Here is a 233984-nt window from a genome sequence, read left to right on the forward strand (position 1 = left end):
AAAGGAAGGAGCTCGTCCACATTGTGAAATCTTTGTCCGTCTCAGGCTGAAGGTTCTCCATGTGTCTGAAGGAGCTTCACCTCCATCATCCCTCCATCCTACGCCATGTGCAAACACAACAAACACACACACAGAGGGAGGAGCTCTGTGCACCATCACAGTCAACGTGACATCTATACTTTCACTCTATGAGCAGACAAATTAACCCCTGCAGATGAAACCGGATGAAACTAACTATACACCATGCACACCCAGAGTGTAAAACACTGTAACATTATTTTACTGTATTTACAAACAACAGAGTCTCATTATAGACACACTATTAAAAACACATTTACAGTGCTTTAACATCACAGCATAATAAAACTATAATCAGGACACCCCACGCACTTCCACCTCAAAAAATTCAGATTTTTTTTACCAGTTGTTCGTTAATTATTCAATAGACACACTGTAATGGATACGTTATCTCAGGAACTCCTTCACATATGAAAGGTAAATGTGGTACAGTAATACAGGTCCACCTACTCTCTCAGAATATAGAAAAAGACTAATAAACAATAAATGATTATAAGACAGAAAGTCAAGCTACAATAGCCTCATCTAAAGGATTTTCAATATTTGAGAGTGGTGAAAAAACCCAAAGTTTTGGTCCAAAATAAAAATGAAGAAGTCACAAAAAAGAAAAATTGAAAGAATAACATATACACGTCAGTGTCAGCCATTTTTCAGCATTTTTACATTTTCAAAGACCCACAGAATATTTTGGACTAAGACAATCTGAAATCTGACACCAGATTCTGAAAGATTAAAGTCTCTAACTTCATCAGAAAAAAAGAATCTCTTTTCTTTCTTCTGTAATCAGCAGTTGAATAGAGGCAAGTTTCACACAAATCACCAGTTTGTGACAAAAAACTGAGAAAAACGGCTTTTTATGAAAAAAATCTTTTAGTGACTTTGAAGCATTTTTTTTGCTTTAGTGACACCTTAACATTTGTTTCCTTCTATAAAACTACACACAAAAAAAAAAAACACTGAGACCGGGTTTTTGATGGCAACATTATTATTATTATTCTATCGATGTCAGAGTTGAATGAGTTTTTTTAACTGTATTTTGGCGTTCCTCCAAGTCTCTCCCCCGTCATTCTCCACACACGCAACTTCCTCCTCCTCCCAGACACGCTGAATGTCACCACTTGCTTCCGTTTTCTCTCACCATCGCCACACTCTCAATAGTCCACTTAGTTCCACACATGCTGTGGTTGAGTGTGAGCTGCTGTGAACTGGTGGGAACTTCAGCATCAACTCTCGTAGCGCCATTTTCTGTCTCTAAACTCCTTTCCTCTCCCTCTGAGCTCTGCTCATCACAGGTGATCTCTCATCCAACGGTGCTCTGCTGCCACCTACATGTCACCTATTAATTTGATATCTGTCTCACAGTTGAATGTTTTGCTTCCTATATTTTGTATCTCCTCCCCCCGTCAATCACACAGACGTCACTTCTTCTTCCTCCCGACACGCAGAGATGACCCATTTAGCCCAGTTAGTTGATGGGTTTATCTCACGATCGTACCATAATCGATAACCCACTCAGGTCCACACATGTTCTGTGTTAGTATGTGGTGCTGTGAGCTGCTGGATACGTCACAATATCACTTCATAGCGCCATAATCTCCCTCGTTCCTGCTTCGTCCTCCTTAGCTAATGGTAGCATCGAAAGGTGCGCTGCTGCCACCTTCAGGGCACAGTTGGTCACTACATCAACAGAGAAGCCTTATATTCACAGCACATTTCCGTCACCTAGCAACTTCAGTGAAAAAACATAATTGACGTAATATTGCGTCTTTGGCACTATATGAGTTGAAACAGATCAGATTTTTCCTGCCATTCCTACATGCAGTTATGGGAAAATAGTGATATATACTGTATATACATGCCTGCTTCCTTAACTGATGGAGTTCCAACTACTTAACGACTGTGTCCATCATTGATCAGGATTTGATGATTAAAGTGTGTTAATGTTTACCAGGAAGAAGCTTCACTTCCTCTTTCATCCTTTCATCACATACAACATGATCACATGATTACCATGAGGCAGAGCAGCGTGTGTGTGTGTGTGTGTGTGTGTGTGTGTGTGTGTGTGTGTGTGTGTGTGTGTGTGTGTGTGTGTGTGTGTGTGTCACCTTTATGAGGACTTTTCCTAATGACTCATTAGAGCCATAAAGACTCTGATTCTCACGTCTGTCAGCGACGTCTGATGAACAAGGAACGCTGATTAAAACCTAGAGACGTGCACGACGTGCATACGTGTGCACGGCCCAGGGTTCATTAATGCAAAGGAAGAAGAGGAAACGTGAAGGAAAATCACATCAGAGGAAAGATGGAGCTGCTGAGTCATGGTGAGCTCTGATTGGTTGATGCTCTTCCTGTTTTATTGAAGCAGATGAAACAATACAGAACTTTTATATTTATATTTACATTTATGTCTGTTCCACGTGTGCAGATCGTCATGTACGATTAATTATTTCAGTTTGTAATTTGTATATACAAATATAATGAAAAATATTAAAATGTAAAAATAAAGCAAAAAACATAATTAAATTATTCAAATCAGTTTTTTGAAATGTAAAAAAAAAATGCTTTAAAAAAAAATAAATAAATAAAAAAAAATAGTTTTTTTTGTCATTGGCCCATAACTGCATGTGGTAATGTACCAAAAAAAATCTGATCAGTTTTCATTTATAGTATAAATGTTATTCTTTATTGGGACATAAAACATTTTTTCTTGATGTTACTTTTTAATTATTATTTTGAACCCAACTTTAGGTTATTTCACCACTTGCTATTATTGAAAATCCTTTTCATGAGACATTTGTTGAAATGACCCAATAGTATTTTTTTTTTTTTGAGTCATTTTGTATATTTTTTGTAGTTGTTTTGTTTGTTTTGACTGATTTATCGTATTTTTGTTGTCGTTATGTGTGTTTTTGGGAGTCATTTATTGTATTTTTACTGTCATTTTGTGTTACTGTATTATTTCTTATTGTAATCTTCAAGTGTTTGTATTTTTGGAGTCCTTGTGTAGATTTTTGCGTGATTGTTTTGGCATTTTTGTGTGAATTTGTGGATGTTTTGTCTGTTTTTTGGAGTCAGTCTGTTAATTATAGATGTTTTCATATGGTTTTGTGTGTTGTCATTTTGTGTGTTTCATGTCTTTGTGTTTAATGTTGTGTGGCTGTTTTGTGTTTTGTTTTTTTTGTGCGTTTGTCGTTGTTTTGTGTTGTTTTTGCTGTAATCTTGTGTGGTTTGTGGTGTTTTCAGGTGTGTTGCTGTCATTGTGAGGATGTGACGGTGCTGATGAGAGGCTGATAATCCTCATGGTGCTAACAAAGATGGACGCCCTGCATTGAGAGTTTGATTAGTGAGCGCGCTCAGTGAGGGAGGAAATGTGTTCATCCGATTACAGGGAGTCTCTCACACACACACACACACACACACACACACACACACACACACACACACACTGACCAGGAAGCTGCTGTCACTCTTTAAACTGATAACCTCATTAAAGTTGGAAACACAAAGAATAAAGTTTGTGTGTCGGTGGTGATGGAAAATAAGTCGTTTATACATTATTATTCACACAGTCTGAAGTCACTGTGCGTTAGTTCATCAGTGTCGAAAGCAAAGGTCTGCAACAGGTGGCCCAGGGGCCTCATACGGCCCTCAGTCTAATTATGTGAGGGCCCCCAAAACAAACAGGCATAAATGACTCTCAAAATAAATAAAAAATAACAACAGAAACCAATTCAATGACAACAAAAGCAGTTATGGTTAAAGGACTTGCTCAACATCCCACAGTGATGTCCAGGTGAGATTTGAACCAGTGACCTTCTGATTACAAGCCCGCTTCCTTATTCCTCCACTAGGCCACCACTGCCCAAAAATACAAACAACACAACAGCAAAACACACACAAAAAGCCAGAAAAATAGTTAATAAAACGTATTACAGCACAAAAAAACACACGAAAATATAGAAAAATACACAAAATACACTGAGGGACACAAAAAAACACTCATGACAACAAAAATACACAAAATAATAGGAAATGACTAAAAACAACCAAAAACACACAAAAATAGTAAAACAAATTATGGTACAGAAAAAAACACATAAAATTATAGAAAGATGCACAAAATATACTAATTGAGTCCAAAAATGCACAAAATGACAACAGAAATGCACAAGATAGACACTAAAATTACACATAGGTGCCTCAAAAAACACAAAATGACACCAAAAATAGACGAAATGGCTCCAAACATGCAGAACAAAATAAAACACAAAATACAACAAAAACTCACCAAATGACAAGAAAAAATACACACACACACACACACACACACACACACACCTAGTGACAGGAAGAGAAAGTGATTTAAACAGGAAGTGACCTGTTTCTCAAGCTAATAATAATATGTCTTGATCAACTTTAAATAAATAAAATAAAATCCATATATTATTATATGTCAGACATATTATCAGATTATAACTGACATCAAACAGACACTCTGTGGTTCTAGAAAAATGATCAGAGACATTTTTATCCACATAATGTTTTATTCAACATAATTCATATTAGTGAGTGGAAGGTGAGTGTGATCAACCATTCTCAATGTGACGTTCTTTAAATTTACCTTTAGTTCCTCGTTGCCTGGTAACCTCTTTTCCTTTGATTTACATTCAAACCTTATGATTTATTAGATTATATCAGTGGAAAGTGTTTTAAATGTGCTTTTAGTCCATTTTAGGAAATATGTAGTCTTTTCACCACGACAGACGTCACTAACCGTCGCTGTCATCAGATTATTACGTCACCTAGTGGAAGTGTGTCTGATTGTCAAAACAAACGTGATCACCTTTTCCTAACTCCTCTCCTAACACCTTTCCTTAACCCTGTGACGTCATCCACGGGGTTAAGGAAAAGTGGATAGGAAAGGAGATAGGAGGGACTATTCAGACGCAGCCTGAGCGACAAAGAGCAGGAAAGTCCTGCCCACACACAACAGGTCATAAGGAGGTTGGGGGGCGGAGCTTCAGGTGAACATTGAATAAATGCTTACTGCAGTTTTCCATCATGTGTTCCAAAGAGTAATTAATCCTAATCCAGAACCAGATGAAAGATTCCTGTTGGGATTTTCCTTTAATCCAGAGAAAATCTGCCTTTCATTGTTAAACTGAGACACACACATTTGACCTTGTTATTCTGCCTCAGTACGGAGTTGAAGGTACTGCTGTAGCTGACCACCGTCCTCTAGAGCTGCTCAGGGTCAGCTGTGAGAACATGAGAACATGAACCTCCAACACTTTCCTTCTGCTGTACAATTAAAGCCGACCTTCACGTGTTTTCCTGCATATCAACCAAACATCAAAGGCTCTCAGAGGCTTTGATGCTAATCATCTCCACTTTTTAAAGCTGAGCAGCAGCTCTGCACTCACTCTGAATCCTAATCACAGCAGATGTTACTTTACGTTCCAACTCTTCTTCTCTGATTGGGGCTTTTCTCTAAATGATAATAATAAGATTCAAAGTGAGCGCGTGGCCCTCCACAGGGACCACTTAAAGGTTATCACGTCCTGGGTGTCCACAGAACGTCTATCACATCGTCAGCTAGGGACGGGGCGGGGCTTGTTCCCATCATCCAGTGTGTAGCTCACTGTGCACACACACACACACACACACACACACACACACGCTAAAGGTCAGGCTGAGCCTCTGAGCTGAATATTGATGAGCGTGAAAACAAAGACGAGGAAACAAAACATCACTGACGTGTCCACCTGTACGCAACACTCACTATTTACAGTCAGTGTATGTGGTGTTAAAGTCAAGGCGCGTGGGCCAAATCTGGCCTCCAGAGCTTCAGTCGCAAACATTTCTGACATTTTTACCAATTGTTCCCTGATTAATCAATAGTCATACTGTACATTTGGATTGGAGAAATTATTTTTGAGATATGGACAATTTAGAAAGAGGGGTATGATCCACACAGAACGACAACAAAAGCACAAGAAAACCTCCCAAAAATGACAAAGCATCTTCACACTCACACAAAAACCACACAAAACATCTTCACTTGACAAAATTATTCCAAAAACGTCAAGACAATCAAAATGCACAAAGGTACACAAAGACATGAAGATTACACTAAGAAACACCACACTAATACAAAATAATAATAAAAATATGACTCCAAAAACACACACATCAACAACAGAAATACAATAAAGGATTCAAATCAAACCAAACAACAACCAAAATACACAAAATGACTCCAAAAAAACCCCAAAATATCCACAAATTTACACAAAAACGCCAAAACAATCGCACAAAAATCCCCACAAGGACTCCAAAAATACACAAAGACATGAAGATCACAAAAAAAAAAACCTAAAATAACAAAACGACTGTCAGAATACAAACAAGAATCCAATAACACACAAAACAACACATCTTCAATTAACAGAAAAAAACCAATGATTTTATTGTCATTTTTATGTTAATCTAGTATTTCTGACTGTAATCTTCATGATTTTTGAACAATTGTTTTAAATTTGTAGATGTTTTGTCTTTCTGGAGTATTTTTGTGTGTTTTTGTTTTTTTTTGTTGTTTTGTGTGTTTGGAGTCCGTCTGTTAATTGAAGTTGTTTTAATGTGGTTTTGTGTGGCGATTATGTTTGAATTCTTAGTATTTTAGTATTAAACACAAATATTTTGTATTGAAGTGCACATTATTAATATGATTGCACTTTTTTTGTGTTCTTGTTCTATTTTTCAACATATTTCAGGTGTGTTTATCTTGTGTTTGCTCCCAGGATGTGTTTCCTCTGTGCCTCAGCCATCATTAATCAGACTCCATGCAAATGACACATTATGTAAATTAGACGACAACATCATCTGGTGACATCCAGTGAATTTAGCTCAGACAGTAGCAACTTTCCTTACTGACGCGTTGGCAACACTGATGAATCTAACAATGAACCTCTTAAACACATGCGTTAATATTGTCTTTTTTAGATATTTGGAGGGAAAAAAAATGATATGAACATGAGTGTGTGTTCCAAGTGTTTTAAAGATGAGTAACACGTTGGTTCCTCATCACTGTGAGATCAGCTGTTGACTTTAGACGTAGAACATGTGGTAGAGACGCCTCCCACCGAGACTCATGGCGTCTCTCAGAGTGGAATCAGGTCACACAGCTGCTAACAGCAGAACACACACACACACACACACACACACACACACACACACACACACACACACACACACACACACACACACACACGGGCTGAAGGTCAGGAATTAAAGGTCACAACATATCCTGACGTGCCCTCTGTTCTCTAACATAGAGGAAACATGTCATGTTGTGTAGTAAAAACACAACACACACACACACACACACACACACACACAATGCAGCAGGAACAACACTTTAATACTTGGACCAAATTAAATTCTCTCTGAAATCTTTCCTGTTTATGGTCCAAACAATAAATGGATTTCCTCTCTCTGTTCAAGGCGTTAGAAATTAGCAGCACGGGCCCTCGCTCTAATGTGGGCGGCGCCCCAAAGTAAATGTACAAAACAGGAGAGGCCTTTAAGAAACTAAGAATATATCTTCAAAATAATTTGAGCCCATTTTTATTTATTTCTTTAACCCCTTTTCTGCAACTCCACCAAACTCACCATATTTTAACCTATTTTCATCACTTTTTCTTGTCATATTTTTGCTCCTTTTAATGTATTTTTGCTACATTACTCCAATTTCTGACACTTCTACATCACATTTTAATGTCTTTTCTGCACATTTTGTCCACTTTCAAGACATATTCAGCACTTATAAACCCTATAAATGTCATATGTTGACCCATTATTGTCACTTTTAACCTCTTTTCACCATATTTCATGATTATTATTGCCAGTTTAACCACATTCTGTCAACAAACACTTTTTCTACTTCCATATATGTACCATAAATACCTTTGTTTGGTATTGTTTTTTTATTTAACCCTCTTATTATCCTTGGGATCAACTTTTTTCCATCACTTTTCCACCTAATGTCACATATGTTGACCCATTATTGTAACTTTTTGTCATGCCCATTATTTACCAGTTTAAACTAATTGGTCCAATATTGACACTTTAAACCTTTTACAACTTTTTCTGTCTGTTTTTATCCACTCTAATTTACAATTTTTAATCAATTTCCGTGGTTTTTAAAATCCCATTTCACCACCTTTCCACCATTTTTGGTCAGTTTGAACCCATTTTATATCTGATTAAAACAAGGATTTCCATCTTTAAAATGACTATAATAATAATAAACTTCCTGGAAAACAGTAGATATTATTCATATGCAGTGACGTGCCGTCAGGGTAGGCAAGGTAGGTAGTGCCTACCCAAAGGTGAATTGATATTTTGATTATTTGTTATAGTTATAATATAATTATAAATTATTTATTTTTCCATTTCCAATAGCCTACAGTACCTATAAGTTTGAAAGTGTCAGCATTTTGTGCGTTTCATAGACAAAATTACTGAACAGCGCTATTTCCTGGAACAGCTGCACAGTCTCACTCCGCTGTAAGGCAGAGGGTAACCACGCCCCCAGCGTAGAGAGCTGCCTTTGGACGTAACTGCGCTATGCTAAATGCTACACGTAAGTTCACAGTACATTAGTGAATATATCCCATGTGACCGCTGCTGCTACGTTCTCTAGCTAGTGGGCGGGATAACACTACAGTCAGGATGACAGCGCTAGAGAAGATAGAGAAACTTTTTTTTGAAGAAAAACAACAGCTTTTAAAAGATGGAGACCAACACCTGAGTTACCAGACCTTCAGCTAAGGTAAGGTCAGAACATTGTTGGTACTTTCTACAGAGAATGGAACAAAAGGAAGGATTGACCTTGTGGATGCTCCTCACTGAGGCTGTTCTGAGTTGTTGTTGTTGTCTTTTTCTCCGTGTTTCTGTGTTTCCAACACAAACAACAGATGTGCTGTCGTGTCATGAGATATAACTTGTTGGGAGAGTATGGAGGCTATATTAAATAATTGTTTATGTTTCTTTAATGGTGATTTTGTTAGATGGCTAAATGCTTGTTCATGTGGATCTTGTTGGGTTTTTTCTTTCTTATTTTGAATTTTATATTTTAATAAGCGCATTGAGATGACTTTGTTGTAAAATGCTTTATACAAATAAAATTGATTTGAATTGAATTAACACTTGACAGTAGAAACATATGAAATTGTTATTGGAGGTCTCGATTTGCAACGTGCCTACCCAGCCCTAGTGGTCACGGCACGTCACTGTTCATATGAATAAATAAATGTGGTTATCACAGATTCATAGAACAGTGGACCATCATTTTACTGACTTTATCCACGATAATAATCAGTGTTAAAACTTGTAGGTTCATCATGTTTTAATCAGTCAAAGTAAAGTAAACACTGTTTTGTTGCTTGTCAATGATTGTTTTCATGTTTTATGAATACGCATTTATGACTTTTAAAATAATCTTGTTTAAAAAAAAAAAAGCCTGGTCTGGACCAGGTTATGAAGTGGATCTCATCAATCAGTTCTCTATAGAATATAGTAGACAGTATGTACTCATTGAAAGTGTACCTGTAGGAGAACACAGTGTGTGTGTGTGTGGGGGGGGGGGGGGGGGGGGGGTCAAAGAGCAGCACACACGCCTGTTTACACAAACACTCGAAACAAAGGTGTTCCACCTTTTACAAACACACACTGCAAGCACAACACAGCAGAGCTTAATGACTCAGCACTTTGTTCATCCATCCATCCATCCATCCTTAAAGAGTAGAAAAAGTTAATATTTCTCTCAAAGTTTAAGTCTAAGAGTTTAATCAAAACAAATGTTGGATTTTAAAGTTCCTCCCATTAAACCTCTGATTGAACTAAATATCAGTTCTCAAATAGTAAAAAACCTGAAAATCACTTTTTTTCTGATGAAAACAAACGTACGTATTTGGTGTAAAGTCGTGTTATTCATTGATTCTAGTTCAACTCTCAACAATTTAAAGTATTTCATTATTTAGTTGTAAAATGTGAGGGTGACTGCCCTCTATTGGTTGAAACCCGTATGACGTTTTAGTGGCTTCTTACGGCACTGTTAGTCCCGCCCCCTTCTATAAAAAACTCACCTATGGTTGGAATGGAGTAGAATAGTTATAGTGAGTATTGAGTAGCTAGTTAGCATAGAATAGATTGTTCTTTGGAGATTTTGTAGTATAGAGTGGGCGTGTCTAAACTTCTGCAGGAGCCCCGCCCATAATCAAGGCATTTTTAGGGCCCGAGCACAAACCCTATTGTAATGCACCTCATTTTTATTATTCTTATTTTATTTACGGTGATGACATCATCACTGTGGAACTTCTGCAAAATTCTGTAGAATTCTGACATCATCACTGTAGAGAGTGATGATGTCAGAATTCATCAGTGTACTGAAGAACTATTACTTCAGTACACTGAGGATTTCCCTGAGCTGGTTAAATACTGTTATTTCTTTCTACCACAACAAGGTTCTCACCAGGAGTTTTTCACAGCATAGGGGGATCGCATGGTGCGAGTGTGAAACTTATAGTAGTTATTAAGAGTTTGCCAAAAAAATGAGCTATGGTTTAACCCAACCGTCCTTCATAATCATAGCGCCACCTATTGGTAAAAGAAAATCATAGACATTATATTTGAAAGTTTGTGATAAAATCCTTGAAAATGGTCAGTTACGTCTCAACACTTAAAATTTCTGTCACACCCCGACATGCAACACACCTCAACGTGCACGTTCATCGCTGCTTGCAGATTTATTATTACTATTATTATTATTATTATTATTATTATTATTATTATTATTATTATTATTATTATTATTTTCAGTCTAGATGCGCATCAGCCAAAACCAGGCATTTAGTTTCTCTTTCAGAATAAGTTTAACTTGTAGTTGTTTTGTTTTGTTTAAATGAAATCTAATGTATTCTATTCTCATTCTTCGTTTTGGTTTGATTCGCTGAGCAGAACCATCAGGTACTGCTGTGCCTCTTTATTTATTCTGGAGTGCATTTTTGTTCCCACTGTGACCATGAAACCACACCTCTGTCCTTGGAACGCGTTAAAGTCACACACACACCTGCACTGACCAGCAAGGGCTGCATGTTGATGAGACACACACACACACACACACACACACACACACACACACACACACACACACACAATCTGTTAATATATTCATAGAAAGCTGTAACAGCTCCTGTGGATTCACTTCATGATAAACAAACACAAACAGACCACGTGAAAAACCTGTAAAAATACCAGTTAAATTACTAGTTAAAGTACCAGTTAAAGTACTAGTTAAAATATCAGTTAAAGTACTAGTTAAAGTACTATAAATACCAGTTAAAGTACCAGTTAAATTACTAGTTAAAGTACAAGTTAAAGTACTAGTTAAAGTACAAGTTAAAGTACTAGTTAAAGTACTAGTTAAAATATCAGTTAAAGTACTAGTTAAAGTACAAGTTAAAGTACTATAAATACCAGTTAAAGTACCAGTTAAATTACTAGTTAAAGTACAAGTAGAAGTACTAGTTAAAGTACTAGTTAAAATACCAGTTAAAGTACTAGTTAAAGTACTAGTTAAAATATCAGTTAAAGTACTAGTTAAAGTACAAGTTAAAGTACTATAAATACCAGTTAAATTACTAGTTAAAGTACAAGTTAAAGTACTAGTTAAAGTACTAGTTAAAATACCAGTTAAAGTACTAGTTAAAGTACTAGTTAAAATATCAGTTAAAGTACTAGTTAAAGTACTAGTTAAAGTATCAGTTAAAGTACTAGTTAAAGTACTAGGTAAAGTACTAGTTAAAGTATCAGTTAAAGCACTAGTTAAAGTACTAGTTAAAGTACTAGTTAAAGTACTAGTTAAAGTACTAGTTGAATGTTGTTTTAAAGTGGCTCTAAAGGTAAAACTTTAGAGTTGTTTCCACCGTGAGAACCAGATGTAGAGGATGAACCACGTGCGCTCTGCGTCTGGCTCTGCGCTCCGCTCCGCACCGTGCGTAACGCTCTGACGCACACACACTTCCAGGCACTGAGCTCCGTGTCACTGCTCAGTGCGCGGCTGACAGCTCGTGGTGGACGTTCACACGCTCAGAGGATGCGCGTCCACGTGCATGGAAGGAGCTGCTCTCTGGGTTTCATCCTCCTGCAGCTGCTGCTCCGCAAGGAGGTGAGTGCACGCGCAAAGGCTCTGTGCGTGTGTAAGTCTCAGCTGAAATCGATAAGAACTGGTGTTTTATCAGCTCAACTGTTTCTGCTGAGAGCTTTTAGTGGAGTTCAACACTTTCAATATTGTTCAAACCTGTGAGAAAAACGCTGAAATATCACAAATAACTTGAGCGCACACACACATATTAACCATATGTGTGACATATCTACACACACTGATGATATGTTGTGCTGTTCCATTCCAGTCTGTTTCTCACCCATTGAAAAGCACGTTTACTATGTTTAATCTGATTAATTTATTTTTTGTCTGCTAAATACATTCATTCCATTGTAATAACTCAAATCTGACACCACAGTGTGTGTTTATGTGGTGATGAATGTAAAAAGTTTTTCATAGTCGACACATTTTGAACATTTAGCTAATTTTTCTTTCATTTGAGACAGAAATTCATGTAAAACAGCATGTTCTATATCGTTGATAAAAATGTGCATACATGAAAAATAAATCTAAATCTAAATGTTAAATATAAATATACATGTTGAATCTAAATCTAAATGTTAAATATAAATATACATGTTAAATGTAAATCTAAATGGTAAATATAAATATACATGTTAAATGTATATGTTAATGTTAAATCTAAATCAAAATGTTAAATTTAAATCTACATGTTAAATGTAAATCTAAATGTTAAATTATTTATATATATTCTTGAAATATTGCAACTTTAATCTTCAAAAGCTGGTCTCAGGACCATTTTACGTTCCCCTCACAATGCATCATGGGACAGTTGAGTTTGACAAGTGTGCTCACCGTGCATACTAAAACATGTCCTCATATAGTATACATCCTGGTTTTTCTTCCGTACTCAATCTTTTCATACTATCTGATCTGAACACACTATAGACTTAGTATGAGTAGTACGTTAGTATGAATTAGGGGTTGAACGACTACATCATTTTAAAGGTCGACTCTATGTGCATACTAGTTGAGACGACGTCACCAAGAGCCGAAGCTGAGCCAAGTGCCGCTGTTGTGACAAAATCTTTCACCCAAAAAAATCTCTGACCGCAGGTGGCGACAGTTCCAACCCCTGTGGCTTCTCGGCAGGGGTTGGAACCGTCGCCCTAACCCTAACCCTTAAACACGTTTGTAAATCTTCTCCAGTCTGCATTTACTTCACCCACCGGAGCGTTATGTTTAAGGGGGACTAAATAGATTCTTAATAGCTACGATGAGGTTTAGCACTCTTCTCTACCATCGAAAAGCCGCAGCGGTCACAGATTTTTTTGGGTCACAAACTTTGGCACAACATCGTTAGACACGGGACACATGACATGCTATAGAAGCTAAGTAAACCTAGGAACACTGCTGCGTCGCCTACCGTGAGTCTATGCTAACTGTTAAGCCCTGAGACTTCCTCAGAGCTAGGCGTCTAAACTTTGTTTGGGCTGTTTTTGAGTAGTACGTTAGTATGAGTAGTACGTTAGTATGATTAGTACGTTAGTATGATTAGTACGTTAGTATGAGTAGTACGTTAGTATGATTAGTACGTTAGTGTGATCAGTACGTTAGTATGAGTAGTACGTTTGTGTGAGTAGTACGTTAGTGTGAGTAGTACGTTAGTATGAGTAGTACGTTAGTATGAGTAGTACGTTAGTGTGATCAGTACGTTAGTATGAGTAGTACGTTAGTGTGAGTAGTACGTTAGTATGAGTTGTTTGTTAGTGTGAGTAGTATGTTAGTGTGAGTAGTACGTTAGTGTGAGTAGTACGTTAGTGTGAGTAGTCCATTAGTATGAGTAGTACGTTAGTGTGAGTAGTACGTTAGTATGATCAGTACGTTAGTGTGAGTAGTACGTTAGTGTGAGTAGTACGTTAGTATGAGTAGTACGTTAGTATGAGTAGTACGTTAGTATGAGTAGTACGTTAGTGTGAGTAGTATGTTAGTGTGAGTAGTACGTTAGTGTGATCAGTACGTTAGTGTGAGTAGTACGTTAGTGTGAGTAGTACGTTAGTATGATCAGTACGTTAGTGTGAGTAGTATGTTAGTGTGAGTAGTACGTTAGTGTGATCAGTACGTTAGTGTGAGTAGTACGTTAGTGTGAGTAGTACGTTAGTATGAGTAGTACGTTAGTATGAGTAGTACGTTAGTGTGAGTAGGACGTTAGTATGATCAGTACGTTAGTGTGAGTAGTATGTTAGTGTGAGTAGTACGTTAGTGAGTAGTACGTTAGTGTGAGTAGTACGTTAGTTTGATTAGTACGTTTTTATGAGTAGTACGTTAGTTTGATTAGTACGTTTGTATGAGTAGTACGTTCGTTTGATTAGTACGTTAGTATGAGTAGTACGTTAGTTTGATTAGTACGTTAGTATGAGTAGTACATTAGTTAGATTAGTACGTTAGTATGAGTAGTACGTTAGTTTGATTAGTACGTTAGTATGAGTAGTACGTTAGTTTGATTAGTACGTTAGTATGAGTAGTACGTTAGTTTGATTAGTACGTCAGTATGAGTAGTACGTTAGTTTGAGTAGTACGTTAGTATGATTAGTACGTTAGTATGAGTAGTACGTTAGTTTGATTAGTGCGTTAGTATGAGTAGTACGTTAGTTTGATTAGTACGTTAGTTTGAGTTGTACGTTAGTTTGATTAGTACGTTAGTATGAGTAGTATGTTAGTTTGATTAGTACGTTAGTATGAGTAGTACGTTAGTTTGATTAGTACGTTAGTATGAGTAGTACGTTAGTATGAGTAGTACGTTAGTTTGATTAGTACGTTAGTATGAGTAGTAATTAAATCGGGGCTTTCGCCGTAGTACGTTAGTATGATTAGTAGGTTAGTATGATTAGTAGGTTAGTATGATTAGTACGTTAGTATGATTAGTACGTTAGTATGAGTAGTAGGTTTGTATGAGTAGTACGTTAGTATGATTAGTACGTTAGTATGATTAGTAGGTTAGTATGATTAGTACGTTAGTATGATTAGTAGGTTTGTATGATTAGTACGTTAGTATGATTAGTACGTTAGTATGATTAGTAAGTTAGTATGATTAGTAGGTTAGTATGATTAGTACGTTAGTATGATTAGTAGGTTAGTATGAGTAGTACGTTTGTATGATTAGTACGTTAGTATGATTAGTACATTAGTATGATTAGTAGGTTAGTATGATTAGTACGTTAGTATGATCAGTACGTTAGTATGATTAGTACGTTAGTATGATTAGTACATTAGTATGATTAGTAGGTTAGTATGATTAGTACGTTAGTATGATTAGTACATTAGTATGATTAGTAGGTTAGTATGATTAGTACGTTAGTATGATCAGTACGTTAGTATGATTAGTAAGTTAGTATGATTAGTACGTTAGTATGATTAGTAGGTTCGTATGATTAGTACGTTAGTATGATTAGTACGTTAGTATGATTAGTACGTTAGTATGACATCTACAACAGAGCCAAACCCTTGTTTCTGCTGCTGCGGCCCTTTGAGACGACACTTGAGGCTCTTCCTGTGTGACGCTGAACGTCTGTTCTCCTAAATAACTCCTGCTATCTGCTCTGGTCTCTATAAAACCTTCAGATCAATGTGAGGTCACAGCCACAGGTACGCAGTGCAGCACAGTGCAGAGATGCTGAAAATGACTGTAATCTGTTCGTCTGTGGCCTGAGTGCTGCTGATGTCTGATCCTCACACTGAGACAGAGGAATGAGACGCTTGTTTTACACCAGGAAGTGTCCAACTCAATCCAGGGGCCACAAACCACCTAGTGTGACCTCACGCTTCTGAAGAAGAAAAATATGGGGTGTAGTGTTGTTTCATAGTTGACATATTTAGAACATTTAGCTAATTTGTATTTCATTTGAGACATTAATTCATGTAAAACAGCATGTTCTATATCATTGATAAAAATGTGTATACTGTACAAATACATCTAAATGTAAAATTGGTCACCAAGTGTATAGCTAAATGTTAAATGTAAATAAAAATCTTAAAGGAAAATGTTAAATCTAAATCTAAATGTTAAATCTAAATGTTAAATCTAAATGTTAAATTTAAATGTATATCTAAATCTAAATGTTAAATCTAAATGTTAACTAAATGTTAAATTTAAATGTAAATCTAAATGTTCTATTGGTCACCAAGTATAAAGCTAAATGAGAAAATGTAAATCAAAATGTAAATCAAAATGTTAAAGCAAAATGTAAAATGTAAAGCAAAATGTAAATCTAAATGTAAAATGTAAATCTAAATGTAAAATGTAAATCTAAATGTTAAATCTAAATCTAAATGTTAAATATATATATAAATGTTAAATCAAATGTAAATCTAAATGTTAAATGTAAATCTAAATGTTAAATGTAAATCAAAATGTTAAATGTAAATCAAAATGTTAAATGTAAATCTAAATGTTAAATGTAAATAAAAATGTTAAATCTAAATGTTAAGTTTAAATTTAAATCTAAATGTTCAATCACTCGCCAAGTTTAAAGCTAAATGTTTATAAAATTATGCAAAGTGGGCAGGTCAGCGCTTGTCAATCACGAGGCCCCGCCCACACCGCTGACTGCGGCTCAATGAGTAATGAGAGGGGGAGAGGCAGAAACATGGTGGGAACACTTCAAACTGACGAACGCTGAAGAGCGTTAATGACTGGTGTGGACCTGCCCACTTTGCATGATTTCTAAACATCTAGTTTTACACTTGGCAACCGATTTAATAGTTAGATATTAATTTAACATTTAGATTTAGATATAATTTCGAGATTTACATTTACATATACAATTTTGATTTAGATTAAACATTTACATTTAGATTTATTTTTCATGTGTACACATTTTTAACAATGATATAGAACATGCTGTTCTACAAGAATTTCTGTCTCAAATGAAAGAAAAATGAGCTAAATGTTGAAAATATGTCGGCTCTGAAAATGTGACAGAGCTTTTACATTTGGCGAATTGGCACCACAAATTAGTGTTGAGTTTGATGATCATGAGGATGTACACACACACACACACACACACACACACACACACACAGACACTGTAATGAGATCAGGGACGTGGTGATCACCTGTCGTGTCTCTGAGTGTTTGAGCGTAAATGGCGTTGTCGTCTGGTCGAGGTTTGGCTGCGGGCGACCAACGCTCTGTGATAACGATCTTGTTTCAGCGAGGATTATTTCATTGTTGTTATTAAGTGTTTTTGTTGTTATTTAATCAGAATCAGAGCATTAACACAGGAAACAAAGGTGTCTTTCTTATTGTGTGTTCCGAGTCATTTTGTGTTTGTGTGTATATTTTTAGATGTTTTTATACTATTTCATGTTTTTGGTCCTTTTCTGCAACTTTTGGTGATTTTTTACATGTATACAGTATATGTATATTTTTTGTATTTTGTAAATTTTTGCTGTTTCGCGTCACTTTTGTGTAATTTTTTGTGTTTACCTGTCATTTGTGTATTTTCTTTTTGTCATTTTGTCTGTTTTAGGAGTCATTTTGTTGTGTTTTGGAACTTATTTTATGTATTTTTCTTGTTTCATGTATTTTTTCGTCAGTTTGTGTGCACAATCTAGATTCTAAACAACGCTCTCTCCCTCTCTGACAAACATGTGTCAGCTTGGCCTGTGATATGATGAGCCACTGCAGACACACACACACACACACACACACTATCATGCTTGTACAGGGGAGGCTTTCTTTCTCCAGCGACACAAACAGATAAAATTGTTCACAACAAAAGGAATTTATGGGCCACCCAGAGGAAATAAATAGAGGATATGATCAGTGTCCCAGTATAAATGAAATGATCCTCCCAGTGTCTGCAGATGGAAGCAAACACTAATATTTACAGGACAAGGACTGGGAGGAGATAACTGAGCAGGTGATCAACAGAACAATCCGTCTACAGGGACGTCCAAAGGTAACAAAAAAAACCTCCATAAATCCTGAGTTTACATCCAAACTCAATGATTACTATTTCTATATCTGACTGGGATTGATTTATACTCCTATTATTGGTCTCCGTTTCTATGCTGAGGACACACAGGTCTATATGTGTTAGAAAATCTGTATTTTCATGTTCAAATCTCATTTTTCCTCCTCACACAATCCAACAAGGGCCTGATTTAGTGATTAGTCATCTTTCAAAAATATTTATATGAATATAATACTTAGTTTTTACGACAACGTATTAGAGCCACATTAAAATAAAAAGAATTCTGAGCATTACGAGAAAAAAATCGTAATATTTCAAGATTAAACTTGTAATTTTGTTTGATTAAAGTCATAATATTTCAACATTAAAGTCATAATATTTTGAGAATATTCATAATTTTTTGAGAATAAAGCTGTATCCTAAAAAACAGTGATAGCCCTGAAGTCTTCCTGCCACTTCCTCCTTTAGAGGCTATTTGCTCTAAATCATTTACATCAGTTACATTTACATCAGTTACAGTTACATCAGTTACAGTTACATCAGTTACATTTACATCAGTTACATTTACATCAGTTACAGTTACATCAGTTACAGTTACATCAGTTACATTTACATCAGTTACAGTTACATCAGTTACAGTTACATCAGTTACATTTACATCAGTTACATTTACATCAGTTACAGTTACATCAGTTACAGTTACATCAGTTACAGTTACATCAGTTACAGTTACATCAGTTACATTTACATCAGTTACAGTTACATCAGTTACATCAGTTACATTTACATCAGTTACATTTACATCAGTTACAGTTACATCAGTTACATTTACATCAGTTATATTTACATCGGTTACAGTTACATCAGTTACAGTTACAGTTACATCAGTTACATTTACATCAGTTACATTTACATCAGTTACATCAGTTACAGTTACATCAGTTACATTTACATCAGTTACATTTACATCAGTTACAGTTACATCAGTTACATTTACATCAGTTACATCAGTTACAGTTACATCAGTTACATTTACATCAGTTACAGTTACATCAGTTACATTTACATCAGTTACAGTTACATCAGTTACATCAGTTACATTTACATCAGTTACATTTACATCAGTTACAGTTACATCAGTTACATTTACATCAGTTATATTTACATCGGTAACAGTTACATCAGTTACAGTTACAGTTACATCAGTTACATTTACATCAGTTACATTTACATCAGTTACATCAGTTACAGTTACATCAGTTACATTTACATCAGTTACAGTTACATCAGTTACATCAGTTACATTTACATCAGTTACATTTACATCAGTTACAGTTACATCAGTTACAGTTACATCAGTTACATCAGTTACAGTTACATCAGTTACATTTACATCAGTTACAGTTACATCAGTTACATCAGTTACATTTACATCAGTTACATTTACAACAGTTACATCAGTTACATTTACATCAGTTACAGTTACATCAGTTACATTTACATCAGTTACATTTACATCAGTTACAGTTACATCAGTTACATCAGTTACAGTTACATCAGTTACATTTACATCAGTTACAGTTACATCAGTTACATCAGTTACATTTACATCAGTTACATTTACAACAGTTACATCAGTTACATTTACATCAGTTACAGTTACATCAGTTACATTTACATCAGTTACATTTACATCAGTTACATCAGTTACAGTTACATCAGTTACATTTACATCAGTTACAGTTACATCAGTTACATCAGTTACATTTACATCAGTTACATTTACATCAGTTACAGTTACATCAGTTACAGTTACATCAGTTACATCAGTTACAGTTACATCAGTTACATTTACATCAGTTACAGTTACATCAGTTACATCAGTTACATTTACATCAGTTACATTTACAACAGTTACATCAGTTACATTTACATCAGTTACAGTTACATCAGTTACATTTACATCAGTTACATTTACATCAGTTACAGTTACAGTTACATCAGTTACATTTACATCAGTTACATCAGTTACATTTAGATCAGTTACAGTTACATCAGTTACATTTAGATCAGTTACAGTTACATCAGTTACATTTAGATCAGTTACAGTTACATTTACATCAGTTACGAATGGAACAGATTCAAACGTTTTTCTTTCACTGCTTTCCCTCACCTTTCTCTCTCTCTCGTGCTGTTCGTGCGCCCACGGTGCTGGTCTAGTTTTTTTTTTCTGTGCAGTTGGTTAGTGGCACTTTCAGTTTGATCATGTGATGGTTGTAGGTTGAAATCCCAGTGGATTCTCTCTAAGTTTGGGTTTAGCTTCAGGCCGTGTTTAGCCTCAGATACTGACGTCTTGTGCTGTGAGTTGTTTTTATATTTTCAGTGTTTTTTTCTGCTCAAACTTTAGGGAGTTTAGACAAAGGCTAGATTGTGTGACGCTGTTACACTCAGAAAAAAGTCTCCCCTGAAGCTGGTGGCGTAGCCGTCAAATCAACTTTTGGTAGCGTTCATCAGGTGATAGGGGGCGGGGTCTAAAAAACAGTGATGTTAGACATCTCAATCCTGTAAAAATGTTATTAAAAAGGGACAGGGAAGAGTCGTAACTCGTTTATTTTATATATTTTTATTCATAAATCATGTTTAATATTCCCCTCATTCTACCTTAATGCAGCGGTTCTGAAACTTGGGGTCGCGAGCAGTGTTGTGCTAGTTACTGAAAAAAAGTAACTAGTTACCGTTACTAGTTACTTCATTCACAAAGTAACTCAGTTACTATTTTGATTTCTTACACCAAAAAGTAATGCGTTACTGGAAAAAGTAACTTTTGAGTTACTTAGAATTAAAGAATGTATTATTTATTTTGGGTCATTTGTGTCCATACAGCTTCATTTTAGTGCTGTAATAATATAATAATCCACTGCTGATCAACTGCTATAAAACAACCATAAATGATGTTCATATAAAGCACAAAACAGCTGCTCCAAAATTAAAACAGTAATTTTTCAGCCTTAGCACAGTAATGTAAAGTAAGCTGTGCATATTCCAGGTGCTCATTCTGCTGTTAAAAATGCTTATAAAAATAAATGTGGAAAAACTAATTCACTGCATTTTTCTCAGCTACACAAAGCTAAACATATCATGCTAATGAGCTGCTGTTAGCAGTGACTCAGCAGTAGCGACAGGCTGCATATTTACAACAACAAACCGTGCAATAGTTTGGCTGACCTGTTCCTGGATAACAGTCACAGTCCGTTAAAATCCAGCCGCAGCGTTAGCTTAGCTTCACCGATGCATCTTTTGGAGACAAAAATAATATGTGTATTTCCACTCTGAGAAGCTCGTCCTGTTCTCGCATTAACTCGCCATGATTGGTGCACGTGATGTAAACAGGAACACGCTGACAATGCTTCTTCTTCTACTGTTTTACTGTGTTTGGCACGGCGTCCCGCAAAAATATGTAGCGCCACTGTAAACAGGAAGTACACTGCATCTAGCAAAGTAAAGGACAAACGCACCATATTGTAACGGTAATGGCGTTATTTCTTTAGAAAAATATTACGTTACAGTACTAGATACTGTAAAAAGTGATGTTGGGGCAGTAACGCGTTACACCCAACACTGGTCGCGAGGCACTGGGAAGGGGCCTTTAAGAAGCTAAGCATATATTTTTATGAACAATTTGAGCCCATTTTTGCTTATTTTTACCATTTTTCTGCAACTCCACCAAACTTGTCATATTTTGCCCGATTCTCATCACTTTTTCTTGCCATATTTTTGCTCCTTTTAATATATTTTGCTACATTACTAACATTTCTTGACACTTGACACATTTTTTTCACTTTCAAAACATGTTCAGCACTTATAAACCATTTTCACCACTTTTCCACCTAATTTCACATATGTTGACCCATTATTGGCACTTTTAACCTCTTTTCACCATATTTCATGATTATTCACCCTTTGTCGTCCTCATTATTTGGAAGTTTAAACTATATGTTTCAGTATTGACACTTTGAACCCTTTGTAGCACTTTTCCTGTCTGTTTTTGGTCACTCTAACTTCTAATTCATTTCTGTGAAAAACAAAAGACATTTCACCACATTTTCCACCATTTCAGGTCACTTTTAACTTATTTTATTTCTGATTAAAACAAGGATTTACATCTTTAAGATGACTATATACTATGGCCCAAATAATAAATAACTTCCTGGATAACTGAAATGGACTCCAACCACCAAAATAGTGTTAAAAATTATTAGCATTTCATATCTGTGCGTTTTATTATGAAAGGTTTCTACTTCTATGTTAAAGCTGATATCCGGAGTTTCTGAGAAACGTCTCGATGTCCCGCCCTAATAAGCGCCACTTCCTCCCCCTGCCTCTGCAATCTACCAGAAGCCACGCCTCTACTTTTCTGCACACACATCGCGGAACATAACAAGGTATCATTGATATATGTCTATGGGTCAGGTAAGAGCCATAAATCAAATTTACCTGTTTGCTGTTGTGACGCCTTGTTTCCGTGCACAGTTCCACATTCACTTTGATTGACAGTCTCAAAAACAGGAAGTTGAAGCCTATTGGCTGGGCAATCATGGCGATCGTTTCCATTCGTATAGGGGCCAATAGGACGAAGGAGGGACTTATATACGTCAATGTATATGAATGACCACCAGCAGTAGGAGTGGGAACCACTGGGCACCTCACGATACGATATGTGATACAAAACTCATGATAACGATTATCTCACGATATGACGATACTGCGATTATCGATACATTGGTCAGAAATCAATCTATGATAATCTATGACATAACAAGAAAAAAGATTATTATTATTTTCTATCTCTGAAAGATAATAAATTGAAAAAGTGTCCTATGAACAGTGACACTATTTTAGTGCAACATAAGTGTCAACATACCAATGTAAACTAATAAGTATGTCTAATAGTGCTTTATGTAAATAATAAATAGGGTCTTTTTTACCAATGACACCATTATAGTGAAATATTCCAGTAAACAATATATTGGTTCCTTCAACAAACAGTAACACACTTTCTGTGAAGACGTACCTGCACATTTTAGTGAAAAAGCAGAAAAGATTTTGGAAAAAAAAAAAAAAAAAAAAAAAATAAAAATCGATACTTAGCGGGAGCATATCGATAATCGATCGTGTGGAAAAATATTGCGATATATTGCTGTGTCGAGATATTGTCACACTCCTAACCAGCAGTAGACCATAGTAAAGGACTGAAAAGAATGATACATTAACATAGATTCTCCAGATATCAGCTATAAGTGTGCTAAGTGTGGCGCAGCTACAAAACAGGAGACATCCACCAAATGTTGAAGAAGGAAACTTAAAACTTGGTGACGTTGTTAGAAATGTGTAAATGTGCAGTTGATTGTGTCCAGTCACTGTGGAAACCTGCGCTCGTAGCTCCATCAAACATCACTGTAAAGGTTTTCACTCGCTAGTTTTCTTTAGAGAGCAATCATGTTTCAATCATGTTTTAATCATGTTTTAATCATGTTTTAATCATGTTTTAATCATGTTTCAGTCATTTTCAGTCATGTTTTAATCATGTTTCAGTCATGTTTCACTGATGAGAAATGAGAATTAAAAAAAAACGCTGCACCAATGACTCGTGGATGGAGAAGTCGTCCTGAGCAGGAAGTGATTAGTGAAATAAAAAGTGTGACTGTGATTTCTTTTTGTCTCCTGAGAGGTTTTTGAAGTGAAAGCAGCTCAGCTGATGTGAATGTTTCTCACTGCATCCATCCATCATCCAACATTTCATCCCACTGGGAATTTACAGGTTTTCAGTTAAATAATGAAATGATAAACATTGGAGGGTCAATGCTTTCCCCAATGGACGGACGGATGGAACAAAATAACTGATAGTATAGCAGAGAAAAGTGATATCAATCAATGATAATGATAACAACAGCAACACAAACTACAATAACAAAACACCAGCGGTCCTTTGGGTCCTGAACTGGGAAGCTAGATTTCTTTGTAACTTCCTGGATTTAATGGGTGTGTGCTGTACTACGACGCTGGCTAACTTCTTACCAGGCTAAATCACCATGGTAACCAAGTCTGAACACATAAGCCTGGTCTGGACCAATATTGGTACAATTATTTTTTTTCAGCAAAACCATAACGCTCAAAGGAAGGTGAGGACCTCGAGCTTTGAGCAGTTCCCAAAGCAAACACAAGATACACAAGATTCACAAAAAAAAACACACATGATGAAAGATAATATACAAAAATAAGCCTGAAATATGGTGAAAAGAGGTTAAAAGTGACAATAATGGGTGAAAAAGTGGTTGAACAGGTTTATAAGTTCACAAAATGTTGTAAAAGTGGAAAAAAAATAAATAAAGAAAAGGCATTGAAAGTTGATGAAGAGGGGGAGGACTTCATTAGTTAATGGTAGCGCAGAGACGCTCTCTTTATAAAAGTTAAATAAATGAAGCCTGAAGCCAAAATAAGTGGATAATTACTGGAAACTCAGCACAGTAAGGAAGTGGCAAGAATGGCGTCAAAATCTAAAAACAAAAAAGTGGCCTGAACACGAATACAATCAGTGCTGAGCAGCGGCGTGAAGGTGCTAATGCTAGCCCCCACGAGGCTACTATGGACGACAGTGAGAAAGAAGCAGCAGACGGGGCAGTGAGCGAAATACCAAAGTTCACAAAAGACAAAAATACACAACTGGATGACATTAAAGGTGAAACTGCAAAGACTAATTTGACACTAGAAGAAGCCGAAGCAAGAATTGTACGCAACAAGGAACACCAGCGAAACATGGAGGAGGTGATGACGGAAATGCTAAAGCTACAAACGAAGGCTAACGGAGCTAGAGGGGCGGGGCGCTCAAGGGGGGAGAACGTGAGGATCTACGAAGAACCTGAAGGAGCAGAAGGAGAGCCTCGACCAGTCGGTACCTTCGTAGTGAAGTCGCTCAGGGAGAATCTCGATATTCCTGCTGAGACGGGCATGCAAATAGAGAGAGCACACCGCACACTGACACCGCGGGCGCACAGCCTAGATCCATCGTGGTCAGATTCCACGGTTCTAAAATGAAGGAACAGGTGATTTAATCAGTGTGGCAAAAGAAAGTCTGGACCTGGAAAGACTTCAGATAATCCTGGACCACAATGAGGATCCTAATGGAGGACGGCATTAGATTCCAAACCCTGTTTCCAGCAAGGCCGAGGGTCTTTTGGGCGGAGGGAGTAAGAACCTATGAATCACTGACGATATATATTATTATTTTTTTCATGCATAATCAGGTGTTCACAGTTAAAACATGGTTAGACACCTCACTGAGAACTCATCTGTGTGACTAAATGTGATCAAACAAAGACAGAGTTTAGATGATCTTAGAACAAAGTGTGTTTATGGATAACGATGGTGGGTTCCTCCCACCTGCTACCTCAGAACCCCCCCTCGCCCTGTTACTCTCTCTATCTTTTAAAAACACACACGACACATTCACTAAACAAACCTTTGATTTCATCTACTTTCTGTTTTGAGTGCCAGGAAAAGTCACTGCTGTTTAACTGAGACTTTAGTATGTTTATTACATCTATTCCTTTTAGTTTCCTTAGAGCAGGGGTTCTCAACCTTGGGGTCAGAACCCCATTTGAGGTCACAAGACACTGGGAGGGGGTCACCAGACGCCTTCAAGAATCTAAGAATATTTGAGAATTTGAGCTCATTTTTGCTTATTTTTACCATTTTTTGACAACTACATCACTTTTTTGCCATATTTTTGCTCCTTTTAATGCATTTTTGCAACATATCTCACATTTATGACACTTCTACATCACATTTTAATGCCTTTTCTGTACATTTTTTCCACCTTCAACACATGTTCAGCACTTATAAACCCTTTCCATCACTTTTCCACCTAATGTCACATATGATGACCCATTATTGTCACTTTTAACCTCTTTTTACCATATTTCATGCTTATTTTTTGCCAATTTAACCACATTCATTGCTCATTATTTGCCAGTTTAAACTAATTGTTCCATTATTGACACTTTGAACCCTTTTTACCACTTTTTCTGTCTGATTTTGCTCACTTTAATTTGCAACTTTTAACCAATTTCTGTGGTTTTGAAAATCCCATTTCACCACCTTTTTCACCATTTTTGGTCACTTTTAACTCATTAAAACAAGGATTTACATATTTAAAATGACTATATACTATGGTGAAAATAATAGTAAACCTCCTGGATAACATTGGATTAGATAAATAAATAAATGTGGTTATCACAGATTCATAGAACAATGGACTAATTTTTTAGGTGTTTTGTGTGTTTTTTGGGGGTAAATTGTGCATTTTTCTGTCCTTTTGTATGATTTTGTGTGTTTACTGTGGGGATTGCACAAAGTTAGACATCCCTGCCTGCCTGTGAGCATTATGGCTTTGCTAAACAAAAACCCTTCATGTACAGTACATGCACATTTGTGAAAACTTCAAATTGTCAAATATGCGGGAAATTTTTTTTTACTCAGCCAGAAAAGTTAATGTGTGTGTGTGTGTGTGTGTGTGCGCGTGTGTGTGTTCCGCAGGCCGGGGCCATCCACCCTGAGTGTGCTCTGGTGGTGCAGCACATGAAGGCTAAGGAGGAGTGTAACCACATACGTAGACAGGAGAAGAGCAACCACTCCTTAAGGACAGGTCAGTCTGCGTCTTTCCATGTTATTGCACAAATGGTGAAAAACTAATCAAATAATACAAGTTTATAAGACACAGAGCCAAGCTACAGTGATTTCATGTGAAGGATTTTTAATATCCACCAGTGGTAAAATAACAATAAGGAAGTCACATAAAGAAAAAGTGTGTTATTAAACAATAAATAGTAACCTTTATACTATAAATCAAAACAGAGATCAGATTTTTTTCTCCATTCCCACATGCAGTTATGGGACAATGAAAATAGTCAAAAAAAAGCAGTATTTTGTTCATATTTCCAGAGCGTGTGAGCCTAGAACCAATGCATATCTGTGACTAATCATTAGTGATGTGAACAGTCTATGTTCATAGCTCTATGCTGATCATCTTACAGGGAGCTGAGACATATGCTAAGTAGTTTACTGAAGGCTCAAACATTATACAGTATATATAGATGTATAGCAGATCTTTTAGTAGGTGACGCTGTATTACTATTATCACATTTACCTTTCCTATGATTCACTTCCAAAAACACACAAAATGACAACAAAAAGCAGAAAACAACAAAAATACACAAAATAACTTCAAAAGCACAAAAAAATACAACAAAATCTAAAACAGGTAAAACTACAAAGAGAAAATATGCAAATTACAGGAAAACGCACTAAATGACTTGAAAAATACACAAAATGACAGAATAATATAGCGAACAACAATAAAAGTTCAAAAACACACGTAACAACAACAAAACAAAAACACAAAATTGTTCCAAAAACATGCAAGACAACCGAGAGAAAATATGAAAATTACAGGAAAATGTGCAAAATGACAATTCAAAATACACAAAATGATGGAATAATATACAGAACTAATATAAAAGTTCAAAAATAGAACAAAAAGGCCCCTAAAACACACAAAATGAATAAAACCGAACAACAATAAAAGTTTAAAAACACACATAAATACAATTGCAATGACTCAGAAAAAAACAAAACATGGAAATGGAATAAAAAAATCCTCCAAAAACATGCAAAATGACAAAGAGAAAATATGCAAAAAACACACAAAATGATAATAAAAGCACACAAAAATATACAAAAATTAGAGGAAAGCATAATATGTGCAAAATGGCAAAAACCAAAACACAAAGCACAGAGAAGTAAATTATCCAAATCTCAAAAATGATTAATCAGAAAAAAACTACACATTTACAGTGTGAATATTGAATTATTAAGGAACAACTAGTAAAAAAATACATATTTTTTTTTAGACCAAAATGCGTGGAATGTGTTGAATTGATCTGGAATGACCCAGAAGTGATTGCACACAGTGTGTGGCTGTATTTGGTGCTCGTGGGAACACTTCTTTCATCCTTTTTCATCCTTTTTTCATCCATCTTTCATCCATCTTTCATCCTTTTTTCATCCCTTTTTCCTCCTTTTTTCATCCTTCTTTCATCCATCTTTCATCCATCTTTCATCCATCTTTCATCCTTTTTTCATCCTTTTTTCCTCCTTTTTTCATCCTTCTTTCATCCATCTTTCATCCTTTTTTCATCCTTCTTTCATCCATCTTTCATCCTCTTGTCGTTAACTACGCAGCAACACATTAATGAATGGTTTTCAAACACAAACTCAATCTCTTAAAAGCCTCTTCAGCCTCGTCGTCCCACACAAAACGCATTAGCTCCAAATGCCACTTTCTCCTGCGTTATTTAAGACCATTAGAATGACCAGTAAGTAACGTGCACAAAGACCAGCCGTGCAGTGAGAGAGGGACGGAGACCACGTGGACGTGCATTCAGAGAAACCAATAATGAACACACAGTAATCAGCTGTGGTTCTTTATCAACATTAGAACAAGTCTTTGATTCTTCACTCATAAATCAAACTGATTCATTTATTTACACATGGACAACTGGCGGCATGTGGCCTTCAGTCTAATTTTGTGCAGTCCTTAAAAAGTAAAACGCACAAAAACAACAGAAAAATATAAAAGGACCAAAAAATAAAAAATAACACACAACCTAAATAATACGAAAATAACAGGAAAACACAGACAGACTAAAAATACACAAAATGACAGAAAACTGGACAACAATACATAATACATAAATGACAGGACAACATAACATAATAACATGTGTAAAAAGGCTCCAAAAAACACAAAACAACAACAAAATGCATGGAACACAAATACACAAAATTATGAAAAAATATACCAAACAAGAAAACCACACAAAATAAGTTCTAAAACACAAAAATACAACAAAACAACAAAGAGAAAACATGTGAATGATGGGAAAACACACAAAATGTCTCTAAAAATTCACAAAATGACAAACATACACAAAATGACAGAAAAATTTACAGAACAAAAAAAAAATGCACAAGATAAGTTTAAAAGTACATCAAAATCACTCCTAAAACACACAAAGCAACTAAACCATAAACACACACAAATTAAGTTCCAAAACACAGAAATACAACAAAGTGAATCCTAAAACGCACAAAATGACAAAGAAAAAATACACAACTGACAAGAAAAATATACCAAACAACAAAAGAAAAAGATGAGGTGCAGCTGTTTTATTATCCCACATTTTCAGTTTCCTACGTAGTTCCTGAAATATTGGAATCTGAAAATAGAAGAAAAATAAGGACACATACCCCCCCTCACTAAATTAGCCATATTTAAAAAGTATTTGTTCGATCAAACTAGAAATGTACAGTGTGAATATTGAAAAATCACAGAACAATTGGTAAAAAAACTGAATTTTTTGAGATCGAAGAGCGTGGGTCATGTGTTGAAATGACCCCAGGGGTGGACTGGTCATCTGATCCAAAGTGGGCCGATCAGGTCCGCTATGAGTTTTCTTTTTTTTTGACGAGTCAGCGGAGGCAGCCATGTTATCAGGTGGCCATAAGTGGTTCAAAAATGGCCAAAAACTTGTTAAAAAGAGTGAAAAGTGACTAAAATTGGCCAAAAGCAGTCAAGAGTGGCCAAAAATGGGCAAATAAAGAGGAAGCAGGTGGTATGTAACAGCAAAGGGTAGCAAAAATGTGGAACAAAAAGAGGAAAAATGTAGCAAAAAAATGAAACAAGTGGTATTTTATTGGACAAAAATGCACTTATTTGGATGAAAAGTGGCCAAAAATTTAAAGAAAGGATATAAATGGACAGAAAATAGAAAAAAAATGGATATTTATTGGCAAACAGAAGCTAAAGTCTGAAATGATTTTTTGAAAAAGGGCAAAAATGGGACAAAGGAAGTTGTAAAATGGCCAAAAAAATCAAATAAAAAGTTTTTTCTTTATAAGCTTTTCTGGGGGATCAATAATTCAAATGAAGACATAAAGAGCCACATGTTGAGAATCACTGACTTAATAACAGCTTTCACTGCAGCTTTTATTTCTCTGGAGAATTCCAGCGCGTTCAGACGAACCAATCACAGGAGGAGATGATGAATATGTTGCTCAGGTGGATTGTGAACAAACTCAATCCTTTATCATCCTCCAGTGGTTCTGAATGAATCTGGTCCTCTGGTTGTCCTGACCTTCATGTGCCCTCAAACCTCAGCTTTACAAACACTGGGACCACAGCTGCTTTTCCTCACAATCATCTGCATCATTTACGTTGGTTTCCCTGTGAACGTGCACAGCGTAAACATGAGAATTAGCATTAGTGCACAGAGGAAAGTCCACTTCCTCCTCCTCCCACGCCTGTGGACGTGCAGCAATGAGCAGGGAGAGGCCGATGACTCAGCGCTTTTCCCTGAAGGACACACGGCTCGTTTATCACAAAGCTAATGGTGCTGAGCTCATTCACACACAGGGATATGAACCATTGAACACATTGAGAAAGTTACAAACTGATGGTTTTGGACTGGACATCGAGTATGAAAAGGTGAGAGGGTTGAGAGGTGAACGTGACGTAAATGATACACAAAATGACAACAAAAATGATGGAAAAATATATCAAACAGCAACAAAAATACTCAAATAAGTAAAAAAAAAATACACAAAAGTACAACAAAAATGTACAAAAATAACAGCAAAACAAAATATATACGAAATGGCTCTAAAACACCCACAAAATGCATAGAACCTGCACGAAATATACAAAATCATGAAAAAATAACAAGAAAAATAAACAAAGTAAAATGCACAAAATGACAGAAAAACATACGGAACAACAACAAAAATACACAAAATAAGTGTGTGTGGTGTCATAATAAAAAAATAATAATTAAAATGCATTTTAAATCAGTATTTTTTTATTATTATAAATTACTAGATATTTCAGGGGACCTCATTTGAATTCCAGGCAACCCCACATGGGGTCATGACCCCAAAGTTGAAAAACACTGCAGCATTACTATGTTTTGTAAGTGTGTGGGAGTAGGGGGTACATGGCTTCACATTAAAGGTCTGAAGGGGTACGGGACTGTTTTGTACATTTAGAGAACGGATCTATTTTTATACGTCTGGACCAAAGAGATACTGAACAGATGTGTCTGTGTGTTACATTAAAAAGGTTAAATATAGTTTTATGACGTGTGTTTGAAGCAGATTCATTTCAAGAGAATTGTAGACTTTGGTATAAAAGTGTGACATTTGGCACAGATTCTCTCTCTGAGCCACTATTTTGGAAGAAGCCACTCAAAAATTCAATATGGCGGTGTTTTTTTAAGATGGCCACCATTGCTATTCAATGGTTATTATAAAACCAAAAAATGCTTGGATCAGACCACAGCAGGAGGCCGTGGAAGTTTGGTGTTTTCCTGCACCAGGCGTTGGTCAATGGGAGGCGATTAAATGTTTTGCCTCTAGCGGACGCCGTCCTGACTGCACCCGGGGGGGGGGGGACCAGACCTTTCCGCTGACACCTCGTTTGGCCTGATCCAAGCATTTTTTAGTTATTTAATAACCAGGGCCTTAAATGAACTTTTTAGGTTCTTAAAGTTTCCAGCCAACCATATTTTCCAGCAGCCAAATTGTTTTCCAGTAAAAATAAAACTACATTCTGAACCACAGAATAGATTTAAGCATTCATGTTTTTTTGAATAGTGTTTATTTTAGTTAATTGCAGAAATACATTAAAATGGTAAGAATATAAACATTTAATTTAAGGTACACTGTGTAACTTTTGGCCACTAGGGGCGCTAGACCTGTAACTTTCACGTCAAACGCCCCTAGTGGCCACAAGTGTCACAGCACTGTCGCAAAAATCAACAAACAGTCAGTGTGGCCAACCTCTCTTGTCTTTTGATTGTCTATGCAGACAGTAGTTGACCTGGAACATCAGGATGAGGATTGGCTCTCAGGGCTGGGTCGGTCGGTCGGTCGGTCGGGCTGGGGTGTGAAGCGGGGCTGGGCCAGCGCTGCGGCTGGAGGAGCCGCCGCCGCCGTGCCCTCCTCTTTCTATCCTCGTTTCAGCTGCCCGCGCTGGGCGCTGGGTCAGGAAATGCCCGTATGTTGTGACGTCACGTGGGAACTATAAATATCTGAGCCTGTGGTCACGTGACTGCCTTAAAGTGAAACGTTCTCCAGGCGTTTCTCGTCAAAGACGGTCCGTCTCCAAACTTACATAGTCAGTATTTCCAGAGTGAATCCACGCTCAGAGCATTGATACTGTCACACGCTGTACATTGGTCTGATGATATAGATGATATAGATCAACTCTTTAGGTTAAAAAGTCCACGGAGTGTCTTTACAAACAATGTTTGGTAAAGGTACGATGTGGAACTTTGGGTGTGTTGGAGAAGTGAACCTTTTATAAAGCGTATTCTCATAACTTCATAAACAAACCCTGGAACATTGTTTGAAGTGATAAAAATAGAAGTAATCACACTAATCAGTCATAGATCATTAGAATAGTTTATCCAACTCCTGCACTGAGTTTCTGACAGAGTAATAACTGCTGTCTAAACAGAACTGTACACATTACAGATGAAAGTTGTTGATGTAAAATGTTCTGTATTCATAATACAGAGTTAATGGGAGGGTTTGAAGGGAGAGAATGGGTGAGGAAGGTGTGCAGAGTGGAAGAGAAGGATTGTAGAGTTGATACCTAGTTTTATCAATTCTATACAATGTGGTCAATTAGTTCACATTTCATCAATTCTGTAAATATTATTTCCTGTACACCATCCTATCATACCTGTCAACTTTGGGATTTGAAAATAAGGGAATTTTTCTGGCGCCCACTTCCTCACCAGCCGTAATAACTAGTTACTCTACAGTGTTACACGCCAAAGTTCATTTTTACCCTCATTTAGCAGGTGTTAATTTAAAGCCCTGATAATAACCATTGAATAGCAATGGTGGCCATCTTGAAAAATGGCTGCCATATTGAATTTCTTCTAAAATAATGGCTCTTAGAGAGAATCTGTGCTTTTATACCAAAGTCAATGATTTTTTTACTCATGTGCTGCATTATTAGTGATCAACTCTGTGGGAAAATGTTTGTTTTCTTTGTGAATCTGATGATTTCCATCATCAGTGACGGTTGCTTAGTAACCAAGAGACAATAATGTTTGAAAAGTGAGAGGAGGTTCTATCGGTTCGCTGAGGGGACCTGTGTGTGTGTGTGTGTGTGTGTGTGTGTGTGTGTGTGTGTGTGTGTGTGTGTGTGTGTGTGTGTGTGTGTGTGTGTGTGTGTGCGTGCATGCGTGCGTCCGTGGCATTTCCACAGGTCATGACTCCAACTGACTGTCCTGATCTCTTCATATTTGCTCTGTTTCATGATGACTCAGCGCAGCGTCATTAGCTGATGTTTTTAAGCTAGCGCTGCAGAGCTAAACACAGTTAAAACTGCTTCTACATTCATTCAGGAGGTCTCTTAAGGTCAGAATCACCATACGTGACTCAAAGAAGCCTCAGATTCAATGAAATAAACTCCCTCTCCTGCTCAGACGGTCCCTAAGCAGGCCAGATACCACAGCACACTGACAGCACACACCAAGGTCTCAGCCTGAGACATGTTTTGACTCACGCTATCAGAGACACACTGCTCCACCTGGTTAACTATGGAGATACATTTGTGTCTTTATTATTCAATCAAAAAAACTTTTTCAATCTAAAACAAATATTTTCAAAGAAAAAAATTTGTTTAATTTTAAGACCAAATAATTACATTTGAACACTTTTTTTTTATTTGGGACATATTATTGGTAGTACATTTGTTTTTTTGTTATTCAATCAAAAAAATAAATAAAACATTTTAATAAAAGAAAAAAAATCAATTAAAAACAATATTTTCGAACAAAGAAAAAAGTCTTAAAATGCAATTATTTGGTGCTCATTTTTTATTTTGGATTGAAAACACAATATACACAAAATAGCTCAAATTAAAACATGGAAAACATTAACAAAATGCGTAGAACATCTACAAAAATAGACAAAATGATGGTAAAATATACCAAAAAACTACAAAAATATGCAAACAACAGGAAAACACACAAAATGACAACATTTGTACCTATTGCGTACTGTATGTGTATATATATATATATAAATATATATATATTGCTGATTGTTAATGCTTTTATGTAGATTTTTGTCCTTTAAATGTTTTGCTTTTTTTGTTAGTTTTCGTTAGTTTAGTTAACGACCTTTTATTTAAAGATCGTGGGTTCTCTTACCGTTTTTTATAGATTAGTCAGTTATGTCATGTTCAGTGTGTGTCTGTGGGTTTGAATCCTGTGTGTGTCCACACACAATGGTCATTGGCCTCTTCCTGTTTCCACTCAGGTGTTCTTCCCTCACTGTTTAGGGACACAGTGTGTTTTTTTTTTTTGTTTTTTTTTGTGCTTTGGATTCTGGTGGTTTTTCTCAGGCTTGACGTTGATATATATATAAAAAAAAAAGAGATCAACTCATGATTTGAAGATTATTATTGAAGGAGATTAAAAGCTGAGGCCCTTTAATCTCCCTCCATTTTTTAATTTGTGAAAACATTTGGTTTTCTCCTCAGAGAGAGCCGTCGTCTGGTTTTAAAGCGTTTAGAGCGAGGACGGACGGACGGAGGGACTCCAGGAGATTAAACTTCAAGTGCAACCCAAGCTGCAGCCAGTGTGTGTGTGTGTGTGTGTGTGTGTGTGTGTGTGTGTGATACTTCACATCAGAGAGAAGACGTGACTCATTCCGTCCCTCTGCTCTCACAAAGCACTTTAGGAGTTGAACAAAGGACGTGAGGTAGAAATGTGAGGTTTGAACCTGAAGGTTCCTTTATATCAGTGGTTCTCAACCTGTTCAGCCTCCAAAAACACATTAGGAGGAAAAGTGGTCGAAATGGTTTATAAGTGCTGAACATGTCTGGAAAATTGAAAAAACTTGCAGAAAAGACATTGAAATGTGATGTAAAAGTGTTAGAAATGGGAGAAATGTAGCAAAAATCTATTAAAAGGAGCAAAAATATGACAAGAAAAAGTGATGAAAATAGATTAAAATATGGTGAGTTTGGAGTAGTTGCTTAGTTTCTTAAAAGTATCTGGTGACCCCCTCCCAGTGTCTCACGACCCCAGTCATTGAGTCATTTTGTCGTTTTTCACATTTTTGACGTCGTTTCATGTGTCGAGTCATTTGTGTGTTTCTGGAGTTATTTGGTGCGTCGTGTTGAGGTTCGAATTCCTTTCAACTTTTTGAAATACAATTTTTGGGGGATTTGTTTTTGAGAGAAACACCAACTTTGGCCATTAACAGGAGCATTAGCAGAGACGAATGCTAATGCTAACGTCTACTGAGTTGGATATTTTTAAGTCATTTTTTTAAATTTTTGTGGTTTTTTGTTTGTTTTGACTCATTTTGTAGTTTTTTTTTTGTTTATATATTTTTGGCGTCGTTTTTGTGAATTTCTCAAAGTCATTTTGTCAATTATAACTTCTTGAATATCAATTTTGGGTGATTTTTTTTTTTTAGGGAGAAGCTCAGACTTTTAACCAAGGATGTGATGTGGCTGTTAATAGGAACATTATGAGAGACTAATGCTAATGCTAACGTGCAGTGACTCACTCTCCCCCACATATAAAGACATTACAGTAGCTAACCTCCCCCTACTACCTCCTGGTTCTAACGGTGACTCAGAGAACGTGTGACATTAGCCGCAGAGCGCTAACCTGTTTTCACTGCTGCTTTGACTAAAGTGGATCGTAATAATGTGACACCAGTGGGAACTCCTCTATTCCCACTGCATAATGGACTCTTTTTGTTCGCTTTGCTAGCTTTGAATGAAACGTGCACGTGTGACACATAATGGGGCCATTACAAAACAGCCACAACGACACCTGAACAGAGACGTGGCTCCATCCATCATTCATCCATCCATCCATCATTCATCCATCCAGCCCATTCTCCCTATCTTAGCTCCAATCAGCTCCTAATGAAGGAGGATGGATGAGACAGTCGTGTGGTTTCCGTGAAACAAGCAGCACCAGAGGATTGATCTGCCCCTAAGGCGTACCACAAAACTCTGTGTATTCTTCTTACATTTTTTTACGGCCCCCAGAATAAACAAAATAACACAAAAAATAAGCTGTAAATGACACGAAACAACAGCAAAAACACACAAAATTACTAAAAAGATACAGAAAATGACATAAAGTTGCACAAAAGGATAAAAAAAAACACAATTTTATTATAAAAACTCAGAACACACAAAACAATAAAGAATACACACAAAATAAGTTCAAGAACATTAAAAAATACAACAAAATGATTCCAAAAGACACAAAATAAGTTGAAAATGACATGAAACAACAGTAAAAATACACAAAATTACTCAAAAAAATAGAAAATGACTAAATGTTGCACAAAAGGACAAAAAAAACACAGTTATATTATAAAAACACATAAGACATTTAGAAATATACACACAAAACAAAAAAGACTAGGAACACTCAAAACAATAAGGAAAGCACAAAAAATAACAATAAAAATATACAAAATGATGGAAAAATATATCAAACAAAAACACACAAAATAAGTCCAAAATACCACAAAATGACTGAAAATGACACAAAACAATCACAGCAAAAATAAGCAAATGAAAGGAAAAATAAAAGAAATGATGGAGAAATATTCAGAACAACTTAAAAAATACACAAAATAAGTTCAAAAATACACAAAATGACTCAGAAAAAACACAAAATGGCTGAAAATTACACGAAACAACATCAAAAATACACATAGAAAATAAATGTTACACTAAAGGATAAAACAACATTTGTTTATTGCGTTATAAAAACACATGAGGCATCTAGAAATATATTACATTTCCAGCAAAGTTTTAGCAATGAACAGAATTGTAACATTTTTAATTTTAGATGATCATATTGTATTTTATACTTTTAATTTTCCAAACTCTAAATGAAATGTTGCTGTAGTGTAAAGTCATTAATTTAATTTCTAATCTAATATTTAGTTAATTAACCTAAACAAACATCCACATGATATAAATAAACATTCATGATGATTGAATGACTGATCAAAGCTGATCAAACTCAGTGATCAACACTGATCAGGTGACCAGCCTGTTTCCTACTACAGGTGCACTCTGGGAAGTGGAGTTCTCTGATACATTCCTGAGCTTCACAGGGGTTGTTTTATATTTTCACGTTTGTTTTTTAGATTTTCACGTGTTTTTCAGATTTCAGATCGATGTGAAAATAGTGGATATATTGAGACAAATCTATAGTGTAGCGTGGGAAAACAGTCCAGCACAAATATCGGCCACGCCCACTGACAACCTTCAGTTGTTTTATTATGAAGGAGAGGCTGTTCTGACTTTTATTATGAAGGAGAGGCTGTTCTGACTTTTATTATGAAGGAGAGGCTGTTCTGACTTTTATTATGAAGGAGAGGCTGTTCTGACTTTTCAAGCATTCTTTTTATTTATTTTGTGTGTTTTTTTTATTTATTTTGTGTATTGTGTTGAGTTTTATATTTATTTCATCTTCTTTAACCACAAGTTTTAGGGGACGTGTTCTCGGGAGCTGCATATAATTGCCCTGAGGGCCACATGTGGCCCCCGGACCGTCAGTTGCTCATAGCTAACTTCTAACTTTTTCTCTCCGTCCAATCACAGGATGTCTGACCACGTGGGACGACGTTCGGTGCTGGCGTGGTGTGAAGGTGGGACGGGTGGTCAGTGTCTCGTGCGCTAACATCTCCCAGATGCTTGCGAACAACGGAGGTAAGTCAATAATGACTCAGCTTTTAATCAGTCATGGTGGAATCACAGGAAGACATTAGCTGTGTCGCACACTAATGTACTACACACTCAACAGACAGGACACAAGAGGAGAACTATCCATGGGACACGAGGAGGACTCAGAACAGAGAGAAGTTATTGTCCTGATATAGACATTAGGACAGAGGCTCAGCTCAAAGCTAAGATTAGCTGTATGTGGAAAAAAGTTGCGAGGATACAAAGTTCTCCTTCTATTTTGGACAAATAACAGATAAACACACGTTATATTTTTATTTTCTGTTGTGCTGCTGATTCATTAGAGCAGTTATGGTATGGGTGTAACAGTTAAAAGTAGCTAAATTAGCGGCGATTTAGCGCTGTCCTTGGTGCTGAAACATGGCAGATTGTGACAACTGTCGCTCAGCGTGAGAGACGGATGCATTAATATAGTAGTAGTACGTTAATATAAGTAGTAGTACATTAATATAAGTAGTATGTTAATATAAGTTGTATGTTAATATGAGAAATCCATTAATTTGAGTAGTACGTTAATATAAGTAGTACGTTAAAATAAGTAGTACGTAAATATGAGTAATGCGTTAATTTGAGTAATGCGTTAATATAAGTAGTACGTTAATATGAGTAGTACGTTAATATGAGTAATGCGTTAATTTGAGTAGTACGTTAATATAAGTAGTACGTTAAAATAAGTAGTACGTAAATATGAGTAATGCGTTAATTTGAGTAGTACGTTAATATGAGTAGTACGTTAATATGAGTAATGCGTTAATTTGAGTAGTACGTTAATATAAGTAGTACGTTAATATGAGTAGTACGTTAATATGAGTAGTACGTTAATATAAGTAGTACGTTAATATGAGCAGTACGTTAATGTGAGCAGTATGTTAATGTGAGCAGTGCGTTAATATGAGCAGTGCGTTTATATGAGTAGTGCGTTAATATGAGTAGTGCGTTAATATGAGTAGTGCGTTAATATGAGTAATGCGTTAATATAAGTAGTACGTTAATATGAGTAGTACGTTAATATGAGTAATGCGTTAATTTGAGTAGTACGTTAATATAAGTAGTATGTTAAAATAAGTAGTACGTAAATATGAGTAATGCGTTAATTTGAGTAGTACGTTAATATGAGTAGTACGTTAATATGAGTAGTACGTTAATATGAGTAGTACGTTAATATAAGTAGTACGTTAATATGAGCAGTACGTTAATGTGAGCAGTACGTTAATGTGAGCAGTACGTTAATGTGAGCAGTGCGTTAATATGAGCAGTGCGTTAATATGAGTAGTGCGTTAATATGAGTAGTGCGTTAATATGAGTAATGCGTTAATATGAGTAGTGCGTTAATATGAGTAGTGCGTTAATATGAGTAGTACGTTAATATGAGTAATGCGTTAATATGAGTAGTACGTTAATATGAGTAGTGCGTTAATATGAGTAGTGCGTTAATATGAGTAGTGCGTTAATATGAGTAGTGCGTTAATATGAGTAGTACGTTAATATGAGTAGTACGTTAATATGAGTAGTACGTTAATATGAGTAGTACGTTAATATGAGTAGTGCGTTAATATGAGTAGTGCGTTAATATGAGTAGTGCGTTAATATGAGTAGTACGTTAATATGAGTAGTACGTTAATATGAGTAGTACGTTAATATGAGTAGTACGTTAATATGAGTAGTACGTTGGGATGAGATTTACAACACAAACATTAACTACGTGAACCTTGAGGAGGTTTTGTATGTTTTTCTCTGATTTTGTGTAGTTTTGTTTCTCTGTAGAAACAGAAAGCTGTATTTATTTCATCATAAATCACATTATACAGGGTAATAACTTTGTCAGCCTCCGAGGGAGCACAAAAATCATATTGTGTGTGTGTGTTTGGTTTGTACATATCTCACTGATTTATTTCTTCATCTCTGAGTTTTATGTTGGGTGATTTGTTCTGGTGATTAGTTTTATTGCACTTTGCTCCCTCGTGTTGTTTTAAAGGGTTTTATAAATATAACTGGATTGGATGACTGAGGAGTCGTGGTGCAGTCTGATCCTGGATCTCACACACACACACACACACACACACACACACACACACACACACACACACACACACACACACACACACACACACACACACACACACACACACACACACACACACACACACACACACACACACACACACACACACTATATGGTGTTTTGCCCTCACATTAATCTCTATTACTTGATTAACTGCATCTCAGTTCATCCATCTTTGGGGTTACAGCTCTAGTTTTTACAGATCTAGCTCTAACAGCTCTTACATTGCGGTATATTTAGCCTTCTCCAGGGAACCAGCGTCTCCTGGAGGAGTCTGCATGTTCTCACTGTTGACCTGACCTCCAACGTACCCGGACCCCCCGTCTGCTGCAGCTGGAAGATTAGCGGGAAAACAACGGCATCCCCACTTCTCACAGCAACAAGTCACTGTGATGCAATCACAACGTTAAACAGCTGTTTCATATTCCAACGCTGTCAGGGTTACGCCATCATTTCTTTAGATGTTTTACTGCCTCTCCAAATCAAATGTATCTTTGCTGTTTTGTGCATTTTTCACATTATTGTTAATTAAGTTTCTAGAGTCAATTGGGGTATTTTTGTCAAATTGTGTGTATTTTAGAAATCAGAATGTGAATTTTTAACGTATTCATTTGATTTAATTTAAAGGGGACATATCATGCTAAATCCACTTTTTTAGCCCTTAAATGCATTTTGTTGTATATTTAGATTGTTTAGAAGTACAGAAAAAATCAAATTAGTCTCTTCAGGTGCTCCATTGATATCTTTATATTCTGTTTTGCTCATATTTTTCAATCTGTTTAGATTTTTCTATTCTCTATTACGTTTTTTGAACTATTACATCACAGTATTTGCAGCAGAACTGCCAAATTAGGACATCAACTCCAGGTCCAACACTTTGAGCAATCCACCATTTTTATTTCTTTTATTTTGTAGTCCAAGCTCAAGGATGCAGAAGTTACGAGAGGATAAGTCAAAATGTTGGGTTGTTGGATGTAGTAACCCACACGCTTCATTACACCGTCTCCCAGCATCAGAACCTTTTCAAAGTGTCTGGTTGAGTTTTATTTTTTATAGAAATGTACCACATCTGTGGATAAGGTCATTTTTGTGTGTGTGAAGCACTTCAATGATGACTGCTTCATCAACCTCCACCAGTATAAAGAAGGATTTACAGAAAGACTTTGTCTGGTTGAGGGTTCAATTCCTTCTATCTTTGGAGACGATGAACAGAGCACTTCGGTAAGCTGTAAATAACGCTAAAAAGTGATGATAAGACGTCCCTGTCATTGTTTTGTTAGCATTAGCAGTTGGACCGTCTTCATATGTTAGCGCTGTGTGCTCGTTTTAGATCCTTGATGATATGGCCTACGTGATTTAATTTAAGTCTAAAGTTGTCATTAGTCATTTCATTTTGACGTTTTTGTCTCCGAAAAGACTGTATTAAAATGCATTTTGTGACGTTAGCTTGGCGCTAGCGTTAGCTCGGTGCTTGTGTTAGCTCACTTGTTAGGGTTCTGCAGGTTCATCATCTTCATTTTCATCTCGCTCCACTGGGTCAGACTCTGGCTGGAACATGTAAGGCTGGATGGACAAGTCTAACGTTGTTGACATTTTGTAAATAACCTCTGAATAAAGAGTTTCTGCTCCGCTACATAGCCGTATCTCTTCTATCAAACTACAAAAATGGCCGAGCAGGGTGGAGTTAAACCGAGTGTCACCTGAAGAGGGGGCGGGGTATGGAGTGTCTCATTTGCATTTAAAGAGACAGTACCAAAACGAGTTGCTCTCAGAAGCACATCAGAAAAGGGGTAGAAAAGGGGTAGAGCTATAATAATGAGGAATTCAGACCCAAGCATTGCAGTTCTGCTTTATATAGACCACAACTGTATGATTTATATGTAAAAAGGAAGGATTTAAAACCATGATATGTCCCCTTTAATGTGTTTTGGGAGTCATATCTGATTCCAGTTTTGCATTTTTTGTATTTTATTGTAGCTTATTTGGTGTTTTGGGTCAACTTGTAAATTTTTTTTGGAGTCGTTTTATGCCTTATTTGTCAAATTGTGTGTTTTTGAAAGCACGATATGAATTTGTATTGTAATTTTTTCATGTTTATGACGCTATTTTGTGTTTTATTGTTGTCTTTTTTTGTTAGTCTCACATGTTTGGTTAGCTTAGCATGTAGCGACAAGTCTTTGTTGTTGTTTTGTGTTATCCTGTGTGTATAGAGTCATATATTTTCATGGTAGTTTTGTTTGTTTTTAGAGTCCATTTTTGTATATTTAAAATTCAGTCATTCTGTATATTTAATTGTAGGTTTGTGTGTTTTTCATAGGTTTTGTGGGTTTTGGGAAATTTTTTTGTCTCATGTTTGGTTAGCTTAGCATGATTTTTTAATTTAATTTGTCTATTTATTTTGATATCATTTTGTGTGTTTTTTTGTACTCATTTTGTAGGTATGTTTGCATGTAGCAACTAGTCTCACATGTTTGCTGAGGTTAACACTTGCTGGCTGAGCAGGGTCAAAGGTTAAAGGGGTTTGACTCTGTTATTAAGTGGACTTGAATCTGTTCCAGTCGTTTATTGTAAAGACGAAATCACTTTTCTTGACTTTTATCCATTGATAATTAATCGTAATCAGGTTAAATTTATGTTAATGAAGAATCTATTTTTCCTCCTGGGTGTTTCTGGTGTTTCATGGAGGGTTAACATCTCATGGAGGGTTAACTTCTCATGGAGCGTTAACTTCTCATGGAGGGTTAACTTCTTATGGAGCGTTAACTTCTCATGGAGGGTTAACTTGTGGTGGAGGAGCAGGAGGCGGAGGTGGTGACTCTGTAACTCTGTTTTTTCGGTGTGTTCTTGGACTCTGGACCTCCTCCTCCACACATTCCTCGTATTCGTGGAGCGGCGATTGCGGAGGAGAAAATAATGAATTGGAAAATCAAAGAGTTCGCCGTGGGAGCTGAAGCATGAGGAAGGAGTCGGAGCCGCTTGTTAAACTCAGCAGACGCTTCCCCAGAGCCTCGACCCACGGTCCGCGCTAGCACGGCGCTGCTCGCTGAGCCCTGAGGCTCTGATTGGCTCACACTAGAGCTGTGTATCCGCCCACATTCAAACCTCCACATCACTGCTGCTGCTGCTCAGATGAAGCACGAGGAACACCTGCTTGTTGACCTCCTGCAGCAGCCCCTCCACCTGCAGGACCTGCAGTGTTTCTGAGTAACAAGCAGCTCCTAACGTTAAAAAAAACATGATAGACAGATTCACAGCAGATACTGTACGGATGTATGGGTAAAAACTCATGAACATTTAGCTCATTTTTCTTTCATTTCAGACAGAAATACAAGTAAAACAGCATGTTCTATATCATTGTTAAAAAAGTGTACACATGAAATATAAATATGAAAGTTAAATCTAAATGTTGAATGTAAATCTAAAGATTAAATCTATATCTACATGTTAAATCTACATGTTAAGTGTAAATCTAAATGTTGAATGTAAATCGAAATCTACATGTTAAATCTAAATTTAAAGGGTAAATCTAAATGTTAAATCTAAATTGAAATGTTAATTCTAAATCTAAATGTTAAATCTAAATCTGAATAGTAAATATAAATTTTAAATCTAAATCTATATGTTAAATCTAAATGTTAAGAGTAAATCTAAATGTTAAGAGTAAATCTAAATCTACATGTTAAATCTAAATTTAAAGTGTAAGTCTAAATTTAAAGTGTAAATCTAAATGTTAAATGTAAATGTTAATTCTAAATTTAAATGTTAATTCTAAATTTAAATGTTAATTCTAAATCTAAATGTTAAATCATATTCTGAATAGTAAATATAAATGTTAAATCTATATGTTAAATCTAAAAGTTAGATTTAAAGCTAAAGGTTAAATCTAAATGTTAAATTTAAATCTGAAGGTTAAATCCAAATGTTACATTTAAATCTAAATGGTAAATCTAAATGCTAAATCTAAATGTTAAATGTAAATCTATATGTTAAATCTAGACCAAAAAGTTAAATCTAATATTGATGGTAAATGTACATGTAAATGTTTAATCGGTTGCCAAGTGTAAAGCTTTTTAGAAATAATAATTAATTTGTATAATTTAGAAATGATAGAAAGTGGGCAGGTCAGCGCCTGTCGTTCACACAGTCTCTTTTTTTTCTGTAGTTGTTTTTTGTCTTTGCAGTAATTTTGTGTATTTTTGTTGACTGAAACAACGTTGAATTGTGTGTTGTTCTTTAAATCAGACACGACCGTTGGCTCCGTCCAAAGGCACCACATGTTTGTTAGATGTTGAGAAAAGTAGGTCTGTGTAGATATTTGAGTAGAACTATAAGAAGTAGAAGTGCTTCTTTCTCTGGTGTTTATTTGGTCCGTTAAAAATCATATTAATGATGATGAATCCAATTAAACAACAACAAGTGAGAATCATCCAGGCGTGTGCCGTGAAGTATGTGCCACGCTCTGTGTTGATTGGTTTGGATTAGACGAGCTCAGACACACACACACACACACACACACACACACAGATCACACCCAGATGAACATCTCCTTCCAGGTGGGTGAAATTGAAGAATAAAACTGTTCAGTAGCAGAAGCTTCACGAGCCCCAAAGGAACAAAAAAGAAATAGAATAAAAAACACATTTTCTTTCAGAGATTTCATTTCCTTCGAATCACAGAAAATATTTCCAGCTTTGCTGCATTGCAAAGGTTTGAGCCCATCAGATAACACAAAATACACAACAAAATAACACAAATACACAAAAAGACACAATTTGAAAAATTACATAACATGTAAGATGTGCAGTAGGAAATGATTTGACACGTGTATCTGTTTGCTCCACATGATAAACATTCAGCCACACATTTTATGGGAAAAAAAACACACAAAATAACAAAAACCAAACATAATAACTCAAAATTATACACAAAACAACAACAAAAAACACACAACAAACATAAATACACCAAAAGACAACAAACAATGGTATAACTCACAAAACGATTAAACAAACACACAAAATGCCAACAAAACCACACAATTTAACTAAAAAAATACACAAAATGACACAAAACAACTTGACAAACACAATAAGACAACACACCTTCACAAAAATATACATAATTTTAAAAATGCACAAAACGACGAAACAAATACACAACAAAACGACGAAACATATACACAACAAAACAACGTAAATACACAAAAAGACAACACACTATGGTATCATTCAAAAAACCATTAAAAAGATGTTCAAAATGACAACAAAAACACACAAAATAACTACATAAATACACAAAAAGACAACACACAATCACAAAAACACACAAAATGACTACAAAACATACAATAACTCAAAAATTCACAAAACAACACAAAAAACACAACAAAACTACATAAATACACAAAAAGACAACACACAATCACAAAAATACACAAAATGACAACAAAAATACACAACAAAACAAATATTATATTATTAGTTCAGTTCATTTAACAATGTCTGTTTCCAATTGTTTAGTGTGTGTTTTGTGTTGTTATTGTGTTACAGGCTACGTGAGGAGGAACTGCAGTGAGGACGGCTGGTCTGACATCTATCCATCTTATAAAGAGGCCTGTGTGTTTGAGGACGACGACACTGAGGTAACACATCACATCTCTATCGTTAGCTAACCGTCATTAGCTAACCGTCGTTAGCTAACCATCGTTAGCTAACATCACAGGGCCGTTAATTAGCGTGTGGGAAAGGCCAGACCATCATTTGTCCAATTACAGCTAGAGTGGAGACGAGCTCAGTGACTGATGTTAGCTTAAAGGAAAGAGGACAGGCCACGCCCCCCTTTGGTCAACACACACACACACACACACACACACTGGGGGGTATTTCATCAAACCCAGCTCAGGGTTAAGTCCAGGTTAATTTTTTTTGAGATATCACGTGTTTAAATCATCAGTAATAATATACGTGCGTATCTCTCACCTCTGAGGTAATCCTGCTTCGTAACATATCCCCAAAATGACAATATGCAATCAGAAAAATACACAAAACAACAACACAAATACACAAAATGACTACAAAAACACACAAAAGGGCTACAAAAACACACAAAGATAACACACAATCACAAAAATACACAAAATGGCTACAAAAACACACAAAACAATGAGAAGAGTACACAAATCTTCTTCTTCTTCTTCTTCACAGATCACGTACTTCTCTAATTTCCAGAAGGTTTACACGGTCGGTTACGCTACCTCCTTCATCTCTCTCATCACGGCCATTTTCGTCTTCACTGCGTTCAGGTTTGATCGATGATTATTGATGAAAGATTAACGCCAACAGATCAAAGTCAAACCAAAGCTTGAGTAAAACATTGTTTCCTGTTCAGGAAGTTCCACTGCACCAGGAACTACATCCACATCAACCTGTTCATCTCCTTCATCCTGAGAGCCAGCGCCGTCTTCGTCAAAGACGTCGTGCTCTTCACTGACGAAAACCTGGACCACTGCTTTGTGTCCACGGTGAGTGGCACGTCTTATTGTGGCGGGACTCACTTCCTGCTTCGCTTCATTATGTTACATCACCGGCTCATTCAGCTCCATTAGCGTAGTTGTCCATTACTTAGCGTATATTTGTTGACGTTATGCATGTGTTTACATTTGCTGGTGTAGTTATTTATTACTTCACGTAATTTCGTTGACATTTTGCATGTTTTTGCTGTCTTGTCGCTAGTGTAGTTTTCTATTACCTCGCGTAATTTGTTGTTGTTTTGTTTTTGTTGTCGCTATAGTGTCATTTTCTGTTATTTCACATAATTTTGTCGATAATTTGTGTTTTTGCGGTTGCCGGTTTAGTTTTTTGTTACTTCATGTAATTTCTGCAACATTTTGTGTGTTTTTCCTGTCGTCAGTGGAGTTGTCCGTTACTTTACGTAATTTCTTTGACATTTTGCAGTTTTTGTCATCGCTAGCGTAGTATTCCATTACTTTGCATAATATCGTCGACATTTCATGTGTTTTTGTTGTCGCTAGTGTAATTTTCCATGACTTAATGTAATTCTATCAACATAGTGTGTCTATTTGCTGTCGTAAAGGAGTTTCCCGTTACTTTGCGTAATTTCATCGACATTTTGCTTATTTTTGTTATCGTATTGTATGCAATCATGCATCGTATTCAATCAGACTAAACGAAAGATTTAGACCTATTCCCTTCCTCCTGTTGTTTTCTACGTCTGTCTTGGTCTTGTTGGAGGTGGTCCCGGGTGTGGATCTCCACCCCCTAATGAAGCTCCGCCCCCTGATGAAGCTCTGTGTGCGTTTCAGACTTCGTGTAAAGCTGCCGTGGCCTTCTTCCAGTTTAGCATCCTAGCTAACTACTTTTGGCTCCTGGTGGAGGGGATGTACCTGCAGACGCTGCTCGCCCTCGCCTTCGTCTTCCAGAAGAAATACTTCTGGTGGTACATCCTGGTCGGCTGGGGTGGGCGTCGCCTTCTTTTTCTTCTCCTGTTCGTCGTTGTGTCTGCCTTTGATTAGTTGTCCTTCTTGGTGTTTTTTGTTTTGATGGAATTGATGTGTTGACCTGTTCAGGTCTGCCCACAACAATTATCACTGCCTGGATCCTCACACGGAGCTTCTACGACGACAGAGGGTGAGCAGCACTTCTACAAACTAGTATTTGGTAAATAGTAAATTGTGATCACAAACTAGTATTACGTGGCCACAGTTAAACTTTTTTTTTACCATGTCATGTCTGGGGCTCTGTAAGGTGATGGAAAGAGAACGTTGCAGATGTTTTCCCTCATCTCGGGATCTTTGCATTCCACATAATGCAGATTTTTTTATGACCCACTTTGGGGTCACAGCCCTCCAGTTGAGAATCAGTTTCCACAGTTTTTTGCTCTCACGGTGTGGATGTGAGTGTGTGTGTTATTGCAGATGATGATCTCATTACTTCCAGGTGCTGGGATGACACAGATGTGGCCTTCATCTGGTGGATCATAAAAGGTCCAATAACGGCGTCTCTGCTGGTGAGTACACAGCGTGCACCACGGGAACCGTTGGGCAATATGACGACTCTCCATCTCCCGCCGCTTCACGCCACTGAAACGTTGCGATGGGAGTTGATTCATTTCCGACAATGAGTGTCAGCAGACGATACTAATCAGAACACTTCCTCATGTCTCTGCTGGTGAGCGTGTGCTGGTGCTGATTAGAGACAACATTAGCCTCCTGCTCCCCCACATACATCTATGTTTATGTTTTCATCCTGTTGCTCTGCAGTCGCCTGTGAAAACTCATATCTGTGCTCATCGATTCCTGGAATAATGTTACAATAACATTGGTGATGCAATGATGTGGATTTGTTCAAAATCACTGATATTATATATATATTAAAAAATAACATTTCTCCTTGAATGTTTTATATTTTAAACAAACCAAAAAATGTAAAAAATAATAATTTTCCTGTCCTTTGTCACAGACGTATAAAGAATAGATCTGTTCCTGTTCCTTGTCACAGATGTACAGAATAGATCTGTTAAAAAATAATCTGTTACAGACGTATAAACGATAGATCAGGGGGTCACAGGGTGAAGGGGCGGGGCTTTAATATCACTCATGTCTCTGTGTCGTAGGTGAACTTCATTATCTTCCTCAACGTGATCCGTATCCTGGTGGAGAAGCTCAGATCTCCTGGTGTCGGAGGCAACGACACCAGTCACTTTACGTAAGAGCAGAGGACGTGCAACAGATACGTGCACGGATACGTGCACAGATACGTGCACGGATACGTGCTCACTGGGTGTCTCTCTCTCTCTGTGCAGACGTCTAGCTCGCTCTACCCTGCTGCTCATCCCTCTCTTTGGGATGCACTACATGCTGTTTGCCTTCCTGCCTGAGGACACGGGGGTGGAGGCTCGTATCTTTATAGAGCTGGGTCTGGGGTCCTTTCAGGTGAACACAAAAAACACACACTTTGGACCCACAAACACACAATAAGTCCTTTTTTTATCTAATAGTTGTTTTTTTTGAAGGGATTTGTTGTGGCTCTGCTCTACTGCTTCCTAAACGGGGAGGTGAGTAAATAAGAGTTACACATCCTTCAAATGTAACAATAGCAGAACAGATAAATACTCAGATATAAACTATATGGCAGTGGTTTTCAACCTTTTTTAGGCTGCGACCCCCCAAAATAAAGGTTCCAGAGAGTGGGGACCCCCACTGTAGCTGAAGGTGGTTGAACACAGACATGAACATTGAAGAACAGTCATGTGGAGACAGGACCATCTATAAGGGGGAATAAAGGGGAGAGATTTTTGGGGTCCATCCATAAGGTCAGCAAAAGTAAGGCCAGTAATGAACTTTTAGGAAGTGCATTCTTAATGTTTACTCCCTCATTTAGTTTCACAGATTGTTTTTCTTGATGAAAAGTATAACAACTTCATTCTGTTGGCGTTACAGGTTTAGATTATGTAAAGTATTAGCTGTTTATTAAATAAAGTATGTGAGGTCTGCAGATAGAGGTTGATTTAGAACAGGGGTTCTCAACTGGTCTCACCCTGGGACCCACATTTTGGCACGGTCATTAAATTGTGACTCACCTTCTTTTTCTTTTTTTTCGGAATTTGACCAACAAAACTTAGAATTTAAAAAATAGCTTATATATAAACAATTTTTTAAACATAAATCCATATATTTTTCTGTGCTTGTCAAAAGAAAAGTGTCTTTCAAAATAAAAGACAAGTCCATTATGAGACGTTAAGTATTTTATTTTTGCTGTTTCCGACCCACCCTGTACAGGTCCGCGACCCACTTTTGGGTCTCAACCACCAGTTGAGAATCACTGACTTAGAACACACCTGCACGTCCTGCTGTAGGTGCTTGATATAGGAAATACTGCAGTAGATTGACTTAGATGGTCTATTCTCACACACAAACACTGGCGCTAGCGCACACACACCAACACACGTGCACGCTCAAACAAACACTTGTGCTCACACACACAAACACGCCCTCAAACATCTGTGCTCAGTGCGCACACACACTAGCATCATGGCTAGTTAGCAGAGAGGCTAACGACACGTTTGGTTTCTTCCAAACGTCTGAGAACTTGTGTCTAACTCTCCACCTCCGCTCTGCATCCAACCAAACATAGACATGGCTCCTCCTCTTTTTGACACAAGTTCTTCTGTGTTATCATGTTCTACTAGTTCTGCAGCTTCACAGGCTTCTTATCCATTTACACCATAACCATGGTAACCAGAGCGAGGTAACCAGGCAGCCTCACCTCCGTCAGTCTGCCCCAGGGCAGCTGTGGCTACAATCGTAGCTTACCACCACTAAGTGTGGAGTGAGAGAATGATCCCTTAATTCTGTAAAGCGACTTTGAGTGTCTATGAGCGCTATATAAAATTGATGCATTATTATATATATATATCCACGTCCTGATCAGGAGATAACGTCCTATTCTGAAACCACGTGATTGGGCCCGAATTCCGATCACGTGATTGGATCAGGACATCCTTAAGTAAAACTACACAAAATTTCAACAAAAATACACAAAATGACTCTGGAAAATACCAAAGAACAACCGAAGTACACAAAACAACAACACAAATACACAACTATAAAAATTACAAAACACAAAGAAATTGACAAAAACACAAAATAATAACAAAATACATAAAATGACTCAAGAATTACGCAAAACAATTCCAAAAACACACAACAAAACAACATAAATCTTCTTCTTCTACAAATTCTTCTTTTTCAAATTCTCCTCCTTCTTCTTCTGTGGTGGCGTGCAGGTCCAGGCTGAGCTGAAGAAGAGAGTGTGGAAGTGGCAGACTCAGAGCTACCTGCGCTACAGTCGACGGCGTCGTACCATGTTCACAGAGAGCTGCACCGTCACCCAGATCTCCGTCCTGGACCGTTCCAGTCCCAAAGACCTGCTGGTGTCTGAGGCACCAGTCAGCGTTCAACTCATCTCACTCCCAAAAACAAGTCCAGCGTCTGAGGGCGGGGCCTTAGTGCCTAAGGGCGGGGCTTCGACTCCTGAGCCTGAGCAGGAAGTGAAGCACACTGAAGGCCTGAGTGTGGGACTTTGAAGGTACTACGTTTGTTAATGATGTGAGACTTTCAGCTGATTTATCCTCCCTGCTAGCACAGGGGTCGGCAACCTGCGGCTCTGGAGCCACATCAGACCCTTTAGCAACAACATAGGACCTTTAGCGCCTTAGCAACAGAGAGAGTAGGGCCACTCTTAAAGGGATCTTCCACAGTTTTTACAAATGTGTCCTAAAGTCTTTGAAATGTCCTTATGAGTCAATCTGTGTCGAACAAAAATCATTATTGTGTACCATATTTATTTTATTACATTTTAAAAATGGGACTACTTTACAGTTTTAGAGCCTGTGTTCCTCCATCTTGAAATCTTTCTGTAAACAAAACAGGTTTACATTGACATTTTTAACTTTTCCTGATGATTTTGAACAACCAAAAGCAGCACAAGCTGTCATTTTGACTGAAAAAGCCACTAAATGATCGAAAAAGCTACTAAATGCTAAATCCTTCACAAACAATGGGTCATGTGATTTCAAGTTGCAGGAACACAGGCTCTAAAATAATAAAGTAGTCCAATTTTTAAAAGTTAATAAAACAAATATGGTGCAAAATCTTCTAATAAGTACATATTAAAGGTTTTAGGCCACATTTGTAAAAAAAAAAAAAAAAAAAGTGGAGGATCCCTTTAACGTTGTTGACAGAAGCTGCGTTTGTCACAGCGAGAGAAACACTCAGTGAAACATCAGTAAAATTGTGGACGAGTGTTTCGGGAGGTGTTTAGAATCAGCTGGTGCCTCATTCTAACTGGTGACTGGGTTGGAGTGTGAGCTTATTGCGTGCAGATGTCAGACATCAGTTTCACCAAAATTACCCACGGCGTGAACAACCACGACGTCTCTCTACACTCCACTCACAGTGTTTACAAGTTAACTGGTTATTTTGTTTCTGAGCTGCAACGAAAGAAAGAAAAAGGTTTGAAGAAAAGGGTGTCTTTTATTTTGATGAGTGTCCTCAGGATTTTATTTTGAAAAAAATAGCACTTCCACTTGTGTCCACACATCACTCCTGCACATGTTTAAAGAGAGTTCTTACAAATTGTATTAATTTATTCACATTAGTTTTGTGAGTCTCATGTTTTGTGGTGGGCGGGGCTAGAATGGCTCTTGTGATGTCGAAGGTTGCCGACCCCTGCACTCCAACATTTCTCATTGTGTTACTTTTCTGTCAGTGGATGAAAAAAGGTGAATCATCAGTTAATAAAGATCAGATTATTCCCGTGATGTTTACTGAGCGTCTCATCATGTGATGCTCGCTGTGAGCCAACGACCTACGCCGACCTCTGTCATGGTAACGTGGTCTACAGTGACTCTGCATGCAAACAAGTTGCACAGTGCACTCGCACATCTGGAGCACTCCACTGTAAAAGCTTGTGTTTTACCTGCTCTTTAAAAAAAAACACAAACAGTCCCCGACTTACAGAGGAACACGTTAGAGGTGGGCGTGGCTAAGCTGCTCGCAAACCTGAAGGAAAATCCTGTTTACTGAAAAATAGGAACTATTTATTGTTACAAGTTACTGAACAAGGTTCTCGCCAGTGCTGTTGAGCGTAGGGGCAACTACGCTGCAATTTTAATCCCCTACGCCAGACAAAGGCAACTGGTGGCCCGGGGTCCACGTGACCCTATGTCTATATTTGTGCGGCCCCCCAAAACTAATCCTCAGAAATTGTATTCCAAAAAGTTGGAAGGAATATAAACATAGTACACAAAATGACAACAAAGACAGACACAACAACCCCTTAAACAAACTAAATGACTGAAAACACAAAAAACGATTACACACACATTACAGAATAGCTCCAAAGACACACAAACTGTCAACAAAATTACACAAAATGGAAGGAAAATACAGAAAGTGACCCCAAAAATGCACAAATCAACATCAATGCACAAGAACAAAATAAATAACAATAACACATAAAATGAATACAGACTGACAAAACAACAAAACCACAAAGACAAACAAAAGACAACCCCCCTGTATTAATGCTGAAAATCTCAGATATGTCATTATTCTAAATGCTAACATAAATGTTGATAATGTGTCCCTCAGATCAGATACAAACACATTTGCTGTGATAAAGTTGCCCATCCCTGCCCTACGCTGTTTTTCAACCAGGGTTTGAAGCTTTTCTGTTGTTTTTTCCTTTTTTAATCACCTACATCATAAGAATTGTTGCACACTTAGAGTTTCAACATCTCTGTTGTTTTAACTCTCTTTTTAAAACTGCATAACCCAGAAACACATACACATGTGGACAAAACTGTTGGTACCCTTCAGTTAACGAAAGAAAAACACACAATGCTCACTGAAATAACTTGAAACTGACAAAAGTAATTTACTGAAAATTAACTGATGGAAATCAGTCATTGCTTTTGAATTGTGGTTCAACAGAATTACTTTAAAAAACAAAATAATGAAACTGGCCCGGACAAAAAATGATGGCACCCCTAGAAAAAATAAAAATGATTTGACCATATGGACATGTTAAACTGAGGTGTGTTTTTGTGTTTCTTACGCCCCGCCCCTTCCTTTTTAATGTCAGACTAGGAGAAATAAGCAATAGTTGTCCAAAAATTGGGTTGACAAATATTGTATAATAGTCAGCCATCTGTGAGTAAAACTGTGACAGTCAAAACTGTCTAGAAAATACAAAAAAACACTAAGAAATAGAGCTGTGACGATTTGTTTTAACAACGATTCGATTTGAATCACGATTCTTTGTTGCCGATTCCATTCATGGGTGATTTTGGTTCATTTGGAACGATTCCATCAAAAACGATTCAGTGACTTTTTATCCAAAAAAATGTGTAACTTGGGAGTGAAATAAATACCTGAATACATTTAAAGGGTCTTACAACACAGAGAACATTGCTCTGTTTCAAATTTTCTCAATTTGTGACGTCACAAGTTGAATCGAGAAAGAAAATACCGGCTTGGCCCCAACTGTCCGTACGAAATCAACAGATGGAGGAAATGTAAGTATTTTAAAATACCTTTGTGTTTCTTTTGACGTGAAGGACAGCAACCGTTAGCTTATTCGTGTTAGCGCCGTAAGCTATTGTTATGCTTAGAAACCTGTTCTATTGCCATGGAAGCGCAAAGATGACCCTGAGCTGAACTCGTTTCTGCACACCCCGCGGACGAGAGGGGCGGGGGGAGGGGGAGGTTTTTGCAACTCCAGGGACACACCCCCCAAAACAGAGCTGCTTTTTATAGGGTCATTAACTTCCCCTGTTGCTTGATTCATGTTATGTTTTGACCAAACATCAGCACAGATATGTCATTTAGACCATTTAGAACTGTTTTAAAAAGTGAAAAATTTTCATATGTCCCCTTTAATATCAAATATATTAACACTTCAGTTTAAATTAACAAGATGGTAACTTTTCTGCTCTCATTGTCAATACTTATAACTTAATATGTATAAAAATACATATTAAGTTTACCTGACTTTTCTGATTGTTTTTATACATCAAAATAATACATTATTATTATTTAAAAAATGAAGTGCAACCAACATCTGTTTAGGTTAAATGATAGTTATCAAGAGACTTCTGCAGAGCTAATGCTAACAAGCTAACGCTGCATGTTTTGCTGCTGCTAATAGTGGCTGTAACATCTTTATTAATAAAATAGCTTTTAAAACACATCCATTTAAAGTCTGCTGTACTTAAATCACATGAGTTATTTACTTGTATCGATACAATCGATTGATTAACTTTAAAAACAATTTTAAATTGATTATTGTCATCAGGAAGGACAACTAGCGGAGTACAGATCGATGTAGTTGAATCGTATAAAAATTAATCGTTTCGTCAATGTAATGGATCAATCGTTACACCCTTAATAGAAGAACTAAGAAACACTGCCACCTAGTGGTGTGGAGGTTTGTGAGTCAGGGACTGTTTGGAGATGAACTGTGGTTAAATGTGAGCAGATGTTTGTGGCCTTGTGTTTGTAAAGTTAAATATTTTATAAAGTTTCTATTCACATGTTTACAGAGTGTTTTTATCCTGGTGTACATTCATGTAAAAGTGTGAAAAACCTGTAAATACGCAGATGTTTTATAGCGTTAGCGCCGCTCACAGCTTTTGTTCCCGTGTGTTAAACAGAAGTGAAGCTTTTGCTCTCCAGTGCCTTCCTCGGTTTGTACGCTGACCCTCAACAGGAAGTTCACGTCATGTTCAATATATATGTTGGTGTGAAGAAAAACGTCTTTTACTGCATAAAAACAAAGCTCATTTCACTCATTTCTGGATAAAAAAACGGAGACGATAAAAAGTCATTTTCTGCAGCTTTTTTTTCAACTTATGAGATTTTGATGAGTCATTGTTAGCCAATGTCAACATTTCAGTGCAATTAAATAATGCCTTTGTTGTAATATCGCAGATTATGTCAGTAAATAACTGTGTAATTAAATTCTAATAGTTGTTTGGAAACATGATGAAATAAAAAAAAATTGTGTTGATTTTTTTTCTTTGAAAAACTTAAAACAATCCTTAAAAAAATTTAAAATGATTCAGTAAAATTACAAAAAATGTAAAATACATAATTTTTTTGGGATAAATTATTATTATTATTACCATTATTAACAATAATTATATTAATAATAATTTATTAACATTTTACAAAAATATTTTAATTAATTAATTATTATTATTATTATTAGCAATAATAATAAAAACATTTATTAATGATTATTAAATGTTTTCATAAGAGTAATTATATTATTATTATGATAAATAGAAAAACCAAAAAATCCCCATCAAAATAAAAGCTCTAAATGATTTTGTTTTTATGACTTTTTTGCACAGGATTCGTTAAAAACATGTCTGTCAGCTACTTTAGGGTCTAAACCCTCCAGCTGAAAACTACTGGTAGAATTCCATGTAATAATGACTACATGATGTGGAGTTTGATGTTTTGTGTGTAACTAATGTGTAATTGTTTCTAATATCAATAAAAACAAACATCACAGGTTCCTAAACGCGACCCAAACCGAGGAAAACATTCAGTTACAATAAACAGTTCAGAAAACAAACATTTTTTTTCTCTCATCTTCACTTTTTTCACACTGAATTAAATTTTACCGACAGAATTTCTTTTCTCCTTCAAAATTCCAGAATTTTTATTTGTTTTTCTCACGAAGAATTTTTTTTTTTTTTCATGCAAAATTTGTTTCTCGAACAAAATCAGTTTCTTAACCATAATTATTTTTGTTGTTGTTTCTCATGCAGAACTTGTTTCGTGTGTACAGTGTTAATATATTTCTCACACATATTTGTGGCACAAATATAACACCATACATGCAGTTCCATCAGCAGTGGGATGAGGGCCTCCTTTACTCAAAGGGGAATTAGATCCCCTTCAAAATAAAAGGACAATATTTTTCCTCACTTTTTTATATACATAAACTATGAGCACGTTGGTGGAATCATTGACAAGCACTTGAGCAGCCTGGCTTTAAATCATGTATCCAACTCGTGGCCCGGGGGCCAAATCCAGCCCTTTGGAGCATCTAATTTTGCCCGCAGGAGAAAGTAAAAGTGACAGAGAACAATATTTGCAGGTGCTCAGTTTTCTTGGTGCTTTTATCACATGATTGGAGTATTTATTAATGTTAAATAGTGGGGGGGAAACTCAAAATCCTTACAAAATCCTTAAATGTTCCTCAAAATTTGACATATTTTCCTTAATTAAATAGAAATTAGTTATAAAATCTAGAAAATTTAGAGTGAAGATCCTGTTGAGACTGATATCTATCACTTATTGCTTGGATCTTTTCAGTTTCTTACATATTTTGTATTTTATGTAAACGTCGAAGTGTAAACTAGGGCCTGATAATGTTGAAATTGCTCATTTTCTCACATAAAATCTGTGGCCCACTTGAGATCAAACCGCTCTATATTTGGCCCCTGAACTAAAATGAGTTTCAGAATCAGAATCAGAATTCCTTTATTGATCCCAGGGGGAAATTTCTTTTGTAACAGCCACAGAACACATCACAAATAAAATAATAAAAACGTTAACAAAGACAAAAGAAAGAATAAACAATAAATAAGTGCATACTTAAGTAATTAAGTAAAATACTGTTTGACACCTCTGCTTTAAATAAGTTGCACATGAGGGGTTTTATATTTTCATATATTCATAAAGTCGCAGAAACGATGCACAAATGCACGTTTTGATGAAAAACACACAGGAGTGCTGAAAACTTTTATTATGGTTTATTGTTTTCCTAATGTACAAACACACACACACACACACACACACACACACACACACAAGCACACACATTATAAAGTAATAAAGAAGGAGCAGCTCAAAGCAGAGAGCTGGAGGTCAGCAATACATTCACACATCAAAGAGCAAAGAAGAGCTGCTGAAATGAACCGTTTTCACATGCTGAACTATATATATATATATATATATATATATATATATATATATATATATATATATATATATATATATATACTATATATACGACTCACACACTTCTCCTCATGTCTGCTAAAGCTGAACATTCACAGGAAAAGTGTCCAATGGAATATTAAACTATGGGTTTTCTGTTTCAGAATGTTTTTCAATTCTCAGAAGCTAAAAATCACCTGTGAAAGTTTTCTTTTGTCTGAAAAATGAAAATCTATGAACTTTAAAAGTTCTTCTAAAAGCACATGAAACCAGTCAGATGTACAGTATGTGAGTAGAAAAAGCTACAGAATGTTCTCATAATGTTTCATATTTTTCTTATATTTCTTACCCTGTGTGGTGGCGCCCCCTGTTGGTTTGAAATGGATCTGCACTGATTTTTAATCCACTTTTATCCTCGTTTAAGTTTAAAAACGTTTAAACAACTTAAAGAAAACGTCCATATTTAACAGCGTTTCAAAGACCATGACAATAAATAAACGTTTCACCGACCATTGGCGGAATCCATTGATGAACTTGTAGTTGTGTTTGTTTGAATGACTGAGCTTCTCACAGGTGATCAATCTCAGTGATCAATACTGATCACGTGATCAGTAGCCTGTTTCCTCCTACAGGTGCACTCTGGGAAGTGGAGTTATGATACATTTCTGAGATTCAGCTCAACAATTGGTGGTGGTGAAATTGTGGGAAGATTTAGAATTTTTTTTTCTAAAATAAAAGAGACAAAAAGCAGTCAAGCATTAGGAGAGCTCTTCTTCTCTGCTTGACAACTGTTTTTATCCTCTTTACGTAAACAAAAGAAGGTTACATCGACATCTTTAACTTTTCCTGATTATTTAGAGCAGCGGTGTCAAATATAGACCAGTTTGATCTGGAGTAGGTTGCAGACTTTAGGAGGAAAAAAAACAACAATTTTAACATAAATTGTGCCCTAGTTTTCAATATCAGATCAATTCACATTAAACATTCTTGATTTTGTTACCAATTTATGGTGTAATTTAGAGGACCTTTGTGGAATTGTTTGTGATAAATTGCAAGATTTGTAGAAAAATGGAGAGTTCATATCAGTTTGCAAATAAAAATCACTGCATTCATGTGATATGAACAAAGTTGTAGTTTTATTAAATCAGTGAATTTGAGATATCTACAACTGCATTATTTAGTAATTTACACAATAATTAATTTTCACCGTCTCCTGCGGGCCACATTGGATGCTCTAAAGCACCTGATTTGGCCCCCGGGCCTTGAGTTTGACACAGGGGATTTAGAGCAACCAAAAGCAGCACAAGTTGGCATTTTGACTGAAAAAATTGATTACTTCAGCCACTCGAGCGTGTCAGCGCATCTATTATTTTTCAGGTCACAACTGTTTTTATCCTCTTTCTGTCAAAAAAAGATGTTTACATCAACATCTTCAACTTTTCCTGATTATTTAGAGCAACCAAGGGCAGCACAAGTTGTAATTTTGACTGAAAAAGCTGCTAAATGATCTAAAAAGCTACTAAATGATCTAAAAAGCTGCTAAATGATCTAAAAAGTTGCTAAATGATCTAAAAAGCTACTAAATGATCTAAAAAGCTGCTAAATGATCTAAAAAGCTACTAAATGATCTAAAAAGCTGATAAATGATCTAAAAAGCTACTAAATGATCTAAAAATCAGGCTGGATGTTTCACTCCAATAGAAAACAATGGGATGTTTACAGGCAGTGGGGCCATGTGACATCATCAATCATGTGATTTCTAAAACTGTAAACTAGTCCCATTTTCAAAAGTTAATAAAAACAAATATGGTGCATAATAATGTGTTTTGTTAGACATAGATCTACAAATAAGGACATTTAGAAGGTTTTGCAAACATTTGTAAAAACGGAGGATCCCTTTAAAGAAACATAGGAACTAATGGTCAGTATATCTTCACTGACTTTTATTTTAAAATCTGAACTAAATTATTAGACTCTGTTTTAATCAATGACCTCTTTTGGAAACAGAAAACCCATAGTTTTCTTTATGTCGGGCATGACAAACTTTAGGTTTCCCAAAAACCATGTTTAGAAAGCTGGACGGTGTGATATGAAAAAGACTAAATGTGCATGCAGCGGTTCATTCAACCTGCACAACTGGAGGCTAATATTGTAGAAAACTGTGGCAAACCGTTTTAACATTTAATGAGTAGCAGTACTTGTAGATGTCCATAATTCAATTTCAACATGTGTTGTAATTCCATGTCCACATATCCACAATGTGCAATTCTATCACAATCAGAAATAACGTTATTTATCCCCGAGGGGTAATTAGAAAGGCAATTCTAATTATTGATATCTACAATTCTATTCTCACGAGTTACACTACTAATTTTATATATCAACAATTTAATTCTCACTAGTGGAAATGGCCATTGTAGAAATCTGAAACTTTATTACAACTAGTCCAAATGTCTCATTGACTTCCATTCAAATTTAAATTCAGATATCGACAATTCAATTTCAACATGCTACAATTCCAAGGCCACATATCCACAATGTAATTTAGACTAATTGCAAGTGTAATTGTTGATATCAACAATTCTATTCCCACTGACTGTAGATATCTACATTTGTTGTTATATTTCAGATATCATAAATTGAATTGTAGATATTAGTCATTTAAATCTGACTGGTCAGAATTAAATTAAATATATATGTAACATGTCAAAATTGATTCCCAGATACAGTATCTACTATTAACATTTCAACATGTCGAAATTGAATTTCTTCTCGTGAAAGCTAAAATTGCAACTATTTATACTGACTAAATGTTAAAATAGTTTGCCGTAAGCAAACATGATCACAGTAAAGATATCAAAGTATACAAAGCATGAGAATCACAGATTTTCACAGAAAAGTCCATCCATGAGGTTTACCAGCTGCGTTCTCTCAGTCCGTGCTCCACAATGTTTGACATCAACGTAGTACTGGCTTTAAAACCTAAGGCTCAACACACAACAACAGGTCAGATTGTCTTTATGTTTCATTAATGATTGTACAGCCCTTCCTCCCTGTTCCACACAGCGCCCCCTGGTGTCCGATGTTGCAACTGCACTGGTTTTTATGACAGGTTACAGAAACCAGTCAGTCCTTGTGTTCTTAGTTTGTCTCTATGATGTCCACAGATTTAGATTCACACACAGCAGCTGAAGGAAAAACGACTTTATTTATCCCCAATAATAAGTTGATGTAGAAAAGCTGTGAGGACGGTCACGATGTGGTTTTTTCAGAACGATGATTCAAACAGAACTGTACAGGGTTTTCTTGACCATTACATTACCAGTGTTTGGTACCTGAACCGCTTACGATGTGGTTTCATTCCTGGACCATTGTAGATGTGGTTTGGTACTTGGACTGCTCATAGGATTTGGTTTGGTACCTTGATCATCCAGGGTTTGGTACCCAAACAGTTTATGACGTGGTTTATTTCCTGGAACATTATGGTTTTCATATACCTGGTACCCCCCAAACCATGGTTTGGTCCCGTGATGGCCAAGGCTTTGATACCTGGGCTGATTAACTGATGTTTCATTGCTGGACCATTACAGAAGTTGTTCAGTACCTTCAGGTATCTGGACTCTCCAGGGTCGGGTACCTGAATCCTCAGGATATCATTGGTTTCCTGAAGCGTTTATGATGTTGTTTGGTATCGGAATTGTTGGGGGGGTTGGTATCTGGCTTGTTAACAATGTCATTTTAATCCTTGACAGTTTACGATGTTGTCCGGTACCATGATCGTCCAAGGGTTGGTATCTGGACCGTCCAGGCTTTTATGATGTGGTTTATTTCCTGGAATATTAAGGATTTTATGTACCTGGACCCCCCAGGGTTTGGTCCCGTGATGTCAAGGGTTTGGTACCTGAGGTTATTTTATTGCTGGACCATTGTAGATGCGGTTTGGTACTTGGACTGCTTAGGATGTGGTTTATATCCTAGAACATCATGGATTTTCCTCAGGGTTTGGTCCCGTGATGGCCAAGGTTAGATGTTTCATTCCAGAACCACTACAGAAGTTGTTTGGTACCTTCAGGTACCACAAAAAGCTAATTAATGATGTATTAAACTTTTTATTGCAACTTAATAATTGTTGTTTTTTCTTGTAAAAATCGAAAATGGATGAAAAAACTTTTTTTTCTACTTGTGTTTCATGTGTGTACACTGTGTTAAAGCAGTGGACCAAAATCGAATAAAAATATACAGTACAGTCACAAAAATTAAAAATTAACCCGAGCATTGCAAGACAAAACAGTTTTTGGGGTAAAATGTGAAGATAAAAACCAAAAAAAGAGAGGATGAGATACTTTTTACATGAACTGAAGTCTAAACCTCTTGTTTTTTGTCGTGCTTTAAAGGCACTGAGAGGACGGTTTGACCTTAAAGAAACTCTGCAGTGACATCCACAGATAAACAACAGAAAGATTATTGCAAAAAACCCAAGTTTGTCTTTGGAACGAAAGGATTCAGAGGAAAAGAGTGAAGAAGAAATGCTGAGATGTTTGTGAAGATCTCTAGAATCTCTGTCCAAAAACAAAACCTTCAAAACAATAATTTTCATGCAAAAGCAGTTCAACCAGAGACTCTTTGGTCTCGTGCTGAAACTCATTGACATTTTCTGTACTAACGGCTGTTTACAACAACATAACGTGTCTTCTTCTTTTTCTTCTTCCTCAAAGGAATCAAATCCAGCTTCAAACCCTGCTTATATTTCTAATCTTTAAATCTTATTTTTTTGGTATTTTACTGTAAGAAAGTTCTGCATTTCTAGCTCTCAGATGTTGGTGAATCATCTCAACTTTACCAAAAAAAAACACAGAGTTTACGGTTCATTGAATGAGTTCTCATGAACTAAACATTAGTAACGCTGCACTTTGGTCTCTGATTGAACAAACCAGCATTGCCACATCGAGCCACAGATTCACCTCATTTAATGAAATCAAAGGTTCAAATTCTAAGAAAATGTAGATTTCTAAATGCTGCATGTGTCAAAAATGCCCCATACTACATTTCCCATAATGCAACACAAACTCATTTTTTGACCCAAGTCTCTGTGTTCCATGTCTGCATATGAGCAGCAAGGTGAAGTCGAGATGACTCTAAAGCACGTGTGTCAAACTCAAGGAGCATTGGTTACGAAGTCATCCACCCTGTTTCCATTTTTGCAACTCAGTGTTTTGGACTTTAGTTCACTGGAAATAAGACTTCTAAAAGGGAAGTCCTTTATCTTGCTAAGGTCGTCTGAGGTTAAACCTTCCGATTGAAAGCAGACAAGAGACGAATTAACACGACAGTGAGCAGAGTCGTCCTCATCCAGTTGGATTGATGAACGTTTCCAGTTTGAATAAAAATTGAGAGGAAATCCCACTTAGACAGACTGGATTTATCCAACACAGACCAGAAGTTGAACTGGTCCCAGCACACACCATAGACACAAACACACTATGTACAGGCAGAGGTTGTTCGAGGCGCATCTAGCTGCAGCAACACGTTTGGAACCCGGAGCACTCTGGATGTTGGTTGGTACCGTGATCGTCCAGGGGTTGGTATCTGGACTGTTTACAATGTTGTTTTAATCCTTGACTGTTTACAATGTTGGTTGGTGCTGTCATTGTCCAGGTTTTGGGCATCTGGACTACTCAGGATATCATAGGTTTCCTGGAACGTTTACAATGTTGTTTGGTACCAGGATCCTCCAGGGGTCGGTATCTGGACTGTTTACAATTTTGTTTTAATCCTCGACAGTTTACATTGTTTAGTATTGTCATCGTCCAGGTTTTGGTATCTGGACTGTCCAGGGTTATGTACCTGTAATCTTCAGGATATTATTGGTTTCCTGGACCGTTTACGATGCTGTTTTAATCTTTACCGTTATCTTGACCGTTTACAATGTTGTTAGGTATCAGGATTGTCCAGGTTTTGGTATCTGGACTGTCCAGGGTTGGGTACCTAGACCACTCAGTTGTTCCCTGGACTGTTTAAGATGTTGTTTAGTTCTCTGATCATCCAGGCTTTGGTACTTTGACCTTGAAGGACAACGTATTGAACCTGGACCACTTCCGGTGTTTAATTCCTAGATATTACTGGATTTATTTCGCGACCTGGATTGTCCAGCTTTTTCTTTTGGACCTGGACTGTTCAGGATGATGTTTAGTCCCTGGACCATTTTGGAGGTCGGTTAGTAACTGGGTCTTCCAGGGTTTGGTACTTGGATTATTGGAGATATTGTTGAATTCTGGAACTGTTCAGGATGTTGTTTGGTACCTGAACTGTCTTGGGTTTGGTTCCATGACTGTTCAGGATTCAGTTTTAGTCCCTGGATCATATCTGATAGCCTCACACCAGAGGCTGCTCCATGTCGCTGGAGCTCAGATGGGTTTCCACGAAGGGTTCATCGGGGTCGGGTAACGGGCTGGTGATCGTGGTCATGGGGATGAAGGTTGGGTCGTTGGTGTGGGGGAGGGGATTGCGATCGCTGTCGGGCGGAGTCGGTTTGGCGGTGCCGCTCAGGTGGCCGGGGTCTCGGCCTGGAGGCTGGACATGCGGATCTGCGAGCTGCTCTTGCTGAGGATGGAAAGCTGCGTCCCGCCGTTCACGCCACTGCTGGCCAGCGAGGGATGCCGGTGCTTCAGGTCCACAGCAAAGTACCGGTTCACCGTCCAGCTGCGCCATTTCCTCTTGATCTCCGATTGCACCTTGAGGGATATACTTCACAGGGTCATTATTAATGGACCTCGCTGCAAGGATTACACTCTGAGATTTTACACACTTTGTTCATAAATAAATAGACCTACAACACTCTAAGTAGAGGTGTGTGTTTATAGAAGTTACTTCATAAACATGTAGTAGATTTTAGCTTCAAACTCTATCAAAGATCATCTATAACACTAAAGGTTTAATCTTTGTAGAGCAGCCATTGTGAAATAAGTTTAGTTTAGTGAACTAGTAACTTGTAATACATTGAACACATTTTGTTGCAAATACTTTTCCTGTTGTGGGTTCGATGCTCAGCGGTTTAAAGGAGACTCACCTCTCCATTCAGGAAACAGTAGAGCACGGCAACCACAAAGCCCTGAGGAAACAGAGTTCAAAGGTCATCAACTGCCTCGTTAGAAAAGGGAACATGCATTTATTATACGTACATTTATGGCCTCTGATTTTTTTGTGAGTGCAGAAAAAAATACAGAATTCACGTCTTTAACTGAAAATGGCAATATTGTTATTAGTTTATTTTATTTTTTTGTGTATTTATTTTAAACAAAATTGTAAAAGTGTAAATTACAACCTGAAGAATGAAAAATAACTTAAATATAACAGGCATAACATATAATAGACTAAACCCTCACCCAACTGGAAACAGTTATAAGACGCAAGCTCAGGCTTGATCACCCTGTAGTTAACCACCTTTGATGAGGGTGTCTAGTTTTAAAAAGACTGAAACACCCTCAGATTCAAAGGAACACTACTGTTGATGTGCCCCATATCTGAAACACAGCTACCACGCCACTCTTACATGGTAAACTTCATGTTGACTACCATCTTTTGGCACAAAGGACACTTTAACATCGCAGACCATGATTAATGATTCTGAAAGGAAAAAAACTTTAAAATAACAGATATAAAATATAACAGACTAAACCCTCACCACATGTTTTAAAAAAATATCACACATTTCTACCATATTTTTCACTGTAAAACAGCTGGGCTAAGTCGGCTTTAGCATATTTGCTAACATGCTAAAGCACTGATCCCTAAACTGCTTGTTTGAGTGCATTTCTGCTGCAAATAAATATGAAATATGGACAATAATAATTAACTTTATTTTCAAAATAATGTACTCTGTTCAAGGTGTCGGAGGTTACTCCTGGCAGAGAAAAACACTCACCTTTCGGGCTATCCAACAACCGAGTCCATATTCAGACTCAGGGGAATAAAACCTGTCTGCTAATACCACATTTGACACAAAATGAACACTTTTTTTGGCCAGAAATTGTGCGTTTCGGCTCTAGCGAACGCAATTCGGACTCTACCTGAAAACCAAGTGCATATTCCGACTCGAGGGGACCAGATGTTTCCGTTGATACCACGTCTGGCCTGATCCAAGCACTTTTAAAATCATCTTTCACATAAAAATGATATTGCATTTATCCATGATTTGTGTTTTGCTATTTGTATTTTTTTTTAGATAATGATGTATATTTGTTTTCAAAATTGTAAATTTGTTGTGGCATTTGTAAATGTAAATGAAAAGGTAACTACAATAAATGTATTAAGCATGTTTGATATGTTTTCAGTAAGTTTAACAGCCTGTAATGAGCCTGAATAGGAAAAAACAATGAAACATTAAACTGAGACAGAAGTGAATAAACTGCAGAGAGGGACTGAATGTGGGGTCTGAACACTAAGGAAGACCACCTCCCTCCCGCACTAGGAACATGATGTTCAGTGAGGTTTTTAGTTTCTATTTCCCACAGTGAGAAGGAAAAGTTTCACCTGGAAAGATCCCAGTCCCAGTTCAAACACCAGACGTTCTCTCTTGCTGACGTTCTCAGGTGAGAAGGCGAACACGGTGTAATGGATCCCAAACAGAGGGATGAGGAGCAGGGTGGAGCGAGCCAGCCTCCTGCACAACACACAACACACAATAAACCACACACAACACACAACACACAACACACAATAAACAACACACAACACACAACACACAACACACAACACACAATAAACAACACACAACACACAATACACAACACACAACACACAACAAACAATACACAACACACAATAAACAATACACAACACACAACACACAATAAACAATACACAACACACAACACACAATAAACAACACACAACACACAACACACAATAAACAACACACAGCACACAATAAACAACACACAACACACAACACACAGCACACAATAAACAACACACAACACACAACACACAGCACACAATAAACAACACACAACACACAATAAACAACACACAACACACAATAAACAACACACAACACACAACACACAATAAACAATACACAACACACAATAAACAACACACAGCACACAATAAACAACACACAACAAACAACACACAGCACACAATAAACAACACACAACACATAACAAACAGCACACAACACACAATAAACAATACACAACACACAACAAACAGCACACAACACACAATAAACAATACACAACACACGGCACACAACACACAGCACACAACAAACAACACACAACACACAGCACACAATAAACAATACACAACAAACAACACACAACACACAATAAACAATACACAGCACACAACACACAACACACAACACACACACAACAAACAACAAACAACAGACAACACACAGCACACAATAAACAATACACAACAAACAACACACAACACACAATAAACAATACACAACACACAGCACACAACACACACACAACAAACACACAACACAACACACAACAAACAACACAACACATAACAAACAACACACAACAAACACACAATACACAGCAGTGTCACACCATGGGTTGGGGTCAATTATAATTGTAATTGTGTAATTGAAAATTAAATGATGTAAACGGAATTGAATAAATCTGCTGCTGTTGTAAATCATAATTTAATTGTAATTGAGTTCAGATAATTGATTTGTAATTGTAATTAGAAAAGGAAATTCTATAAAAACTGTTCATTACAATATAATCAAATGCAAAACTAAGAAACCATGTTACAGTTCATAAATCTATAGATACAGTGACAGAAAAAAGGCTCAGAGATGCTAACAGAAAGCTAATGATGAAGGTTAGGTTTTATTATGGGATTATTAACTCATTCAGTGCCAGCCATTATCAGATTTTCTACCCCTCAGTTCCAGCCGTTTTTGAGCATTTTGACTGATTTTAAAGACCCACAGAATATTTTCTATTATGACTATATGAAATCTGACACAGATTCTGAAAGATTGAAGCCTCTACTTTCATCAACAAAAAAAAGAATTAGTTTCTGGCTCGTTTCGTTCTTTTATATTCGGCTGTTGAATAGAGCAAGTTTTACACAAATTTAAAGTTTCAGAGCAAAAAGCTGAGAAAAAAGACTTTTTCTAAAAAATCCTGTCAGTGACTTTAAAGCTATTTTTTTTAATTATTTTTTTTTGCTTTGTGACAACTCTAACATCTGAACATTGTTTCCTTATATAAAACAAAAAAAAAAAAAAACACTGAGACAGGGCTTTTGATGGCAAAATTATTATTATTTTTCTATCTGGGTCAGAGTTGGATTTCTTACTGTATTTTGGCGTTCCTCCAACTTTCTCTCCCGTCATTCTGCACACACGCAACTTCCTCTTCCTCCCGGACATGCAGAGTGTCACTGCGTTCCCCGTTTTTTTTTATCGTTTTATCTCCCCATCGCCACACTATCCATGAGTTCCACACATGTTCTGGTAGAGTGTGCGCTGCTGGGAACGTCAACTCTCGTACGTAGTGCCATTTTCTGTCTCGTAAACGCCTTTCCTCCTCTCCCTCTGAGCTCTGCTGAGCATGGATGATCTCTCATCCAAAGGGGCGCTGCTACCTCCTACGTGTCACCTATTATTTTGCTATCTGGCTCACAGGCTGGGGGTATTTTGTACCCCCCCCCCCCCCATTGGCACTATTTTGTAGTGCCAATGACGAGTTATCTTGTCAATGGCACTGAGTGAGTTCATTAAAGGCTCATTCATTGTAATTAATTGAATTTGACCTTCATTGGAAAAATAGTAGTTTAAATTTTAATTGTAATTGGAAAAAACAATGGTCACTATAATCATAATTGAGTTGTAATTGAACATGGATAATTGAAGATGTAATTGTAACTGAATAATGTAATTGAGTCCAACTCTGCAGTGAGCGCACACTCACAGGTAGATGCTGGACTCGTTCCCTCCGATATCCGGGGACTGGAGCTTCTGCACGAGGATGACGATGATGCCGATGAAGAGGACGAAGTTGACCTGGAGACAGAAACAGAACCAGGTTCTCAAACCTTCATCCATGCTTTAGTTGATCAATATATAGTTATTTTAGATCCTACCATGATGGAGGCCAGCACAGGTCCCTTTATCACCCACCAGATGGCAGCGTTGTCATTCATGTCCCAACACCTAAACAATCAGATGGACTACTGTTATAACAGCTCACACCATGTGAGGGTCACATGATCAACATTCATGTCAGCATTAGAATAACGAACAATCAGAGCATTAACACAGGAAACTACAAAGGCTTTGTTTGTCTTTCTCTGGGTTTTAAAAGTCATTTTGTTTACTTTAGTTATGTAACTTTTGATAAGATTTACACCAATATTTGTGAAATGTGAAAATATAATGTCAATGTTAACTATAAATGTTAAAATCTAAATTTATATCTAAATATAAATTCTAAATGTTAAATCTAAATATTACATTTAAATATAAATCTAAATGCTAAATGTTAAATCTAAATCTAAATGTTAAATGTTAAATCTAAATGTAAAACGCTAAATCTAAATGTCACAGGGGAAACTAAATATGTAGGTGATAAGAAAATTAGGAGTACCAAAATAAAAGCTCGACCATTTAACATTTAGATTTAACATTTAGATTAAAAATTTGGAATTTAGATTTAGATTTCATATTTAGATTTAGCATTTAGCATTTAAATATAGATTTAGATTTAACATTTATATTTAAACAAAATTTTTAGATTTAACATTTAGATTTAGATTTAACATTTAAATTTAGATTTAGATTTAACATTTAGATTTATACATAATTTTTAGATTTAACATTCAGATTTAGATTTAACATTTATATTTAAATGTAATTTTTAGATTTAACATTTAGATTTAGATTTAGGTTTAAAGGGCCGATTGTTCTGTTGTTGAAAACTGACCCAATGTCGTCGAAGTGCATCCTGAGCCCCGCCCACACGGAGACGCACAGGGTGGGCGTCCCTGCACAGAGATACGTTAGAGGGACATTACTGGTGTTCAACACGTGGGAACGTTGTTCAAACAGGGCACAGGTCACGTGACTCACCCCAGCCAATGAGAATGTACCAGTAGAAGTATCTCCTCTCAGGGAAGAAGGTCTCCACCAGCAGCGTGAACAGGTAGAGCCCCTCGATGAAGAGCCAGAAGTAGTTGGAGAGCACGCAGTAGTGGAAGAAGATCATCACAGCTCTACACTCCAGCTGAGTGAAGGACAGAAGGAGGGCTCTGATTGGTCACAGATCTGATGTAGGCGGGGCTTGTGTTTACGCCTCCTGACTACCAGTTTTTACTGGTGAACTGGTTATCCTGTGTCCTAGCGTACGTAGCGTGAGGAAGGAGAGAAAGAAGCTCACGATAACACGGTGTAGGTGTTGTGGTTTGGTTGGTAAACATGTTATCTTGTGACGGTGTATCTGATTGTTGGCTCCTGCCTAGGTTCAGATAATTACCAGTGTTACTGTTTAATTGGTGAAAATGTTTTGTTGTGACTATTCCTCCTTTCCAGCAAGGGTTCTCAACCTTGGGGTCAGGACCCCATTTGGGGTCACGAGACACTGGGAAGGGTCGCCAGATGCCTTCAAGAAACTAAGAATATCTTTTTTAAAAAACAAAAACAATTTGAGCCCATTTTTGTTGATATTTTTACCTTTTTTCTGCAACTACACCAAACTCACCATATATTAATCTATTTTCATCACTTTTTCTTGCCATATTTTTGCTCCTTTTAATGTATTTTTGATACATTTCTCCCATTTCTGACACTTCTACATCACATTTTAATGCCTTTTCTACAAATTTTTCCACTTTCCAGACATGTTCAGCACTTATAAACCCTTTTCACCACTATTCCACCTAATGTCACATATGTTGACCCATTATTGTTACTTTCAACCTCTTTTCATCATATTTCATGTTTATTTTTGCCAATTTAACCACATTCATGCCCATTATTTGCCAGTTTAAACTAATTATTCTATACTTTTTAAATTATATCACACTTTTATTAGTCGCCGTCTAACTTCCTTTATTTTATTTTATTCTTGCTTTCTTATGTCATCAAATTGTTTGATTAGTGAACATGTTATCATGTGACAGCGTAAGTGATTGTTGGCTCACGTCTTCAGTCTTTCCTTCCACTTTTCCTCACATTACAGGGACAGATAATTACCAGTGTTACTGTTTAATTGGTGAACATGTTATCTTGAGACTGTATCACAGAAAAACACAGAAAATAACAGAAAATACACAGAAAAACTGAAAAATGTATGAAATAACAACGACAAATACACAAAAAAATGAAAAATATACGATATAACGACAAAACACATGCATCAATGGAGAGAAAAATACACAGACCAACAAAAATGGCTTTAAAAACACACAAAATGAATGTGTCATCAGTTAGGCTGATGACCAGTTGGACTGATACACCGTGTGTGTATTTCTCACCGTGTGGATGAAGCAGTGCTCACTGTCCTCTTTGGCGTACAGGACGCCATCTTTGATGAAGACTGAGATGGCTCTCAGGATGAAGGACACAAACAGGTTCATGTGGATGAAGTTCCTGGTGCAGTGGAGCTTCCTGTGGACGCACACAACCATTGTTTTCATCCAAAACCATGTGGGCAACTGGTGGCCCGGGGGCCACAAAAGGCTCACAGTCTACTTTTAAGCGGTCCTCAAAGTAAACTCACAAATTAAATAGACAAAAAACTGAAAACTATATAAAATACCAAATGAAAAATACACAAAAAATTTAAAACTATACAAATTAACAACAAAAAATACGCAAAAAATTGAAAAATGTACAAAATAACAAAAACATACACAAAAAGTAAAATAAAAAATTACAAAAAAACAACACAAAATACAGAAAAAACAGAAAAATATACAAAATAACAAACAAAAACACACAAAAACTGAAAAATACACAAAACAACAAAAAATACATGAAAAACCAAAAAAATATACAAAATAACAACAAAAAATACAAAAAAACAGAAAAATGTATACAAAATATACAAAAACTAAAAGAAATATACAGAATAATAACAAAAAATACACAAAAAAGGGAAAATATACAAAATAACAAAAAATACACAAAAAACTAAAAAATGTATGAAAAACAACAAAAATACAGAAAAAAATGAAAAATATACGAAATAAGTGATTAATCAAAACAACAACAAAAACACACTAAATGAGTGAAAAATACACAAACCAACAAAAAAAACAAAATGGTTTTAAAAACACACAAAATGACGACAAAAACACAACGCATTAGTTGTTTCCTGTTAATGTTCTGATTGGTTATTATTCTGATGCTGACATGAATGTTGATCATGTGATCCTCAGATCAGTTTTTTGGCCCCGCCCACTGTACTAAAAGTTATCTTTTACTGCACTAAAATCTCTCCACCATTGTTTACTTTATGTGTTGGTTAATCATTAATAAATGGAGGTGTTTATCTCTTTATCTGACCTGAACCTGCAGAGGATGACCATGGCCATGGTGAGAGACACCAGAGACGTGCTGTAGCCCACAGTGTACAGAGCCTTCACTGACACGTAATACATGTCCTGAAAGACACAGAGCCACAGGTTTAGAACCCACACAGTGTGTCACAGGGGGTCACCTGGACTCACCGGGTGGGTGGTGTTTCCCTCCTCGTACAGACATGCGTCCACGTAGTGAGGAAACGTCTCCGACCAACCAAACTCGGTGCAGTTCCTGCTCACCTTTCCCACCTCTGAGGACACACACACACACACACACATAGTGAAGCTTAGACTGGGTCCTGGAGGGCTGCAGTGCCGCTCGTCCTCCTCCACACCACAAGTACAGAGCATTAATGTTGGTGCTCTTATTGTGAAATGGGGAGAGATTTGTCTCAGATACTGTATATTCACACATATATCTACAATTTTTTACATGTATTTTTCAGATTTTCACATGCGTAATTTGTATGTTGATGACGTTTCGTTAAAGAGTTATTGATGCCAGAAATCCAAATCAGTATCTTTACACGTGAAGATCTAGAAAAACATCTGAAAATCAGAAAAACACGTGAAAATTTTTTTTTTTTACATGTTGAAACTGTGGATATATTTGTGAATATTTTTTACAAATCTCTCCCCATATTTTAATAATCAAACACATAAACCAGGGAGGTCAAACTCCTTTTTGCAAACTCTTTGATGTTGTGTATTTTTGTGTAGCGTTTCACCGCTAATAGCTCTTGGAAACCTACCGTAGTCTTCCTCACTGATGAACTGAGAGAAGAGTTCAGGACAGTTGACCTCCACCACGTCTCCGATCAGCGCAGGTTGCCAACACGTCAGATTGTCCCAGAACCACGGACAGTCTGTGAGAGACAACACACACATTCATTTACTCATCTGAATAATATCCACTAACAGGAACTTTACTATTATTTGAGACATAGTATATATTTAAATCATTGTTTTGATCACAAATAAAAGGGGTTAAAAGTGACTGAAAATGGTGGATAAGAAAGTGAAATAGGATTTTAAAAACCACAAAAATTGGTTAAAAGTTGTAAATTAGAGTGGACAAAAACTGACAGAAAACGTGGTAAAAAGGATTCAAAGTGTCAATGTTGGAACAATTAGTTTAAACTAACAAATAATGGGCATGACAAATGGTGAATGTGGTTAAATTGGTAAAAAAAATAAGCATGAAATATGGTGAAAAGAGGTTAAAAGTGACAATAATGGGTCAACATATGTGACATTAGGTGGAAAAATGGTGGAAAGTGTTCATAAGTGCTGAACATGTCTGGAAAGTGGGAAAATGTGCAGAAAAGACATTGAAATGTGATGTAGAAGTGTCAGAAATGGGAGAAATGTAGCAAAAATACATTAAATGGAGCAAAAATATGGCAAGAAAAAGTGATGAAAATACGTTAAAATATGGTGAGTTTGGTGAAGTTGCAGAAAAAGGGTAAAAATAAGCAAAAATGGGCTCAAATTGTTTAGAAAATGTTTCTTGAAGAAATCTGGTGACCCCCTCCCAGTGTCTCACAACCACAAATTGGTTCCCGACCCCAAGGTTGAGAACCCCTGCTCCAAAAAACTGACTGGTGAACACAGAACTCCATGTTAGACTTCCACCAAAAAGTCCTTCTATCTTCAGGGTTTGTGTGTCATCAACAGTCTGTGACCTACTCTCTAACTTCAGCCACTAGAGCGTGTCAGCGCACTGTTTAAGGGAGAGTAAAGGTCCCTTAGGAGAGCTCTTCTTCTCTGCTTCATTGTCTACTCCCAAACCACAGAGCTCGAACTGTGGTCATAAATTATTTTCCGGGTCACAACTGTTTTTATCCTCTCTCAGTTAACAAAAGACGTTTACATTGACATCTTTAACTTTTACTGGTTATTTAGATTAACCGAAAGCAGCACAAGTTGTAATTTTGACCTAAAAAAGTGACTAAATGATCACTTTAATAGAAAACAATAGGATGTTTACAGACAGTGGGGCCGTGTGACATCATCAATCATGTGATTTCTAAAACTGTAAAGTAGTCCCATTCATAAAAGTTAATAAAAACTAATATGGTGCATAATAATGTGTTTTGTTAGACATAGATCTACTAATAAGGACATTTCAATCATTTTAGACCACATTTATAAAAACAGTGGATGATCCATTTAAAATTATTCTTCAGTTTGTTTTTAATGGAGGTATTTTTTTATTGTTTTTGGTCCAAAGTGTTAATTGTTCCTTAATGTGAGTCTGTGTCGCTCTCTATTTGAGGTGAAAGGTGACCTCAGTTCTTTAAGTGTTGGAACCCTCGACGTGATGAGGGGCGGAGCTGCTCTTCTCTCCATCCAATCAAATCCAATCAATCCAAAGTGAAACCTACCAAACTCTTCTGTCGGGTCGTCCAAGGCCATCATCTCCAAACACTTCTCCTGCTCCCTCTTCATCACACAGTTAGCGGGAACCTGCTGACTCAGCACCTGCACAAACAACACAACCATCAACAAAATACTGAGTAAATATCACCAGAGCTTCTGGTGGCAAAGAGAAGCAGAATGTTGAGTAGAATATAGATCTATAGGGTTTGATTTATAGAAATATGTTAGTCAGAACCAGCATATTAACATTGACACATGGGTCATTCCATGTCATTTCAAAATAAAAGATTTCAGCACATACCACGCACTTTGGTCAACAAATGATGATCACACCCAGAGCTAAGCTACAACGGCCTCATGTAAAAGATTTTAAACATCAGCAAGTGGTGAAATAACCCAAAGTTTTAGTCCAACATAAAAATGAAAAATCGCATAAAGAAAAACAGTTTTATATTCCAATAAAAAAATTACATTTATACTATAAATGAAAACTGGTCAGATTTTTTCCTACATTCCCACATGCAGTTATGGGCCAATGAAAATAGTAAAAAATTTATATATTTTTTGTTCATATTTCCAGAGTGTGTGAGCCTAGAACCAATGCATATCTGTGACTAATCATTAGTGATGTGAACAGTCTATGTTCATAGCTCTATGCTGATCACATTACAGGAGCTGAGACATATGCTAAGTAGTTCAGTGAAGACACAAACATGTTCCAGACCCAAACACACACTGACTTTGTGACTATTTAGAGGAGCTGACATGTCCACCAGATAGATAGGATGTATAGCAGATCTATTTCTATATTCTGAGAGAGTGGGTGGAGCTTATTACTATACCATATTTACCTTTATACGTGATGGAGTTACTGAGGTATTGGAAGATGAACATAAAAGAAAAATAAGGACACACCCCCCTCACTAAATCATCTATATCTCATAAACGTAATCCAATCAAACTAAAAATATACAATGTGACTATTGAATAATCATGTAACAATTGGTAAAAATTCCTAAAATTTTAGGCGGGGCTACCGGACTCTTAACACCCTCACTTTCTTCTTCTTCTTCTTCTTCTTCTTCTTCTTCTTCTTCTTCTTCTTCTTCTTCTTCTTCTTCTTCTTCTTCTTCTTCTTCTTCTTCTTCTTCTTCTTCTTCTTCTTCTTCTTCTTCTTCTTCTTCTTTTGTATTTAAATTGTATTTATTTATTTCTTAGGAAGATTAAATCCACTGTGATCCTGGTGAATAAGCATTCATCTGGTGACGGGTTTATTTGTACGTGTACAAGGATTAAATTTGACGTAGATATCTGATTAATATTGAAATGAATGTAACAAATGTTTCAGTTCTTTACAGCAAACTCAAGAATCCCAAAGTTTTCATGCTTTCTTCCAGAAGTGAAACATGTTTTTGACACATGTGCCAGGCTAGCTGTGCACAGCTAGTTTTATTAGCATACCATCCTTTTCCACGTAGAACAAAGAGTGTCTAATAATAATAATAATAATAATAATAATAATAAACCAACACCTCAGACCTTCATCACTTTCCCTCCTCAGGAATGATGTGAATAAGAGATGAGGATGTTTCCTTCCCCTCCACATGCTGATAAATGAATTATTGATGTGAGGCACTTCATCTGTTTATTCTAACTAAGTGAGTGAAAGTCAATCCCTGAGCTGTGGATTATTCAGAGGAGACACAACCTGTGACCTTCAGGACGTTTGCATTTTCATGTATTTACAAAGTCCAGCACCTTATGTTTCATTCAGGATATTTATGACTTACTGTGGACAGACTGAGGAAGAAGAGGAGGAGGAGGAGGAGGAAGGTCATGTTGGCAGCAGACATGTCACACGTCAATCTGGAGTTTCCTTTAAATGTCACGGAGACGTCAGCTCGGGATCTGGAACACATGAACTACATCTGTCATCAATAAATCAGTTTGTATATAATAAAAATGAATTATAGAATAATACACATTGTACACAAACTGCAATAAAAAGGCCTTTTTATCAGCAGCAGGAACATGTGACCCATTTTAGCCTGAGGGACAGCACGTGTGAGTGAATTCTCAACCACAAAAATATTAAAAACAGAAAACATTAAATCACATCTCAAATTAAAAAAGGACAACAAAAATACACACACTGGCCCTCATTTATCAACCGTTGGTACGTTCAGATCTGAGCGTACAACGTCCAAAGCTTCAGTACGTGATTGTACACAATGATCAGATCTCACAGGTCTGAGCTCATGTAGATAATCTGAGTGAGTAGATATGTATGTAAATAGTTGTTCAAACTTTTACAAATATTGCAGTATTTAATCAGTCATGTGATGAATTCTAGGTGAAATTGGCTGAAGGCGTAATAAACACAAACAACATTTAGTCATTTTAAGTTTTTTTTTAATCGTTTCGATCGTTAAATTCTTTTAATGTGATATTAATGTCCTAAAGCGCGTGGACTGAGGCTGATATAAACGTCATATTTCTAAAGGATCTTTGTTGTGCAGCTGTTATCAGTGCACACAGGGGGGCAGACGTCATCTGCTCAGTAGCTGATCCAAGCCTTTAAATGAGCTCCTTCAAGTCCAGTTTTCACACGTTTCAAAAGCACATCTTTGTTTGACTCCACCTCAGATGTGAAGATGATGATTTTCATCACAAGCGGCCCTCGGGCTGAATCTGTGTGGCCCCAAAACAAGAAACACAAGAAACAACCAAAAATGACAACAAACACACGTGAAATGACACAAAAATACTTCAGACACACAAAGACAAAAAATACACAAAATGAAACGACAAAACAATTTTTTAAAAATTGCATTTTTTGCAAATTTAAAAATATGATTTTATAATTGGTACAATGTGATAAATATTATTTTTTTTCTGGATTTTTGTACATTGTTTTGTAATTATTTTTATTTTATTGTAAATGTTATGTATATTTGTAATCACCTTTTGTAAATTATTTGTGGACATTTTTTAATTTATTGTAAATTCTTAATTACATTTTATTATTTGAAAATGTTAATGTATTGTTTTGTGATTTTTTTATACATGTTTTGTATTTTTTGTGTTTTACTGTATATTTCAATTTTTCTTTGTAATTTGTTGTTAATCTATTGTAATTATTAAAAAATTTTGTAATTTCTTGGTTAATAATTGTAATTTAGAAAAAAAAAATAATGGTTGTGAAACCAGTTTTTGTGATTTTTTTTCGTGTATTCTTGTGAAACGTGTTATGTTGTGTGTTTTTCTCATTGTTTTGTGTGACTTGTGAGGTTTTTTGTGTATTTTTGCCCCTGTTTTCTGTCATTTCCAGTGGTTTTGTGCAGATGTTGAATGAACTGGTTCAGAGAATCAAAGCTGTTCCCAGTCAAACCAGTGTGAGATGGTTTGTGCAGCAGAATGTGTCCCAGTGAAGGACTGAGAGAAACCAAACGGTCCCACTGGGAGAACTTGGCCGTGTTTCCAAACTCCAGTGAAACCAGTGCCAGTGTCAGGACGGCACGCTCCCAACCCAACTGTTGTCATGGCAACGGCTCAGAGAGTGAAACGTCCTGCTGCTTCCTCTCATTGGCTCAGTGACCGTTGGACGCTCTGAGACAGGCGTAGGCAACAGGCAGCCCGCGGCCCACAAGCGGCCCTCAGGTTTCATTTGTGTGGACCCAAAACAACAAACACATGAAAAAAAAAATACCAAAACAAAATAAGATGAAAAGTGTTTTTAAAACGTTAACAGACATACATAACATGATGCCAAAATTGCACAAAACGTCAACAAAAATATAACATATGCCAATAAAAAGTGACAAAACACAATATACGGTACGTAAAATGACAAAAATACAAAAAATACAAAATACACAAAATGACAACAAAAATATAAGATGTGAGAATAAAAAATTACAAAATGACAACATACTGTACATAAAATGACAAAATACCAAGAATTACAACAAAAATATACAAAATGAGTTAAAAAACACATGAAATGACACAAATAAAACACACAATATTATTCCAGATATATAAAAATACAACAAATGACTAAATCTGTCCAAAAATGTACAAAATGATTCCAAAAAACTAGGGATGTCCTGATACAACCTTTTCACTTCCGATACGATACTAATATTACAGCCTTGAGTATTGGCTGATACCGATATTTATCCGATACAATATCAGCACAAATCATACAGACTTTTATGACTTATTTTGTAGTGTGGGATGTTAGAAAATGTTTGATCATGTGATGTCACTCAGACAGAGAACAATAGTCAGTAACAGTAGGAATGAGAAAAACTGACCCATTTATTATTAAACAATTGGTTACATACATTTTAACCATCAGCATAAGATATACACTATTCTACAGTTAAATCATAATAAATCCAATAAAAACTAATTATACATTTAAAGTGCAAACAATTCAAGTTTAGGGGGCGGGGACAAAAACAACAAAAACAACAGAAACAACAAAACAATATTGTGAACTGCTCAAAGTTCACAGCTTTAGTTTCACTGACTGTGCTTAAAACAATATCACACATTTCAGATGCAGTGCAATAAAATCTGATATTCGTTTTCTGGCTGATATCGGACCGATATCAATATCAATATCGGATCGGGACACCCCTACTAAAAACACGCAAAACAAGAAAAACACATGAAATGACACAAATAAAAACACTAAAGATGACTTCAGACGGACAAAATTACACAAATTGAGTCCAAAAAACAACAATGAAATGACACAAAGTTGAGGGATTTAAGGACAACACTGACTCCCACTTTAACATCACGTGTTACACACACACACACACACTGCAGCTGCTCACTCTTCTCTTGTCTGACTAATCAGAGGCTTAATGAGTCTCAACAGCTCTCACGTCCAACACTGTCCGAGTGTGGGATACACACACTTAATTAAACACACACACACACACTGTTAAAAGTTCTAGAGTAAACGCCGCTGGGACGTGTGGAGAAAAGCAGTGGGTGTTTAATAATGAAGCTGCTTCTTTACTTTAATAAAAGTTACAGATCATGGTGATGACTCAGCAAAAATACATCCATGTTTACAGTGCACCAAAGACTCCTCTATCATCTCTATAGATCTATAGCTGCACATGAGTTAGATTGTACATTAAAGAACACAATCAATGTAATAATATTTATGTGACAATAAAACAAAGCAATAAAAACTGCATTTATTGAAAATTTCAAAATATTATTTTGTAGTTTTTGACAATTGGTACATTTTTATAAATGTTTATATTTTTGCATTTGTGTACATTGTTTTGTAAATTTATTTTTTGTATTTTATTGTAAATTATTTGCTATCTTTATGTAATTTTTGTAAATGTTACTTTAATGTATAGTGATATTTATATTTTTTGTAACTTTATTGTATATTTTAAATATTTTTGTAATTTCTTGTTAATTTTTTGGAATTAATTTTGTATTTTTGTACTTAATTGCATTTATTTTTTTTTTTTAAATTGTCCATTTTGGAACTTTTATTTTTTTAAAGCTGAATAATAAAACTTTGTTACTAATTTGTGTCGTGAACTCTTTGAATATCTGAAGAGTGATATTTTACATTTTTTACCGTTTCTGATTTCACTTTTTTTGTTTGTGCGACAAGTTTATTAATGCTTTTATTTTGAAGGGCATTAGAAAACTTTTATAATCTTTGGTTTGAAGTGCAGTGTGTTTTTCTTTGAGTGATCTTTAAAAATCTACATTTCTTCTCTCTCAGCTTGTTTTTGAACCACTGCTCCATCGTAATAATCCATCAGGGAGTCGAATTCCCGCTGAATATCTCACTAAGTCACTCAAGTCTCCGCCTCTATATTTAGCCCAAGGAATTATGGGAGGAATTAATACACACAGACACACACGTGCTGCTCTTCATTATTGTGTGTGTGTATATACAGTATATTTACCAGCTTCTCACTCCTGTGGTTTCTGATTTCTACTGGTTTTTACTCATTTAATTCTTCTGGGAACAGAACGCTGAGGTCAGGAAACCAGGACCAAACTCTTGTGAAGCACGACTCAACAAAAACCACAACTAAACCACACCACACTCCTTTTTATTCTTGTGTTCCCATTGTTTATCCAACTGTTTTTGTTGTGGCTAAATGTAACACAGTGCTCTATCTATCTATCTATCTCTATATATCTATGTTGTGGTGCAATAAGAGGAAATGTTCAACTCATTTTAACTGGTTTTATGGACTCTGATTTACCAAAATCGCAGAAAAAAACACAGAATTCACTTCCTGAATCACAAATAACAATATTGGGGGTTTTTTTAATCATTTTTAAATCATTGTTATTTTCATTTTTTTCAAATTGAATGAAGCAGAAATTAAATCTGACACTGAATAAAGCCTTACATTCATGTTTTGGGACAATATCACACATGTCCACCATATTTTTCACTGTGGGCTAACGTTAGCTTTAGCATGTAGCAAACAAACACAGATTTCAGGGCCTGCATTCAGCACATTCATTTCTACAGAGGGACAATATATATATATTTATATATATATATTAATATATTTATAATATAAATGAAAGGAAGAAACAGCATCTCTACAGATTGTTAGTCTGTCATCAAAGTTAAACTAAACCCACTTTTTTCTGCTGAATACAAATGTATTTAGGTATAAAATAGTGCTGGTGAAAATGATCAACTCTCAACATTTTAGTCAAACTATTTCAATTTGTCATGATTAGTTGTAAAATGTCAGAGTTACTGCCCTCTATGGGTCGAAACTAGGACATTACATTAGATTTTTTGCTATTGGCTGAGAACAAGATCATGTGACGTTTTGGGACCATCTTGTGTCACAAACAAGCACTGTTAGCCCCGCCCCTTTTATAAAAACTAGCACCTGTGGGCTCTACAATCTGTGGTGAGTAAGTAGTGAATAGAGAGATATAGTGAGTAATGACTAGCTAGTTAGCGTAGCATAGATTGTTCAGTGGAGATTTTATCGCAAAGACTGGGCGTGTCTTACCTGCTACAGGAGCCCCGCCCATAATCAAGGCATTTCTTTTTTTTTCCCCTCCTAGTGGCAGGTCAGGAGAAAGCAGGGGTTTTGTTACTCTTTAAATAAAAAGGACACCAGTTTGACCAGAACACCACAAAGACAAACTAAAGCCACAGTTTCCACTCCTCACCCTCTCTTTTACCCTCATTCTTTCCTACATTATCTCTTCTCTTCTTCACTCTTCCTCCCTCACTCTCAGGCTGCGTCTGAATAGTCCCTCCTATCTCCTTTCCTAACCACTTTTCCTTAACCCCGTGGATGACATCACAGGGTTAAGGAAAGGTGTTAGGAGAGGAGTTAGGAAAAGGTGATCACGTTTGTTTTGACAATCAGACACACTTCCACTAGGTGACGTAATAATCTGATGACAGCGACGGTTAGTGACGTCTGTCGTGGTGAAAAGACTACATATTTCCTAAAATGGACTAAAAGCACATTTAAAACACTTTCCACTGATATAATCTAATAAATCATAAGGTTTGAATGTAAATCAAAGGAAAAGAGGTTACCAGGCAACGAGGAACTAAAGGTAAACTAAAGAACGTCACATAGAGAATGGTTGATCACACTCACCTTCCACTCACTAATATGAATTATGTTGAATAAAACATTATGTGGATAAAAATGTCTCTGATCATTTTTCTAGAACCACAGAGTGTCTGTTTGATGTCAGTTATAATCTGATAATATGTCTGACATATAATAATATATGGATTTTATTTTATTTATTTAAAGTTGTTCAAGACATATTATTACATTAGTAACTTACATGATCTCCATTACTTGTCGGTCATTGTGAGTTTCCGTAAGCGCTCGGGTGTGTGTGTCCCTTTAAATGTTGTCGACGCTAGGAATTGTGGGTCATAATTATCTGGTCTCCTTTGGTAAAGGATGTATCAGTGTTTCGTAGGCTAAAGGAGGTAAAAAAGGAAGCATTGAGCATCTTTTCCTTAGCTAAAAGGGCCCATGTTGCGCTAAATTGACTTTTCTGTGCTTCAATCAATCAATCAATCTTTTATTTGTATGGCACCAAATCATAACCAATGGTATCTCAAGACACTGTACAGTAGAGCAGTCTTAAGGACGGACTCTTCATTTTACTCTATAAATGCTTTAAACATGATAAAGTTCTATTATGACTTCATAAACATGATCAAAGTGTTTTTTTAATCATTAGGGTGATTTACTACTTTCTTACTACAGGGTGAACACAAACACATCGCTACTATTTGATGACACGTTTCCACTTTGATGATGAATTTGACGCAACACTGAGCTGGAGAAGCCACACCCCCAGGAAGCTCTCTGCCATGATTGACATGTAAACAGACACGCCCACAAAGGTGAGCATGTCAGCGTCCTTCACACAGTGCTATGTATGTATTTTCTACAGTCTATGTATGTACTGGTGAAAGCCCCGCCCCCACGCTCTGTGTCATGTTTATAAAGCAGCATGAGCTCAGCTACAGAGTGGGTGGAAGGAGGGCGGGCCTTCCTCTGGCCCTACGTCACCGTGAGGGGAGGAGGAAGTCAGTGTCCTGTCTATAGACACGCCCACTCATGAATATGCATAAGTAGGATGCAAATCAGCCTGTTTGTGTAGAGTTGGTCAGAAAGTGACTTTTCAGAGGCTGAAACTCTGGAAAACAGACGAATTTGGGAAAATAAACCTTATTGTTTTTGAGGTTCTTAGAACAAATAGAGATGATGGTGAAAAATAGCATAATATCAGACCTTTAATGAAAACTCAGACGTTCTTTATCATCTTCTGTTATTATTCACTTGTGCTGATATTACAGATTTCACATTGGTCTGAAGGAGTCACATGATCAACATTCATGTCAGCATTAGAATAATGATCATTAATGTTGTTGTTTTGTGTGTTTTTGTTGTCAGAAATCAATCCTGAGTCTGTGGTTTCAGGAAGAAAGAGTGAAAGTTGACTGAACACAGTTTATTTGTGGACTACAGGACGTCCTTCACTGAGGTGGGTGTGGTTTCAGGGCAGATGTTCCACTCGTTCGTCACCTTTTTATGAATGAAGCTGTAGCTGAGCATTGAGACGTGATAACAGATCACAAACATTCACAGAGGATTCAATATGGGACTCAAATAGTGTGGAAACTGACCAAATAAGGTAAATGAAGATAAACAAGCACACAGAATAACTCCTAAACACATAAAATGACAACAAGCATTCACAAAATGACTCAAAAATGCACAAAACACAAACAATGCACAAAAGCATCAAATATTTACACAAATTGACTCAAAAATGGCAGATATTGGTGACGCAAAACAGACAAATGGCCACAAAAATACACGAAATGCCTCAAAAACACACAAAAGACCAAAATTACAACAAAAAAAAGTACCAAAAAATGATACAAACTGACTCAACAATTACAGTGAAATAAATCCTTTGATGTTTCCAGCTCACTTTGTGAATGTTGATAATATGACGCTGTGATTTTGTTAAGTTATAAAATACTAATACGATAACCTAAGAAAGGAAAATAAAGGAAAGCAACACAAATTGATGGACGTTATTACACAGAGAGAGATACAGTCGTGGTGTATAATTAATCATAAGGTAAAAGGATGAAATCATAGGCTTTAAAGCACAAACAGAGGAAATAATAGAAGCCCATTCACCAGCAAAAATAAATCCTAGGAAAAGTAAAATAATGATAATAGTAATAAAATCTTATGCATTATGAGATACTAAGTCATAATTATAAGATGCTAAGTCATAACTATGAGATACTATCATAATACTATGGGATTATGACTGTAATGGGTTTCCATATAAAAGAACTGGTGTGTAAAGCACCTATAATGAATCATAAATCTAATGAATTTTCATCTTTTTAAATATCTGTGATGTCTCGTTAATTCCACACTGTAGTGAATCTAATGTAATGTCAATGTGGCCCCCGTGCCTTATGTTGGACACCAGTGCGTTACATAATAACGGTTCCTTTTCCCTAAAAACACTCCATCACTCAAAGCATGAAGGAGAGTTGGAAACTGTCCTTGGAAAGGCTCACGCGCACACACGCACGCGCACACGAGCAGCAGTCTATCAATGCACTGCAGACGTGCAAAAACCGTGCGCTCACGTGCCGCAGGAGCCTCGCCTCCGTGCGTCCCGCGCGCACACGCACACGCATCGACCCGTTCTTTGATTCACCTGCCGAGGCACGAGGAGCTGCTCACCATAGTCCCTCTGCAGACCCTGAAGAAGAAGAGGGGGGTCCACTGGTCCTGGTCCTGGTCCTGGTCCTGGTTCTGGTCCTGGTTCTGGTTCTGGTGAAACAACTGATCCCACCAATAATTCCGCTGCTGTGGAACAACCAACGCTCTGCGGCGCACCATGAATTACAATGAGACTCTCTCTCTCTCTCTCTCTCTCTCTCTCTCTCTCTCTCTCTCTCTCTCTCTCTCTCTCTCTCTCGTGAGTCTTGAACAAAAACCTTCCGTAAAATGTGGTTTTCGTGCGTAAAATGTTCGAAATGTGCAAAAATCAGATCCTGTTCCATGTGGAGACAGGACCATCTATAGGGGGAATAAAGGGGAGAGATTTTTGGGGTCCATCCATAAAGTCAGTAAAATGATGGTCTATTGTTCTATGAATCTGTGATAACCACATTTATTTATTCATCTGAATAATATCCACTGTTATCCAGGAACGTTTATTATTATTATTATTATTATTATTATTATTATTATTATTATTATTATTATTATTATTATAGTCATCTTAAAGGTGGAAATCCTGGTTTTAATCACAAATAAAATGGATTCAAAGAACCACAGAAATTGTTTAAAATTTGCAAATTAGAGTGGATAAAAATAGACCGAAAAAGTGGTGAATGTGGTTAAATTGGCAAAAAAATAAGCATGAAATATGGTGAAAAGAGGTTAAAAGTGACAATAATGGGTCAATATATGTGACATTATGTGTATAAGTGGTGGAAAGTGTTTATAAGTGCTGAACATGTCTGGAAAGTGGAAACAAAAGTGCAGAAAATGCATTGAAATGTGATGTAAGTGTAAGAAATGGGAGAAATGTTGCAAAAATGCATTAAAAGGAGCAAAAATATGACAAGAAAAAGTGATGAAAACAGGTTAAAATATGGTGAGTTTGGTGGAGTTGCAGAAAAATGGCAAAAATGGGTTCTCCTGTTTTGTGTGTTGTGGTCTGTGCATCAGCATTATGGGTATAATGAGAACTCGTACAATGACAAAGGTTCCACGCTGACTGTTTGCAAAAATAAAAAATAAAAAATTCCAAACATGGTGACATCATCATCATCATCCAGTGTCTGTCTGTGAACCTTCCTCACCTGCTGTGTGTTGGTAACGTGGAAACATCAGCGCTGTGGATCCATGTGAGAAAAAGGAAAAGGAAAAAGAAAGGAAAAGGAAAAGGAAGTGAGAGTGTGACAGATTGAGGTCTGAGTTTGATGAGAAACATCACATCCTGCCCCAGATTCACTTTTCCTTCTCATTCTGAACTCCACACGTCACTAATATACAAGGAATGTTTAGGATGATACGTACGTGCACATACACTAGCAATATGTTCACGTATTTTGTGTTTGTTTGTTTTTTAGATGTTTTGTGTAATTTTGTGCTTGTTTCATGTTTTTTGAGTAATTTTGTGTATTTATTGGGCCAATTTGTGTTTTTGTGGGTCATTCTCTGTATTTTTGGGTCATTTTGTGTATTTTGGGATATTCTGTGTATTTTTGGGGTATTTTTTGTATTTATTGGGTCTATTTCGTGTGTTTGAGAGTAATTTCAAATAATTTTGTTAATATTTGCTGTGTTTAAAATTTTTTGATAAAGTGTTTTTATTTTTTCTCTTTACTTTGGATATTTTGGAGAAAAATACTAATCAATGTTTAATAATCACACACACACACACACACACTTTTCTCACAGCAGTGACATCATCACTAATTGATCGTCCTGTTGAATCGTGGAAAAAGAAGAAGATGCTGACTGTGTGGGGTTGTCATGGCAACTGGCACATCTGAATTCAGGAGACAGTGAAAGCAGGAGGATGAGGATGGAGGATGTGGGGCTAGAACAATGGATGATAGAAGTGTTATTGCTCATCCATGATTGATCGATCTGATCAGATCTGCTGCTCTAGAATCCAGTCACGCTGGAGTTTAAATATGAAGTTGGTTTTTCACAAACGTCCAAATGTTCAGCTGATAAAAGGAAGATGGTGGCGTCTTGTGCCATAATTAATTATCTTTTTTAAAGCGTGGTCCATTAACCTTGTTAAACATGGTTATTTCTGTGAGCTTCTACAAACTTCTACACACACTGCTCCTTTTCACTGCTCCATGTCTGCGTATGAGACATGTGACGTCTCTTTAAGGTCTTTTTTTTACGTTTAACACAGTTCTACGTCAACAAGCATGAATCAGAACCGGATCACCGTCCCACGCGGTCCGCCGTGAGTTGGGAACATGAGTGCGAACGCGTCCCTCCTCCTCCTCCTCCTCGCGGCGCCATCCAGAGAGCAGCACTTCCAATCGCCATGGCAACAGGAGTTTCCAATACCTGAGAGGAAAGGAAAGGCCTCTCGTAGCACAGCAGGATTTATGAAGCTGGAAGCAGGGATTCAAACCAGCAACGCTCACCTCCCACTCACTGTGACTTCATATGAACAACAACACACTGATGCTAATGACACAGCTGAAGGTTTTTTAACTTCACATTGAGCTTTAATTCTCATTGAACGAGTGGCTTAAAAGGATGTTTTAAAAATATGGACTAAAAACATGTCAAATGTCCTGATTAGAAGATCTATGATGTTGCTAACTTCAGTCACCAGAACGTGTCAGCACACTGTTTAAGGAAATTACTCTCTCTTAGGCTCCTTAGGAGAGCTCTTCTTCTCTGCTTCATTGTCTACTATGAAACCGCAGAGTGAGGTCATAGATTATTTTTCAGGTCAAAACGGTTTTTATCCTTTTTCTGTAAAAAAAAAAAGAAAAAAAAAATGATCTATAAATCAGGTTGAATGCTTCAATCCAGCAGGAAACCATGGGATGTTTACAGGCATTTGAGGTCAAATGTCACGATGTTGTAATCATGTTGTTGTGCTGACTCTGTAATAAAGTAGTTCCTCATCATGTTTTCGCCCAAACGGCTCGGGATCAATCAAACGTTCAGCGTTTCCTTCCTCACAGCGAGGACCAAGGTTATGGCTTCTTCTTCTTCTTCATTTTTAACGTCAGCCAATCATAACCATGAAATAAGCAGTTCATTCACTTCTCCTGTAGTTCACTAAAGAAAACGAATGATTTCTATTGGCTGTTAAATCTCTGATATCAGACAACAACACAAAGATCAACATCTCACAATAGTTATAGTTTATGCCGACGATGTGTGTGCGTGTCTTTGGAGTCATTTTGTGTGTTTCTCCATTTATTGTGTATTTTCGGGTAGTTTCCAGTCATTTTGAGAATGTTTCCTGTGTTTTTCTGTCATTCTGCTCTCATTTATGTTTTTTCTGTTTTCACTTCTGTGGTTGTTTTGTGTTTCTTGGGTCATTCTGAGTATTTTTGTGGTTATTCTGTGAATTAATTGGGTAATTTTGTGTATTTTCTGTCGTTTTGTATATTTATGCGGTTGTTTCGTGTTTTTGGGTCATTTTGTGGTTGTTTGTATTTTTGATTTCATTTTGTTTGTGTTTTTTTTTTGTTGCCATTTTGTGTATTTTTGTGATTGTTTTGTGTGTGTTTGTTGTCATTTATGTGTTTTTGGGGTTTGGTGAGTCGTTGTATGTAATTTTGTTTTAAGTTATACAGAATGAACAATGTTTTATACAGAATGAACAATGTTTTATACAGAATTCATGTTTTGTATAGAATTCATAATGTTTTATATAGAATTAATAATGTTTTATACAGAATTCGTAATGTTTTCTATAGAATTCATAATGTTTTATATAGAATTCATAATGTTTTATATAGAATTAATAATGTTTTATATAGAATTAATAATGTTTGATATAGAATTAATAATGTTTTACATAGAATTTATAATGTTTTATACAGAATTCATAATGTTTTATACAGAATTCGTAATGTTTTCTATAGAATTAATAATGTTTTATATAGAATTAATAATGTTTGATATAGAATTAATAATGTTTTACATAGAATTTATAATGTTTTATACAGAATTCCTAATGTTTTATACAGAATTCATAATGTTTTATACAGAATTCATAATGTTTTATACAGAATTCGTAATGTTTTCTATAGAATTCATAATGTTTTATATAGAATTCATAATGTTTTATATAGAATTAATAATGTTTTATATAGAATTAATAATGTTTGATATAGAATTAATAATGTTTTACATAGAATTTATAATGTTTTATACAGAATTCATAATGTTTTATACAGAATTCATAATGTTTTACATAGAATTTATAATGTTTTATAAAGAATTAATAATGTTTTATACAGAATTCATAATGTTTTACATAAAATTTATAATGTTTTATAAAGAATTAATAATGTTTTATAAAGAATTAATAATGTTTTATATAGAATTAATAATGTTTTACATAGAATTTATAATGTTTTATAAAGAATTAATAATGTTTTATACAGAATTCATAATGTTTTATATAGAATTAATAATGTTTTATATAGAATTAATAATGTTTTACATAGAATCTATAATGTTTTATAAAGAATTTATAATGTTTTATATAGAGTTAATAATGTTTTATATAGAATTAATAATGTTTTATACAGAATTCATAATGTTTTATATAGAATTAATAATGTTTTATACAGAATTCATAATGTTTTATATAGAATTAATAATGTTTTATACAGAATTCGTAATGTTTTCTATAGAATTCATAATGTTTTATATAGAATTCATAATGTTTTATATAGAATTAATAATGTTTTATATAGAATTAATAATGTTTGATATAGAATTAATAATGTTTTACATAGAATTTATAATGTTTTATACAGAATTCATAATGTTTTATACAGAATTCATAATGTTTTACATAGAATTTATAATGTTTTATAAAGAATTAATAATGTTTTATACAGAATTCATAATGTTTTACATAAAATTTATAATGTTTTATAAAGAATTAATAATGTTTTATAAAGAATTAATAATGTTTTATATAGAATTAATAATGTTTTACATAGAATTTATAATGTTTTATAAAGAATTAATAATGTTTTATATAGAATTAATAATGTTTTATATAGAATTAATAATGTTTTATATAGAATTAATAATGTTTTACATAGAATCTATAATGTTTTATAAAGAATTTATAATGTTTTATATAGAGTTAATAATGTTTTATATAGAATTAATAATGTTTTATATAGAATCTATAATGTTTTATAAAGAATTAATAATGTTTTATATAGAATTAATAATGTTTTATATAGAATTAATAATGTTTTATATAGAATTAATAATGTTTTATATAGAATCTATAATGTTTTATAAAGAATTAATAATGTTTTATATAGAATTCATAATGTTTTACATAGAATTAATAATGTTTTATAAAGAATTAATAATGTTTTATATAGAATTAATAATGTTTTATATAGAATTTATAATGTTTTATAAAGAATTAATAATGTTTTACATAGAATTAATAATGTTTTATACAGAATATGAACAGTAGTGAAACACGGCTCAGCAGCAGCTCTGACTGTGGGAGTCTAATCACTGTTATTGTGCCGTCACACAGCACAGGAAATAACAGTGGCTCTATTTAAGGAGGTCTACTCTGCAGATGGTTGCTCACATTTATTTCAAAGTCACTGTTCTTCACATTTGTCTGTTTCATCCTGTCCATTAAAAAAACATGATGGGCTCTCATTATGATCCTGAAGCCCTGCAGAGAAAAGACTGTGATCTATTTCTACACAATATCGTTATGAAGCAAGAACTTAGAGAATGAGTGAAAATAAATGATTATTTTTCCTACGTTAAAGAATCATCTGACTGAACATTTTCAGTTCTTTCATATTCACCGTATGCAATGCGCGCAACGCAAAGATGCATCTCAGAAGTTTCAGGAATAACGAACAACACAACGATAGACACAAAACGACATAAAAAAGACAACAAAGAAAACATGAAACATGTACTTTTGCTGTTGTTTTCACGTCATTTTGGGAAATTTTGTGTAGTTTTGCTCTCGTTTGTGCGTTTTTGTTTCATTTTGGAATGTTGTGTTGTGTTTTTTTTAGGTGATTTATGTATTAATGTGATTGTATCTTGTGTATTTTGGGTAATTTTGTGTATTTGTTTGGTCATTCTGTGTATTAGTTTTGGTTGTTTTGTGTTTTGGGGTCACCTAAAATGAAAATTGCTACAAAAATCCATAAAATGGCAAAAAGAAACTCAAAAATGTTTTACTGCATTTGTAAGTAGCTTTAGAAAAGCAAATAATTACTGTATATATGTGTTTTAATAAAACGTTTATGATTCTTTGGGTTCGTAGCGGCAGCATCCTCAGCAGAGAAGCTCAGATAATAATCAGTCAGCTGGTGTTTTGTCATTAATAATAATAATAGACCAAATTTGTATAGCACTTTTTTGGACACTCAAAGACGCTTTACATGGGGAATCAGACAAAACAAGACAACACAAAAGGGGTTCATGGAAAAGCCAGTTTGAACAGGTGGGTTTTGAGGAATGATTCGAAGTTTGGTAGTGAGTCCAAGTTTCTAATGGGCGGTGGGAGTGAGTTTTAAAAGGGTGGGAGCAGCGATGGCGAAGGCTCGGCCCCCAAGGTCCAGTGGTTTGTGCGAGTGATGGGAGTGAGGCGGTTGGTGTCGGCTGAGCGGAGGTGACGGGTGGGTTGGTGTTGTTGCAGGAGCTCGGTGAGGTAGGGCGGGGCCAGATATGGAGGGACTTGTAGGTGAGGAGGAGGAGCTTGTAGTGAACGGGGAGCCAGTGGAGCTGGTGGAGGAAGGGAGTGATGTGTTCTCTGGACCGGGTGTGAGTGAGGAGGCGGGATGTGTTGTAGTTTTTGGAGGTGAGTGGTGGGAAGTCCGTAGAGAAGGTTATTACAGTAGTCGAGTCTGGAAGTGATGAAGGCATGGATGAGGATTTCAGCTGTTGATTGGGTAAGGGAGGGGTGGAGGCGGGCAATGTTGCAGAGGTGGAAGAAGGATGTTTTAGTGATGTGGTTGATGTATGAGAGGGTGGGGTCCATTATGATGCCGAGGTTGCATACAGAGGGGGAGGGGTGACATTGTGACCGTCGATGAGAAGGGTAAAGTTCTGGACAGAGGGGAGGAGTTCTGTTTTGTAGGTTTTGATATCAGAGATACAGTTAGTGATAACTGGGGTGATGATTTGGTGGAGATGTAGAGTTGTATATCATCAGCGTAGCAGTGGAAGTGGAGTCCATGGTGGCGTCTCGTTCCCGCTGAAATTTAATAAAGTCGTTATTACGCCTCAACAACGCTCAGCGTGGCAGAGATGCTCAGCTCCTTTATCACTCCCTGTATGTTTGTGATGTGGTTACCGTGGCAACTGACGACCTTGGTCTGCTCTGAAATTACACGTCAAACGTCTTGTTGAGTTGAAATTGCAGAGTTGGGACGAGACGGACAAGTGTGTCACAGATTATCTTCACACAGTGAAAAACAAGTCCTCTCAACAAGACAAGAGACATTCAGGGATGTTTGCCTTATTTTCAACATTTATGTTGCATTCGATTGCACACGAGGTAAATGCGTTTCATCCAGTGAGCTTTGAAAATAATACTGTCCACAGGAAGATAATGTTTGTTTTGATATTGTTCAAGGAGCAAAAATGCCTTGTGGGTTAATATAAATGAGAGAGAGAGAGAAACGTCCTATACTTTAAGTCTGGTTCTGAAAATTAGCCTTTGGTTAGATGGACATGACATTGGTTGCTTTTTCTTTTTTTTTAGTTTAACAATGTTCTCTGTTCAGTCGCTCTTAAATGAACTAATAATAAGTAAGTATGACTTGAACGTACCAGTGAGGGGAATCCTACAGGCTTCATTGAACCATAAACTGTCAATAAAATGCATTAAATCAGTTTAAATCAGTGGTTCCCAAACTTTTCAGTTCTGCACCCCTTCAGACATTCAACCTGAAGCCATGTACCCCCTACTCCTGTACACAAAAACATAATAATATGATGTCATATATAATGTAGCCCTACAGTGAAATGTACCTATCCTGTTGAGGAATAATAATAATAATAATAATAATAATAATAATAATAATATATAATAATAATAATAATAATAATAATAATAATAATATATAATAATAATAATATATAATAATAATAATAATAATAATAATAATAATAATAATAATAATAATAATATATAATAATAATAATAATAATAATAATAATAATAATAATAATAATAATAATATTTGCATTCCCTGAAGAAAATAGAAGTGAGGATGCAGATGCTGGCCCGCTTCACACTGCGTTAGCTTAATCATTGGCATTAGCCTAGCAATAACCTAGCAATAGCATTAACCTAGCATCATCATAAACATTAGCATATCAATAGCATTAATGTAGCATCATCAGTTGCATTAACCTAGCATTAATATTGAGCTAGTATTAGCTTTAACCTAGCATTATCATTGGCCTAGCAATAGCATAGCATTAACTTTGCATTAGCTTAACAATAGCAATAACCTAGCATTAGCATTCACCTAACATTAGCTTTGACCCAGCATTAGCATTAACGGCTCTATTTATATTCTTGTGTCCAATGTTGTCAGTGTTTTTAACTTTTATTCACATACATGACAATTTGCGTACCCCTGGGAGTACCGGAGGCTGCTACTCATTCCACCTTTAAGGCTAAACCTACGTATGCTAAAGCGTATACCGTATAATAGCGTTAACCTAACCACTAGTAAAAAAAGTCCCAAATCTAAAGATAGGAACTAAAAACTAAGATTATATGATAGAACACCAACACAATCCATATGTACACAAAGCTCTAATGGGCTGCAATGGGTGAAGTCCAGTCTGACACAGCTGTGGCGGGTTGTAGACAACCCCCCACTTATGTACCTTGTTGTATACCAAACATAATGCTCACACTGCTTACACACCATGTACACTGATGTCCAACCCATACTCACTCGTTCCACTGTTTTCTTGTATCATGTTTTTCTGCAGTCAGTGTCTTCTCCTCGCCCTTCTCTCTTTTTACTGTTTCAGGTTCTTGAAGCTGATGATGTCAGTTCCTGATCTATGGTTCACTAGTCTGAGACACTCTGATGTTCTATCTCTCTATCCTGTTCTGTTGGTCCTTCTGTCCACTAACCCCAACCAGTCCACGCAGATGGCTGCCACCTCTGAACCTGGTTCTAATGAAGATTTATTCCTGTTAAAAGAAAAACTGATAGAAAGGAGTTTTTACTTCCCACTATCGCTTATGCATGTTCATGTGCGTTTGTTGAGTTTTTTCCTTTTTATTACAAATTGTATATTTTGAAAGCGCTTTGAGATCTTTTTTGTTGTCATTTGGCGCTATATAAATAAAGTTGAATTGAATTGAATTACTGACGATCAGCTGATCTGTTCCTGATTGATCAGAAACTCAGCTCAGTCTGTAGTTTGTGAGATCACGGAAACAACAAACCACTCCAGGGCTCTTCATCGTGACCCGCTTAACCCAGTAAACCCAGTTTAACCAGGTGTAACCCAGTTTAACCCAGTAAACCCAGTTTAACCAGGTGTAACCCAGTTTAACCAGGTGTAACCGAGCTTAACCAGGTGTAACCCAGTTTAACCCAGTAAACCCAGTTTAACCCAGTTTAACCAGGTGTAACCCAGTTTAACCCAGTAAACCCAGTTTAACCAGGTGTAACCCAGTTTAACCAGGTGTAACCCAGTTTAACCCAGTAAACCCAGTTTAACCAGGTGTAACCCAGTTTAACCAGGTGTAACCCAGTTTAACCAGGTGTAACCCAGTTTAACCAGGTGTAACCCAGTTTAACCCAGTAAACCCAGTTTAACCAGGTGTAACCCAGTTTAACCCAGTAAACCCAGTTTAACCAGGTGTAACCCAGTTTAACCCAGTAAACCCAGTTTAACCAGGTGTAACCCAGTTTAACCCAGTAAACCCAGTTTAACCCAGTTTAACCAGGTGTAACCCAGTTTAACCCAGTTTAACCCAGTAAACCCAGTTTAACCAGGTGTAACCCAGTTTAACCCAGTAAACCCAGTTTAACCCAGTTTAACCCAGTAAACCCAGTTTAACCAGGTGTAACCCAGTTTAACCCAGTAAACCCAGTTTAACCCAGTTTAACCAGGTGTAACCCAGTTTAACCAGGTGTAACCCAGTTTAACAAGGTGTAACCCAGTTTAACCAGGTGTAACCCAGTTTAACCCAGTTTAACCCAGTAAACCCAGTTTAACCCAGTAAACCCAGTTTAACCAGGTGTAACCCAGTTTAACCCAGTAAACCCAGTTTAACCAGGTGTAACCCAGTTTAACCAGGTGTAACCCAGTTTAACCCAGTAAACCCAGTTAGGACAGAGTGTGTTATGGTTAAAAATCTTCTTCATTAGCTTCAGCCCTTAAACGCACAGAGAACTCTCTCCATCATGACGCCACTTTACATGAAAATCAACACCACCTCGCTGCGTTTCCGCTGAGGCAAACCGACCGTGTTTCAAATGTCAGGCGATGCATGTTAAACTCGTTGGCATTTCCAGAAACAAAAGGTTCCCAAGAACTGAAGTTTGTGTCCTTTGAATGTGTACGACCTGTGAAGATGTAATTACAGCAACTCAGTTGGTGATTAGAGCGATTAGCTCACAGAGGAGTGTTAGCATACATGGGAAATCTATAATCAGAGCTTTTACAGTAATGGAAATAAACTGTAAAAGTAGACTGGGGGGGGGGGGGGGGGGTGTTCCAACTATAGAGGGAACACATTACCTCTGAGGTCTCTTCAGGGGTTCTTGTATTTGAGAGGAGGATACGCAGGATAGTAGAAGCTTGGATCGAGCAGCAACAATGTGGTTTTTGTCCTAGACGTGAACTGTAGACAAACTTCTTTAAAACTGTTGTAAAGTCAATTTGTCACTGATTTGTGTCAGATAATGAACTGCTGATTCCAGTCGAGCCCCTAATCAAATTGTGCAGAACACTGGATGTCTCTATCCTGGCTAACTATACACCAATCAGAACCTTCCATTCATAAACAACATCATTGAGAAGGTGGTCTTCAACCAACTGAGTCAGTTCTTAACATTCAACAGAATATTTGATAAATGTCAGTGAGGCTTTGATCCTGATCACAGCACAGAAACTGATCTGATCAAAGTGATCAATGACAACACAACCTAAAGTGACCAGCAGATGGCAGCAAAACACTGTTACACTGAATCCTGCAGAAAATAACAACAGAAACACACAAAATACAAACAAAAAGATCACAAATTATATTTAGATTCACCCTAAGTGTGTAAACTCAAAAGAAAAAGAGGTGCATGATGGGTAAAGACGGGGTTGTTTGTTTGTTGTGGGTCAAAGGTCACATGCAAACACTTGAGCTCTTTGTGTTGTTGTTTTTTTTTTATAGCTTTAATGTGAGAAATAGACTCAGGGGCCCAGAAACATCAGAGATAATGAGCAGCTCTGTTTACCATCTGAACCTAAATATAGATAAACATCAGATAGACAAGAAACAACAGGATGGTTTATTTATTCTGATATGAAGAGACACTAAATATTATTTTATTTCATACTTAAAAAACATAACTATATTATTTTAAAGATACTAAAAACAGCCTCAAAATAAATATTTCAGCATCTAACTTCATAAATACAGGAAATGTATTATATGTATATTTTATCTATAATTAATGGGTTTGTCACCTTTTAATTGAAATTTATGTAGATATAAAAACAACAAAGCTTTATATTATTGACCATTTTCTGATTTAAAGTTTTGTTTGTTTTATTCTTATTTGATTTATGAAAATGTGTTAAATTTATGATTTTTTTTCTTTCATTTATATTTTCTAATTTAGTTGTCCTTGTTTATATATATCTTATTAAAAATATTATGTTATATTGATTAATTGGACAATTCAACGTTTGTATAAATAAAATTCTGGGTTTTTTGTACTAATTATCAAATATGCATTTAATTTAAAACAACTACTTTAGTCGATCATACATTTATTCATCAAACAATAAAGACATTTGTTAAATCTTTTTTTTTTTTCGGTCACAATCATGCAATAAAATAAATGTATTTATTTATTATTTGATTTCTATATTAAAACATGCATAGCTGTCGCCAAAAGCGTGCATGACCTGTAGTGTTTACCTTTGACAACATGTAAATGTAATAAAAAAATAAAACAAAGATATATAAAAAAAACAATTAATAAAATCTATATTAATAAACATCATCAAATATTTATGTCTCGACTTCTCTAAATTAATTAATTGTGGTTGTCAGACTTTTCCGTGTGTGAATGTTGTCTCCATGTGAACACAGGGTGGTTACCGTGGTAACCAGCTCTATTATTATATATTAATAACAGTGACTGACGTGTTTACTTCAGAGAAATAACAACAACAACAGGAACTGTTTTTATTCCCCACCCCAAACCACATGTTCCCAACCTTAGGGTTAGGACCCCATTTGGGGTCACGAGACACTGGGAGGGGGTCGCCAGATGCCTTCAAGAAACTAAAAATATTTTATGAACAATTTGACCCCATTTTTGCTTATTTTTACCCTTTTTCTGCAACTACACTAAACTTGCCATATTTTATTTTCATCACTTTTTTTTACCATATTTTTGCTCCTTTTAATGCATTTTTGCCACTTCATCACATTTCAATACATTTTCTGCACATTTCATCACTTTTTCACCTAATGTCACATGTCGACCCTTAATTTTCACTTTTCACCTCTTTTCACCATATTTCGTGATTATTTTTGCCACTTTAACCACATTACAATATTGACACTTTGAACCATTTTTACCACTTTTTCTGTCTATTTTTGTAACTTTTAACCAATTTCTGTGGTTTCTAAAATCCCATTTCACCAGCTTTTCCACCATTTTTGGTCACAATTGTGTGGTTTATGTAGTCATCTTGTGCATTTTTCTTGTTTTTTAGTGAGTTTTTCAAAAAATTTGTGTATTTTTCGAAGTCATTTTGTGTGTTTGTGGTTTTAAAATCCCATTTCAACACCATTTTGGTCACTTTGAATCCATTTTATTTGTGATTAAAACAATGATTTCCATCTTTAAGATGACAATAATAATAATAAACCTTCCTGGATAACAGTGGATATTATTCAGATGAATAAATACATGTGGTTATCACAGATTCATAGATTTTATGGATGGACCCCAAAAATCTCTCCCCTTTATTCCCCCTTATAGATGACCCCGTCTCCACATGACTGAACCTTTATTTTGAAAAGGTTGAGAACCACTGCTTTAATAAGTACATACTGTAATCATTGTAATATAAACAATTATTGTCCTCTGGTGTTAAAAGTCTAATAAAACAGAATCCTGTTAAAGAGCTACACAAATCCCCGTCAAAATAAAAGCACTATATTTTCTTGTAAATAGGTCCTGTGTTCTAACAGAGAAGACCAGTGACTTTCCTCCACCTTTAATTCAAATAAAACCATTAAAACGTTGATTTTAAAGCTTGTAACGTCACTTTCGGGCCGAGTCGTAGTTGGCAACGAACCAATCGCACGTGTCCTTTAAAGCTGTGGGAGTAACACACACACACACACACACACACACACACACACACACACACACACACACACACACACACACACACACACACACACACACACACACACACACACACACACACACACACACACACACACACACACACACACACACACACACACACACCTCATCATGGAAATGTATACGGTCAACAACAGATCTATAGCCACATGTCTGAGCTCACCTTGTTTAAAGGGAGTGAAGGTGAAGTCTGGTCGGTAGCGCCGTAGTTTGGCGTTGCTCGCCGTCTTTTTGAACTGACCGTCTGCTTTACTGCAGTCGTACTAAAACTCATCACGTCAGGAAAAGTCAACGATACAAGAAGAAGAAAAAGTGTTTCTTTAAAGAGATCCTCCACTGTTTTTACAAATGTGGCCTAAAACCTTTGAAATGTCCTTATATAGAAGATCTATGTCTAACAAAACTAACTTATTAACTTTTTCAAATGGGACTAGTTTATCGTTTTAGAGTCTGTGTGCCGCCATGTTGAAATGACTGCTGCTCTTCTCCAGCTGCAGAGCTGCACGCCAACATGAAGGAAGTTGAACTTCCTTTGAGGCGGCGACAACGGAAACGAAGCGTTTGCCGTGTAACACGCCCACTTTGAGAGACAACAGCATAAGTAAATCAAAAATAAATTAAAATGTTACTGAAAGTCACTGTTTTATTATCATTACATTGTTAAACCAAGAATAAAGTTTGTTTATAGTTTCTCTTTATTCAAACGTTGATTAATATGCTAATTGTAGCTGCTACATTGCTGGGTTAGCACATGTGCTACTTAATGACCATATTTGGAAGTTGAACTTCCTTCACGTTGGGGGTCTGCGGCTGCAGCTGGACCCTCTAATGAGCAGCAGTGGATTCTGCCAATCCTGGTTGTCTGTATTTACATACACGGAGCTCTTCTTCTCTTCTTCGAATATGGTGCATAATATAATAATGTGTTTTGTTAGACATAGATCTACTAATAAGGACATTTCAAAGATTTTAGGTCACATTTGTAAAAACAGTGGATGATCTCTTTAAAGTATTTTAAAATGAGTAAATGTTCTTTTTTTTCTCATTTTATTAGTAATTAATCACAGCCTGGAGCAGACAACTTAATCACAGCGTTACGATAATGAACAATCAGAGCTTTGTTTTTCTTTTAATTCGTGAGTTTTTGTGTTCAATTTTGTGTTCGTTTCATGTACTTTGATTTTTTTTCCTGTGTTTTTGTATATTTCACTCATGGCTTTCATTAATCAACCTTGCGTGGAAACGGGTGTAAATCTGGGTTCACGTTGTGTCGTACGACAGGACCAACGTGTGATTTATCAAACATTGGTATCTGATCAATCCCAGCTTACAAATGATCAGGTGTTTATAAATTGGACATAAAGGTACGGTTTTTTGCTGCACGTTTCACCCTGTGGGGCCCCCGTATAAGGGAACTCAGAGGTGACGTCTGCCCCCCTGTGTGAAACCCTTAAAATGACTAAACATTTCAGCACTTATAAACCCTTTCCACCACTTTTCCTCCTTATGTCACATATGTCGACCCATTATTGTCACTTTTAACCTATTTTCACCATATTTCATGATTATTTTTGCCAGTTTAAACTGATAGTTCCTACTTTTTTCTGCCACTTTTAAGCCACTTTAAGCCCTTTTTACTATGTTGTCCCTTGAGTCTGTGTTTATTATGCCTTTAGCCATTTTCACCTATAATTCGTCACATTACTACTGAAGTTAAAGGTTTACTTTACATTTTAAAAGCATGAATAATTCATAGCAGCGTTCCCCCGGTCGTCGTACACTGAGATCTGAACGTACCAACGGTTGATAAATGAGGACCACAGCGTGAGTCTATGGAGGTCGGAGCAAACTAGTCACTACTCAATGTCAGAGCAGCAGAAATGAATTTAAGGATACGAGGACTTCTCCTTTGAATCCCAGAGCTTCAACCACTGCCTCTGCTGCTTCTTTAATGGACACCTCGTCTTCCTCCCCGACTGGAACAGACACGCCCATCATCATCATCATCATCACCATCATCACCACCACGCTGAGCTCTGATCACGTACCAGACAGGATGATAGGCTCCACCTCCTCGTAGTCCCTGAGCACCCACAGGAACAGACGAGCCAGGTCCAGAGAGTAGATGAACTGACGTCTGGGAGCTCCAGAACCGTAGACCGTAAGGGGCGTTCCCTCCTCTGACCAATCACAGCACAGGAAGTTATAGGGTTAATTATTTATTTAGTCTCATCTGAAATGAGATGATTTACTTTATCTTTAATGTATTTGGGAGCAGATTTATCCACAACAATGCAAACATATATATAGTTATTATATGTATTATTATTGATCAATATTGTGTGTGTGTGTGTGTGTGTGTGTGTGTGTGTGTGTGTGTGTGTGTGTGTGTGTGTGTGTGTGCCTCACTCTGTGCGTTGTGTGTTTTGTGTATTAATCCTGGTAAAACATGTCCATCGCTGATGCTGAAGTTGTCGTGGGGTCCGAACACGTTTGTGGGGATGACGGCGGTGAAGAGACGTCCGTGCTGCTGGAAACACGCCCTGAAAGACAGGAAGAGGAAGAAAAAGATGCTTCCTAAGCCCCTCCCCCTGGCGCTCCACACGCACCTGTTATGGACGTCGATCATCCTCTTAGCGTAGGCGTAGCCAAAGTTAGAGTGGTGGGGGGGGCCGTTATGGATCTGTGGAAAGATGATGATGATTGTTTCTATCATTTTATGTATTTTTATCCATTTTGTGTGTTTTTGTTGTCATTATTTCATATTATCTGATAGTTTTGTGGTTTTTGTTGTCATCTTGTGTACTTTTCTCATCTTTTTGTATTTTTTTTGGAGTCATTTTGTTGACATTTGTGAGTGTTTGCTGTGCTTTCATGTGCGTTCCTCACCATGCTCTCGTCAATAGGGAACGTGGTGTCGTTGGGAAAGATGCAGGTAGACAGACATGAAACCACTTTGACGGCGTCCACGTGAAGCGCAGCCTGCAGCACGTTGTCGTTGATGTGGACATTGTTTCTCTGGAGGACACACACGCACGTCATCACCACCTAATCACACGGTGACCCCCCACACACACACAGCCCCCCTCCTCCTACCCAGAAGTCCAGGTTGGACGTCATGTTCTTGAACAGTCCTCCCACCATGGCGGCCAGGTGGATGACGTGGGTCGGTCGGTGTTTCTCAAACACTGCACGTGTTTCCTCCTCCTTCCTGCACCGCACTCACAACAACACAAAGATGATGATATTATTTATTATCATCATCATCAAACTTTACCAGGAAACTTTATTTATTTATTATTATTATTATTCATTGAAGAAAAAAGAAAACACAATCAGACGAGTGAAAAACTACATGTTATGAATAAAACTTCTGGGCTTTTGCTATGTTTATTTTAAAATGATAATCGTACTAAATATTACCAGCAACTCACAAAACGACAACAAAGACACACTAAATGAGAAAAAACTACACCAGATCACTACAAAAATAACAGAGAAACACACAAAACGACATGAGGTAATCACCAGATGACACCAAAAACACACACACAGATATAAAATCATTTAAATAATCCCAAAAACACACAAAAACAACAACAAAACACACAAATTAAGAGAAAAATATACCATATAATAAAAAGAACAAACAAAAAACGGCGAAATACACAAAATAACACCAAAAAAAACATAAAATGATGATAAAAATGATCATCATCAGAACATGAACTGAAAAGACAAAAGTCAGTCTTGGTCTCACATCAGGAAGAAAATGACTGGAAAAAATAAAAACTGTAGAAATAAATCTATTCAGGAGGCATTAAATACTGTTTTATTCACTTATTTACAAAATTAGGTTCTTTAAAATGTGTGTTTTCACTCATTCATTCCATCATTATCATTTATAGATGTTTATACACAGAATTCTGAGCAAAACGTTGACATAAAAGGGGACTAGGATTAAAAAGTTAAAGAAAGGGGGACAAGAGCCACTGAACGAGATCACAGACCCATCAGACAGGACAGAGTGAGCCACTGCAGGGTCACGTCTAAACCATAAAACCAAAACAACACGTGCAGCTCAGAGGTTCATGTGTGAATGTTTTGGATTATTTTGGTCGTGTGCCTCATAAATCATTAGAATTTAAAGCATCAATAGATGTAGAAACAGCTCAGGCTTTGACATGAAACGCCGCACATTTCCACACTCACTCCAGTATTAATACACCTGGATTTTGCCGTACGCAGTAGCTCAGAATCATAGAGCTATAGGGGATGAACTTAGACAAACATTCACTATGTTTGTGTTTCCTACAGATTATTCACACACATGTTTTTATTCACTTCTTTAATAATGAGTCAAACTCACATGAGGTCGACGTCCTTGGAGGACAGGAAGATCCATTCCTCTCCCTCTTTGGCTCCGCCCTCTTCTTTGACCACGTGCTGGATGGCTCTGCCCACCAGGCCGGACCCCCCCGTCACCAACACCCTCATCTCACGGAAGTGATCGTCTGTGAACCATGGAAAGGAAACAAGATCTCTGATCTTACAGTAGATTACACTGAATGGAAGTGTGTGTGTGTTGTTATTATTATTATTATTATTATTATTATTATTATTATTATTATTATTATTATTAATAGAGACCAATAGTCAGCAACAGTAGGTCTGAGGAAAACTGACCCATTTATTATTAACTAATGAGTTACACAGAAAATTCTACAATCGAATAAAAAAAAAAATCTCTCTCTCTCATATATATATATATATATATATATATATATATATATATATATATATATATATATATATATATAATGTATATATATATACAATGTAAATTCTTGCAATTTTTCAACTGGTCTTAAAATTTGGATCAGGAGTGTATAAATGTTAAAGTGCAAAATAACCACTAGAATATTCAACAATTAAATAGAACACAATTAAAAAAATAAAAATAAAAGAACCTAAAAAATAACACCAAAACCAATTAAAAAAAACCAAAAAAACAAATAATACTTTTAAAGTAAAAAAAAAAAAAACATCTATTATTGGAGTCATTTTGTATGTTTGTGAACACATTTTGTGCACTTTTCCACCATTTTTGGTCACTTTGAACCCATTTTATTTCTGATTAAAACAAAGATACGGGTACGTTAAACGTATCCGTAGACCGCCGCACTATGGATACGCAGCGCCCCTCATTGGCCAGTTGAGGTCACGTGATATGTGAACCAACGTGACTTAAAGATCCGTGTTGCTCATATTTATTTTAGCCCTAACGCTAACTATTACTGTTCCCTAACCCGAACCCTAAAATGTTCATTTTTGTCGGACATGTATTTTTAAAGGTGGAATTTTCCGTCTTAATTAAGTTAAAATGGTGGTGAGTGCAGCGCCTTAGACCACGTGACTATCCTGGCACATTGCGCTTACGTAGAGAAGTTCCGGAAACGTAGCTATAGTCCTGGGAACTATGGCTACGTTTAACGTATCACCAGACACTTTTAATAATAATAAACTTCCTGGATAACAGTGGAGATAAATACAGCTTTAGTTCATCAGGAATCACGTCCAACCAAATGAAGTTATGTTACAAATACACAGTATTATTTTATATTAATCAGTACAAACTTCAAACATGTCTAATGCACGTCAAACTGGCAGCAAATCTATTCATTAAATGATCCAATCATACAAATATCTTAAGCTTTGTGTCGATTCGTTTGGTCTGATTAGCCAAAGTTTATGCTAGCAAGTTGGTAGCTACTTTAGCACGTAAATCTTTGAGCTAAAAGAACAATAACTGGCATTTTAAAACATATGAAACAGTATTAAATGTTTTCTTTAACCCTTAAACATCTGAATGCGAAGAAAAATATCGCTGTTGAGTTTTTAAAGCATGTTTTTGAGCAGGTTTTCTCACCCGGTATCAGTTAGCGCAGAACAGCCGGTGTATTGAATAAATGTGTATCAGATCAGCCCGGTGACTCACTTCCGGCTACATTGCTGTTGCTATGGTAAGGGAGGATTTAAAAACAGAATAAAACGCTTAATCTGTCCTGAAAAATACCAGTTTTAAAACTTAAGGCATTTTAAAATGTAAAATATGTGCGTTTTTAATCATTAAGTCCTTTTTACAAAATGTTCATTTAAAAACGAACAATAACACACAAACGTAAAACTCACTGTCTTAATTTTACAGTTTTTGGGTTATATTTGACCAACATCAACATTAATGTATAATCTTTTATTTTTACACCTTTATATCACGTTCTAACGAGTAATTTATTGAGAGAAAAGGTGCCCACCAAGTAACTTGACTACCAGTCGAAACAGCACACCGCACGTACAGATTACGTCATGACGCAGTTTTCTGACGTAATGAAATGTCAAAAGCTCAAACGTGAGCTCATGCTTTTATAAAATTACAAAATGCTTAAATAAAAGAAAGGCGTTTGTGTTTATTTTGAAGAATAATTTATTAACCTAATGTAAAATATTTAAATTAAATTGATTTTTGGGTAAGTGTTGGTCGTCTTCTTTTTTCACTCTGAGTTCTTTAAAAGACATAAATATTTGTCACTAGGTTGAGTTTATCCAGAGTTCACAGTGTGAATGTTTACTTTGCTGCTGATTTTATAAACCAGTTTTTCCTCCAGGAACGAAAGCACAGACAGCAGCGTCTGACTGTGGGAAAAAACCCTAACCCTAACCCTCACAGCTATCACATTAAAGCATGTTCTCAACCTTGGGGTCAGGGCCCCATTTGGGGTCACGAGACACTGGGAGGGGGTCGCCAGATACCTTCAAGAAACTAAGAAAATTTTTTGAACAATTTGAGCCAATTTTTGCTTATTTTTAGCATTTTTCTACAACTACACCAAACTTGCCATATTTTTACCTATTTTCATCACTTTTTCTTGCCATATTTTTGCTCCTTTTATTGTATTTTTGCTACATTTCTCCCATTTCTGACACTTTTACATCAAATTTCAATGCATTTTCTGCACATTTCTTCCACTTTCCAGACATTTTCAGCACTTATAAACCCTTTCCACCACTTTTATACCTAATGTCACATATATTGACCCATTATTGTCATTTTTAACCTCTTTTCACCATATTTCATGCTTTTACTTTTTCACGATTCTTCATGCCCATCATTTTCCAGTTTAAACGAATTGTTCCTACTTTTTAAAAATAAATGACCCCAACCCCCCCCCAAAATTTCTACCACTTTTAAGCCAATATTGAACTTTTAACCCTTTTAACCACTTTTTCTGTCCTTTTTTATTCAGTCTAATGAGCAACTTTTAACGACTTTGTTGGGTTTTTTAAAATTGGGTTACATACATTTTAACCTCAAACAGAAGAATATTTCACAATTGAACAATAAAAAAAATAATACATTTATCCAATTTTTGTGGTTTTTAAATCCCATTCACCATCTTTTCACCACCTCATCTTTAGAATTGTTGCTGAGTCATGGTTTGCAATGTGGGTGAATAAAAACAGACTGTGTTCCTTCTTCATTTTCTTTATTGTTGTTATTGATCAGGTATTGGTTATTGATCTACTGAGGCTGTGAGAAGCGTCCGAGGAAGAGGACGGCCTTGGTCTTGTTGTGCCTGATGAAGAAGATGAAGGGCCGGTCGGCAGTGAAGTGCTCCTCCCTCAGCATGCAGAACGCCACCATGCCGGCGGTGGCGGCCGCGGCCTCCGTGCCCTCCTCGTTCACCTCCACAAAGGCCTTGTGGGCCACGGTGGAGAGGAAGAGCCCCCCCTCCCCGTTCATGGCCGACAGGTCAGCCTTAGAGCTGAACACGTCGCTCATTCCCAGTTTACCCAGAGCCTCGTTCAGCTCGTACTCGTCCTCCAGTTTAAACCTGGGCAGGTGGACCAGGACCTCTGAGTGGACGTCCATGTTGTCTCTGTTTGTCCAATCATCTAGTCTCTCCTGTGTAAGCTCCGCCTCCAACTGCAGCACAACAAACACAGAGGTTAGCCGTAATGATCCAGGTATTAGCCGGAGCCGCTCAGCACCAGAGTTGGGATCATTTTTCAATTACAATTCTGTCTTCAGTCATCCATGCTCATTGACAACTCAATTACAATTGCAATGACTGGCATAATTTTTTACAATTACAATAAATAAACAATTACTATTTCCCCCTCAAAGTCAATAATAATTACGTTCTCAATTATTAAAGTTCAATTAATCACAATTACCTTACCTGAAATAAATAACCACATAAAACTTAACTTGTGTTAGCATTCTGTTAGCAACGCTAATGCTAACGGGTCAGTTTGACCCATGTCTTAAATCAGCTGTAAAATACATGAATAAATAATATCTATCATCTAATCAGTTTCTCATCTATTGGTTACCTTGTTAGGCTTAATAATCAATGAATATATTGGTATTAATATTTCTGGTGTGAGCCTTTTTTCTGTCAATACAGAAAACCTAGATTTATATGTTTTTAAATAAAGAGAAGTGACAGGTAGTGGAAAACCTATTTTAATCATTATTAACTACGTATGTGTATAACATAAAACTATAACATGGATCACTAGTTGTGTTTAATTACATTCTAATTGACAGTTTTTTATAGAATTTCCATGCCAATTACAAATTAAATTATCTGAACTTAATTACGTCGTAATTGTAATTAATTATAAATTACACAATTACAATTACATAATTGAGCCCAACCCTGATTAGTGCTGAGTCACCTTTAGCAGAGCGTCTGATCCGTCCTCAGGTTCTCCAGGTAACAGGATCAACATGCTGAGCTCGTCGTCCACGTAGGGAAGCTCCAGGATCTGCAGGTCGTGATCTGGGATGTAGTTGTAGGGAAGTTTCTTCATCTGGTACATCATCTGGACTGGAACCGCCTCGTTCTGCCACACAGGAAACGTTCCCGTACAAACGTCTTAGCAGCTCAAGTGTTTGAGTTTGGATTCCCTGAACTCAGACATTAAAGGATCCTCCACTGTTTTTATAAATGTGGTTTAAAACCTTCTCAATGTCTTTATTAGTAGATCTATGTCTATTAAAACACATTATTATGCACTACATTCATTTTATTACCTTTTAAAAATGGGACTACTTCACAGTTTTAGAGCATGTGTTCCTCCATCTTGAATCATGTGATTGATGATGTCACACGGCCCCGATGCCTATAAACATCCCATTGTTTTCTATTGGAGTGAAACATTCAGCCTGATTTGAAGATTATTTAGTAACTTTTTCAGTCAAAATAACAACTTGTGCTGCTTTTTGTTGCTCTAAATAATCAGTAAAAGTTAAAGATGTTGATGTAAACATCTTTTGTTTACAGAATGAGGATAAAAACAGTTGTGACCCAAAAAATAATCTAAGACCGCAGGGGGCGACAGTTCCGACTCTATAGTTTGATAGTAGACCATGAAGCAGAGAAGACGAGCTCTCCTAAAGGACCTTTACTCTCCCTTAAACAGTGCGCTGATAAACGCACAAACCCTGAGGATAGACGTCCTTCAACAGTCCGTGATTACTCGCCAACTTCAGCCACCAGAGCGTGTCAGCGCACTGTTTAAACTAAAAGAGGTTTAAATCGACATTTTGAACCTTTTCTGTTTTTTTTAGAGCAACCAAAAGCAGCACAAGTTGTCATTTTGACTGAAAAAGCTGTTAAATGATCTAAAAAGTACTAGTAATAAGGACATTTCAAAGGTTTTAGGTCACATTTATAAAAACAGTGGAGGATCCTTTGACAGCGTGGGTTCATATCCCACCTGTGACACTTTGAAGGGCATCTCTTTGGTGTTGCTCGGGTCAAAACGATGTTTCCAGTTTCCTTTGAAGTAAATGGCGTTGACCAGAGCCAGTCGAGTCATGGAGCTGACGGTTCCTGGTTTCAGAAGATCTTTAATCTTCTCTGAAAGGAGGAACAGGAACATGAGCTGTGAGCAGACAACATCTCATCTGGATTCAGGATTATTACATGTGTGATCTCTACAAAGGTCTGGGCTTTTTTAAATCATTTCATCTGAAGAATTATGATATTAATCACTGAAAAACTTTTATCCACAAAGTCTGAATTTATCAGAAAAATTATTCTGACTGATTACGACTTTAATCTCAAAAAATTAAGATTTTTATTGATTTATCTCAAAATATTGTCACTTCATTCTTGAAATATTACAACTGTATTCTCAAAATATTTCTAAATTAATCTTAAAATATTGCAATTTCATTCTCAAAATATTTCTCGAAATATTACAACTTCAATCTCAAAACATTAAGACTTTATTCTCAAAACATTAAGACTTTATTCTCAAAACATTAAGACTTTATTCTCAAAACATTAAGACTTTATTCTCAAAACATTAAGACTTTATTCTCAAAATATTAAGACTTTATTCTCAAAATTTTGCATATTTATTCTTGAAATATTACGACGTTAATCTCGTAGTGCCCAGATTTTTTTATTTTAATGTGACCCTAATACGACTCTGTCATTTAGTCTTAAAAAACTGATCTGAATCTAAATTACGTCTTAAACTTGTTCTGACTGTAATCTGACTTCATTCCTAAAATTTAGAATTTATTCTGATTTAAATTGAATATTTTGACCTAAGTTTTTAAAAATCTGACTTCATTCTCTGAGATTAATAACTTTACTGTTTCATACAGTGATTCATGTTTAATGCTTTGTCGTCCCTTCAGTGAATAAATAAACAAGTGTCTGACCCTCCGTCTGTTGCTCCACCCACTGGTTGATCTCCAGTCGACTCTGCTCAGCTGAGCCTATGAAGTCCACCTCCTTCAGGTCGGCCTGGTAGAACTTCTGAGTGGAGTCCAGGAAACCCTGAGGGAGGAAAGAAGGGATGAGGGGCTGCTCTCAGAGGGTGGGACGGTCTCAGAGTCTCAGAGTCTCACCGACAGGAAGTCAGAGCTCTGCTCTCCGTACAGACGATTGGCCAGTTTCAGGATGTACGACGCAGACGGAGAGTTGATGTCTGCGTTAAGCTTCTGGAAGTCTGCGTGGACGTCACCGCCAGCGCTGAAAGAGAGCGCCTGATAGAGAAGAGAAACCACACGGCTGTGATTGGTCTGTGTGAGCAGTTTGCATGTTCTCCCTGTGCTTATGTATCTATAGAACAGACATGGACAACAAAAGCACAAAGTTACTGAAAAAATAGAAAATGACAGAAATATACACAAAAAGACAAAAAAAATAAAATATCAGAAACATAAAAAACCAAAAAAAAGAAAAAAAAAAATTTACCAAAAAAACAAACAAGGTGAGAAAAATACACAAATATAACAAATAAATGTATAAAATGACAACAAAATACAGAGAATTACACAAAATGTTATGAAATGTACAAAAAATACACGAAATCGACTTAATAATATATACAATGACAAGAAAAATACACAAAATTAGGCAAAAGTTTTACAAGATTAAAAATACAAAAGATTACAAAAAAGTTACAAAAATACACAAAATTACTCAAAACACGTAGGAAAACTGCAGAAATGTAAAATAAAAAAAGGACTCAAAAATATATACAATGATAAAAAAACACAAAATTAACTAAAAAACTGACAAGGAGACAATAAAATACCCAAATATAACAGAGAAATGTACAAATAAATACAAAATAAACAAAACGTTTCATGAGATGAAAAATGCTAAATATTAAGAAAAAAAGTTTCAAAATGACAACAAAAATACACAATATTTACCAAAAAACAGACAAGATGACAAAAAAAAAAAACACAAATAAAACAGATAAATGTATAAGATGACAACGAAATACAGAGAATTACAAAACAACCACAGTAAAATTTCCAAAAAAATACACAAAAAGAACTAAATACGATGACAACAAATATACACAACATTAATCTAAAAGACTAAAAATACAAAAGTTACAAAATAATGCAAAATTAATCACAAAACACGTAGGACTATGACAAAAATAGCAGAAATGTCAAATTAAAACAACTCCAAAAACAAACAAAACAACAATAACACAAAGCCTTTGTTAATGTTTATTGGTCATTATTCTAATGCTGACATTAATGTGGATCATGTGACCCTCAGATCAGATGTAATCACATGTTTGTGGCCCCGCCCCCTGTGATAGAAGATAGATGGATGTTAAAACACAAAGATAATCCAGTCCTGGAGGGCGTCCGTTCTGCAGGTTCTTCAACCACATTCTTTTGTTATTTCTTGTGCTAAAGTAAACATGTAACGATCATCAGTCACTGCTGCTGTGACTCAGCACCAACAAAGAAGTCCACTTACAGTAAAACAACAAAGTTAGAAGCTTGAACGTGATTGGTCGGAGGATTTCAGCGTCGGCTTTAACGCCAACAATGCTGAGGTTGTTCCTGAGGTTTTATGGAGGTCAAAGTAGAGCAGAGAGCAAACAGACACGCCTCACACAGGTAGGCGTGTGTGTGTGTGTGTGTGTGTGTGTGTGTGTGTGTGTGTGTGGTACCCGTGCTATCTGCTCTGCCGTGTCTCCTCGGGCGCCCAGGTAAACCATGGCGAGGGCGGAGCTTATGCTCAGAGGAGACACAAAGATGTTTCCGGAAGGTTTGGTTTGACTCAGAGTTCGAAAAAGATCCAGAGAGAAGCAGGTGTTGGAGGTGCTGATGGAGGCCATTACTGCAGGAGGACGAGAACCTGCAAACAGCACCAAAACACACGTTTAATAAGGTTTAGAACTGCATTGTTCTATGAATCTGTCATAACCACATTTATTTATTCATCTGAATAATATCCACTGTTATCCAGGAACAATTATTCTTATTATTATTATTATTATTATAGTCATCTTAAAGATGAAAATCCTTGTTTTAATCACAATTAAAATGGTTCAAAGTGACCAAAAATGGTGGAAAAGGTGGTGAAATGGGATTTTAAAAACCACAGAAATTGGTTAAAAGTTGCAAATCAGAGATGATAAAAACAGAAAAAAATGGTAAAAATGGTTCAAAGTGTTAATATTGGAACAATTAGTTTAAACTACGCCATCTACCCTCGACGGGCGCCCACCATGGGACGAGCCGGGCTCACACCACACAGGCCTCCTACATGGACACTTCACTCACATGGTGCACCACACATCCATACCAACCCTTGGGGGTCTGGATGGTGGGACTAGGCGTGGAGGGGGCCGCCGCTGGGCACACTCCCACCTCAATTTTAATCACACCTCACCACACCACCCCCCGAAGGGTCGACCACCACCTCCACTCTCCAGAACTAATGCACCACATACACATACTGTATATACACAAAGGTTGGGTGGGAGCACCACTCCCCTCCATCCCCTTTCTTTTAATTTAAACCTTATACATTCACTAAACACACACATTCACACAGGGGATGGGGACCCTACCCACCACCCATAACAGGGTGGTGGGTAGGGTCACCTGTGTAGATGGCTGGACCACCATGTAGAGCACAAATACATCAGGATGGTGCACACCAACGCGTGCTCACACCAATGCTCTTGCGCACGATCACTAACGCTATTGCGTGCGCTAGCAATGTAACAATTCACTCAAGTCCTGATACGATTTGATTCACAATTAATTTTACAAAATGAGACTGTAGACAAATGATGACTGAAAAATATTTTTTTTTTTCTTTGATAAAAAAATATTGTACAATGTTCTTTTATATTTCTTTGTCAAAAGAATCCCTTGATAAACTATGCAAAACAATACAATTTAATTAAAAATAAATCCTAAATGAAATAAATAATGAAATAGTACAAATGAAGAAGAAGTCTATTCATTTAAATTCTGGCTCTATAGTAAACAATGTAAAACTACATAATAGTTCTTTTTCTTTTAAAAGTCCAACTGAAAATGTATTTAATGACTTAACAATTGGACTATTAAAAAAAAAAAATCCCATATCAAAGAAATAATATAAATAAACTATGGTTTTCATTCTCTCTCTTGTTTCTCTCTTTCTTCTCTGTGACCTCTGACCTTGGATTTCACGCATTCTTTCTTTCTCACCTCTTTCATTTTGTCTTGAGGCCAAAATGCTTCCACACTTTTGATTTAAAACACGGTGGTGTGTCCTGAATTTCAAATTCTAAATAAATAAAAATGTAATTAAATTTTAAAAAGTACTGCAATTCAATTTCAGAGTGTCGATGTGAACTATGACACCTTTTAATCAATTTTTACCTGCCTCACGATTAATCTTTACATCCCTAACGCTCTTGCGGGTGCACACCAACTCTCAATGGTTTTTAAACGGTTGGGCACAATGCTTGTGCTGGGGGGGCCAGGCCCCCATGACCCGCCCATAGTGACGGGCCTGTATTTAAAGTCTTAAATTCTAAAAGACTAAATAACACAATTATAACCATTTATTTAGCTTTTTTTTTTTTTTTTAACATGTTTTATAATTGCAAAATGTATTTTTTTAATTTGTTTTATTTAATCAAGACAAGACTTTTTTGTTAAATAATTGAATAAAAATAGTATGAGCTGTATTTTATTTTAAAAACACATTCAAACATCTAAGTTATATTCATAAATCCAACTAGTGCTTCACGTATACATAAAAAAGTTGAAAATAAATCAAATCGTTTAAAGATTTATGACAAAATATATCGATACTACAGAAATAATCTTTGCTTTTAAAATCTATTTCAACTAAATATTCCAATATACATCAGAGTGAATTATAAATAAATGATAAAGTAAAGTGTTCATATTTGAGCTGAGAGTGACACAGCAGAGCTTTAACCTGTTTTATTTTTTTTATCTAAAAGTGAGTTAAAGCGGAAGTGACAGAGAAATAAAGTGATTAAAGTGTTTCTTAAACGCCTCGTGCTGTCCGGTGCTTTCTTACCAGGTTTCCGTACTTCCGGGGCTGTGGCTGACACGCGCAGAGGCCGGTAAAGGAGATGAAAGGCAGAGGAGCAGAGGATAAAAGCTCTGAAAGCTGCTCTGAAGCCAAAAAGTCCAACAAGCATTTTATTTATACCAGAGCTGCGCACGCGTGACTGCGCGATGATGACGTCACGTGGCCTCAGCAGCGCATTCATCACATACTGTAAAAAAAGAAAAACCTGACTGGTGCCTATAAATAAATAAATAAATAAATAGAAAGTTGAGCTAAGAAGAATTAAATATGCAGTTTGCATGTTCTCTCAATCACATCAGATATTTCAACAGTTTATTACAACACCGTGTTTGATAAGTAAAGGTCATTTGGTTTAGTTGTAGCTCCTCCTCCTTCAGGTGAAGAAAAAACCTACCTGTAAAAAGAAAAGGTGGGTCTGTTTGAAACCTGTCTCCATGACAACGAACAACCCATGATTAACATATTTGAGATAAAGTGACCCTTGGACACGCCTTATCTCTTCCTATGTATCATAAATACACATGTAACCATATGGCAGAGATTCTCAACTTCTCAACCTTGGGGTCAGGGCCCCATTTGGGGTCGCGAGACACTGGGAGGGGGGTCACCAGAGGCCTTCAAAAAAACTAAGAATATTTTCTGAACATATTTCTGCAATTACACCAAACTTTCCATATTTGAATCTATTTTCATCACTTTTTTCTTGCCATCTTTTAACGCATTTTCGCTACATTACTCCAATTTCTACATTTATTTTTCAACACATTTTGGGCACTTATAAACTCTTTCCACCAAATGTCACATATGTTCAACCATTTATTGTCACTTTTAACCTCTTTTCACCATATTTCATGAATATTTTTGCCAAATTAACCACATTCACCATTTGTCACGCCCATTATTTGGCAGTTTAAACCAATTGTTCATACTTCATTTCTGCTAATTTTGTAGTCATCCTGTGTGTATTTATTTGTAGTCTTCTTATATAACTTGTATTTTTAATGTCATTGTATAGAAAACACCAAAGGGATTGTGTGCGTTTAACATTGTTTTCATTTTTGTCTGTTTGTATTATTAATTTCTGCTGCCACGTTTCTGATTTTGTTGTTGTCCTTTTGTGTATATTTCTGTCATTTTATATGATTTTTTTTCACTAACTTATTGCTTTTGTTTATTAGTGTTCATTCTTTTAATTTCTGCTTTTTTTGGTCGTCGTCCTGCGTGTTCAAATAACTGTCTTTGTTGTCACATTGGAACCTTTTTTCTGTAAACTTTTGTATTCGTTTTTTTATTTTTAGTCTTTTACAACTTTTGGTTAATTTTTTAATATTCTTGTCATTGTATAGGAAACAAAGGGATTGTGTGCATTTACTATTGTTTTCATTTTTGATTCTTTGTGGTTTTTACCTTTATAATGAATTTTTTTGTTGTGATTTTGTGAAATTATTTGAGTATTTTTCATCATCTCGTCTTTTTTTTGGGGTTAATTTTATGTATTTGTTGTTGTCCATTTGTGATTTTATATGAATTTTTCACTAACTGTTGTCCATGTCTGTTCCTTTTGCATATTAGTGTTACATTTTTTGTAGTCGTCCTACGTGTTTGAGTAACTTTGCATATTTTTGTTGTTATTATGTTATCTTTTTTCTGTCATTGTTTGTCTTAAACAACTTTTGGTTAATTTTTTTTTTTAATTCTTGTTGTCATTGTATGGGAAACAAAGTTTCAGTTTTGTGTCTTTGTGGTTTTTTTTACTTTGGTATTTTTGTCGTTTACTTGTGTGCTTCTGTTGAATTTTTGTAAAATTTTGAGCATTTTTTTTATCATCTCGTCTGTTTTTTGGTTGATTGTGTATTTTTGTGGTCATTACACGTGTATTTGTTGCCGTTCTGTCACAGGTCTTTCTGTAGAAATGAACCCATTTAAAGTCCGTCTAAAAACAACACAGATCTTTATTTTGAACACTTCCATGGAAAATAACAAAACAAAAAACGTCAATATGCAAAAGCTGAATTTACAGATGAACTCTGAGCTGCTCTGCCACCATCTGAATGGCCCGCAGAGGGTTCACGATGTCCTTCAATTTGTCCTTCTTCAGAACCCAGTCTGGAGCAAACCTGGAAGAAAGAAGATAAATTAAACCTGCTCATATAAATCATGGTTGGAAGCATCATAAAGACGGAAAAGATCCAACTTCCTGTGGAGGATAAAGACCAGTGAGTTTGCTCTGTAACGACCTGAAGATCCTGACAAATATAAAGGCAAAAAACTGTAATTAAAAGAATAAAGACGGATCAAACTGGGTTCATTCCTGGCAGGCAGGGAACAAATAATATTAGGATATTAAATATAATTTCACCAGACTTCAACCCTCTATGCTGATTTACCTTCATGCACACAAAGCCTTTGATAGGGTGAAATGGGATTTTCTGTAACATTGGCAACATTTGGATTTCACAAAAATGTTATTGATTGATTCAAGATTATCTACAAGAGTCCCAGATCACGGAGAAGAACTAACGGCTGCTGCTCGGACTTCTTTAACTTTGAAAGAGGAGTACAACAGGGTGCCGGTCTAAGTCCTCTGCTCTTTGAACCGTTGGCTGAATCAATACGACAGAATAGTCTGATATTGGGTGTAAGGGATGAAGGTGGCATAGAACATTAGGTATCATTGTTCTCAGATGATCTTTTAATAATGTTAAATAATCCAGCACAGTCAGTTCCAGTGCTGATGATGAATCTTAAGGAATACGGTAAAGTATCAGAATATGTGACTAATGAGGATAAATCGATAGCTTTGATGATATCAGGTGAAAGTCAAACAGAGGTGAGAACAAAGGTACATTTTAAATGGACTGAAAAAGATTTTAAATACTTAAGGGTTGTTATTACACCTCAAATCTCAAAGTTATATGATGCAAATTAATGAAAGAAATGAAAAGGGACATGGATAGGTGGGGAGTTCTACCTTTATCACTTAGTGGAAAGGTGGAGACAATTAGGATGAACATCCTGCCCTTTTCACTTCCAACTAACATCCTTAAATCCACCTTTAGAATATGTGACAAAAATATATCAAGGTTTTTATGGCAAACTGTTGTTTCCAAAGAACAATGGAGGATTAAATCTACCAAATCTAAGGAATTATTTCTTAGGAGCACAACTTACATTATGGAAAACTAAGGACAAAGATACAATATGGGTGGAAATGGAACAACAAGCATGGATAAGGATGGAGTTAGGATCGTTACCCCTCATGACTGGATCAGAAAAAAAAAGAAGCTTAAAATTCAGAATGAATGAATTAAAGAAACAATAAAAATATGGTCAGTCGGATCTGAAAAATGAACATGTAAGGGGTTAATATTCATTGCACAAGTCTCTGAGGGACGAATCAAACAAAAATATGTAAAGAACCAACCAATGTAGAGGAATTATTCATGTTGTATACAGAGGATACATGCAAAAAAGGGCTGATTTCAATGATTTATTAAGCACAACAAAAAAATGAACTGGAAACAAAAGTGATGTCAAAGAAAAATGGGAACTTGAAGCAAACATTATAATAACGGACGAGGATCAGGAAGAAACTTTTGTTTCAGGACATAAACTAACAAATAGTCCATCGTGGAGGGAGTTTGATTGGAAGGTAAATATGTATTTTTTCTTACTATCACAGCAAAATATTACATCTAATCTATGCTGGAGGAACTGTGGCGTGGTGGGGGATTTATCTCATAGATAGTAGAGTTCTAGAGAGGTATAGAAAAAGAGTAGGTATCAAACCTCCTTTTGTTCCAGCTCTATATGTGTTAGACATTCTACCAGAGAATTTGTTTGATAAAGATTGTAAATACTTACTGAGAGTGATGCTCTTAGTAGCAAAAAAAGACAATCACAGCCTCTTGGATGAACCTACAACCCCCCAGTATAATACAATGGAGACAGAATCATAAACCTATGCACTATGGGAAAATTACAGCAAGACTACAAACAAAGTTAGTACATTTGAGAATGTTTAGGAACCAGTTTTGATAAAACTAAATGGTTTGTTGTTTATCTTTATGTATTTATTCCAATTATTAATATTTAATAACTCTGTATCTGTCCTCGTCTTATGTGCAGTAAATCTCACTGTTCTGCTTTGAATGAAAAATGTTCTGAACAAATAAAAAGTAAAAAAAAAAAAACACACAAACATTATTAACGTCTGATTCAAACACACGTACTTTGGAACAGGGCGGGATTTACGAGGCGTCGCTGGGATGAAGAAGGACCCGTTGATGGATGCGTTGGTTTTCTGCTTCATGATGGTTCTTTCTGCATCCAACTTGTGTTTTCGGGCAGTGAGGCGGTAAATGCTGCGGATCCTCTCCACCACACGGGGCATCTTCATCACCTCCTGATTCAACACAAACAAACGGATCAAGTTAAATGATCCGTTCTGAGGAGGAAAACCTCGCATTGTGAAACTGAAGAAACAATAAAAATAAAAACAATCAGAAGCATTTTTGTTGTGTGCGTTTTTATGGAAGTAGATTTGTGTCTTTATTATTTAATCAAAAATCATCAAAGAAAAGTGTTCAAATGCAAAAAAATATTTGAGAGCCAAATAATTGCATATAAACACTTTTCTTTTATTGAATATTTTTTTTAATATAAGTAAACTTTTTTTTTGATTGAAACGGGTTTTTTGTATTTGGGCCATTTTATGGGTAGTACATTATATTTGTGTCTTTATTATTCAATCAAAATATAAAACATTCAATCAAGCAAAGAAAGAAAATAGTCCAAATGCAATTATTATTATTTTTTCTTTGATTTAAAATACCTTTCTATGAACCGCCACCTTAACGTGGTGGAGGGGTTTGAGTAGCCGAATGATCCTGGGAGCTATGTTGTCGGGGGCTTAATGTCCCTGGTAGGGTCTCCCAAGGCAAACAGGTCCCAGGTGATGGGTCCGACTAAGAGCGGTTCAATAGCCATATATGATAGACAAAAAACAAAGGCAGTCCACGTCGCCCGGATGGGCGGAAAAAGGTGGAGTGCCTTCTCTGGGTTGGAGATGAGGTTCTGCCCCAGGTGGAGGAGTTCAAGTACCTCAGGGTCTTGTTCACGAGTGAGGGAAGGATGGAGCGAGAGATCGACAGGCGGATTGGTGCGGCGTCTGCACCGGTCCGTCATTGTAAAAAGGGAGCTGAGCCAAAAAGCGAAGCTCTCTATTTACAGGTCGGTCTACGTTCCAACCCTCACCTATGGTCATGAGCTTTGGGTCATGACCGAAAGAACAAGATCACTGGTACAAGCGGCCGAAATGAGTTTCCTCCGTAGGGTGGCTGGGCTCTCCCTTAGAGATAGGGTGAGAAGCTCAGTCATTCGGGAGGGGCTCAAAGTAGAGTCGCTGCTCCTCCGCATCGAGAAGAGCCAGATGAGGTGGCTCAGGCACCTAATTAGGATGCCCCCTGGACGCCTCCCTAGTGAGGCGTTCAGGGCACGTCCCTCCAGAAGGAGGCCCCGGGGAAGACCCAGGAAACGCTGGAGAGACTATGTCTCTCGGCTGGCCTGGGAACGTCTCGGGGTCCCCCCGGAAGAGCTGGAGGAAGTGGCCGGGGAGAGGGAAGTCTGGGCCTCCCTACTGAGGATGCTGCCCCCGCGACCCGGAAACGGCTAAGCGGAAGAAGATGGATGGATGATTTAAAATATTTATTTTTGAAGAAAGTAAACTTGTTTTGATTGAATAATAAAGACAAAAAACTACCTCCATATATTGTTTCCCGTATATTTAAAATCAGGCCTGGTTACGACACAAAAAGGCCTTATGTTTAGGGACAATAAATTCCTCGTGACTTTTTTGTGCCATAGTATATAGTCATCATAAAGATGTAAATCGTTGTGTTAATCAGAAATAAAATGGGTTAAAAGTGACAATAATGGCTCAACATATGTGCCATTAGGTGTAAAAGTGGTGGAAAGGGTTTATAAGTGCTGAACATGTCTAGAAAGTGGAAAAAATGTGCAGAAAAGACATTGAAATGTGATGTAAAAGTGTCAGAAATAAAAGTAAAGTAGCAAAAATACATTAAAAAGAGCAAAAATATGGCAAGAAAAAGTGATGAAAATATGTTAAAATATGGTGAGTTTGGTGCAGTTGCAGAAAAAAGGGTAAAAATAAGTAAGTATGAGCTCAAACTGAAAATGTTCTTAGTTTCTTGAAGACATCTGGCAACCACCTCACATTAAACCTATTTATCATGTTTGGTACAATTACATGACGTTTAATAACAATAAAGTATGTAAACAGGGACAAACAATGAAGCCAAACAGAAATGGTAAAGTGGAAATGTGTCAACTTTTGAAATGTAAAATCAGAGTCAGTGTGTGTGTGTGTGTGTGTGACTTTGTCGACTTACCTCAGCGCGCTTTGGTTCCTGAAGCAGCAGAACCAGCAGGAAACAGGCTTTAGTGAAGATGCTGCCGCCCTTTTCTGCTACTTTGTCTCCAGCCTTCTCTCTGTACCTCTGCAGCAGATCCAGCAGCGTCTCCACTGAACTGTCCACTGAATACACCGCCGCCGTGGTCTTATGGTACTGAGGAGCACACACACACGCGCACACACACAAAACCAAACATTGGCTAAAACTGTATGGAAAAGATCCAGCTTTTTATATTTCCAGTCCTAATTTGGATTAATTCGACTGAAATGTGAGAAAAAAAACCTCAAAAGTATGCAGAGAAAAGCACAGGGTTTCCTCCTGTCTAAATATTTCACCTTGGAGAGGTTGAGCAGGATCTGGATGGAGAAGGTGATGACGTCCATGCAGGGAACGCTCCTGTTACAGCCTCGGATCAGAGTGAAGATCACCTTTGTGGCTCCGCTTTCTACCAGACGCTCACAGCACTGAGGGGACAGACGGGTGGACGTCTCTGCACACGCACACACACCAATTAGCACGATGCTAATGTAGCAGCTCAAAGTTCAGCATCACACAGGAACAGCTCAGTATCATTAATAGTTGGTAAATATTGTATTTAAAGTGTAAATAAACCCTTTTTTCTGCTGAAAACAAATGCGTTTAGTATAAAGTGAAGTTTGTTCATTGAATAAAATATCAAGAATGAGAAAAGAAATCAAACTATTTCATTTGGTTGTAAAAACGTAAACATGACAAACGTGACTGCCCTCTATGGGTGGAAAGAACGATATTACAATTACATTTTTCTATTGACTGAGATTTTTAGTTTGTGTTTTCATGACATTTTTGTGATTATCGTTCATTCTGTTATGTTGTCGCTTTGTGTGTTTTGATGTCATTTTGTGGTTATCATCAATTAATGTGTTTATGTAGTTGTTTCTGTGTTTTGGGATCTTTTGCTGTTGTTTAATGTGTTTATTTTGTATTTTTGTTGTCGTTTCATGTCTTTTAGTTTTTTTACGAGTCCTTCTGTACAATTTTGTTACATTTTTTTGTATTTTGGGAGTCATGCTGTGCATTGCATCAGTAGGGACTCGTTATGTACACACGATCAATTTATTTATTTCCATTCACTCTGACCTCACAGTCAAATGTCATTAGAAGTAAATATTGTATTTGGAACCATTGATACAGTTAATTATAGATTGATCTGTTTACCCTGGTCTGATGAAATCTCCTTTAGAGATTCATCTTTTGAGGTCTAGGAACTCTTTTTGTTTTATGTGACTGATTATTTATGTACGTTCCTTCTTGTTTCTAACCTGCTTTAGTGTAAATTATTAAACGTATTGTTTGAGTTATTACAGTGTGCGCTTACTCACCCAGGTTCCTGAGGGCCTGCAGGATGCTGGAGATGTATTTGTAGTGCAGCAGACGTTCCAGTGCAGAAGAGGTTTTGTTGCACAGTTTGTCTTCCTCCCGAGCGTGGGCGGAGACTTCACGCAGGCGGTGCCTCAGTTTCACCAGCCGGGGATTGTCGTTCAGTCGGCGGGAGCAATGTCCTCTCCACAGAGCCTGGAACAAAAGCATCTTTACTTTACCAAGAAAGTCAGACACTGACACTTTGCTAATAACGTTCAAATTCTCAGAAAACAGACATTATTTTGTTCATATACATCACAAGAAATATGGCTTTACACTCAGCCATTGTTCAGATACTGTAAACAACGTGTCAAAATCGAGGCCTGGGGGCCAAATGTGGCCCTTTAGACCACCAAATTCAGCTTGCAAGAGAAAGTTAAAAAGACAGAAAAAACATAAATTATTGTCTAAATTACCAAATATTTCTGTTGTAAATATCTCAGCCCTTCTAAATACACACATTTAATTAAATTCAACGATATTTGGAGGATAAAATCAATGAAATGTAAAAGAAAAAATCCTGCAGGGACTGATATTGGTTACCTATTGCTTGGATATTGTCAGTGTTTTACATACTTTATGTATCATTATTTATGTTGTGTAAAGTGAAAACTTGGGGACATTAATGTTAAAATTGCTCATTTTCCAACATAAAATCTGTGGCCCACTTAAGATAAAAACAACTTAGTATTTGGCCCCTAAACTAAAATAAGTTTAACACCCATGATGTAGACCAACAGCACACTGTTGCCTAGCAACAGCTAACAGGAATCAACAAACAATTTATCATTTCCTGTCCAAAATGGCGTCTCTCCATAGTTTATGCCCTAATGTATAAATTCGTTCTCAAATCTTTTTAACTCATTGAGTGCCATTGACGTGAATTGTGTATTTCGGCTGGGGTTGCTAGGAGACAGTGTGACGAAGGTCTTTAAAAATCAGTCAAAACGCTCTCAAATGATTGGATGTAAAAATTGTGAAAATGGCTGGCACTGAATGAGATAACGTGTGTTTTTTTTTTTAGTGTTCATATTTTATTTATTAGTAATACATGAAACACATTTTTGTTCAATACATTCCCACTACAGGAACCCTTTAAGATTGCTCGTTGGAAAGCATTGGGCCGTACCTGAGCTTTAATGATCCCTTGCTGGGCACGCTGCCGGCGCTTGAGGAGCAGGAAGTTCCTGACGACGTTCTGGATGAGGCGCGCGGCCTCGTGACGACGGCACAGCCATCGTTTAACGGCTCTCTGCGCTACCACAACCTTCCTCCACTGCTCCAGGTAACGCCTCCTCTGCTGCCTCGCTCTCACCCAGCGCTGCGTCCAGAGATGAAGAAAAACAAACAAAACCATAAAAACATTATTTAGAACAAGTGTCAAACTCATTTTAGTTCAGGGGCCAAATAGGAAGCAGTTTAATTTCAAGGTGGCCACAGATTTTATGCAGGAAAGTGAATAAATTCAACATTACAGTGTCGTCGTTTGCACTTACTTATACATAAAATACAAAATATACAAGAAACTGACAATATCCAAGCAATAAGTGACAGATATCAGTCCCAACAGGGTCTTCCCTTTAATTCCCTGGATTTTGTGACCAATTTTTATCTAATAAAGGGAAATGTGTCATAATTTGAGGATTTTTTTTTTCAAATTTTCAACATTAAAAATGACTACCCTTGCAAATCATGTTGACTTTCATTTACACGTTGGTTCATGTTTTCTGTCATTTTTATTTTCATCATGAGTGTGTCACAGGTGTCAATGAATGGTTTTTATTCACAATCTCTCAATGAATCAAAGATAAAGTGGTTTAAACCTCATCAGTAGAAACTGAAAACAACTATTTTCTCTCCTTTAGTGTTAGAAGTTTGAAAAATGAATCCCCTTTCAGAATAAAAGCCCGGTTGCTGTCCGTACCTGAATGGTGAGGACAGAATGGATCTGTCTCCGTGCTGCCTCCAGAGCCCAGTGAGCTCTGACGGCTCGTTGGATCCTGGTGGCGCTGAGGTGGTGAAACGCCGCCGACGTGAAGCGGAGCCTCTTTGACGCCTGAGCCGCCTCCACTTCCTGTTCATAAAAGAGGATTTGAGATGTTTCTGTCTGGATGAAGAGACTATTGTCATCCGCTCACCCACCACCACAGAATGAAATGTTAGATTTACTGTAATCCTAACAAAGCAAAAACACATCGTTAGTCCAACACTGTTTAAACTCTGTGATTACAGCTTAAGAGAGAAAATAAAGCTGTAGCACCATAGGAACGCTACATAACAAATAGCCCTGAATAGACAAACTAAAACCCTATTGTCTGTGCCCAATCCTTTCACGGGCCCAATCCCTTCAACGCATGTGCCAAACGCGTCTATTTTACAGCAGTTTGTGTGCTATTTAAAGGGTTGGAATCCTGCTATTTAAAAACAATTAGAAAATGTATGACTTTTGTACAGGACATTGCAAAACAATCTGTAATTTTAATGTGAATATACATATATAGATTTCGTTATGTCAGCTGTACATTGTAGATGCTTTTCAAAACATGATTTACATTTCTTTTTTTGAGTGAGTTCTGATTTATTAAAAAATGACAATTAACAGTCACATATTTACACGTGTACTATAAAAATATTTAATAAACGTCGTATGGTCGGTTTACATTCAAATATGTCCCAGGAGCTCTGTCGTAAAGATTACGAGTGACGGAAGTGACGTAGTCTACACGTAAATGTTGAAAGGATCAGGCACTGACATCAATAATTGATCAACAGAAGAAGAACTGAAAAAGGAAACTTAAGGGAATCCTCCACTGTTACAAATGTGGCCAAAAATATGCCAAACAAAACGCATTATTTTGCACCAAAGGATCCCTTTAAAAGCTGCTGGAGACGATCAAGTTTGATCAGACAAAGAGAAAGTGTCGCCTCATAGATCAATAATCTAATATGTTAAGGTTTCATTCATTCAGACAGCTGTTCTTCAGGAAATGTGCTGTGATCTCCTAACACGTTTTGACTGTTGACTGCTTCACCTTCTTCAGAGGTGTCTGCGGATCGATTGGATGTTTCCTGGAAGACTGGCAGTTAACAGTCGAAACGTGTCAGAAAATCAAAGCAAATTTCCTGAAGAACAGTTGTCTGAATAAATTAAACTTTAACATATTATTCAGAAAGAACTTGCTAAATCTAAATCAATAATCATTTTCTCGAAACAAAATATATACGTATAAGGTTGAATTTACTGCTTGAAAGTTTGTTTTTATCTTTTTTGATGAATTGATGTCTTTCTCTGATAGAAATGATGGTCTCCAGCAGCTTTAAGGTAAATAATAAAAGCCCTTGGTCTGTATGGGAACATGTGTGGTGTGTGTGTACCTGTCGTCTCCTCTCTGCCCTGCTCAGCTGCACCGTCCTGACTCTCCTCTGCAGAGTCAGCGCGGCCCACCTCAGCCGGAGGAAGAGACGTCGCTGCAAACAGCGCCTCCACCAGGCCTGGATGGTGGTAGCAGCTTTAGACTGTTGCGCCATCTCTCTTCTTCTCCTCCAGCTCCTAAAGGCTGCCTGCAGGATGATGACGCAGCGTTTCTGCTCCAGGAATGTGTGTCTCTGCGTTCTTTGGAGAAGCTGAGCTTGATATCTCCTCTGGATGGTGACAACCGCCTGACGCGTTGCTTTGTACTTCACCTCCTCTCTGTATTTCCTGAAGGAAGACTGGATGATAGTAGCAGCTCGATGCCAGTGAGACACCTGCTCTCTGACCCTCTGCCCTCTGTATGCAGCCTGAAGAACTACAGCTGCCTCTTGGATGGTTTCATACTCCTTTCTTTGCTTTTTAGCGGCTACATTAGCTCGATATCTCCTCTGCAGGGTGAGGACGTTAGCTTTGAGCTGTAGAAACTGTTTGTGCTTACAGTGAGTTCTGAAAGCTCTCTGAAGAACTGTGGCAGCCTGACGTCTCTGTGCTAAACATCTTCTGGATTTCATTCCTCGATATGCAGCCTGAATGACGACAGTTGCCTTTTGTATGGTTTCATACTCCTTTCTTTGCTTTTTTGCAGCTACATTAGCTCGATATCTCCTCTGGACAGCGATGACAGCCCAACGCGTTGCTTTGTACTTCACCTCCTCTCTGTGTTTCCTGAAGGCACACTGGATGATAGTAGCAGCTTGGTGCATCCTCACCACCTCTCTTCTCACACGAACACCTCTGAAAGCTGCCTGAAGAACAACAGCTGCTTTTTGGATGGTTTCATACTCCTTTCTTTGCTTCTTAGCAGCTACATTAGCTCGATATCTTCTCTGGATGGTGACAACCGCCTGACGCGTTGCTTTGTACTTCACCTCCTCTCTGTATTTCCTGAAGGCAGACTGGATGATAGTAGCAGCTCGATGCCAGTGAGACACCTGCTCTCTGACCCTCTGCCCCCTGTATGCAGCCTGAAGAACTACAGCTGCCTCTTGGATGGTTTCATACTCCTTTCTTTGCTTTTTAGCGGCTACATTAGCTCGATATCGCCTCTGCAGAGTGAGGACGTTAGCTTTTAGCTGTAGAAACTGTTTGTGCTCACAGTGAGTTCTGAAAGCTCTCTGAAGAACTGTAGCAGCCTGACGTCTCTGTGCTAAACATCTTCTGGATTTCATTCCACAATACGCTGCCTGAAGGACGACCACAGCTTTTCTCACGTTCTGGTAATGAATGACTTGGACACGTTTCTGTCGCTGAGCTCTGAACCTCTGCTGAATGATGCAGGCTGCCCAGCGTAGTTTGATGAAGGCTGACTGTTGCCTGTGGGCTCTGAAGGAAGCCTGAATGACAGCAGCTGCTCGGTGCATCCTCACTACTTCTCTCCTCACACAGAAACCTCTGAAAGCTGCCTGAAGGACCACAGCTGCTCTGTAGACGCTTTCATACCGCTTTCTTTGCTTTTTAGCGGCTACATTAGCTCGATATCTCCTCTGCAGGGTGAGGACGTTAGCTTTGAGCTGTAGAAACCTTCTGTGCTCACAGTGAGTTCTGAAAGCTTTCTGTAGAACTGTGGCAGCCTGACGTCTCTGTGCCAAACATCTTCTGGATTTCATTCCTCGATATGCAGCCTGAAGGACCAAAGCTGCCTTTTGGATGGTTTCATACTCCTTTCTTTGCTTCTTTGAAGCTACATTAGCTCGATATCGTCTCTGGACAGCGATGACGGCCTGACGCGTTGCTTTGTACTTCACCTCCTCTCTGTGTTTCCTGAAGGCACACTGGATGATAGTAGCAACTCGATGCCAGTGAGACACCTGCTCTCTGACCCGCTGTCCACGATACGCAGCCTGAAGAACCACAGCTGCCTTTTGGATGGTTTCATACTCTTTTCTTTGCTTTTTTGCGGAAACATTAGCTCGATATCTCCTCTGCAGAGTGAGAGCTGTTGCTTTCAGCTGTAGAAACTGTTTGTGCTCACAGTGAGCTCTGAAAGCTCTCTGTAGAACCGTGGCAGCCTGATGCCAGCGAGCCACTTGCTCTCTTACTTTCCGTCCTCTCTGAGCAGCCTGAAGACGTACGACGGCCTTCTTAATCTTATCGTACTCTTCTTTTTGTCTCTTTGCTGCCATCTTGGCTCTAAACCTGCGCTGCACGGTGATAGCAGAGGATTTTAAATGCAGATATCGCCTTCGTTGGCGTTGGGCTCTGAGCGCTCTCTGTATGATGTGGGCAGCGTTTTGTTGTTGTCCAAGGATCCGTCTGGTTTTCATCCCACGGTACGCAGCTTGTAGCACCAGCACGGCGTTCCTCTTGGCGCTGAGCATGTATATGGCTACTCTCATCTTCCTGTTGGCTCTGTAGCGCTGCTGGAGGACGGTAGCGGCCCAGCGCAGCCTGGCGTAGCGCTGCCTCTGCAGGTGCTTTCTGATGTGGGACTGGATGGTTGCAGCTGCTGCGTGTTGCGTCTGCAGCTGCTTCCTGGTTCTGAACCCTCTGAAGGCTGCCTGTAAGGATACGACGGCCATGCGCACTGACAGATAGTCGTTGCGTTGTTTCCTGGCTGCAGTCGTCTCTCTGTACCTCTGCTGACAGGTCAGAGTGGCCAATCGCAGGGCCAGGAAACGCCTCCTTTGTTTCATGGTCAGAAAGCGTCTCTGAATGATGGCGGCCGCTCTGTGCATCAACGCAATTGTCCTTCTGGCCTGGTGAGCGCGACACGCAGCTTGAATGACGACGGCCGCCGCCTTCATGGCTCTGAACCTCTGCATCTGTTCGTCCCTGCACAAGATGGCTCTGCGTCGACGCTGCATCACTATCGCTGCATGTTTCGTGGCGAGATACGCTGAGCGTGCTCTGTGCATCCTGAACCGAGCTTGGATGAGCGTAGCTGCTCTGCATCTCCTGCGTTCTCGCATCGCCCTGAATGCAGCCTGGATCCTCATGGTGGCCTCCTTCAGGCGTGTGTACTCTCTCCTTTGCTCTTTGCACAGCAGCACGGCTCGGTAGCGGCACTGAACGATGACGGCAGCGCTTTTTAGGAGAACAAACCTTTTTCTGCATAAGAACATTCTGAAAGAGGACTGGATAACTGTCACCGCCTGACGTCTTTTTCTCAAATCTGCCCTGACAATCATCCCTCTGAACGCAGCCTGTAGGGCGAAGCACGCCGCTTTCCTCTGCAGGAATGCTTTCCTCGCTGTCGTCATGGCTACAAATGACCTGTAATGCTGCTGGATGACGACAGCGGCTGCTCTCTTACACCTGAACTCCCGTTGGGCTTTGTGGCGTCTGTAGCAGACCTGAATCACAATTGCACACTGATGCCACTGCTCAACCCTCCGTCTGTGCACTCGTCCTATCCAGGCGGCCTGTAGAGCCACTGCTGCCTTCCTCAGAGCCTCATAGTCACGTTTAACGTTCCGAGCCAGAAGTGTGGCCCTGTATCGTTGCTGTATGCGTGTGGTGGCATTCCGTACGAGGGCATACCTCTTCTGAGCAGCGTGCGCTCTAAACGCAGCCTGGATCTTAGTGGCTGCTCCATGGCGTGCCCTCACAGCGTCTCTGGTGACTTTCCCTCTGAACGCCGCCTGAAAAACGATCGCTGCACTTTTCATCCTCACAAACTCTTTCCTGGTCACAGCAGCTCTGAAGCGTCGCTGAATCACCATCGCAGCCCGTCTCCTCTGTGCAACCCGTGTTCGGACCACGTGTCCTCTGAAGGTGCTCTGGATGACCACAGCCGCGTGGTGCTGCAGCTTCATGGCGTGGAAGCGGTGCCGCTGAGCCCGGCCTCGACTCCAGGCCTGAAGCAGCACCGCGCTCCTCCTGGTCTGCTTGTACCAACCCACGCAAACTTGCATCCTGTACCAGGACTGGATTCTGACTGCGGCGGCAGATCTTTGAGCCGTTTTCCTTTCAGACCAGCTTCTAAAGGCGGCTTGAATCACACGAGTCGATCGGTTCTGCTTCTGCGTCTTTCGACGTTTCCAGCGTCTGTATCCACGCTGCATGGTCACAGCAGCAGCTCTGAAGAGCAGGAAACGCTCCCGCTCGGTTTTCATATGAGCCTGTGCTCGCCACAGTCTCTGGACGACGATGATGGACCTGCGGATCTTTGCGTACGCACAAACCATTCTCTTCATTCTCCACCAGGCCTGCACGACCACGGTGTGAAGTCGAAGACTTCGATATGCCTTCCTGGCTGCAAACATCCTCCAGTAAGCCTGGAAAAACAGAGCAAACAGATGTCTAATAATGGGAAACGTTTCTCTTCTACGTCACGAAAAACAGTTTGTATCTATAGAGGAGCAGCTTCGCCCAAAATACCAAAACAATTGTTCTTTTCGTGATAAAAGCAAGATGTTTGGCCCAGTTTTAGACAAAGTTATTCCAAAAAAGATTAGGATATGGAGCAGGTATTTACACAATTCAAATATATATACAGTTGTGGACGAAAGTATGAAAATGCACAACTTCTCAGAAGAACAATTGCAATTACAAATGTTTTTGGTAATATTTCCTTTATGTGTATTGGAAAAAACACAAAAAAGCAGAAGAAACTTTTTTACATAATTTTACACAAAATTGAAAAAATGGACCGGACAAATTTGGAAATAAACACGTTTACACCAAAAACATTTGTAATTGTAATAATTCTTGGGAGAAATTGTGTATTTTCCAGAAAGACTTTTGTCCATGACTGTATGAATAAATACATATTTTAAAAATAGATGAACAAAGGATAAAATTGATAAATATAAATTAAGTTTAATTTTCTCATGCTCATTTCCCTTTTTTAAATAAAGAACACACACCTGGATGAGTGTCGCTGCTTGATGCTGCTTCCTCTGAAGCTCCGCCCGTTTCATCAATTTAAGTCGTTGGCGCACTGTGTGACATCTCCATGACAACTGGATAATGGACGCAGCTCGGTTTTCACGCAGAGTTCTGCGTTTCTGGAGGAAACTTCTGACCACGACCTGGATTTTAACCGCAGCAGCATTCCTCTCCTGTATTTAAAACAAATTGCTAGATTTAAGCACCTTAAATTTCATTACATGATGTTTACACAGGGGTAATAACGTCAGGTAAAAGCACTGCGTGTGACGCTCTCACCCTGTAGAGCTGCAAGTCTTTCTTCAGCCTGTGGCTCCTCCAGGCGTCCTGAATGACTCGAGCCGCGCGGGTTTCGTTCCTCAGGTCCAGCAGACGCACACACATGAAGGACAGGAACGTCATCACCACCTGCAACACGTAAACAAACAGTAAACAAGGATCAATAAGCCTCGAAAACCTCCACAAATACAAAGGCAAGAAAGAAGGTAAATTCCTCCTTTGATCTGGAAATATGATCTGTTTGACGCGACTGCAAAATCATTCACAAACTAAAACGTCCTGATTTCATTGAACACACGTTTTTAATACACAAGACATGGTCCAGCTCACCTTCTCATTAGGGATGGTGTTGGACATGTCGAATGGGTTGATCATGGCGGGAACGCCGCCCAGGAATTCCACCGCACCATTGACCAGCCTGAAGTTGCTCTTTTCGTTCTCCAGCAGCTCCTTGAACTCTTTGGACTGGGAATCAGCGGCTGCTCAGGGAAGGACACAACAATGAGTGAAAAGACCATTCCCAGTTCAAAATGTGTTCAGGAAACCTAAACGCACAAAATGTATCATTTGCGTCTAAAAATCAGGAAAACTGTACAATTTCAGTAATAAACTGATGGATTGATGCCTGTTTAACAAAATTCAACCTCATAAAATTGAAAAAATGTCTCCTCCAAATCTTTTACTGCTTAATGTGACAAATTGGCCCTCATTTATCAACCGTTGGTACGTTCAAATCTGAGTGTAGATGACGTGCGTCCCAACCTAAGTCACGCAAGCTTCGGTATTTATCAATTGTGACGTGATGGTCCGCTACGATCAGATCTCACCTCAGGTCTCAACTCATGTAGATAATCTGAGCGGATTAGTGGAGCAGCAGCAAAATGTGAGTGAGACTGAAAATAAAGTATTAATTTAGCCTCAGCTGTCATTGAAGCATAAAGAGACAAACATTCAGAACAGATCAAAACAAATTATTAAGCTTCTGCTCTATATTGGACCGAGGGAACGCTGTTGGGAATCATTCATGTGTTTAAAATGTAAAGTAAAACTTAAACTTCATTAGTAATGTGATAAATTATTGGTGAAATTGGCTAAAGGCATAATAAACACAATCAAGGGACAACATTTAGTAATAAAAAAGGGTTTCTTGAATTTTTTATAATGTGTTATTTTATTGCAGACTACTGAGGTGAATATAAACAGTATGTCTGTGCGCGTCTCCAGGATCTCTGCAGCGATGTTGTACGCAGCGCACACAGGGGGGCAGACATCACCTATGAGCTCCTTTATACGGTGGCCCCACAGGGTCAAACGTGCAGCAAACACAGAAATGCTGCAAAACTACACCTTTAAGTCCAATTTTCCCAAAATTAAAAAGCACTAAAGGATTTCCTTTTTCCTATCAGTGTTTGTTTAACCTCAGTGGGCGGGGCCTCCGTACTAGAAATATTTAAGGGCATAACATGTTAATGACGAAGGAATTCAGCCGATGCATCTATTAACGCCTCGTCATTGGTGCGCTGGGATTGGTCAGATACCAATGTTTGATAAATCACACGTTGGGCTGTCATACAATGGGAACTCAGATTTGCACCCGTTTACACTTAGTTGACAAATGAGGGCTCGTGTGCAGCAGCTGTTTCATTTTCCCTTATTTCTACATTGTCTTTTCAGGAAAGAAACTTTAAGATGCAAGAATGATATTCATGGCGTGTCCATATTAAAACGCTGACGTACCGTTGAGACCCGCTGGCAGGGATTCGAAAGAGGCGTCTGAGTCACTGGTGGAGCAGTTGAGCTCCAGACGTCCTCTTTGGGAACACTCCACGGTCTGGGTGGTGCTGTGACGGACACACGCCATAGGCAGGAGTGCAGGGTGATAGTGGTGGATGAGGTAACAGAGCACTCGGCCATCAGAGAAGGCCACAGTGAAGTTCTCCACCTGTAAAGATGGGAAAGAAGCGGTTTCAGTGACCTTCAGAGGAGGCTGAAGGTCACAGAGGACTGAAGATTCCAGCTTCACTCACCCTCAGGCTGTAAAAGTCACACACGGTGCGGATCCAGTCCATCAGCAGGCTGATCTTTGCACTGCTGTGCTGGTACGGAGCTCTGACAGGACTCTGTCGCGGATCCTGATTGGTCCTCAGGAAGGCCCGCCTCTGCTTGGACCACAGCGTTTTCCTCAGGAAGCTGATCTCATCCCGGAGCTGCTCCTCGCTCAGAATAACCTCCACCTGCAGCAACGATTCACACAGCGGTTACACAAAAACCAGACGACGTGTTGGCAACGAAACTAAAAACACAGGAAACGCACTTGGAAAGCAAAGATAATTTTCCAGAGGAGGCCGAGCGTTTTTTCTCTGTGTCCATCCACGATGTCACGTGAGTCGATGTCGGAGCCTAAAGAAGAAGAAAACCATAAAAACATTTATTTTATTCAAACAAAGAAGAAAAATAAAAAAAATGTTTAGTTTATGATTAAATTGAGACAATCAAAATCATTCGTGGCACAGAAACTCAAACCATAGAATTTTTTATATTTTCCTGGAGGTCAAAAAATGTAATTTCAACATAGACACACTCAGGAAAAAATATTGGGGTAATTGTTGATATGTGCTTAGAAAAATGTGTTTTTATTAGTAATATTTCACTTTTTTCCTCATATTTGTAAATGTATTGCAGCCGTAACAATGAACCTTCCCTATTGTGGGAATAATAAAGTATCGTCTGAGCGCACAAAGAGAACCATTACCTCCCTCCCACCCAATCAAATAATTATTTAAATTTCCACAAATGCTTCTATGAAAACATACAATGTATGTAATAATATCACAGCTCATCGCAGAAGCTGCTGAGGAATTAATGTTTTGAATTTATAAAACCAACTCAGCTCAATCGTAACGGATGCAGAAACTTGTGAGGAATTTGAAAAAAAAAAGTGAAATTTAAAAAACAAAAAATAAAATAAAAATCTGAATAAAAATAAGCACCACTCTACTGGTAGAAGTAAGAATAGCTGCCGTTTCATTCTATTAAAAAAAAAAAAAAAAAAAATCAATTTTTTTTAAAAAATTTATTTATAGGAAGACATATTAACATAATGGAAAAATACATACTAGGGATGTAACGATTAATCGTAAGGCAGTTAAAAATCGATTCATGGGGTGGTGTTTAGCTCAGTGGGTTGAGCGCCCGCCCCATGTACAGAGGCTATAGTTCCTCACCTGCAGCGGGTCCAGGTTCGATTCCCGGCCTGGGACCCTTTCCTGCGTGTCATTCCCTGCTCTCTCTGACCCCTTTCCTGTCAAGCAACTGTCATATAAAGGCCACTAGAGCCAAAAAAATCCTTTAAAAAAAAAAATCGATTCATAGGTAAAACGATTCACATCGATGCTGTGAAAAGCAGAGGGCGCTAACCAGAAGTGTTGGCGGCAAGCGAAATCTGCTAATACTTTCTTTCTGGCCGCCTTCTACTCTTAAACATATTCATAAATGATTCATTACCCCTTTAGCACCGAAAGAATATCTGTAATATTACGTGAATATCTGTAAAAGTCACGTTTTTCTATTAGCTCTGTCTGCTAGCATAGCATCTCTTCTTCACTGCAAAATATCTGCATGCCAATCGACCCCTGGGTAACCACCGCCCTCTGCTGGTTCAAACAAATATCTGACCTAAATACAGTAAAATGACTGTTTTAAAGTTCAATTGTTAAGGCACAAAATACATTTTCAGTTGCACTTTTAAAAAGAAAAAGAACTATTATGCAGTTTTGTATTGTTTACCATAGAACCAGAATTTAAATAATAAGCTTCTTCTTCATTTGTATTATTCCTTTATTTATTTCATTCAAGATTTATTTTTAGTTAAATTGCATTGTTTTGAATAGTTTATCAAGGGATTCTTTTGACAATGAAAAATAGTATAGTATTTTCCCAAAAAAAATAAAGGAATATTTTTCAGTCATTTATATACAGTCCCATTTTGTAAAATAAATCGTGAGAGAATCGTATCGTGAACCCAGTATCGTGAATTGAATCATATCGGGAGTTGAGTGAATCGTTACATCCCTAATACATACCAGTATGCATAAATGAAATAAACTGCATTTACTTTTTTAGATCGATTATAAAAAACTGAATTTCTCATTTTCAATATTAAAAACTTATTTAAATACATTTTGATTTGTTTTAAAAAGCAGATTTTAGAGGGAAAACTTATTTCATCTTATGTAGAAACTCAGGCATAGAAGATAAACTGTAATCATTAGTTTTATTGTTTTAATGTGGTTGGATGCTGAATGTTTTACACTTGGTCTCACAGAAGATAATTTTACAATCAAATTAATTAACATACAATATTATAATAATTAAGTCATTAAAGGCTTTAAAGCACTGATGTAATTAAAGTCTGATCTTTATTTACATCATGTTGGAGCTGGTGTTTGTGGTGTTTTTATGTGAGATTTTAAGGCTGTTTATATTACCGTGTTCATCCTTGAGCGCGACCCCTTTGCGTCTGAGCTCCTGCAGAGCCACGTCCACGTTGTGGACTTTCTGCAGGCGGCTGACGGCCGGCAGTCGCAGCTTCGCCGACAAACTCCAGTCGTGGACCAGCAGCTCCACTACGCGGCTGGAGGTGACATCACATGACGCGGTATTACAAATTCAGTTTTCCTTGTCAGAAAAAGATTTTTCCGCCCACATTCCTCCAGACTTCATAGAAAAATAACGTCTTATTTTGAAAGTCCCACTTACACCAGACGAATCCCGCATTTCAAGTCGACGGCCAAATTCTTGACGGCGAAATTGAACTCGTCTAGAGGCGTCTGGACGTGTGAGACGGGAAAGCCGAGGTAGCCGAGGTGCCTGGAGAGGATTCCCTCTCCGCTCAGGAAGTCCCTGGAGAACGCCAGCAGGAGGTCTTTGCTGCTCTGTGAGACAAAGAAACAAGCAGAGGGTCAAAGGTCAAAGTTCACGCAGAAAAAACACACACAAACACACATCTTACCATCACAGGATGAATAATCATTCAATTAATTAATCTCCACTCACTGAGTAATAATGAGTACCTAAAAATGTAGCAGGAATTAAAAGATCATTAAATTATTAGACTGCATTAGATACTGTATAATCAAAAACAAAATGTAACATGGAACTGAAGTGCAAAAATAATGTACGGTGCTTCACATGGAGTGGAACAATAAACAAACGTTTAATTGCTGACTTAAAAAAATCTATTTCTTTTTTTTGTTTTCTGAACCAAGGATTTCAAACAATGTTTCGTTATTTCCTGTATTTATGACTAGAGCACTTTTAGATTTGTTTTTATGCAGAGAATAAGTAGGAGAGAGAATGAACCTGCTGAGGGAGGAGTCTGTGAGGACGTTTAGAAGAGGACAATCCACTAAAAAAAGAATAATATGGCCCTGCTGTAATAATGACTATTATCCTAACTTCAAGGTGAGAATTATTTTTGATAAAATTATTTCAGAAGTTTAATCTATAGACTTTGGGGACGCGGAGACTCTTAACGACAGACCTTGAACTCAGCGTCCACACAGAACAGACAGGGGTCGTGTTCAATGAGTCGAGACTCTTTGGCTTTGTCCAGGAAACACACGAGCAGCAGCAGCTTCTTAAGCGTGAAGCGGGACAGCGCCTCCTCATGGCCTAAGACAAGAGGACACCCGTAAAAACAAGTGTTACGCAGCACAGGGGTTTTTAATCAGGACAGTGAAATGAAACCTTTTCTAAGTCAGGCCTCAGTAATTCATGATGAGCTTTAACAACAACAAGGCTACTAAACAGCACCCAGCGATGCTGAGGATTGGTTATATCTGACATATATCCTACGGGCACTGCACTAGTATTATTAATTCAGTATATCATGATTATTGTGTAAATAAATCTAACAGGTGTCTGTTCAGTGGGAGGGGCTACTGTGGCTCTCCTGTGGGCGTGTCCTTACCGTCTCTGTAGAGGTGGGGAACTCGTGCGTGTCTGAACTCAGCTGCGATGTCTGGGTTCCAGAGGAGTCGGTGTAGGACAAACATGGCCAGACCCAACGTGTCGCTGTTGCTCTCCAGCGAGATCAGCTCTCCGTAGATGGTCTGAGGGAGAGGAGAGGAGGGGGTTTAAGGAGAGAACCACCAAGGAGAAGAGAGAAACGCAGGCGTGACGCCCTACCTCCAGGCCGATCCGCAACCACAGCGGGTTGTAGGACAGGAGCCAGTCTAGGACTTTCCTGCGTTCACCTGAAATGTGATGACATTCAGCTTTAGATGAATTAACCCTGCTTTCATGTACGTGTAACGGGGGCGTGTCCTACCAATGTCCTTCCAAAGATGGCGGTCTTTGCGCACCAGCAGCCGTCGAGCCTCCACCTCCAGCTCCAGCCTCTGGATGGCTTTGACCACGGCCTCAGAGGTGAAGAGCTGGCAGGCTGAGCGGCGGAGGTGGTTGAGCTTCCGACGCGCTGTGTACGTGCTGTAGGACATTTCCTCCTTGGTGGGGGCTTTGAGGACGCTGAGCTTGTCGCTGCCGCCCATGGCCAGGGACACTGCGTTTACTACAGACACAAATAACCACAGCTGCAATCACACTGAAACACAATCCTTGTTTATGCACAAAATCCTTAAAAACATGTTGGAAATTATCTTCGCACAAAAGCCAGATTTAGTGAGAATATGCACGAATGAATGAAACCTAAATATTCTGTCCATCTGTTACTACGACCTCCATTAAAGCCTGTAAACTGTGATAACGACTCGAGTCACGTCATTAGAATACCTTTTAGGATGCAGTGAGTGAGTGTGTGCGTGCCCCCCTATCTCCCCCCTCGCTGTGTGAGGAACAGCACTACCAATGTACTGGCTGCAATACGTTCAATAAATATAATAATATACGTCGGGTTTGCTTCGGGCTTACAATTTAAGTTAATGGCTCAGGTGGGGCTTTATGCCCACGAGCTCAGGTCGAGTCGGGCTGGATTTTTTGGGCCCGATCTAAACTCTACCCCTGGTGCAGCAAAACACCAAACTTCTGCAGTCTCCTGCAGGCACAATTCGGCCTTTTTTATGGATTTTTCCCAAGTTTTTTGAGACGATTGAGTGTTTCGGCTCTTTCTGACTCCACCCGGGAGGGATGCACATATTCGGACTTGGGCAGACCAGACCCTCATTGACACCTCACTGGGCCCGGACTGAGCATTTTTTGGTTATATAATAACTACTGAATAGCATTGACGGCTATCTTGAAAAATGGCCGCCGTATTGAATTTTTGAGTGGCCAATGGCTTTTTCCAAAATAGTGTCTCTTAGAGGGCATCTGTGCCAAATGTCATGCTTTTATAACAAAGTAAACTATTTTTTTACTAAGCTGCTGCACTATAAATATTATGCTCTGCACAGTTCATTTAGTTGACTAGCTACAAGTTGGTCTGTTTATACTGACAGATTTCATCCCATTTGAGAAAATGTTTGTAGCAAATTTTTATATGCCGACTATGATGACATGAATAATAGACATAATCAAAACTGTAAGGCCTTCCGTTGACTTTTCATTTCCAATTCTCCAAACCCTTCTGAGCTGTGACTATTAACACCTTATTCACTTTCAATGCAGCATTCGGGGCATGTTTTGCCCTGGAAAGTGTGTGTCTATCAGAAAGACCTTAACTGACAGTAAGGTCTTTTACCTGCTTTCTGTGAAGTGTCTTGCAATAACACGTGTCGGTACGATACAAATAAAGATCAATTGATTAGTGAAATTATTTGGGGACATAATGGCCTCTTTCAATGGTAAAATAAAACAATTAAAAACAAAAATCAACAGAAGAAAGTTAATGAGTAGCTTTAACTCTCTCTCAGCAAGCTGCAGATGTGTGCCAGCCTAACACTAATAACTTGGGCCTATCGGTGCCTCCCCTGCGGTACCTTTCGTGATCTCAGGGTCGACCTTGAAGTCCTCTGGCGTGAGGACGTAGTTGATCCACCAGGTGAAGCCACGCTCCTGCTTCTCGATCCAGCGCTCGTCGTAAAACATGTTTTTGGCAGCGAATGGCATCGGGTGTCTGGGCAGGGCTGAAGGACGCGCCAGAGGTCGTTTAAAGTCAAAAGCCTTTTTTTTTTTTGTATTTTTACACACACACACATCACACTGCTTTGCGTGGAATTACCTGTCTGCATGGGCCGGATGAAGGTCAACTTCGACTGAGCGACTGCCACTACCCTCGATGTCTTCACAGGCGCTGACGCTGTGAAATAACATCACCATCAACTCTGGAGTTTGTTACAGCGAGCAGTAAAACAATCAACAGTCGTATTATTCACCTCACAGCACTGGCTCACAGACAAATTATAGATCATTAAAAAGGAGCAGTCACAATAATCCACGTCACTACAACTTATATCTACATTTATATTGTAGCTTATACATTATTTTAAATAATTATTTTTTTACAACATACATTTATGTTTTCTTTCTCTTTTTAATTAATTAATTTATTGACTTTGTTTCCTCCCAGAAGTTAAAAACTAATATTTTCTGAAGAAAAAAAAGAGAAAAATATTTCTGAAAAAAACTGGAAATTAAAAAAATGTATTTGGAAAACACAGAAATTGGAAAGAAATAAAATTGATTTTATAGGGCACTATACAACTTATATCTACCCTTGAACTGTAGCTTACATTTGGTTTGAAATTACACTTTTATTGTGACATACATTTTTGTTTAAAGACACACCGTGGACTTTTTAACCCAAAGAGTTGACCCATAAAAATTATTTTAAATGATTCCTCAGGCCAATATACAGTGTGTGACAGTATCAATGCTCTGAGCGGGGATTCCCTCTGGAAATACTGACTATGTAAGTTTGGAGACAGACAGTCTTTGATCAAGTCATGTGACCTGGAGAACGTTTCACTTTACGGCAGTCACGTGACCACAGGCTCAGATATACATTCACGTCACAACATATGGGCATTTCCTGACCCGGCGCCATTGTTGTGGGCAGCTGAAACGCGTTTAGCCTCCATTTACAGCCAAAAGAGAACAATATGGTAGTTTATGTTGGGTTAATAGTTAATTAACCGCAGCGATGGTTCAGTTAAACATGGATTCTTTAGTAAGGGAGGTCGGCAAGTCAGATCGACAACTTTGAGATGAGGATTGGCTCTAAGGGCTGGGTCAGTCAGGGTGGGGCTACAGTCTATGCGCTGGAATATGGGCTGGAGAGCAGCCGCCACCGCCGCCAGGCACCCAGTGGTCGGCCCGTGCGCTGGGTCGCCCGTTCACTCCGACCTTCGGTTGCCCAATCAAAAGACAGGAGAGGCTGGCCCCACTGACTTTTGTTTGTTGATTTTTGCAACAGTGCTGCGGCGCTTGTGGCCACTAGGGGCGCCTACGTGGAAGTTACCGGTCTAGCGCCCCTAGTGGCCAGAAGTTACACAGTGTGCCTTTAAATTTCTTTGGTTTCCTCGCAGGAGTTGAAAAACAATATTTTTGGAAAAAATTTGAAGAAACTGATTTTTTTTTTTTAAATGAATGTTGAAAAAATAAAGAAAATTAAATTGATTTTATCATGCGTTACACATTTGTGGGATACAAATTTTGTATTCTTAAGCAAACTGATGATGGAGTGACACAACCAAAGGACTAGGAGAGGAGGGTCTAACAAACCTACTGAGATCTACTGGAGCAGTGAGAGCTGATTCAGAGAGAATTCACACTGTACAACACACACACACGGAGCCTCCTACCTCGGGTCTTGACTCTGCGGGTCGTCTGCTTTGCCTGTGCAGACACACTGGACTTTGTGGCTTTTAAAGACGATGATGATATTGAGTGTGGTGTGCCTGAGAAACATACAATGACATGTATTATAGAAGAGTGCACAGTGTTTTATTTTACTTTTCAGAATTTTTTTTCTTTTTTTCACATTAATAGCAGGAAAGCTCCTGATAATTGAATCACTAACTCGTCAGAGAATGACATTTCTTGCCGGTTGTTTGCAAATTTAGTTTTTAAAAAGTGAAAAATTAAAGACTAAAGGAACTGATATAGATATAGATATAGGCTTCACACCGATCTGATTGACTATATCGGATAGGACGATATTTTGCATTTTCTGCAATTAATGTGAACAGCTGTAACATCTTAATTTGCTGATCCGATCAATGACGTCATTGTCGTGATGAAACTTTCTGGAGATTCTCACATTGCATTGTTTTATCATCTCATTTACACCGAAGAGTTGTTTGCTCAACGTGACACAGCTTCATTTCACTCACATTTATGCACAAAGGTGAAAACCTATGAGTGAACAGCAGAAATGCTTTTTGGTTGGAGCGAAGCGGCTGAGCGCCGGACTTCTTCCCCAGTCTACTGGCTCTGAAAGCGGGGCCAGCATCTACTGTTCGTATGCGTGTGTCTTATGTGTGTGTGCTTGTTTTGTTTATTCAGCCTGAGCATGTTAAAAAAGCGGAGCAATGCCCTCCCATTTACTTTCACTTTCATACCAGAGACTCCTGTCCGTTTAAAGGCGGTGGTATTTGGAGTCTAAGTATTATTTTGTAGTATTTTTTTTTTTAACTTTCACTCCACTATTAAATAAATAATACAACTGGGTAGCACTACAACATTTTACACTTTTCAACATGGGTATCTTTAACGAGTGCTTATACCAGCCTGTCATTGCCTGATCCCGTTAGATCTGTGATGCTAAGCAGGTCTGGGTCTGGTTAGTAGTTGGATGGAGACCACTGAGAATTCCAGGTGCCAGAGTGGAGGAGAGTCACTCCAGTGGTATCTGTCATTGTGTCCTTGGGCAAGGCACTTCATCCACATTGCCTAGTATGAATGTAGTGTGTGAGTGAATGTGAGAGGGACCGATGGCGCACTATGGCAGCCTCACTTCCATTAATCTGCCCCAGAGCAGCTGTGGCTCCAATAGTAGCTTACCACCACTAAGTATGGAGTGAAAGAATAATGCCTTAATTGTAAAGTGCTTTGAGTGTTTATGATAAAGTGGTATATACAATCCAATGCTTTATTATTATTATGAGAATCAAATTTATTATTATTATTATTATCCTGCGATATCACATTTCTTCTGTGAAAATTGAAGTCAAACACTTATTTTATGTATTCTTATTCTATGTACACACACCTCAGGCTCTGAAAGACTTTCAAACTGTTGAAAACAGTATCATCTCCATAAAATACTGAAATGTTTTTTTTTCAAGGAACAAAATGTTCAATATATTAAAACCAGACTTAAAAAAAATGTTCAAATGATCATTTGCAACATCGGTAAAGTCTCTTACCTGCAGCAGCCATTTCTCATCTGAACTTAAACTTTTAAAAAACACAAATATTGTTTATTTAAATTCTAAATACTCAGTTCTGTAAGAGAGTTTGTCCAACTCAATCACAAGCACTAAGATAAGCTATAGTGAAGTTATCGATCCTTTCATCTAGCAGCCACGGCAGCCGTTTCCTGTATTGTACATTAGGGGTGTCCCGATCCAATATTGATCAGTCCAATATCAACCAGAAAACCAATATCGGATTTTATTGGACTGCATCTAAAATCTCAATATAAGCGCTCCGATAAGTTTTTGTCCTACCATATACTGACAGCAAAAAATAATTGAAGTGAAGTTGAATCATTGACTATTGTTCTCTGTTTGAGTAACATCACATGATCAAGCCTTTTCTAACATCCTACACTACAAAATAAGTCATAAAAGTATGTATAATTTGTGCTGATATCGCATCGGATAAATATAGGCCAATACTCAAGGGTCCAATATTGGTATCGTATCAGAAGTGAAAAAGTTGTATCGAGACATCCCTATTGTACCTGCATATATTCTGTGTTGATAAATGAAGTAAATATACTTGGCCTATAAGCAACTAAGGCTGGGTTTTTATTTAAAAAAAAAAAATCAATCAATTGATTTGAATCGATTCTCCTTTGTAAAGCCCGATATCGAGCAATAAAACCCTTGAATCGAACCTTTTAATACGTCTTGCTGCCTGTAGATTCGTAGCGCTGTGCCTCGCGCTGCTGGGGAGGAGGGGGGGCATGCACCGCAGCTCTATCCAAAAAGTATTGTGAGGACGTGATTGAAGCTGTTATCACAGTTTTACAGGCTTTAATGGAGGTCATAACCAGTAGCTAATAGTCAATGCTAAAGATAAACAATCAAACACACAAAGAACCGTCTAACACCGTCATTCACTCACACTTTCCTGTGGGAATGGAACGTGTTAACTGTGACTCTTTCCCTGCTTATGCCCGCCCATTCCCCAGCCTTCCAGCCAATCAACACTCAGAACACATGTAAACAAGACGCACATTAGCAGAATTGAAAAGTATTTTCTTACATTTACCAAAGACCTGACTTATTGCACTTTAAGACAACGCAGAATCCTTTTAATTTCTATATGTTTGCTTTTATTCACAATTATTCATTTATTTTTATGGTTGTGTCTCTTATTATACAGTTAGATTTGTTGTGCAACCACTGGAACATTAGTACAAAACCTTTGTGGGACAATTAAAGGGCCATGCACCCACACACTGACAACAAATGTTATGTTCAGGTCCTGCATGGAAATTCTTCAACTCTTCCACTCCCTCGCAGTCACAAAGCTGCATTTAGGTCCCAAAAAATGGTACCGTTTGATTTTCCGTGAATCTGTATCAGGTAGTACCGAAGGAATACCTAAAAAAACAACCTGAATTCATATAATCAGAGATGGGTTTTTTTTTTTTAATTCATTGATCAGTGATTGGCCCAAAAATTCTGATCGTGAAAAAGCCTATAATTTAATATTTTGTACAGCAATGCTCTAAACTTTCATTTATATTTGACATAACATCATGTGCAGTTGAAACATCAAGTTTGTACTTTTTCATGGGTATTGTTCAATGTTTTACAATAAAATAAGATCAGAACATTCAAGGCGTATGCTGTCATATTTTTTTTTTTTTTAAATGGGATCAGACAAAATTGGAATTGGTGCACCCCTAATTTATACCCATAACTGCAATAGGACGAATAATTTGCATAACAATTTATTTTGGTGTTTCGGCCAAGAATTTTCATTTCGGCGCATCCCTACTATCGATTAAGTTGTTTTTTGTGTTACAATTGTATGTTTAAGAGCAGTTTACCTGATTTCTGTGATCGCTGTGATGAACACTTCCTCTCTTCACGCTCAGCTTTCACCATCACACGTGTCCTTTTTTTAGCCTCTTTCTCCTCCTTTTCTTCAGCTTTCAGAAACTCCTCACTCTTCCGTTTCTTTCCGCACTGATAGCTGGAGAGGTCGTTTTGGTGGACGGGGGCGAGTGTTGGTGAGATCTTACAGTGGAGAGGAGAGGACGTGTCCAGAGGAGGAACAGGGAGGACGAGTGAGGAAGGAGAAGGAGGGTGGTGGAGGACGAATGGAGCAGAGATGGAGGGTGAAAGGTCACGTTGGGGATGCATGACAGGAAGGCAGGGCGTGTTGGGTCCAGGGTCCAACAGCTCCAGGGTTTTCTCCATCAGCCGCCGACGAGAGTTTTTCACTGTTCTCCCTCCTGAAAGGTGCACCGTCGGTGGAGCTCTGCCTTTGGTCACCGTGGCAGAGTTCACACACTTTACTGTCTCATTGACGACCTTTTTACTGATGAAGAAGGTGAGCCTGGGCTGGTTGGTTTGACTTGTGGCGTCTTCTGGGCTCTGGGGCAGGACGCGAGCTTCAGCTCTAGGGCTGAACGTCTCCCTCTGAGACTCCAGAGACTCTGAGAGTTCACAGCTGTCACTGGGACTCTCAGGTCTGGTGTTGATGGGACTGAGATCAGAGCCGATCATGATCAGAGCGTCAGTCAGAGACAGAAGTTCATCAGTAGCGGGGGGAATACAAGGCATCAGCTTCCCGAACGTGTCAGGTGTCCTGATGGGCGACAGCGTCTTGTTCAGAGCTTTGTGTGAGTCTGATAGAGTTCCTGCTGGATCCAGGAGAACATTAGGAGCGTTCCCATGAGTCAGCATCTTCTGCTGGACATTTACAGCCTGAGGCTCCTCAGCTTTAATCCAATGGTCATCTGAGGTGCTGTGTTTAGTGTCAGAGCTCCTCCTGACCACTTGGTCTTCATTCAGTGAGGCCAGTGGGCTGCGGTTCCGGTTCCGTTGGTACTGGGAATTTCGGGACACTTGGAAGGTTCTGTTTGCCCCCATCTTCAGATGGGACTCTGCTTTTTTTCTCCCCGGTGTTACCGCTTTGTCACCTCCTCTCCTGCTTTTGATTGAGTCCCACAGGCTCCTCTGAGACACAGAAAATACAGAAATATATTAAACACATTCGCTGGCCACGGTTACATGATGTTTTTTTAATTCAGAATTAATTATTCCAAATTAAAGTATTCCAGATCGTGGATTATGCGGAATTAAAAGTTTATAAGATTGATTCACAATGAAGATCAGAATAAACCAGCCTTTAATTCAGATTAAAGTTTCATTAAAATTGCCATTTTCATTTGGAAGTGTTTACATGGTCAGTTTAAATTAGTATTTATTGTTTATTCTGAATTAAAGCTCTCACGTAAACGTGGCCACTCACCTTTTTTCTTTTTGGAGCATTGGCTCGGCCCAACAGAACGGCCTGATGCTTGACAACCCCGTTGGCGTTAAAGATGACGAGCTCTCTGACTGCTCCTTCCTCTGTTGGCGTCCACGTCACCGTTAGCGTGTGGGAACTCTCCGGCTGCAGACGGGTGATCAGATTCAGGAGTTAGAAGACCCAAATGTGGGCCATTGTTTTTATTTGATTTCAGGTTATTTTTCAAGCTCTTCTAATTTATTTTCTTCAATTGTAGAATATTCTTCTGTTAAGGTTAAAACCCATTGGTTACTAATAAATGGGTAAGTTTTTCTCATAGCTACTGTTGCTATTGTTCTCGGTTTGAGTAATATTGCTTGATCAATACTTTTCTAATATCCCACATTGCAAAAATAAGTAATAAAAGTCTGTAATTCTTGAAGATATATCAAATCGACATAAGTATATTGGCCAATTGTCAAGGCAGCATTGTCAGTATTGTATCGGATGTGAAAAAGTTGACAGCCTTAAAGACAGGAACTTTATTTTTCCTTATTTTTAATGGGTATGATGAATGTACTTTATTATTATTCACACATCAAAGAAACAGGTAGTCATAATCAGGCACAAAATATTCGTTAATTTCAGTATTTATTTTATTTATTTTTTAAACTTTTTCAGTCGTATTGTGTTTTCGGAATAATTTGGTCTGTTTTTAGAGCCATTTTGTAAAGTTCTCTAATACCGTTGTTTGTTTAAAGTGTGTAATATTAGATTTATTTTGTGTATTTCTGTTGTTGTTTTTATATATTTTTGTATGCATTTAAGTTATCTTGTAAATTTTCCAGTTATTTACGTGTATTTTTTGTTGTCCCGTACAATCTTTGGTTTATTTTGTGTATTCCTGTTGTTGTTTTTACATATTTTTGAGTATTATTTATTTTATTTTTTTTAAAAGATTTTATGTTATCTATTTTTGTATGAACTCATGTTATCTTGGAAATCTTTAGTTATCCTATGCAATTTTTAATATATATTTACGCATTTCTGTTATTGCTTTTGAATATATATATATATATATATATATATATATATATATATATATATATATATATATATATATATATATGCTATTTTTGTGTCATTTTGTATTAATTCATGTCATTTAGTAAATGTGTGTATTTTTTAACTGTCTCGTGAGTTTTGTGTATTTTTGTTGATTATATAGAATAATCTGTAAATTTAATATAAAGTTTGACAAGTTAACTCATCCAAGTCTTATATAACAGGTTAAGACATAGATATAAAAGAAAGTAAAAGAGTTGTTGGAGGTGTATGTTGTGATTTCACTGTTACTGTGGTGAACAGGTGAACTTACCTGTATAGTGAAGCTAGTTCGGTCCACAGAGAAGCCTTTGATGGAGGGAATCTTCTCGATGGTGACCTCCACCTCCACATCGTCCGTGGGGTTCTCCACACGGAGTAAAGCCGACTTGGAGGTTCCTAACTTCACCGAACCGAAGGAGACGAAGGGCGGCTTCGTGAACTGGATCAGACTCAGGACGGGGACGTCGTTCTCCTTGTCCTGCTCGTCTCCTCTCCCAGGACTGAAGTCCAAAAAGCCTGGGTTTGAGTTCACCGTGTCGATCATTTCGAGTCTTAAAAACCCTTTCTACATCCCTTGTTCACCGTGTGTGAAAGTTAAAGCTCTCGGACAAACACAAACAACTGCTAACATTCACGTAGGCTAACACACTGACTAACGGCACTATTTCAAATATGGCTTTGTGGATTTCTAGCCAATCACAGCTGAGAAAGAAATGGCAAATCTCTGGCAACGCAAACGCATCGACCAATCAGAGAACAGTATGAGGTTTTAAACAAACACAAGCCCCTCCCAACCATTGAGTTTCTAAAAAAAAAAAAAAAACAGAGCCGTTTCATAGAAAAATAAACTAATAGAAATATTTCCCAAACTGTTTAAAACAAACAAATAATATATATAGGTAAATAACAAAAAATGAAAAGAAAAATGTTTTTTTCTTCTTTACCCTACGTAAATTCATTGAGTATTTTGTATTTATTATTTTATTTTTCTGAAAAATGTGCTGGTTTTAAGTTTCAGAATATGTAAACATTTATTGATAAAAGCATAAAAAAAAGAAAAACAAGTAATTATGATACAAAAATTCCTAATAAATCAAAACGACGAGATAAATATTAAATTAATCATAAACAATATTGTAGTAACCATGAATTGAAAAAAAAAAAAAACGAGTATCATGAAATTTATTCTGTTTTTTTTGTAATCATGAAATTAATATGTATTTATTTTTTCAACTATAAGTAATTTTTATTATAGTTGTCAAGGTAAAAAAATAAATTAAAAAAAGAATAGACATTTCAAAAACAAAATTGCTATAATAGTTATTGACGCTCGTTTTGAATTTTTTTTTTTTCCTGAAAAAAAAGACACACACAAATTTTTTTGTTTGTTTTGTTTCTTGTAACAATGTAATGTTAATTCAGTGCTTCTCAAAGTGTGGGGCACGCTCCCTGGAGGGGGTGACAAAACATAGCTCGTAGATCACAAGATTTATATTCTAGTTTCTGAGAACTATAAGCCTGTTGAAAAGAAAGTGGTTTTAAATTTGTATTACTATAATTATTATTTACGTTTTTGTCCAGTGTGTCATTATGTACATGTTCATACATAATGACAAAATGAAATCATTGAATCCTTTAGTTGTATGTTTGTTTTTTTTTATACGTCGATAGTGTTTTGTTTTTTTTATTTATTTCTTTAAGTTGTCACTGCCTTGTATGTGCCTTTTTCAGTTCTGTCTGTATTTAGCAAATATATATTTTCTTTTCTTTTTTCATTGTTTATGTTCACTTTTCCAGCAAGTGCCAGAATGTGTTATTGTGCCTTTTTACCCTGATTCAAAATGTATGTTACACCCGCTTAAGGATTTAGCAATACAAAAGAAGCAGTCAAATAGGTAGGGAGATAGAACCTTTATTATTAAAACCAGTTCATAAAGATTAATAAGCCTCACCATACCAGACTCCCAGTTCACCTCTCAATTATGGTAACAGGATTGGGGAGGATATGGTTTCACAACAATTACACACTGCAATTCAAATATTCCTCTCAAAGAGTTTACACACGGCACACTTACACCCTTAAGGCCCCACCTGAAGGCCTGACTGAGAGCTTACCGGGTATTGGTGACAAGGGGGGAGCACAAGTTCAAATTAAACGCAAAACAAAAAATGAATAAAGAGAAGAAAAAATGTAAAATAAAAACTAGGAAGTGAAAAATAAAAATAAAAAATAGTAGGTTTTCACAGCGCGTCATCAAAATCAATGTCATTTCCGGTGTGTGTGTGTGTGTGTTTATGTGTGAGTTTAACAGTGAATATAGTTGATATTCAGCTACAGTCGTAGTCAGACCACACTATAATAGAACCTAAAGCTCCAGTGTAAAGTTAGAGAGCACAACACGGTGTCAGAAGACGGAGTTTCAGAGACACAGAGAGAGGCTGGAGCAGAGTGCTAACCGAGCTAGCAGAGGAGCTAGCACCACCGAGACCATACTGGAAAGAAAAGGAAAGGCAAGACTAGTGTAAAGACAGTTTCATACATTAGTCAGTACAGTGTGTTTTACATGATTAAAAGTTTAACACTTGGAACATATTGAAAAGAGTTTTAAATCAACAATAAATTGATTAGATGATCTCCCTCGCAGTCATAAACAGTAGAGATAAACTTGTGCCTTTAATGTTTACATGTGACGCTGACTGAAGCTCTGCTGCAGTTTGTTCTGTTGTTGATGTTATTAACATAAACATACTATGACTAAAATGTTAAGAGGGGATCAATGAAAAACACGACTTCAAACCCAAATATAGTTGTTTTTAAAATGTCAGTTTTCAGTGTTTAAGGGGTTTACTTAAACTTCAAGGCGCTGCATGCAGCATTACCTGAATTATATTTAATGTGCTGTTTGTGTATGGGGACTTGTGCAAATTTTCTCATAATTTTGTTTTCTGTATTTATTTTTTTTTAACCTTTAGGTTACCAATCTGATCCTAATATGGACCAAACAGAAGAACTTTTGTTGTCTGAGCAGCTGCTCCCAGAGCATCTCCACATAAAGGAGGAACCAGAGACGCTCAGTGAAGGTCAGGAGGGAAACCAGCTTTGTAGACATCAGGAGACAAACAGTGCTGCTTGTCCTGTTAAATGTGAAGATGAAGAGGAGAAGCCTCAGGCCTCCCAGCTACACTGGAGACAACAAACACAAATCAACATTAAGGAGGAACCTTCAAACTGCACTTTAGATGAATTCATGAAAAGACAAAGTGTGGGAATTAACAGCAAAGGACCAGAAGCAGCCAGGAACCCAGATCATAGCAGTTTAGTTCTACAAGGTCCTGATGGAACGGAGACAGACTCGTCTCACACTGAAGATAGTAACACGTATGATGATGATAGTTGGCAGAATCCTCTGTCAGAGTGTGAAGTTGAAATAAATGGCTTTGACTCCACCAGGAAAAACAGAAAGATAGACAAAAAAGTTCAGCAAAAGATGACGTCTGAATCAGTCAAGATTTCAACTGCATGTGTGGGTGGGAAGAAAGTGACACACAGGGCAGGACAAACAAGAGAGAAACCTTTCAAATGTGATGTTTGTAGTAAATGTTTTAATAAAAAGGCTAACCTGATAGTCCACAATAGAATCCACACAGGAGAAACACCCTTCAAATGTGATGTTTGTAGTAAATGTTTTAATAAAAAGGCTAACCTGATAGTCCACAATAGAATTCACACAGGAGAAACACCCTTCAAATGTGATATTTGTAGTAAAGGTTTTAGAGAAAGGTCTGCCCTACAGTCACATATTAAAACACACACAGGAGAGAAACCGTTCCAATGTGATGTTTGTAGTAAATGTTTTAGACACAAGTCTGCCCTGAAGAGACACATACGGGTTCACACAGGAGAGAAACCCTTCAAATGTGATGTTTGTAGTAAATGTTTCCAAAACAGATGTTACCTGAACCAACACATCAGACTCCACACAGGAGAGAAACCTTTCAAATGTGATGTTTGTAGTCAATGTTATAGAATACAGTCTGAGTTGAAGATCCACAATATAGTCCACACCGGCGACAAACCCTTCAAATGTAATGTTTGTAGTAAAGGTTTTAATCAAAAAGCTAAGCTGACTATTCACAAGAGAGTCCACATAGTAGAGACATCTTTCAAATGTGATGTTTGTAGTAAATGTTTTAGAAAGAAGTCTAAGCTGAAGGATCACAATATAGTCCACACAGGAGAGAAACCCTACAAATGTGATGTTTGTAGTAAAGGTTTTAATCGAAAGGATAACTTGATTATTCACAAGAGAATCCACACAGGGGAGAAACCCTTTGTGTGTGATGTTTGTAGTAAATGTTTTACCCAGAAGGCTCCCATGCTGTTACACACGAGAATCCACACAGGAGAGAGACCCTTCAAATGTGATGTTTGTAGTAAATGTTTTAGAGACAGGACTGAACTGAAGCGCCACAACAGAGTCCACGCAGGAGACAAACTTGTTGCCTGTGATGTTTGATGTACATGTTTAAAATAAATAAAATCTGACCTTTTTGGACAGACAATATTTGACACACAAGAGAAACCTCATGGATGTGATGTTTGCTACAAAATTAAAAGTCTAAGCAGGATAAGTAAGTGACAATCCACACGAGAAACACTTTGGATGTCATAATATGGCAAATATATATATATATATATATATCAATAAGTATTTGCTATAGAAAATCATTGTTTTGTGTTATTTTTTGTTTTATTGCATACATAGTGTTTGGTATTGAAACAGTTTGGGTAAATAAACTATAGAACTTGCCTTATCCAGGAGGGTTTACACTGCCTATATACTGTATGTCTCATCTTCCACTTTGAAAAACTGTACAGCACGTGTGTCAAACTCAAGGCCCAGGGACCAAATACGGCCCTTTCAGGAAGTAAAAATGACAGAGAAAACATAAATCACTATGTAAATTACCATCTAATACAGTTGTAGATATCTCAGCTCTTCCAAATACATACATTCAATAAAACTCCACAAGTATTGTAAATTACATAAGAATACTGAAAAATGTACAAGAAAAACACACAAAATCAGAAGAAAAAAAACAAATGATAAGAAAAAATAACAGAAAAATGTACAAACACACAACATGAGAGAAAAATATATTAATTGCTGCCAAAAACAGAAAAGATTTTAAAAAAACACATAAAACAACAACAAAAACATACGCAATGAACACAAGATGCCAAAAATACAAAACAATTTACAATAAAAACAAACAAAATGATAGAAGAAAAAAAAATGATGCAAATATTCACAAAGATTTACAAACTAACAACAAACATATTAAATGAGATGAACGAATATTTTATGGTGAAAAATATATTGACCCTAAAAACACACTGAACAAGATTAAAAACACACAAGACTGGAAGAAAAAACACACAAAATGACGAGGGAAAAATTACACAAGCTGATGACAAAAAAAAAAATATATAGGCAGTCATTTTCAATCCAAAATTGTTGAAAGAACTCGCAATTTTTACAAAATCCTGCAATCTTTACAAAATCCTGCAATTTTCTTCAAATCATTCCACATTCAAACTAGGGCATGTTAATGTTTATATTGCTCTTTTTCCCAAACCTATAATCTGTGGCTCACTGAGAACAAACTGCTCCATATTTGAACTACTCCTGACCTAAAGTGAGTTTGAGAGTCATGTTGAAGTAAAAAGCAGATAGAGATGACAATGCAGCATCTATCTATAAAGCAAGGAATCTCTGTGTGTCTGTGTGTGTATTCCTCAAATATCTCTGCAAATCAGGCTCAGGTTGTCCTGAGACTTTCAACATGGCTGCTGCTTGGTTCAAGGGTGTGCAACGTCGCAATGATGCTGTTCATAAATTATTTCATAATATTGTGTGAAATGCAGCTTTGCAGCAGCTCAATGTTGACAGGTAGTCAGGGTGACAGGTAGTCTCACACACACACGCCTCTCACTCAGACTGTAGCTGGATGTCAACTACATTCACTGTTAGACTGACACACATCACTCATTATTATATTATTGGATTTCTTCGGGTCCGGGTAGAAGCCGGAATTCCGCCGGAACTTGAAATTCTCTCTCTCTCTCAGCAAGCTGCAGATGTATGCTCTCCTATATTACAGTGCTAAATATTAAACCTCACACTTTTCTATATTAATACATACTTCCTACGGGAACTTAAAAAGTGTTATTTCACCGACTATCATTGAGTTAATGAAATAAACTGTGATGTGGGAAGGAAAGAAAGACTCCTTCAAAGAAACCAGACTGATGGCGAGAAGAACAGCCTTCAGTCAACAGGGGGCGGTAATGAGGAGGACAACAGCCTAAACAAAACCAAAGAAGAAGAGGAATCAGTGATTTCCGGTGTTTGTGTGTGAGTTTAACAGTGAATATAGTTGATATTCAGCTACAGTCGTAGTCAGACCACACTATAATAGAAGCTAAAGCTCCAGTGTAAAGTTAGAGAGCACAACACGGTGTCAGAAGACGGAGTTTCAGAGACACAGAGAGAGGCTGGAGCAGAGTGCTAACCGAGCTAGCAGAGGAGCTAGCACCACCGAGACCATACTGGAAAGAAAAGGAAAGATAGGAGGAAAAGAGAGAGCAAATGGAGCTTCAAACCTTTAAAGATGACTGCAGTCCACAGAAAAATATAGTGTTTAAACGACTTCAATATTGGTCCCATCAGAGGACAGCAGGGACATCAGTAGACACATTCATAACAGAGCTGCGACACAAAAGCAAAGAGTGTGAGTTTGGAATGAGTGAGAATGACATGCTCAGAGATAAGCTTGTGTTTAGCATCACAGACTGTCACCTAAAAGAGAGACTGTTACAGGAAAGAGGTCTAACGTTACACAGAGCTATAGAAATATGCAGAGCAACAGAGCAAGAAAAGACTCCGTTACAAGCCATGAAGACTGAACATGGAATGCAACAAGTTCCAGTGGATGGTGAAATGAAAATGATCCTTCCTGACAAGAGTCTCCACCATAACACCAGTAAACACTTAGGTAAGTGTTTTCACTGGAAAGTTAGAGAGAACAACACAATGAAGGGAAACTGGTTCAAATCCCCCAGAGTCACAGAAATGAATGCTGTCCTTTGGACAAACTACTGACAGTTGTTTTATTATGACGTCACCTCAGTGGTTATTATTATTATATTGTTAAGAAATGGAAATGTTTCAGTTCTACAATAATTTAATACAAATTACAGGATAAATAGTTGTTTCAGTTTGTATATATTTAGTTTTTCTATTTGGCAACAAGTACATTTTCAGTAAAAATACATTGATATTAAATTAAAAAATCAATAATGCATAATTTTAAATATAAAATAAGTCATAATTACATGAAACACAGGCTGAACAACAGTTAAAATTTTCCTGTTAAAGTCAAATGAGTAGAAACATTGTGAGTTTTCTTGTAATCTAGTGTTTTGTGTCTACCTTCAGGTTACCAATCTGTTCCAAATATGGATCAAAGTGTAAAACTTGTGCTGGCTGCCTTCATGCCCAAAGTTCATCTGCACAGATTACAGCTCCAGCAGCCGTCAGTCACTGATTGTGTTTTCAGTGAGAGGAAGAATGTGGAGCAGCTGCTCCCAGAGCGTCTCCACATAAAGGAGGAACCAGAGACGCTCAGTGAAGGTCAGGAGGGAAACCAGCTTTGTAGACATCAGGAGACAAACAGTGCTGCTTGTCCTGTTAAATGTGAAGATGAAGAGGAGAAGCCTCAGGCCTCCCAGCTACACTGGAGACAACAAACACAAATCAACATTAAGGAGGAACCTTCAAGCTGCACTTTAGATAAATTCATGAAAAGACAAAGTGTGGGAATTAACAGCAAAGGACCAGAAGCAGCCAGGAACCCAGATCATAGCAGTTTAGTTCTACAAGGTCCTGATGGAACGGAGACAGACTCGTCTCACGCTGAAGATAGAAACACGTATGATGATGGGGACTGTTATAGTTGGCAGAATCCTCTGTCTGAAGTTGAAACCAATGACTTTGACTCCACCAGGAAAACGAGAAAGATGTCAGACTCAAGTGAAAATAATGAAATGGGACGTAAAGCTGCAAAAACCCAGATTAGTTCAAACAAGAAAGTTCAGCTAAAAAAGACGTCTGAATCAGTCCTGATTTCAACTGTGTGTGTGGGTGGGAAGAAAGTGACACTCAATGAATATTCAACTGAGGCAGGGCAAACAGGAGTGAAACATTTTAAATGTGATGTTTGTAGTAAGTGTTTTAATAAAAAGGCTAACCTGATAGTCCACAATAGAATCCACACAGGAGAAAAACCCTTCAAGTGCAATATTTGTAGTAAATGTTTTAGAGAAAAGAGTACCCTACAGTCACACATTCGAACCCACACAGGAGAGAAACCATTTCAATGTGTTTTTTGTAGTAAATGTTTTCAACGAAAGTCTAAACTGAAAAGACACATTAGAATTCACACTGGAGAGAAACCCTTTAGATGTGAGTTTTGTGGCAAATGTTTCACACGAAGAGATGAACTCAAATCTCACACCAGAGTTCACACAGGGGAGAAACCGTACAGATGTGATTTTTGTAGTAAGTGTTTCAGCCAAAAGGCGAACCTGAACTTGCACTTAAAAGCCCACACAGGAGAATGTTTTCAAAGTACAGCCGATCTGGAAAAACACATGACAAACCTTTAAAACTTTGTTTTTAAATCTTAGTCACTAATACGACCTTAATTTACTAATGAGAGTTAAACTGGAGGGAAACCCTTTGTACGTATTATTTGCCACAAACTTTTTATTTGAAAAGCAAACCTGCTCATGACATCCCACACACAAGAAACTCTTTCAATAATAATAATAATAGTGATTGATTTGATTCTGAAAAGTACTCCTTTTGTATGGTGTATTTTTGTCATTGTAGTCATTTATTATTTTAGATACATGTGTTCAGGTAAAGTGTAAATTCAAATTTGTAAGTTGGTTAATTTGTTGCCATTTAAAGCTAGGATTTTTTCCAGATACACTTTTTAAGTTTTTGGTTGAAATTAAGACCATATGTTCTCTGAAAAAGCAACGAAGAAAATCCATCAAGTGTAGCAGCAGTAAATCTGTAATAACTTTGCCCAATGGAAAGAAAATGAAACATTTTTTTTTTAACCAATCACGTCTCTCTGCTCCTTCTCGATTCCTCACACGCACAAGCTCACACTGAAAGTGCGTCACCGCTGACAGAGTTAAAACATAGTTTTTGGTCACATTTTCTAACATATATAATGATAAAGTTTATTGTTTACTTACTACTGAATAAGACAACGTAGTTTCTACACAATACAAGTGATGAGCTGAGCTCCTCTTCTGCAGCAGCTGTGAACATGCATGTGAGTGAGACGCAGCACAGAGGGGAGGGGGGTGAAGGCGGAGCCAACGGGGAGGCTACATTCAAAATCATGCGAGCTTTTGAAAATTGCCTACCCTACCTTTAACGCATTTCTGGCAGAAGCTTTGGAGTTGGTCAGTCTGTGTTTACAGTAGATATTTTTTATTCTGTGTAGTTATTTACCAAAAGTACGACTGTAAAGACTTTGTATGTGTTGTTATACCTTAAAACAATAAAGCGATGCAAAACTGAAGTCAATGTTTGAGAGTTACATGTTGTAAGATTGGTCCAGACGTGTGAGCTTGTGTATGAAAAATCCACACGTGAAATAAATTTAATGTAACAAATGATGGGAAAAAAATGTATAGACTGATATTTACACTTAAAATTACAGCTGCAAACTTGTAATACAACATTTATTCACATGTTTTTTAATTACTTGCGTAAATGATGGTTTACAATCACAACTCTCCGGTTATAACTTCTCTAATCTACCGCTGCACAAACACAAACTACTTTTCTCGTATGATTCTGAGCTGCTTGAGTTTTGCAACACATTTTGCAAAACGTTTGTAGCAAAACTGATTCATGCTCGTAGAAATGGCCCCTCCCCTTCCCCCTCCCCCAAAAAAAATAGTCATGGAGAGTGATTGTCCTTGTTTATATTTAGGCTAACACTGTGTGGAGATGAGGATCTAGAGCTGACAGCTGATGATGGAGTGGCCAAGCTGTTCATGTATTTTACAAAATAATTATTTTTATGTGACAGTTCACATACATGTTCATTGTTTTATTGCTTCGACACATTATAGAGATTGTAGATAATGATAAAATGTATTGAAGACGTGCTTTTCTAACTGGTAGACCTTCGGACTATACATCTATGAAGGAGCTCAGTTTCAGAAAGGTTGGTGACCGCCGGTCAAGAGTCTATCCTAAAGTCTTCTGATTAACTTTGTTCTACGCAAAAACCTGAATAAATTCCTCTTTATCTCCTTGTCTTCTGCTCTAAGTATATTTATTATATTAAAAACACCATTTGTTCTCTCCTTCAATGTTCTTCTCCCCACCTCACATTGTACTGTCTCTAACATCCCACACTGTTCACATTTCTCATCTTTATGTTTTCCTATCTTATTAAGTGTCCCCTTTAACCCAGTATGTCCAATAAACCGTGTCATTAGTCTCTCTTCCTTCTGGTTTCTTCCTAGTCTTTGACCTTTCCTAGTCTTTGACCTTTCCTAGTCTTTGACCTTTCCCAAACTGTTTCTGTATTAAGAAAATATTTCTACCTGTATCTTGAAAATCCCAATATTCTTGCCACCGTTTTATTATGTTTCTTAACTAGTGTTCTCCCAGACAAAACTCATATATCCACCTGTTTTCTGGATATTAAACATTAAACAGTTTATTTTAAAAAAAAAAAATCAACTCATGCTCTATTGATTATTTGTGTTCACAGCGCCCCCTACTGTACATACGTCATTATTCCCCTGAGCTGTTTGTCATCTCTGTTTTCTTTGTGATGTTCATTTATTCACATGTCAAAGTTTAGATTTTAAATTGAGAACAACAGTGAAGGAGTGACTGAAATAAACTGTGATATTATCATATGAAGGAGAAGTGGAAAGAAATGTCCGAGAGAAACAGACAGGGGTCAGTATAGAGCAACAAGGAGGAAAACTACCTAAATAAAACCAAAGAAGAAGAATCAGCTGAGCTCTACAGTGATGTTTGTTTGAGTTTAACAGTGAATATAGTTGATATTCAGCTACAGTCGTAGTCAGACCACATTATAATAGAACCTAAAGCTCCAGTGTAAAGTTAGAGAGCACAACACGGTGTCAGAAGACGGAGTTTCAGAGACACAGAGAGAGGCTGGAGCAGAGTGCTAACCGAGCTAGCAGAGGAGCTAGCACCACCGAGACCATACTGGAAAGAAAAGGAAAGATAGGAGGAAAAGAGAGAGCAAATGGAGCTTCAAACCTTTAAAGATGACTGCAGTCCACAGAAAAATATAGTGTTTAAACGACTTCAATATTGGTCCCATCAGAGGACAGCAGGGACATCAGTAGACACATTCATAACAGAGCTGCGACACAAAAGCAAAGAGTGTGAGTTTGGAATGAGTGAGAATGACATGCTCAGAGATAAGCTTGTGTTTAGCATCACAGACTGTCACCTAAAAGAGAGACTGTTACAGGAAAGAGGTCTAACGTTACACAGAGCTATAGAAATATGCAGAGCAACAGAGCAAGAAAAGACTCCGTTACAAGCCATGAAGACTGAACATGGAATGCAACAAGTTCCAGTGGATGGTGAAATGAAAATGATCCTTCCTGACAAGAGTCTCCACCATAACACCAGTAAACACTTAGGTAAGTGTTTTCACTGGAAAGTTAGAGAGAACAACACAATGAAGGGAAACTGGTTCAAATCCCACAGATTCACAGAAATGAATGCTGTCCTTTGGACAAACTACTGACAGTTGCTTTATGATGACGTCACCTCATAGTGGTTATTATTATTAGGGATGTCCCGATACTTTTCTACTACCGATATGATACCGATATTGCAGCCTTGCGCATCGGCCGATGCTGATATTGATCCGATACTATATTAGCACGAATCATACATACTTTTATACTTATTTTGTAGTGTGGAATGTTAGAAAAGGCTTGATCATGTAATGTTACTCTAACAGAGGACAGTCAGCAACAGAAAATTACTTTGTTGGAGTGTGAACCACAGTCACGTATGGATAAAAGTGTTGGAGCGGAAATTTTTATCAGAGAGCTTACATCAGTGATTTTAGATGCTGTCCGATAAAATTTGATATTCGTTTTCTGGCTGATATCGGACACTTATGTAGAAAAGATCTGGAAAAACGTATGTTTCTATATATGTTTCTTTATCAATAGACCTATCGATAACCTGAAACACAGGCTGAACAACAGTTAGGATTTTCCTGTTAAAATCAAATGAGTAGAAACATTGTGAGTTTTCTTGTAATCTAGTGTTTTGTGTCTACCTTCAGGTTACCAATCTGTTCCAAATATGGATCAAAGTGTAAAACTTGTGCTGGCTGCCTTCATGCCCAAAGTTCATCTGCACAGATTACAGCTCCAGCAGCCGTCAGTCACTGATTGTGTTTTCAGTGAGAGGAAGAATGTGGAGCAGCTGCTCCCAGAGCGTCTCCACATAAAGGAGGAACCAGAGACGCTCAGTGAAGGTCAGGAGGGAAACCAGCTTTGTAGACATCAGGAGACAAACAGTGCTGCTTGTCCTGTTAAATGTGAAGATGAAGAGGAGAAGCCTCAGGCCTCCCAGCTACACTGGAGACAACAAACACAAATCAACATTAAGGAGGAACCTTCAAGCTGCACTTTAGATAAATTCATGAAAAGACAAAGTGTGGGAATTAACAGCAAAGGACCAGAAGCAGCCAGGAACCCAGATCATAGCAGTTTAGTTCTACAAGGTCCTGATGGAACGGAGACAGACTCGTCTCACACTGAAGATAGAAACACGTATGATGATGGGGACTGTTATAGTTGGCAGAATCCTCTGTCTGAAGTTGAAACCAATGACTTTGACTCCACCAGGAAAACGAGAAAGATGTCAGACTCAAGTGAAAATAAAGAAATGGGACGTAAAGCTGCAAAAACTCAGATTAGTTCAAACGAGAAAGTTCAGCTAAAAAAGACGTCTGAATCAGTCCTGATTTCAACTGCGTGTGTGGGTGGGAAGAAAGTGACACTCAATGAATATTCAACTGAGGCAGGGCAAACAGGAGAGAGACCTTTTAAATGTGATATTTGTAGTAAATGTTTTAAACAAAAGTTTAACCTGATAGTCCACAATAGAATCCACACAGGAGAAAAACCCTTCAAGTGCAATATTTGTAGTCAAGGTTTTAGAAAAAAGAGTACCCTACAGTCACACATTCGAACCCACACAGGAGAGAAACCATTTCAATGTGTTTTTTGTAGTAAATGTTTTCAACAAAAGTCTAAACTGAAAAGACACATTAGAATTCACACTGGAGAGAAACCCTTTAGATGTGAGTTTTGTGGCAAATGTTTCACACGAAGAGATGAACTCAAATCTCACACCAGAGTTCACACAGGGGAGAAACCGTATAGATGTGATTTTTGTAGTAAGTGTTTCAGCCACAAGGCGAACCTGAACTTGCACTTAAGAACCCACACAGGAGAAAAACCATGTCAATGTGGTGTTTGTAGCGAATGTTGTCAAAGTACAACCGATCTGGAAAAACACATGACAGACCTTTAAAAAGTCTCACAAATGCTCCCATCATTTACTAATGAACTGGAGGGAAACGCTTTGCACGTATATTTTTTGCCACAAAAGTTCTAGTTGAAAGGCAATGACATGCCACACACAAGAAACTCTGTCATGATAGTGATGGCAGTGACATAGCCAAAGGGCCCTTTAGGGGGAGCGCTAAGTACAAATGGCTTAGTTCTTATTTAATTGTTTATGTTGTTTTCAATAGATACATGTGTTCAATGTAATTTCTGATTTGTTAATTATTTTATTGACATTAAACACATTTCTGGCAGAAGCTTTGGAGTTGGTCAGTCTGTTTACAGTAGTGTGTAGTTATTTACCAAAAGTACGACTGTAAAAACTTAGTATGTGTTATACCTATAACAATAAAGCGGCGCTAAACGAAGGTCAATGTTTGAGAGTTATATGTTATTAATAATAATAATGCATTGGAATTTATATATCATAGACACTCAAAGCACTTTACAGAATAATGGCATTATTCTTTCATTCCCCCACTTGACACAATGACAGATACCACTGTGGCCCCTGGAACACCTGCAGTAAAGCATGTTTAAGCATCTCAGGACATGGCCCTGCTAGCTTGTTAGCACATGTTCTCAGCACTCTTCCTGGGAGGTGGTCTGGGCCACGTGTTTTGAGTGTTGTTCATAGAGTTAGTGATCATTAGTGCTATGTTACAGTGATCATTGTCTCCAGGCTGGTGTGTTCTAACCCTTTTAAAGCCGGTGAAACTGGCTGCAGCTACAGAGGCAGAGCCACCATTCTGTCAGGTCACAGATTCCGTCACAACACCTCTGTGTGACCAGACAAAAAGGTGCCTCTGATGGCTCAGGTTGTTTACTTTGAGGGCTTTGAGCCATAAAGCTAAAATTCACTCACAGTACCCTTTAATATACATTATAATTACACTCACCATTCACTAGTTTACAGTTTGCCTTCATTGACAGTGGGCTGTCCCATATTTACCTTGTCATTCAAATTCGGTTGAAAATGATAAATCTAAATGAATTATTCAAGTAGAATGTCTACATAAAACTCATGCTCTGATTCACCTGCATCTGAACAGAAGTAAAAGTGTACGGCAGAAATCAAACTTGTGTACTTAGTTTGCTTTTTCTTTCTCCTTTTTTTACTTTGATGTATATATATATATATATATCTATACAGGATTTTTTTTATATATCTAGAAATGCACATTTCACATTAACAGAACAATACATATGAGATATAGAACAGAGTCAGTGAAACATAATGCAAACCATAAATGGAGGAACATGAAAGTTTAAGTTTAGTTTATTGTAGACATATGGTAATTAAATTCTCTTAAGAAAAAATTAAAATTTGGAAGGAACTAAGATTTATGATTATGGAACTTTGCTATCAATATGTTGAGATTAATTATGAAAGATAAAGAGTTCTTGTTTTCAAAAATTCGAATTAGGTCTTTTGGACTTATGAAAATAGAGTTTATTGTTCTGTTGTAGACGTAGATGGACAGTAGTAAAACAGATGTAAAATCGTTTCAGGATCATTACCACAAAATGTGCATTTATTGTTGTTTCCTGCAAATTTGGAAACTAATACATTACATGGGTAAATGTAATGTAAAATTTGGAAATGGACTCATCTAAATTTATTAGAAATACACAATTAGAACCAAGCTTTTTTCTACTTTATAAAAATGAATGAATTCCAAATTGCCTTACCTCTAGGTGTAATTCTCATGTTTGTTACTTTTTTATTTATCAGTTAGTTTTACGCCACTGATCATTAAACAAGGACATTTTGGACCTTTAAAAGACTTTTAATTAGCTTAATTGTACCTGAAGGAATATGTGCTTCAGACACGTGGCTTGTGAGAGTTTCTCTGCTGACTTCTAAAGGTTAGACAAACCAAGCATCGTTTGGTGCTTTTATTATCAAATATCAGCATAATTCTTTCATAGAATAAAATTCAAACTTTTAAGACTTATCTCCCTCTTGATTTTTTTACTTTTTAGAAAAATTCAACAAACCTTTAGTGGACGTAAACTTCAAACGATTAAAACATCCTATTAGACCATGCGTTTAACATGTGAATGTGTTCTCAGCGTCTTACAATTCATTTAGAACACAAATATACAGATATTTAACTTTTTTTTTAAATTATTGCAAAGGACTAACACTGAGGAGACACCAAACTTCATTCCACAACCATGTATTTCCAGTGAAAAATTGTACAAAATAAATCAACAGTAACCACAGACCATTAAGCTCCAGTGACGAATGTGTTAACGTACCTAACTTACAAAACTATTACACTTCACAGTTAAACTATCAAAACATTTATCTATTAAAACAACACAAACTATGAACATCAATAATGACAAAAATACACAGCAAATCATTCTTTATAATTTATCATAAGAGCTTATTTAATGCGTGTAGCACGTCAACATTGGTTCTACCTCTTGTTACGGCAAATTTGCGGTTGACCTCATTTGGAGACATGATTTATTGCTCTGGTTGAGTGATGGAGTCCAGGTGAAGCATTGATGATTTTATAAAAAAAGGTTTATTATAAAACTAAGTAAAAAAAAGTACAAAGATGGAACAAAAATTAGTGACCGTCCGGCCGGACATTCGAAGGCAGAGTGACACACAGTTCTAACTCAACACGTATATTCCCCCTCAGTTCCCCTCCCTCCTCCCCCCAGGAGATAAAGAGGACAGGGTGGAGGTGATAGAGGAGGGAGAAAAGAGACAGTTTCTTCTTTGGGTCAAAACAACCAGTTCTGGTATCTGCTGGTTGTCATGGGAGTGGAGGTGTGTGCGTTTATGTGTTTGTGTGTGCAAATGGATGTGTATGGGGTGTGTATGTGTGACTATGTGAGTGTGTGTAAGCATGTGACTGTGTGATGCCTCCGTGTCTGAGAGATAAAATGTGTTTTGGAAAGCTGACCTCGAGAAGAGAGCAGAAAACATGAGACAGCAGAAATGAAAAGTCTCAACTTAAAGCCTATAAAAGAATAAGGTCTATGAGTAAATATGTTAATAAACAAAACTAACAATTTTGGCCCTGACACTCTACAGTAATGATGTCATCAGTCCTACCTCAACAGTGACTGTTGCTTGCAGAACGTGCACATGGCTGCTGCTTGGTTCAACTGTGTTTGACGTCGACTTTGTTGGGACTGCAATGATCCCATTAACAAATCATCTCTACAAAAGCAAGGAATTTCATAAATGCTTTACAAATACCGTGTGCATCTAAACTGACTGCTGTGGATTAATGACACTAAACGAGTCTGTTCCAGTCTGAGGAGAGCAGGATCCAAGAGGACAACAAACTGGAATCAGAACACATGGGGTTCAACTCCCTACAGTGTTCTTGCTAAAAGCCAAAATCTATGAAAACACAATAGTTATCACGACACATTTCACAACAAACCTAAATGTCCCTGACGTCCCACCTTCAAACACCTCATTTAAAAACGACTGAACCTCCCACTTTTCTATAGCTATACAAACTTCCTACAGACACTGACCTGGTTAACTACAAAACATCACCTCAAAAGCGTTTCTTCTCTCTAGTGTGAACTCATATGAATTAAATTATTTCTTGTGACATTAACATTTAGTAAACACATCACATCTAAAAGGTTTACCTCATGTGTGGGTTGATTTGTGGATCTTCAGTTCATAGTTTTTTCTAAAACCTTTACTACAAACATCACAGCTAAAGGGTTTCTCTTCTGTGTGGACCAACATGTGCAAATTCACGTCTGTCTTTCGTTTGAAACATTTACTACAAACATCGCATTGATATGGTCTCTCTTCTGTGTGGACCAACATGTGCCGTTTCAGGCTATCATTTAGTTTAAAGCATTTACTACAAACATCACATTGAATTGGTCTCTCTTCTGTGTGGACCAACATGTGCCGTTTCAGGGTATCCTTTAGTTTAAAGCATTTTTTACAAACATCACATCTATAGGGTCTCTCTTTTGTGTGCAATTTCATGTGCAATTTCAGAGACACATTATATCTAAAACATTTTCGACAAACTTTGCAGCTAAAGCGTTTCTCTTCTGTGTGGACTCTCCTGTGCACATTTAAGTTAGACTTGTGACTAAAACCTTTACTACAAACATCACATCTAAAAGGTTTCTCTCCTGTGTGGATTAATTTGTGGACCTTCAGGTCATACTTTTTTCTAAAACTTTTACCACAAAAATCACAGCGAAATGGTTTTTCTTCTTTGTGGACTTCCATGTGTGAATTCAAATGAGAAATGTGAATGAAACATTTTCTACAAATACTACATTGAAAGGGTTTCTCTCCTGTGTGGATTTCTATGTGTTTGTTCCGATGACTCTTCCGTGTAAAACGTGCACAACATATATCACAACTATAGGGTTTCTCTCCTGTGTGAACTATTAAGTGTTGGTTTAGAGTAGATTTTAGTTTAAAACATTTACTGCAAACATCACATCTGAATGGTTTATCTCCTGTTTGTCTCGCCTCTTTTGATTCTTCATTGAGTCTCACTTTCTTCTCACCAACACATGGAGTGGAACTCGATTCAGATCTAACGTTCTGGTTTGAGCAAATATGTTGAAATGAACTAATCTGTGTTTTTGTAGCTTTACGTCCCATTTCATTATTTTTACTGGAGTCTGACATTTTTCTTTTATTCCTGGTGAAGTCAAAGTCATTGGTTTCAACTTCAGACAGAGGATTCTGCCAACTATAACAGTCCCCATCATCATACGTGTTTCTATCTTCAGTGTGAGACGAGTCTGTCTCCGTTCCATCAGGACCTTGTAGAACTAAACTGCTATGATCTGGGTTCCTGGCTGCTTCTGGTCCTTTGCTGTTAATTCCCACACTTTGTCTTTTCATGAATTTATCTAAAGTGCAGCTTGAAGGTTCCTCCTTAATGTTGATTTGTGTTTGTTGTCTCCAGTGTAGCTGGGAGGCCTGAGGCTTCTCCTCTTCATCTTCACATTTAACAGGACAAGCAGCACTGTTTGTCTCCTGATGTCTACAAAGCTGGTTTCCCTCCTGACCTTCACTGAGCGTCTCTGGTTCCTCCTTTATGTGGAGACGCTCTGGGAGCAGCTGCTCCACATTCTTCCTCTCACTGAAAACACAATCAGTGACTGACGGCTGCTGGAGCTGTAATCTGTGCAGATGAACTTTGGGCATGAAGGCAGCCAGCACAAGTTTTACACTTTGATCCATATTTGGAACAGATTGGTAACCTGAAGGTAGACACAAAACACTAGATTACAAGAAAACTCACAATGTTTCTACTCATTTGACTTTAACAGGAAAATCCTAACTGTTGTTCAGTCTGTGTTTCATGTATTTGTGACTTATTTTATATTTAAAATTATGTATTATTGATTTTTTAATTTAATATCAATGTATTTTTACTGAAAATGTACTTGTTGTCAAATAGAAAAACTAAATATATACAAACTGAAACAACTATTTATCCTGTAATTTGTATTAATTTATTGTAGAACTGAAACATTTCCATTTCTTAACAATATAATAATAATAACCACTATGAGGTGACGTCATTATAAAGCAACTGTCAGTAGTTTGTCCAAAGGACAGCATTCATTTCTGTGACTCTGTGGGATTTGAACCAGTTTCCCTTCATTGTGTTGTTCTCTCTAACTTTCCAGTGAAAACACTTACCTAAGTGTTTACTGGTGTTATGGTGGAGACTCTTGTCAGGAAGGATCATTTTCATTTCACCATCCACTGGAACTTGTTGCATTCCATGTTCAGTCTTCATGGCTTGTAACGGAGTCTTTTCTTGCTCTGTTGCTCTGCATATTTCTATAGCTCTGTGTAACGTTAGACCTCTTTCCTGTAACAGTCTCTCTTTTAGGTGACAGTCTGTGATGCTAAACACAAGCTTATCTCTGAGCATGTCATTCTCACTCATTCCAAACTCACACTCTTTGCTTTTGTGTCGCAGCTCTGTTATGAATGTGTCTACTGATGTCCCTGCTGTCCTCTGATGGGACCAATATTGAAGTCGTTTAAACACTATATTTTTCTGTGGACTGCAGTCATCTTTAAAGGTTTGAAGCTCCATTTGCTCTCTCTTTTCCTCCTATCTTTCCTTTTCTTTCCAGTATGGTCTCGGTGGTGCTAGCTCCTCTGCTAGCTCGGTTAGCACTCTGCTCCAGCCTCTCTCTGTGTCTCTGAAACTCCGTCTTCTGACACCGTGTTGTGCTCTCTAACTTTACACTGGAGCTTTAGGTTCTATTATAGTGTGGTCTGACTACGACTGTAGCTGAATATCAACTATATTCACTGTTAAACTCACACACAAACACCGCAAATCAAGTGAAAGTTTTATCTTAAGCAAACTCACCTACTCCTTTCATTTCTTCTTCATCTATTGATTATTTGCGGCTACGCATCACGTTTGTGTTCACAGCGCCCCCTACTGTACATACGTCATTAATAAACTGTGATATTATCATGTGAGAGAGACCGACAGGGGTCAGTATAGAGCGACAAGGAGGAAAACTACCTAAACAAAACCAAAGAAGAAGAATCAGTGATTTCCGGTGTTTATATGTGAGTCTCGTTGATATTAAGATAGTTGATATTCAGCAACAATCATATGTCAGAATACTTTAAACTAAATGCTACCCTGAACGTGTGGGTCCACACAGAAGAGAAACCATTCAGCTGTGATGTTTGTAGTATAAGAGTCAGACAAACATGTATCCTGATCAAACACATAAGAAAGGAATTCCCTGCTCACAATAAAATTACACCTAAAGGAAAGGGAATTTGGAATTCAATAATTTTATAAAGTGAAAAAAAGCTTGGTTATAGATAAGTCAATTTCCCAATTTTACATTACATTTACCATGTAATGTATCAGTTTCCAAATTTACAGAAAAAACCAATAAATGCACATTTTGTGGTAATGATCCTGAAACGATTTTACATTTGTTTTACGACTATCTATCTTCATTATTGCTCTGGAATATGACAAATAACTTAGTCTACAACAGAACAAAAATATTTTTCATTATAATTTTTTTTAAAACAAGATTATGTCTTTATCTGTCATAATTAACCTCAATTATCTTGAGTTTTTAGAAGATAAAGACCAAGTCAAAAACCTCGGTGTTCTGATTGACTCAGATCTGACATTCAGCATCAGATCAAATCAAAAACATCTTCTACCACCTAAAGAACATCTCCAGAGTGAAAGGTTTAATGACTCAGAAAGATCAGGAGAAACTGGTCCATGCTTTTATCTCCAGCAGACTGGACTATTGTAATGGTCTTCATCAAACATCTACAGCTGGTTCAGAACGCTGCAGCTCAGGTCTGAACCAGAACAAAGAGGTCAGAGCACATTAGTCCAGTTTTAAAGTATTTACACTGGCTCCCAGTCAGCCTCAAAGGAGACTGTAAAGTTCTGCTGCTGGTTATAAATGTGTGAATGGGTTTGGTCCAGAATACATCAGTGAGATGTTAGTCAGGTATGAACCCAGCAGGTCTCTCAGATCTATGGACACAGGTCAGATAGTGGAGCCCAGAGCTCACAGTAACCATGGTGATGCTGCTTTTAGTTGTTATGCTGCAAAGAAGTGGAACAAACTGCAGCAGAGCTGAAGTCAGCATCACATGTGAACATTTTTAAATCAAAGTTAAAGGAACTTTTTTTTTCTACTGCATATGATTGAGAGAGAGATTTATGATCATGTTGATGATGTAATGTGTTTGTTGATGATTTTAATTGATTTTACTGATGATTTTAAATGTTCTTATTGATTTTAAACAATTGAATATTTTATCATGTAAAGCACATTGAGTTGCCTTGTGTATGAAATGCGCTATACAAATAAATTTACCTTGCCTTGCCTCATATTGATAGCAAAATTCCATAATCATAAATCTAAGTTCTCAAGATCCCTTTCAAATTTTAACTCTTTCTAAATAGAATGTAGTTAACATATGTCTACTTTAAACTGTGTAAAAGAACAAGAAAGGTGAGAGAACTGTGCTTTTGTACAATGGGTTATTTCCTGTAGTAGTGGCTATCCGTACGGTTACCGTATCAATATACCGACATTCTATTTGTTCACAGCGCCCTTATTTGGCCAGTTTAGGTCATGTGACTAAAACTAAACCTAACCCTAAAAATTGTTATGATATTGGGTTATAATAACCTAACCCCTAAAAGATTCTACATACTTGTACTTTAGGAACCGTACCAATAGCACCGGGGGTTGTCAGTACGGCAACCGTACAAATAGACACTTTATTTCCTGTACCTCCAAGTGACTGATACTGAAATGTAAGTATTTCTCTCATTTATGATATGGATAATGTTTCCCTGACTCTGTTTTTTTTACCTCATTATTTGTATTATTTTGTTAAATTGAAAGGTATTTATTTAGAATTTGTCAATAACATTTGTAAATGAAAAAAAACAAAAAAAAACGATCATGTCCGAACGAAGCATTAAAGTTTGAAAGTGTCTATTTGTACGTTTGCCGTATGGACAACTCCTGGTGCTATTGGTACGGTTACCAAAGTACAAGTATGTAGAGTTTTAATGTTAGGGCTAGGTTATAACCCAATATCGCAACAATTTTTAGGGTAAGGTTTAGTCTTAGTCACGTGACCTAAACTGGCCAAATATAGGCACTGCGTACGTATAGAATGTCAGTTTATTGATACGGCAACCGTACGGATAGCCACTGCCTTAAAGTTTGATTTCTGCCGTACACTTTGTTTACTTCTGTTCAGATGCAGGTGAATCTGAGCATGAGTTTTATGTAGACATTCTACTTGAATAATTCATTTAGATTTATCATTTTCAACCCAATTTGAATGACAAGGTAAATATGGGACAGCCCACTGTCAATGAAGGCAAACTGTAAACTAGTGAATGGTGAGTGTAATTATAATTTATTTTAAAGGGTACTGTGAGTGAATTTTAGCTTTATGGCTCAAAGCCCTCAAAGTAAACAACCTGAGCCATCAGAGGCACCTTTTTGTCTGGTCACACAGAGGTGTTGTGACGGAATCTGTGACCTGACAGAATGGTGGCTCTGCCTCTGTAGCTGCAGCCAGTTTCACCGGCTTTAAAAGGGTTAGAACACACCAGCCTGGAGACAATGATCACTGTAACATAGCACTAATGATCACTAACTCTATGAACAACACTCAAAACACGTGGCCTGGATAGAGCTGCAACTAATGATTATTTTCATCATCGGCTAATTGGTCAATAAATTAATCGATGAATCGGATTTTTTTTAAAAACTAAAGCATTTTTAATTTCAGCCTCTTCATTGGTCCCATAGTTAATGTAGTGGTAGGTAACCCTAAGGTAGACTTCATTTGTTACACGTGTCCATTTATCAGCAGTGAGAACATGTTTGTTTGTGTTCATTTCAGTTTTCACTTCCTAATATTTTCTCTCCATGAGCTTTGACCATAAATCGTACAACGCAACAAATCCATAATGAGATTTGTGGTCAAAGCTTTTAATAGTTGATTTTTTTTTTCGATTTAATTGCTTCATTGTTGCAGCCTTAGGCCCAGACCACCTCCCATTGAGTGCTGAGAACATGCGCTAACAAGCTAGCAAGTGTCCACATCTTCCTCTACTAGGGCCATGTCCTCAGATGCTTAAACATGCTTTACTGCAGGTGTTAATGTCTTAACGCTTGTGGTAATTAAGTGTTTTCAACATCTGGTCCAGTCTTGCAACATATAACTCTCGTACAATGACCTGCGTTTAGCGTTGCTTTATATTTTTAGGGTACAACAACACGACACATACAAAGTTTTTGCAGTCGTACTTTTGTTTTCAGTGAATAATTACAAAGAAAAAATGATCTACTGTAATCACAGACTGACCAACTCCAAAGCTTCTGCCAGAAATGTGTTTAATGTCAACAAATTAACTTACACAAAATGAAATTACACTTTATCTGAACACATGTATTTAAATAATAAATGACTACATTAACGAAAAACACACCATACAAAAGGAGTATTTTTCAAAATCAAATCAATCATTACAATATTTGCCATTATTGTTGCTTGTGTGTGGCATGTCATCAGCAGGTTTGCTTTTCAAATAAAAAGTTTGTGGCAAAAAATACGTACAAAAAGTTTCCCGCCAGTTTGAACTCTCATTAGTAAATTAAGGTCGTATTAGTGACTAAGATTTAATAAACTACAGTTGAAAAGTTTCTATCCTGTGTGAACTGTCATGTGTTTGTTCAGTTCGGGTTTAGATCGACAACATTTACTACAAACATCACATTCAAATGGTTTCTCTCCTGTGTGGGCTCTGAAGTGCAAGTTCAGGTCAACCTTTTGGCTGAAACACTTACTACAAAAATCACAGCAATACGGTTTCTCCCGTGTGAACTCCAGTGTGAGTTTTGAGTTCATCTTGTCGTGTGAAACATTTGCTACAAAAATCACAACTAAAGGCTTTTTCTCTCGTGTGAATTCTAATGTGTCTTTTGAGTTTATCTTTTCGTTGAAAACTTTTACTACAAACATCACATTGAAATGGTTTCTGTGTCCCGTGGATTCTCATGTGCCTGGTCAGGTCATTCTTTTGAGTAAAACATTTATTACAATCATGACATTCATGGGGTTTTGCTCCAGCGTGGAACCTCATATGGGATTGGAAGTTAGTCTTTCGGCTGAAACATTTGTTACAGACGTCACATACAAAGGGTTTCTCTCCTGTGTGGACTCTCAGGTGGATCTGCAGGTCGTTTCTTTGGCTATAAGATTTAAAACAAAAATCACATGCATAGGGTTTCTCTCCTGTGTGGATTTTCACGTGCCTGTTCAGTTTACCCTTTTTTTCAAAACACGAGCCACAAACGTTACAACTAAAGGGTTTCTCTCCTGTTAAAGCTACATCAAGTGTCATTGTCTGACCATCAACACATGAAGTGGAGTCAGACATCTTTTTCTTTTTCCTGGTGAAGTCAAAGTCATTGGTTTCAACTTCAGACAGAGGATTCTGCCAACTACCATCATCATCATCATCATCAGTGTTTCTATCTTCAGTGTGAGACGAGTCTGTCTCCGTTCCATCAGGACCTTGTAGAACTAAACTGCTATGATCTGGGTTCCTGGCTGCTTCTGGTCCTTTGCTGTTAATTCCCACACTTTGTCTTTTCATGAATTTATCTAAAGTGCAGCTTGAAGGTTCCTCCTTAATGTTGATTTGTGTTTGTTGTCTCCAGTGTAGCTGGGAGGCCTGAGGCTTCTCCTCTTCATCTTCACATTTAACAGGACAAGCAGCACTGTTTGTCTCCTGATGTCTACAAAGCTGGTTTCCCTCCTGACCTTCACTGAGCGTCTCTGGTTCCTCCTTTATGTGGAGACGCTCTGGGAGCAGCTGCTCCACATTCTTCCTCTCACTGAAAACACAATCAGTGACTGACGGCTGCTGGAGCTGTAATCTGTGCAGATGAACTTTGGGCATGAAGGCAGCCAGCACAAGTTTTACACTTTGATCCATATTTGGAACAGATTGGTAACCTGAAGGTAGACACAAAACACTAGATTACAAGAAAACTCACAATGTTTCTACTCATTTGATTTTAACAGGAAAATCCTAACTGTTGTTCAGTCTGTGTTTTATGTATTTTTTTACTTCTATTAAATTTATGATTATGTATTATTGATTTTTTAATTTAATATCAATGTATTTTTACTGAAAATGTACTTGTTGCCAAATAGAAAAACTAAATATATACAAACTGAAACAACTATTTATCCTGTAATTTGTATTAAATTATTGTAGAACTGAAACATTTCCATTTCTTAACAATATAATAATAATAACCACTATGAGGTGACGTCATCATAAAGCAACTGTCAGTAGTTTGTCCAAAGGACAGCATTCATTTCTGTGACTCTGTGGGATTTGAACCAGTTTCCCTTCATGTGTTGTTCTCTCTAACTTTCCAGTGAAAACACTTACCTAAGTGTTTACTGGTGTTATGGTGGAGACTCTTGTCAGGAAGGATCATTTTCATTTCACCATCCACTGGAACTTGTTGCATTCCATGTTCAGTCTTCATGGCTTGTAACGGAGTCTTTTCTTGCTCTGTTGCTCTGCATATTTCTATAGCTCTGTGTAACGTTAGACCTCTTCCTGTAACAGTCTCTCTTTTAGGTGACAGTCTGTGATGCTAAACACAAGCTTATCTCTGAGCATGTCATTCTCACTCATTCCAAACTCACACTCTTTGCTTTTGTGTCGCAGCTCTGTTATGAATGTGTCTACTGATGTCCCTGCTGTCCTCTGATGGGACCAATATTGAAGTCGTTTAAACACTATATTTTTCTGTGGACTGCAGTCATCTTTAAAGGTTTGAAGCTCCATTTGCTCTCTCTTTTCCTCCTATCTTTCCTTTTCTTTCCAGTATGGTCTCGGTGGTGCTAGCTCCTCTGCTAGCTCGGTTAGCACTCTGCTCCAGCCTCTCTCTGTGTCTCTGAAACTCCGTCTTCTGACACCGTGTTGTGCTCTCTAACTTTACACTGGAGCTTTAGGTTCTATTATAGTGTGGTCTGACTACGGCTGTAGCTGAATATCAACTATATTCACTGTTAAACTCACACACACGAGAACAGCTGATTTTTCTTCTTCTTTGGTTTTGTTTAGCGCTTAACAAACGTCTGTTAGTTCATTACCGCCACCTCCTGGTAGGGAGTGTCCAGCTAAAGTCTGAGGACTTTCAATTTATTTATTAGAAAACCATCAGATACAATAACTTTTTATCCTATGATTCATTACATACTGCAATACATTTTTTTTTTTTATCACACTTGTGAATAAAGTTCCTTTGTAGTATTTGGCAAACAAAGTCTCATCTGGGTCATTTCAACAAATTTTCAGGACATCCCACGCACTTCGGTCTCAAAATATTCACAATTTGTTTTCCAATTGTTCTGTGATTATTCAATAGTCAAAACGCTGTCGCTTCGGCACGCGTTGCTTCTCGAGCAGCTCTCTCAGGTCCAGAGCTCCCAGACATCAGCACAATAGCTGTAGTCTCAGGTCCAGCCTTGCCCTTGATGCCTTCGGGCTACTTGGAATGTTGGCCTTCCTCGCGGCGCTCTCACTCCGGTGACCGCCCCGCTCCGAGCTCTGCACAGGTCCAGAGCTCCACGGCCTTAGCACACTAGCTGTCACCCCAGGCTGCCCTTCCTCGGCACATCGGCCATCCTCCCGAGTGCTCACAACAGTGAACGGCCCGGCCAAAAGCTCCATATCACCGGTATCTGAGCCTCCAGACATCAGCGAGCCAGCTGCTGTCTTGGACCAATACAATAGCACGGCCATGGAAACCAAGACTCCTCCCAAGGAGGGAACGGGATGCTCTCAGGTTCGCCTTTGTCAGAGTGGGAAGTATATCTCAGTCAAAAACAAACACACGGTCTGCTCTGACTGTCTCAAACTGAAACACGCAGTGGAGGACGAATCCCCTGGCTCAGGTCGGCACTGCACAACGTTCAACGCATGCAGGCTGGCGTGTCTGATGTCCGCCCAGGACCCCTTTCTTCCTCCTCACGGCGCTTCTGTCGCAGCGAGCGAAGAGGACACCGTCCTTATGGACTCTGCTGCTGCCCATGGCTCCAGCTGGGGCTCCCAGCTGCCTACCACCTTTGTCACCTCTCGGGGGGAGGAGGTGGTTTCCATACCTGTCTCCTCTCTTTCCCAAGCCTGACACTGTGGAGCTGTGCAGACCGCGCTGCGCACACCTCATCATCCTGTGGCTCACCGTGGTGACGGACACCACCGGGTCCCGCTATGAGGTTAAAAAGCTTCCCACCTCCAAGGGCATGCAGAGACAGGTTCTCCACCTTTTCCTGGAGCTGGTGATAGAATCAGCGCATCCATGGGAGGACCGCCCTTTCAGTGGAAAGTCTCATGTTGCATGTGCCTCCACCCTTGACTGCAAGGCTATGGAAAGCCTCGGAAGGCTCAGAATGCCACGCCATCCTGCTCTGTCTCCCCTGAGACCCATGCTACCGGCCGGGGCAGACAGTTTTCACTCGGATCTGTCTGGCAGGACGTACGCTGCAGCTGCGCTCTTACTGAGAGGTCTGAATGTCCTCTCCCTCTTCACGACTTACCAGGCTGAATTGTGTGAGAATTTCGCTCAGTCTCAGGACCCAGCAACAATGGAGGAAAATTTCAGCCGTAGTAGGTGTGTGTCCGCACCCAGCGCTGCTCCATGCAGGCCACGGGAAACGTAATGGGCAACATGGTGCTTCAGGAATGAGCGCGTTGGCTCGACTTCACTAGCCTTTCTGACGCAGAAAAGAGCCACATCCTTGATGCGCCGGGTGGTCCCTAACGGGATATTCGGCCCCTCGGCGGAAGGCCTCAGCCCCCTCCAGGTTGGATGCTGCGGAGCTCCCGTTGCCACGCTGTCCCGGGAATGAGCGGTACTGCACGCTCCACCCGCCCTGTCCCAGAGCGGGTTCTACTCCAGGTATTATCTAGTCCCCAAACGAAAGGGGGTGGGCATTCCCCATATCCTGGATTTACGGGCTCTGAACAGGTTTCTCAAGAGATACAAGTTCTGGATGCTAATGCACGCCTCCCTTTTACGCCTGGTGCGTCAGGGAGATTGGTTCACGTCTGTCAACCTGAAGGATGCGTATTTTCATATTCCGATATATCCCCCTCACAGAAAGTACCTGAGGTTTGCTTTCTGGGGGATATGCTATGAATACCGTGTACTCCCCTTCGGCCTCTCACTGAGCCCGAGGGTGTTTGTGCGATGCACGGAGGCAGCATTGGCAACCTGTTTGGACGATTGGCTGCTTTTGGCACAATTAGAGTCGGAAGCCGCTGCACACACACGCGCATTCTGTTAAGTCACCTATTCTGGTACGTCACCTGTTTTTTTGGCACTGTCCCTACGCACAGTGCCTCTCATCGCGCACCTGTCGGCGCAGCAGGTGGAGACATTCAGGACATGCCTTGCGCTGTTTCGACCAGGCAAATCTGTTCAGCTCAGATTGTGTCTTCGGTTACTTGGGTTGAAGGCTTCGGCCATCCACGTCATCCACCTCAGCCACCTCCATATGAGGGAATTCCAGTTGTGGGTGGCCTCTAAGTCATGGTGCACGGAGGGTTCTGGTTACGCCGGAGTGCAGTGCAGCTCTGCGCTGCTTACGGACATTAGATTTCCTGATGCGCAGTGTCTCCATGGGGACCGTGACGTCCAGGAAAGTGATCTCCACAGATGCTGGGCTGAGGTGGAGTGGGTGGGGGCAGGTCAGTGAGGGGCTGCTAGACCTCAGACCTCTGAAGCTGTCACACAAATTATTTAGAGATTTGTGTGACAGATTTGTGTGGCGTTCCTCTGGCTGATCCACTTCCTCCCGTCTCTTGGGGGACAGCATGTACTGATGAGGACAAACAGTACCACGGTGGTAGCGTATATCAACCACCAGGGAAGTTTGCGCTCCCGTTGGCTGCTGCTGCTGGCACGCAGACTGATCCTGTGAAGTTGCGATTATCTCCTCCCTCTGAGAGCGACACACGTTCTTGGGGTCCTGAACGTAGGCGCGGACCTGCTTTGAACCACTGGGGGAAGCGAGCCTTAAGGTTGCTTCCCTGAAAGCTGTGTTGTTGCTTGCGCTTGCTTCATCTTTATGCGGGTTAGCGACATCAATGTGCTCTCGGTTTACCTGTCATGTGCTCAGCTCTTCCAGGGTGATGTGAGGATGATTTTGGAGCCCAAGCCGGCCTTTGTGCCGACGGTGGTGGACTCATCTCCCATTGACCTGCTGGCCTTCCTGCCTCACAGGATGAGAAGCAGCCTCTTTTGTTGTGTCCACGGACATACGTGGACATGAAGAGCAGCATCAGGAGGAGCAATAAGCTGTTCGTGTCCTGGGCTTGTTAACTTGTTACTCAGCAACACCTGTCACACTGGGTTGTGGAGGCCATGGCTTTGGCTTACGAGAGTCAGGGTTAGGCTGGTCTTCGCTCGATAAGCATGTCTGTAATACGGGAGCTTCCATATCCCATATTGAGACATCTCACGAAATATTGTTAAATAGAACTTTAGGTTATGTATATAACCCCGGTTCTGTGAGTAATATGAGTGAGATGTCTCACCAGACAACCCTTCTTGCTCAAACGAGTGAGAAGAGGCGCTTATTTGAGGAACTGTACATCTGCCCTCCCTCTTACAGAGGGTGAGAGGGCTAAGAAAAGTGCTTCTGAGGGCTACAAAGTGTGTATCCCATAGTGAGAATTTTCACTCATAGAATCGGGGTTAGATACATAACCTAAAGTTTTCACACAGGGCCATGTAGCTTTGGATTTTTTTCTTCCTCATTAATAAAACCCTTTATTTAAAAAGTGCATTTTGTGATTACTTGAGCTATCTTTGACTGTTTAAATTTTGTTTAATAATCTCAAACATTTAAGTGTGGAAAACGTGCAAAAAAGAAAGAGATCAGGAAGGGGGCAAACACTTTTTCACACCACTGTATATTGCTGTATGAATATATCAATAATATTCTTTTGAGATGTAGCATCTTTTGTTTTCAATTCTGGATTACTTAAGAAACAAAGACAAAAGAAAAAAATGTAAGACTGACTGCATTTCAGATTGCACAATGTCACAGGTTTATCTTAATTCATGATAGTGTGCGTATTGATTGTAAGGAAATCAAATGTTATTTTCATGCACGGTCTATAAAACACCATACAAGCATTGTTTGACGTGTACGTGTGAGTGAACAAGAGTAAAAGCGGGAAGTAGTGCCTTGTACATGAGTTTTGTTCCCGCCAAAGCTGTGCCTCCATCCATCTCATGCAAAACGCAAAGGAGAAAACGGGCAGCTGGCCGTGGTGCTGAAACAAGGACCGAACACTGTTAAACAAAAGTCGCATCATTTCGAGCAAAAAAAAAAAAAAACATCAGAATATTCACATAAATTACAGAAGTCACATTTACATTTTTAGAACTTCACAACATAAACCAGTTTTAATGTATTGAATTTTCTTCCTATTATTAACGTAACAATTATGAGGACTTATAAAGTGTAATTTTATACAAATTGAAAGTTCCCAAAACAACAATATGGCTCTTTAAATGCAAAAGTATAGTGTATAAAATGTTTACAATCAAACTTAAAGTAAACAACTGTACAGTAGATGTCCGACTCAAAGGTTTCTACCAGAGATGTGTGGTAAGTTTAATTTACTGAGTACAAAAATTAGCAAAACCTTTAAAGTTCATCTATCAAAACACGTGCCTATAAAAAAAGAAAAAAAACATAACCATACAATATAAATACAGTATACAATAAAAAAACAATGATGTGCATATTAAGATCACAATTGTGTTAACCACATTTCATCCAAAGACATTCTCTCCTGTATGTATTAGAATGTGCTTGTTCAGACGTTCCTTTCGATTAAAACATTTACTACAAATGCCACATTTAAAGGGAGACATTCCCATGTGGACTCTCACGTGGTTGTTCAGGTTTGACTTTCGATTAAAACATTTACTACAAAAATCACATTGAAATGGGTTTTCTCCCGTGTGGACTCTGGTGTGAATATTCAGGTCAGTCTTTTGTTGGAAACGTTTACTACAAAAATCACATTGAAAAGGTTTCTCTCCTGAGTGGACTCTTAGGTGGATATTCAAGTCAGACTTTTGGTTGAAACCTTTACTACAAACATTACAATTATATGGTTTTTCTTCTGTGTGAACTCTCATGTGCCTCTTTAGCGTATCTTTACGATTAAAATGTTTACCACAATTATCACAGCCAAATGGTTTCTCTCCTGTGTGTACTCTAATGTGGGTCATTAGGTCAGACTTCTTTTTAAAACATTTACTACAATCATCACATCTAAAGGGCATTTCTCCAGTGTGGACCTTCCTGTGTGACTGCAGGTGAGCCTTCTGGCTAAAACATTTACTACAAATTTCACATTCAAAGGGGGTCTCTCCTGTGTGAACTCGCATGTGGATCTTCAGGTCAGACTTTTGACTAAAATGTTTACCACAAACATCACATCCAAAAGGTTTCTCCCCTGTGTGGACTCGCATGTGCAAGTTCAAGTTTGACTTATGTTTAAAACATTTACTACAAACATCACATTTTACAGGTTTCTCTCCTGTGGGGATTATCATGTTTGTCACTTTCTCACCACCCACACATGCTGAGGAGTCTGACATCTTTCTCTTTTTCCTGGTGGACTCAAACTCATTGGTTTCAGACTCTGACAGTGGATTCTGCCAACCATCTTCATCATCTTCATCATCAGTGTTACTATCTTCAGTGTGAGACGAGTCTGTCTCCGTTCCATCAGGACCTTGTAGAACTAAACTGCTATGATCTGGGTTCCTGGCTGCTTCTGGTCCTTTGCTGTTAATTCCCACACTTTGTCTTTTCATGAATTCATCTAAAGTGCAGCTTGAAGGTTCCTCCTTAATGTTGATTTGTGTTTGTTGTCTCCAGTGTAGCTGGGAGGCCTGAGGCTGCTCCTCTTCATCTTCACATTTAACAGGACAAGCAGCACTGTTTGTCTCCTGATGTCTACAAAGCTGGTTTCCCTCCTGACCTTCACTGAGCGTCTCTGGTTCCTCCTTTATGTGGAGACGCTCTGGGAGCAGCTGCTCAGACAACAAAAGTTCTTCTGTTTGGTCCATATTAGGATCAGATTGGTAACCTGAAGACAGACAGAAAACACAAGATACAAGAAAACTCACACAATTTTTTTTTAACTTATTTGACTTTGACTCAAACTCTAAAACCTGTTGTTTGTCCCTTGAAGACAGAGTTGGACACCTTTGTCTTAGAGCTTTCTGAATCCAAGTATCCCCCTTTCTCCACTACATCATGTACCGTATGTTTTGTAATAACATTTCATAAATTCAAAAATAATGAATTAAAAACTAACGAGGAAGACATAAAACTAGTCAATCTGCTGTTTTTAACACTAGACCCAGCTGCTCTGTTTCAGTCCTAACATCTACATACAGAGTAAAACACAGAGTAACCACATTGATCTGTGACCGTATTTACCCTAATACATACGCACTGAGAAACAATATCTGTTCATAAATCAACATCTTTAACACTGTGGAGACACAGCTCAGTGTGCTGCCTTTACGGACCACAACAATGCAATAGTTTACCTGCACTAATGTGGACTAAACACACTGTGGTGCTCCATTTGCTCTCTCTTTTCCTCCTATCTTTCCTTTTCTTTCCAGTATGGTCTCGGTGGTGCTAGCTCCTCTGCTAGCTCGGTTAGCACTCTGCTCCAGCCTCTCTCTGTGTCTCTGAAACTCCGTCTTCTGACACCGTGTTGTGCTCTCTAACTTTACACTGGAGCTTTAGGTTCTATTATAGTGTGGTCTGACTACGACTGTAGCTGAATATCAACTATATTCACTGTTAAACTCACACATAAACACTAGAGATCGATACTGGTTCTTCTTCTATGCTTTTGTTTAGCAGTAGCTGTTAGCAAACATCTATTAGCTCATTACCGCCACCTCCTGGTAGGGGTTTGCACCTAACGTCTGAGGGCTTGTAATTTTATTTAAAAGCATCAGATCAAATAACTTAATATCTTATTATTCATTTTTACTCCCACGCAGATACCGGAACAAATATTTGTCGCACTTGTTTCTAATTTACTGATTCTTCTTCGTTGGTTTTGTTTAGCCGTTTGTAAACGTGTATTAGCTCATTACCGCCACCCCCTGGTTGGGAGTGTGGACATAATAATGATAAATAGTAATAATAATTGTTATAACTTATATATAATAATTAATAGAGTAAAAAATAATAATAGTATGAAGCAGTGTTTTTTAAACCTTGGGTTCGTGTCCCCATGTGCGGTCCCCTGGAATGAAAATGGGGTCACCTCAAAATGTCTAGATATTATATTTCTAAATTGTTTTGCGTTATTATTCTTTTTCAAATTAACACATCACACAAACAATAAATATGAAATAACTGTATTCTATAATAATAATAATAATACATTTTATTTAAAAGTGCTTTTCGAGACACTCAAAGAAACTTTACAGCATTAAAACAAGAGCATTGATAGACGACAATGACAGAGAAAAGAAATGAGTGAGAGGGTGGTTTAAACAATAAAGGCTGAGTGATATTTAAACTTTCTCAAATATAAATCTAGCCAAAATAAAATGAAAATATCTCGTCACTTTGTGGGCTAGGTTTAAAAAGGCTATAACGACTGCATGAGGAAACTGTTTAAAAAGCCACGATGGACCAGTGCAACTAAGTTATTTTGTCATGTAAGAACTAATATTTTTTCAGGCTCTCATGAGAAACTTGATGTACGAAAGCATCTGTCGACTGAGGAATTCTCAGAATTCCATCATCCAGCTGTTGATCAGTGTGTTACCACCAGTCATCTTTGTGGAAACATTGGAACACTTGTCTTTTATAATAACAGTTTACATCTGTTTCATACGTACAGTATGTACTTTTATCATGTGAATACTGTCTATGTTTTTAAACTGCCAAAAATGAACTCCTGAGTCTGAAATAAAAGATGATGATATTGTATTTGTAACACACTTAAATAAACAAATTCTAGAAGAAGAAGAAGAAAATAACGGCCCTGGGGTCGATAGCAGGTTATGATAGAAAAATGAGAATGTAATACATTATCATACAGTTGGTGGCGCTGTTCACTCACATGTGTGTGATTCCACATCAACAAAGAGAAGAAAACAGGTCCGCGCGCACACGCACGAAATCACGAGCCATTTATTAAAAAATTACATTACAGGAATATGTATTAGTAGGTGCTTTAAAAAATAAAATAAAGAGAGAGAGAGAACCATTTAATGACCAAATAAGGAACGATTCCGTATTTTAAGGGACAAGTGGCAAACCTAGCTGGAGCAGAGTGCTAACCGAGCTAGCAGAGGAGCTAGCACCACCGAGACCATACTGGAAAGAAAAGGAAAGATAGGAGGAAAAGAGAGAGCAAATGGAGCTTCAAACCTTTAAAGATGACTGCAGTCCACAGAAAAATATAGTGTTTAAACGACTTCAATATTGGTCCCATCAGAGGACAGCAGGGACATCAGTAGACACATTCATAACAGAGCTGCGACACAAAAGCAAAGAGTGTGAGTTTGGAATGAGTGAGAATGACATGCTCAGAGATAAGCTTGTGTTTAGCATCACAGACTGTCACCTAAAAGAGAGACTGTTACAGGAAAGAGGTCTAACGTTACACAGAGCTATAGAAATATGCAGAGCAACAGAGCAAGAAAAGACTCCGTTACAAGCCATGAAGACTGAACATGGAATGCAACAAGTTCCAGTGGATGGTGAAATGAAAATGATCCTTCCTGACAAGAGTCTCCACCATAACACCAGTAAACACTTAGGTAAGTGTTTTCACTGGAAAGTTAGAGAGAACAACACAATGAAGGGAAACTGCCATAGAGATGTAACGATTCACTCAACTAACGATACAATTCAATTCACGATTTATTTTACAAAATGGGGAAAAAAACTATACTGTTTTCCTTTTATTTTTCATTGTCAAAAGAATCCCTTGATGAACTATTCAAAACAATGCAATTTAACTAAAAATAAATCTTGAATGAAAAAAAGTAATACAAATGAAGAAGCCTATTCTTTTTAATTCTGGTTCTATAGTAAACAATGCAAAACTGCATAATAGTTCTTTTTCTTTTTAGAAGTGCAACTAAAAATGTATTTTGTGCCTTAACAATTGGACTTAAAAAAAAAAAGTTTCACTGTATTTAGGTCAGATATTTGTTTGGATCAGCAGAGGGCGCTGGTAACCCAGTGGTCGGTTGGCATGCAGATATGTAGTAGTGACAAACTACTGACAGTTGCTTTATAATGACGTCACATCATAGTGGTTATTATTATATTGTTCAGAAATGGAAATGTTTCAGTTCCACAATAATTTAATACAAATTACAGGGTAAATAGTTGTTTCAGTTTGTATATATTTAGTTTTTCTATTTGGCAACAAGTACATTTTCAGTAAAAAATACATTGATATTAAATTAAAAAAATCAATAATACATAATTTTAAATATAAAATAAGTCATAAATACATGAAACACAGGCTGAACAACAGTTAGGATTTTCCTGTTAAAGTCAAATGAGTAGAAACATTGTGAGTTTTCTTGTAATCTAGTGTTTTGTGTCTACCTTCAGGTTACCAATCTGTTCCAAATATGGATCAAAGTGTAAAACTTGTGCTGGCTGCCTTCATGCCCAAAGTTCATCTGCACAGATTACAGCTCCAGCAGCCGTCAGTCACTGATTGTGTTTTCAGTGAGAGGAAGAATGTGGAGCAGCTGCTCCCAGAGCGTCTCCACATAAAGGAGGAACCAGAGACGCTCAGTGAAGGTCAGGAGGGAAACCAGCTTTGTAGACATCAGGAGACAAACAGTGCTGCTTGTCCTGTTAAATGTGAAGATGAAGAGGAGAAGCCTCAGGCCTCCCAGCTACACTGGAGACAACAAACACAAATCAACATTAAGGAGGAACCTTCAAGCTGCACTTTAGATGAATTCATGAAAAGACAAAGTGTGGGAATTAACAGCAAAGGACCAGAAGCAGCCAGGAACCCAGATCATAGCAGTTTAGTTCTACAAGGTCCTGATGGAACGGAGACAGACTCGTCTCACACTGAAGATAGAAACACGTATGATGATGATGAGGATGAAATGTATGATGATGATGAACTTTATGATGATACTTTGCCATACTTTGACTCCACCAGGAAAAAGAGAATGATGTCAGACTCTAGTAAAAATGCTGAAATAGAACGTAAAGCTGCCAAAAAACAGATTAGTTCAAACAAGAAAGTTCAGAAAACAACATTTGAATCAGTGCTGAGTTCTACTTCCTGTGTGGGTGGGAAAAAAGTGACACTGAATGAAGATTCAAACGAGGAAGGAAACACAGGAGAGAAACCCTTAGTGTGTAAGTTTTGCTATAAATGTTTTAGCCGACAGGATTCCATGATGCAGCACATGAGAACTCACACAGTGGAGAAACCATTCAGATGTGACGTTTGTAGTAACAGCTTCACTCACGAGTCTGTCTTGGATATGCACATGAGACTCCACACAGGAGAGAAACCCTTTGAATGTGATGTTTGTAGAAAATGTTTTAGCCGAAAGGCTCACTTGATGATGCACATGAGAGTCCACACGGGAAAGAAATTCTACCTGTGTGATGTTTGTAGTAAATGTTATAAAAACAAGTCCGACCTGACCAATCACATGATCGTTCACACAGGAGAGAATCCCTTTGTGTGTGAAATATGTAGTAAAGGTTTTACACATAAGGCGTACTTGAAAATACACATGACAGTCCACACAGGAGAGAAACCCTACAGATGTGACGTTTGTAGTAAAGGTTTTAGCAGAAAGAATTACTTGCATTCACATAGGAAAACCCACACAGGAGAGAAACCATATCAATGTCGTGTTTGTAGTAGTCGTTTTGGACATAAGTCCAACCTGAACATGCACATGAGGATCCACACAGGAGAGAAACCGTTTGAATGTGACATATGTGCGAAAAGCTTCACTCACAAGTTTCACCTGATCAAACACAGGAGTGCACACAAGAGGCCCACAATCAGGATGTGTACTTAATCATTATGGCTCACCTGGTCGTAGCTTTAGAGTTTAACAGTCTGCCATGAATGTACAACAAGGTTCCTACAGCGTTTTTAAGAGTTTTTATTGCCATTTTGAAATTAATTGAAGACCAACTTCACAGTAAATAAAATGGGGGGGAGGAGCCACATCAATTACATAGGCTTAGGGCATTTTTTTTTCAAATGCAACTGGTGGCCCCCAAAGTAAAAGCACAAAATGACAGTAAAATACACCAAAACACGCTAAAATAATTAAAATAACTCCAAAAACACACAAGATGAGTAACATTGCCAGAAATCTATAAAACAAAAATACAAAAAAAAAAAACATTCACAAAAACCTTAGTTGGACGGGTAATTATCGTTAAAATACATTTCCCCAAGTTGTTGAAAGTCCCGCTGCAGCCACACTGTTTTGTAGTTTGTTCCACTGTCGTGATTGCCCGATGTTACCGTAAATTATACATTTAAAAAAGAAGAAAAGAATGTTACCATTTATTTTGAAATATGAGACTAATTACAATAATAAAACCACACAAATGTGTTAAAATGTAAGACTTTTGAAACATTGATTTAAGACATTTTAATGACAATAAGGCCTTGTTTTTAGATTCATGAATTTAATGCCTTTTAAGACTTTTTAAGGATCCACAGGAACCCTATGATTGTAAACGTGTACGTTGTATTTTTTAAAGTTAAAGCCACATCCTTCTGACCTTTGAAATATATATTTGTGTATATTAGATTACATATTATTGTTGCTTTTCTTGCATTGCCAGCTCATCCTTTAAAGGACATTTTTTGTCAGTACATTACAGTTTTGTAAAAGCTATTTTATTTATTCAAGTGAGAATTATGCATCATGAGTTTTATACGTGTTAAATGGTTTGTGTGGGAAGAGTATTTATTAGGGAAAAAAGGTAAAACTAGCTTTGGTATGTGTATTATATAAAAGTTACAGTGAAACGTTCATATAAGAATCTTTTTTTAAATAATACATGTAAACTAATGCTTGATGTTATGCTGCTTCAGAATTGAATTGTTGCAAATAATGTAATGGAAAAATTCAACTGGTGTCGATTTTGTAAATAACATTCATTCTGTGGCTTTATTTTGTTTATGTCTCATTAAAAGTTTGATTTAAAGGTGTCACTTCAATACTCTGGATCTTGTAGAATAGGGTGGTATGGAGGTATATTTGTGCCACAAATCTGCACAGGAAAAAAAGACGCTGACAGATTTGAGAGCGTTGAGAGAACCTGAACAAGCAGTCAGTGAGCGTTAATTTGATTATTCAATATATATTTTCAGCTTTTAAAACTTATTCCAACATGCAACGTAAAAGAAACACATTAGAGCCCATCAAGCACTGTGTGCTTTACTTTGGAAACGACAACCCTTAAAATAACAGACATTTTAAATCCTAACACAGGCAGTGCTGTGTGATTAAAGAATATATACTTTTACCAGAATACATGTAAAAAATTACAATTAACATCTGGATGTAAGGCTTTAATGGTCGTTTTTTTTTTTTTTTTTAATTGACTTACCGATATTTTCCCTCTTCTAATTTTTAACAACAAAACAAGAACCAAAAATCATATATAAAGAATTTCTCATTGTTTCACGTCTTTATGTCATTAAATATGCCACAAAGGTACCATATTGTTACCCTGGTCACCCACAGACCACATGCTGAGAACTGACCTAATTTATTGCTTTTCATACTCCTGAGTAGTACAATCATAATATTTTGTCACGGGTGAAACTACATATTTAGCTCACATGCAAATCACCGGAAATAGCTTTTATTTTGGCACTTCCTGTGAATTTTCATATTAGCTAAATATTTAATTTCACCCATATCATTTAGAGTTTACACTTATATTTAATATTTCATTCCTAGCAAACACATCAAGTGTCATGGATGTTAATTTATTATTCAAAGGAGCCACAACATACACAAAATGTATAAAGTCAAATTTACAGTAAACAATAATAAAAAATAAATCACTGTAAACACAGACTGTAAAGCTCCTTTCAAGAATTTGTTGTGTTAATCTACCAAACTTCACAGTTAAACTATCCAAACTATAAACAATAAGAAAAAAAAACAAAACAATAAGAAATAAATCAAACGTCAAATGTGTATCATCATATCTAAAGGAATTCTCTTGTGTGTAGCACGTCATGTATTTATCAACAACATTTAGTCAGCACTGAACATCTGAAAGGTCAGACATTTGTCAAAAAACTTTACCTGAAACATGAAATCTAAAGGGTTTCTCTTGTGTGTGGACTTTCATGTGGAAGAACAAGTCTGATTTTCGCTTAAAACATTTACTACAAATGTTACATCCATAGGGTCGCTCTTCTGTGTGGACACTAATGTGTTTAACCAGGTGAGACTTTTGGGTAAAACCTTTCTTACAAAGATCACATTGAAACGGTTTCTCTCCCGTGTGGACTACTTTATGTCGGGTCAAGAACCACTTAGTTTTAAAGCTTTTCCCGCATAAGTAACATCGAAAAGGTTTTTCTACATCACTTCCTATCATGTTTGAATCTTTAGAGACTGACAGAGGTTTCTTCAAACTATCAGAGCCTCGATTATTTTTACCTGAGTCAGACATTTTTCTCTTTTTTCTGGTGGAAACAAAATCATTGGTTTTAACATTAAAGTCTGACAAAGGTTTTGGTGAACTATCGTCATCGTCATCATCATCATCATACGTGTTTCTATCTTCAGTGTGAGACGAGTCTGTCTCCGTTCCATCAGGACCTTGTAGAACTAAACTGCTATGATCTGGGTTCCTGGCTGCTTCTGGTCCTTTGCTGTTAATTCCCACACTTTGTCTTTTCATGAATTTATCTAAAGTGCAGCTTGAAGGTTCCTCCTTAATGTTGATGTGGAGACGCTCTGGGAGCAGCTGCTCAGACAACATAAGTTCTTCTGTTTGGTCCATATTAGGATCAGATTGGTAATCTGAAGAATAAAAGAAAGATAGAAAACACAATAATTCATAAACACACAATGTTTCTACTTATTTGACTTGAACAATAAAATCCTAACTACAGTAAAGTCTGTGTTTAATGTATTTTAAGGTCTTATTGTATGTTACATTCCATATGTTCTCTGAAAACACTGTTTATATTTGAAATAAACAAATAGAAAATAATGTGTAAGACATAAAACTCGTGAGTTTGCTGTTTTTAACTCTGTTCCATTCGAATTACGGTTAAAATAGTTTTTTTTAAAAATAAATTTAAATGCATTTTTTTCCCTCCAAATTGTGTTTTATTTTTTCCAAGTTCCGTGTTTTCCACATTTAGTTTTTTACAAATATGATTCTATTTTTTTAGAAAATATTCATTTTTAACTCAATTGAGGAAATTAAATAAATACTAATAAATAAAAATTCTATAATTAAATAAAAATGGATGTCAAAAATATAGAAAGATACAATTAAAAGGAAGATAAAAGTCGTACTGACATGGATTATTCTGACTCCCTCAGGGATCAATGATTTACTGAATCTGATCAGATTTATTGATAAATGGACCAGGGACGCATTAGTTGTTTCACCACTTGGGTCAAAATATTTGACAGTATCAGAAGTTATTAATAATCTACGATGTTTCAGACTCTACAATCCCTGGTATCATTGGTCTCGTCCACAACAACAGAACAACTTTATCCAGATCTTCTGTAGCTCTGATGAGATGATGTTTAAACACTGAGCAGGTGAAACAGAATAAAGCTGATCATGTTTCTCATGTAGCTCTGCAGCACTACACGAGAAACGGACGGAGCTTTACAGACACATTAAAGTTAAGCAGGCACTGGTCAGCTCTGATTTAGGAGTCAGTGATGACTTGTGTAGTTTTTGGGCAGATTAGACAATGTTTGAAGCGGACCAGGGTGAGAGGTGCACCTAATAAGCCATCCCAGAAACATTTCCCCATAAAAAACGTCCTTTTCCTCACAGCGACAGCGTTTCAAACCCATTCTGTCCATTTCCGCGTTCAACGGTAGATTCCATTTTCATTGGTTGGTTCTGTGATTCCGTTAACGTGGATTTTATAGGGCCCTAGGGTAGTAGTAGTTGGCGCACTCAGACACTTGCTGCAGCGCGTGTGTTCTGTAACCATCTCTGAAAGGCCAGCAGCCCAGGAAGGCGGTTCTCTGCAATTCTGATTGGTGAACAAGAAAAAACTCAGCATCTGAGTAGGGATGTAACGATTAATCGTAAGGCAGTTAAAAATTGATTCATAGGTATCACGGTTCACATCGATGCTCTGAAAATTGAATCGCACTACTTTTTTTAAACAGCAGAGGACGCTAAATATATTTATACTTCTCGTCCAAAAGTGTAGGCGGCGGGCGGAATCTGCTACTACTTTCTTTCTGGCCGCCTTCTACTCTTAAACATATTCATAAATGATTCCTTACCCCTTTAGCACCGAAAGAATATCTGAAATATTACGTGAATATCTGTAAAAGTCACGTTTTTCTATTAGCTCTGTCTGCTAGCATAGCATCTCTTCTTCACTGCAATAATATCTGCATGCCAACCGACCACTGAGATACCAGCGCCCTCTGCTGGTCCAAATAAATATCTGACGTAATGACGTAAATACAGTGCAGACTTTTTTTTTTTTTAAAAAGTCCAATTGTTAAGGCACAAAATACATTTTCAGTTGCACTTTTAAAAAGAAAAAGAACTATTATGCAGTTTTTCATTGTTTACTATAGAACCAGAATTTAAATTAATAGGCTTCTTCGTCATTTGTATTATTCCTTTATTTATTTCATTCAAGATTTATTTTTAGTTAAATTGTATTGTTTTGAATAGTTTATCAAGGGATTCTTTTGACAATGAAAAATAAAAGGAAAATATTACAGTATTTTCTATTTTTTCCCCCCCAAAAAAATAAAGGAGTGTTTTTCAGTCATCATTTGTCTACAGTGCCATTCTGTAAAATAAATCGTGAGAGAATCGTATCGTGAACCCAGTATCGTGCATCGAATCGTATCGGGAGTTGAGTGAATCGTTACATCCCTACATCTGAGATTAGGTTATCGCAGTAATCTTAATATCGTTATGATTACAGTTAACCGTAGAGCATTATTACACATACCTGTACTGTTTCTTTTGGACACTTGTGTGGCCACAGTCCTTTTCTCCACTACGTCGTCCGTTTGACATCCAATCTCCCTGGTCTGTTTCTTCACGTCACCACACCGGCACGCTGCCCCTCTTGTGATTGGAGGAGACTGCTTTGTCAAAACAGAAAACAGTAAAAATTACTTCAGTGATGGAATGTCAATAATAGATTTACTTTACAGTTATTTGTACATTACTTGGACATTTATACTTTATGCTGTATTATCAATATTTAATCTTACTTTTTAAATAAAAATTTGCTCCCGTCTCTCTCTATAAACGGAACTAACGTCTGTGAAAAAAAGAAAAAACGAACCCAGGGCACTCATTGTAGGTGTCCCTCGGTCCATATTTTACATTACACACACGTAAAGCCCCAGTCTACATATAATTCCTTGTCATAGCTATAGTGGTGAACATAAAACATTACCTCATTGTGCTGTCATACAATAACATTTGCTAACATTACATGGGCATGACAGGATGCACGATGTAAAATCACTTTCAGGATTTGCACCTTCAACAAAATGCATTTAATTGTCCAAATTTACAGTATTTATAAGATAAGCACACACTTACACTTTCTGGCGGGCACGTAATGGTGGAACCTGCTGTCGGTAGGACGGTAGGATGCAAGCCCCGGACGGATAGGGTCGGTTCAGCCACACTGATCAGCATCAACGGACTCTTCAGGAATCCAGACTTTACCTGGTGATAGTTGCTGTAACTATCGGGGGTAAAGTGGACACTACAGAGACGGGTATTGGTGGTGATCTTCAACTCTCCACAGTAGCTCCTCTTGACAAAATCAATCCACCGTTTCTTTAAGTTGTTGTCCGAAGGAAACTTAAATAAGCTAACGGAGCCGTTACCTTGCACACTGAGGCATCCAGGAAAGATGCACGAGCGACGCGGAGGAGACATGATCGGTTAGCCGGCTATTTGATTGGTTAGCTGACTGGTTGGTTAGCTGGTTGGTTGGTTAGCTGACTGGTTGGTTGACCGGTTAGCTGACTGGTTGATTGGTTAGCAGACTGGTTGGTTGACCGGTTAGCAGACTGGTTGGTTGACCGGTTAGCAGACTGGTTGGTTGACCGGTTAGCAAACTGGTTGGTTCACCGGTTAGCAGACTGGTTGGTTCACCGGTTAGCAGACTGGTTGGTTGACCGGTTAGCAGACTGGTTGGTTGACCTGTTAGCAGACTGGTTGGTTGACCTGTTAGCAGACTGGTTGGTTGACCGGTTAGCAGACTGGTTGGTTCACCGGTTAGCAGACTGGTTGGTTGACCGGTTAGCAGATTGGTTGGTTAACCGGTTAACTGAATGGATGATTGGTTAGCTGACTGGTTGACCGGTTAGCTAGCTGAAACTGTCGTAAGAGATGCTATCCGGGACTCGAGAGCGAGCGGGAAAACCACCCAAGCTAATGTCCTGAATGTAAATACATACACACTGAGAAACAATATCTGCGGCTCTGTTCATAAATCAACATCTTTAACACTGTGGAAACACAGCTCAGTGTGCTGCCTTTACGGACCACAACAATGCAATAGTTTACCTGCACTAATGTGGACTAAACACACTGTGGTGCTCCATTTGCTCTCTCTTTTCCTCCTATCTTTCCTTTTCTTTCCAGTATGGTCTCGGTGGTGCTAGCTCCTCTGCTAGCTCGGTTAGCACTCTGCTCCAGCCTCTCTCTGTGTCTCTGAAACTCCGTCTTCTGACACCGTGTTGTGCTCTCTAACTTTACACTGGAGCTTTAGGTTCTATTATAGTGTGGTCTGACTACGACTGTAGCTGAATATCAACTATATTCACTGTTAAACTCACATAAACACAAACAAAAACACACCCGTGATACTCTGCTTACGCTTCTTCTTCTTCGCCTTAATGATTAACGGTAGTTCTCCTCCAGTATTCTGGTTCACTAGCGCCACCTTCACGCTAGAGTTTAGTTAGACGACAAGACAAAAGCAATCGCAAACAGATCAGATTTTTCTTCTTCTTCATCTAATGGTTTCCGACAGACTGTACACTAAAATAAGCGTAATGCTGCCCTCTTCTGTTCAATAAAACCACTCTACTTTAGATTTTCAAATAGATGTTGGTAAAGAGAAGATAACTCACGACTGCCTTATCTATTAAACGCGAATTCGTTCGAGGCAAAAACATCGATGATTTTTATCGTAAACACTGTAAGCCCAAAGGTTTAAAGTTCTTTAAATAACATTCCTCGATCAACAGAATTCTGGACACAGGACAATAAAACATGTGAAATAGTCTCAAGCTGACCACACTGACATAGACCATCCGGATGCTTGCCCATTTTATCTAAATATGCAGCAATCCCACAATGCACCAGTCCTAATCTGGTTATTTTAACTTGATTTTGACACAAATTGACCACAGGAGTCTATAGTGCCCTGTGCACAAAGCTAACAAATAAAATAGTTCCTCCCTCTAGTCTCATATTCTCATCCATAGAATCAGAATAAAAATACGACATCTCAGGTTTATTTCGCTCATTCTAATCTAAAGCCACCAAACAGCTCAGTAACAAATCAAATTATCTCAAAAAAATAAAAACTAAACTAAAGAACAGTTTTGCCCTCTAGTGATAGCATAATATATGGCTTTATTCAAAATCTAACTATATATTCAGTAAAATGAAGTTCAAAGTTTGGATACATTTTAATGCGACGGGCATTTTCAGAGCAGAGTTTAGATAATAACATCTAAACATTCCATATCTCACATGATCATTGAATCACCTGGACCTTTGGTATTTTATCATTCATATGTAGCACTCTGTTTGATGGTAAGTCTGAAACCTTTTATAAAGAACAAATACTTGATCAAACTTGGGTTGTTTTTAATCTGTGAAGCTACCTTATAAGAAGCCAAAACCTTCTACTGTCTTTATGATGATACAATTCTGTAAAATATCAGGACATTGAGTGTTTTATTATAGGAGCTATTGTAAGTGCTTAAAAAGCTGGCATTTTATTTATTTTTTTAATTTGAATATTAGTTTTCAGTCATTTCATTAAAAAGCTTCATAATCTGGGAGGCTTTAACTAAAACACATGTTGTTGGGCTGCTTCTGTCTAATTTAGTTTGAAGTAAATTTTACTTTATCCGCACCTCCTTCCATTTTGTTCCTCCTGTAACGATGTCATGGCTAATGTGTCATTTAAAAATTGAGCAACAACAAGAGAAGCTCCTCTGAGCACAAATCTGAAAAGGTTATGTGAACGTACACAGAGACCATGATGCGTTTAACAGGTGAATGAGCAGTTCTCTGTATTCTTAGCTTCTTACAATCAATTTAGATCACAATGATGAAGACCTTTAAGCAGACATAGGCAACTGGCGGCCCAGGGGCCACATGCGTTCCTCTTTATGCGGCCCCTAAAGTAAATGTACAAAACCACAGAAAAATACACAAAACAAGAGCAAGAATACATTGAAAATACAAATAATTACAACATTGCAGGAAAATACAAGATAAAAATGCAGAAAATACTCCAAAAACAACTACAAAAATTAACAAAACAACAACAGTACACAAAATTACTCCGAAAAATATACAAAATTACAGAAAATGACAATGAAAGTACACAAAAAGACAAGAAAACACAAAAAATGACTCTGCAAACCCACAATACTAACAAACAAGCAAAACGACAACAGAAATACACAATATGACTCCAAAAGACAAATATTCTACAGAAAAAATACACAAAACGGCGACAGAAAGAAACAAAATGCTTCACAACAAGCAAAACAACAAACATACACAGAATAACAGAAAAACAATTACTATAAAAACTTTTTCTTTCCTGTATTAATGCTCAGATCGCTCATTATACTGAATGCTGACATGAATGTTGATCATGTGACCCTCAAATCAAACAAACACATTTTTTTCAGCCCCGCTGTGATAGAAGTTGCCTACCTATGCCTTTAATGAAAACTAAAATGCAGTGAAACCCACTCCCTAATTCAGATTAAAATCCAGCTCTATGTACTCCTATTCCTTTCTCTTCCACTCTGGGTAATTTTTGTGAGGGTCCATGGAGGGAAAAAGAGGAAGGAGTAAAAAGAAATGAAATATTTTCAAAACATTTATGGTTTATCTTCATTTCTTGCACATTTTTTTCCCAAGAACACTAATCATCTGTGGTGTTGCACTTTGCATCACAGATATTACAGCAATCATATTAAACATGGCATTTTGAAAAGTGGAGTCATCCTTTCAACCGCGTTGTGTCTGCGATGTTTGCTTTGCTGATTAAATCCACAGCTCGTGACGTCAATGGGCTGTTGTTGTATGTGAAATGCTGCGTTCAGGTCCAGCATTGAAAATCGCCTACCTTTTCACTCCCTCTGCCGCAAGGATGCATTCAAGTACTCAAATATGGTACCGTTTCATTTTACGATACTCAGTTGCATCGACGGAATGCAGTCGATACCTATAAAAGTACGGATTTAGGTATGCATCTCCAGCAAATGCATCAAATGTCATGGATCTGAATTTATTATTCGAAGTTGCCACAACATACACAAAATGTATACAGACCTAATTACAGTAAAAATAATACAAAATAAATCACTGTAACCACAGATTGTAAACTGTAAAGCTCCTTTCAGGAATTGGTGATGGTAACCAACCAAATGACCAAACGTACAAAACCCTGTCACACTTCACAGTTAAACTATCCAAACTATAAACAATAAGGAAGAAAAAAACCCCAAAAACAATAAGAAATTAATCAAACGTCAAATGTGTATCATCATATCTAAAAAAATTCTCTTGTGTGTAGCACGTCATGTATTAATCCACAACATTTATTCAGCACGTAACATCTGAAAGGTTTCTGTCTGGGCTTGTTCAGGTCAGACGTTTGTCAAAAAACTTTACCTGAAACATGAAATCTAAAGGGTTTCTCTTGTGTGTGGACTTTCATGTGTGAAGACAATTCTGATTTTCGCATAAAACATTTACTACAAATGCCACATCCATAGGGTCGCTCTCCTGAGTGGACTTTCATGTGGAAAGACAATTCTGACTTTCGCTTAAAACATTTACTACAAATGTTACACCCATAGGGTCTCTCTCCTGAGTGGACTTTCATGTGGAAAGACAATTCTGACTTTCGCTTAAAACATTTACTACATATGTCACATCTATAGGGTTTCTCTCCTGTGTGGACTTTCATGTGCGAGCTCAATTCAGACGTTCGCTTAAAACATTTACTACAAACTTCACATTTATGGGGTTTCTCCCCTGTGTGGATTTTCTTGTGGATATTCAAGTCATACTTATTTTTAAAACATTTACTACAGACGTCACAGCTGAAGGGTTTCCCTTCTGTGTGGCCTCTCACGTGTTGGTTTAGGTGTGATTTTCGTTTGAAACCTTTACTACAAACATCACATTTAAACGGTTTCTCACCTGTGTGGCCTCTCATGTGGTACAGCAGATGAGAATTTCGTTTGAAACATTTACTACAAACATCACATTTAAACGGTTTATCTCCTGTGTGGTCTTTTATGTGGTCCACCAGGTGAGACTTTTGTTTGAAACGTTCACTGCAAAAATCACATTTAAATGGTTTCTCTCCTGTGTGGCCTCTCATGTGGTAAACCAGGTGAGACTTTTGGTTAAAACATTTACTACAAACATCACATTTCAACGGTTTCTCTCTTGTGTGGCCTCTCAAGTGTGACTCCAGGTGAGACTTTAGTTTAAAACCTTTACTACAAATATCACATCTATGAGGTTTCTCTCCTGTGTGGATTATTTTATGCCGGGTCAAGCTCCACTTACATTTAAAGCATTTACCGCAAAAGTGACATCGAAAAGGTTTTTCTACTGCACTTCCTGTCATGTTTGGGGCTGACAGAGGTTTCTGCAAACTATCAAAGTCTTGATTATTTTTACCTGAGTCAGACATCTTTCTCTTTTTTCTGGTGGAAACAAAGTCATTGGTTTCAACATCAAAATCTGACAAAGGTTTTGGTGAACTACTATCATCATCATCATCTTCATCATACGTGTTACTATCTTCAGTGTGAGACGAGTCTGTCTCCGTTCCATCAGGACCTTGTAGAACTAAACTGCTATGATCTGGGTTCCTGGCTGCTTCTGGTCCTTTGCTGTTAATTCCCACACTTTGTCTTTTCATGAATTCATCTAAAGTGCAGCTTGAAGGTTCCTCCTTAATGTTGATTTGTGTTTGTTGTCTCCAGTGTAGCTGGGAGGCCTGAGGCTTCTCCTCTTCATCTTCACATTTAACAGGACAAGCAGCACTGTTTGTCTCCTGATGTCTACAAAGCTGGTTTCCCTCCTGACCTTCACTGAGCGTCTCTGGTTCCTCCTTTATGTGGAGACGCTCTGGGAGCAGCTGCTCAGACAACAATAGTTCTTCTGTTTGGTCCATATTAGGATCAGATTGGTAACCTGAAGACAGACAGAAAACATTTCTCTTAGAGCTTTCTGAATCCAAGTATCCCCTTTTCTCCACTACATCATGTACCGTATGTTTTGTAATAACCTTTGATAAATTCAAAAATAATGTATTAAAAACTAACGAGGAAGACATAAAACTAGTCAATCTGCTGTTTTTAACACTAGACCCAGCTGCTCTGTTTCAGTCCTAACATCTACATACAGAGTAAAACACAGAGTAACCACATTGATCTGTGACCGTATTTACCCTAATACATACGCACTGAGAAACAATATCTGTTCATAAATCAACATCTTTAACACTGTGGAGACACAGCTCAGTGTGCTGCCTTTACGGACCACAACAATGCAATAGTTTACCTGCACTAATGTGGACTAAACACACTGTGGTGCTCCATTTGCTCTCTCTTTTCCTCCTATCTTTCCTTTTCTTTCCAGTATGGTCTCGGTGGTGCTAGCTCCTCTGCTAGCTCGGTTAGCACTCTGCTCCAGCCTCTCTCTGTGTCTCTGAAACTCCGTCTTCTGACACCGTGTTGTGCTCTCTAACTTTACACTGGAGCTTTAGCTTCTATTATAGTGTGGTCTGACTACGACTGTAGCTGAATATCAACTATATTCACTGTTAAACTCACATAAACATCACTGATTAATAGTTTTCTTCTTCTTCTCTTTGTTGATGTGGGATCTCACACATGTAGTAAACAGCGCCACCCACTGTATGATAGTGTATAACAACCAACCCTCCGTGATCTTTTCTATTATCTACATTTTTATAATTATGTATATATTCTATTTATATTACTGATGTTTCTATTTTTATTCCTAAACATTTTCGGGTCCCGACCCCATTTTGACGTCATAAATTTCTAGCGACAACAGGAACAATTATTTTTTTCTTTTATAATTATTTTTTGATCATGTTTAATAAAGTGTGTAGCCAGGATTTGTGACAAAGTGACAACTGACGAGATACTTTTATTCTATATTTTATTTGGACTAGATTTATATTTGAGAAATGTTAAGTATAGAATACAGTTGTTTGATATTTATTGTGTGTGACGTGTTAATTTGAATAATAAAGATAATTTTAGAGATTTAGAAATATAATTTTTACACATTCCAGGCGACCCCACATGGGGTCACGGCCCCAAGGCTGAAAAACACTGCTTTTAACTACTATAATTTCTCTCTATTTATTCTTTAAGGGTTTAACAGCGAATTTTAGGATGTTATTTTGTTATGTACACGTTCATGCACCTAATGACTAATAAAAATCATTGAATCCATTCATCTATTTTCAGACCAGGGCCAGCTGTAGGCAGGTATATATGAGGGGGCAGTCATAAATGTTTGGGGGGCATCATATGTACACATCATGCTCCAGCACTTTGTTTCCCCTGTGTTTATAGTTACAGTGTTTTCTTCATTGATTAGGGTTGTTAGCGATGTGTTCAAGTCAGGCCTCTACCTTCACACCTGTCCATTGGGTGTCCCACCTGAAGTCTACGCTCCTGCTGCTATAGCCCTGAATGTCACTGAGGCACACAAACCCCCTGACCTCAATAAGGTGGCAATCCCTCAAGGACTGAAAAATAAAAATAAAATAAATAAAATAACCTTCATTCAGATACAGATATCTTATTGGATGATTTTTGGTTCTGTATGGATGAGTTCACCAAGAGGGAGGGGCCATGGGGTTCTCTGGGGTTTTGGTGAAACTGTTTGAGTCGGATGAGAGTGAATTTCAACAGTAGTGGCTGTTGGATCTGTCATGGTCGCCATGGTAGCCGTGGTAACATTGAGTATGGTCTGGTGATAACAGCGGGTGAAATGGGGGAAGGGGGTCAGGGGGGCCGGAGGTGGGCCCTGGCCACCTCTGCTACGGCCTTGGAGTTCTCTGAAATGTCCACATCAGCCCTGGTGGTGATGGTGGGACATTGTTGGGCTGTGTGTGTGTGTGTGTGTGTGTGTGTGTGTGTGTGTGTGTGTGTGTGTGTGTGTGTGTGCGTGCGTCTTACCTTTACTCTTAGTGTCTCACACACTGATAAAACTCATTTATGTTCTCAGTTTAGTCAACATCAGCAGAAAGGTGATTTTAACGGCAGATTATTCAAAGTGAATGTAAATTTCACAGACAATGGAATTTGTATTCATCATCAAATTGTATCAAATTTGTTATAGTTACATTTGAAGATGTTAGTTAACTATAGCTTGCAGAATTAACCCTCATTTTTACCCCTTCAGCAAAGGTGACTCAACTCATGCAGCTGTTACAAACATTGGCAACACATTCAATTTTACAGTAGCACTTCAAGTGATGAGATGGCTAAAGTTGTAAATATCTGTATTATAATTGTATATTTGAATTATTACTATTATTTATCTTTTTTATGTATTTATTTTACTACTGTAATTTGTGTGTATATGATTCTTATTCAATTAACAGTCTTTTACTTAATTATGTACGTTTTTTTTCTATCTTTCTTTTATACTTTTTATTTGTAATATTTTTTGAGCGGCTGTAACGCAAGTAATTTCCTCCTGGGATAAATAAAGTACTTGTACTGATTTTATTAGATGAACACGTCCTACCAGGAGGTGGCGGTAATGCACTTAATAGATGTTTGTTACCAGCTCAACAAAACCAAAGAAGAAGAATCAGCTGAGCTCTACAGTGATGTTTATGTGAGTTTAACAGTGAATATAGTTGATATTCAGCTACAGTCGTAGTCAGACCACACTATAATAGAACCTAAAGCTCCAGTGTAAAGTTAGAGAGCACAACACGGTGTCAGAAGACGGAGTTTCAGAGACACAGAGAGAGGCTGGAGCAGAGTGCTAACCGAGCTAGCAGAGGAGCTAGCACCACCGAGACCATACTGGAAAGAAAAGGAAAGATAGGAGGAAAAGAGAGAGCAAATGGAGCTTCAAACCTTTAAAGATGACTGCAGTCCACAGAAAAATATAGTGTTTAAACGACTTCAATATTGGTCCCATCAGAGGACAGCAGGGACATCAGTAGACACATTCATAACAGAGCTGCGACACAAAAGCAAAGAGTGTGAGTTTGGAATGAGTGAGAATGACATGCTCAGAGATAAGCTTGTGTTTAGCATCACAGACTGTCACCTAAAAGAGAGACTGTTACAGGAAAGAGGTCTAACGTTACACAGAGCTATAGAAATATGCAGAGCAACAGAGCAAGAAAAGACTCAGTTACAAGCCATGAAGACTGAACATGGAATGCAACAAGTTCCAGTGGATGGTGAAATGAAAATGATCCTTCCTGACAAGAGTCTCCACCATAACACCAGTAAACACTTAGGTAAGTGTTTTCACTGGAAAGTTAGAGAGAACAACACAATGAAGGGAAACTGGTTCAAATCCCCCAGAGTCACAGAAATGAATGCTGTCCTTTGGACAAACTACTGACAGTTGTTTTATTATGACGTCACCTCAGTGGTTATTATTATTATATTGTTAAGAAATGGAAATGTTTCAGTTCTACAATAATTTAATACAAATTACAGGATAAATAGTTGTTTCAGTTTGTATATATTTAGTTTTTCTATTTGGCAACAAGTACATTTTCAGTAAAAATACATTGATATTAAATTAAAAAATCAATAATGCATAATTTTAAATATAAAATAAGTCATAATTACATGAAACACAGGCTGAACAACAGTTAAAATTTTCCTGTTAAAGTCAAATGAGTAGAAACATTGTGAGTTTTCTTGTAATCTAGTGTTTTGTGTCTACCTTCAGGTTACCAATCTGTTCCAAATATGGATCAAAGTGTAAAACTTGTGCTGGCTGCCTTCATGCCCAAAGTTCATCTGCACAGATTACAGCTCCAGCAGCCGTCAGTCACTGATTGTGTTTTCAGTGAGAGGAAGAATGTGGAGCAGCTGCTCCCAGAGCGTCTCCACATAAAGGAGGAACCAGAGACGCTCAGTGAAGGTCAGGAGGGAAACCAGCTTTGTAGACATCAGGAGACAAACAGTGCTGCTTGTCCTGTTAAATGTGAAGATGAAGAGGAGAAGCCTCAGGCCTCCCAGCTACACTGGAGACAACAAACACAAATCAACATTAAGGAGGAACCTTCAAGCTGCACTTTAGATAAATTCATGAAAAGACAAAGTGTGGGAATTAACAGCAAAGGACCAGAAGCAGCCAGGAACCCAGATCATAGCAGTTTAGTTCTACAAGGTCCTGATGGAACGGAGACAGACTCGTCTCACACTGAAGATAGAAACACGTATGATGATGATGATGATGATGATGATGATGATAGTTGGCAGAAACCTCTGTCAGAGTGTGAAACCAATAACTTTGACTCCACCAGGAAAAATGCTAAAATAAGACGTAAAGCTACAAAAACACAGATTTGTTCAAACAAGAAAATTCAGAAAAAAATTAGATCTGAACTCGTTAAGAGTTCCACTACATGTGGGCGTGGGAAGAAAACGAAACTCAGTGAAGATTCAAAAGAGGCGGGACAAACAGGAGATACACCATTCAGATGTGATGTTTGTCATAAATGTTTCACACGTAAGTTTACTCTAAACCAACACTTAAGAATTCACACAGGAGAGAAACCATTCAGATGTGATGTTTGCAGTAAATGTTTTAAACATAAGTTTACTCTAAGCCAACACTTGAGAATTCACACAGGAGAGAAACCCTATAGTTGTGATGTATGTAGTGCATGTTTTACACACAAGAGTAGTCTGAAGAAACACATGATGCTCCACACAGGAGAGAAACCTTATAGTTGTGATGTCTGTAGTGCAGCTTTTACACAGAAGTGTCAACTGAACAAACACACAGAAACCCACACAGTAGAGAAACCCTTTAAATGTAGCATTTGTAGGAAACGTTTCATTCACATTTCTCAATTGAATTTGCACATGAAAGTTCACAAAGAACAAAAACCATTTGAATGTGATGTTTGCTCTAAACTTTTCAAACACAAGTTTACCCTCTTGATCCATAAGAGACTCCACAAAGGACAAAAAGAAAAACCATTTAGCTGTGATGTTTGTGGTAAATGTTTTCCTTACAAGACATCCTTAAATTTGCACATGAGAGTTCACACAGGAGATAAACCTTATAGCTGTGAAGTTTGTAGTAAAGGTTTTGGTAATAAGGCTTACTTAAAGTTGCACATGAGAGTCCACACAGGAGATAAACCATATAGATGTAGTGTTTGTAATGCATGTTTTAGCTTTAAGGGTTATCTGAATTTGCATATGAACCTTCACACAGACAAGAAACCTTATCGATGTGATGTTTGTTCTAAATGCTTTAAATTAAGAAATTCCCTGAACACGCACATGGCTGTTCACACAGACAAGACACCACATAGATGTGATGTTTGCTCTAAATGCTTTAAACTTAGGAGTTCCCTGAAAAGGCACCGGAATGTTCACACGGACAAGACACCCTATAGATGTGATGTTTGTTCTAAATGTCTTAAATCAAGAAATTCCCTGACAAGACACATGACTGTCCACACAGACGAGACACCCTATCGATGTGATGTTTGCTCTAAAAGTTTTAGGCTCAGGAATTTCCTGAAAACACACATGGCGGTTCACAGAGAAGATAGACCATTTCAATGTGAGGTTTGCAAAAAATGTTTTAAACGTAAAATAATCCTAAATGTTCACAAGAAAACCCACACAGGAGAGAAGCCCTTTAGCTGTGCTTTTTGTGGTAAAAATTTTGTGAAAAAGTACAACATGATGATCCATGAGAGAATGCACACAGGAGAGAAACCATGTCGATGTGATGTTTGTAATGAATGTTTTAGACTACCATCTGAGTTGAATAAGCACAAAGAAATTCACGGAAAATAGAAGATGTGATGTTTTAACTAAATGTGAATGTCACAAATATCACCTTGATTCATATGATTTCACTGACTGTAGAGAATAAACTCTTTGGATGTTTATTTTGTACTAATTGTTTTCATTTAAAGGTTCACACAGCAGATAAACCTTATGGATGAGTAATTTCCCACAAAACTTTCCTTCAAAGGACTAATCTGTATATATCATATATATCATATGACACCAAGGTAAATCATTCCACAACTTTTTCCACCTTTAATGTGACCTATATCCTGTACAATGCAATTGAAAAACTAACTGAAATCTTTCAGGGAGGTGAAGTAATAATTTAAAAAAAACTGAGAATGAAGTTGCTAAAGTGTTCACACCCTCTTATAACTGGGGGCGGAGCTGTGTTCGGATTTAACCAATTACATTCAAACTCATGTTAAATTGGAGTCATCACACACCTGTAACCCTAAATAAAGTTCAGATGTTCTCGTAGCTTTGTCTCATATTTTTGTAGCCACATCTTCCAGAACAATCCATGGTCCTCAGAGAGCTTCTAAAGCATCAGAGGGATCTCATTGTTCAAAGACATCAGTCAGGTGAAGGCTACACAATAATTTCCAAATAACTAAATATAACATGGAACACAGTGAAGACAGTCATCATCAAGTGGAGGAAATATGGCACAACTGTGACTTTACAAAGAACAGGACGTCCGACCAAAAGTGACGACAAGACCAGAATTAAAGTGGTCAGAGAAGCTGCCAAGAGGCCGACAGCAACATGGGAGGAGCTGCAGGAATTTTTGTGTAGTACATGTGACAACTGTCTCCGTCTTCTTCATATGTCTGGGCTATGGAGCAGGGTGGCAAGATGGAAGCCTTATCTTACCAAGAAAAACATCCAAGCCCAGCTTCTTTTTGAAAAAACACATTTAAAGTTTCCCAAACACGTGGGAAAATGTGTTATGGTCCGATGGAACCAAGGTTGAACTTTTTGGCCAAAATTCCAAAAGGTATATTTGGCACAAAAACAACACTGCTCATCACCAAAAGAACACCATACCAACAGTGAAGCACGGTGGTGGAAGCATCATGCTTTGGGGCTGTTTTTCTTCAGCTGGAACTAGGTGCCTCAGTCAGTGTGGAGGGAATTATGAATAGTTCCAAATACCAGGCAGTGTTGGCACAAAACCTTCAGGCTTCTGTTAGAAAGCTGAAGATGAAGAAGAACTTTATCTTTCAACACCACAATGACCATAAGCACAGCATCAACTAAACAATGGCTTCACCACTATCAGATGGAGGTTCTGGAATGGACCAACCAGAGTCCAGTCCTGAATGCCATTGAACATCTGTGTGGTGATCTGAAGAGGGCTGTGCACAGGCGATACCCTCACAATCTGTCACATTTGTAAAGAAGAGTGGGTAAATATTACCTCATCAAGATGTTCCACACTGACCTAAAAACACTGAGTACTGGAATAAAAGCCAAAGATGCTGCAACAAAGTATTAGTTTAATGGTGTGAATGTTTATGTTACCAGGTTATCTGAAGTTTTTTTTATTCTTCCCCTTCAAAGGTTTCACTTTGTTTTTCATTTGAATTGTACAGGTTATTGGTCACATTAAAGGAGGAAAAAGTTGTGAAATCATTTATTTTGGTGTCATTTTTTTTTTACATCACAAAAACCTGGCATTTGAACAGGGGTGTGTAGACTTTATATTCACTGTATATAAGTACATGACTCTGGATATGATGATAAAGGAATTATTTGCTGAATAAAAATGCTTCTTGTATTGTGTATTTGTGTTGTTTTAATAGATACATGTTGAACTGTAAAGTTTTGTAAGTTAGCCCATTTGGTTTGTTATATTATTATAACACATTCCTGACAGGAGCATTAGAGTTTAACAGTCTGTGGTTACTGTTGATTCATTTTCTATGATTGTTTATTGTAAAGATAAGTGTAAACATTTTGTCTAAGTAGTTAAATATTAATGCCACATTCATGAGTTATTTTATGTTTACTAAATGTAAAATTTGATGCATTAAAACTTGTAAAATGAATACATTTTCAAATTAAAAGTTTAAAATTTGTCATGTAAGAAGCTGAAGACGGAGAAATGCTAATTCACCTGTTAAACGCATGGTGTAATGCAGGGGTTTTTCAACCTGGGGGTCGGGACACCATGTGGGGTCACCCAAATACACATCACACACATTAAATATAAAATAACTTTATTTTACATTTTTATACTATCTAGTTCCGTAGTTCCCAAACATGGGTACGTGTACTCCTAGGGGTTCACTCGGAAATATTTAACAATTAAATTAGAAATAATAGAGGAAGGTTCCTAGTTCCTGTTTAGGTTATTTTTTGGACAAATTCACCACAAACTAATAGTACTATTGCTCAATAAAATACAGTATTATTTTGTAATTTATTAAAACAAGATTATTTTATGCTGTAGAGACCATCTTATCACATGTCTAATAGGAGACAATAACTAGCTATATTTTACAAAGGAGACAATATTTACTTACTATTGAAGTAGTCACATTAAAGTGTGGGGTATTAAAAAGAAAATTTCACTTAAAATTGCTCTCAGTGTTTTGAATTTGTAGATTAAACCTTAGGGAACCAATGTTCGAGACACAGTTAGGGGTTGAGGAGAACCCACTGTTCCACAAATGAAAAAGCTTGTGAAATTATGAAGAGGGTACTAATGATAAGAAGGGGCAGAAATGATTTGACAAAAATGCAAAGGGGTACACGGGTGTGGGAACAACTGATCTAGTTGAAACAAAATGCAGCATAAAATATCTGAGGTGGTGAACTTGTCACTTTGTGAACTAATCCTGGTTACTCTGTATTTGTAACATATTAAAAAACTAATTCTAGGGGAAAGAAATTCTCTGTGATATCAAAATGGGGTCACGACCCGAAAATGGTTGGAAACCTGTGGGCTCATGTGATTTTCTTTCACAAACCACTAATGGTTTGTTGTATTTTTCTGAATCAGTTTGATGGACATTCTTTGTTGTCATAGTAACAGGGAAGAGGCACACTGGGTTTTCTAGGTGTAATTTGAATATTCTACAGCAAATTATTAATTAAAATATCATCATAACCTCCGAGCTTCTTTTGTGCGTAGCAAGTCGGGTTAACGCTTTAAAGAAAAGAAAATTGTGGGAAATTACTCTTCAAAAAGGTTTCACTCTGCACTTCAGCTTTCAGTGAAAACATTTAGTACAAACATCACATCCCAAGGGTTTCTTCTCTCCAGTCAGTGAACTATCATATGAATCAATGGTATAGCTTAGTGCCCTGTGATGGACTGGCGCCCTGTCCAGGGTGTACCCCCGCCCAGCGCCCTATGAGAGCCGGAGATTGGCACCGGCAGACCCCCGCGACCCTGATAAACGGGAATAAGCGGGTATGAAAATGGATGGATGGATGGATGGTATAGCTTAGCGTAGGCGCAACTTCAAATTTTGTTAACCCTCCCAACATTGCTCATTATTGCTCTATTTACACTTAAGACTATCTTAAAACATTTACTACAAATTTCCCATGTCAGGGTTTCTCTACAGTGTGGATTTTTTTTTATTAACATTTACCACAAAAATCACAGCTGACGAGTTTCCTTCTTCTTGTATGGTCTCTAATGTGTAGCTTTAGGTGAGACTTTTGGTTAAAACCTTTACTACAAATATCACATCTATAGGGTTTCTCTCCTGTGATGATTATTTGATGTTAGGTCAAGTTCCACATACTTTAAAAGCATTTCCCCCATAAGTAAAACCAAAAAGTTTTTCTTTATCGTCTCAATAGAAAAGCATTGTGCCCTTTCTCCGTTACTATGGCAACTGCTGTTGAATACATCATTGATGATACATATTACTGCCATTTCTTCATTTTAGAAAAATACAACAGACCATTGTGAACTTATGATTGCAGGAAAACAACACAACCGAAGAGATAAAACACATTAGACCAATTTAGATCACAAGGACGACGAATTTAAACTTTTAATTTGAAAATCCATTTATTTTACAAGTTTCAATGCATCAAACTTTAACATTTAGTAAACATAAAAAAAATCTCATGAATGTGGTGTTAATATTTAAAGGTGTCACAATTTAGACAAAATGTTTACACTCATCTTTACAATAAACAATCATACTAAAATAAATCGTGAGAAACGCATCGAGAATCGAATCATATCGGGATTTGAGTGAATCGTTACATTTCAATGAGCGTTTGCTCTTAGTCCAGTCTTATGTGTCAGTGTGTTAGCTTAGCTTAGTTAGTAGAGCACCGTCACCATGTTTGTGGGAACTTTGGATTGATCTGACAAAGGAGCTCCGACTGGTTCACTTTGTTGGTTGTGTCGAGCAGAGCTACGTGTGAGCGGTGTCGACAGCGCTGAGCTCCCGGTAACAGCAACATATTCTTACCAGTTTTTGATTATATATCTCCCGATAATCACATCCGTAACGTGCATACAGCTCTGAGCACAGATATATAGAAGATGAGATGAACCACTCATGAAAAACAATCTTCAGCTCCATCCACAGCGTAGCGTTCCGTACGTTGTGTAATAAAATACACCAGTAAGACGGTATATTAAAAATGTATATAACAAAAATGCACACCCGTATTCGGTATGAACTGGTATACTGCCCAGTACTACTACAAGCATCACAGCTATAAGGTTTATCTCGTGTGGAGTTGCATGTGATCATTTAAGGAACTCTTATGTCTAAAACATTTACTACAAACATCACAGCTGTAGGTGTGGCTTCCCCTGTGCCAATTTAGGTGAGAAAGTTGAACAAAGCATTTACTACAAACATCACATCTATAACGTTTATCTCCTGTGTGGAGTCTCATGTGATAATTCAAGGAACCCTTTTGAGTAAAACATTTACCACATACATCACATCTATAGGGTTTCTCTCCTGTGTGAACTCTTAAGTGTTGGTTTAGAGTAAACTTTAGTCTAAAACATCTACTGCAAAAATCACATCTGAATGGTTTATCTCCAGTTTGTCCCGCCTCTTTTGAATCTTCATTGAGTCTCGCTTTCTTCCCACCCACACATGCAGTGGAACTCTTGACGAATTCAGCTGTTTTTGTAGCTTTACGTCCCATTTTAGCCTTTTTACTGGAGGCTGACATCTTTTTCTTTTTCCAGGTGGAGTCAAAATCATTGGTTTCAGACTCTGACAGAGGATTCTGCCAACTATCATCATCGACATCATCATCATCATCACCACCACCAACATCATACGTGTTTCTATCTTCAGTGTGAGACGAGTCTGTCTCCGTTCCATCAGGACCTTGTAGAACTAAACTGCTATGATCTGGGTTCCTGGCTGCTTCTGGTCCTTTGCTGTTAATTCCCACACTTTGTCTTTTCATGAATTCATCTAAAGTGCAGCTTGAAGGTTCCTGCTTAATGTTGATTTGTGTTTGTTGTCTCCAGTGTAGCTGGGAGGCTTGAGGCTTCTCCTCTTCATCTTCACATTTAACAGGACAAGCAGCACTGTTTGTCTCCTGATGTCTACAAAGCTGGTTTCCCTCCTGACCTTCACTGAGCGTCTCTGGTTCCTCCTTTATGTGGAGACGCTCTGGGAGCAGCTGCTCCACATTCTTCCTCTCACTGAAAACACAATCAGTGACTGACGGCTGCTGGAGCTGTAATCTGTGCAGATGAACTTTGGGCATGAAGGCAGCCAGCACAAGTTTTACACTTTGATCCATATTTGGAACAGATTGGTAACCTGAAGGTAGACACAAAACACTAGATTACAAGAAAACTCACAATGTTTCTACTCATTTGATTTTAACAGGAAAATCCTAACTGTTGTTCAGCCTGTGTTTCATGTATTTATGACTTCTTTTAAATTTATTTATTTTTTGTTTACTGAAAATGTACTTGTTGCCAAATAGAAAAACTAAATATATACAAACTGAAACAACTATTTATCCTGTAATTTGTATTAAATTATTGTAGAACCGAAACATTTCCATTTCTTACCAATATAATAATAATAACCACTATGAGGTGACATAATAAATTAACTGTCAGTAGTTTGTCGAAAGGACAGCATTCATTTCTGTGACTCTGTGGGATTTGAACCAGTTTCTACGGATGTAACGATTAATCGTAAGGCAGTTAAAAATCGATTCATAGGTTTCACGATTCACATCGATACTGTGAAAATTGAATCGCAGTACTTTTTTTAACAGGCAGAGGGGCGCTATCCAGAAGTGTTGGCGGCAGGCGGAATCTGCTAATACTTGCTTTCTGGCCGCCTTCTACTTTTAAACACGTTCATAAATGATTCCGTACCCCTTTAGCACCAAAAAAATATCTGTAATATTGCGGGAATATCTGTAAAAGTCACGTTTTTCTATTAGCTATGTCTGCTGGCATTGTATCTCTTCTTCACTGCTAGATATCTGCATGCCAACCGACCACTGGGTTACCAGCGCCCTCTGCTGGTCCAAACAAATATCTGATCTAAATAGAGTGATATGACTTTTTTTTTTTTTTAAGTCCAATTGTTAAGGCACAAAATATATTTTCAGTTGCACTTTTAAAAAGAAAAACAACTATTATGCAGTTTTGCATTGTTTACTATAGAACCAGAATTTAAATGAATAGGCTTCTTCATTTGTATTATTTATTTCATTCAAGATATATTCTTAGTTAAATTGCATTGTTTTCAATAGTTTATCAAGGGATTCTTTTGACAATGAAAAATAAAAGGACAACCGTATCGTGAACCCAGTGTCGTGAATCGTATCGATAGTTGAGTGAATCGTTACATCCCTATGGCAGTATCCCTTCATTGTGTTGTTCTCTCTAACTTTCCAGTGAAAACACTTACCTAAGTGTTTACTGGTGTTATGGTGGAGACTCTTGTCAGGAAGGATCATTTTCATTTCACCATCCACTGGAACTTGTTGCATTCCATGTTCAGTCTTCATGGCTTGTAACGGAGTCTTTTCTTGCTCTGTTGCTCTGCATATTTCTATAGCTCTGTGTAACGTTAGACCTCTTTCCTGTAACAGTCTCTCTTTTAGGTGACAGTCTGTGATGCTAAACACAAGCTTATCTCTGAGCATGTCATTCTCACTCATTCCAAACTCACACTCTTTGCTTTTGTGTCGCAGCTCTGTTATGAATGTGTCTACTGATGTCCCTGCTGTCCTCTGATGGGACCAATATTGAAGTCGTTTAAACACTATATTTTTCTGTGGACTGCAGTCATCTTTAAAGGTTTGAAGCTCCATTTGCTCTCTCTTTTCCTCCTATCTTTCCTTTTCTTTCCAGTATGGTCTCGGTGGTGCTAGCTCCTCTGCTAGCTCGGTTAGCACTCTGCTCCAGCCTCTCTCTGTGTCTCTGAAACTCCGTCTTCTGACACCGTGTTGTGCTCTCTAACTTTACACTGGAGCTTTAGGTTCTATTATAGTGTGGTCTGACTACGACTGTAGCTGAATATCAACTATATTCACTCACACACAAACACGAGGTCACTGACCGCCGATTCTTCTTCTTTTCTTTGTTTGAGGTTAACAAACAGCTTCCGGTTTATTAGCGCCACCTTCTGGACTGGAGTGTGGGTCAAGATAACTTCACTCGTCTTTATTCAAAGAAATCAATTAAATTGTTTTTTTTTTTTACATAGCACAAATTACAACAATAGTCATCTCAAAGCGCTATCAAAATTAAAAATTTTAAGAATAAAAAAAACTCAACAAAACCACATGAACATGCATCAGCTACAGTGGAGAGAAAAAAAATCATTGGTTTCAGACTCTGACAGAGGATTCTGCCAACTATCATCATCATCATCATCATCATCATCATCATCATCATACGTGTTTCTATCTTCAGTGTGAGACGAGTCTGTCTCCGTTCCATCAGGACCTTGTAGAACTAAACTGCTATGATCTGGGTTCCTGGCTGCTTCTGGTCCTTTGCTGTTAATTCCCACACTTTGTCTTTTCATGAATTTATCTAAAGTGCAGCTTGAAGGTTCCTCCTTAATGTTGATTTGTGTTTGTTGTCTCCAGTGTAGCTGGGAGGCCTGAGGCTTCTCCTCTTCATCTTCACATTTAACAGGACAAGCAGCACTGTTTGTCTCCTGATGTCTACAAAGCTGGTTTCCCTCCTGACCTTCACTGAGCGTCTCTGGTTCCTCCTTTATGTGGAGACGCTCTGGGAGCAGCTGCTCCACATTCTTCCTCTCACTGAAAACACAATCAGTGACTGACGGCTGCTGGAGCTGTAATCTGTGCAGATGAACTTTGGGCATGAAGGCAGCCAGCACAAGTTTTACACTTTGATCCATATTTGGAACAGATTGGTAACCTGAAGGTAGACACAAAACACTAGATTACAAGAAAACTCACAATGTTTCTACTCATTTGATTTTAACAGAAAAATCCTAACTGTTGTTCAGCCTGTGTTTCATGTATTATGACTTCTATTACATTTCTGATTATGTATTATTAATTTCTTCATTAAATATGAATTAATTTTGACTTAAAATGTATTGGTTGCTGAATAGAAATAATAAATATATACATACTGAAGCAATTATTTATTACCCTGTAATTTATTTGAATTATTGTGGAACTGAAACATTTCCATTTCTTAACAGCTGCAACTAACGATTATTTTCATAATCGATTAATCAGTCATCGATAATCAGATAGTTTTTTAAAAACACCATTTACCTATTAAGCATATTTAAACACTGCTTAAGCTGATTAAACTAAAATAAAAGTGTCTCTCGTGCACAGACAGACGTGCACGCACGCAAGTCACAAACACTGAGAACACACAGAGCTCGAACCAGTTTCAATCCATGTATCATTTGTTTTTCATGATGTAACAAAAACATGAAAAACAACACAAAAAAAAACACTCATTATTTGATATTTGTTTCCAAAAACAAAATGAAAAAAACAGAAAACGCCTTGTTTTTCAAATTCAAGCTCTTTTGCTTCGGTACAGAAAACAAAAAACGGAAAACGAACACCTTTATTCGTTTTCTCCATTACCGATTGGACAAAGTAAGTGACCCGGAAGTGTACTCTCATCCAATGCTAACGGCTACGCTAACAGCAGTTCAGCATGATAAGATCACTGATTCAGAAACGTGTCCATTTCGCTTTATCTGGTGTTTGGCAAAGAACCTTTTGGAGGATTTAGAGACTTTTAAGTGTTGCAGAGCTAAAGATATCTCTGAATGTGTAACGCTTCACTTCCGGGTCACGTACTTTGGCAAATCGATAATGGAGAAAACAAGTAACGGTGTACGTTTTTCATTTTCTGTACTGAAGCAAAAGAGCTTAAATTTGAAAAATAAGGCGTTTTCCGTTTTGGAAACAAATATCAAATACTGAGTGTTTTTTTCGTTTCATGTTTTTGTTACATAGTGAAAAACGACTGATACACGGATTCAGTTTCCCTTCATTGTGTTGTGCTCTCTAACTTTACACTGGAGCTTTAGGTTCTATTATAGTGTGGTCTGACTACGACTGTAGCTGAATATCAACTATATTCACTGTTAAACTCACACATAAACACGAGGACGCTGATTTTACTCATTCTTCTTCTGTTTATGTGAGGTTAATAAACAGCTTCCGGTTTATTAGCGCCACCTTGTGGACTGGAGTGTGGGTCATGATAACTTCACTTGTCTTTATTCCAAGAAATCAATTCAATTCAGTTGAACTCAATTTTATTTATATAGCACAAATTCCAAAAATAGTCAACTTGAATCTATCAAAATTAAAAATCTTAAGAAAAAAACCTCAACAAATCCACATGAACATGCATCAGCTACAGTGGAGAAAGAAAAAAAAAATCAGCCCTGTTATTTTAAACTCTTTACTTGTCTTTCTCTTTTTCTTGTCCTGGGCTGGATGTCTATTATTGTGTTCATCCAGGTTTAACCAGTGTTTTAGTGAAAGCTGAGTTCTGCACATTCTAGTGACATTTCTCGTATTACCTTCTAAACTGGGCTAGTTTTCAAAGCTCCACAGCACAGTCTAAAGCCCTGATGTTGGTTTATGTCCAACTGTCAGAACAGTGTTTTTTATGCTAATTCAAAAGCTAGACTTCCACAATTTAAGATTTGAATCACTTCAGTTCTTTCTACTTTATTTCTTAACTCCCTTGATGATGGCCCTGGAATCCGATACCCTTGATCGTCCTCATTCTTGGTTTTTACGATTATTTCATTCCCATCTATCTTTACCTTTCTCTGAATCACTCGGTTTCTTTAGTCACAGCTACTTTTCACTGGCTATTGCTTATTTTTTTGTTCCTTCCCTTACTGGGTCTTAGTTTTTCCGTTCCCCCCAACCCAACATCTCTATCTCCTCCTCGTCCTCTGGCTGCAACATCCTTTTTATCTCGTTGATACCACTCAGCCAGTCCAAATCCAAGACTTAAGTCACAAACCTAAACTTTTTTAACAGTTTAGCACCCAACTCTCTGTAAGAAAGCAAGCAACGTGGAGCTAATAAGCAAAGACTTTTAGTAAAAACCAGGTGAAAAATCATTTCTATCACAAGAATTAGTATTTTTACCTTTTTATTTGAAAATATTTTTTACATTTGATTATGTGCATGTGGAATTAGCATGAAATAAAAAAAAAATCATAGCTATAGCTTTAAATTATTTATGTGTAAACTATTACAATCACATCCAGTTACTTCTCTCCATGTGAACGCTCATATGAACTCGTGACTTCAACACTGAGTAAACAAGGTATATTTTCTGTGAATTCTGATGTGCCTGGTCAGGTCAGATGTTTGTCTGAAACGTTTACTACAAACATCACATCTATAGGGTTTTTCTCCTGTGTGGACTTTCATGTGCGAATTCAATTCAGATTGTCGCTTAAAACATTTACTACAAAAATCACATTGAAAGGGTTTCTCTCCTGTGTGGATTCTACTGTGGATCTTCATGTCAGACTTTTGTTTAAAACATTTATTACAAAAATCACATCTATAAGGTTTCTCTCCTGTGTGGACACTCTTGTGGACCTTCAGGGCACACTTTTTCTTGAAACGTTTACTACAAACATCACAGCTAAATGGTTTCTCCTCTGTGTGGACTTTCATGTGCCAATTCAGAGCCGTTTTAGAGCAAAAACATTTACTACAAACATTGCAGCTAAAGGGTTTCTCTCCTGTGTGGACTCTCATGTGCACATCCAGGATTGCTTTCCGTTTAAAACATTTACTACAAACATGGCATTTAAACTGTCTCTCCTCTGTGTGAACCCCCATGTGGATTTTTAGGGTCTCTTTTAATTTAAAATATTTACTACATACACCACACTTAAATTGTTTCTCTCCTGTGTGGACTTTCATGTGAAACTGCAGAGAAGATTTTTGGCTAAAACATTTCCGACATGCATCACATTTAAAGGGTTTCTCTCCTGTGTGGATTCTCCTGTGGATCATCATGTCAGCCTTCTGACTAAAACATTTAACACAAAAATCACATCTATAAGGTTTCTCTCCTGTGTGGACTCTATTGTGGACCTTCAGCGCAGCCTTTTGCCGGAAACATTTACTGCAAACATCACATGCAAATGGTCTCTCTCCTGTGTGGACTCTCATGTGACAATTTAGAGAAGATCTTTGCTGAAAACATTTATTACAAACATCACATCTGTATTGTTTCTCTCCTTCGTGCGCCAACACTCTGGTTTCAGCTTCAGACACTGACAGAGGTTTCTGCCAACTATCACCACCACCATCATCACCACCACCATCATCATCATCATACATGTTTCTATCTTCAGTGTGAGACGAGTCTGTCTCCGTTCCATCAGGACCTTGTAGAACTAAACTGCTATGATCTGGGTTCCTGGCTGCTTCTGGTCCTTTGCTGTTAATTCCCACACTTTGTCTTTTCATGAATTTATCTAAAGTGCAGCTTGAAGGTTCCTCCTTAATGTTGATTTGTGTTTGTTGTCTCCAGTGTAGCTGGGAGGCCTGAGGCTTCTCCTCTTCATCTTCACATTTAACAGGACAAGCAGCACTGTTTGTCTCCTGATGTCTACAAAGCTGGTTTCCCTCCTGACCTTCACTGAGCGTCTCTGGTTCCTCCTTTATGTGGAGACGCTCTGGGAGCAGCTGCTCCACATTCTTCCTCTCACTGAAAACACAATCAGTGACTGACGGCTGCTGGAGCTGTAATCTGTGCAGATGAACTTTGGGCATGAAGGCAGCCAGCACAAGTTTTACACTTTGATCCATATTTGGAACAGATTGGTAACCTGAAGGTAGACACAAAACACTAGATTACAAGAAAACTCACAATGTTTCTACTCATTTGACCTTAACAGGAAAATCCTAACTGTTGTTCAGCCTGTGTTTCATGTATTTTATTACTTCTATTAAATTTACAATGATGTATTATTGAATTTTTAATTTAATATCAATGTATTTTTACTGAAAATGTACTTGTTGCCAAATAGAAAAACTAAATATATACAAACTTAAACAACTATTTATCCTGTAATTTGTATTAAATTATTGTAGAACTGAAACATTTCCATTTCTTAACAATATAATAATAATAATAACCACTATGAGGTGACGTCATCATAAAGCAACTGTCAGTAGTTTGTCCAAAGGACAGCATTCATTTCTGTGACTCTGTGGGATTTGAACCAGTTTCCCTTCATTGTGTTGTTCTCTCTAACTTTCCAGTGAAAACACTTACCTAAGTGTTTACTGGTGTTATGGTGGAGACTCTTGTCAGGAAGGATCATTTTCATTTCACCATCCACTGGAACTTGTTGCATTCCATGTTCAGTCTTCATGGCTTGTAACGGAGTCTTTTCTTGCTCTGTTGCTCTGCATATTTCTATAGCTCTGTGTAACGTTAGACCTCTTTCCTGTAACAGTCTCTCTTTTAGGTGACAGTCTGTGATGCTAAACACAAGCTTATCTCTGAGCATGTCATTCTCACTCATTCCAAACTCACACTCTTTGCTTTTGTGTCGCAGCTCTGTTATGAATGTGTCTACTGATGTCCCTGCTGTCCTCTGATGGGACCAATATTGAAGTCGTTTAAACACTATATTTTTCTGTGGACTGCAGTCATCTTTAATGGTTTGAATCTCCATTTGCTCTCTCTTTTCCTCCTATCTTTCCTTTTCTTTCCAGTATGGTCTCGGTGGTGCTAGCTCCTCTGCTAGCTCGGTTAGCACTCTGCTCCAGCCTCTCTCTGTGTCTCTGAAACTCCGTCTTCTGACACCGTGTTGTGCTCTCTAACTTTACACTGGAGCTTTAGGTTCTATTATAGTGTGGTCTGACTACGACTGTAGCTGAATATCAACTATATTCACTGTTAAACTCACATAAACATCACTGATTATCAGTTTTCTTCTTCTTGTCTTTGTTGATGTGGGATCTCACATGTAGTAAACAGCGCCACCCACTGTATGATAGTGTATAACAACCAACCCTCTGTGATCTTTTCTATTATCTACATTTTTATAATTATGTGTATCAACATTCATGTCAGCATTAAGAAAAATGAGTGATTTGAGCATTAATACAGGAAAGAACAAAGTTTCTATAGTAATTTTGTGTGTTTTTCTGTCAGTCTGTGTGTGTATGTTGTTGTCTTGCTCGTCGTGAAGCATGTTGTGCATTTCTGTAGTTCTTTTGTGTAAAACATGTTTTTTTGGAGTCATATTGTGTTTTTCTGTTCTCGTTTTGCTTGTCAGTACTGTGGGTTTACAAAGTCATTTTTCGTGTCTGTCATTTTCTGTAATTTTGTATATTTTTCGGAGTAATTTTGTGTATTACTGTTGTCGTTTTGTTCATTTTTGTCATACTTTTGTGTGTTTTTGGAGTATTGTCTGTGTTTTTATGTTGTCTTTTACTTATGTTTTCCTGCAATGTTGTAATTCTTTGTATTTTTTTATTTTATTTATTCTTCCTCTTGTGTATTTTTCTGTCAATTTGTACATTTACTTTGGGGGCCGCATGTGGCCCCTGAGCCGCCAGTTGCCTATGCCTGCTTTATAGGATACATTGTAAAAAATGCACCTTTTTTTACTGCTGTTTTTCAAAACACTAACCATTTATTAAATAATTAAAAGTATTGAACAATAATTGGCTGACAGAGTATTTTTTTTTTCATATGAGAATTTAAATGATGAGAGGGAACGAAATGCAAATAAAAACACGACTGTAAAATCCGTATCATGTGTAGTTATGTTGGACCACTAGATGAAAGTAGAGGCTTAGTAATGGTGTAGCAGACACTTAAAAATATTGTTCCATGTCTAAAAAGAACAACACATTGGATTTCGTATAGCGCTTTTCATAAACACTTAAATATTAGATTTTACACAGCATATGAATTAATAAAAGATGTTACCATCATTATCGTATCCAGTGTTTCTTGTGTTGCTTGTCATCTTTTAAAGTTAACCTTAAAAATTAACATTTGTGGCAAGTATTACATCAATAAGGTTTCTCTCCTGTCTTAACCTTTTAATTACATAATTTATTCATGCATCACATCCAAAGGGTTTCCCTTCATTGTTAACTCTCCGATGTGAATTATGGTCGTAACACATCACATGTAAAGAGTTTCTCTCCTGTGTGGACTCTCAAATGTCTGTTCAGGTTAGACTTCTTGCAAAAACATTTACTACAAATATCACATCTATGAGGTTTCTCTCCTGTGTGGATTCTCATGTGTTTGTTCAGGTTTCCCTTTTGCTTAAAACATTTACTACAAACATCACATTTAAAGGCTTTCTCTCCTGTGTGGAGTCTCAAGTGTTTGTTCAGGTTACCCTTTTGGTTGAAACATTTACTACAAACATCACATCTATGAGGTTTCTCCCCTGTGTGGATTCTCATGTGTGACTGCAGGCATGTCTTTCTGATAAAACGTTTACTACAAAAATCACATAAAAAGGGTTTCTCATCTGTGTGGACCCTCTTGTGGCTTTTCAGTTCATACATTTGTTTAAAACATTTACTACAAACATCACATTCAAAGGGTTTCTCTCCAGTGTGGACTCTCGTATGGTTGATCAGTTCAGTCTTTTGAGCAAAACCTTTAGTACAAACATCACATTCAAAAGGTTTCTCTCCTGTGTGGACTCTGGTGTGGGTCTTCAGGTGGGACTGTTGTTTAAAACATTTACTACAAATATCACATCTGAAAGGTTTCTCTCCTGTGTGAACTCTCATGTGCCTTTCCAGTATATTTTTGAGGTTAAAATGTTTTCCACAATCTTCACATTCAAAGGGTTTCTCTCCTGTGTGGACTCTAATGTGGGTGTTTAGGTTAGACTTAAACCTAAAACATTTATTACAAACATCACATTCAAATGGTTTCTCTTCTGTGTGGACTTTCATGTGGGTCTTCAGGTCAGACATTTGGATGAAAGTTTTACCACAATCTTTACATCCGAATGGTTTCTCTCCTGTGTGGACTCGCAGATGCAAATTTAGGGCTGACTTTCCTTTAAAACATTTACTACAATAATCACATCCAAACGGTTTCTCTCCTGTGTGTTCTGTCTTATTTGAATCTTCCTTGAGAGTCACTTTCTTCCCACCCACACAGGAAGTAGAACTGAGTGATTCAGACGTCCTGTTTTTCTGAACTTTCTTGTTTGAACTAATCTGTGTTTTTGCAGCTTTACGTCCTTCTTCTTTATTTTTACTGAAGTCTGACGTCTTTTTCTTTTTCCTGGTGGAGTCAAACTCAGCGGTTTCAGACTCTGACAGAGGATTCTGCCAACTATCATCATCATACGTGTTACTATCTTCAGTGTGAGACGAGTCTGTCTCCGTTCCATCAGGACCTTGTAGAACTAAACTGCTATGATCTGGGTTCCTGGCTGCTTCTGGTCCTTTGCTGTTAATTCCCACACTTTGTCTTTTCATGAATTCATCTAAAGTGCAGCTTGAAGGTTCCTCCTTAATGTTGATTTGTGTTTGTTGTCTCCAGTGTAGCTGGGAGGCCTGAGGCTTCTCCTCTTCATCTTCACATTTAACAGGACAAGCAGCACTGTTTGTCTCCTGATGTCTACAAAGCTGGTTTCCCTCCTGACCTTCACTGAGCGTCTCTGGTTCCTCCTTTATGTGGAGACGCTCTGGGAGCAGCTGCTCAGACAACAAAAGTTCTTCTGTTTGGTCCATATTAGGATCAGATTGGTAACCTGAAGACAGACAGAAAACACAAGATACAAGAAAACTCACACAATTTTTTTTAACTTATTTGACTTTGACTCAAACTCCAAAACCTGTTGTTTGTCCCTTGAAGACAGAGTTGGACACCTTTGTCTTAGAGCTTTCTGAATCCAAGTATCCCCTTTTCTCCACTACATCATGTACCGTATGTTTTGTAATAACATTTCATAAATTCAAAAATAATGAATTAAAAACTAACGAGGAAGACATAAAACTAGTCAATCTGCTGTTTTTAACACTAGACCCAGCTGCTCTGTTTCAGTCCTAACATCTACATACAGAGTAAAACACAGAGTAACCACATTGATCTGTGACCGTATTTACCCTAATACATACGCACTGAGAAACAATATCTGTTCATAAATCAACATCTTTAACACTGTGGAGACACAGCTCAGTGTGCTGCCTTTACGGACCACAACAATGCAATAGTTTACCTGCACTAATGTGGACTAAACACACTGTGGTGCTCCATTTGCTCTCTCTTTTCCTCCTATCTTTCCTTTTCTTTCCAGTATGGTCTCGGTGGTGCTAGCTCCTCTGCTAGCTCGGTTAGCACTCTGCTCCAGCCTCTCTCTGTGTCTCTGAAACTCCGTCTTCTGACACCGTGTTGTGCTCTCTAACTTTACACTGGAGCTTTAGGTTCTATTATAGTGTGGTCTGACTACGACTGTAGCTGAATATCAACTATATTCACTGTTAAACTCACGTTTGCGTTTAGTTACAACTTTACTGAACCAAGCATCCATTTCTTCTTCTTCTTCTGGTCCACATCCGCCGTTAAACAAGCGAAGAAGAATTCTTCTTCGCTTGTTTAACGGCGGATGTGGACAATTACAGCGCACTACCGCCACCCTCCTGATACTTTGTGTATGTGAACGATCAACTGTATGGTTTACAAGTGTAGTAAGAAGAGTAAAATGCAAGCTATGAGGAAAAAACAACAAAAAAACTACTATTAAATTATATTAATAAATCCAGCGCTGATAAGATACTCAAATAAATATTTAACAACTCTATTATCAGATCCTATTTAAGATATCTTACAAACTGAAGGTCTCTCGCATGCCCTCCACCCTGGTGGGTCTATATAACCCCTGTATGAATCTGCATCATGGATGACAGCCCATACTCTGTGCGCCTATGAACACAAGTCACGGGAGGGCCCGCCTTCTCCATCTCCCCTGAACCATGGTAGGGGCCTGTCTCCCTTAAGTCCTACCTCCTATCTGGGCGGCCCTCCCAGCTCCCCCATAGCTCCGCCCCTGGTGTCACTACAATCACAAGTATACATACAATCACGACATGAAAACAACCCTGTTCTCCCACTACCTCGCGCACATCGCAGACGTACACACACAGAGACAGACTGGAATACACTTATAGCATAGATGTGTCTGTGACAGGGGCGGCGCTATGGGGGGGCATCGGTTGACCACTCGTTTTCAGGCATGGGTCCTGCAATCGTTCACCTGTGCTTAAAGTTAGTTTCCTTAAATAAGCGGCCGCGTTCTCAGATGACAAGCTTTCTACATACTACGAACTATTAACGAGCCTGAACAGCAGTTCATTCATTGCCATTTTTCAGTTTTTCAAGCGTCACATATAAACAATATGGTTTCTGTACAGTATGTGTGTACGTTAGTCACGTGTGCCACTCATTCGCCAAGTTAAAACTTATTAAAAACCATATGAGGAGCACAGTGGGACATTAGAGACTGAGTGGACTTACCATGTTGTCTATAGAGAATGACAGAACAAATAAAATGGACATACAGAACATCGTGGGCAAGTTTACGGAGAGCAAGGCTTGTCGTATGCCCTTCAAATAGTGGTGAGTATGTCTATAGTACTTCATATTAGATATTGTTTGTGAACATGTGGGTCACTGTTAGTTTTACTAAACCTTATATCTACTGATACAGACTCTGAGTTGAAATGGTTAAAGTGGGCATCAAAATAAAGCAGTCGCTCTCCGTGGTGTCAAAACGTGTAAGCCGCGCTGTTGCACATCTGTATGTTGTAAAATGATGTTATTATGAGCTTTAGTATTTAAGTTTAAAGTCATTTGCTCCGCCCCCCGCCCGGCTCTGATTTGTTTCGCTACTGAGTGACACACCTTAGCTTATGAACTCGCTGTGTGTGTACAGTCACATTATTGTGTGTATTACCGTCTGTTTCTGCGCACAGGGTTGTGTGCTGACAGAGTGGGTGTGTCTTACTGCGACAGCAGTAACGCCCATAATCAAAGCATTTTTTGAATTTCCCTCCTAGTGGCAGTTCAGCAGAAAGCAGGGGTTCAGTTACTCTTTAAAGGTACACCTTTGTTTCCCCTTTAATAATTCATGTAACAAGAGAAGAATATTTAACAATACAAACTTCATTCTCAGCTTAGCAAATAAATCCACTGCACCCATTCTATGGTTTAAATTATTGTAGTTTAAATTATTTGTCCACAGAGCACCAAAAACATATATTCACAACATTTACAGTAGTTACATTTTTCCAATCAAAATCATTATCATTGTATATAACGATACATTTCTGAAGTATAACATTTAACATTTTTTTTTTTTAACAAATTAGCATTTTTTTCTGATAGTTCCAGTGGAGGAGTCACAAACATTTATCAGGTTTGCCTTTAAAATGAAGGATGGAGCAGAAATCACATCCATTGAGTTTCTTTCCTGTGTAGATTACTTTGAGTCCATTCAGGTATAGTTTTTGATAATATTTAGCACAGTGTGAAATCTCTAGCCTAATGAATTTGGGGTAAAACTTGTCTCCATATCACAACTGAAAGGTTGCTCTCCTGTGTGGACTGTCATGTGTTTGTTAAAATATGACTTTTTGTGAAAACATTTACGACAATCATCACATACGAAGGACTTCTATCCTGTGTGGATTCTCATGTGTGAGTGCAGGGAGGACTTTTGGATAAAACATTTACCACAAACATCACATTTAAAAGGTTTTTCTCCAGTATGGATTCTCATGTGGGGCTGCAGGGTAGAACTTTGATTAAAACATTTGCCACAAAAATCACATTTAAAAGGTTTCTCTCCTGTGTGGATTCTCATGTGGGGCTGCAGGATTGACTTTTTGTGAAAACATTTCCCACAAACATCACATTTAAAAGGTTTCTCTCCTGTGTGGACTCTCATGTGCCTGATCAAATCGAACCTTTGAGAAAAAGCTTTGGTGCACACATCACATTCATGTGGTTTCTCTCCTGTGTGGACTCTCTTGTGTTTGTACAGATTACACTTTCGTGTAAAACATGTACTACATAAATCACATCTAAACGGTTTCTCTGTTGTTTGTCTCGCCTCATTTGAATCTTCATTCAGTCTCACTTTCTTCTCGCCCACACAAACAGTTGAAATTGATTCAGATGGATTTTTTACCTGAACGTTCTGGTTTGAGCAAATCTGTTTAAATGAACTAATCTGTGTTTTTGCAGCTTTACGTCCAATTTCAGCATTTTTACTGAAGTCTGACATCTTTCTCTTTTTCCTGGTGGAGTCAAACTCATTGGTTTCAGACTCTGACAGAGGATTCTGCCAACTATCATCATCATACGTGTTACTATCTTCAGTGTGAGACGAGTCTGTCTCCATTCCATCAGGACCTTGTAGAACTAAACTGCTATGATCTGGGTTCCTGGCTGCTTCTGGTCCTTTGCTGTTAATTCCCACACTTTGTCTTTTCATGAATTCATCTAAAGTGCAGCTTGAAGGTTCCTCCTTAATGTTGATTTGTGTTTGTTGTCTCCAGTGTAGCTGGGAGGCCTGAGGCTTCTCCTCTTCATCTTCACATTTAACAGGACAAGCAGCACTGTTTGTCTCCTGATGTCTACAAAGCTGGTTTCCCTCCTGACCTTCACTGAGCGTCTCTGGTTCCTCCTTTATGTGGAGACGCTCTGGGAGCAGCTGCTCAGACAACAAAAGTTCTTCTGTTTGGTCCATATTAGGATCAGATTGGTAACCTGAAGACAGACAGAAAACACTAGATTACAAGAAAACTCCCAATTTTTTTACAAACTTTTTTTTTTTTACCCTTTCTTTTATTTCTGAATCCAAGTCCCCCATTTTGCTCAGAATTCTACAAAACAACTATAGATCATAACGATGGAATGAATGAGTGATAACACGCATTTTAAAGAATCTCATTGTAAATAAGTGGAATGAAACAGTATTTAGTGCCTCCTGAATTAATTTATATATATATTTTTTTTTTATATATAATTTTGGGTCACCTCCCTCCTGGTGTGGAACCATGACTGACCTTTGTATTTTCAGTTCATGTTCTAATCAATATCATTTGCATCATTATTATTGTGATTAGCATTTCTAACAAAAATTAAACATTTGAAACACCATATTTTTAGATTAGCTTAGAATAGACTTTATTGATCCCTTGGGAAGGCTCCATCAGGGAAATTACAATTCCAGTAGCATTACAGAAAGAATAGAAAAGCAGCGCCCAGGGTTGAAATTATATATGGATACAGAAATACAGAACATAAAATATAAACATAAGAAACTAGAATGTACAAAAATTAATAAACAAACAAGGTTGGTGCTACAAACTACAGCTTTCATTTGTTAATTTCCCCTAGTAGTGTACCAACATTTGAGAAACACTGTCTTTAGAGGCCAATAATGTTGAGTCTGATTCTAGAACACGTACCGTATGTTTTGTAATAACATTTCATAAATTCAAAAATAATGAATTAAAAACTAACGAGGAAGACATAAAACTAGTCAATCTGCTGTTTTTAACACTAGACCCAGCTGCTCTGTTTCAGTCCTAACATCTACATACAGAGTAAAACACAGAGTAACCACATTGATCTGTGACCGTATTTACCCTAATACATACGCACTGAGAAACAATATCTGTTCATAAATCAACATCTTTAACACTGTGGAGACACAGCTCAGTGTGCTGCCTTTACGGACCACAACAATGCAATAGTTTACCTGCACTAATGTGGACTAAACACACTGTGGTGCTCCATTTGCTCTCTCTTTTCCTCCTATCTTTCCTTTTCTTTCCAGTATGGTCTCGGTGGTGCTAGCTCCTCTGCTAGCTCGGTTAGCACTCTGCTCCAGCCTCTCTCTGTGTCTCTGAAACTCCGTCTTCTGACACCGTGTTGTGCTCTCTAACTTTACACTGGAGCTTTAGCTTCTATTATAGTGTGGTCTGACTACGACTATCAGTACGTAATACGTGTCAATCGATCGGTAGTCTATCCGTACGCAGCACCCTTCATTGGCCAGTTTAGGTCACGTGAACGGTGCACCACGTGACTTAAAGTTCTGTCAGTTTTATTTTAGCTCATGTTTATTTATAGCTACCCAGCTAGGGCTGCCACCCATCCCTTAAAATAAGGAATCGTTCCTTATTTGGCCATTGAATGGTGCGTCCTGTACTGAGCCAAAGTACAGTACAGTTGTTTGTTCCGTATTTGCATAAATGACCAATAAACATTTTAAAAACACAATTGCTTTTTTATATTCTACATCAGTCAATCTTATGGTAACATTTTATACTAAGTTACACCTATTCACCATTAATTAGTTGCTGTTGGTGCTAAAACAAAACACAGACCAATGTTTCAAAGTACATTTGCAAAATAAAAATACACAATCTTTGACCAAAAATAAGTACCTTGGATTGGTTCTCGACCCCCAACTAAAGTTTGATAAACATATCAAGAACATTTCACAAACAATACAAAGTAGTGTAAATTGTTTTATTTAATTAGACATTCCAAACCAGGCCGCCCTCCTCCTGTACATGCACGCTATGATATTCTCACATATATCATATTGCATGACAGTATGGGCACCGGCCGCTCCCTCAGCCACTAAACGTATTGGATCATTATTCAGTCAAGCAATAAAGATGATGGACAAAAAGCCAATTCATTACCATCACTGCAATATTCTTGAGAAGCATAAACTTTGAAATCTTTGAAAAGTTGTTTTTTCTCAAACTGACTTTCAAATGAGTTAATAGTCTAACACCTGAGCCATTCCACTCTGCAAGACTGACTTTGGTCAGTCTGTTATTTCATACTCAGGTCCAAAGCTGTGGAACTCATTACCCACAGAGATTTTGGAGGTCGGGGCTCATAAAGGTTGAAAACCACTCCGTCCTTCATTAAAGTAGTGTAGCTCTGCTCTGTAAGGCGTGAGTGTTTTATCCAACACGTTTTTCTTTATTTTATATAGATATATATACAGTATATATACTGTATATATTGTTTTGCAACATACAAGACAAAGGACAGAAACAAACAACAATGTGATAACCTGACAGCATACATCCAGAGAACAACGATTACACCTTTTTACAGTACAGTAAAGTGTGTGTGTGGGAAGGAGGGAAGGGATGGAGCGAGGAAAAGGTATTAATAACAAAATTAAGATATAATAACAATAATAGCGATGTGATAATGGGAATCATAATAATAAAAAACAACGAAAGAGGAAAAAAGTAAAATAAAAAAACAAATAATAAATGAAACAAAATAACTAAATAAAAAAAAAAATCTCCAGTGACTCAGTCAGCAGTTCCGGCACTCGAAGGGGCCGAGGGGCCCAACCCAGCAGACATGAGGGGCCATGGCACCCAACCCCCCCCCAGGCCCCCTCAACTCCTTTTCTTATGCCACTTTTTTATTCATCTTTATTGTTTTTCCTTACCCTCCTTTTCATTTTCCCTGTCCGGGTCTACTTTCAGGCACTGAGCTTGCACCGCCTGACCCAATTAGGAGACCCCAACCCAGAGCTGCTTGAATTCCATGTGGGGGGCAGCTTCCAGAACCTATTGGGAGGGAGCCTACCCTCCAGCATGGATGACAAGTGATTTAAATATCCTTTGTTTTGTATGACTTTTGTTTTTTATAAAGAGTGATGGTTCATGCTTTGGACACGCCTGGCTTATCATCTCATTGAGTTTATCTAATGTTTTAAAGGACTTTAATTCTGTCCAAGGGCTACAAATGAAAATCCGTTTTCTGGTAATTCTGCAGTACAGTACAAAATGTCCCTTGTAAATAAAACACAATAAGCTCTCAAACAGCAGAATGTGTTGGTTTAAACCCTTTAAAGGCCTGGAGCCCAAATCCACTGTTTGCTGCTTTATGTGTGCGTGTGTGGGTCTGGGTGTGTGTGTGTGCGTGTATGTGGGTGTGGGTCTGGGTGTGTGTGTGTGCGTGTATGTGGGTGTGTGTGTCCAAGCCCACTAAAGCTTTTCAAAGCACAGGTAAACTGGAAATCTCAACTGTTACATAAATATTTACATGTTTAGCGCATCAGAATCAGAATCAGAATCAGAAACAACTTTATTGACCAAGTAATGTATGTTATACACACGAGGAATTTAACTTGGTTATATGATTATATGACCAGGGTCACCAACCTTTCTGAGACTGTGAGCTACTTCACATGAAAAACTGTGTGTCATATATCTAGAAATGTAAAATAATCAAAATCTCAGGTGGAAGCAAATACAAGTTAAACTTAGACAACATTTGTTTCATTGATCCCATGAAGCAAGAACACAAGCGTGATATGAAAGTTCAGTTACACTTTATATTAGAGTACACCTCTTCACCATTAGTTAGTTGCTTATTAGCATGTTAATGAGTAACAAGTATCAAGATGTCACTTTAGTATGGGGAACATATTCTAAGTAACAAAGGCTTAATTCAGAGTTATTGGGACACTATTAACACTTTTACTAACTGCTTTGTTAAGTGAGAACAGACCATATTCATTAAGTGCTTTGGTCTGTGTTTTGTTTTCTAATCGAAAAACACATGGAAAGAGTTTTGTAATGTTTAGCACCAACAGCAACTAGTTAATGGTGAATAGGTGTACCTTTAAGAAGATACAGGATGATGGTCTACCTGCTGGGCATTGCTGCCTAAAGCACCTCCACCGGTGCTTCCCTTGCGTGTGTGTTAATCTGAACACCACCCTGGGCGTAAATGGTCATCAGCTGGGGACCACCAGTCATAGATGTTTCGCTCCTTTAACCCCAGCACATCTTCTGGTGGCGGAGCGATGGCAGGGATCTCTCCCTGCCGCCCCCTGCTGATGCCCTAGGTGTTATCTGCCCCCCAACTCTTATGCTTCCTCCTCAGCTATAGCCAAAAGATGCCCCTTTCCACCTCTTCCGCCAGTTCTTTAATGGCTTTTCGACACCCTGCTCCTGTGCATTCCATATTGCGCAGCAGGCGAACCATTGAGGACCCGACGAAGCCCCTGCATCCCACTTTGACGGGGCACATGATGGCTTTCCAGCCAGCCTCCCTGCAGTCTTCGACCAGGTCTGCGTACTTAGACCGCTTCCGCTCATTGGCAGCCTCCATACCCTCCTCCCAAGGAACAGTTAGCTCCACCAACATAATGGTCTTACGTGGCTCTGACCACATGACCAAGTCTGGCCGGAGCGATGTTTCTACTACCTCCCGGGGGAACTGGAGCTGCCTCCCCAGGTCGACCCTCATGGACCACTCGCTGCCAGGTGTGATGACTTTTGACATACTTCTCTGGCGAGGAGGATTGACATTCTCTCCGGCCCTTGCAAACAGGATGGGTTGTCTCGCTGGAGCCGAAGGACTGCCGTTAGCCTCCTGTCTGTATAACTCTGCCACCTCTGCCAACTTCCTCAACACCAGATCATGTCGCCACCTGTAGCGGCCTTGGGACAACGCTATCTTGCAGCCTGACAGGATATGCTGGAGGCTTGCATTGCTGGTACTACAAAGGGGACAGGTCTCTTCAGCACCGAACCACTGGTGGAGGTTTCTGGGACAAGGTAGGGTGTCATAGGTGGATCTGATTAGGAAGCTGAGCCTGGCTTGGGGGATCTTCCATAGGTCAGACCATGACAAGGACCTGTCTGTGACACCTTCCCATGACATCCAGCCTCCCTGCCGGCTTTGCGACACCGCTTTGATATTAAGGCACTTCTGCTCGGTCCTCGTCACTTCTGCCACCACCATGGCTCTCCGCTCTTCTTTGGAGGCCTTTTACCAGAAGCGGGGGATCTCACTCCTCCCAAGGCCTTCTCGTCCCTCCTGGACTCTGCCAACTACCTCGCGATGTTTCAGCCTGCTGATTGCCATGGCAACCTCTTCCTGGGCTTTCCACTTCCTCCCTGTTCGTATCTGGGAGCCAGCTGCTCTCACCAGTGGGTCATTGGATTTCCTCAGTTCCAGCACCAGCCGAGCCTTCTCTTGCCTGTAACCCAGGCCAATGGATCGCAGTGGTAGTTGTAACGTATTCCTGCCGAAGAGGCCTATGTCTGACTGGCATCTCGGCAGTCCCAGCCACTTCCTGATGTATGAGTTGGCCAGCCTATCCATCTTGTCTACCACTGAGGAGGGGACTTCACTCATCTTCAGAGGCCACATCACCCTTGGGTACAGTATGAACTGGTAACTCCATACTTTGTACTTGCCGGGGAGCTGGCTTTCATTGATCCTGGCCAGGCCATCTGCAAGCTGCTTTCTCACTGTTTCCCCCATCTGTCTGTCAGAGAGGTCTACTGTGTAGGTGCGACCCAGGCTACGGATGGGTTGACTTGCCAGCACTGGAATCTCTTCACCGCCTGCGACAAAGATGGTACAGTCGTTTTTTACCCCTTTCCTGAGGGACAGGCTGCGTGATTTGGCGGGTTTGATCTTCATCCTCGCCCACCCCACAAGCTCGTCGATCCTCTTTAGCAGTCTTGTTGTACATGCTGCTGTCTGAAGAATGGTGGTGATATCATCCATGTAGCCTCTCACTGGTGGTAGTCTTTGACCTGATGGTAGCTTCATTCCACCGACGATCTTCCTTGCCCCTATTAGGATAATCTCGAAGGCTGCGACAAACAGGATGGGCGAGATCGAACATCCCATGGCAATGCCTACTTCCAGCTGTTGCCAGCCTGTAGTGAAGTCTTGATGGGTGCAGCACATTTTAAGGTCTCAAAAGCGACCAGGGCATGTATGCAGGCAGAAATATGGAAGAAGTCCAAGGCATACTTGATGAGTTGGTGGGGGACGGATCTGTATGCGTTGGCAAGGTCCAGCCACACCACATGTAGGTCACTTCTCTCTCTTTTTGCTCTCTGGATCTGCTCCCAAAAGGCTGCAGAGTGTTCCACGCACCCTGGGAAACCTGGAACGCCGGCCTTCTGGCAGCTGGTGTCAATATACCCATTGGTTATCAAATAGGTGGTCAACCTCTTGGCCAGGATGGAGAAGAAGATCTTCCCTTCTACATTCAGGAGCGCGATACTCCTGAACTGGTCAATGGTGGTGGAGTTTGCCTCCTTCGGGATGAGAACTGTAACAGCCCTTTGCCACTCTGAAGGGATGACTTGGTTTTCCCAGGCCACTCTCAGGAGGTTCCACAGATGCCTCTGGACCCCTGGGCAGTATTTGTACAGTTTGTAAGGTATCCCAGTGGGGCCTTATATAAAATGTTACCATAAGATTGACTGATGTAGAACATATATCATACTGTCATGCAGTATGATATATGTGAGAATATCATAGCGTGCATGTACAGGAGGAGGGCGGCCTGGTTTGGAATGTCTAATTAAATAAAACAATTTACATTACTTTGTATTGTTTGTGAAATGTTCTTGATATGTTTATCAAACTTTAGTTGGGGGTCGAGAACCAATCCAAGGTATTTATATTTGGTCAAAGATTGCATATTTTTATTTTGCAAATGTATTTTGAAACATTGGTCTGTGTTTTGTTTTAGCACCAACAGCAACTAATTAATGGTGAATAGGTGTAACTTAGTATAAAATGTTACCATAAGATTGACTGATATGGAATGCAAAAAAGCAATTGTGTTTTTAAAAATGTTTATTGGTCATGAAAAACATCCAAACCCCACAGATTAGTGGACACAATAAGGTGATGATGGGAGGGAGGAGGACACTTAAATCTTCAATAAGCCACAGATAGGTTCCACCCAGACTGTGAGGTCAGCTGTATGGTATAAAACACAGAGGTAACAGAGGAGATCAATCATCTGGACATCAACATCTAGAAGAACCAACCAGCACCATGAACCCAATCATCTGCCTGAGCGTCCTACTGCTGCTTTTCTGCACAGGTAACATCAACATCCTTCATTTATAGGCTTTGATTCTGCTTAAAATGATAAATATGATCCTATCATTATATTTAAGGATATTCAACTGCAAATATTTAAAGATGTGAAGGTCTGTTGTGAGCTAAAGTTTGCAAGTGTTGTTTGTTGATTTTTTTTTTTTTTTTTGTTTATTGATGGACCATGCACATTAACAAACATCTACTGAGACAGCAACAGCCAGGGGTGGACTGGACATCTGGCCATGATACCGGGCATCGTCCCAGTGGGCCGTTGTTTTTTTAGACGAATGAGTGGAGGCAGACATGTTTTCAGAAAATGGACCAAAAGTGGCAAAAACATGGCAAGAAAAAAGTGTAAAGTGACAAAAATGGGCTAAAAGCAGTAAAGAGTGGCCAAAAAATGGTCAAATAAAGAGGAACCAGGTGGTATGTAATGGCAAGGGGTAGCTTTAATCATCAAAATGTGGTAAATAATAGTGAAAAAGGGCAAAAAATCTAGAACAAAAAGAGGCAAAATTAAGGGAAAAAAGGAAACAAGTGGTATTTATTGGTATTTAAAGCTTATGTGGATGAAAAGTGGCCAAAAACTTTTTTGAAGAAAGCACAAAAATTAGGTAAAAGTGTCAAAAATAACTTGTAAAAATGGACAAAAAATAGGAAAAAACAAGGGTATTTATTGGCAAAAATGTAGCTAATATCTGAAAAAAGAACATTTTGAATATGGGACAAAAAAAAGTTACAAAATGGCCAAAGAATAAAGGTAAAAAGGGGTTCAAAAGTTTCCCCCTTTTAAGATTTTCTGAGGAAATAATAATTTAAATTAAGATAGAAAGAGCCACATGTTGAGAATCACTGACTTAATAACAGTTTCTACATGGTGTCACTAATAACATAGTGGGAGGGTCTGGACACAAAATGCCAGGGCGGAGTTTTTGTCCCAGTCCACCTCTGTTTGCAGCTAACATGCTAAATAGATGCTAATAGTTATTAACAGCATATTGCGTGTGTGTTTGTGTGTGTGTGTGAGACACTCTTTCATAAATTCATCTTTACATGTTGATTACTAATGCACATCTAATAATTTCTTTTTTTCACTGATTTTTAGAGAGCGCAGCACTCAGGTGTTACACTTGTGAAGGAGACGACTGCACTAAACATGAAGACTGTGATTACCTCTGCATGACCTCCACCACTATCAGTACTGTCTGCTTCTCTTCATTTATCTTCATTTTCACATGAGATTAAATGTTGCTTTTAATGCTAATACATGGTTGTTTGATCTTTCAGAACTGGTAGATGGGGTGCTCAACGTAACCAGAGGCAGGTATTGCACAGCAGAGTTTTACTGTGGTTACGACGAGCTGAATAACATTGCAGCCATCTCAGTGGATTCTGTGGTACATGTGGCGAACACTATGTGCTGCACGAAAGACCTTTGCAACAACATAGATCTGAAAGGTAAGATGTTTTTTACACAATTTTTTGTCACGCAAATATTCTACCCATAGTTTAATTCTAGCTTACACTGACCTGTTGTGGGTTTCTTTCCAGCCCCACCACGACATCTGGCAGAGCGGCCAAATGGTTTACAGTGCAGAGTCTGCCAGCTGGATGGGAAGAATTGCCGAAATGAAAGATGCTTTGGAGACCAAACATTCTGCCGCATTAGATCTGGTAAATGTGTTTGTATTCTATAAGCCTTTTATGTTTTAATGAAGTAAATGTAAACAGCTTTAACCTCCCAGGCCGTACTTTTAGGCCCAACACACTTCTTCCATTGGAGGATCATAACCCCTAACTTCACACAATTTCTACATCTCTCTATTTTATTGCTAATCAACACAATGGTGCACAAAGTGAGCTCTTTAACCCTTGTGCACGCTTTTAAATTAACATACACTTGTACACCTTGTACAAGTGTATGTTAACAACAGTCCGTCTCATAAAAGTGCAATAAAGATGTACTCCATGATTTTTTTTTTTTTTTACTTCCACCACATCAGATTTTTTTCAACTACTTCAGACCTATCCATAGATATAACATTTATTATACATTTCACACAATTTTTATGTTTTTTTATTATGAGAACTTTTTGCAGCAGGAAAAACACTAAATAATGCAGCATTGGTCACAAAGATGTTCTGAGGATTAAAGACCTGGAAGAGGCAGTTTGTCATAGATTATATTGTCTGCCTCAGTCTTGTCCAACATAAATTAACTTCAGGGTTCAGAAAAATACAAAACCACCACTTGTTGATCATTCCAAACACGACATGTCGCTTTAAAACAACCACTTGACAATTTACTGATTTTGAAACCAAGAAGTGTAAAACTCTACTTTTACTAATGTTGTGAGAAAATGTATTTTTGAAATAGAGCTTTTTAACTGATAAACTCCAACTTTTTTCTTGTGCAGTGGACGCAGTGCAAGTGGAAGGATGTGCAACTAACAACTTTTGTTTCTCGAGCCGTCCAGGAGCAAAACTATTCCCAGGCTTTGCTGGTGACCTTAAATATGGACAATGTATACAAGCAAAACCCCCTGCACCCGGCCCCCCTGCACCCCCCCCCCCCTGAACCAACCCCCCCTGAACCCACCACCCCTGAACCAACCCCCCCTGAACCCACCACCCCTGAACCAACCCCCCCTGAACCCACCACCCCTGAACCAACCCCCCCTGAACCCACCACCCCGGAACCAACCCCCCCTGAACCCACCACCCCTGAACCAACCCCCCCTGAACCCACCACCCCTGAACCAACCCCCCCTGAACCCACCACCCCTGAACCAACCCCCCCTGAACCCACCACCCCTGAACCAACCCCCCCTGAACCCACTACCCCGGAACCAAAGTGTGTTCCAATTGAAACCACCCCTGAACCAACTCTGCCACCCTGTGGTAGAAACGGAAAACCACTCCCACCATAATAAACCAGTCCTTTGGTGTTGGGGACAAACCTTTAAAACGTTGATTAAATTCTGGGTGAAGCTTTAGTGGAACAAACTTATGAGAGCACCACCCACTGTGAGGTTAAACCACAGCATTGGTAAATATTTTTGGCTAATCTCCAAAACAAAACAAAATGGTAAATTTGTTAACCAACATATGTGATGTTTTGCTTTTTAGTGATGGAATTAGATGATGAATTGATGAAGATCAACGCTTCCTTCAAAAGAGCGTTGGTTACTTCTAACTTCTACATTTGACTCTTTTCGTAAAGGTGGCAGGGCTGAGTTTCTAATGCTTTCTTAAAATGCTTTCTTCATGGGAACAATCATTAAAATGATGAAATAAAACTATCAGCTGACAATTTGTGTTGAAGTGTTTGTTTGTTCAAACTAAGTGTTTGATTTAATCTGCTGTTTAAACTGTTATCAGTTCTTTCACTGTATAGAGGATTAAACATCAAGTCCATTTAATAATTCTGACACTCACATTGAATCTGAGACTTTGATACTAAAATACAAGTTACGTCTGTTTGCATATGTATAACACCAGCAGTGTTATTGTTTACCAAGGAGAAATAAAGAAAAGGGGCTAATATGGTCACATATCCTCTTGGGATTAATATCTGTCACTTATTTGCTTTAATATTGTTGGTTTCTTACATATCTAGTGTTTTATGTATACGTAGATGTATTATATACAATAATGTTGAAATGACTGGTTTTCCAGCATAAAATCTGTGGCCCACTAGAGATCAAACTGCTCAGCATTTGGCCTGCTCTACACCATGTGTCAAACTCAAGGTCCGGGGGCCAAATCAGGCCCTTTAGATCATCCAATTTGCAGGAGAAAGTAAAAAAGACTGAAAAAAGAAATATGTAGCGCTTGCCATTTCTGCAGTAGTTGTAGGGGAACAAAGGTTAATTAATATTAAAAAATATTAATTATGAATTTTAATATGTTCTTTGCTAGAGGTGCCATCTAGAATTGAGTTTTTAAGTGTTCTAGATCACTTTATTTTCAATAATTGTTACAGTTCACTGTTTTTTTAGTGTGTTCTTGACGTCAGAATAGAGGTTTAATAAAAGTTTAAATGTCAATAAAAACACAGCGTTTACAATATGTACATGTTTATTTTACAGGCTATTAACACGATGAAAAATTAGGCAGTGTCACAATTATTTTAACTCATTGGTATCACACAAAATGTACATTTAAATGGTATTTACACATTCTGAGTGTTTTAGATGAGTAGTTTGTGTGAATTTGGATTTATAGGTTTTCTAACGCTCTGAGGAGGAGGAGGAAAGAATAAAAATGGAAAGTTAAATTAATGAAATGAATAAAACTTGACCAAAATGAAAATTATGGACTATGAATCTAGAATTTTCGATTGAGACCACCTCAAACCACCTTTCTGCCAGAATTGTGTGAGCGTGAGGTTGTTTAACAAGGTCTGATGGTGCGTTCACTGACACCTAGTGCTATCAGAATCAGAAAAGTTGTATTTGCCAAGTGGAGTTTTTAAACAATACAAAGAATGTAATTTGGTAGATGGTGCAACAAAAAAACAAACAAAAAAAAAAAAAAAAAAAAACACACTACAATAATAATAAAGGATGAATATGAACATACAATATATACAATCAGTGCAGGTAACGTGCATATGTTATCACAATTAAATGTTTTTTTCGTTAAAAAACATGATTAAAAAAATTGTTTTGGACAATATATTGTTGAATGGATTTTTTTCCTCACAGCCTTAGTCTGTTTTTTGCAACCCTAAAATAGATCTGTTGAGTGTTCCACGACATTTGATCAAGAAGGACACGACGGTGAAAGGAAACTATCCCTCTGAATGCATTGATCCAATCAAACACGATTACATAGTTGATTATTAAAGTCCTGTCCAGGGTCAGGAAACGGGCAGGTAGCATCACTGCAGACCCCTCCCACCCTGCACACAATCTGTTTAAACTCCTCCCCTCTGGCAGACGCTACAGATCACTGTACGCCAAAACAACCCGCCATAAAAACAGTTTCTTCCCCCAGGCTGTCACTGTGATCAACACTAAACAGTCAAAGAGTGTTAGACCTGTTTCTGTGAAAAAACCCTGGAACCAAACATAACAACCTTGGATCAATCTGACACTGAGAATGTTCATGTACATACCTTTAATTTAAATGTTCTACTGCACTACTTATCAATGCTCTACTGCACTATTTTCCTTTTATTATTATTATCTTTCTTTTCTATTATTTTCCTTCTTTTATCTTATTTTTTTATTTTTATTTTGTATCTATTTATTTATTTTTTATACTATTATTATTATTATTATTATTATTATTATTATCATCTTGTTATTTGCACATTCTAGTCTAACTACTGTTTATATTTATACTTATGTTTATACTTATTATCATCTTTTCTTGCTGATTGTTTATTGTTGAAAAATTTTTGTTTTCACTATTGGAGAGAGCACAGTTGACCGAGTCAAATTCCTCGTGTGTACAACATACACTTGGCGAATAAAGATGATTCTGATTCTGATTCTGATGTAAAATTGACTTTTTCAAGATTTATATCATGTTACTATGTCATTCCCTCATTAAAAACATGCCTGGAGTGTTGCCTTGGTTCATTTATGTATGTTTGAGTAATCTTTAAAAACTCTGACGACAGTCATTTTAGGTGTAAATACGCCCAAGTCCTCCTAGGAACGCCCCCACCTCCTAGAGAGTCTTAAAGAGACAGAGGCGAAATCGAAGCGTGTGCTACAGAGGGAAATTTCTTTTAATATTTGTTGCATTTTCCAAAAGAAATTGTGTAGCATAGTTATTTGAGTACACTATAGATTGGTACTATGTGCCTGAAAAAAACATGATACCCCCACTTTAACCTTGTCAAAAACCAGAAAGAGGCAGGACACATGTACGTTCTGCTTTGTACGTAACCAGGCTTTAATGAACTCATCCAGTCCGCTGACAACT

At 37.8% G+C, this 233984-nt stretch overlaps 17 protein-coding genes across 24 annotated transcripts; 6 read left to right on the plus strand and 11 right to left on the minus strand.

The window, feature by feature from the left end:
• The first annotated feature begins 12175 nt into the window (after positions 1-12175).
• ghrhrb (growth hormone releasing hormone receptor b) lies at positions 12176-51886 on the plus strand. Its single transcript, XM_028443674.1, has 13 exons — positions 12176-12307; positions 26836-26944; positions 38024-38131; positions 45776-45867; positions 46430-46527; positions 46614-46746; positions 47548-47701; positions 47812-47872; positions 48182-48251; positions 48858-48949; positions 49047-49176; positions 49257-49298; positions 51030-51886. Exons 1-13 carry the CDS (start codon positions 12236-12238, stop codon positions 51327-51329), a joined length of 1461 nt encoding a protein of 486 aa, XP_028299475.1. The 5' UTR covers positions 12176-12235; the 3' UTR covers positions 51330-51886.
• Positions 51887-63166: 11280 nt separating this feature from the next.
• On the minus strand, positions 63167-85138 carry adcyap1r1b (adenylate cyclase activating polypeptide 1b (pituitary) receptor type I). 3 transcript variants are annotated; one of them, XM_028443668.1, is made up of 14 exons: positions 84996-85138; positions 76491-76608; positions 74706-74802; positions 73071-73184; positions 72466-72569; positions 72302-72399; positions 71269-71401; positions 69866-70019; positions 69720-69780; positions 68881-68950; positions 68709-68800; positions 66292-66421; positions 64829-64870; positions 63167-64506 (listed from the first exon to the last, which is right to left on the minus strand). In XM_028443668.1, the coding sequence occupies exons 2-14, from the start codon at positions 76551-76553 to the stop codon at positions 64135-64137; spliced, it is 1530 nt and encodes a 509-aa protein (XP_028299469.1). In that variant the 5' UTR covers positions 76554-76608; positions 84996-85138; the 3' UTR covers positions 63167-64134. The 3 variants fall into 3 exon arrangements, with proteins under 3 accessions (XP_028299469.1, XP_028299468.1, XP_028299470.1); XM_028443667.1 differs by having other exon boundaries at positions 76491-76622; XM_028443669.1 differs by having other exon boundaries at positions 64164-64493; positions 76491-76622.
• A 13335-nt stretch (positions 85139-98473) lies between these two features.
• Positions 98474-104643, minus strand: LOC114461531 (GDP-L-fucose synthase-like). The gene is made up of 10 exons (XM_028443678.1): positions 104574-104643; positions 103014-103158; positions 101741-101855; positions 101534-101662; positions 101254-101327; positions 101054-101187; positions 100693-100824; positions 100541-100620; positions 98808-98907; positions 98474-98592 (listed from the first exon to the last, which is right to left on the minus strand). Exons 2-10 carry the CDS (start codon positions 103139-103141, stop codon positions 98537-98539), a joined length of 948 nt encoding a protein of 315 aa, XP_028299479.1. The 5' UTR covers positions 103142-103158; positions 104574-104643; the 3' UTR covers positions 98474-98536.
• Positions 104644-106171: 1528 nt separating this feature from the next.
• On the minus strand, positions 106172-113693 carry serpinb1 (serpin peptidase inhibitor, clade B (ovalbumin), member 1). The gene is made up of 7 exons (XM_028443675.1): positions 113539-113693; positions 111155-111342; positions 109578-109715; positions 109389-109506; positions 108431-108573; positions 107387-107554; positions 106172-106628 (listed from the first exon to the last, which is right to left on the minus strand). The coding sequence occupies exons 1-7, from the start codon at positions 113660-113662 to the stop codon at positions 106224-106226; spliced, it is 1284 nt and encodes a 427-aa protein (XP_028299476.1). The 5' UTR covers positions 113663-113693; the 3' UTR covers positions 106172-106223.
• Positions 113694-115487: 1794 nt separating this feature from the next.
• On the minus strand, positions 115488-146335 carry aspm (assembly factor for spindle microtubules). Of its 2 annotated transcripts, XM_028443650.1 has the most exons (27): positions 145946-146335; positions 144589-144732; positions 143159-144293; positions 139734-139829; positions 138152-138229; positions 137910-138056; positions 136304-136543; positions 136162-136229; positions 135944-136085; positions 135515-135645; positions 134731-134906; positions 134460-134605; positions 132287-132372; positions 132000-132206; positions 131710-131914; positions 130303-130451; positions 129973-130101; positions 129672-129866; positions 125733-129080; positions 124767-125513; positions 123316-123465; positions 122521-122712; positions 121352-121544; positions 120326-120480; positions 119967-120143; positions 117786-117958; positions 115488-115670 (listed from the first exon to the last, which is right to left on the minus strand). In XM_028443650.1, exons 1-27 carry the CDS (start codon positions 146216-146218, stop codon positions 115568-115570), a joined length of 8985 nt encoding a protein of 2994 aa, XP_028299451.1. In that variant the 5' UTR covers positions 146219-146335; the 3' UTR covers positions 115488-115567. The 2 variants fall into 2 exon arrangements, with proteins under 2 accessions (XP_028299451.1, XP_028299450.1); XM_028443649.1 differs by having other exon boundaries at positions 124767-129080.
• Positions 146336-147934: 1599 nt separating this feature from the next.
• LOC114461518 (zinc finger protein 2-like) lies at positions 147935-183320 on the plus strand. Its single transcript, XM_028443659.1, has 3 exons — positions 147935-148185; positions 180438-180865; positions 181674-183320. The coding sequence occupies exons 2-3, from the start codon at positions 180460-180462 to the stop codon at positions 183125-183127; spliced, it is 1860 nt and encodes a 619-aa protein (XP_028299460.1). The 5' UTR covers positions 147935-148185; positions 180438-180459; the 3' UTR covers positions 183128-183320.
• On the plus strand, positions 148062-150224 carry LOC114461526 (zinc finger protein 501-like). Its single transcript, XM_028443673.1, has 2 exons — positions 148062-148196; positions 148648-150224. Exon 2 carries the CDS (start codon positions 148668-148670, stop codon positions 150189-150191), a length of 1524 nt encoding a protein of 507 aa, XP_028299474.1. The 5' UTR covers positions 148062-148196; positions 148648-148667; the 3' UTR covers positions 150192-150224.
• Positions 152048-154987, plus strand: LOC114461522 (zinc finger protein 2-like). The gene is made up of 2 exons (XM_028443666.1): positions 152048-152733; positions 153177-154987. Exons 1-2 carry the CDS (start codon positions 152328-152330, stop codon positions 154403-154405), a joined length of 1635 nt encoding a protein of 544 aa, XP_028299467.1. The 5' UTR covers positions 152048-152327; the 3' UTR covers positions 154406-154987.
• On the plus strand, positions 156782-159675 carry LOC114461521 (zinc finger protein 260-like). Its single transcript, XM_028443665.1, has 2 exons — positions 156782-157465; positions 158125-159675. The coding sequence occupies exons 1-2, from the start codon at positions 157060-157062 to the stop codon at positions 159381-159383; spliced, it is 1665 nt and encodes a 554-aa protein (XP_028299466.1). The 5' UTR covers positions 156782-157059; the 3' UTR covers positions 159384-159675.
• On the minus strand, positions 162340-165796 carry LOC114461516 (zinc finger protein 62 homolog). Its single transcript, XM_028443656.1, has 2 exons — positions 165096-165796; positions 162340-164650 (listed from the first exon to the last, which is right to left on the minus strand). Exons 1-2 carry the CDS (start codon positions 165499-165501, stop codon positions 163053-163055), a joined length of 2004 nt encoding a protein of 667 aa, XP_028299457.1. The 5' UTR covers positions 165502-165796; the 3' UTR covers positions 162340-163052.
• Positions 169320-171575, minus strand: LOC114461529 (zinc finger protein 28-like). Its single transcript, XM_028443676.1, has 2 exons — positions 171409-171575; positions 169320-170963 (listed from the first exon to the last, which is right to left on the minus strand). Exons 1-2 carry the CDS (start codon positions 171506-171508, stop codon positions 169798-169800), a joined length of 1266 nt encoding a protein of 421 aa, XP_028299477.1. The 5' UTR covers positions 171509-171575; the 3' UTR covers positions 169320-169797.
• On the minus strand, positions 176180-190282 carry LOC114461519 (zinc finger protein 2-like). Of its 2 annotated transcripts, none has more exons than XM_028443660.1 (3): positions 188880-190282; positions 188275-188410; positions 176180-178149 (listed from the first exon to the last, which is right to left on the minus strand). In XM_028443660.1, the coding sequence occupies exons 1-3, from the start codon at positions 189222-189224 to the stop codon at positions 176819-176821; spliced, it is 1812 nt and encodes a 603-aa protein (XP_028299461.1). In that variant the 5' UTR covers positions 189225-190282; the 3' UTR covers positions 176180-176818. The 2 variants fall into 2 exon arrangements, with proteins under 2 accessions (XP_028299461.1, XP_028299462.1); XM_028443661.1 differs by lacking the exon at positions 176180-178149 and adding an exon at positions 186963-187326 and having other exon boundaries at positions 188880-190274.
• A 2581-nt stretch (positions 190283-192863) lies between these two features.
• LOC114461525 (zinc finger protein OZF-like) lies at positions 192864-195458 on the minus strand. 2 transcript variants are annotated; one of them, XM_028443672.1, is made up of 2 exons: positions 195407-195458; positions 192864-194765 (listed from the first exon to the last, which is right to left on the minus strand). In XM_028443672.1, the coding sequence occupies exon 2, from the start codon at positions 194743-194745 to the stop codon at positions 193210-193212; it is 1536 nt and encodes a 511-aa protein (XP_028299473.1). In that variant the 5' UTR covers positions 194746-194765; positions 195407-195458; the 3' UTR covers positions 192864-193209. The 2 variants fall into 2 exon arrangements, with proteins under 2 accessions (XP_028299473.1, XP_028299471.1); XM_028443670.1 differs by having other exon boundaries at positions 192865-194765; positions 195135-195451.
• Positions 195459-197417: 1959 nt separating this feature from the next.
• On the plus strand, positions 197418-201414 carry LOC114461512 (zinc finger protein 708-like). Its single transcript, XM_028443651.1, has 2 exons — positions 197418-198099; positions 198543-201414. Exons 1-2 carry the CDS (start codon positions 197694-197696, stop codon positions 200636-200638), a joined length of 2502 nt encoding a protein of 833 aa, XP_028299452.1. The 5' UTR covers positions 197418-197693; the 3' UTR covers positions 200639-201414.
• A 9898-nt stretch (positions 201415-211312) lies between these two features.
• Positions 211313-214101, minus strand: LOC114461517 (zinc finger protein 271-like). The gene is made up of 2 exons (XM_028443657.1): positions 213399-214101; positions 211313-212949 (listed from the first exon to the last, which is right to left on the minus strand). The coding sequence occupies exons 1-2, from the start codon at positions 213802-213804 to the stop codon at positions 211406-211408; spliced, it is 1950 nt and encodes a 649-aa protein (XP_028299458.1). The 5' UTR covers positions 213805-214101; the 3' UTR covers positions 211313-211405.
• Positions 214102-215172: 1071 nt separating this feature from the next.
• Positions 215173-217678, minus strand: LOC114461520 (gastrula zinc finger protein XlCGF26.1-like). 3 transcript variants are annotated; one of them, XM_028443663.1, is made up of 2 exons: positions 217614-217678; positions 215173-216873 (listed from the first exon to the last, which is right to left on the minus strand). In XM_028443663.1, exons 1-2 carry the CDS (start codon positions 217651-217653, stop codon positions 215255-215257), a joined length of 1659 nt encoding a protein of 552 aa, XP_028299464.1. In that variant the 5' UTR covers positions 217654-217678; the 3' UTR covers positions 215173-215254. The 3 variants fall into 3 exon arrangements, with proteins under 3 accessions (XP_028299464.1, XP_028299465.1, XP_028299463.1); XM_028443664.1 differs by having other exon boundaries at positions 217342-217670; XM_028443662.1 differs by having other exon boundaries at positions 217602-217666.
• A 1529-nt stretch (positions 217679-219207) lies between these two features.
• On the minus strand, positions 219208-222203 carry LOC114461530 (zinc finger protein 271-like). Its single transcript, XM_028443677.1, has 2 exons — positions 221890-222203; positions 219208-220892 (listed from the first exon to the last, which is right to left on the minus strand). Exon 2 carries the CDS (start codon positions 220870-220872, stop codon positions 219796-219798), a length of 1077 nt encoding a protein of 358 aa, XP_028299478.1. The 5' UTR covers positions 220873-220892; positions 221890-222203; the 3' UTR covers positions 219208-219795.
• Positions 222204-233984: the final 11781 nt, after the last annotated feature.

The sequence above is a fragment of the Gouania willdenowi genome, chromosome 4 (genome assembly GCF_900634775.1).
Source record: "Gouania willdenowi chromosome 4, fGouWil2.1, whole genome shotgun sequence".
NCBI lineage: Eukaryota > Metazoa > Chordata > Actinopteri > Blenniiformes > Gobiesocidae > Gouania > Gouania willdenowi.

Excerpts from the sequence above, each read along its gene's own strand:
- ghrhrb (XM_028443674.1), top strand. The coding sequence starts at position 12,236 with ATGCGCGTCCACGTGCATGGAAGGAGCTGCTCTCTGGGTTTCATCCTC. Across the intron at positions 45,868-46,429 it reads TTGAGGACGACGACACTGAG|ATCACGTACTTCTCTAATTT; the intron begins GTAACACATCAC and ends TCTTCTTCACAG. Across the intron at positions 46,747-47,547 it reads ACCACTGCTTTGTGTCCACG|ACTTCGTGTAAAGCTGCCGT; the intron begins GTGAGTGGCACG and ends TGTGCGTTTCAG.
- adcyap1r1b (XM_028443667.1), bottom strand. Across the intron at positions 71,402-72,301 it reads GTCATCCTCTGCAGGTTCAG|GAAGCTCCACTGCACCAGGA; the intron begins GTCAGATAAAGA and ends GTGCGTCCACAG. Across the intron at positions 70,020-71,268 it reads AGCACTGCTTCATCCACACG|CTGGAGTGTAGAGCTGTGAT; the intron begins GTGAGAAATACA and ends TCCTTCACTCAG.
- LOC114461531 (XM_028443678.1), bottom strand. The coding sequence starts at position 103,141 with ATGAGGGTGTTGGTGACGGGGGGGTCCGGCCTGGTGGGCAGAGCCATC. Across the intron at positions 101,663-101,740 it reads CGTCCAACCTGGACTTCTGG|AGAAACAATGTCCACATCAA; the intron begins GTAGGAGGAGGG and ends TGTGTCCTCCAG. Across the intron at positions 100,825-101,053 it reads CAAAACACACAACGCACAGA|AGGAGGGAACGCCCCTTACG; the intron begins GTGAGGCACACA and ends GTGATTGGTCAG.
- serpinb1 (XM_028443675.1), bottom strand. The coding sequence starts at position 113,662 with ATGCTTGTTGGACTTTTTGGCTTCAGAGCAGCTTTCAGAGCTTTTATC. Across the intron at positions 111,343-113,538 it reads CCCGGAAGTACGGAAACCTG|GTTCTCGTCCTCCTGCAGTA; the intron begins GTAAGAAAGCAC and ends TGCTGTTTGCAG. Across the intron at positions 108,574-109,388 it reads GGTGGAGCAACAGACGGAGG|AGAAGATTAAAGATCTTCTG; the intron begins GTCAGACACTTG and ends TCCTCCTTTCAG.
- aspm (XM_028443649.1), bottom strand. The coding sequence starts at position 146,218 with ATGATCGACACGGTGAACTCAAACCCAGGCTTTTTGGACTTCAGTCCT. Across the intron at positions 132,373-134,459 it reads CGCGCTCAAGGATGAACACG|GCTCCGACATCGACTCACGT; the intron begins GTAATATAAACA and ends CTTCTTCTTTAG. Across the intron at positions 121,545-122,520 it reads AAGGGATCATTAAAGCTCAG|GCTCTGTGGAGAGGACATTG; the intron begins GTACGGCCCAAT and ends CTTTTGTTCCAG.
- LOC114461526 (XM_028443673.1), top strand. The coding sequence starts at position 148,668 with ATGGACCAAACAGAAGAACTTTTGTTGTCTGAGCAGCTGCTCCCAGAG.
- LOC114461522 (XM_028443666.1), top strand. The coding sequence starts at position 152,328 with ATGGAGCTTCAAACCTTTAAAGATGACTGCAGTCCACAGAAAAATATA. Across the intron at positions 152,734-153,176 it reads TAACACCAGTAAACACTTAG|GTTACCAATCTGTTCCAAAT; the intron begins GTAAGTGTTTTC and ends GTCTACCTTCAG.
- LOC114461521 (XM_028443665.1), top strand. The coding sequence starts at position 157,060 with ATGGAGCTTCAAACCTTTAAAGATGACTGCAGTCCACAGAAAAATATA. Across the intron at positions 157,466-158,124 it reads TAACACCAGTAAACACTTAG|GTTACCAATCTGTTCCAAAT; the intron begins GTAAGTGTTTTC and ends GTCTACCTTCAG.
- LOC114461516 (XM_028443656.1), bottom strand. The coding sequence starts at position 165,501 with ATGGAGCTTCAAACCTTTAAAGATGACTGCAGTCCACAGAAAAATATA. Across the intron at positions 164,651-165,095 it reads TAACACCAGTAAACACTTAG|GTTACCAATCTGTTCCAAAT; the intron begins GTAAGTGTTTTC and ends GTCTACCTTCAG.
- LOC114461529 (XM_028443676.1), bottom strand. The coding sequence starts at position 171,508 with ATGAAGACTGAACATGGAATGCAACAAGTTCCAGTGGATGGTGAAATG. Across the intron at positions 170,964-171,408 it reads TAACACCAGTAAACACTTAG|GTTACCAATCTGTTCCAAAT; the intron begins GTAAGTGTTTTC and ends GTCTACCTTCAG.
- LOC114461518 (XM_028443659.1), top strand. The coding sequence starts at position 180,460 with ATGGAGCTTCAAACCTTTAAAGATGACTGCAGTCCACAGAAAAATATA. Across the intron at positions 180,866-181,673 it reads TAACACCAGTAAACACTTAG|GTTACCAATCTGTTCCAAAT; the intron begins GTAAGTGTTTTC and ends GTCTACCTTCAG.
- LOC114461519 (XM_028443660.1), bottom strand. The coding sequence starts at position 189,224 with ATGTCTCCTCCGCGTCGCTCGTGCATCTTTCCTGGATGCCTCAGTGTG. Across the intron at positions 188,411-188,879 it reads TTACGTGCCCGCCAGAAAGT|TCTCCTCCAATCACAAGAGG; the intron begins GTAAGTGTGTGC and ends TTGACAAAGCAG. Across the intron at positions 178,150-188,274 it reads GTCCAAAAGAAACAGTACAG|GTTACCAATCTGATCCTAAT; the intron begins GTATGTGTAATA and ends GTCTGTCTTCAG.
- LOC114461525 (XM_028443672.1), bottom strand. The coding sequence starts at position 194,745 with ATGGACCAAACAGAAGAACTATTGTTGTCTGAGCAGCTGCTCCCAGAG.
- LOC114461512 (XM_028443651.1), top strand. The coding sequence starts at position 197,694 with ATGGAGCTTCAAACCTTTAAAGATGACTGCAGTCCACAGAAAAATATA. Across the intron at positions 198,100-198,542 it reads TAACACCAGTAAACACTTAG|GTTACCAATCTGTTCCAAAT; the intron begins GTAAGTGTTTTC and ends GTCTACCTTCAG.
- LOC114461517 (XM_028443657.1), bottom strand. The coding sequence starts at position 213,804 with ATGGAGATTCAAACCATTAAAGATGACTGCAGTCCACAGAAAAATATA. Across the intron at positions 212,950-213,398 it reads TAACACCAGTAAACACTTAG|GTTACCAATCTGTTCCAAAT; the intron begins GTAAGTGTTTTC and ends GTCTACCTTCAG.
- LOC114461520 (XM_028443662.1), bottom strand. The coding sequence starts at position 217,653 with ATGGATGCTTGGTTCAGTAAAGTTGTAACTAAACGCAAACGTGAGTTT. Across the intron at positions 216,874-217,601 it reads ACGCAAACGTGAGTTTAACA|GTTACCAATCTGATCCTAAT; the intron begins GTGAATATAGTT and ends GTCTGTCTTCAG.
- LOC114461530 (XM_028443677.1), bottom strand. The coding sequence starts at position 220,872 with ATGGACCAAACAGAAGAACTTTTGTTGTCTGAGCAGCTGCTCCCAGAG.